The sequence below is a fragment of the Typha latifolia genome, chromosome 8, assembly GCF_019914945.1.
Source record: "Typha latifolia isolate L0001 chromosome 8, TyphaL0001v2, whole genome shotgun sequence".
Taxonomy (NCBI): Eukaryota; Viridiplantae; Streptophyta; class Magnoliopsida; order Poales; family Typhaceae; genus Typha; species Typha latifolia.
Window position 1 is genome coordinate 1,920,766 of NC_133093.1, and position 227,268 is coordinate 2,148,033.

Below are 227,268 nucleotides of genomic sequence, written 5' to 3' on the forward strand. Positions count from 1 at the left end.
CACAGTGTAAGGTATTATTCTACACACCCTAGTGTGTGGTTATAACCCCAGTACCTACACAGTGTCGTATAATGTGGGGAAGTTTTGAAAATATTATTTCCCGATGGCTCAATGGTATTTTCATTATTTGGTTTAAAACATCACTAATTTCCAATACTTTCATATTAACTTTATGTCACATCAAATATAATTATTACTCGTTATACTAGTATTAAACTAAACATTACAATATCTTATACTAGTATTAGCTCTCTTATTCTAATATTAAAAATTAGAAATGCCTACTTTACCCTTGTTCCACAAGTGAACACAACCTAATTAGTACATTTCACTGTACATTTATCCTGACATGACCAAATTGTTTGCTGAAATAGTTTCACTATTGAGAAAGACAATTTTTCGAGAAGAAAGTAGAGGAGCTTAAGATTGTCTCCAACTAGATGTTTTCCTCAGCCATACATGAAAAATAGGTGGGGATCTTCCCCACTGATCTAAGAAGAGAAAATAAGAAGAACAGACATACACAAAAACAAAAGACCTCACTCTACATATGAGGTTTGTTATGTACAATTCTTTTCTATGCATATTGGGCTAGTTGACTAGACTTTGTGAACCTAAAGTTACGTCCCATGAGGAAGATAAATGAGGCTGCTAGAAAAGGTCTAGTCCAGCCTAACTAGGTTAGCCATTACATACAACCAAACTGATAGATGTGCTATTCATGGTAAAAGGAGAATCAAAGTTACTCCTAAAGTAGGGGAGAAAATTATGGTGTGGTGGTACATGGATCTTAGGGTTTAGGTAGGGTAACCTAGTTGTTTGAGATACCACAAGGCCCCTTCTGCAGCATGCTCTTGTGCAGCTCTCTTTTGCACCTTAGGTTCACTGTAGCACTCCAAACAAGTTGATGTAACTCCTTTGATGTGCACAATAACCTTGTAAGTGAACCTGCATATACAAAAGAGAAACAGCAATATATCAGATGGATGAAAAATAAATTTCGCTGAGGTGAATAGTGAATTTGGTGAAGAAACCCCTAGATCTACATAGGACATCAGACATTGCAAATGTTCTAACAGAACCTAATTGGTACAGATAGTATGCAATTTAACTAGGATATGCTTACTTACAATCTATTTGTGCCAATGGCATGATAACTTATCATGGATTGTTAGCATTTATCAGGGTTATTACCACTACCATCACTCTAATATCAAGGCATAGCAGACAGACAGAGGATTGTTTATCATAGTTTCTATTCAGCATTGATACTGACAACATTTATATTATTAAATAGCGTCCAGCATTAATTTCTTTCAATATACTAGCTCCTTACTGACTGGAGTTGTAACTCAAACTACAATAATCCGAGTCTTGAGAATTAGCTTTTTATGGAACATCAGCAAGTATAGAGCTCACATTCTTAGGTGGCTTGGTCCTTCATCTTTACAGCATTCAAAAAAAGGAGGACTCCAATAATTGGCAGCACAGAATTCAAATAGGCGTGACCTTGCCATTTTGTGATCCACAGAACCTATTCAGTAAAAGTAACATTATCAACTGCTATGTTTATGAATTGCCATTCTTTTCAACATAAACTCTCACTATTTTATTCATAAGATCATCAGGACTAAGAATTAACATACTAGTGATCCCATTTAGTTTGCTATCCGTTGCCACCCCATTAGAAAGATCGTATTGCTGTATGACTAGTTCATGTTGGTCGTTGCTTCCGATGCTGATCTTGCTGTTGTCAACCTTACAACTCCCACCTGTTCTTGAAGAAACAGAGGCTTTACAGTTGGAAGACAAACAAGCTGCATTGGTCCATTGGAGAGAGAAGTTATTCTCTTCTTTTTCCTGGATCTGTAGCTTCTCAATATGAATGGAGTTATCATTCTGTATTACAATGGGATCTTCATCAAAGCCTATTAGCTCTGCATTCTTCTTCCTAGTTGAATGCACAATATCCTCCAACGACTTGTTTTTATGCTTGTAACCATGAGCCTGCATAACATCAGCTATGTTAGGGTATTTAAACAGAGTCATGTAAATCAAATATATCAAAGATCTGCTATTTGTCTAAAAAAGTGAGTTTAATTTCAGGGATATTGCACAAAAGCATATAATGATGCCTCAAATTAGGTATTACCATTTCTCAAGTGCTAATATTATAGTCTTATTATTAGTTTTCCAATAGTACCAGTCCATACACAATACAATTGGTTAGGGATCTCACGGAGTTATGAGACATTCTCAGTCTTAATTTCCCTTATGTGCATGAAACAATATTTTTAGTAATAGACCATGTGGCCCGTGTATGAGACAGACAAGTGCCCTAGTAGTTTGTGGTTGGATGGACCAGATGTCCCCAGTACTAAGGAGAGGGCTAGCCCCTTGTCTATACCCCTTACCTGTGGTATACTCAGATTAGAAAGAGAACACACTAGATATTATTAGTTGAACTAAAGGAAGGAAATCTATGTTACATAAAATTGTACCTATAAGCCTATAACATCAAAAGTAATCTTTTAGATGGTGTTCTTTTCCTTTTTCTAGAGTTAAATTCAGTTGGTAACTTGGTATAACTTTGGGCATTATTCAGTCTATTATCTATTTATCTTTGATTCAAACAGTCGTAACTAGATTCACAACAAAGTCAGTTAATTAGTCAATCTATTAGTAGTTGCCAACATTTTCCAAGACTTAAACTTAGATATGGAAAAATTAAGGAGTTGGTTCAGAGTCAGATTTGATTGCCTTATCTTGCTCCTTTCTCTTCTTCTATCTCTCTTTCCATCACAAACTTTGATATATTTCTCTAATTTTTCTTTCTTGTCAGAAATTTATCTTTCTCTGCTCTAATACTTCTTAGAGTTATTAGATTTATATTTTATTTATTTATCTTATTTCATGGTGACTTTGTATAAAGTAAACCTATTATCGTTTCATGGTATCAGAGTTTTCCAATCTCGAGGGACATTTTAAGTTGGATCTCTCATTCTTCAATAGTCTCTCTCTCCGTCTCCCTCTTTAATCTTTTTTTCCACCATCGTCAAGCTCGAGAGCTGCCCCCTCACTCCTCGAGCTTGCTGCCACTACAGCAGCCACTGCTGCAGCAGCCGCAGCCTCCACCTCCACCTCCGCTGCAGATGCAGCAGTTGCAACAGCTGTGTGCGTTTCGGGCCTTTCGGCCCCCTTGAGCTTGGTCATCCTGTCGTCTTCTTCTTCCTCGGCGCTAGTTCCTTACAAGTGCAGCAGCAACTGCCACAACAAAACCGCAGCCTCTGCAGCAGCAGCAACAATGGCAGCCGCAGCTGCCACTGTTTTCAGCAGCAGCACAGCCACCGGTCTCCACCCTCTTTTTGTTCAGCAGCAGCAGCGCAGCAGTCCTTTGCAGGCTGTTGTTCTTGATCATGCCACCACGGTCTCATCTCTTCAATTCTGACAGCAGCAGCACTGTGCCCACCAGCAACTACCCACCATATGTTTGACGAAATTTCACTGTATTCACAACTCTCTTTTTCTGCTGCACTGTTCAAAAGTTCCCTCATCAGCTGTTCGACGAAAGGCTTGAGTGGACTAAAGTGAGAAAATCTTGAATTGCTCTCAAGGTGTTTGATAGATTGCCGTCCCTTCTAATGGCATCTTTTGTTCCATTCGGTTGTGAGAGCGTATCATTAGTCGAGTTTCTACTTGTCATTGAGCGGGATTGGATCACATGGGCCTCTTCCATTGAGATAGTCATCCATGGCAACGTCTTCTATAGCATATCAATGGCATCTTTGCGGGGTATGCTCCCTGTCAGAACAAGAAAAAAAAAAATTTGGGGGTTGAGAGAGGAGGGTGCACGTGCTCTGCACATGCAGCCCTTCCCCTCTTCCTCTTCGGCACGCGACGAGGCGCAGAAAAGAGGGGATTTCATCTAATCCGAATGGGATTAGATTTGATCCTCTTCTAATCTATAAATTTAACCATAATCCTCTCTCTCTCCTCAACCCCCTCTCCCAACCTTCTTCTCCTCCATCGTTTTCTTTCTTTTCTCACCATCGGAGTCGTCGTTGTGGGATCAGATCGCCGGAGCATCGTCGGAGGAAATTGGGACCACCACACTCCTCCCCGTGGTGATTTTTAGTATGTGAGCTAGAGATTTGAGATTTTTGTTGTCTTACCTAAACTCAGGTGAGTAGTTTCACTCATATATTTATTATATTTCATACATTTGTCAGACCATGTAAATTTTCTGTGTGCAAATAATTTATTTCACTCTTACGTGCAAAAAATTAATTGTTACAATTCCTGTGCAAATCTATTTATTTTATCCGTACGTGCAAAAATTTAATTGTTATATTTTCTGTGTGCATTTAATCATTATACTCAGTGCATCACCATACTTCGTGCAAATATTAAAATTTGTGAAAAGAAAAAAAATGAGACTAGTATTGGTACGACTTAGAGAACAGTCCCAGTATAAATCGTTTGCGATTTTTCGTGGTGACTGAAGTCTATCTGGAAGTTCAGGGGAAAGTCCTAAATTAGATCACTGCGGTGACTTTCTTAGGTGACTCCGGCGGAGTTAGGAAACAGTCCTAGGATGAATGAGAAAATTTTCTAAATGACTAACTTCTCTCAATGGTTAGAGGAAAAGGCAGAGTGTGTTGATCACAGGGTGATACCCTCTGATGACCCTAACCGGATCAGCTATGAAGAAAAGTCCAGAGTGTCATCTCGAGGTGACTTCTAGTTGATGTGGATCCACATGGTTTAGACCCATTGAGACATATAACAGTATAAATATTGAAAAGATATTAATATGTTGGAACCATGAAAGGTTACAAGTTGTGACTCTCTCTCTATTGTTATCATTGTTATTATTTAAAGAGCATGCTTATTGCAATTATTATGGATATTGTTGTTGTTAGTTTAATTTTTTTCAGCATTAATATAATGTAGAATTTTATTTGGTTTTCAAGTGGATTCGACTCACTGAGCTATAGTTGTTGGCTCATGGATTCTATTTTTTGTATTTATTTATCTATCTTAGGTAATGGTCAGCGGGGCGACTGAGCGAGATGTACCCAGACTCCACCTCCACTTAGGATTCACCTATTTACTCTTCCGCTCTTTAGATTTTATGTTTTAGATTAGAAGTTTTATTTATTTAGTTTAGAGACTCAAAACATTAACATTGTTTTATGTTATTGCAATTAGCTTTAAAATTTAATAAAGCAGATTTTTATTTTATTTATTTATTTTGCCATCGTACACATAGAAAGTATTGATAAGGCTTCGTGTATCTCAAGTATATTGAGATGCATGGCCGGTCATGATTCCTATTATGGGTCATGACACTCCCCCTCGCACTATCATCCAAACCACCACTATGGCCTCTATTGAGTCTGATACACTCAAGGTTGTTCAGTCGGAGGTTCCGTCCCCATATATGATGAGCAGGTCCCTGTGTAACATGGAGATTTGCACCAACATCATCTTGTAGGTTGATCAATCGTTTCGACCTTAACTCTAGACCTTGACTTCTTCTTAAGTCATCTGGGCCCATCTCAGTCGTTGATTCGTTCAATCAAATCTGATGCGTCGCTTTCAGCTCCGTCGCGATACTCAAGAGGTCAGACGCATGACTGACATATAGTGTGAGCTTACGTCAATGGAGCCTAGTCTCTGCTCCTCTGACTCGATGTCTGCTCAGCGCCACTATGATGAAGATCATCTGATGGATTTCCTAAATGCCTTTCGTTTGTAATTTAGGGATCTAACTCGTCATCTATTGCATCGCTCTACTCTCTCGAGCCTGGACAATACCATAGTCAAGTTTTAGGTTGAGGAGCTTAGGCAGCGTCTCTTGCCCCCTCAACAAATCACCACTATATCGCTTTCTCTTGCCATGGAGAGTGCTTGGTGTTGCTCTTGCTTCTATACTAGTCACACCTAATATTGACTGCTGCTTGTGTCACTCATGTGCCTGGACGAGATCATCACTTATCGCGTTCTATGTGCACTCATTGTGATCATCCTGGTCATTTTATTGCTTGCTACTATTAGCTTCATCCTAAGCTTGTTCCCTATTTTGGCAAAGGAGGATCAAGCAAGGACAAGAGTTGCCACTTGGCTTTGTCAACCGCTGCACCAAGCACCACTCTAATATATTTATATAATTCTTTTACAGAACTTTCTATGATCAACTACCAATTGAAATATAGAAGAACTGTAAGGTACATTTCATAGTAGTTCATACATTATTCCATTGTAAAATAATAGACCAACAAATTTTATTGAAACACTTACATCTAGATATCATAAATTAGGTTTTCTTTTTGTTACACATACCAAGGATGGTCATGTCAGTGTAGTATCAATATGTGGCACAAGGGTGCTGCATGACACCCCTCCTATCACTTCTTAGCATCAAGCAAAGCAGACGAAGGAAGTGAGTAATGACGGACAACATTGCTGTGAAGCTGTCGCCGTCCTCTCTCCTCCTTGCCTCATCTCTCTCTCTCTCTCTCTCTCTCTCTCTCTCTCTCTCTCTCTTCTTCTTTCTCCTGCCCTAACGGAGGTTGAAAGCGAGCTTTTCAAAGCTCTTAATGGGCCAAGATAAAAGTATCTATATTGTGGATCTTTTGTCAACCCGTTGCCATTTCCATTGTCTTCTCTGGTCTATACCCCAACCTAGCACACCAATGAGGAGAGAAAGGAGAGTGATGACGACTGTAGGCAAAGGTAGCATGGTAATAGCTCTCTCCCTTTCTCCTTCCCTTTTCCTCTCTCTCTTGCACGGGGCCGAAGTTAGAACCTCTACTCTTGCGGCATGGATGACAACTGCTGCGGCACATGTTGTGCCACAAGCACGACCATTCTTGTGCATAACAAATGAAACATGTCCTCTATCTTGCTCTCTTTCTTCCCTAATTATAAGCTGAACATTAACATTGACAAACTCTATTTTGCCTGACCATAAAGTTCAACAATGGATAATACACACCCCCTGCATAATTCCCTGGTGTTTTAATCAATAATCTTAGGATAGGATTTGGATATTGAGGTAGTACATGGAGAAGAAACTTAAAGAGGATAAAGCTTTTAAACAAGTGCAGCTAAGAAAATACGTGGAAAGTATACTGCAGTAAATTAAGACATCAAGATGGTGAAAAAATAAACCATGATGGTAAAGTACCTTAGAGGAAATTTTTGCAATATCGTGGATCGATAGTTTAACGGAATGAATACAATGGAGAAATGTCCATTAGACAATAGCAAGACCAACCATGCTTTATGAAATCAAATGTGGGGCAACAAGGAAGCAACATATGATTATGTTTGTTATAGTCAAGGTGAGGATGTTAAGGTGAGTGTGTAGGATTTAGAGACAAAATAGCAAATGAGTATATCCAATAAAGTGGAAATAGCAGTTATTACAATAACGATTTTTTTTAAGGTTACATTCGTTGCACGTAAACCTCCTTTCTCTTCTCCTCGCCCATTACGCAACAAAGGAAGCGGGTGCGATTTTCTCGGTGAGTCATTGGATTTTCGAATCAAATTCAAACCCTAGAAATTTCCTCTATAAAAGCCCTAACCCTATTCCTATCCTCCCCATGTCATCATCTCTCTCTCTCTCTCTCTCTCTCTCTTTCCTTTTCTTGACCTTGTTGGAGCATCCATTGTGGGATCAAATCACCAGACACCGCTGAAACAATCGAAATGCACCCCTCAACTCACCGATGGGTCCCTTCTCCCATGCCATGTATTTCATTTGAATTTAATAGAGTAAATAGTGTATACCTTTGTTTTTGGCATTTGTGGCTTCGTCAGTGAAATTCGCCAATTGACCGCTTTGGGTCGCCACCGCTCTAGTGTGAGAAGCTTCCCGTTGTCACCCTTGTGTTGTGGATACTTTCAAATGGTTCCTATAAGTGATCGAGGGAGGCTACGCCATCCAACTTCCGTTAGCTTTTTGGCTTGCATCTTGCCACTGCCTTTATCGCCTGTTGCATGCGACCTCCTAGACGAACTCCTCTTCTCATGAGAGTCCTTTGCCATCCTTTGTGGTTGACTGGTTGCCCTTGTAGTCTTGTTAGTTAGATAGCTAACCACCATGGCCAACGGCCATGGATAGCTCTTCTCATCATCGATCAACCCAGCCGACCTCCTTCTACCTCAAGCAAGTAGCGATTGGTACAGTCGATGTGGACTGTTGATAGTTTTCCCTCCCTTCATAGTGATCCCTTAAGGAAGATGAGTCGGGCTCAACCTGAGTAGATTTTCATTTAGAGTTTTGTATGGTTTGGATTGGCTGAGCAACCCAACCCACTTTGAAATATTGGGTTTGGGCCTCGGCCCAGCCCATGCTAATTAATCAAATGGGTTGCGGGAGCTGCAACCCAGCTCACCCAAATTACTGCAATTGGTGGGCCACAATCTACAGCCAAACCCAACTATTCAGTCTTGATCGGGACTAATTTATAATTAAATTAGTTTTAATTTTAGAAATATTTATGGTTAAATCAAAATATACTATTTGTTTATTATTAAAGGTGGCAATTTTTCTTTGCATCTGGATGGAGATTTCAATTATTCCACTTAGACTCAAGTAAGTGAACTCACTCACATTTTATTTCGTGAGTATTCTATACTTTTACACTGCCATGTTATCTTCGTACGTTTGTGCAAATATTTATGATGCTATTCTTCATGCAAATAGTAATTATTATGATCATGAAAAGCTAGTGAAAAACTTAAGTTGTGACTTGTATGACTTAGAACAGTCTCGGTATCAATCGCACCACAACTTTCTGAAGTGACTCAAGTTTACCTAGAAGTCCAGAGACCCGCCTGCTTTAGATCACTGTGATTACTTTCTTGGGTGATTTTAGCGGGATTAGGAAACATTCTCAGATTAGATAGAAAGACTTTTTACGACGACTTTAATTTCTTTCAATGGTTAATGAAAGAGATAGGGGATGCATTTATTATATAGTGACATCTTCTAGTGACCCTAACTGGAGCGTTATCTTAAGGTAACTCTAGTTGATAAAGATCCATGGGGCACATACCCAAATGAGACTTATGACATTTATTTTACATTGAGAAGTTCCGCATGTTTAAATACATGTTATTTATCATTTTATTATTCACATTACTATTACTTGTGCCTTATCATTCTAGTTATGAGCATGCTTAGTTCATCTATTTAGCAGTTTTGTTAATAAAACAAAAAACCTTCTCCATTTGATCTCTAGAACGAGAAATCCTTAATCTCTCTCAATCCCTCATCTCTCGAGCTCTCTCCTCTCTCAAAGGTGGACGACAAGCGATGCACAACAGTGAGCGGTGCATGACGATTCGCCCCACTAAGCGAAAAGACGCTATTAGGGCAAAGCCAAAGAGGGTCAAGAGGAGGCTACGACAAGGAAAAGCATGGCAATGATGACGGTTTGGGGTGTGGTGGGGCCCTTGTGAGGATCATGGATTTGATGTCTTCAGTCATTAGATGCTGCTACTAGCATTGTTTGCTTTCCCGATTGCCTGTTACTCTATTTGGTATCATTTGAGAAGAGAATTGGAAAAGAACGTGAGGGAAGAGGGGAAAGATTTGATAGTCATTGGGCGACACGTGGTGGGTGGGAGTGAGTTGTTATCCTTTTTTCTTATTTAGATGTTTCCAACTTGACCAAGTCCAAGAAGCATCACGCTAGGCCTAAAGCCATAGTAGCCTTTAGCCTTCGATAAGCCCAATTCTACCTTTAGTAATTGTAGTAGATATATAAAGATTTGTTATTATGGTTGGGAATTGTTATTTTTTGGGAATTATGATCATGAGTATTTTGGTGTATTGCACTATTGAAATTTTTACATATGTAATATTAGTATATATCATCTATCATATATCATATATAATTATTTTTGATTTTTTATGTTTTAAAAATGCTAGATCGCCTTAGTGTCCACCTTGCGCCCACTTACTGCCTAGACACTATGCGATGGAGTAACCGTCTACCACCTGTGATCGTCTTTCAACATATTGGATTCTATTTATTGAGCTATAATTGTTGGCTGATAATATTTTTTCTTTAACATTTTAGATGCTGGTCAGCGTAATGACTAAAGCGTAGTGCATTGGGACTCTACCTACACTTAGAATTTAGTCCTTTACTTTCAATTGTATCAGTCATTTTTGTTTCCATTTAAACACTATTTGTTGACTTAATTTACTTGAGAAGTCATTAGTTATTAAATTGATTTCCAATATTATCCTTTTGGTATTTATTATTGACTTGGAGTTGGTAGTTCATATTGAATTCTTGTATATCATAGATTTTGAAAGTTTATTTATTAAGGCTTCATATATCTCAAGAAACGATTGCTGTGCTAGTGGCACGACCCTATGTGCTAGTGGCATGTATTTATAATATTTTTAATAAATTTTTTTAAATATTTAGAAATATTTTTTGGTTTTCGGCATGCCAATCTTTGAATTTTGATTTAGATATATGTATTAAAACCGAGGTTTGAAAAATCAAGATCAGCCTGATACATATCAGTCGTATCGGTCAGATTGGCCGTATTGGCCGCTTGGATCTGATTGGCTAATTTTAATTACATAAAATTCTAAATATTATTTTCAAAATGCAAAAAATTTCCAATTTTTTTAAAAAAATGAGAAAATAATAAAATAATAATTACTCACATATGAAGCCTAAAAACTAAAAAAGGTACTAACTTACTTAAAACTACTACAAGGAGAGTGGTAGAAATGAAAAGAAAAAAAAACTATGCCATAGTGAAGGAGAGAGGAAAAAAACTATAGTGAAGTAAAGAGAGAAGAGAGAAGAGAGAAAGAAATAAAATAAAAAAATCACATAGTCGAGGTCGTCAGAGTTGGATATGCGTCGGTGGAGTTTGCTCGAGTTGGATTTCTACTTCGGAGAAGTAATAGCTATGGTAGGAAGAGAAAGAGAGATAGTGAAAGAGAGAGGAGAAATAGTGAAAAAGAGAAAGAGGATCGATCGATCCCACCCAATCCCTATAGCCGATCCTTCGAACCATGATTAGAACCTATATTATAGTGTTTTATCTTTAGATTATTTTTATAAATGACTAATTTTATTAAAGATAAAATAATAGTTAAATATAAATATTATTTAACACATAATATGATTAAAGACATTCACTAAAACTAATATTCAATTAAACACTTCATAATATGATTAAATACTCCATAATATAATTGAACACTTAATAACATTCAACGCATAATATTAATTGATAATAGTTTAATAATTAAAACTAATATCTAGTTGAACGTAACATGATGAGAAGGATCAAATATTTCATTTGCCAGCACAAAAATAACATGATCATTGTGAGAACCGAAAAAAAAATTGAGAGAAGAGGGTGCACGTGCGCTGCACGTGCAACCCCCTCCCCTCTCCCTCTCCCTCTCCAGCATGCGACGAGGCACAACAGAGATCTCACTAAATCCGAATCAAATTAGATTTGAATTTTTAATCTATAAATTAAACCCTAATTCTCTCTCTCTCTCTCTCTCTCTCTCTCCTTAACCCCCCTGCCTCCTTTCCCTCTTCTTCTTCTCCTTTGTTTTCTTCTTCCTTACCGTCGGATTCACGACGTGGGTTCAGCCCGTCGGAGCATCGCCGGAGTAAATAGGGACCATCACGCTCCTTGGTAGGCCCTCTCTCATCCCTCTAGTTTAATTTCAATTTAATGGAGTAAATTAGAAGTACCTAATTTCAGTGTTGCAGCCTCATCAGCCGGTGGCTTTGGGTCGCTACTGCTCCGTCACCGGAAGCTTCGCGCTTTAAGCTTGGTGTCGATGATACCTTCCAGGAGGCCCTCGTGGCTCGGGTTGTGGTCGGCCATGGGTGGAAGTCTTCCACTGTTGGTCACCATGATCGACCTTCCCTCCTCTAGTACAGGTTGTTGAGGTTGCTAGGAAGGCTTCGACGAGGTCGGTAGGCCGCCGACGACAATAGTCGCCGACAATGTTCTCTCTCTCTCTCCCTTCCCTTTCCTCTCTTCTTTCTCCCTCACCGATCTCTTTGGGGAAGAAAAAGGTGGTGGGTTGCGGGCCAGCTACAGCCAGTCTAATCCAATAGGTTTTGTTCAGCCCATTATAGTCATTTATTAGTTTTAAAAATTCAGAAACTTAATTAGGGATAAAAATTAAATTATGGTTATTTTTGTATTGTTTAAAGGTGGTGATTTTTCAGCACGTGGACTAGAGACTAGAGATTTCAATTATCTAACCTAGACTTAAGTGAGTGGGTTCCCTCACATATTTATTTTATTATACTTTGTACCTTTGTCAGACCATGTAATTTACTGTGTGCAAATTTATTTATTTCATTCTTATGTGCAAATTTAATTGTTACATTTTCTGTGTGCATTTAATCATCACACTCAGTGCATTGGCATATCTTGTGCAAATATTAAATTTTAGTAAAAAGAAAAAAAATAAAACTAATATTGGTATGACTTAGAGAACATTCCCGGTATAGATCGCTTGCGATTGGTGACTCAAGTCTATTTAAAAGTCTAGGGGAAAGTCCTAAATCATATTACTACGGTGACTTTCTTAGGTGACTCTGGTGGAGTTAGAGAACAGTCTTAGAATGAATGAGAATTTTCCTAGGTGGCTCTAACCTCTCTCAATGGTTAGTGAAAAAGACAGGGTGTGTTGATCACATAGTGATACAATTTAATGACCCTAACTGAATCGGCTATGAGGAAAAGTTCCGAGCGTCATCTCGAGGTGACTTCTAGTTGATGTGGATCCAAGATAAATGAAATTGTAAACATTGAAAAGATGTTAATATGCTGAAACTGAGCAAGACTGCAAGTTATAACTCTATTGTTATCATTGTTATTATTTAAGAGCATGCATGTTGGAATTTGTTATTTATATTGTTGAACTTGGGTTTTATTAACACTATAAAATGTTTAAAATTTATTTGGTTTTTGAGTGGATTCCACTCACTGAGCTATAGTTGTTGGCTCATGAATTTCTTTCTTTTCATTATTTATTTATTTATTTATCTTAGGTAATAGTCAACGTCACGACTGAGTGAGATGCACTAGGACCCTACCTCTACTTAGGACCCACATATTTACCTTTCTGCTCTTTTGGATTTATGTTTTAGATTAATTGTTAATTGTTAATTTTATTTCGTTTAGAGACGAACAATGACATTCTTTTATGTTCATTGCAATTAGTTTAAATTTAATATAGCAGATCTTCTTCGTTTATTTATCCTTGCCAGTATTAGTAAGGCTTTGTGTATCTCAGGCGTATTAAGGTGCATGGCCGGTCATAATTTTGATTTCGGGTCGTGACAATAATGTTACACCAAATACTGTCGATAATCTTCATTGCTCGTCCACTAATAGTATTGCTTATTGTAACGTCTCATATAGTCTTCATACAAATAGAAATTTTATAGTTTTCTTATGATATGATATAAATATTAGATATGCATGAAAACTCAAGTTGATTTTATGATGATTGATGAAACTAGGAAACTTTTTTTAAAAAAAAAAGGGCTCCACATGTTGTGCCGGACGGCAAGAACGACACGGCTCGGCACAGAGTGTGCCACTAGCACACCTCGTGCCAAGTGTTGTGTCACTGCTAGCACAGCCATCCTTGATCTCAAGTCTACTGAGGTACATGATCAATCATGATTTCAAATCTAGGTCGTGACAGTTATAGAGGATAACATATGTAAGAATTAACCATACACATCAATGTTTGTACATGTTACACATATATGTTGGAATATAAATGCACATACATTATTTCATATTGTTACATGTGTGGTGAAATGCATGTTCTTCATAAACTCATGGATGCTCCAAGTTAATTAGTTGCTTTTCTTAGGACTTAAGAACTTTTTACAAGTTGCCAAAGACAAAGGTAGGAAAGTGTATTAAAGAGATTGACAAGAAAAGCAAATGACCAGCAATTTTTACCAAGTTCATCACCCTTGAAACTATACTGACAGTTTCACAATGCATAAGCCTGAAAATAAACTTCAATGAATCTAGCAAATGATTTTATATATATTCATAATGAAAACTACAGTAAATCTCGAATTTCCGTACCTTCAATTTCAAAAGTGCTTCTTGTGCAGCCATTTTTCTAGCAGCTTTTGTGTTTTTGTTGGTAGCAGTACAAGTCAAAATGCTACCTTTTATATCAACTTCGACTCTGACAAAGTAACCCTCTTTATCTTTTATTGGAACTGGAAGGCACAGTTTCAAATCATAAGACTGACAAAGTTCTCGGAGTTCTCTAACAGGGTTAACCTGGAAACTGGAAAAGTTCAAGGCTGGTCCTAGAAGCAACAGCATTAAGCTCCAAACACGATTTAAATCAAATCCCGTATCTAGAAGTACAGCACCAAAACAAGATTCAACAATGTCACCAAGTACCTGTACAAGGACAGCAAAGAAGACTTCAGCACCCAAAATGGTAGATACAGCATGTACAACAAACAGAAGATAGGTAAATACCCATAAGCACGTTCACAGATAAACAATTTAAGCTATGGATACATGATAGAAAATCTGTTTAGTAAATTAATCTAGTCATTAACTGATATTCATTCATTCTAATCAAAATAGATTTCAGAACACAGTAATCTCCGACCAAGTTAAGCAGAAACCATGGGAAAAGGAAAAGAAAAGCTAAATCTGTTTTCGCGATAGTATCAATATCTCCATATATGAAATATATGTGATGCATGAAAAAGAATATGAAAATCCAAAGAGGTGCAACACTTTCACATAAAAGATCAAACATGTGAGAGAATACATTTGACAACCTGAAGCCCACTTACACTAACATGCAAATGGAGTTGGGTTCCATATATTATAGGTTTCCTAGTTTCGTATGAAGCTTTTCAGATATTCACTACACACTTGTTTTCTTCTACAGCAGTTGGGTTCATGCTCAACTTTGCAATCCTATTTGATACTAATCAAAGAATCAGATAGCACTGACAATTCAATAAGGATAAAAGGACGCAAAGACAAAAGATATTCTGTATTTCTGTAAGAGACTGGACTGCTACACAAATGCAACAAGACCAGCATACTTCAAAAAATGGAATTACCTTGGGACATGCTGGTTCCTCAACCAAGTCCTTTTCTGCTTCAAAAAGCTGAACAAAATTCTTGAACTTGTTTACTGCCTCAGTGAGACTATTTGAATCCTTTATGAGATACTTGTGGAGGGATCGCGACACTGCTATATGTGCAAAGGAATTGTTATTGACAGTTATTGATCTTAGATCAGTTATTTGACCAGGCTTCAAGTCTGGATAAGCTGAGAAGAGATATGATGTTATCAAATATTCCAAGACAGCATCACCAAGAAACTCCAGCTTCTGGTAAGAGGGTAAAGGTACATAAATTACAACAGTGAAGAATTACCTTATAATCTGCAAGCTCGCAATAGCAATTAAACAAACAAATAAACCTCCTCTTGGAAATGAGATCCAATATTTGGTGATACCGACCTGGTAACATCCTCCCGCATGCTTATTATAGGAAGGATGTATAAGTGCCTGCAGAATGAGACCTTTATGATTAAATCTATAACCAATCAACTCTTCCAGCTCGGAAACATCAACAACATTGATAAGTGACAAGTTATTGTTGCTTGATTCACAAACTCTATAAACTTCTGCAGCTTCAAAATCAACTTGTATTCCAATCCATCGGAGAAATGCAAATGCAGCTTTAAATCCACTCTCAACAAGAAATGCTCCAATAAGGGCTTCCACAACATCTGCAATGGTTTTCCTATGCAGCCAATGATGGGATTTGGTGCATTTCTTATTACCAGATTCTTGTCCATCTGCCATGGAATCAGTTTTCCTTTGATGTATACTTGACTCTCTATCAACATCACAAACAATTTTACAAGGACGCCCTAGTGCAAAAAACTGAGTTGGTTCAAAGACCTGATCACGTATGTACACCTGAATTTGAAGAAAGAAATGTAAATAGAAAAAATCTGATGTTTTAATTAGTAAATGATTTTGACATGGAAAATCTTAAGAATACAATATCATATATGTACAAGCTAGAACACACCAGTACACAAAAGCAAAGCAAATTGATGTCAAAAGCAATAACAAATGTAATTATCATTCAAGCCTCTACCCAGAACAAAATGGGGTCAGTTATAGCACAATTAAAAGATGAGAGGACACCAAAAGAATTGACAAAAATTTATAATTACATCAACCCCCTTAACCTTGGTGCCTAAGTCCTGGCAAATGCAAAATAAAGGGACTTACAATTACCATAAAGGCTATGGCCATTTCAACAGGATAGAGCAGTGAGTAGAATTGTTTACCTTCTTGGTTGCAGCTTAACTTCATGCCAAAAATTTATTTGAAATATATCCCAAACATTTATCACATGAATTTGTTCGCTAGACAAATAAAAGCAACTTGTTCAAGACATGGAAAAGGTAGGCTTTCAGGAATCTTTGGGCAAAGATCTAGTGAGAAATTTCACATAGTTAACAGTAGAATATCTAGATTTTCTTGATGTATTGAAATACATTACCACCTTAAACCATTTTTTCAAAATTTTAAATGATAATCAACTTCCACATAATTAACAATATGACTACTAGATAATTGTACCTACTTAGGTTAGAGTGCTCAAAAGGTCTATCTCTATATCACCATGCATGTGTGTTTGTGTGTGTGCGTGTGTGTGTGTATGGGTGCATGTCTGTGTGGGTGTGTGTACAGCTGTGTGTGTGCGCGAGCCTATCTGCGTGGGCGTGGGTGTGTGCACACGCGCGCATGAGCATGCACGTGAGCAAGTGCTCGCATGAGTGTTTTGCATACACCATCTAGGTTCTTTATTTAACAAATCTTCATCTTCACACTCTAGTCATTTGCTTCACTCAACGCTCTTTAGCTAGGGAAATCAAAGCCAACCTCATGCTATCTCCGTATGGGTTGTTGATGTACATATTGTCAAAACCAAAATAAAAAAAAATAAAAAATAAAAAATAAAAAATAAAAAAAATTAGGGGTTGAGAGAGGAGGGTGCACGTGCCCTGCGCGTGCAGCCCCTCCCCTCTCCCTCTCCAGCACGCGTCGAGGCTGATAAGGGGGGATTTCATCTAATCCGAATCAGATTAGATTTAATCCTCTTCTAATCTATAAATTAGCCCTAATCCTCTCTCTCTTCAACCCCCCGCCCTCTTCTCTCTCTCCTTCCTCCCTTCTTTCGCTTCTTCCTCACCGTCGGAGTCGTCGCCGTGGAATCGGCCAGCCGGAGCGTCGCCGGAGGAAATTGGAACCACCACACTCCTCCCCGGTGAGCCCTCTCTCATCCCTCTAGTTTAATTTAAAATTAAATAGGTAAATCCGAAATACCTAATTTGCGGAATTCGGCCTCGTCGGCAAATCTGGCCGGCCGGCGGCTTCGAGTCGCAACCGCATCGTCACCGGAGGCTCCGTGCTCCGAGCCTGGTGTCGGAGATGTCTTCTACGGGGCCCTTGTGGCTCTGATCGGCGTTGGATTCCGCGTCGGCCGTCGGTGATGAGTCCTTCACCTCGTGAGGACGACAGAGGAAGGGTGAGAGGGAGAGGAGAGGTTAAAGGTGGTCGTGAAGGGGTCGCCGACGAGAGGTCGCCGGCGGTCACCTTCTCCCTCAGTCATCTTCTCGCGTCGGTCGCGAGGGGGGAAGAAAAGGGTTGGCTGGGCTCGGGTGAAACCCGAGCCAACCACCTTTTCCTTTTAAGTCGGGTTCGGTTCAGGTTTGGATTTCGGATCCACAAATCCGAACCGAACCACTTAAGTTGGTGGGCTGCGGGTTAGCCCGAGCCCACCAATTAATCTACCGGGCCTCGACCCAATCCGATTTAGTTGATGTCTTTTGGATTGGGCTGGGCCAGCAGCCCAGCCCAATCCAATGGGTAATTTTTAAACCCATTTTAGTTATTTTTGGTTTTTTTAAATTTTAAAAATATTGTTATTATTCAAATTAAAAATTTGAATATTATTTATTATTTAAGGTGGTGAATTCTAGTACGTGAGCTAGAGATTTGAGGTTTCGGTTGTCTTGCCTAGACTCAGGTGAGTGGGTTCACTCACATATTTATTTTATTGTATTTCGTATTTTTGTCAGACCATGTAAATTTTCTGTGTGCAAATTATTTATTTCACCCTTATATGTAAAAATTAAATTGTTGTAACTTCTGTGTGCAAATCTATTTATTTCATCCGTACGTGCGAAAATTTAATTGTTTTATTTTCTTGTGTGCATTTAATTATTATATTCAGTGCATCACCATACTTCGTGCAAATATTGAAATTTGTAAAAAGAAAAATGAGACTAGTATTGATACGACTTAGAGAACAGTCCTGGTATAAATCGTTTACGATTTTCCATGGTGACTCAAGTCTATCTGGAAGTCCAGGGGAAAGTCCTAAATTAGATCACTGCGATGACTTTCTTAGGTGACTCTAACTTCTCTCAACGGTTAGAGAAAAAAACAGAGTGTGTTGATCACAGGGTGATACCCTCTGATGACCCTAATCGGATCAGCTATGAAGAAAAGTCCCGAGTGTCATCTCGAGGTGACTTCTAGTTGATGTGGATCCACAAGGTTTAGACCCATTGAGACATATGACAGTATAAATATTAAAAGATGTTAATATGTTGAAAACGTGTAAGGTTACAAGTAGTAATATCTCTCTCTATTGTTATCATTGTTATTATTCAGAGAGCATGCCTATTACATATTGTGATGGATATTGTTGCTTTTAGTTTAATTTATTCAGCATTAATATGAATTAAAATTTATTAGGTAAGTGAGTGGATTCCACTCACTGAGCTATAGTTGTTGGCTCACGGGTTCTTTTATTATTTTTATATTTGTTTATTTGTTTCAGGTAATAGTCAGCGGGGCGACTGAGCGAGATGTACTCGGACTCCACCTCCACTTAGGATTCACCTATTTACCTTTCCGCTCTTTTGATTTTATGTTTTAGATTAGACATTTTATTTATTTAGTTTAGAGACCCAAAAACATTAACATTGATTTATATTTTTATTGCAATTAGTTATAAAATTTAATATAGCACATTCTTATTTATTTATTTATTTTGTCATCGTACACGTAGAGAGTATTAATAAGGCTTCGTGCATCTCAAGCATATTGAGATGCATGGCCGGTCATGATTCCTATTTTGGGTCGTGACACATATGGTCATATGTTATACCTCACGGTGATTTATATGAAACTGTATATATGCAACCTCTGCCTAGTCTGTCTATTACTTTTTCTCATTTCTGTCACCTCTGTTATGCTATTTATGGATTCAAGTAGGAACCTCATGCTTGGTTAGAGCGACTATATCGTGCATTTACTGAGGCTAGTTATGTTGAGAGTGCTCATGACCACTCTTTATTTATGTGGTCTTCACCATAAAAGCGAGTCATTATCTTACTCTATATAAATCACATGATTATTATAAGTGATGATTTGTCTTCCATTATGTCTCTACAGACGCACTTATCTCAACATTTTTAGACGTAGGATTAGAGATTGTTACATTATTTTTTGGGTATTGAGATTGCTCGGGCAACAGAGGCATACTTGTATTACAGAAAAGTATGTCTCTAATTTGATTAGTCAGATTGTAGTATTTAATGATATAACAGCTGAAACCAACGATTGCCATGTCGTTGGCAAGTGTTGTGCCAGCCACCTGTTGGCACACCGTGTGTCGATGATGGCCCAGCCAACATGGCTAAGAAGAAAGAGAAGAAAAGGAAAGGAGAAGAAAGAGAAAGAAGAGAGGAGAAGAGAGACATACCCTGCCATAATTGCCCTACTCTCGCTCTGCCATTGTCGTTGCCCTGCCTCATCTTGCCTTCGCTTTAGCTATAGGAGGAAGAGGTGCTGAAGTAGAAGATGATCCAAATGGATCGAAATAACAAAAAGATCCGCAGCAAGGGCAAAGATGAGATGACAGCAAGGCAAAGGGTATGTGCGAGGGACTATTACTCTCTATCTTTTGATATATGTGCATTCTTCTCTTATTCTTCATGCCCATTATGATGCTGATTAGACTGAAGATCCTATTACTCATTGTTCCAACACTGGGTTCCGCTTGTTTCTTGGTGGCTCTTATCTCCTAGCGAAGCAAAAGGCAGGACGTCGTCTCTCTTTCTAGTACTGAAGCAGAGTAGAGAACATTATACACTACTGCTAAGGAGATCATTCATTTTTGTCGTCTATTGGGTGATATGGGTGTTTAATGCCTACTGCTCTTTTTTTGTGATATTAAGACTGTTATACAGATTGCATGTAATACTATAATTCATGAGCAGACCAAGCATATCGAAGTGGATGCCTATTTTCTTCGATATAAATTTCCTGCTAGCATTATCAGTCCTCTTAATATATCTTCTACTGAGCAAATAGCTGATCTTTCATATCCTACTCCTCATCTTAAGTATCTTGTTGGTAAACTCTGCGTGTTTGATTCACCTTAAGTTTGAGGGAGGTGTTGATGTACATATGGTCTTATGTTATACCTCAGGGATAACTTTTAACATGTTTGATGAATATACATTGCATGGTTCGCTGTATCGACCGATCCCGATACGAATCAGCCGATCTGGATCGGGATTGGCCGAACTTGATTCCGATCCAGGCCTGATCTGAACTCTTTCTCTCTTTCACTCTTTCTTTTCACTTTCTCTCTTACTTTTTTTTTCTTTCTTTTACTCTTTATTTCTTTTTTTCTCTCCTTATATATAATTATTATTTCCCTTATGGAGAAAATCTAGCTCTGGTGAACTCCAACGAACTCTAGCAAACTCTGGCGAACTTCGATAAATTCCGGTATATAATTTTTTAATTAATTATTTTATTTCTCTCAGTTTTCTCATTTCTTCCACTCTCTCCCTTTTCTTCTTCTTTTTTTTTCTTCACTGCATCATGCTTTTTTATTATTTTCTTCCACTCACGCTCTTTCTAATCTCTTCTTTTCAATTTTTATTGCACCTTAGTTTTTCTTTTTTCCTTTTCTTATTTTTGGTAAACTTTTTTCTAAATTTTTTAGAAGTTTTCTTGCATTTTTAAAATTTTATGTAATTAAAAAGTCTGATCTGATCCAGGCGACCGATCCTGCCGATACGACCGATCCAGCCAATACATATCATTTTTTCGGAAGGCCAATCCCGATCCCAATCCCAATTTTTCGAACCTTGATATATTGTCTTCATAATGAGAAAAAGATAGAAAATAGATTTAATATCCGGAAAAAAAAATTGGGTGCACCCGATAGGCACATGGTCTATAGTGCTTCTTCTTCCTCTCTAGGAGATGAGGTTTGAACACGATTAGTCGTACTCATCTTACTACTCTTCTATAAAACCCTAGGCTTGCTCCTCTTCTACGGGAGGCGGTCATCATCTTCTCCCTCCTCATCTTCGTATTCTTTTTCCTCCTGCCATACCTCGTCGAGGTCATCATCTTGGATCCATCCATTAGAGCACACAAAGACAACCCTACAACTCCTTGGTGAGTACTCTTCCACCTCCAATTAATTCCAGTTTAATTGAATATCTGGGATTAATATTGATACTATGAGGTAACATCATTTTAAGGATCCACAAGAGGGTTGGAAAATCAAAGTAATTGCATATAAGCTGTGATAATCAATAAATAGACCCATAGAATGATAGACAAAGTCCTGAGTAGAGATCTTAAACAGAAAATGCTCCACGCTGATAGGACCCAATAGTACGGGAAAAGGTTCCGATGCTCTAGATTCTTATTTTAACCAGTGCCTCTTTGAATAATTTGGAGATGTGCCTTTGTATGTGATGTCACATATTTCTATAAAAGAAGTTTTTCACTTGCATAACTGTATGCATAGGCACACATTATTTGTGTACAAGCATATAATATATGGGCATCCTAAGCATATTGTATCACTGTTTCTTTTTTTCAGTATTTGACGTATAGGTATATCCATATTTTGCAAGTTGTGTCGCATACATGTCCTGTCCATGCCTCATATGCTCAAACTAATCTAGAAATAATACCCTAAATGTTACTCCTGCCTTTGTAATGGTTTTAACTTGTAAGAGAAGTAAGAAAAATAAACTCTTGTCTAAGGAAAGAACTAGACATATTTTCAACATCTAAATTGATCAATTGTACATGATTAATTTTCAGAAGTCATATCAGATTCTCAATATCCAGTAAAAAGGTGTCGATTTTGCAAAAGATAATTACCAGGTTTCATATGATAAGCCAACAGAGAAAGTACCAGCCTTATGGGCAAAATATGTTTTGCCAATTAAAGTATTACGATCTTCTATCATGCTGACAATACAGGAATTGTAACAAAACACTAAATTCTAATAAAGTACTTATAAAGGAAAACCATTCAAAAATAAGCCAGCAAGAACTTACACACCAGGTAAAGAGAAAATTTAGATTGTTAACCAGAAAGTTATTCTATAAGACATGAATGGCATTATTCAGTTTAACTTTACCTGTAAATTTTTTCCAACAGCTAGTTCATAAAGATTGGAATTATTTACTATCATTGAACGCCTGTTGGTCAGTTGCCCCTCGTCCAGGCCTTCATATGATATAAAACTATGCCGGCCAACTGCATACTTTAAGAAGGCATCTCCAAGGACTTCAAACCTCTCCAAAGAAAGCCGCTCCAAGCATTTCTCTGTAGTGAGTGCTTGTAGGATCTGATATTTACTTCACTTGCTTAGAGTATGAGGTTTCAATAAGCATGACTAATATTTTTTGTTCTCACATGAACTTTTAACATAACTTTATATGGATTGACAGATTAGATGGAAAAGGCCTTACACAATCAGCTCTAATTTCAGAAGCTTCAGGAAAAGATGATACCAACACATCCTTCAACTCGATGGCCACAAGTAAATTCTCCAGCCGATGCATTAGAGAAGGCAACAAAGACAAAGAACTGCCAATATCTTTTGAGAACCCAACAATTTTCAAAGAACACAATTCGGGAGGTAGCTCTACAAAGTGCTCCACCAACTCACGAGCTTCTGATTTTGCAGATGCGCAGTCAATGTGGCGATTAAGAAGAACCAACCATAAAAAAAGGAAGCATTATTCAAGCACAATAAGGAATAGACAGGACCATACTAGGATTGACAAGAGTAGCAACAGTACAAAAACTAACACTCTAACCTTAAAAATGACCATATTTTGTGAGTTTCAAAATTAAACATCAAGTTCGCCAACTTAGCATAGAAGGCTTTGCAAATACATCGAACTAAGGCAGACCAATTAATGCAGTGAAACACAGATACTTGTTCATGATCAGAACAAATTATATATATATATAATATCAATAATGCTAGGTCCAAATCAAATCAAAGCATTTCCTTATACTGAAATATTTGTTTATTTATTTGTTCTAAAACATATTAAACTTGCATTATGAGATAAGTGAAAATTGGTAAATTCAGCCCTTACCAATCAGTCAATTATGCGGTCTCCTCTACATATACTCAAAATTCTTTTGTACTTTAGTCACATATCAACCTTAAATGATGATAACCCTAAGTTTCCATGAATGAGGATGAATCCCTTACAAAGCAAAGGAATGTTAGCAAAAATGATATCCCCACTAATATTTCTAAAAAGGACAGTTATAAAATGGAACGAAAAAATGCAGTAGCAAGAGGATAATTTGCATTATAGGCTGATGCTGGATAAATGAAGATATATGCAACTTGAAGAACAATAATAAATCTAGAGTTCAACTAAAATGAAGCATCAAATAGTCACGTGCTCAAATATTTTCCGAAAGTGCAGATATTAGAGAATGCAAAATTAGATGTATTTTCGTAATAGGCTAATAGCAAGTATCTAGAAAAAAATAGGAACTTGTAAAAGTCAAGAAATCCTTTCACTAGCAATGATATAAGAAATCTGACAACAATAATAGTAACATAGTGAAGGATGATAACAAAAGATGGTTAGAGTAACTGATTTGCATGAAGAACATAAATCAACATAGCAGACAAATGTGAACTATGACAGTACATCTAGTTCCCACAATCTAAGATCATCTTTATTGACATATAATTACAAATACCTTTTGATGTTCCCATATACTTCTGGAACTGACCTCTCACTGGTTATAGTACGTTAGGGCAACAGACAATACCTCCTACTTTTTTAATAGATATTAACAAGGATGGTCATGTCGTCGGCACGGCAGGCCATGCCCCAGCTGTGCCGCAAGCATCAATCCGCCTCTGCCTCTCCTCATTGTTGTAACCTCTATCGTCTCCGCCTTCATTTCTCGTGTCAAACTGCAAAAGGCTGGCCTCCACCTCCGCGGGACCCATCTCCCTTTGAAACCTTAAAATGGAGAAGAGGAGGGATCTCACGGGGTGGAGGAAGAAGATGACTCTTGCAAATTGGGTTTATCTCCTAATCTGCTTGGAAGATAAACTAAGATCTATTTTCTTAGCATCTCTTAACTTATTTCTCAGATCCTCTTTGAGAAGTAAGTCAAGATCCGCTAAGAAAGTGGATCTTAACTTAAGCGGATCGGGAGATAAATCCGATCTGCTAAGAGTTATCTTCTTCCTCCACCCCATGAGATCCCTTCTCTTCTCCATTTTAGGGTTTTAAGGGAGATGGTCTTGGCGCCAGCAGAGGTGGCGGCGAAGGCCAGCTTCTCATCTTCTTCCTCCGCCTAGCATTGCAATGTTCGCCTATCACCCTAAAATATTGATTTCGGAGGTTGCCGTTGGCAACGTGCCGGCTCCCTGTAGCATGGGCCATGTCGTTCGGCACAGCAATCCTTACTAAAACGTTTAATAACTGAAAATGTCAAGCATGCAGTGGTTAGATAAATCAGCAGCTTAATAGGATCCTTTTTAGATAAATCTTCTATAGGGTTGCAGGGAATATCTTTTTAAAAAGAAGATAGATACCATCTCCTTTTTTGGATCCAGAAAGCAAAGAGTGTTGTACTCTGATAGTTTGATTTTCCTTATATTACTTATCATTTCCTAAGAACAAAATAAAAGAAACTAGTAACTTCAGCGGAACATAAAAGCTAGAGAGGTTAGGAAGATGATAGCATTGGTATCTCTAGATTGACTAAGATTTTGCAAAATTTAGCAGAACTAGTTATTATACGTTAAACTTCTGTTACTGTTATTGTCGATACATGACTTGCTATCTCCTGAAAAATATAGGAGAAAAACCAATTTACTAGTCGTGTGAGAACTGAAAAAAAAAATTGAGAGAGAAGAGGGTGCACGTGCGCTGCACATGCAACCACCTCCCCTCTCCCTCTCCGACACATGACGAGGCAGCCGCAGAGATTTTGCCGAATCCAAATCTAATTTAGATTTGGATTTTTACTCTATAAATTAAATCCTAATTCTCTCTCTCTCCTTAATCCCCAGCCTCCTCTCCCTTTTCTTCTTCTTCTTCTCCTCCGTTTTCTTCTTTCTCACCGTCGGAGTTACGCCATGGAATCAGCTTGCCGGAGTGTTGCCGGAGCCATTGGAGACTACCACATGACTCCTTGGTAAGCCCTCTCCTACCCCTCAAGTTTAATTTCAATTTAATAGATTAAAATAGAAATACCTAATTTCGGTGTTGTGGCCTCATCGGTGAACCCTGTCAGTCGGCGGCTTCGGGTTGCTACCGCTCCATCATAGAAAGCTTCGTGCTTTAAACCTTGTGTCGATGATACCTTCCAGGGAGGCCCTCGTGGCTCAAGTCATGGTCGGCTATGAGTGGTAAGTCTTCCACTGCTGGTCACCATGATCGATCTTCCCTTCTCTAGTACAAGTCGTTGAGGTCGCTAGGAAGGCTTCGGCGAGGTCGGCAAGCCGCCGGCGACGTTGGCCGCCGTCGATGCTCTCTTGCCCTTCCCTTTCCTCTTTCTCTCTTCTTTCTCCCTCACCGTTCTCATTGGGGAAGAAAAAAGTTAGGCTCGGGTTCTCAGGTTCGGGTCTGCAACCCAGACCCGACCCTCTAACATTAACTCATGGGCTGCAGACCGACCTGCAGCCCTGTTCCTTATAGGTTTTGGGTTGGGCCCTGGCACAGCCCAATTAACATGAAGTGGAAGGGTGGGTTGTGGGCCAGCTGCCAGCCAGGTCAATCTAATGGGTTTTATTCAACCCATTGTAGCCATTTATTTGGTTTTCAAAATTCAGAAACTTTAATAGGGATAAAATTAAAATTATTTTTATTTTTGTATTATTTAAAGGTGGTGATTTTCAGTACGTGAACTAGAGACTAAAGATTTCAATAATCTTACCTAGACTCAGGTGAGTGGGTTTACTCACATATTTAATTATATTATACTTCGTACCTTTGTCAAACCGTATAATTTGCTGTGTACAAATTTGTTTATTTTATTCTTGTGTGCAAATTTATTTATTATATTTTCTGTGTATATTTAATCATTATACTCAGTGCATCGTCATACCTTATGCAAATTACAAATTTTAGTGAAAAGAAAAAATAAAACTAGTATTGGTATGACTTAAAGAACAGACCTAGTATAGGTAGCTTGTGGCTTTCCGTGGTGACTTAAGTCTATCAAGAAGTCCAAGGGAAAGTCCTATATTAGAATACTACAGTGATTTTTTTAGGTGACTCTGGCGGGATTACAGAACAGTCCCAGGATGAATCAGAAATTTCTTGAAGTGACTCTAATCTCTCTCAACAGTTAGTGAAAAAAACAATGCCCGTTGATCACATAGTGATACCTTTTGATGACCCTAACCAAATCAGCTATAAGGAAAAGTCCCGAGTGTCATCTCGAGGTGACTTCAAAGTAGATGTGAATCCACATAGTATAGACCCACTGAGACAAATGATATTATAAACATTGGAAAGATGTTAATATGTTGAAACTGAGCAAGACTACAAGTTATAACTCTCTATTGTTATCATTGGCATTATTTTAAGTGCAGGCCTATTGGAAAATTATTATTTATATTGTTGAACTTGGGTTTTATTTAACACTATAAAAATTTTAGAATTTATTTGGTTTTCGAGTGAATTCTACTCACTGAGCTATAGTTGGTAGCCCATAGATTTTTTTTCTATTTTATTATCTCAGGTAATGATCAGTGTGGTTACTGAGCGAGATGCACCGGGACCCTACCTCCACTTACGACCTACCTATTTATCTTTCTGCTCTTTTGTCTTATGTTTTAAATTAATTGTTAATTTTATTTTGTCTAGAGACAGTAAAAATGACATTGTTTTATTTAATTGCAATTAGTTTAAATTTAATAAAGCAAATCCTCTTTGTTTATTTATTCTTGCCATTGTACACTTAAGAAGTATTAGTAAGGCTTTATGTATCTCAGGCGTATTGAAGTGCATAGCCGGTCATGATTCCGATTTCGGGTTGTGACAGGTCGCTTTGCAATGCAAATCTGCATACATGTAACCCAAGTTCAGATAACATACTTCAATTTATGGCAGTTATTTGTTCACCTGCTTCAAGGCAGATCTAGACAGCAAACAACAGATTCACAAATCAATGAAGAACTTAGTTTGGTATCATGAAACTAAGATATTCTTGAGGATTATATTCATTTATCCCCTATATAGGGAATCACAATAGCAGTATTAGCAATTGTTTGGTTTGGTGGAGGATATATTCATCAATTGGAGAACCTCTGAACCCTAAACCCCTGACTTGATTGTTTGAACTTAGAACGTGGAAAAAATGGAAATTCGTTATGTGAATAGCAATCAAATTAACTGTAATTGCTTCTTCCTGATGCTGGCCTATCAATCAGGATTTTTTGGATCCTGGCATATCTGTATGCTTTCAATAGATACTGATTTATAAGCAAAACATGGAAGACGTCAAATATTATCTAGGTTTTCCCCAACAAAAAAATTCTTTCTGATGCATATAGAGTTTAAGAAGATAAGCTTTACCTACTAAACAAAGTTATAGGAATTCCAGTAAAATGACATCAGCTAAAAAACAAAAAAAAAATATTGATAATGAGAAAAGCAGCAAGGAAGTCACCTGTACTCTCTTGCAAACGATTATGGAGCAAATTACGCAAAAAGAAAAGCTGCTTAGCCTTTAGAAGAGGTTGTTCTGGATGGGATAGCTGAATTCCGAACCTGATTTTGCAGTGATAATTTTAAACATAAAACAGCCATGTAGAAATTTCAGTGGAACAACAATGTACCATCTTCCATCTCATTTTCATTGGTTTGAGAAATGCAAAGATTAAAAAGGTAAAAAAGTGTAAAAGATAAAAGCAATTCATAGCCTAATTATTATAGGATTTAGTCATAAATAATTTAAATTACCTATATGTTGACAGTATTCAAAGACAAGATAGCAACTATAGGATCAGTTAACTCGTCCAATTGGGAAAAGGTAAATTTGTCCTGAATAACCTCAATTAGTTTGTAAGAAATACTGTCTTGCAAGTTAAATCTTAAGGATCTCTTGGGGAGAAAATGCATAATAGTGAGAGTCTTGAAGCTTACATTATATTTCAAGTTTTCAACAATGTCTTCTTAATCTCTTCATAGTTTCCTCTTAAGTGCATCTTCTAAACATGGACAATTATGGGATAAGAAAACTGATTGCAGATATTGATCTCTTAAGAGAAGTACCTTTCCAGTCATGTTCTATGAGACAACCCAAAATTTATAGAAAAAATAATAATAAATAAATAAATAGGAAACTATAGATAATCATATAGATAATAATATATTTAATTTTATCTACCTTATTAAGACTTCTTTTTTTTATCTATAAGAAAGAGAGGAAAGGTTAGAGTAAAATAAGCCCTAGAGGGAGAGATTGCCGTACCTGAGAGAAAGAAAAAAAAAAAGAGAAAAAGTAACAGTAGACCAGATCTGGTTTGGAGAGAGAAAGGAAGGAAAAGAAATTAGATTTCCTTAAGATTTGAAAACCAGATTATTTGGAATTCAAGTGATCAAGGCAAGTTTCTACTTATATTTCCTTAAAATCTTTATTATTCAGAATAATATAGAATAGAATTGAGCAAAAATATTTTATTGAAGAAAATTCTATTAGATCTATTTTAAAATGAATAATCTATTGATATGAGAAATTTAATTCAGATGATGTTAATGAACCTATGTGCATAGGAAAGTAAGAAATTCATTATTAAGAATTTTTACAATAAATTAGAGATATCAAGGTTAGATCGATTATGTAGAAAACCGTTGTTTATTATATTTAAAAAAAAGGAGATTATGATTTCTTTATATTTCTAACATATTAGAAATATTACACTTAAATAGAATATCAATTTTTTTTATTTATTTCCAGAATACAAGAAATAAGAGGAAATATTTATTCATAATATTTAATTTATAGAACATATAATATAAGAGATCTCTCTCTATCATATTTCCATAATAGGTTAAGTTGAAAATATTTATGGGATCCAATCTTTGATTATTGTTTATTCATGTTCTATATACATGACTTATAAAGAGGATTTGAGATGTATGTCTTAGAAAATGTTAGCATCTTAATGACATTTAATTATAGATAATTCTTGCATGAATTATATTGAGGACAAATAAGTCTAAATCAATCTACAGATAATTATGGTAAGTTTCACTTAGTTTTGCTCTGCATCGTATTTTACAACTTACGTGTAATTGTGTATGCTACTTGTCATAAATTGCCATATTCTCTGTCAATGGTATTTATCATGCTATATTATTTTCTTTGTGCATCTAATGAAATCTAAATTATGAGTACGAATAACTGAACAATTTCAAGCTAGATCGAAAATCTCTCTATGGTAACTCAAGTTGACTTTGAAGTCTAGAGAATAGACATATTCCTGATAATATGGTTACCAATTTAGGTGACTATGGTAAAATTTGGGAATAATCCCAAGCTAAACCAAAAATGTTCTTAAAGTAGCCTTAGTCTCTCTCGACAGTTGAAGGAAAAGATAGTGTGTTTATTACTCAATTATACCTCCTGATGACCTTAATCGGGTCAGCTATAAGAAAAATACCAGAGCGCCATCTACAAGATTGTCTTCTAGTTGATATAGATCTACGGCCACAGACCTAAGAGAGATAAATATAACACTTAGTAGAGATTGAGAGGTTCTGCAATCTATATAATGATATTTAAGTATTTTATTAGTTTCTTACTCGTACTGTTATTACTCGTGCTTTATTATTCATGTCATAAGCAAGCTTAGTTTCATATTAGATATTATTAGTATATTACCAATGATTGAAATTTGGGTTTTAAGATCATGCTTTACATATTATAATTTTCACATGCTATTACATCTATATAGAATGGTCCACCATTGACGCAATATGAGATATTATAAATAATTTATAATTCAATTTAGCATGTATTGGATTTTGAAATGAAGAGATAAATATTTTCTAAGACAGCTTCTGTATGTCATTATGATTCATGTTATGCTATTATATGTATCACATATTGATTTTTGCCATTTGACATATTCATGGTAAAATGGATTTACTTGCTGAGCATCTAACATGCTGGTTAGAGATGACTCTCATGACTAAGTACATTTTCGTTGTGTCAATGTTTATTTAGGATTTGATTATGGGAAGTTTATCCTAGTGATTCGCATGCTCGCAGCCATTATGCTCCCAAATCGAGGCATGAATCGCATGACATTCTATTCATTATAATCTGAATATTTTGGTCATTGCATAAAAAATTTGTCAATATCACAAAAACTACTGTTCTCTAAGCCCTTGTTTGCTTTGAGTTCAAGGGAGATCCCTAAATTTGGTCAGGGACACGTAGCCAAGTTCAATAACCAAGTTCACTCCCTAATAAATAAAACAAAATTTTCAATAGAAATTCAAATTGATTCTAATTTTACACTTGACATAACTTAAATCTATCAATTTCATATCTTGTCAATATTATCTCTTTTGTCTCTCTCCCCTCTCTCCTCTCTCTTCTAAAAAATACATATTTATTTATTATAAAAGAGCTCCTCTTTCACCATGTCTCACAAAAATAAAATTAACCATGGAAAAAAAATTCGTAAACACTTGTGAAAAAATTAAAACTTTATTAGTTAACATAATTTACTAATAGGTTTAATATGGGTTTAAAATGATTTACCTGCATTTATATTTTATAACTTTAATAATAATATTTTGGTACTATTTGCATGGCAAGTACTCAATTTTTCCTAAAAAAATAAATAATATTTTTACTTTTTCATGTCACCTCAAAGTAATAATTACATCTCTATTTCAAATCTTCTCTCATCTATCTCTAATTTCCCACCAAAATAAATATATTTCTCTCCAAAAAAATTTTAAAACTTACTACGTCCACAATAAATTTTATAGGGTGATTGTAGGCTTGTAAACCTTTAAGCCCGCAGCAACTCACTTTCTTTTTTTAATAAAGTTTTCAATACGAACTTCTAAAAGATATTAGAAAAATAATATAGACTCGCATGTGGGCTTATAACCAAAAACAAAAGAATAATAAAAAATAGTAACCTTATACTATTATTTATAAATATTAATCTTACGATATTTTAGAATAAAATAAAAAATAAAAAAATAATAATAATATGTAAGCCCGGTTGTGGGCTTACATGCATACTAAGCCCGTTTGCTCACATGTAAGCCTACAAATGGGCTTACATGCTTGTAAGCCTGCAAATTGGTAATTCAAATCTTTTTATTAATAAAAAAATAATGTTTTTAAACTTTACATTCAAAGTCAAAGAGCATTTTGGTTCATTACTTTTGTATATATTTCCCTTCAAAACCAACACATTTTTTACTTTTTCACATCACATCAAAAGTAATAATTATACTTTAGCCTAGTTAACAACCAAACACTATATTTTCTTAGTCTAATTCAAGGCAAAAGAACCTGTGTCACAGGCACGACATGGCATGGCACTTGCCGACCGTGCCACAAGGGAAGGAGAGAAAAGGATGAAAAAGACTACTCATCTTCACCTTTCCTCGCTCACCATCGAGTGCGAGCGATGCCTCTCGCTCAGAGGGGCAACGAGGACAATGGCGAGGTTGCCGGTGAGAGGCAATAGTGAGGTGACAGCGAGCGACGTAGTTGCTAGAAGGGGTGTCGTGTGGCACCCTCCTCGGGCCACATGTCAGTACACTGTCGACACGCCCTGTCCCAGTTGGCACTGCCACCATTGGTTTAAGGTACCTAAATCATGACTAAGAAATAGAGCCAACAAGCCACGTTCAAGATTTAAACTCAAACTAAGCATATACTAACCAAGGTTCCAAAAATCGATATCGAGATCGAGATCGGCCGTCCGAAAAAATGATACGTATCTGCCGTATCGGCCATATCGGTCGTCTATATTAGATCGAACTATTTTAATTTAATAAATTCTAAATATTATTTAAAAAATGAGAAATTTCTAAAAAATTTTAAAAAATAATAATTACTCATATAAAGCCTAAAATATAATAATTATCTGTCGTCTCTCTTTCTCTCTCTCTCTCTCCAGTAGGCCTGCTACAGTGCCAAAACCAGCCAACCAACTAGTTTCAGCCTAGATCGGGATCAGCTCTGATCCCAATCCATTTCGGTCAATCCCACTCGGGATCACTGAAACTGGAATCTATGATACTAACAGTTTAAGTTTTTAGAGCAGTTGGTAAGTTAACATAATATTAGAGCGAAGTCCCTAAGTTTGAATATTGTCAGTTCCATCTATCATTTACAATATAACACTTTCACCCATTTAAATCAAGTCCATTTTTTTGGACCCATCAAAATGCCAGCCTCGACGTGAGGAGTGTTAAATATAAAATATAAAAATCACTATTCTCTTACAACTTAAACTTTTAGAATAGGATGAGTTAACAATGAAGAATTTCATCAATAAAGAAAAAAAAACACATTATATCAAAAAGTACTTACCTGTCATAGTAGTATTCCGCATAGCTCATACTCTTATACTGCCTACTGGCATTTGTTTCGTGAAGAATGTCATCAATAAAGAAAAACAGATTATTGTGTGGAGTAAAAACTAAGCTGTTTAGGACATCATGTTTCTTAGCTGTTCCATTGAGAAGTTTTAACGAGTCATGTGATGGATAGGGATCTTCCCCGTACAAATTTGTGTCATGCCGAAAAACTGGTGATGATAAACAGCGCCTCACAGTTGACCAGTCAATAATCATAATTTCCCCATAATTTTGCTGCTTGACAGGAAGCAATAGATAAAAAGTTGACGAGCAATATTGAGATCCAACAAGTTGACCCAAGGGAACATAATCTGAAGAAAATTCTGATCTGTCAAGTATAATTTTCAGAAACATTTCCTGGAAATTTTGTGCAAGCATCATCTGTATGGACAAATAACTTCAGATTAGATTTCATTAGGTGACAAACATACCGTAGTATATGCATCTACTGATAGGGAAAGAAGTCTTACCTCCTCTTTGTCAAATGTTGACATCCCTAAAGCTTCAATTCCTGCTTTCACTATTCTACCATGAGCAAGATGTAAATCAACCTCTAAATTTTCAGCCTCTTCTGGAAGGGGAGTCATGACAAAAAGACCAAACATTCTGTAGTCTCTGTCCAACGGTACAGGAACAAATCTAATATAGTAGGAATACATATTTATCTGGCTATTAAGATTGGACCATGATTCTTTGAGGACAGCAGGTACTAGCATCTCATGAAGTTCTTCTCTTAGACTATCATCTATAGAAAAATATATATAAATCTATCATATAATGACAACTAATTAAGCACAAATGTTTGAATATTGAATAGAAACTAGCAAACCTTCATTGGTGACATGTCCGACAGAGTGAGTCGCTGATCCTTCATTTTTTCCAGGACCTATACCAGGCAAAAGAAAATCTGTTAAAGCACCTCTTTCATGAAGATCCTCACATGCTTTTAGGCAAGCATTTCTCTTGGCTACATCTTTTGATAAACATGGTAGACTGTCAACTTCACGAAAAGGAGCATTTGGCGGAAGAATTATTCTGCAGATAATCCCATTGATGTCATCGATGTAGAAGAATTTTGGTGCAGGAGTGAAATATCTGCAGTGAAGGAAAGGTTATGTTTGTCAATTCAAAAGTACAAGATTGTACAGGTTTTGCCGAGGAAATATGATGCCAAAAGTTGAAAGAATGTTAGTCACTACGTACATATCTCGAGGAAGTTTTGCACAGTAACAATGAAGGAGTGACACGCTGCAGCCAGTACTAATGGAAGCACCAGTGCTACCAACTCTATAAATAGTCTCCTCCAAATTATGGAATGTGTCATTTGATGCCCTGCAAATTATCTCCTTATTCATGATAAGTTCACCAGCTATGAAATCATTCAGTAGTTTCTCATCCTGCTGATTCCCACTGAGATATTGAGAAGAAGACAGACATTCTAGGTTAATTACTAGATAAACAATATTAAAGTGGAATGCTTAAGCATGCAAAGGAGTGAAAGAACATTTACAGAATGAAAATACCTCTCCAATAAAAATACGATTTTAGATTTTCTCATCCGAGCACGGCCTCTAGACTGTATAAAACTAGCAACAGTTTCAGGCAGATCAAACCGCACAACAAGGCAGCAAGTTTGAATATCAAGCCCTTCTTCAGCAACATTTGTAGCAACCAGAAGATTCACCTGTGAGTTGAATGAAATCAAGCATAAATGACAAGCTAATCAGAGAGAATGTAGAACATATACTCTACTTTTGTAATCCCCTTTAACACGTCACAACATACTTTCCTACTTGTATGTCATTGCTTGTCATTAACTTGCTCATGGAAACAATAAATGCCTTATCCAATGCTAAATTGTTAACAAATATTAAATCAATTTTTTAGGACATGTATTCTCCACTTTAAAGGAAAAATATATAGATTACGAGTATATTGTCAACTATCAGTAATCAAATCAAGAATTTCTGGTCTCATTTATCCATATATACATGGAAAGCTAGTGTAAGAATTTTAACAGAAACAAAATAATACCATAAATTCAAACTGATCTTTTTCAAATTTCATCTTGTACACCACCAACAGAAGACGAGCCTCTAGCTCAAACTGTTTCCAGTCAGCTAATCTTTTTTATCTATTAATGTCTGGCTGCCTGTTTTACAGTAAAATGTCAAATGTCTTCCAATTTAATATCAAGTTGAACCTGCTTGATCTAGACTGGAAACCTTAAAACTACAGAAGAAAAATGTGTCGCAGAAGAAACAAAGAAGGTTTCTTCAGTCAAACTTTACATATCTACTCCAACTTATATAGTAAGAAATGAAGTAGTCTAAAGGATAAGAAGTACATCAGAAGAAGATACATACTAAAAATAATATAAGAAAATAGGGAAGGGATGTCCAATAGTACCTCTCCGGAAGAAAATTTTTCAACAATGGCATTCATATTTTTTCGTGACATATTCCTTAATCCAGAATGACATCCTACAAGGAACTCGCATTTCCAAAAGTCAAGGAACTTTAAGTTTCCAAGAATGTATGCTAAAGATCTTGCAACAATGATTCTCTTCACAAAAATAATACATTTCATGTTTTCTTGTAGCCTGTCAAGAAAATAAAGCCATGACATTAAGTTAATACGTACCAAAAAGTGCACATTATAGAATGAAAACAAAATCAATAGGAACTCGTAAAAGATAATTTGACTCTTGCAGATTAGGTATCTAGTTCACTATTCTAGTGTCTAGATTCTAGACACCTTGGACAAGACAAAGTAGAATAGTGAAACCATTCTGCTGCAGCAGAACTACTTAGCTCTCAACTTCCATACAAATAGATGATTAATGAATTATTTTCTAACAGGATATATCACATGATTGCTATAAACCTATCAAGACAGATCTACTTGTTATCAGTCACCTTTGATGTATATATTACTTATCGCCTTCTCCTGATTGTCGATTTATTTCTGATTTTACTCATTTTGATGAGACAAATGCTACACTGCATATCAGAGACTACTTGATTTATTTTCTTTTTCTAATTAGGCTTTTGATTCGATCCTTGTGCTACTGTTTCAAATCAGCAACTCAATCACAACAACCAAAGGACTACCCTAACTCAGCCTTTCTATGTCAATGTTGTAGTTCAAATTTTGATAAGAGAATGTGATGGTACAATTATATACTGATGTCTCATTGGATGTAAGTCACATTGACATAGGGAAAGATAAGGAGGTACATGGATCGACGGCCAAGCAGAGAAGAGATAGGAAATCAATGGATCTCTTGTTCGGCCAACAAGTGCCTTTTCTACACTAGCATAACTAGATAGATCAAAATGGGGTAGATAACAAACTTGTACATAATTCCCATGTGTGTGTCCTAATCTAACATGCATGCATGAGCACATGTGTGCGGAGAGGCCACTAAAATTTTCCATGGAAGTAACTTTATATGTGCGTGATACAACTAGGGCTAGGCCAAGTTGTATCGAAAGGAATAAATTTTGTTTGAAGAATAAAACTTACTATCGGGGTGTGTTCAAATGCGAGAGTCTACACGCGTTCACACATACAGAGAATAGGTTTTGCGCGTTCGAACGGCCCTATGGTTATTCAAACGTCTGCCCACAAGGATATACAGAGAACGCGCCGCGACGAGGATGGATTATTTTTAATTATTTTGGTCAATTGGGTAACATCTAAGTATTGTGGATTGCATCCAAGTTGGATTAGCTTTAAATGAATCTTCTTTTTTCAATCTCTCTTCTCTCTTCCTCCTTGTGCCCTAACCTTTCCGTTGACCCCTAGCCGACGCTGGCTAGATCCTTCTCTCCTTTTGTCGCCACCCTACTTCTTCTAGGAGTAACTCCTCCCTCCTCGTCCTATCTTTTCACCAAATTTCATTCATCTCCATCTCCACGTCACCCCACCTTCACTTCTTTCCACCACCATTAACAAACTACCTACCTTCAATCCAAACACACAACCTAATCCCCTCTTAATCCAAGAATGTAACAGTGCGTGAATATTCATTTGCTGCTTTTGATAAGGAAAAATTGAATTTGTTGGCACAATTTTATCTAGATGATTTTTCACTGCATAATTGATGGTACTTGACAATCAACTTAAAACATTCAAATTCGGTATGCAATCTGTTTTTCAATTTTGATATGCAATCTGATATTCAATTTTCGGATTTGAATGGTATAGGACAACTTGCTGAAAGAATGGTCAATTACCAATATTAAATATTAAATATCATTTCGTCTATTTATTGGTGAACTCGGTGCTTCTATTACCAATGGCAACAACTATAGTTGAAAGGATATTCTTTGTCACGAAAGTGATAAAAGCTCGGTTGCGCAATCAAACAGGAGATCAGTGGATGAATAATAAATTAGTTACATATTTAATAGAAATATTTGCAAGATAATGCAGCGGTTTTATAAAATGAAATCTCGTCAAGGGCAACTGGCATTTTTAGTACAATTCAATTTAGAGAAATGAATATTATTCCATTATTTTTTATCATCTGTAGACGTAAAACTTTGTTTGATACTTACAAAATTTCATAGTTTGCATTTTGTATAATTAAATATAATTTACTATGAAACATAAATAGATCAAAGTAATGTTGAACCACAAAATGTTTCATAGAAACTAGCATTAATATGTGGCTTGCTCCACTATGTTTTCATTTTGACATGTATAGATGGAATAAGATGTATTGTTATTCGATAAGAGGATTTTTGTTAAAATTTTCCATTTTAGGTCCACTTTTAGATACACTTAAAAGAATGCATTCTAGAAACTCAAGCCTGTAGACTCAAAACATAGAATTTGTTATTCATTTCTTTGTTTGACAAAACATAGAGGAAGAAATGATGAATGAAGTAGAGATGTTAGACAAAAACAACTTACAATTTTAGACATCTAAATTCCAAAAGCACCTGATAGTAGCATTAGTACAGACCTGTATCTTGAAAGAACTTTGATTAGAACTGACAACTTCTTTGAGAAGAAAGGCTCTTCCAAAATCTCTAGATTAATTGAATCAGCAGCAGTTGTACCTATTAAACCAGTAAATAAAACCTCTTGTCAGGTGTGATAGAATCACGGGGGAACCTGATCATCTACGTGTTATTACAATACAGATTAAACTCAAGATAAATCTATTGACATCCTATTCAATACTTCAATTTACGAAGGCAGTTAAACAAACAATTAATTAAATAAGTCCTTCCAGCATTTATTTGTCAATCTCCGTATACATGAGCAGTAACATGGAGAAGAGACAGAAACTATCCCATCTTTATCTCCTTGTGGGATGGTAAGAAATAATAGTATTTCAATATCAGGAATGACAAACTTGTAGAATTGATGCACAGCATGATAAACCATTCAACTGGAAATAACATTATCAAGTTATGATGAATAATCGGACAACTTTTACAAAGTTCATATACTGGAAATAGAAGCTTCTGGATCTTATTTACACATAAGTCTGGAGGGAAGAAAAGTTACCCTGATGAAAAAGGTAGTATCATATGGTACAAAAAATATACAAACATGAAATATAATGTTCCATTCCTGATTTAAGATGAATGTCATGATCCATGTATGAATCCTCAATCAGCTTACCTAAAATGCAAATTTACACTAACATGAATCATAATGTATTATAAATTTGTCTCCTGCTTATCCAGTCATAATGAGGTGCACAATTTCAATCATATATGGCACTATTTGGTTCAACTCCATTGGTGAGAATCTTAATGTTTCTTAACAAGGCTTGATACCAAGGTAAAAATTTTGTCCGAAAATTATGTAAATAAAGTTTTACAGAAATAATGTCTTTGTGGTTGCTGCCACAATAAGTGCATTTCTATTAACAGAATGTAGTAATGAGAAAAGGGTATCATGTTGGGCAATGAATGTGAAGGTGCACAATAAAAACTTGTCCCATGTGGGCAAGCATGACCGTGGAAACTAGCTCCACAGAGAAAATTTAAGTAGTGACTTAGAATATATGAACGTACATATAAAAGTGTAAAACCATGAAGTTGGTAGGGCGAACAATGAATGGGAAGAAGTTAATATAATTTGTGTACTGGAGTTGCCTAGGTAGGAGGACAATTTACAAAAGAAAATACTAAATAAAAACTTTGGTAAACTGGAGGGTCCAGAACCTAAAACAGAACGCATTAAAGATAAAAGGTTACATACAAAAAATAAACTTGTATTAAGGAATCAGTCTTAAATACCTCAATCGGATTATTCAACCACATCAAAAGATATTATGGAAAGGTGAATAACTTGAAGATGAAACTGACAAAAAAAAAAGGATAACATTGACAGGTGTGTATAAGATTGTGGAAGCATAGTTGATAGCAACGATAGCTATGCTGACCAGCATGGGGCGTGTAGGTTGGCATGTGGCACAAGGGGTGCTGCACAACACCCCTCCAAGCAGCGCTTCACTCTTCGTCATCATCGTCGCTGCTCGCCAGATCGGCAACTTAATTTTTTATTAGAAATTGACCTGACCCGATCCACTTGAGTCATCTTCCTCCTTGAGCCAGGGACTAGGGCATCCACCTTGGAGCGATCGGCGCCTTCATCAGTGACCTCAAGCTCGCTCGCGATGGGCAACGACGATGATGAAGAGTGAAGCATTGCTGGTCTTCCTCCTCTCTTTTTCTCCCTCTCTTGCGACACCGCCGGCAAGTGCCATACCGTGCCGGCTGGTGGTCAGCATGAGCTGTGCCATGGCACAGCCATCCTACTCAATAGTTCATATAGAAAAGAAAGTGGGGATATTTGAGAGTCATGGAGGTTGTCAATATGAACAAAAGAATGAAATAGGAAATATGAAATTAAATTTTACAGTATTTTACCACCTTTTAGTGACAAAGACTTGATTAGATTAAACTATAGTCAAACATATTTTTACTAATAGAGCACTAGATAAACTAACACAAGATTTGTGAAGTTACACAAGCAGTTAGCTTAATTACATTGCTTTATGACGTGATGTAAGAAAACCTAGGGATTGGACCTATATGTATACAACTCTAAGATAAATTAAATGATGCAACAACAAAGTTCATGTGAATGATCAAGTCCCTAAACTAGATATCATCAAAGGTAACGCAAAGCTACAAGTAGAGAGACAAAATTTGGCTATTCGGTGATGAGTCTTAAACAACATTCAACCTGGAATAACTGAAAAACATCAAGTATCAAGAAAGTGACGTAGATCAACTTAATACATTTCTTTAATTTATCTTCAACTCTTATCCAAGTTTTCATCTTTTGATGCCAAAATCCACCAAAAAAACCGAAATCGTTTAGATCCACAACTTATTAGGCATCATCTTCAATGTTGATCAATAGAACTAGATAAAAGGCAGTGGCAGTTTCAGATTTCAAAACAAACAGGGCCAATTTAATAGGATTTTGTGCAGGTTTCGAGCTTCATGTTAGTTCTTTTTCACAATGAGATTGAACATGGAGGAGGGCTTGGCAGGGCTATTCCGAAGTTCTGCAGAGAACTTTGAAAGAACAGGAAAAGATGGTCTCAGGTAGGCTTTATCTGGAAATATGACTGACGAAATATTAAGATGTGAAAAGAGAAATTATTGATTTAGAAAAATCTTGTGCTGAGACAGGAATTAATAGGTACCTTTGATGACGAAAACCTATGTAGTGAATACGATTGTATGATCAATGGATTTAGCTCAATTTCACTAGATTTATCATTTGCTTAAAAACTAAATTGGGGTGTATAAGTGCTGGATTTAGCTTAATTTTACTAGATCTATCATTTGTAAGGATCATTCTACACAGATCTAACATTTTGGTGTTAGATCTATGAAAATACTCTTTAAAGTATAGGAATCAAAGGAAAATTTAGATTTCCCGCAAACTATTTCTCAAATTTTAAAAATCCAAAATTAATATGTCAAATTCATTGAAATTGGGTCAAAATGAGTACAGGATATGTTAGATTAACTCTATATGAATTGATTTGAACCCATATTTATAATTTACAGATAGATTTTCAACATAATAAGGTTTCACCCAAATTTCAAAAAATCCAAAATTAATATGTCAAATTCATTAAAATTTGGACAAAATCAGGATAGGAAATTATTAGATTAACACCATATGAGTTGATTTAAACCTAAACTTTATTGTTAGCTAAAATTGCAGCATACTCAAAAATTATTGTTTTTTCCCCAAAATTATCGAAAATGTTTGGCATAACATCCTCATATTATTCTTATGCCGGCAAATAAAGTCTTTGATCCTCTCTATCGCTCTATATGTTCAACTAGGTTTTGGTTTTAATTATTGAACTATTATCAATTAATAAATGTATTCAATTATATTATGTATTGAATAATATTTCTAATTTGATTGTTGCTTTATCTTAAATAAAATAGATTATTTACAAAAATAGTCTAAGGATAAAATATTTTAATGTAAGTTTTAATACATATATTCAACTCAAAAATATCTCTAAATACTCTAAAAAAGTATATTAGAAGTGTGTCAAAGGAGTGTCAATGCATGTTAGTGGCATACAGAGGCATGATAGGTGCATGCCAACCGAGAATTAGCATGGCACATGCCTTCAACATTGCAATCCTTGTAGATGAGTATAGTTACATATAAAATTGGATTCTTAATAGCAACAATGGTCATGCTAGTGGCACATTTCGTGCCACCTTCGGCATGTAAATCTTAAGTTTTTTATTTAAATATATATATTAAAACCTACAATGTAGTGTTTTACCTTTAAATTATTTTTATAAATGACATATCTTATTAAAGAAAAAAATAACAGTTAAATATAAATATTATTCAACACATAATATGATTGAATATATTTATTAAAACTAATATTAATGATCGAACATTCCATAATATGATTGAATACTTTATAATATAATTAAACACATAATATTAATTGATAATAGTTCAATAATTAAAACTAATATCTAGTTGAACGTAAAATGACGAAAATGATCAAATAGTCCTTTGTCGGTACAAAAATAACACAAGAATATTGCATTACATACTATCGATAATCTTTTAAAACTCATCCACTGATAGTATTGTTCATTATAATATCTCACATAATCTTCATAAAAATAGAAATTTTGTAATTCTTCTATAATATGATATAGATAGTGAATATGTATGAAAACGACTAGCACCGACACCAGCACAGACACACCATAAGCATATGCAGATTGTGGATATAAAATATAATAAGGGTGAACTAGCTCTAGTAAGTGTGATTAATATGATGGTAATGATAATAAACACATATCATTTTATGGACGAACTCATATCATCTTGTGGGCGCACCTTTCTTGATGTTCAACTACCTATAGACTCAAATCATTCCCTCATCTGGTTATAATTATGTTGAGCTTAAGATAGTCCTTTCCTTTATATTAGCTCTAATAAATTCTATCTTTTTGGTTGTCTAGGTTTGACCTCGTGGTCTTGATCTTGGATGGCATGTGTAAAGTTTTCCTCCTCTATAAAAATAATACATATCTGAGAATATTGTGTAGTAAAGACGCATCTTAACTCCACCATCACCATCACCGCTAACATTATCTCTAGTCTCATCATCATCAATTTTATCTAAGCCTTCTAAAGGATCAATTGATTGTGAAGATGATCTAACTCGACTAGTAACCGATCGTGAAGATCCAGCTTGACTAGTAGTTAATTGATGATGATTGATGGAAATAAATAAAAGTTTAAAAAAATGGGCTTCATGTGTCATATCATGTTTGTTAAAAAAATGACAAATTGATTTGCTGATGATTGATGAATATAAAAAAATATTAGAAAAAAGGGCTTTACATTAGCACAATGATCGGCACGGCTTAAATGGGCATGTGCCACTAGCACACCCCATGCCAAATGTCATGCCATTACCGGCGTGTTGATCGGCACGGTCATCCTTGTTTAATAGCGATATACCTCTAATTTAATAATCATCATATACCATTCAATCTTGAAGGAGATTTTTTATGGTACTTATAAGCAAGGATGGCCATGCCATAGGCACAAATTGTGTTGACCACTAGCCGACGCGACACGTGTTACAGCACTTGTTCGCTGTGTCGTAAGAGGAGAGAAAAAGATAAAGGAGAATGAGCTCGCTACTGACGACGCCCTTGTGCTCGCCGTTCTCGCCGCTCCGAATCCTCAACTTAAGTTTTTATTCAATCCGACCTGACCCGTCTCACCCTTTCTTCCTCCTAAGGCTAGGGCACCTAACGCGGGCGAGATAGGCGAAGCGGCAAGGAGGGGTGCCGTGCGGCACCCCTCGTGAGACATGCCGGTATGCCGTCAACACGGTAAGTTACCATGCCGACAACACTTTCCCGTTTCGGTCGGCACGACCATCATTGCTTACAAAACCAATCAAACATTATAAATGAGAATGCTTGGCAACTAGAACATATTAAGAAGTTAAGCCTAGTGAAATAAAGATATTGAAGCGGATAAATGGAATTAATTTTAGGGATACTTACACTAAGAACTCCTAACCTATTGTTTATTTTCACATACACCAATTTTCTTTCTTTTGGTGTGCATTAATTGCCTAAACTATAGAAACTTCTCACCTCTTTGACGGTGCTGACTAAAAACATCAATAATTATTTTACTCTCAATATTTCTCTTTTTTTTTATCTAAAATAAGGACAAAATGGTTCCTAAAGGGCCTAACATTGATCACGTGAGACATTTTTAACCAAAAAAATCTAATGGAAGGGGCCCTTCAGAGATTTCCCATAGTTAAGACTACGGGATCAATTTATCACGAAAAAAAAGAGGGCATCTATATGGAAATGGACAACAGTTCAGAGGGTTAAGATATGATTATCCATTAATTTTATTAATAAAAGGATTAGAACTGATAGAGAATATTGATTAAGATAAATAATTTGTGAGAAAAAAGATTTGGGATGTTATTGACTATGCTTGGATGCTATGCTACTTTTTTATCTATGACTTGCATATGCTTATGTCCCGCTCATATCCTCACTTCTTCTACAATTCACCCCAAATTCAACTACCGCTCTGCCTTCCAAAATTCCTCCCTCTCTCCCTCTTTCCCTCATTATACCTCTCTTCTCCACCTTCTTCTGCCTCTCTTTATCACATCCTCCATCATTGTTGCTACAAAGGCTGTGTCGAGCAAGAACAGGTTGATTGAGGCTCCACCAGCACATCCCTAAATCATCTAATTCAAGTAGACAGTGAGAGGAAAGAAAAGAGCACAATGCACATGAAAAGATCTACTAAGAGAAGAAATAACAGCATTTGGTTTGATAGAGAAATTTGCTCCCAAATGGAGCTGATTAAATATGGACTCTTCAAATAACTGGACTAAAAATTCTGATGCTATTTTTTGTCTTAATCAGTAATACGGTCTCAGTTTAGGATTAGGAGCATCAAATTCCTATGTGTTTATGTGCATACAATACAATGAATATGCACTTGTGGAATGGATGCATGGATGAAAAAGTAGCTGACAGGCGAATTCTACTTGACATACATATATACTCGGTACTTCACAAGATCTGACATTCAGAGCAGGGTATGGTCACTAGCAATCCATTGACTTAATAACTACAACCAGAAAAGAACAAGAAGACATTCAACTCGATGAAGGATTAACTTGTTTATGTCTGGAAAATAAGATTATGTGTTTACTATAGATTTAATGTTGCTTAAATTAGAGGAGGAAAGTCATTAACAATGAAGACATCGTCAATATTTTAGTCTATAAAATAATGTTGGAGATACTCGATGAGTCACCTTGAATAAGAAGATGAGGCTACAAACAGAGAAATGTAATCAATTTTCTTCATCTATGTTAAAAACAATGACATGTGTAAGACATACCATCCGAAAAATTAGAAGTTAGAATTGAGATTGCCTTATTTAGATATTGATATCTGTGACAGTTTTCACTGTTATTGGTGTCTGCCTCCATTTTTGTCAGGTTTGTTCCATCAGAAGCTAAAAGTATCCTTGCAGCCTTTAAGACCAGAGAGAAAAAGGAAATCCATGATCTTAAATAATTGGTGAATACCAAATAAAACATATCTAAGATACAACAATTTATGTAGCATCTCCTGACATATAAATTGAGAGAGAGCAAATGGTATCAACATCATACATATTGCACGCGTATATGCCCAAAAAAAAGAAGAGGAAATACATTACATATCAACATACACATACAAAAGCAGAGAACAATTAATAGAATTACCTCTTATATGCTAACAAGTAACACAAAAGGCTAATGAACAACAGCCATTAATGTAAAATATTCTTACATTACAACTCTGACCATGTAAATAATTGTCATACTTCCAAATAATACAGATCTACAAATTGGATTATAGATATTGACATACAAAAACATTGAAAAGGGAGGAAAAAACATACTTCAGTGTCATAGAGGCTTACGTGAAAGTAAAAAATAATAGTAAAAAAATATCAGTATGATGGTAAAGTATGACTCCGATTATATAAATGCGTATCATATTGACACCAATAAGAGATGTATTGAGTAGTGACTGAATTTCCCATAAAGGCTTCCCAGTTTTCCCCTTACACTATAGAACTACTTGCTTTTTGATAAATGTATTCTATTAGGAAGTAACTCTTTAGTCTTCTTATCATAGAAGAGTGCCAATTCACATAATGTTAGAATAGGGCATGCTTGTTTTAACTTTTAACTACCTCCTGCAAACAGAAAATTAAGAGATAAACAATATCAATCATTGAATTTTTCATCAATTAATATAAACATATTCATCGGAGGATACAATGTGACTAATGGTTAATTCATCTGTATTTTTCCATTTAGTCAGAAGACAAACTAATGGTTCATGTAGGATGTATTTACTAGGAATTTCGTAAGGTTTGAATCGCTCTAAATTTATTATTATAATATTATAATAATAATTACTTCTTAAAAGAAATTGAAACTATGTGCCAGATAGTTCCAGTTATCTTAATCTAAGGCCTTGTTTACATTAAGAATAAGGTCAATTCTAGAATAAATATTCTTTTTTGTTATTCCCAAAATGAGATTAATATTTCAGGCCAGTGGCACACCCTGGTGCCGAGCCGTGCCGAGCTATGTCAGTCCGGCACAGCCGCATGCCGATCATCGTGCCATGTGGAACCCTTTTTTTAATTTTTTCTATTTTTATCAATCACTATTAAATCAACTAATCAATCGATCATTTAGAAGGTTTAGATAAAATTAATGATGATGAGACTAGAAATGATAATGATGATAATGGTGATGGTGATAATGGAGATAAAACATATGACCCTGTTACACAACCTTCTCAAAGAGATTATTTTTACAGAGGACTTGAGTTTGTAGGTAATATGATATCAGGAAAGGTGTACCCACAGGATTATATGAGTTTATCATTATTACCATCATATCAATCACATCCACTAGAGCTACAATAACCTTATTATACTCTATATCTACAATTTGCATATACTTATGGTGTGCCCGTGCTGGTCATTTTCGTGCATGTTTAATATTCATATCATATTATAAAAAAATTATAAAATTCTTATTTGTATAAAGACTATATGAGAAATTACAATGAGAAATACTATTAATAGATGAGTTTTGAAGAATATTGATAATATTTAATGCAACATTCTTGTGATATTCTTGTGTCGGCAAATGAAGTATTTGATTCTCTTCATTATTCTACATTCAACTAGATATTAGTTTTAATTATTGAACTATTATTAATTAATATTATGTGTTCAATTTTATTATGGAGTATCCAATTATATAAATAAGTGTCCAATCATTAATATTAGTTTTAATAAATATATTTAATCATATTATGTGTTGAATAATATTTATATTTAGCTGTTGCTTTATCTTTAATAAAATAGGTCATTTACAAAAATAATTTAAATATAAAGCACTATAATATATGATTTAATACATATATTTAAACCAAAAACTAAAGATTAACAAACGAAGACCTAAATATCTTAAAAGTTTATTAAAAATATTATAAATGTGTTCTCGCGGGATGTAGAGGCATGCCACTAGCATGCAGAGGTGTGCCACTAGCACACCCCATGCCGACCGACACGACACGGCACGTGCCACTAACATGACTGTAAGAACCAGAAAAAAAAGGGTTGAGAGAGGAAGGTGCACATGCAACCCCCTCCCCTCTCCCTCTCCAGCACGCGACGAGGCGCAGCGGAGATCTCGTCAAATCCGAATCAAATTAGATTTGGATTTTTTTTTAATCTGTAAATTAAACCCTAATTCTCTCTCTCTCCTCAACCCCTCCCAGCCTCCTTTTCCCTTTTCTTCTTCTTCTCCTCCTTCGTTTTTTTCTTACTCACCATCGGAGTCACGCCGTGGAATCGGCCTGCCGGAGTGCCACCGGAGCCATCGGAGATGGCCACGTAACTCCTTAGTAAGCCCTCTCACACCCTCAATTTAACTAAAGTTTAATAAGGTAAAATAAAAATACCTAAATTGGGTTTTGCGGCTTCATCGACAAATCAGGCTGACCGGCGACTTTAGGCTGCTACTGCTCGTGCTCAAGAGCTCCAAGTTGTTGGCTTTGCACCATGGTCGCCTTCTAGGAAAGCCCTCATGGCTCCAGTCGTCTGTGGTGGGTTCTCCTCCACCTCGTGAGGACGACGAAGAAGAGAGAGAGAGAGAGAGAGTCGAGGGGCTTGAGGGTGGTCGTGAACCGCCGCCGGCGGGGTCGCCGGCGGTCACCCTCTCCCCCGATTCTTCTCTTCCTCGCGTCGGTCGCGAGAAGGAAAAGGATTTGGTTGGGCTCGGGTTTAACCCGAGCCAACCCCTTTTTCTTACGAGTTCGGGTTTGGGTTCGGGTTTGGATTTCGGATCCAAAGACCCAACTTGAACCAATTATATTGGATGGGCCGCAGTTAGCCCGTAGCCCAATCCATTATTTTTGCTGGGCCTTGGCCCAGCTCGATTAGTTCTATTTTTTGGAATGGGCCGGGCCAGCAGTAGCCCAGCCCAATCCAATGGGTAATTTAATCTATTTTAGTTTTTTTTAATTTTTTTTTAATTTTAGAAATATTAATATTATTCAAATCGAAAATTTTATTATTATTTATTATTAAAGATGGTGATTTTTAGTACGTGAGCTAGAGATTTGAGATTTCGGTTATCTTGCCTAGACTCAGGTGAGTGGGTTCACTCACATATTTATTTTTATTATATTTCGTACCTTTGTCAGACCATGTAATTTTCTATATGTAAAAATTATTTATTTCATCCTTACGTGCAAATTTAATTGTTACATTTTCTATGTGCATTTAATCATTATACTCAGTGCATCGTCATACCTTATGCAAATATTAAATTTTAGTGAAAGAAAAATAAGACTAATATTGGTACGACTTAGATAACAGTCTCGGTATAAATCGCTTACAGTTTTTCGTGGTGATTCAAGTCTATCTAGAAGTCCAGGAGAAAATCCTAAATCAGATCACTGCGGTGACTTTCTTAGGTAACTCTGGCGGGGTTAGAGAATAGTCCTAGGATGAATGACAAATTTTCTAAGTGACTCTAACTTCTCTCAACGGTTAGAGGAAAAGACAGAGTGTGTTGATCACATGATGATACCATCTGATGACCCTAATCGAATTAGCTATAAAGAAAAGTCCTAAGCATTATCACGAGGTGACTTCTAGTTGATGTGGATCCACAGGGTTTAAACCCATTGAAACATATGACAGTATAAATATTGGAAAGATGTTAACATGTTAAAACTGTGCAAGGTTACAAGTTATGACTCTATTATTATCATTGTCATTATTTAAAGAGCATGCCTATTGTAAATTGTTATGGATATTGTTGATTTTTAGTTCTAAATTTTAATTTTATTCAACATTAATATAATTTAGAATTTATTTGGTTTTCGAGTAGATTCCACTCACTGAGCTATAGTTGTTAGCTCATAGATTTGTTTTTTATATTTATTTATCTATCTCAGGTAATAGTCAGCGTGACGACTGAGCGAGACGTGCCCGGACTCCACCTTCACTTAGGATCCACCTATTTACTTTTCCGCTCTTTTGGATTTTTATGTTTTAGATTATAAGTTAAATTTATTTCATTTAGAGACTCATTTTAATGACATTGTTTTATAATAATTGCAATTAGTTTTAAATTTAATAAAGCAGATCTTCTTCGTTTATTTATTTTTGCCATCGTACACTTAGAAAGTATTAATAAGGCTTCGTATATCTCAAGCATATTGAGATCCATGGCTAGTCATGATTTCTATCTCGGATCGTGACAACGACCATTGTTGATTTAATATGCAATTAAATATCTTTTTTTGTCTATCCCTTGTTTCTATGTCAGAAAGACCTTTAAGTCCACCCATCCGTTTCCAGAAAGTCAAAAATCAATTTCAACAATGCATCTTTACCTATCTTATCATCATATAACGATTGCTTTTGACTGTAGATTTCCATAACAACACCTCCAATCCCAACATCCTTCCCTCACTCCGAGAAAAGAAAAGAAAATCTGAAACCCCTACAATGCTAGACCTTTGGAATGAAGCATCAACTATATGAATGGCATTCCCAATCATAACTTAATATGCATTCATATTGGGGTGTATATGGCAAAAGTAATGTAGTGATTTCATTTGAAAAGTGCATCTTTACCGATATCCATCGATGACCGAATAATTCTAAATAATTGCCACATGTATATGGCACCTTCAAGGGATATATCACCAGCTGTAATAAGGGATAACTGGTTGGTAGGACTGCAGCAGGCGATTTGTGGCATTCTTCATTCTAAAACTAAAGTAGCCTATAAAAAGAAGAGCCACGAACAATAGAATAGCATAATGAAAATTGAATAACTAGCCACAAGGATGCTTGGTTCAACATAAGTCAATGCTATATTAGTGATCAAGGATAAAATTCAATGTCAAATTAGTTCCAGCAAATACCTAACATACTTATATGAATAAACATACACACAGGTGACAGAGCAAAGAATGGTATATTGTTTTCTTATTCTGTTTCCTTTTCCTTTCCTCTTTTTTTTTTTTTTTGAGCAAATTTGAATTAATAGCAGTCAAAAGCACATGATGAAGAAATATAGGAAGACTACATTTGCGAAGGCCTCAAATCTTCCAAGAGAAAAATGAGTAGTAGCACTATATTATGTCAAAGTGAACAGCAATAATTAAATGAGAATTTTAATATGGCAAAAATGTTGTACTAGTGACTCACTTGTACAGCTCCACAAAGACCAAGATTTTGCAAACAGAACGTCAAATTGTCATGCAACCTCCATAGGATCTTTATTTTCTTTTGATGATCCTTGAAATCACATAAATTTTCTCTTACAATGGGCATACACTGTAGACATCAGGAAAAAATGAAGTAAGCCAGACCTGGTTGTACAGAAAAAGAAAGGTTATCCTCAGACAATATAGAAAAGAAGAGGGACCTGGAGTTTCAGCTCCTCAAGCTTTTTACTGTAGATCACTGTAAAACTAGAAGCAGTATGAATGACAGGACCGTATGGGTAGACCTCAACATCCGGAGAAGCAACTACACTCTCGAGGTCTAAATAATCATCAACAGAACATACCTATGTAATTATGAGAGAGTCATCAGATAATTTTGCATGAAAAAGAAGGCCAGTTAATAATCTTTCACCAGTTGCTATCTCTTATTCGTGTTGATATAATATATGGACCTTGGCATCAAGTAAATTCTCAAGAGTGTTGATGCATTTGGTGTACATTAGTTGGTTGGACCCACCTGGAAAGGATAAAGAGAAAAAAAATGATAAGAGTAATTATAGAAGTTCAATCATTCAGTGAAACTAAATTTCATCTTGCCATAAATGCAGATAAAGTATTTATTTATGGTTTTCAAAAAAATGCAATAACTGTTAGCATTGAGTTCATCACTTCATCCTAAGGTATGAGAAGGATATACCAAACTCAAATTTTAAAATAAGATTATATAAATCATAAGAGACTATTTTGCTCAATAGTCAAGCCTTTTCAAGGATAACAACACTTTAGCAGGTACACGCAAGCAATAGACTAGTATTATCTATTATGTTTCCCTACTGTAATTGAAGAGAAACTGAATATGAAGAGTTCATGAACAAATTCTACATGGCTGATAGTAACCCTGACATGGCCGATACCCCTTATTGGAGGTATGTTTACCTTGGCTTAGCAGCTTCCAGAGCAACCTAAGGAATTAATGAGAGCATAACTTAGTCATAAAACACATGAAACATGATTGATAAATACTTCGTAAATAAACCTGTTCCGGTAAACGAAGTCTACGACTGGAAACATAAGATTACTGCCAAGACCATATGAAAGCAAAACTTAACTAGGCTCATCATTTGTTATGAACTGAAGCTGAAGGGTACATTTCGAAAGAAACAAGATAAGTTCAGATTGATTTGAAACTTGAAAGCATACAAAGTTTGAGAAGATTATACATCCACCATGATAAAATATATCTCTTAACAACACTGTAAAGTAACAACCCAATAGCACCAAACTTAGAATCCCAAATCAGGACGACAGGCCCTAAGATTAAACTAGAAAGCACATCTCATAGCTAAACCCAGAAATCAAAGAAAAAATTACACTGAACCAAATGCAAGCTTTCAAAAGGATTTGGTCATTTGACCACAACCTTTTTATGATTAGAACTTGTTAGAAATGTAGGAGAATTCAGTTTACTTCAAACAATTAGAATACATTATCTATGAGAAGAATTATATCATCTACAGTACTAGAATATCATTATTGGCTTAATCCCATGAATGTCATCAATTTCCTCTCTTGAGAAGAACTTATCTTCAAATTAAAAATATAAGAAAGTTTATTTGTAGTCTAGACTCTAGAATCAGTGGAATGAAACGGTAGAGCACAAAGTAAGGTCCACCACTAGTGCACCATCGTATTCAAGATGGAGAGATGGAACACATTCCATGATGGATGAATGACCATGAGCGCTTCCTGATAAAAGCTTAGGATTTAAAAATCATCCTCCTTAGGATAAGCAAAGCTCTAAACTACATGCATCACACTGAGAAATGGCAAAGTACCTAGAGAAGACCTCTCTCCTTTTACCTTCTTGTAAAGAGCTAAAAAGAACAAAACTTCATGCCCCAGCCTGAATTCTCCAAGTACAGATGTGACATATATATCTAAACTAGGGGCCAATATTTGTGCGTCGATGCATCCAAATTCGACCTCGTTCCGTAGATGGATGATGATGACTAGTACTTGCTACAATCTTAGAAATTCAAAACAATCTGCCATGCTGGAATGCTCAATTAAGTACTAATATTATACCTATGCATATAACTAATGGAAAGTATGAACAAAAATCAAGTTTAGCTATCTAATATATATGCTTTAAGGCCTAAATAGTTGAGATTCACAGCTTGTAATTATTGTTATTATGGTATGTGTTAGGAGCATGAATTACTTGCGGTCTTGTTCAGTAATATGTTATACATAGAAGAAATATTTGACCAATTAGTTGATCAAGCAAATGCAAGAAATAATTAAACACAATGAGCTAATAGTTCTAGTGTGTGAAAATTGGAAACGGCGGCCACCATGGAGGGGCGGTGCACCAGCCACCCCGCCATTCTGCCTGGCGCTCGTGGAAGGTGGCCTACGGCGCCGTCTTGTAACATTCAAAAAAAAAAACTCTTAGAGCGCACATGCATTGCCCGTGGGGGCACCCTTCACCCTCTCCTTCACCATCACGCGACGAGGCAATCGCGAGTTTTTTGGCCAAATCCAAATCGAAATCAAAATTTGAATTCTTCCTATAAATAAAAACCCTAAATCCCTTCTCTCTCTTTCCTATAAATAAAAACCCTAGCCCCCTTCGTCCCTCTTATTCTTCTTCTTTTCTTTCCTATTAGAACCACGTCGTCGGACCCGACCGCCAAAGCACCGCCGGAGCGATCGGAGACCACCACGCGATTCATTGGTGGTGATTTTTCTTAGCACGTGGAGTAGAGATCGTAGTCATTTGAATTAGACTCAGATGAGTGGGTTCACTCACATTTTTATCTATTGTGTATTTCATACTTTTTACATAATCATATATTTTTCTGTGCAAATTAAATGTCATATTTCTGTGAGCAAATTAATTATTGTATTATTGTGCAAAATATATGACTCAATGCATTGTTATACTTCGTGCAAATAGCAATTTTAATGATTACGAATATTTGGAAAAATATAACTTATATTTGATATGACTTTGAGAACAGGCTTATACTATATATTCTTCGTACATCTCCCAGTGGTAACTCATGTCTACCTTGAAATCTACTAAACAAACCTTCTTGATCAGCATATGATATGTTTAGGTGACTTTGGCATGGTTAGAAAAAAATCCAAACAACAGACCTATACCTGATTAGCACATGATCCGTTTAGGTAACTCTGACGTGGTTAGACATCAATCCTACGCTAGACCTAATGTACTTAGCTCATTGAGTTTATAAGTGTGGCATTCCCCTTAATGTTCTTACTGATGCCTGATAAATCATTTCATATATTGATAAAAGCAGTTTGTCAGTATGGTCCAGGGTTTAAGTCGGCATTTATGCATGAGTTACGTGAACACTTTTGAAGAAGCAAATGGCTAAAACAAATGATAATTTGGAGAACCATAGAGCTGCATAGAAGAAAAATGGCTGCTCCATTTTGACTGAGACTTGGACGAATTAAAAAGAAAGAAGCATTATGAATTTGTATCAATTATGATCTAGGAATTAGTTTTCTACATTTCATTGATTGTTCTAAAGATTGACATACAGGTGAATACATACATAATATTGTTGTTGGAGATATCAAGGAAGTGGGAAAGGAAAATATGCTTTAAGTTGTGACTGATAATGTTGCTGCTAATTTAGGTTAAACATCAAAAACCTACAAGAATGGTACAGCCTTTGCCGTTGTCAAAATAAAAGTGGAAAGATGTGCCTATGGACTTTATCTCAGGACTTCCCCACACTAGATCAAATCATGATGCTATTGATTAAGTCTACTCACTTTTTGGCCATTCGCATGACTTACTTTTTAGATCATTTTTCACAACTTCATATTAAAGAGATTGTCCGACTCCATTAAGCACCTTTGTCAATCGTGTCTGATAGAGATCCTCATTTTGTTTCTAAATAATGACGAAGTCTTCATTCAGCTATTGGGACACGATAGAAATTCAGCTCACTTATCACTAGCCAGACCGATAGATAATCTGAGAGGACTATCCAAACCCTTAAGGATATGTTGCAAGCTTGTTCCTTGGAGTAGAAAGAAAATTGGGATGATCATCCTTCACTCATGGAGTTCTCTTACAATAATAGCTACCATTCAAGTATGAGACTAGCACCTTATGAGGCGTTGTATGGCTAAAAATGCATATCTCCACTTTATTGGTACAAGGTTAGTGGGAGACAGTTATTGGGGCTAAATATGGTTTAAGATGCCATTCAAAAAATTGTCAAAATCAAGGAAAGTTTCTGACAGCTCAGAGCTGTCAAAAGAGTTATGCTGATAATTGGAAAAAAAACTGGAGTTTCAAGTGGGTGACATGGTTTTTTCAAAAGTGTCACCTTGGAAAGGATCGATCAGATTTGGTAAGAAAGTCAAATTGAGTCCTCGCTTTATTGGACTTTTTGAGGTGTTAGAACACATTGGAGAGGTGGCATACCAAATAGCATTGCCACCAAGGTTAGCTAAAGTACATAATGTCTTCCATGTGTCTTCCATGTGTCTATGTTAAGTATGTACCTAGTGTTGATCATATGATCGATTTCGAACCTTTGGAGATCTGAAAAAATCTATCTTATGAGGAACAACCTGTAGAAATCATAGAAACTCAGCAAAGAACTCTTCACAACAAGGTAATCACATTAGTTAAGATTTTATGGCAAAATCACAAGCCGGAAGAAGCAACCTGGGATCGTGAAGATGAAATGCAAGAGAAGCATCTAGAGCTATTTCCTCAGTCTACGTAGCGACTATTACGGTATCAATTCTTTTATTACATTAATTTTAATCTCGAGGCAAAATTTCTTTTTATTGGGAATAGTTGTAAGAACTAAAAAAAAAAAAGTTGAGAGAGAAGAGGGCGCATGAGCACTGCACGTGCAATCTCCCTCCTCTCTTCTTCTCAGTCACGTAGCAAGAATGGCTGCGGGATTTTCGGCCACTCCGAATCAAATTTAGATTAACGATTAGGATTAAAACCTAATACTATCTTACTCACCCACCCTAGCCCCTTTCTTTCCTATCTTCTTACTTTTATACTGTCAAAGTCACGACGTGGGAACAAACCACCGAAGCAATTGTGAAGTTGCGGCTTCATCGGCGAATCACGTCGGCCAGCTGCTTCGGGTCGCTACCCCTCCATCACTGGAAGCTTCACGTCGTGTGCCACGTGCCACAAATGTTCTCCTTTGAAGCTCTCATGGCTCCAGTCGCCGTCAGCCATGGATGGAAGACCTCCCATGTAACACCCCAATTTAAATAAATAAAAAATCATCTCTGATTGATGCATGCCTCGAGCACGTGCGTCGACCCCCACCCACCCACCCCCCGCGTCCTCTCTTCTCCTTCTTCTTCCTTTTCCCTTGCCGTGCACGCCACCCTCCCCACCTCCATTATCTCCTCCTTCCCCTCACCGCAACCATCCCAACCATTATCTTCTCCCCCACCTCACTACCTCTTTCCCTCTTCTCTCTCTCGGGTTGCCAACGTCGGAGCTGACGAAGCCCCGGACCGAGATCCGTCGAGCCTGCTGATCAACCCCTTTTCGAATTGACACCGCGTGAGGAGGATTTTGGGATTCCGAAAGAGCCGGCTAGCTGAGGAGATTTAGTGTACTGTTGGAGATCCCCAAGCGAGTAGAGTTTATACAAGTCTAGAATAATATAGTTACAGTCATTATACCTGTCATGACACTATAGGAAATGTCGGTATTAATACGTGCATTTAGTGTACCATGATATATCTTTACTTATGCAATTATTGATAATTTGCTCATCATGATATTATGAGAATGTTAATGTAGCATAAGCATTAGTGTGATGATGCTCTACATGTATCATGTATGATATACCCTTGAATATATATCTGTTGTGAATATAAAATGTAACGATCATGATAACTATGACATGCTTTATACACTCATAGGCACTGCACCACTTCCACCTATCATTAGTAGTCGGGTTCTGGCTAGGCAGTGCCCTTACTCACTCAGCCCAGGGTTAAGGGTAGAGTGTATTTTATATGACTATACTATTAGCGGCCTACACCTGAGGTCGAGAGCCTGTGTGGCATTTAGGTACTTATACTGCATAGTCAGGACTAGATTATGATGATAAAAGAACATAATTGTGAGGCGGGGATATATCTATAGTGGTACCCGACGACGTAGGGTTAAGGCCGTCGTTGATGAGCCGAAGGCTCCCGATTCTCCTGCTGAGGGCGATAATGATTTAGAGAGAGTGAGATATGGGCTTACGATCAGGGTCCTTAGTCTAATGGCCACAGATAACCGATCACATGTAGTGTCGCCATACACGTGTATGTGGCATTACCATTAGATGTGTATATATCCCCCCTCGATGTATGAGATGATGGATGATTGTTTCTTGAGAGTATTTACCCTGTGTGGTGAATAGCTCGGTGAGCTATGATAAGTATGATTAATGCCTTGGTAGGCATGAGATGACTAAACTACTCTTTTATTGCTATGCATAAATGTAAACACTATGATTGAGATTCGATGTATGAGATGATGGATGATTGTTTCTTGAGAGTATTTACCTTATGTGGTGAATAGCTCGGTGAGCTATGATAAGTATGATTAATGCCTTGGTAAGCATAAGATGACTAAACTACTCTTTTACTGCTATGCATAACATGTAAACACTATGATTGAGATTTATATGAATAAGAGATTGTATCAAGCTTTATATCTGTGTGGACTTATCTTGATACGTTTAGAAACTAGCATGTTCCAGGATAGTGACCGGTAATCTTTATCGATTGCATTGATTTAGTAACTCATGGTAAGTCATTTCAACAAGCATATTGTTATTGCTAGCAATTATAGGCATAAATTGGATATACACATGTGATTTCATTATTTTAGATTGTATGAATCCTACTCGCTGGGATGTAAGCTCACCACCTCTTGGTGGCATTATTTCAGAGCTACGAGACGCAGGTGCGGGTAGCGTGGAGTAGCTGCCTTTCTATTCAGTATGTATATTAGTTGTATTAAGCCCCTGCGAGGGCGTTATGATTGACGATGTATTTTGGACTTTAGCATTGTATTTTGGATGTGTATTTAGAAGGCTTGTTGTGGCCTATAGAACTTGTATCCGGATTCTTATGGTTGAGTTTATTTATGGTGAATTTGTGCTGCTATGTGCCTTGTGAAATCCTTTTACTGACAGGTCATGTGATGCACCGCGTGGGGGGATTTACCCACGCGGTTTACACATGTATTTGGAGGTTTGGGTGTTTCATCCCACCACCGGTTGCCATAGCCGATCTTCCCTCTCCTCTTTAAGTCATCAAGGCCGGGAGGAAGATGCTGGCATGGCCGGCGGACTGCTTCGAGATAAAGAAGCAGACTCGCGCAACCCAAGTCTCGCCTTCATCCCTTAAGTTAATGGATTCAGGTTGGATTTGGATTTCGAATCCAAGAGACCCAACGTGACTTAATTATGGGTGATTGTGTAGGCTGCGGGCCAACTGTAGCCCAACCCAACCAAGTGGGCTTGATTAGTTGATTTGGCCCAATTGAGTAATATATTTAGTTTTAAATTTTTGAAATCTTGATATTATTTCATTTAAAATTTTATTGTTATTTATTATTAAAGGCGGTGATTTTTAGCATGTGGACTAGATATAAGAGATTTCAATTGTTTTATCTAAGACTCAGGTGAGTTGATTTACTCACATATTTATTCATATTATTTGTCGTACCTTTTATCGGACCATGTACTTCTATGTGTGCAATTTAATTATTATAATTCTATGTGTAAAAATATATTATTCAGTGTATAACTATACTTTGTGCAAATTGTAAATTTTAGTGGAAAAAATTATAACTAGTATTTGGTATACTTAGATAACAGTCCCGATATAGATCGATTGTGAATGGTGACTCAAGTCTAACTGAAAATCCAGGGGAAAGTCCTATTTCAGATTACTACGGTGAGTTTCTTAGGTAACTCTGGCGAGGTTAGGAAATAGTTCCAAAATAGATTGAAAAACTTTCTGAGTGACTCTAATCTCTCTCAACGGTTATTGAAAGAGACAAAGTGCATTTATCACATAATGACACCTCCTGATGATCCCAACCGAATCAGTTATGAGAAAAATATTCAAGCATCATCTCGAGGTGACTTCTTGTTAATGTGGATCCACAGAACATAGGCCCAATTGAGACAAATAATATTATTATTATTGAGAAAAATTTCGGTATGTTAAAATTGAGCATGTTATGAAATGTGACTTTTTTTTATTATTATTATCGTTATTATTGTTACTTTCTATACATGCTTAGTAAAATTATCGTTTTATATCACTGAATTTGGATTTTTATTTAATGTTATAAATTTTAGATTTATTTGGCCTTCGAGTAGATTCCACTCATTGAGCGATAGTTGTTGGCTCATAAATTTTCCTCTTCTAATATTTTAAGTAATGATCAGCGTGACAACTAAGCGAGATGCACCAAGACTTTACCTCCACTTAAGACCTACCCATTTACCTTTCCGTTCTTTTAGTCTTTATGTTTTAGACTATTCGTTAATTCAATTTGTTTAGAGACACATTAGTGATGACATTAGTTATTTTCATTTCAATTAGGTTAAATATAAATCAAATTTTTTTCTTTTATTAATTTTTGTAATGGTGTGCTTAAAAAGTTTTAGTAAGGCTTCGTGTATCTCATGCGCATTGAGGTACACGGTTGGTCATGATTCCGATTTCGAATCATGACATTATATATGTTCTTTTTTATATTAAAAATGCTAAGCCACATTGTCACCCGCATTGTCGCCCACCTTACACCTAGGCACTAGGCGGTCGGGTGATCGCCCCCAATCGCAGCCACCTTTCAAAACATGTTAATACAATTAAAACAAAAACAAGAACATATTGGAAACTGGATATTTAGACACAGTAACATGCCAAAAGTGATAGAATCACAAATTAAAAGAAAAGAAAACAGTATTACCTTTCCCAATGATAGGTGATGCAGTCATACCAAATATGCGAGGACATTTCATTCCATTAGTTTTATAGAAGCCCTGAAAACTCTCAACTAAAATTATGAAACTAAAATATATTGGAGCATGATCCAATTATTATTTATCAAACATATGTTTAAATAGACAAAAATGTACAGCTATATTTTGTACCATCTATTATAATTGTTGTTCTTCAATTTTATCTTTTTAATACGTACCTTCATAATTTGTGCATAAGGATGCCTCTTTTGTGCTTGTGCATGATGACATTCATCAAAAATCAGAATTTCAATTTGGTCCATCTTGATTAAACAATGCTGCAAGTTATGTAGCAATATTTGCGGAGTCATCACAAGCACCTGTAGTTGTATAGGAGGTACCACATATCACCTACCATATTTTATGCATAACAACAGAGAACGCAATGACAACACAGATGCAGGATAAGAGGTATTTGATTGCAACATATATATATTTGAGATTATTAATTATGAAACATAACTAACTCACTAAATTTTCCTACATTCCTAGAAAGAGATATCTCTTTGTCAGGCTCCATAAACCAAGATTAAATGCTAATTCTGTTCCTGTTAACATAGCATTAAATCAGGAAAAGAATGTAGATAATTGGCTCTGCCACGTATTTTACAGGATCTAGTACCACAAATTTATTAGCAGCAATGAGGTAATGCATTGGCTTAAAGATGGAATGAGACACCATTCACCTACAATTTAAAGGCATGTTAGTTTGATTGATCTCGAACCTCCCAACCTGAGTTACACAAAATTGTAGCACTTCTAGTTGTTTCGTTAGGACACATCAGGGCCAAAGGTTGGAAACACAACCCCCAAATTTGTATGGATAAAGGGGTGTTTTTGGGACAGATTCCCCTTTATTACAAAAAAAAAACAGATGTCATCAAATAGGCATTAACTAGCTGAGATAAAAAAAATGTGAAAAACACTGTTTTCTTTTGAAAAACACTGTTTTCTTTTTCTTGATCTCAGTTTTTAGGTGGGGTAAGAAAATTGGTATAACCAAGTGAGTTATAAATTGAAATTACAAATATCTATTTATATTAAACTAAGGAAAAGGCAATAAGGTCAATTTAATCATTTTCATCTCTTATCCCAACTATTAGAACCATCTTATCCCTTATTTTTATCTGATAGATCATTACGTTTATTCTTTTTTTCCAACCAAACACCCAAAAGAAAATTTGGATAGCATCATCCCTTATCGCGTGATAAGTGCATGTTTTATCTCTATCCTAATTTTTCCTTATCCTGCAACCAAACAAGCTTCTAAGGTATTAATCCCCACTTCTATTCCTAGGCCTCATTAGGTTGTTGGGATAAAGTCGTGAGATACAAATAAACCCCTCTTTATCCCAAAAAAATTCAACCAAAAAGTTTATAAGGAATTAGGAGAAAAATTGCAATAAGTGACAATTATCACATTTTCTTTATAGTTCTAAGGTGGAATAAGAAACTGTGACAAAGGGAGTTTATCCCTATTTTTGATAAATTACCTATGAGCCCTTGGACCTACCCAACAACTCTCAAACCTTTCATTATTTGAAGTTTCAACAGTTGTTGAATATTGTAATGCCGTAAGATTACAATATGATAAACCAAGATGGTGGGCACATTGCATGACTGTCTTGCTAATATCTTATGATATTTATGTGGTGAAATGATTTTAATATAGGCTCTCCATCTAATTATTTATATTTCTGATAGTGTTTGTGACAATATGCAAATAGGATGTATTCAGTCAAATCACTTTTTCAACATGAATCCCAAAACTAACCATGAGTAGATAGTAAATAGTATATAGTACATTATTTTTCCATATGAAAATGAAATTACAAACATCTACTATAAATCGAACCAAGGAAAGCATAATAAGGTCAGCTTGTGTAACAACCCAAACAAAAAAAAAAAAAAAAAATTTATGGGCACGACGCGACCGGCCACACTGTGGCCAGCCTCGTGCCCATGCAAGCTACGCATGCAGCTTGCGTGGTGGGGGCACCATGTGTCCGCTGCCGCTGCCGCAGCCAACGGGCTGCGGCCAGCTGGCCACGGTGGGCCCCGGCATTGCCGCAACCCCCTCCACCGCCTCCTCTCTCTCTCTCTCTCTCTCTCTCTCTCTCTAAATCTCTCTCTCTATCTATTTATCTCTCTCAGTCTCTCTCTCACTCCACTATCTTTCGCACTCCTCGTCGTCGACGTCAGCCCGCCGCCACCTTCCCGAAGCCGCCGCCACCAGTGAGAAGCTCTCTCTCTCTCTCTCTCTCTCTCTCTTGCCAAAGCTCGTCGGAGCCGAGCCACCGGCGAGAGGCCGGCCGCTGGCTGGCCAGCAGCGGCCGGTGCCCTCCCCATCGGCCCGAGTCCGCAAGCTCCTCCCTCACCTTCTCGCTTTCTTCTCTTCCTCTTCTCTTCTTCTTCTTCTTCTTCTTCTTCTTCTTCTTCTTCCTCTTTATTCTTCTTATTTCTTATTTCTATCTCTTCTTCGTTTCTTTTCCCTCAGTTCCCCTCCCCCTCTTCTTCTTCTCCTTCTCCTCCCTTCTTCTTCTTCTTCTTTTTCTTCTTCTCCTCCTCCTCCTCCTTCCGCTTTCTTTCTTTTTCTTCTTCCTCCTCGGCTTCTACTTTTTTTCTTTTTCTTCTTCCTCCTCGGCTTCTAACTTTTTATACTCTCATATAAAAGGAAACAGGCCTCTTCTCCTTATGTTATAACTAACATTTTATAATAATACTAGAATTATAATATTTGAATCGTATCTATATTATAGACCTAGTTATGTAATCAAAAATAAAGAAAAGTGATTCTAAACCTAATAAACATTTATATTTTAACTGAATTAATTCTAATTAGATAAACGACTAACATCATACTACTTAAATATTTCAGATCCTGAACCCACTTATTTGAGACCCCGTGAACCTCGCTAGCGATGAGTTTCACTCGGTTACCTGACGGACATGAGAGATGCGTAGTTTGTGTCTTCTGATCAGACAGTGAGTAGTCTTATCCCCTAGACGTCTTTCTCAAATTAGGTTATATTATATATTATGTACATGCATGGTTTGGCCTCCAGCATGATTATATGACTTTACCTATTGATGATTACAGTCGAGCATATTTTATCATGCATTTAATTATGCTGATCTGTAATATGAGTACATTGGTGATATATATAGAGATAATTAGGAATGATTCTACTATTATAATTGTATACCGAGTTGGTCTGTAGCATGAGTATGCATGTAATATATTAGCATAAGTATGCATGTGTTGACGATACAGTTGGAGACTACATTGCATCATTTTTCTTGATTCCTATTCCACCTAAATTCCTATTATGCATTAACTTGTTATCGTACTGGATATATGCATTTGATCTGTCATTTAGAAGGAAAACATGAAATGTGATTGATAGGATAGTTGATAGAAAGCGTGAAGATACCCGAGGGGCGCGAGAGTTAGGACGCGCTTGGTGGATGATTGATCACTCGACATAGTCGCGATCCTGTTGGCCTTACGTCCGAGGTCGTTAGTCTGTGTGCGCAGCAAACATTCGGACACATGTCGTTCGCCAGGACATATGTGGCGAGTTATCCTCACGAGGTTTCTATCAACTATGTGGGTGCCCGATCTGGATGGATATTGATACCCTAGCAGGTGGCGGGGTATGATTATATTTGAGATACTCTTGCGGGTGGCGGAGTATGCTCTGAGCTTTCGGACATAATGTTGAGACCGGGTACCGAGTGGTAACGTTCACAAGTGGTCTAGTATGATGATATTATACCGAGATGTCGGTGATGATTTATGATTGTGATGTTGAGAAATACATATGATTTCATTATTATTTGGTTACCTGATTATCGAGTGATCAATATACATTATATATGGTTGCATTTGATATCATAGCATGGTCATGGTCGGCATGCATCATGTGTCATATTTGAGAAAGAGTTATGATAATGGTATGAAATAGAGATTTATTTATACATTATCGAGGATTATATATTCTATCAGTTATGACATGACATATTATCTATTTTTTATTTATGTATTATTGAGGAACATTCATATATTCATTCATGACATGATGCTCTTTCTGACTCATATTATCTAGTACATGATTTACTCTCTGTTTGACATCACTGATTCGGGATAAGGTCTATTCACTGAGCCTTTTGCTCATGACTCTCTTTATTTTTTTTTTAACCCCCTTAGATACGTGGTATGTGATAGCGACTTGAGATATCTTGAGAAGATATTTTAGAGCGATGATGAGGTGAGCTATAGATGCGATGCAATATAGATGATAGTTTATATAAGAATTGAGTTGTACCAGTATTTGATATTTGTACTCTATTGTATTAGACGATGAATTGTATAATACAGATCGAATCATAGTGTACTCTTATATTAGTCGTTTTAGTTGTATCTTGATAGTTTGTTGTGGCTTGCGTGGGTCCTGCCAAATTATGTAGTGGTTTAATGAATATTATTGTGGACTGGGATATTCATATGTTAACAGGTTTATTTGGTTAATAATATGATTTAATTGGTGATGGGTTATGTGATCATGGATATGTTAGCAGGTAGTATTTGATGATGTCATGATTATATGTATATAGGAGAGTATCTATGTGTGACGGGCCCCGCCCGACCTGTCGCGTGTGCCATGCGCGCCGTGTGGGCACGTGGGCGTGCACGTGCCCGTACCGGGCGGGGGCGTTACAGCTTGATCCTTCTTATCTATTATCCTAACAAATGATGGCCGTGCCAATGGCACGTGTCGTGTCATGCCACCATCGGCATAGGGCGTGCATTTATAATATTTTTAATAAAAATTTTAGGATATTATAGATATTTTTAGGTCTTCGGCATGTCAATCCTTAATTTAGGTTTAAACATATGTATTAAAATCTATATTATAATGTTTTATCTTTAGATTATTTTTATAGATGACATATTTTATTAAAGATAAAACAACAGCTAAATATAAATATTATTCAACACATAATATAATTAAATATATTCATTAAAACTAATATTAATGATTGAATACTCTATAATATAATTGAATACTCCATAATAAAATTGAATACATAATATTAATTGATAATAATTCAATAATTAAAACTAACATCTAGTTAAACATTAAATAATGAGAAAAATCAAAGGCTTCATTTGCTAGCACAAGAATAACATTAGAATGTTGCATATCGATATTCTTCAAAACTCATCCATTGATAGTATTATTTATTATAACGTCTCACATAGTCTTCATAAAAATAAAAATTTTACAATTCTCCTATGATATGATATGAACATGCGCAGAAACTAAAATTAATTTAATAATAATTGATGAAATAGAAGAAAAAAAATTAAAAAAATGGCTCCACATGGTACCAGCACGGGGGTGTGCCACTAGCACACCCTATGCCAAGTGTCATGCCATTACTAGCACCACCACCCTTGATCCTAAGTTCCTAACTATCACAACCAAACACCTTATTCTTATCCTACATAATAATTACATCATATCCTCCTACATAATAATTACATCATATCCTTATTTTGCCAACCAAAAATAAAATAAGAATAGCAATATAGCATCATCTTATATCCTGTGATAAGTCCCTACCTTTATCCCTATCCTTGTTTTACCTCTTCTCACAACCAAACGGGGCCTAATGAATGGATGTGGGAGTTCCATGTTGTCAGCGCTCACCTAAGGCAAACCACACCATCTAGAGTTTCGTGTCATGTACATTCAATATAATCAAAAACTATAGTAGAATATTCATAATGGGCACCGCAAAAGATCGAGCTTTGGGGAGGGCAATAAGTAAGCAAACTCACCTCTAATACTACAATACTTTATTTACGATTCAAAATCATAGGCTCTGACAATGCAACGTCTAGGTAGGCAAGAGATAAGCATTATTATCTTCATTATCAAAGAAATTGTTTCCATGAAGTGAAAAAGCATGACACTTAGGTCTATCAATAGTACAATAATTTCTCCAAAGATCCATTTCCTAGTTTTCTAACAAAAGTTGTCAGGATACCAAACACCAGCATCCTCCAGCATCCAAGCTTGGGCAATGTTGTTAAAGGGTACAAAATTCAACACATAGTAGAGAAGTTAAATGTAAGACAAATAAATTAGAAACATTAATTCGGATCCAATTGTAGATTTATATTACTTATGGTAGCATCTTAAATTAAGATAAGATTTAAAAATAGGAAAATTTGTAAAGACGCATTGTTTTATAATATAATTGTAGTTTACACCTTACATTTTCACTATTTGTAAATCGAGCCTTCTAACTTAGCGAATACGTGCAGAAATCAGTCTGGATTAGATTTGAACTAACACCATCAGAATATTCCGTTAAGTAAAGATATTTTATTTTTAAAATAACTAAAATGCCTTTAGTATGACTTAGTTGAGGGTATTTTTGTAATTTTTTTAGTTGAGTTAACTTCAGAAATTTGATTAAGATTAACTAATTAATCTAACGGTACAGTGTTTTTTGTATATATTCACTAAATCATAGGCTTCGATTTGCAAATAGTAAAAATATAGGATGTAAACTATAATTTTATTAAAAGATAAGGTGTTATATGCAAATTTCCATTAAAAATAAGATAGAAATATAAAGAAGAAACTTTAAGCATAGAGAAAATAACTAGGTCTTGATTGGTGATGTTCACAATAAATTTAAGTATTTTCCACAAAATGAATAAGGAATTAGTCTTGATTGGAAAGAGGTACTTAGAGGGGAGTATTTTCTTTACCTTGGTTCTCCAATTCAAAAGCAAAGCAGGGTAATCAGCATGGTTCAAGGTTTCTGTTTTAGTTTCGGTCCTAGGAAAAAAATATTGAAACATTTCTATTGGTTTCGATGTTTCTTTTTCTTTTTTTGTCGATCATTATCTAAAAATAAAATTTCAAATAAACATAAGCAAAATTATAAAAAATAGCACAAAATTTGAATAGGATCATGCAAATGGCATATTTAAATAAGTTTGCTGCCATTGATCAGTAATTCAAAGAAAGTAATGTTGGTGTTACCAAATGTATTGTTGTTAATTAGAGTAACTACTATTGTTACTATACTTTTATATAAATTAAGGTCATGTTGCTCATGTTAGGAACATGGATGGCCCTGCCGGCGGTGTACCGACACGTGGCACGAGGGGGTGCCGTGCAGCACCCCTCCTAATAGCTTCGCCATCGACCTCATCGTCGAGCTCACTGTCGTCGCTGGCCTTCGCCGACGCCGCTCGCCCGAGCTCGCATACAAGAAGGGAACAAAAAATAGAACGGTGGATGCACTATCGCGCCAACCCGATACCACCAAGCTTGCAACCTATTCTTCTCCTACCTTTCCCTTCCTTGACGAGCTAAGGTATGCATGTACATCTAACCCAGATATTTTGAGATTGTTGCAAGAGGTGTTGGATGATCCGGAGCGCCGTTCAGAGTTGGAGAATCGAGGCGGTTTGCTGCTGGATCGCGGATGCATTCGAGTGCCCGCAAATGATAGATTGCGGCAGAAATTATTGGAGCACTTCCACCAAACTCCAGAGGCTGGTCATGAGGGTGTCTTGAGGACGTATAGGAGGATATCTCAGAGTTGCACGTGGCCAGAATTGAGGCGGGATGTGAGGAGTTTTGTCCGTGTTTGCGAAGTCTGTCAAAGGGCTAAAGCAACCACATTGAAACCGGCCGGATTACTTCAGCCTTTACCTATACCGGACCGTATTTGGGAAGACAGTTCTATGGATTTCATAGAGGATCTACCGCTGGTATGTGGTTATTCCATTATTTTTGTGGTGGTTGATAAATTGAGCAAATATGCGCACTTTTCAGCATTGTCATATCCATTTTCAATCAAGTCAGTGGCTAAAATTTTTGTAAGAAATATTGCTCGGTTACATGGCATGTCACGCACGATTGTTTCGGATCGTGATCATTTATTTATGAGCGACTTTTGGACGGAATTTTTCAGATTGCAAGGGACTCGATTAAACTTTAGTTCAACCTACCATCCACAAACGGACGGCCAAACCGAGGTGGTCAATCGAGGCATTGAACAGTATTTGAGGTGCTTTGTTGGAGAGATGCCGAAACGATGGTTGGAGTTCTTACCGTGAGCAGAATGGTCTTACAACACCGCCTACCATAGCAACATTGGCATGACTCCATTTGAGGTGGTGTATGGATGCACGGCCTCGACATTACACGCTTATGAACTAATGGCATCTACAGATCAGACAGAGGTGGACTTAGCTTTGATGGATAGAAACGCCATATTGAGAAGGTTGCGTGCCCATCTTAAACTTACTCAAAACCGCATGAAGCAAGTTTATGATCGTAGCCATCGGGAGCAGGAGTTCGACATCAACAGTTGGATGTTTGTGAGGGTACAGTCGTATCGACAGGTGACCTTATGTCCGATGCGTAACCAAAAGTTAGCACATCGCTACTTTGGTCCATTTCGGGTGTTAGAACGTATTGGTCCGGTTGCATATCGTTTGGAACTGCCGGAGGGGTCGAGAGTGCATCCTGTCTTCTATGTTTCATTGCTGAGGGAGTGGATTGGTGATCATGAGGTCGTTGGATCAGTTCTACCGGAGCCATTAGAGGAGATAGAGATCGTAGAGCCAGTTCGTGTACTTTTTAGGCGACGACGACGACATGGTACTAGATTAGAGATGGAGATTCTAATCGAATGGCTTGGCAAGCCATCCGATAAGGCGACATGGAAGTTAGAGACTGATATCTTGGAGCGTTTCCCCGACTTTATACCTTGAGGGCAAGATGGGGAAAGCGTGGTGGACTAATACACTTTGTTAGAATCTTTTATTATTACATTAGTTGTTTATTTTCATTAAAATAAAATTCCTGTAGGTCACGTTCGAACACAGGAGGGGTCGCGTTCGAACGCCCTTGCGAACGCCTGCATCAGATTCGCAAATACAGATAACGCATAATGTGTGTTCGAATGCGATCGGGTGAGTTCGCAAGCCGCATTCGAACGCCTGCATCGCGTTTGCACATACAGAGAACGCCTTTTATGTGTTCGAACGCGATCGGGTGCGTTCGAACGCGATCGGCAAGAATCCTCTAGAATTATGGTTACTTATTGTTATTAGGACTTGTTAGCTAGCATCTATAAATATGTGGATGGCAGCCAAATTCATTATCCTATTGGAATATTGATTTCTTGCCTCTTTATCATTTTTCTACCCTAATCTCCCTCCTTCCTCTTCACCAACCTACCACCTCTACCGTTGGCAAGGTTTCTCCTAACTTCTAATCTCCCTCGACTGTCGATTTCTCCCTCTTCTTTGGGATCTCGACCAATTCTTCCCCTTCGTCTATATTCGTTAACCACATCCACCATCCACCTTCATCTCCATAATCTTCCATAATCCTAACATCCACTCCACCCGTCACCACCACCATCACCCACGTTATTTCGTGTTTTCGTCCCAACTGTAGTTCGAATCTGCGAAGGGCGTAAATACGAAAATTGTAGGTCAGGGAGTTACGGATCTAATCCAGTTGGTTTCGTAATTTTCTGACTACAAGAGAATATATGACGAATATTTTCCCACGGTTGCACGGACTGATTCCTATAATAAATCTAGATCTTAAAGAAATCGTTCCGTAGCCTATCTTTTGGTACAAGAACCCATCAAGAAAAGGAGAAGATCAAACTTATATTGAGCAGACATAGTAAGAAAGCATATGAGGAGATGAAAACACTTAACTTTGGCAGAGTACCTTGCACTAAATAGAGATGAATAGAGAAAAACAACTCATATAGCGAACCCAAATAGTTGAGACTAAGAATCAGAATTTTATTCTAAGAATGTATTGAAAATCAGAAAAGGCGGCCGCCATGGCAGCTGGCCCACCAATCCGCCTAGCACTCGTGCAAGGCGGTTTGCAGCCTTGGCTGGTGGTTCGACCTATCAACCCGTCTTATCAGTTGAATGACAGAAACGGGTCAGATTATCTACTTAAAACAACTAACCCATTATATATAAAAACTCTCATCTCTTTTTTGCTGCTCGCTCCCCTCTCTCTCTCTCGCTGCTCTCCTCTTTTGCTAACAGTAAAACTCTAAATCCCTAACCCCTTTTCGATTGTCCTCTCCGGCTCTCCCTTCCACGGCTAGCAGCAACAAGCGACGAGACAGCTAAGGCGGCGGCTTGCTGCAACAACAACGAAGCGGACAATGATCAGTGGCAGAGGTATGGTGTCCAATTTCCACTATCCTCTTTCCCTCTCTCTCTCTCTCACGATCTCACTCTCTTTCACTCTCTCTCCCTCTCTCTCTCACTCGTCTCTCTCTCACAGTCTCTCTCCCTCACTCTCTCAATCTCTCACATAGTTTGAAGGGTTTTTTATTTTCAAATTTCAATTCTGTCTTAATCAGCTAATCTATTAGTTCTTAATTGAAGTAAATCAATTATCTGCTAATCTGTTGAATTACTCTAATCTATTAATCACTTAGTCTATTAATTTGTTAATCAACAATCAATTAATTTGTCAAATGTTGATTGCTAATCTATTATTCTTCCGATTGTTAATTATTTTACTTAATTTTCTCTATTTTTGTTGAATGTTTTTTTAAGAAAAATGTGGTATTGTTAAATGTTAATCACTTAATTTGTTTATTAATAATGATATAACTTTTAGTGTTAATTTTTTGTTGAATTAGCTTAAAAGTGAGTTGATTAACTAGAGGAAGTAATCAGTATATAATGTATATTATGTATTATATAAGTTTATTGTTTTATTTTTTATTCTTTATTTTTTATATTAAAAATACTGGACCGCCTTGTCACCCGCCTTCCACCTAGGCACTAGGCGGTGGGGTGACTGCTCGCCACCCCCCAACCACCTTTCAAAACATTGTTACTTATTGATTCTGCTCTATTTGAGTAGTTTCTATTCAACTACCTTAATCAAAAATTTATTTCAAAGTTTTTCTCTTTAGCACCATGCATAAACATCCTTAAATTACAACTCACTAAACTATTGTGCAGTACTTGCACATTGTTTTTTGTGAATTAGTACATAATTTCAGTTGTTTGAATATATCTTGGTATCTTGCCTTCACTTGTATCCTCAATAATAACTTAAGAGCCCTTCTTTCAAGACTCAATCGTAATTAAAACCATCATAAGACTTGTCCTCATGATTGGAATATTAGGAGCCAGATTTGGTCACCATGTAACTATATAAGACCTAAGCAATGATAATACCAAGGTACTCAAGATCATAGGTCTATAGAGAAAACTAGCTAAACATGAGTGCGTGCGGACTATGAATAAATGCAGTAAAAAAAAAAAACTTTTTGTATCAAACATCTGCTAATTGCCTAATCAAATTGAAAAGAAACTAGTAATGGACACTGAAAAATGTAACAGTACCTCAGATTGTTCAATTTCCTTCTTCCATTTGTAATGATCATTCAAATTCTTCCTTGCCCCATAGTAACACCGAACTTTGAGATCAGTGGAGTTCTCAATTACCATGGCTTGCTACAAAAATATAGAAGGTTATTTTTCTACTAAAATCTAAAAAACTTTACTAAAGCTCCATTGAGTTGAATGATATCTCATTTTTCCTATAACTAAACTATAACAGTTTCATATGTGGAAACTTTAAGGATATAAAACCTACAAGTTGATCATTTAGTTGTGCTAGATACAGGAGACAAAAGAAAAAGAAAAAAAAGGACGAAGTAAACTAACTTATTGAACAAGTAGAATTAACTTGATGTCAGAGCAGAGATTCTTAGTTCGAATCCTGCCAAGCTTATCCGTCGTTTAAAATATAAAACTTCTACTTATTTAAATTAACTCTACTTGAGCTAATTAAAATTTCTCAGGAGTGTTAGAATATGAAATATAAAATCGCTGTCATCTAACAGCTTAAGTTTTTAGAGTAGCTGTGAGTTATCTGAAGATAGGTTTCTATTTTCTAAAATTAGCATATTCATAAGTCCATGTGAGAAAAAAAAATGACAACATGAGCATTGTCATCAACATTGTGGAGGGATAGGTACTTCACAATTGATAATAATTAAACAAATTGCCTATGCAAAAGTCATAGATGACAGAAGGTGAGCAGAAAAAAGGCATCATAAAACAATATCAACTAGGCAAGTGTTTATGTCAATAAAACGATTACGAGTTGTCCCGGAAAAAAAATGTACAATTAGATTATAGACGCAGGTATGGTGGACTATAAAAATCTACATCATCCGATATAGATAAGTATATAATTTCAAGTTCTTCTAATGGACACAATTTTACTCCATCTTTCAAGTTCTTCTAAGGACCAAAACTAACGACAGTCCAAAAAACGAAGGATTCAAAAATGGGCTTTCCTGCATCTATTAGAAGAAAATATTTCAAGAAATCGAATGATTCAAAATTGGGCTTTTCTGCTTATATCAGAAGAAAATATTTCAAGAACTCGAAAATTTGGCTTCAAACAACAAAAGTGATACCCACATCACCACAACCATAAAAAGCTGCAAGCATCCAACTAAGGATGTGTGAAAGCGCATACCTGCCGAACGAGGGGAATGGTCGGAGCAAGAAAGACGCAAACTTTCTCACTCGGCTTCCTTATGAGATGGCCGAGCTCGTACATGAGCAGCACCGCTATATGCGTCTTTCCACACCCGGTTCCCAGATAAACGATTATGTTCCCCTCCACCGCCTTCTTGCACAGCTCCAATTGATACCTGAAACCCCACCGATTTCAAGAAGATTCCAGGGGGGAAAAGAAATTTTAAAAAAAAAACCCAACAAAAATTCGACATAAACTCCCATAAAAAGAGAGCAGAGGAGGTGACCAGAGTGGAAACCATTACTTTCTCGCGATCGTTCTCGGATCTTTCGATTGGATTGGAGATTTCGTGCTCTCCGCCATGGTGGCGAGAGAGGAGGTGATCAGACTACTCAGGACTGACGACTGAGGTCAGGCGCTGCGAACTTGTTGAACAAAGGTATTTTATTAATATTACAAGGGCCAAATTTAGAATAGTAAAATTATAAGGTGTAAACCAAAAAAACACACTTAAGTACTTCGAATTACGTAGGGTGTGAAATAAAAAAAAATCCTCAAATGATAAATTATTGAATCAAAGTTTCAAATTCGAATTCGAGCTTCATTTTTAATCTTTTCTAACTATTTCTATAAAGTTAAAATTAATTAATTAATTTCCCGTTGAAGTTTAATAGGATTCTAGTACAATTCCTGGACTTTTGAGGGTTTATGTAGAAAAATTAACAAACCAGTACATAAAGTGTGCGTGTGCAAAAAAGAACATGCCTTCATGCTTAAGTAAGCATATTCTTCTCCCAAGATTTATGATATTTTAAATTCGATCCCTGTACTTTTTGCATTTCCAAAATAATCCCTCATTTTAAATTATTTAATAAGAATTATATTTGCACGAAAAACACTTCATTTTTGCAAGTCGAGCTTGTTTAGCAAGTGTTATCTTTTTCTTTTCGTTCTAATTTGTCATTAATGCATGCTACTTTCAGTGTATTATTAAATATCAATTAAATATTATTAGAATAGTAAAAAATATTATTATACTATCTTCCTCTTATTCTACCTTTCAAAAACTTTTCTTTAGTTAAAGATATTTTTATACTTTTTATATTAAATTATCATTGGTACGTATACAATAATATGTGCTTTAAGGAATATACACATAAATATCAACTTTAGATAGGCATACATATAAATAAGCAATTTTCAAAGGGTATACATGCAAAAAAAGCCCCTCTAAAATTGGAAAAGATTTTCTTTCTTAAATATAGAGTTGAAGTCTAAGTTTTCCCAACTAATATAAATCCCTTCAGGTGACTATGAAATTAATTTAACATATCAATTCTATTCGAATAATATATTTGTCGATATCATTAACGATAGTGATCATAATATATAATCTCTCACTATTATTATATAGAGCTAAATAATTATTTGGGCAAAAAGGACAGAAAGATAATTATGATAAATTATCAATTGAAAATATAGACATTAGTTAAATCACAACACATTATGTAAATTATGTGCACTCTCAAATAATATCATTTAGAATATCTTCGCTCCGAAAAGCAATAATCGACCCACATTTTTTGGTCATTTTGCTATTTATTAACAGCACGAAACATTGCTAATTTTGAATGAAAAATCTAACCGTTGCAATTTGGTTTGAACCGAGGAGATAAATGAGTTTTAATGTACAAGATGATAAACTAAAATCAAATAAAACAACAAGAGATTAAATTATAATTTGTTCCCAAAAACATAGGCTTTCTTTCCCATGGGCCTCCATCCCATAGGGTCAGGTGCTGAGCCAAGCCCATAACTCTCTTTCTCTCATTTGATACAATATTGCAATAAAGAGTAGCATTATGAGAGTAAGAGAAATCCAAGAGTAGATATAAAATATTTTCCTTTTTCCACTGACTGAATATTGAAGGAATGGCCTTCTTTACTTTTGAAATGAAATATCACATTGTTATTTCTTTTCAAAAAAAAAATGAATGAAAAAGAAAAAAGAAAAAACACATTGTTTATCTATCATAGCTAGGTTTTTTTTGTTAGCCTGTTTTCCATCCATATTTTTGAATATTTATTTGGGTACGCTACATATTTTATTATCTATCATATAATCTAAACTTGTATTCGAAGATACAAATTAGGACAAATACAAGAGTGTCAATTTTTTAATTCATCTAATGCCATTTCCCTTGGAAATGACAAAATTTATAATATTTGGAGCATCAACATATTGGGATTCTTGATCGTGATACAAATTGGACATGACCAACTCGTATGGAACTGAATTATTTTTTATTTTTATTTTAGATAAAAGTAAGAAAACTTTTGGTTGGTGCGTTCGAACACCTGCACAGCACATACAAAGCACTGTTTTTTGTCGTTCGAATGCGGTTGAAGAGCATTCGAACGCCTGTCAGTTAAGTTGTTTTGTATTAAAGTTTGTTTATAGTTTTTGACAATTGGCTACCCTCCAAAGATATATAATAGCAACCACTTTAGGATTATTTATTATTGGAGCTGTTGTTTTGCATCTAGGTTTGAGCCAACCTTCTTCTAGACATGATCAAATGGCCCAGCCCGCCCATGCCCGGCCCGACCCGGCCCGGACCCGGTTTAGGCCCGGCCCGGCCCGAGCCCGAACTACCTATGGGCGGCACGGGCCAACCCTTTGCCCGCCCGACCCGGCCCGAAAGCCCGCCCGTTTAGCCCGCAACTAAGCCCGCCCGTGCGCTTCTGACGTGCTTTGCCCGTTTGCTACGGTAATTTACCATTGCTACAAGAAAAAAATTTTAGTATTATACCATTTTGCATTATTTTAAGCAGACTTTTTAAAAATTTTAATTTTTTTATTTTTTTTTTAGAGGAATATAAATATTTTTAAAAAAAACTAATAGTTAAAAAAATTCTAAAAATAGCTGAAATATGGGTTGGGCCGAGTGATTGGTGGGTTGGGGCGGCCCGCCCGATCTCTCACGGGCCACGGGCGTAACGGGCTAGACTATTCTAGCCCGGCCCGGCCCGAGTGATTAATGGGTTGGGCCGTGAACAAAGACTTAAGCCCGCTTGGCCCGAAAAGCCCGGCCCGAACCCGGCCCGGCCCGCCCGGTTATCATGTCTACCTTCTCCTTCCTCCTTTCTCCTTTCTCCCCATCGGTATTCACCCCGAGCTTACTTCTACAATCAAGATTAATCCTTTGTCATTTTTCCCTCATCACTCCAACAACCAGCCATACTTGGAAGCTCCCTTCTCCTCCCTCATCTTGTTCAAGATACTTTTTCACCCACCACAACCATCATCCTTTTCCATAACTCTAACCCTAACCGCATCACCAACTTTCATCATCCATGTCCATCCTATTATTCCTTGAACTTTGGTCATTATTTTTTTTATATCTTTTAATCTACCTACCCAATTGATAAGATTTTTAGTTTCATTGAATTTCTAACTTCTAGAAGAACAACATAATTGAATCCCAAATTATTCAACTATTCCATCAATCCCTATTGTTTTTGAAAGTTTCATGTTTAATTGTGTCCAAAATAGCAACTAGAATCAACAATTATCTTCTAGGAGTGCAATTGCAAAACAGTACATTATTTTGTAATCATTTCACTGGCATAAAAACTATAAAAACACCCACATTAATTGCAGCAAAGAGCTTACTCATATGAGATTGAGCACAAAAAAAAAAAGAGCACAGTGGGAGCTGGTCCCCCCTTCAGATAGCATTTCTTGTCCTCTACCACAACAAAAGGGCAAAGCTAAAGTTCATTAATATGCCAACACATTTTGCCCCCCACTTCTGCTGCTGTGTACTTGGACACAACTAAATGTTTTGAACTACTAGCTGAGGAAAAGGAACTCAAAATGCACATGCTCACATGAATATAGTTCACTAACCTAATAATAAATGATTGTACTATATGGTTATATGTCTATTAAGAGGGTCAAATGAGTCTTTCTATTATGTTTTGAGCTCTGTGTTAACTACTATTACAAGTTGACATCTCACCAACCTGGTATCTTTTCTAAGGCAAAAAGTAATATTGCTTAGATTATATTATAATTTACTAAACTTAAGCACTTAATTCTCCTGATCTAGTTATCTAGACTATGTTGCAATCATTACTCAACAGTTAATGGGAGTGTGAAAAAGACTAAATTATCTCCCCAAAAATATAATATGATTTAATGATAGCAGAGATAGTTTGACCATTTGAAGTATATGAATGTACTTAAAATTTGAAGTATATGAATGTAAGTTGATATTGGACCAAATAATAGGGGTGTAAAACACAATTTACCTGATTGTTAGCCATATGTTGTTCTATAAGAAGGAAAGTTATTAGGTCATTTAAGCTAACTGCATTAAAGTTATATGGTTGAGATTAATAACAAGTTGAAATTTAGACTATCAAGTAAGTCCCAACAAGCCCTATATACTGTTGCTATAGTTCTCACCAAACTAGATCAGACTTTATGACAATTTGAAGAATTCAACTTCTTTTCACAGTCTAATAGGCTTCACATGTTATTGCCTATCAACATCTTTATTTCCATTTCTTGCTCCATTTTTAAGAAGAATAGTCATCAAATAAATTTACCAATGCTTGCTTATCTGAATGTCTAAGATACTTATGCTGACAGTCATATCTGTTCTGCAATTGTTAGTACTTCAGTTTATTAATCTACACAAAAACTAGAATGGTGACATCTATACATCACAACAAGCTCTCAATTGCAAGTCTCATGAGTCATGACTGATTAGTCTGTATAAAACTATCTGCAGCTGAACATGTCACAACATATCTGCTTCAGCTGTTAATGCATTTTATGCGACGGCTTAACAGAAGTCAGCCATTGCATAAATTAGCAAAAAGACCTATCTCAATTGTAAAAGCTTGTGCATCTGTCATCCAATGATTCAATGCTAGATCTAATCAATCTTAGTCTTGCTGACAGTTTCTGTCAAAACCACCAAAGTTGACCTTCAGACTGATCTTAGAGCATGCATGCATTTTTCATGCTCAATGGTTTTTTGAAGTTTTACTATTGCCAATTGGTGTCACCAGAAATATTGAGACTATGTCAGCAAGATCCAATGAAAAAAGAAACTCACAGTTCAGTGCATATCCAACAAGTACCTATCTAATGAAATAAGAATTCATCCATACATAACCTACAGAATCATTTATCACTTTATACGACGAACGAGCATACTTAAAACTTAGAAGAACTAGAGAAATTCTAGATATGAAGTGACAAAAGAAGGAAAATTGCATATGATGATTGTCTTCAGCATCAATAAACCTTCAAAATTGCATTAGTCATATGCATTGGAGACCAAACATGTAAAGGCACACCAAAACTAGAATTTAAGAGAATCCACTCATCCAATCTTACTTCTTGGAACCTATATAAGTATTCTGAAATTAAGAGATAAAAGTAAAGCATACAATTCCCTTGTCTCTTTTGGATCACCCATCTACTCAAGTACAAACATATTCCAGAAGAAGAACAGTACAATGATAGGACTCAGCACCATGCTATACCATGTGGCTTAGGAAAGTAAGACCTTTGTGACCCTTGCAGTTGGTGGTGGTCATTAACATAAAGCATGCTCAGAACCTGGACCAAATGACTGATTCTTTCTTATTTGTCGCATTAGTATTTGTAAAACTTCTAGTTTAAAACTATCATACTAAATTTTCTAGATGAGTGAAGTGACCAGGCTTTCAGACTAGGTCAATGATAGAACAAGAGATTAACTATATATCACAGGTATGCCAACAGCTATGCCTCTATGATGCTTGACAACCTAAAGGCATAGAAATTGAGCAATGAATTAATCCAAAGATGGGTTAGAATATGGCCAATTCACATCTTTATCTTCTAATCCTACAAAAATATACACAGTGAATATTCCAGATATTGGACAAGTTGCCAATCAAAAGATCCCAAAATAGAAATGCAGTGTTACTGAGATTGAAGCAAAAGTACAAAACTTAATAAACACAGAAAGACAAAAATTCTTAATATGTTTGAAATAGTATGTTTTATATGGATAAGAAAAAAAAAAAGCTTCTAAAATATATGAACTTTGTTTAGAAGTTCTATGCAACATCTGAAAGGAACAGACCCACATGATTTAGCTAATCACAAATTGGGTCTTATGAAAGACAATTTTACCAATTTCACATCCCATCACCATATTGAAAACTTCTATTTGTTTAAACTGGAAAATCTTCTCGTTAAATGGGTTCCAGGAACCATGATGTTCTCAAAATTAACAAGCTCAGGAACTACATGATTTCTTCAAAGTAATATGGCAAAGGGCATGACATTTCTTGAAGTGGAAAACAAGTTGGTGATGCCTTAAGGTACAAATAGTTTCTAATTCTAATGAAAGGATTTAAACAAAACAAATATATGATGAATCAAAGAAGTTCAAACTCATCTGGCCCAGACTAAAATGCTCAGTGTATCACTATAACTTCATTAATATACATTCAGATGCTGCAAGGTGGGACTTATTTTCCTTCCTCTGTATCACCAAGAATAATAACCAGAAGTCTAGTTTCTACAATATTATCAAGTCAAAATGTTCAAGAAGACCAAACTATACAACAAATTTCTCGACAAGGGAACATAAAAAATAACACTGAATTTATAACACCAAGTGGGGTGGGGGTGGTTGGGGAGGCTTTTCCTCTGAAGTAGACCAACATTTGAGCTTCTCCAGTTTGATCATTGAAAAATTATGCACAAGCAAATGGGGCAGATACATCATATGGCAAATCAAACCAGGTGGTTAACAATGAAGACCAGAATATCACTTGTAAGCATTCATCAACTCATGATCAACTGACTTGTTTGTTCATTGAGCAGAAAGTTTTTGATGTGCCCGAGGTGATGAATCTACAACTCTAAGTGTTCCTCCAAGCTCCACGGGCACCAGAGGAACAAGAGAGTGAAGGACATCAGTTATCAATGGTCTATAACTCGGTTCTGGCTGGATACATAGCACGGCTACCGCTGCAACCTGGACAAATTTACATATCGATCTGGTTAGCAAGGAAAAAGTTGATGTTCAAGTCAAGAAAGAAGATTAGATCCAGGGGAGTACTTGATATAAGTGTTTGAGATCCATCTTATCTCTTATTACGGGGTCAACTATGTTTGGGACCTTTGATCTGTCAGTCAGCTGAGGCATGGCCTGCATACAATAATCATTTTCTTGGATATATCAAAACATCTTATTGAAGAGGATCTAATAGATTCCGTGATCCAATTTATACTTTTGCAGACAGTATAGGTCAAAGAATTGCATACCCATGTCACGATAGATTGGCATTGAGATGGTGTCATCTTTTCAACTGGCTTCCTTCCCATTAGAAGCTCAAGAAGAACTACTCCAAAAGCATAAACATCACTCTTCTCGGTCAATTTACCTGAAAATTCAGTCGTCATCATCTATTTTAACTAATATGTGTCACCTTCAAATTAACAGACAGAATTCCTTTAAGGATGATTTAAACATAAAGGAATAGATGGGAAAAAGACAGAAGAGAGAGGAATACCGTCTAACAGGTACTCCGGAGCTACATAACCCAGCGTGCCCGAAAGTTTTATACTTCCTTTATTTAAATTACCACCAGTTACAGCAATACCGAAATCTGAAATCTGTACCCGAAAACAAAATAATACAATAAGGGTACATCTAATCATTTTCTTTCTGAAAATAAGAGTGCAAACATATAGACTCAATTATGAGAAGTTAAATTTACCTTGGCATTAAACTCTGAGTCTAGAAGTATATTGGATGACTTTATATCTCTATGAATCACAGGTGGGTTGCAGTGTTCGTGAAGATATTCTAGTCCTCTGTTCGGCATTAAATTAAGAACTTGTTACTAAAAAATAAGCAATCATGGTAACTATTCAGAACTGACACAATACGGGAAGGGGGGAAAGCAATATCTAGATGTGGACCTTGCAATATCAAGTGCAATTTTCATGCGGATGTGCCAACTCAAAGCTGTCCCATGGGATGGCCCTACAAAATAATTAAAAAGAGAAAAAGAAATCAAGTCCAAGCTTCTCCTGTCTCCAAACCAATATAGACAATCCAAAAGCGATAATTTTAGAAGGATGAGAAGAATGATACCATGCAATTGTGTTTCCAGGGATCCATTCTGCATTAGCTCATAGACAAGCAGCCTTTTCTCTTCATGAACACAATAACCCAAAAGTGGAACTATATTTGGATGCCGAATTCTTCCAAGCAAATCCAGCTCATTCTGCTCACAGAGAAATCAAAATTAGAAGGCTGCGACCAAAATGAACAAGTTGAGCAAACAAGATCCCCATCCATATGTTTTACCTCAAACTTTCTTTCACAGCCCAGGACACCTCCATTCAATTTCTTTATAGCTACAAGCACTCCCCCCTCGAGCGACGCTTTATATACACAACTAAATCCTCCTTCACCCAAGATATTACTGTCACTAAATTTGGTCGTCGCGGTATCCAACAGTGAATAATCAATCATCTCCAGGAATCCTTTCTTCCCCATCTTTAATGAATTGAATTTTTTCAATATTGGAGTTAATGTAAGACCTTTAGCAGCATCTACAGCATACAGTCAAAGCAATAAACAAGATGCCCTATAGCAAGCACAATTGCAAAACAATAAATGTAATTGTGAGACACAAGTAGCAAACCTGAGCTTTGGATGTCCTCAGATTTGCAAGTTTGACGAGATTTTCGCCAAATGATCCAGGCGAACAGTGTCGATAAAATGATCGTAACGACAGCAGCGGAAGCCAAGACGATTGCGACAGTCAATTCTTTGTGGAAATGACGATGTCTTTCCACTATGATCTGCATCACTGCATTCAGAACAACACATTACAGATGTGGATCCAGTCATACACACTGCTCCAAGGATAAAGGGCATCAAACACTAAATAAGTTGCCTCTCCTGTATACGTTTGCATTATTTAACTTCTTAAAAATTAAATCTTTGACCAAGAAATAAGCAACTGTAAAGATCCAAAGCAGAAATTTTCTTCTGGGTGGCACAATAAACCAACAATCATTGAATACTAACACTGCAAATAAGCAGATTAAAAAAAGAAGAAACTTTTTCCGTCTAATCTTGAAGATAAACTTAAAGTCAAACACGAGGCGAGAAACAAAGAGATTTGACAATGTGGTGGCGTAGAAACTAAAACCCAGAAAGCAAACGAAGTAAAAGATCACAAAAACCACTGATCTCTTAATTGCAACTTCTCACTTCCTAGTTCCTACCTACAGGGGGTGACGCCACGGATGGAGAAGATAAAGAAACGTTCTTGGCCTGAGGAGAGGAGAGCGGGGCATGGATGGGAGCGAGTTCTCTGGCATTGGTGGGAACTGGGAAGAGGAAGGAGCACAAGACCCAAAGAGTGAGAGGAGCAAGAAGTGGGAGGGAGGGAGATGGGCTCATGGCCTCCTCCATTAAAAGGACGAACAGCAACAGCAACAGCAACAAGTTTATCGAAATCTAGAGATGGAACTATGGAACAGAAGACCAAAGTGGGCAGAGGGGATCCAAATGATACCATGGAAATAGAAAGAGAAAAGGAAAAGAAAAGAAAAAAAGACAGTTTTGAATGTGCTTTTTTTTTTGTGGTGATTTTTTATTTGAGCCCCTTGTCTGTCCTGGGATTTGGTGATATAATATTTTTGGGGGTGTTTTTCGTAAAAACAATAAAGGGAAAATGGGGTAGATAATGACAGATGCACGGAAAACAGGAGAGCACTTTCCATCACTGTGAAGAGGATAATGACAAGTATGCGGGCAGTTACCAAAAAGATGAGACACGGAGGCAGGTGGATATTGACTAAAACACCCTTTCTTTTATTTTCTAACAGTTATAAAGAGATTTTTATAAGTTACACCCTATATTTTAAATATTTTGTGATTCATGCTTATTTTCTTTTATAATTCTTATTTAACACGTTTACGTTATTTTGACTAACTAACGTCAACCAAATTACTAAAATACTCTCATAATTCTCTTTCGTTTTCTATATCTCTCCGCCATCTTTTCAAACTACTCCTCTACCGTCGCCCATCGCTGCCACCACCTATCTCCTCCCCTCCCTTTTCTTTTATTTTTTAAGAAGAGAAAAAGAGGATGAAGAAGATAAGAATAATTTAGATATTTATAAATTATTTTATATATTATAATAAAATATTTATTTTTTAATACTGCCTAAGTTAACCTATAGTGTTAAATAAGAATTATATAGAAAAATACACGATTCGCAAAAGCAGAGTGTGAATCACAAAATAGGTAAACTATAAACTAAATTAGAAAAAGAAATATTTTGGATTGAATATAGATGGAAATATATTTTGGAGATTTATTTTGTGGAGATTGAAATTTATTAAAAAAAAATGTCCTATATTTTCTATTTATATTCATTAGCACCTTATCTATAGGTATTTATTATCTGATTCCGCTTTATACTTTTAATGCTTTAAAAATATCTCGCTGCTAGAGTAAATTATTGTCAATTACTACTTACTATAATGATAAATTTAAATCATGGAATAATTCTTTTAATTTAGAAAAGAAATAACTACTATATACAGTTTTTATGATTGGTTAAATGAGGTCATGTTTGGTTCATGCATAAATTTTATTAAGAATAATTTTATACACATAATTTAGATGTAAAATAGATATATTATAGTAAAATAAAAAAACTATTTTAAATAAATTTATTTAAGAATTTATGTTCTGTTATTTAACCGTGAATAAGTATATTAACTGTAATAAAAATCTTCTCTAAAAAAATATGCATAATTTTATCGCACCTCTTTAAAAAAGATCTAATTTAGAAATAAAAATCTCTTATGCACGAAACAAACATAGTTACTGTGGGTATTAATTGTGTAACAAGATATCTCTATTATGATTTATTATTTATGAGTTATGAGACATTTGATTCTAGAAAGGGACTCCTTAATTAGATGTCTATATGTGTCGTGCTTTTATTGTGGCTTGGATTCTTAATTATACCATTCAAACTCTTACTCACCACATTTAATTACATATTGTACTCATGAAAATAAAAGCTTATAATATCCACTCTAGTAAAAGAGTGCTCAGTGTTACACTTTCGAAATTAAAAGGTATATTTAATGTTTTTATTATCCAGAGGTTTCATATGATATCAGGTCATATTACAGAGGGTGAAAATATAATTAAACCAAGTTAATATTTAAATAATGTTACTATATAAGTAGTATTCAACACTATATATATATATATATATATATATGATATAGTGTTACTAAAACACAAAGCCTAACAATTCCTGTACTTGGTTAGCTGACTAAGCTGTTCTAATAACCCTAAACCACTCTATAGAGATCATCTCAATGAGTAATGTTCATATTATTTAGAGATTATTATTAACACTTGGTTGGTAGCAAGTCAAAAGCATTGTTGTTTCAGTGTTACTATCAAGCAGTAAATTGTACTCCCTTTGCTGTGTTAAAAGTAGGTTGATCACGTTCCTAAATAGTGAAGAGTATTTTTACTAAATTAGACCCATTTAATTTATTTTTTATCGATATAAATTGCCACTTAAATTTTTTATCCCATGGAAGGTCTAATTTACTGTAGCCCTAACACTGATTAATTCGGTATTTTTGTTAGTCTAACTATAATACAATACTTTTTTAGTATTAACATAGCATATGAACTGCTTATATTTTCCTGACAAATTGATCAAATAGAACAAAATCTTTAAGAGGTTCAGACATTTTTCCCATAGCCATTATTCCAAAACCAATTTCTATTAATTTTTTCTATGTTCACTGCCCAGTTGGCAACTATATTCCATTTTCTATATGCATGTATGATTCTAAACCTTTACAAAAAGATTGTAGTATTGTATGACAGTCTTGAACAACTGATCTAACTAGGGTGTGACACTCTAAATCCACCATTGAGGATACCCACAAGCTCTTTAGCATCCAGCTCCAGAATTAGTTGCTCCACACCAGCTCTAGCTGCAGCCTTCAAGGCATCTCAAAGGAGCCATCGGCATTAGTCTTAGATCCAGCCGAGATGGGGGAATGATGCAAAGCATGACGAAGAGAAAGAGATGGAAAAGAAAAGAAAGGGAAAAAATAAATAGAGTTTCACACTTCCACTCTTGAAATGGTTTCACACTCATTTTTATTAACCTGAAATAATACAACAGGTCTATATATAGACTTATAATGACAATAAACAAAAAAAATACTATAAACAGGAAATAAGCAAAATACATCCTAAATAAATAAAAATTGAAAATCGATCGTAATCAAATCTCTGTAGGGGAGATCATCACCTGTCGATGCCTTTTATATACACATCATCGTGACCTATCAGTAATGTCCACAAGGGAATCCAAGATACCAACTTCCCAATAATCAACATCACAACATTCCTTAGACGGGCAATGGCATGAAGCAATGATAGCTATAAATTTTATCATATGAGCCCCATTACCCGAACTATCAATATCAATATCTAGCCAATTCCAGAATATTGTATCATTGATAAGAAACCCAGTGGCCTCCTGAACGTGATGCCAAACCTCAAAAGCATAATAGCACCCCAAAATAAATAGTTGCTCGTTGCTTCTGCAAGGCCAAAGAGTGGGCAGATGGGATCAAAATTGATTTAAAGAGATAGTAAATGGACTTTAGTTGGAAGCTTACCATGCATCAAATTCCAAAAAATAAAAGTTCTTACTTAGGAGGAAGGAACACCTTCCATAGCTTGGCTCACCCAGCAAGACTGCTACCTGGCCTCCATAGGAAGGAGTAGAATGCGAAGTACGACACTACAAAATATTGTTATGTCTCACCACTAAATTATAATTAATTTATGAAGTAACGAGTCACGAGAAAATATCCTTGATTGGAGTCTCTCTTCCAGAATATAAAAGCTTATACCATCTATTTTGCTATTGAGGTACTATCTTTGTAGTAGATGTAGATGGACTTAATAATTAATGAATGTACACAATATCCCTTATATTCTCACAATTTGCTCACATTTAAAGCTCCAAAATTTTATCGAAAAGCTAACAAAGGTACTTATCAACTCGCTAACTTGGATAGAAATACAAAATATGAATATACTTGAAAATAGCTTATAAGTTTTCTAAAAAAAAACTCTTTTGACACAGACCTTAATGGATTCTTTTCGAACCGTGGCTGTTAATCAATTATATATTTTTTTTTCTTGTAAAAAAGAATATGAATAAAGATAAGCTTTATTTATGGGTTTCAAACTTCAATCAAATCACAAATGACTTACTCACTCTAAGAATTCTTTTTCCCAATAGAATATTATTCTTTGAATTGAACCAATGTAACATCAACCATGAAACTAAAATGTAGAACTTCTCTGAGCTTTTTCTAACACAAATGTATTAGCAAAGTAGATGAACATGAAGTGTTTAGCAATGAATAACATATGTTTATGTGATTGATGTATGAGTGTACTTGTGTGTTTGTGTTGTGTGTGTGTGGCCATGTTTGAGACCACTTGCATGGGGGTACATGTGCATGTGCATGTCTGTGTGTGCACGTGGGTATTCATGTGGATGAGGAGTTATGTGTTCCTATATCCATGTATATGTACATGCATGTCAACATCCCAATACACACATCAATTATTTATTTTTGTTTTAGAGAAGTGCCCTAAGCCTAGCTTTTATTGCAATAACTTGAATTACATAAAAAGTAAAGAGGAAAGCTCCTTAAAGAAGAATTACTTCCTCATTAATTTGTATCACACCTTATCTTTCTTTTATCTTTCCCTTTGGGCTTTCCCCTCACCAAAAAGAAAAACACAAAAAGAAAAAAAAAGAAAGAAACTTTTAGTTTGTTCACTTGTAGAATAAGACTAATTTTAGTATAGCTATTCTAATATTCTATATTAGCATAAGAAAACTCATATCGGTATAAGCAATTTTAGTATTTAGTTATATACTAGTATAGTGTATAATATTATGTTGAAATAATGGTTGCGCAATTGACTAAAATATTCTTTATAATGAATGGATGAGAAGAAGAGAGAAGAAGAAAGAAGAAAGAGAGAGATATATTAATTGAAGTGATGTCTTTTCAAGAGTAGAATAGTAATTGATAAATATAAAAATATTAAATAAAAGATGTGGAAAGAGTAGGCAACTATACTAGTATATGCCTAATTAGTAGTTTATTTGTTAAGTTAGTATAAGGAGTTTTATACTAGAATAAACATATTTTTATTTCTGAATGAGGGCCAATATGTGCCCATAAGATCTGAATGCAACTACTCATTATTCAGGGATCACAACTTACAAAAGTTAGGGTTGTGAGTGTGTCATGGAAATTAATTTTGGCAACATATTTAGGAAGACAAATTTACTCTTAATCATGTTTCATATGAGATGTTGGTTGTATCCCAGACAAAAAATACTATCTCCATAATATTGTCCTCATGGGTAGTACTGAGAATTTCAGAGCACTCGATTTCCAGAATAAATAAAAGAGACAGATCTAAACGACCAAATAATCAAAGGTCAACATTCTTTAGTTGGGACAACAATGTTAGTACTCAAACCTCTTTCCTTTTTATTAAAGAAAACTGCATAAAGTACATCCAACTTTTTTTTATTGTTTGTTAAAATGTGAGAGTGTTTCTTCAGAACTTTTATCTGTGACAATTAAGCTACTTTTGTGATAATGATTTATATCCAATAATAAAAAATGGCATTTTACTGCACAAGGCTCCCATAACTGATGAATGGAAAGTTGTCGACAATTTTATCCTTATTTTTTAGGAGAATGTTTCTAAACAACCATATATTCTTTAGATGCAAGGGAAGTCTTACTATCATACCAAATGACTTCTACCCAAAGATACTGATAAAGACATTATCTCATCAAAACAATCAAACTTTTAGCAATTTTATCATTATTTAGCCTTACTTTGAATTTCTGCAATCCTTAAATTCTAGAAATGGGAGATATTTAGGCTGAAAGAAGCCAAAGGCTTGTCGATTCTCACAAAAAGCTACCTCAATAACTGATTATAATTAATTAGAAGGTGTATTTTTCATCTTCTGCACTAGAATAACTTCCATCTGCCAATTACAAATAGATTTATAAATTGTCACCCAAAGGATTTAAGTGCCGCAAAATGAAAGTTTAGAAAAGCATTCTAAATTTAGGCCTAACCATATGGAGGCAAAGATTACAAAGTTATCTTAGGTGGTGATAAAAAATGCCTAAATTGCTCAACTGCAAGGTTATATAAATTTAAGGATAATCACATACATACTGCAAAAATATATTATATATAGTTATACATTAATTTGCTGATCAATTAGCCTCTTGGTAATATTTCAATGAGATTAGGCAGCGGTTACAGTCGTTAATTAAAAATTTTTTAAGTTACCACAGTGCAAGTGCATTAGTATTTAGGAGCCTGATTAGAGGTCAAATCAATGTAGGCCTGCAGAATGGAGGTTACCTGGAAGGAATTTTCTGATGCAGCAGTATGAACATGCCAACTCTTAGATTCTTAGGTCCCAGCCTAAATTTACTCCAGAATGAGTACATGAAAAATGCCGATCACCTCAAAAGCTTTAACTATTAGAGATCAATGAACCATCCTTTTCTATTCATAGCTGGCTTTCATTATCTCCAACCTGAGTTAATAAAACAATAATTACTGTGAAAGCTGAATAATTAGAGTAAAGAACTTTAAAAGTTTGTACTCCAACATGGTTTAAACTTATTCTATTAGAACTTAGAAGACGAACAATTACTAGAGGAGATTATCTCTGTATACATTGTAACAATAATAAGAGAGCTCCATGTAATAATGTAGACGTATATGGAATGGATCTATAGAGTGTAGATAACAAACCAGTTATACAGATGTAAACATAAACTACATGTGATCATTAATGCTCTTGTATCAAGGTTTTATGAGATGTGCATAAGGTACCTACAGATCATGACCTGTCTGGGGTTCCAACTAAAACCAGAGACTAATAAATGGTCCTGCAACTATTTGCTCAACTGGGACCCAGAACTGAACAACCATCAGGTGTCAATTAACAATTCGCCATCTCAGTCTAAGATGCTACAACATCCTAAATTAAGCCATTTAGAAACATTGCATAAACAGCAGGATTTCTATGGTTCAGTACATATTCCATACCTTAAAAAACACATTTGTCTAAAGACATCGAGATAATCCATTTTCCTTGTGAGAATAGACAACAAAACAAAGATAAAATATGAAAACAAATATCAACTTAGACATCAACTCCAAGAAAGAATGAGGATTGATGAGCACACTTGGGCCTTCTGACTAATATTTGGGTTTACTCTGGGCCATTTGGAGGAACTCGCCCCATATTGAGCAACCAATATTAGCTAATGACCTGATAGTGTCGAGAAAGAAAAAAAATGGAACAAAATTTAAAGAATAAAACACTCAATACCATGATACACTTCGATGGTTTGATTGTAACTGTAGTGCAGAGTTCTATATGAATAATCATAGCATTGACTGTATAAGCCACAGAACATTTTTTATATACGAGAACACAATAAATCTCAACTATTTGATTGCAGATAGATGATAGGACATAATCCTTGAATACCAAGCAAGACATTTCCTCATGGAACATTCTTCCTTGTTTCATTGGATAGTTTAGTATGATAAATGACAGATAAATACACCAAGATATCCTATCAAGAACAGCCAATTGTAATAACTACGAAAATTTTCAATTTTCCTTCAAGAATAGTGATAAACTGTGATGAGGCATTATTAAGCTACCATGCAGAAAATAGTATTCAGTTTCAACATGGCCATAATTTTTAAGGGACAACTATGAAATTTCCGAACTTCCTTGAAAGATCCTTAACATGCTTGCAATAGGATTCAGTTCAGAATTGCACAAAATAACTGAGCGAACTATCACTTACATATAATATGGGAGAATTCCATATTGTTGTAAATTTTTCCTTTTGATAACAATTCAACATTCTACAATCTGTATCTTCAAGCATTTGTTTGACTTCTATTGAAAATGTCCAAAATGATGTCTTACCCTTCTCAGAGAGCAAAATAGAAATGTGTACCTGAAAGATTACTGTCTGTGGGGTTCTGCATGCTTTTCCACAGTTCCATCCTTCAAAACACTGATGCAGAAATCTCCTCGATGTGGAGAAGAACCTAGCATGGTTGCTCATTTATAGAATAAGCATATGAAGCAATGATTCTAACATTCCTCTCATGATGATGATACCTATTTCGCACCTTATGACGTTTAATAAGCTCAGTTGACATCAATAAAACACCTAAATCCTTAGCGCTTCTTTACACTTTTCAGCCACGCAAATCAAAAGCTATTTACGTAACTGCATTTGGAGAAGCAGCACACCATATGAAATTCTAGGAAATATCAAGGCAAAACCAACGCCTTCTCCCGAGACTACTCTGGAAAGTGAAAAGAGTATTTAAATTGTTCCTTCATACCAGTTTTAAGTCGGTAGTGGAAGTCAATATCACTACCACATCCTTTGTAAGATATATACCATGTTGCTTTCTATTTAGAGGATTTCACATAATTCCTACAATGTGATTGGTCATAGATATTGGAGGACAGTTGTTGATCACATTTTATAATATGGTAGACCAAAGTATAAATTAATAATTGATTGTGTACACGACCTTTATTGCTCTTCATGACAAATCATATTGCAGTTATTCTCAGAATAAATTAACCGAGTCTTATGTGCTTATACAGCAGAAAATAATGTCACAGCACCAACACAGATGAGTAACTATAACATAATTTGGTAGCGAAAAAACTTAAACCATTGATTTATCTCATGGTAAAGAATAATCACACAAATTTTACAGAAAGAAATGATTACATTTGAGAAACTAGTCTCACCATAAGTCAGGAGAAATGTATGCCGGCCTGGTTAAACATTGAGAGCAAATACAAGAAGTCAACTTGTGTTAGCTTTGAAGCTCTTTTCTTCTCAAAATCCCCCTGCATCAACACCCCCAGCGCCTTTTCCTTGAAATCAGATTGCTCACTTTGTTCTACCATATCCACATCCTCTACCTCCATCTCTTCAGCGTCCTTTCCATCATCTGACTCCATGCTTAGATCCCCGATCATATCCGCGAGAACTGATACATCATCTGAAGTAATACTGTCCTCCTCCATTTCTCCTATTTGGGACAGTTTTAAAGCTTGCAGTGTTTTAAAGTTCTTTTCAAGCAGAGAAAGGACAGTCTTTTGTCTAAAGATTGATCCCAAGGTCTTGTTTTTCCGGTTAAAACAAAGACGCACTAGTCCATCCCATTCCTTGAAGCTAACAGGTGGAAGTGATTTCCTTGGCTCAACTCGTATGACAGAAGAATCTACCTTAGGTGGTGGCTTGAAATTGTTGCGGCCCACTTTAAGGACATGGGAGACATGAGCAAGGAGTTGAGTGTTCACTGACAGCCGGCAGTAGAGATTGTCACCGGGGTTTGCAACCAGTCTCATTGCAAACTCACGCTGAAACATTATAATAGCACATCTGAAGGCTGGACGATGGGACAAGAGCTTAAATGTAAGGGGGGAGGATATCTGGTAGGGAATGTTTGCAACACAAACATCAAAATAGGGAAGTTCACACTTGAGGACATCTCCTTGAATGACCTGAAAGATTTAGATTTCAAGAAACAAAAAATATCAAAATTAAATCAGTGTCAACCGGCAAGAATTGAAGATAAAATGTTGAAGAAATAACGTGAACTCTTTCAAATGACAAGCAAAACGGTCTTATTGCATCAAAATTTGGCATAGCCTTACTGCGCTCCCTAAGTTTTGTTCTAGACCAAGAATTGTATTCTTCACGATCGTCATACTATTACAATTACTAGGATTGTATTCTAATACTATAATCTAACAAACAAACATCTAAATTTACAAATATGAGCAGTAAATCTTTAGTTTTGAACAAAAATGAAACAATTCTAAAATACAATCAAACTATGCAAGTAGTATTGAGAAAATCTGCCTCCTTGTAACCGAATTCGAATAACACAAAACCACCACAAACCATCAGATCAAAATCGAAACATCGAACCAACAGAAGAAAAACAAACCTTGAGACGGCCGGAAATATCAAGGCACTGGAACCGTCGGTCGATCTCAAGCACCATGCGAGGATCGATCTCGATAGCGACAACAGATTTGGCGACCTCGAGGAGCTTCTTGGTGAGGTTTCCGGTGCCGGGTCCGATCTCGAGGACGACATCGGTGGGCTTAATGCCGGATTTCTCGACGATGGTCTCGACCATGGTGGGGTTCTTCAAGATGTGCTGCCCTTTGGATTTATCGAAGGGGACTCCTTGACAGTGTTGGTGCTTCTGGTGGTAGTAACGCTTCTTATGGATCTTTCCTCCCGCCATGACCGGAGCTCTGCTCTTCTGCTCCTCCTCCTCCTCCGTGGGGTAGGGTTTAAGGTTAGGGTTTTATAAATCATATTAAGGGTTTAAACTGTATCCAAATTATTTGATACCGAGTCTGCTCCGAACTCACTCAGATATTATTTTTTTAATATATATATATATATATATATATATATATATATATATATACATACATATAATAAATAGGTTGAATTCTATATTTTCATATAACAACTGCTTTTTAATAAAATTGTGGTTAACTTTATACATTTTTTATTATTTACAAATGAGTCCTATAATTTAACAAATATATATATATATAATATATTAGTTTGAATTTGAATAATACTGTGAGAATATTCTAAGTAGAGATATTTTATTTCTAAAATAACTAAAATACCTTTAGTATGACTTAGTTGATGTATTTTTATAATTTTCTTAGTCTAATTAATTTAATTCAAAATTTTAGTTTAAGTTAAACTAACAAAATTAACAGTAAGATGTTTTAGTACACATATTCGTCAAATTATAGAACTCGACTTGTAAATAGTAAAATTGCAGAATATAAATTATAATTTTATTAAAAGTTATATGCAATTTTTTTTTAAAAAAAGAAGAGAGAGGAAAGAGGAAAGAAGGATGAGAAAAGAAGTAGCCGTCCCCTAGGCTAAGAAAGGGGAGGGAAGGAAGACAACAATGGCGAGAAGAGCCCTTCAAAAGAGCGAAGAAAGATGCAACTGAAACCCTAGCAAAACTGAGGCGTTTGTTAGAACAATTTGGTGGCAATTAGATTGAAACAAATCTAAGTTTAAGTAAACAAGAAAATGTATGCCCTATGCAATCCATTTAATAAATAAGTGATATTAAGGCCATGTTTTCATGTCAAATAAACCTTAATAAAGAGAAAGATATATTAGTATACTAAGTAAACAATAGTTTATCTTAATACTATTTTACTAATATTTACTTCTCTCACCTCTCTTCTTTTATCTAATATTTTATGTTTTACTAATTACTAATTTCTCCTTAAAAAAACATCACTTGAATCAACTACGGTTACGATCTCTCTCTCTCTACTCTCTCTTCTATCTAATCTCTTCGATTTCCTCATCCATCCATTCTAAATTATATTTTAGTCATTTTTTAAAACATCTCTATTTTTTATGCCACAACAAGTATAATAATAATTATACTACTATACCAATCATAAGTATAGCAGTATAAGCAGTGTTATGCATGTTTAAGAAGTAAACATACCTAAATTAGCTTAAAAGTTATTCCGCAACCAAACGCCACCTAAGGCTTAGTACTAAACATTTTAAATAAATTATGAGTTAAATAAGTTAGATATGTTAAGTGAGGTCAGGTTTTCTATTTAAAAAGAAAGAAATTTGCATATAACACTCTGTTTCATAATGTAATTATGGCTTACACTCTATATTTTTCACTATTTACAAATCGAGCCATATAATTTAGCAAATATATACAAAAAAACATCATAGTTTAGATTTGAACTACTATTATGAGAATATTTCCTTAAATAAAAAAAATTATTTTTAAAATAATTACAATGCCCTTAATTTTAAAATGACTTAAATGCCCTTAGTATGACTTGGTTAAGAATATTTTCAAAATTTTTTTGTTAACTTAATTATTTGATTAAGTTACTAACTGATCTAACAGCAAGTTATTTTCTACATATATTCACTAAATTATAGAGCTCGATTTATAAATAATAAAATATAAGGTGTAAACCATAATTTCATTAAAAGAAATAGAAATTAGGAGTTAATAGTAGTTAAAAAAAATAATTTTAATATTTTTAATATAATATAATTTTAATATTTTTAATTAAAAAATAATTTAAAATAATTTCTAAAACTATTGAATATTAGTCTTATTATAAAGATATCTATAAGAAATTTCTAACCATATATTTTTTATTAAAAAATAATAATATTAAAAAGACTTATTAAGTGATTTAAAAAATATATATATATATATATATTATATTAATTGAATAATAAATATAGAGCCCGAGTGCACCGGGCTCTTGGCTCTATATTTTAAGCTTTTGGGCTCTAGAGCCCTCCCTTGGAGATGCTCTAAAACTTAAAATAAGAGAAGTGATCTTAGGATTTACACTCTGTTTGGACGAAGAGAGAAAAGTATGAGGAGAAAAGAAGAGAATTTCTTTATACTATTTTGTTTATAGGGTGTTTAGTTGCTAAAAAGAGGAAAAAAATATTCACTTTTAAAAACTTTTATATGATATTTAGTTGTAAAACATAAATTAAAAAATAACTTCCTTTGCTATCAAGAAAAAAGAATAGTTTTTCATTTTATTTTTTGACTTCTTTTCTTAAAAGAGATGAGGCGCTTTATTAAAATAAAGCATTTTATTTTTTAGCAATTAAATACATTTTTAAGGAGAGAAAAGAACATACATATTTATTAAAATAAACTAATATAAGCTATAAGATCCACAAAATTATTCTTTAAGATAAATAAGTTTTAATAAAGAAATTAAAAAGTAACATATACAAATTATAAATCCGGTATAAACTATAAATTCTATTATTTAAGACTTATTTTTTTTAATTTTATTTAATAAATTTTAAAATAAGGACATACTTAAAATATTAAATTATAAAAAGAGTGCGTTGCTTTTATAATATATATTACTTTCTCTTCTCGTGCGTCCATTACATTAGTGTTTTGATAACCCACTAAATTTAAAAAATTTAAAAAACTTAAAAGGCCTTATTTGCTTTGAGTTTAAAAATCTCATGAACTAATTTAGTAACTAAATAATTTTTATTTTTTTATATCTAATTAAATTTACTCTTAAAAAAAATCACGACTAAAAAATAAGACTAATCAAATAAAGCCAAAAAAAAAATTTCTACCTTAACTTAGCGGAAAATAAAGCTCTGCTATAATATACTGAGTATCCATAGAGCGACTCCATTAGACGCACACAGCGTGGCACGATGGATCGAAACTCTTCAACGGTCGTCGGCGACACGATCCGTCGTGCCGCGCAGTGTCCGTCCAACACCATTCACTCTCTCTCTCTCTCTCTCCAAACACGATAGTGAGAGTAGAATAGTAGTAGAAATGGGCTCGATCATGAGAAGATGTCCTTAAAAGGCTTAATATTCACACAAGAAGAAGCTGAGGCTGAGGCTGAGGCTGAGGTTATAACTTATAAGGCTTCAGGGCGATAGGATTACGATCTCGTCTAGAGGCGGTGCACCTCCCAGAAGAACATACTGCGAGTTCCACAGTCGTGCACGTGGCGCAATCTCGGCCCTCTGTTGGCCATCACGTGGTAAATCATAGGGCGCCCCTGTCCCAGCGATGCATGGGAAGGGTGACGTGGTGGAATCGGCGCCGTATGTGCAAACACCTGCCCTTTCGCACTGGCCAAGGGGCCGAGGGGCCCGGCGTGGGACGTGTGGGATGTGGACGGCTTGAATCTCGTCACGTAGGCAGCGAGTTAGGGCTTGAGAGTTGGCTACTAATTATTTGTTAAAGTTTTTAAACCAACAGTGGTGTAAAATCTGATTACGGTATAAAAAAGTAAGATTAATGCATGCAAGAAACGATTGGAACTATATGGATAGATAGATATACTTGCGTACGATTAGAGCATTAATTAATCATCGCGGAAGGGAGACGAGGGAGGAGAAAGTACAAGTGGAGTGTTGAAAGCAAACGAAGGTGGCAATGGAAACTCCGGCTGAGTTGTCTCGACGGGAGGCGGCGGATCGACTGGCACCGGCGTAAAGATGAGTGGGGGACTGCTATCTAAAGGCGACGGGGGAACAAATGGTAATAATGGTGGCGGAAGCGTGAAAGGTGGGAAGAAGGGAATTATCGGCGTCGGCGGCGGCGTAGTGTCGACGTCCGGCACGAGCGGTGGAGGGAAGAAGTCGGGTAGAGGTGGTGGCGGCGAGAATGTAGGAAGGAAGGGTGGTAGTGAAATTATAGTTGGTGGCGGCGGCGAGAATGTAGGAAGGATGGGTGGTAGTGGAATTATTATAGTTGGTGGTGGCGAAGGTGGCGGCGAGAATATAGGAAGGAATGGTGGTAGTGGAATTATAGTTGGTGGTGGTGGCGACGAGAAGGTAGGAAGGAAGGGTGGTAGCGGAATTACAGTTGGTGGCGGTGGTGAAGGTGGCGGCGATGGTACGAGAGGTGGTGGCGGAGGATATATTGGTAGAGGTGGTGGTGGACAAGGAGGAGGTGGCGATGGTGGAGGAGGAGGAGGCGGCGGCGGTGGTGGTGGAGGAGGAGGAGGTGGTGGTGGTGATGGTGGTGTTTGAGGTGAAAGAAAAGGTGGCGGTGGTGGTGGTGGACAAGGAGGTGGTGGAGGTGAAAGAAAAGGTGGTGGTGGACAAGGAGGCGGCGGAGCTGAAGGACAAGGTGGTGGTGGAGGTGATGGGGGACGAGGAGGAGGAGGAGGAGGAGGAGGAGGAGGAGGAGGAGGAGGAGGAGGAGGAGGCGGTGGTGATGGTGATGGTAGTGGCGGCGGTGGTGGTGGACAAGGAGGTGGTGGAGGTGAAGGACAAGGTGGTGGTGGAGGTGATGCGACAAAAGGCGGCGGAATAAAAGGTGGATAAGATGGGTATAATGATGGTGGAGGAATAGGTAAGTATGGAGGACAAGGACAAGGCGACGGTATGAAAGGGTTTTCAGGGAAAGGCCACTGTCCGCATATTCCAAAGAGATACTCGAACAATGGATCGCAGGGACGCCTTGCTCTTCTACTCGTTCTATTCCTTCTTCTTCTTAGCTCATCTTCTACTACTCTTTCTTGTGAATTATTGTGGTCAAGATTAGAATGTCTTATTGCTCGGACTTGTATTGTTGTAAAGATTGTAAAGAAAAGAGTGAGGAGGAGGACTATCAGAAGTTTGGAGACCTGTCTGCTTGCCATCGCTACTCTTTGCAATGTAGGAGTAGCAGCAGTACAGGAATTTAGATGTTTCTTATAAGAGAGAGAGAGAGAGAGAGAGACTATGCTTTGTTGGTGCTTGTGCCTTCTTCTTAGATCTGCTGCTCATCGTAAGTGTCATAAATTTCGAAGTGATGAGTGATAAAAGCTTTGCCAATAAGTGGTCCATATATGCCCAAAGATTTCTACGATATTGATGGTGGTGGTGGTGGGTGAGAGTTGGGGGCCGGAGAGATCATTGTAAGGTGTGCCAACTGCAAAAGAATGGAATGCGGTCTCAAAATTATACTAACTCGCGTTTTGCGGCTACTGCAGGGTTTTATCCACTTTTAAGAAACACTAATTACAACCCGTCCATGGCATGGCATGGCACGACTCCTGAGGATGCCAACGGAGGAGTTTTATGTGTTCAGCTGCTTTAGAGGGATATCTTAGATCATTCTCTATATGATTTTCTTCCCATAACTGGTGGAAGCTTGAAGCTCTCGTTCCGATGGCCGCTAAGGTTAGTAAGCCTTAGGATGGATGAAACAAACATGGACGAAATCAGGTTTATATAGAGATTGACCTCTCTATTTGTGTATGAATTATGAAAGCATCTCAATCCTCTACTATAGGACACTTGCCCTTTTGATCCTTTTGGGGAAGAGTGAGGCAAGTGATGGTTAGGAAACTAATCCACAACCATAGCCAAGCTCAGAAGACTTGGAAGAACTCCTCCTGCGAAGACAGATCTAGAGTGAGCATTCTACGAATGCTAGCTCTATTCCAGGAGAGATGTCTAACAAGTATACATCTTTTAGTTTCATGAGCATACATTTATACTACGTAGCCTTATCGAGCTAAGCTATGTTCGAACGATCATTCAAATCAAGTTGATCACAGCTTATTCTAGCTACGTTCGAGCAGCTCGATTATTTTGACAAACCTAGCTCATACATGGTGAGCATCTAGTAGCAGATTCACAAGACTATTTGGTCGATGAAATACCCTGTACTAATATAGTTCATCACAAACTCTATAGAATCCGATGGTCAAACAATGACGCAGATAGGTTGCTCAAGTTCTCAGTCCCGGCTTCCCCAGTTCAAATCACTGACAAATAATTCAATAAACACTATAAATTTCTCTCTCCTAATCCAACGGTTCAAATTAAATAATAGTAAGTAAAATTTACTAAAATTAATCGGAGGTATTGGTCATATTAACCATAAGTACCTGTCATTCTTTTAATTTGTAGGAGTATATTAGTTGGCACTCCTTTGGCCAGTCAGAAAATAAAAAAATTCATTAACACCCTCACTTTTTTTTTCATGTTTTCTAGTTTACGTCCTAAATTTTTACTATTTACAATTTGGTCCCTACCTTTTTAGGAACAAAAGAGGTCCTACTGTCAGATTTGTTTGGTACAACGTAAACTTATTCTGATTTACACCCCCTATTTTCAAGTCATATATGTAAATTAACTTATATACCCTTTAATTTATCAATGAATGAATTTTCTTTAATAAATAATTGGTTTGTATCGAATCATTCCTCCCCTATTAATACATGAAAGCACGACATGGGAACCAATCAAAGCTTGGTCAACAAACACAAGTTTTAAGATTTTTCACATGCAAATGCTTAAAACTAGCAATTTTCAATTCTCATAGTACTAGAGTTTTATATACTTAAACTTAGATCCAGAAGTTGACCAAAGAGAGATCTTTAAGGCATCATTGTTCACTGAATGAAAGAGGTTCCTTTCAAATTTCAGAGTGCATTATGTATAATAGATTTGCTCAAGAATAAATTGCAGCAAAGTAAAAGATAGAAAGAGAATCCCAAATTTTCATTGTAATAAGTAATAACCGAGACGAATTCGAGAAAATGAACTTCTACGGGGGAAAAATATTGCTTCTGAAAAAGTTTTGACGTAAACATACATAGCTAACTACCCTTGAATCATAACAACTCAAAGGAGAAATTATTTTGTAGCAAGTATCATATGGCAAAAGTGAACTAAGAATTAATAAAACAAGTTATACTCACTAGTATCTTCCAACATTGTTTCCGGTTCAGAAATGCTCCTTGTTGCAGTGGTACCTCAATCAAGCTTCACTGAGGAGAAGAGGTAGTGAACGAAGCAGAAGGAAGAAATGAATCCAACAGTGCCAGTCGCAAGCATAATGGCCAGAGCCATGAAGAGTGAGTAGCCAAGATAGAGAATAGCTGACACTGGTCCACTCAAACTCTTGAGATCAAACACAAGATAGTTGATAGAGTACAAGAAGATGTATATGGCCACAGACCCAGATGAGAAGAAGGCTTTCCACCACCACCTCCAATCCTCAACACAGAGGTGCATGTAAGTGAGAACCAGCGAAACCTCAGCGCAGACAACAACGAGAAGGATCAACACGATAAAGAGGAAGCCGAAGACATAGTAGACGCGGCCCATCCACAAGCTAGACATGATAAAGAAGAGCTCAATGAAGAGAGTTCCGAATGGTAGAGTGCCGGCACTGAGAACCAGCAACCAAGATGGGTATTTCTGCACCGGGATTTCGCGGGGAATTTGGTTTGTTCTAACAGGGTACTCAATGTGAGGTGCCTTAGCACCAAGTAATCCGCCCACAAGTGTAAGGGGCACAGAGATGCAGAACCAAAGCAGAAGCAGCACAATGAACAGAGTAAAGGGAATGGCCCCTGTGCTCTGGCTATGCCAGAGAAGGAAATTTAGAGTAGTCAAGATCAGAAAGGCTATACCGGGGAAGAAGCACGCGACACGCCAAGCAACCGTCTTCCAACCGGAAGAATCCCCACACCTCAAAGTCTTCCAAATCCTCACCGCGGCATAACCGGCCACGCTACCGAGAAGCATATAGAAGAACAGCATCCCAGTAACAAGGGTCCCCCTTGACGCTGGCGACATGAAGCCAAGCGCGGCAAATAAGATGGTCACAATTGCCATGCAAAGAATCTGCACCCCGTCCCCGATCAAAACGCAAAGCAGCACTGGATTGGCCGGTATGCGGAAGACATCTCCGACGACAAGCTTCCATCCTGAGAGCTCCTCATTCATCTGAGCCTGCGCCTCCTTATCAAACTCCTCATACCGCGTCAAATCCCGCCGCACCGTCCTCAGCAATATCACGAGCACAATGCCGGCAAGAAAAGCTATGACCATAAGCGAATTGAGTATAGAGAACCAGTGAACCTTCGCCCCCTCCATCTTCAAATACACGTCCCACCGCGACGGCCACTTGATGTCGCTCTCAACAAACTCCACGTCGTACGTGAAGACAACGGGCTGGTTCTCCTTCAGCGCCATCGAAACGATGGTAGGATCACATTCGATTCTTTTAGGCATTTCATCAAACATCCTGAGGCCCTTCGCCGCCGCCACATCGTGCCGCACACTACACGGCACGACCTCGAACCCGACCACCATGTACCCCTTCTGTGCCGCCTTCCCCGGAGGGATCGTCTCGGAGTCTCCGAACGCCATCACAGCGACCATGTTGGTCTCTTCATACTCGTGAACTAAAACACGAAACTTGAGGTGGTTAAAGATGTAGTACTCATCCCCGAGGTGAGCCCCAAGTGGGTATCCGGTCGATTTGAGCCCAGAGGCATTGCCTTTATTCGAATATCGAATCGCCGGGAGGTTCTCGAGGAGGAGATTGACCTGGTACTCCTCGTCAATGCGCTTCTTGAAGAGATCCAAATCCTGGGCGGTGAACGGATTGGAACGGCAAAGGAAGAGGGAGGAGTCGTTGGAGAGCATGTGGAACTGGTACGGGGAGTTCTCGATGCGGTCACCCATGAGGAGCTCCCCGAGGTTCTCGGCGCTCTGCGTGATGCCATCGGGAGGGAGGCAGAAGGGGAGGGTGTAGTAGTTGAAAGGGATCTCGGTTTCGACGGAGGTGAGGGAGTTGACTTTGGCGAAGAAGGGGTCGTTAGGGAGGTGCTTGTGGGGGTAGCTTCCGGGGAGGTAGAAGGAATGGGTGGGCAAAGGGAGGAGGAGTTGGAGAACGAGGAAGGAGAGGAAGACCAAGATGGGTTTTTGATGTAAGGAAGACATGGATGGGGTTTTGGAGGGACAGACCAAGACGAGGAAATGGTGAGATCTTTCGGTGGTTGTTTGGTTGGATTTAGAAGGGTTTGAGACTGTTCATGGTGGGGAATTGGAGAGGTGGAGAGGTGGAGAGGAGAGGAGTTGAGGAGAGGAAGAAGGTGAGAAGCCAACGAAGGAGAGGAGGGATTTTATAATATTAAATCTCTCTCTCTCTCTCTCTCTCTCTCTCTCTCTCTCTCTCTCTCTCTCTCTCTCTCTCATCTCTATGTAATGTAGTTGACTCGTTGTTAGATTCTTGAGAAACTTGAGAATTGAGATTGATGTGAGGGAATGAGTTGGGCCAAAGAGAAACACCACTAGGAGAGTAAGGTCTGCTTGAGTGCACCCCACGTTTAATAATTGAATTGAATATAAAATTGAAAGTAATTTATTTTTGGGTAAATTACAAATTGCCTCCTGTAGATATACTAAAAATTAAAAGAAATTTATTTGTATCACTTTGTCCGTATTATTTTACTAAAGTAAAACCGTTAATTTTTTTGTCAATCCAAACTAACCTAGAATGTATAGATTGCCGTACTTGTATTTATAATATGATTGAAAGAAAAAGAAAGTGATATTAGTAATCTCATTGTTTGATTAAATATGAATTTTTTACTCATATTTATAATATGATTGAAATTTTTTGTTTTGGGAGGTACATTTTGTTAGTTAGATATTAACTAAGATTGGTGCTTATAATCTTAGATTGAAGAAGATAAAAGATGTTAAAAATGCAAAGAAGGGTAATTCTGACATTTTATGATGAGAAAGTTCCCTCTAATACTTTTAAAAAATTTCTTTTGTACTTTTCTCTCTTATTTTGGATGAAAATGTTAGTGATTTTATATTAGTTTAAAGGCAAAATAATATCAAATAAAAATAGTATTTTACAAATCACATGTTACCTATTTTATAATTCACACTCTGTCTTTCACCATTTTGTAATCCGACCCCTCATCTTTCTCTATAATTCTCGTTTAACACCTCGACGTTAATTTGCCTAATCGATATCGTCCAAATTAGAAGAAGCATGTGTAGTTTAGGTATTTAAAAATTATTTCATATATTATAACAAAATATTCTTTTACTGATACTATTTAAATTAACGAAAAGTGTTAAACAAAATAAAGATCAGGTTACAAAAATCTCAAAGACGAAATATAATTACAAAATAGATAAAATATAAAGTATGATTTATAAAATTTCCAAATAAAAATTCAAAGAAAGAGTTTAATTTTAGACATATAGGCACTCTTTGTAATTTCAATCACATGAGTTTTCGAAATTGGCAACTTTGAAAACAGTTTTGTTTAATGGAGATTGCTAAGCTTTCAAATAACAACCACCAGCTAAAAGATCCTCACCATGAAGTAACAAATTTATTATTTTCTCATGACAATGAGTCTAACTAGAAGTAGCTATAAAGATCGAGAAAAATATTAACAAACTATCATAAATCATTACTTTATAATACATTCGACCGATACCTTGTCCAATCTTTTCCAAACCCAGGATAAATCCCATTTTGACGGTCATCCTGGATCCAAACCACTTTGTTGTCTATCAAAACCTTCTAAACTTGCCTCCACTTGTTTAGTGTGGCTTTTATTACCAGCAAGTTGAACACCCAATCCTAGTGACCTGGGACGTATAAGAGCTTTTATGGGATGAACTATTCCTCGGCCATCTTTTCCTAGGCCACCACCTTCAACAAAACCCATCTTAGCCATCACTCTTGAACCAAGTTCTCTAGTATGCATCTCAAAAGCACCAAGCTTTGAAGAGTTCTTCTCATCAACTTTCTCGGATGCGATCGTTCCAGTTGAATCTGCAGCCTGTGTGCCGGTTGCAAAATCAAGTTTCATGGTGCCACAGGAGATGAAAGAGACTGGACGTTTAGCATATGACACATAGTTGTTCTGGTTTCGCTCGTCGCTCTTCTTACCACTTGCTTCACAGTTCTTCATTAACTTCTCTGGAGCACATACACATCTTGCTTGACTGCAAAGTTTTCCCTGGTGAGCAAGATCGACCACAAGGTGAGCATTTGTGATATTTGATGCCAAGAGCTGAAATTCCTAAGAAACTTTGTATATCAGCAAAAAAAGAGAAAATGTTTGTTGACACTTTACATAAAGTAGATTAAAACTTCTTAATTATAATCTGATTGAATCTATCTGCCAGTATATTACACCAATTGGGATCAGTCAAACAAAACAAGGAGCAGAGTAAGCAACTATAGGTGCTTCGAGGTAACTTCACAAGGTGTTCTACCTTACAAAAAAGATGGAACTCAAATAATAGTGTGTATTTCTAGAAATCGGCGAAATGTTGTCTGAAGAAACCAAAACTCACACTTTACCAAGAACACCAGTCTAAAGGGAAAAAATAACTGAAAATTGACAGTCTCAAGTAGTTAACCGGCTGTATGAAGACTCCATTGATGCAATTCTCATATCCAAAAAAGAACAGTATAAGCTACATTAAAAATCTAATAATCTGCCACAATTAATCAACCATTTAGTATTATGACGAAGCCTAGTCAAAAATCAATGAGTGTGATAGACTAACTCATAAGATCTGACATCAACTTATGATTTGTTCAGCTACCACATTACTGAGAAACATTACACCTTTCAACGAACAGGCCACATACAACTGGAGTATTTTTGTAACGAAACTGACTATTTGGGCTTCTGTCCGAAAAAAAAAGAAAGAAAAAAGCCAAAGCTCCTTCAGGACTCAAATGTCATGACACTCTCTGTGCATGGTAGGGAAAAGAAAGATAAAGAAGCAAGAAAGTGGCAGATTTGAGGACATAAAATTCAGTATATAGTTCATCGGGAAAAACAAATGAAGATAAAGGAAGACCAATGTAGTATAAGTAGGAGATCATTACCACTTCAAATCGCATTCTTGCAAGTGAAGATGGTAAGTGTGTTTCTCAGTTCTTGCTGCAGTTACAAATCTGAAAGAAGTATCTATTATTCTAGAACTCATTATTCTGGCCAATTCAAGTTGTCCAGAAAAAGCATATGCACAAACAAATAGCCCTCATTCTTTCTGATGGCCAAAATATGGCAAGTTTCAAAAGCATTAAAGAAGTGTATTCCTTCTTCAAAGTTTGATCCGACGCCTCCAAGCTCTTTCAAGTATAAGGCGGAAAGCAGAACAGAGATCCATAGAGCAGTCCAATATTAAAGATTCAAATTAAAAAGAATGACTTGTTAGTACAAAGTTTCCAATATATAGGGAAATGCTGAACAGTACTGAACTTCAATATAATTCAACCTCGACAAGCATTAACCCTTCCTTTTTTTTGTTTCCCTCCCCCCTCTAGAGCTTCATACATATACAAAATCATCTTCTTACCATCCATTATGTTGTTTCAGGCACTATATATCATAAAAGCCATGTATTCCTCCAATACTCATTAATCACTATGTTTCGACTTTCAACTATACTTCTTATTTACAAACTTAGCCATAGCAGTTCATGATACACATAGATCAACCAGATTTACCTGATACTGATGTAAAGTGTCCCCACAACCTACTTCAACGTAAGTTTGGATTCATTTTCTGGGTCATTGACTTATTTCTACTATTTAAAAAAGTTTTTGACCCGAGATAAGAGAAAGTAGAAACAAAAAGAAGAATAAATAGAAGATTCAGTGAGCAATTTATGCTGACAAATGAAATAGAGAAAAACCAGAAATTTGATATATCAAATAAGATTTAGCTAGATTAATCTGTAACAACGTATAATAATCAGAAAAGGCCCTCAATAAACTTTGAAATTTAATATATATTTCTGTTATTTTCAATCTTCTGTTGATCATAAATGTTTTAAAGAAAGAAAGAAATTGTTTTAAACCACAAAGAGTATTTTAAGCTGCTAATTGACAAGTATATTCTAAAACATCCTCATGCATTCCAAATCAGTTAATTAATTGATAAACAACTATGACATACACATCTAGATCTAACCTGTATATAAAAATAAAGTAAATAAGTGGTTCTACTAGTGACTCATGACTTATTTTATTGATGAAACTTATAGTATCATGGTACTTGAGCTAAGCTGCCCAAATACATTTTTAGAACTCATTTGGCATTGTTACCTTTTCCTGCATGAACCTTGGCAGCGACTTCGTAGATTATAAACTGATTTTATTCGTGGCACCTAGAGAAGCAAAAGAAATGATGATAAGACAACTTGATCGAATAGACATGCAGCCACAATACAAATAACTCTTCACTAAAAAAAGTCCACATTTGTGAAATTTGTAAACTGAGATGACGATCTTAAGAATCTGACAATATTCCACATTTATTGAGTTAATTAATTAGTACATCAATTACTATTTTAATATGTAGAGAAAGGCACCCCAACAACTACTAAACAATAATGACTGAAGTCCTGAAAGCAACTTGAAACAAGCATGACAAAGAATTTTTGCCTTACTTTATATTTTGAAGCCATAGAAATTTAGTTTTGTGTGCTCACATAGAATTGCCAAGTTATCCACCACCTAAATTACATCTCCAGGTTTTTGTGGGGCCATGAAAAATTGTATGGTCAGTCAAATGGTGCCAAAAACAATGAGGGCAATTACAATTGGAGGTCCATGGAAATTAGATGCTACAGTTCAATATTCCAAAAGGTGGTCCTATAAGCCACTATACAGCCCATATAATAGTAATTGAGTGCATAAGAAGCCACACAGGAAATCTCTTTGGGCTTTCCTAAGAATATTATCCCGGTGATGAATCTTAAGTGTAATATGCTTCCAAAACCTATATTACATATTATTAATTGCTTATAATTTTAGTATCAATAAGACAAACAATAGACTATATTATGGTTGGGATGAAGGGATCAACCAATCAACAGCAAAATGTTGCTTAAATCAGGACATAAAAATTACATTTTCAAATAATCCGCCATGAGTATGGCTCTGCTGAAAGAATATGGAACACCATTTTAATCATAGTAAGAGTTCAAAATAGAGTATAGCCACTGTAAAAGAATATGTAAGCCAAAGAACCAACACGGGAACAACCATACGAAAACATTGAATGAAAATTGGACAACATAACAACCTTATTCATCAACATCTACCTCAACTTCTACAAATAAAGACCAAGTTTTCTAAATTCTAAAATAAAAATTAAATTGCTTGGGCAACTGCACTAATTCAACGCTCCACAAACTGCAATGCATTCAACTAAGCATGTAATGTTAATAATACAGAATATTTTGTCAAAGCATTTTGTCCAGGTAAACATGTTCCAAATATTAAAAGACCGGAAAAGAAAAACAAAATCTAGACTCATTTTTCTTCGTTTTAATTGTAGCAATTTAACCCAAAGCAAAATCTGAACCCAAACGTAATATATTTCAGCATATAAAATAACTGAAGTAGCCCAAAACAACTGCCCAAAGTAAAGCTGACAATGTAGGTTGTTATACGGAGCAGTAAATAATGGACCAGCTTATAAAGGCAACGGAAAGAGCAAGTCAAACTAGCACAAGGGAAGAGAAAGGTTTTGAAACTGGAAATATCACACTTCAAACTTTATTATAATTTAAATAAATCAAATCTGGTCTCTCACAGGTATCAGGTGATGAAATTAGAAATAACAGTTGTTTCTTCCGACACGTTACGTCCATATAATTCAGGATAAACGACAAAAGTATAGAAAGATAGTCCTACAATGACCGAGTAAGAAAGACCTTCTTTAAGCCAATTAAAATAGAATATAGAACTTGGAACACGCATAACTAACAGCTTGAGAACTAGACATTTACATCAAATCTTACGTAGTTTCTCTAGTGCTGCCGACAATTTACTGTGCTTAGATACTTTTCGTGTTTCTTCTTTTCACCTAAAGCAAATTGGAACATTACACAAGTCAAATGAAAGGCCAGCACGTGATGAAATTCAGTGATACAGTTTGTCATAATATACATTAAGGCTAACCTTTGATTAAATTACATATCATTCACTACTATCAAAGAGAATAATCCTGTCTATCCCAGCTGAAATTGAGTCAATCACTTGAACTGGATAATACTCTATGCTTCACATATGTCAGCAAATCAAATAGAATTCTGATAGGATCTGTCCAAAACAGTAAATAAAAAAGCCGATGCGCTCCAGTTTCACCACATTATTTGGTAGACGTCTCTTAATTTTAAAGAAAGTAATCAATTCTCTGGATACAGAGCAATTAGTTAGCTACAGCTCTCTTATTTGTTATTGCCCCTTTCTGACAAAAAAACAGTTCAATTGCTGAACATGGGCAATGAGCTTAAGCCATTTACCATCACCTGCTCCACTACAGAAGTAAGATCTAGCAATTCAGCAATTATCATCAAGGTAACTATCAAGAAAGATGTGGAAGTCTTGAATGTCAATAACAAATATAAAAAAAATGTGACATCTTGGTATAATATGTGAAAGTCAGAGAGAACAAGACAGCGTGGCACACTGGCACAAATCAAGCTCATGACTTGGACTTCACAAATCAAGGACTAGACCTATTGGATCTTTGCATTGTAAAAATATTTTATAATAATTCTAATCGTCAAAGTATTCTAGGTCAAAAGATGACCAGTTCAAAAGTTGTACAGACAATTATTCGTCATTTTAAGTATATATCAGGATTGCAATCTAAATCTGAAGATCTACTACTGATAAATTGCCAACCCATAGCAGTGTCCTTTATGCACTTATAAAAGAAAAGAGAGATACTTGGAAGTTGCTAATACCACGAACATTACCATGCCTACGCCTCTTTCTTCTCCAAGCTTTTCGACGATCCGAGATCAGCAACACACCATCCGATGGCAAGTTACCAGCATCTTCTAAGCTATCCGTTACTTTCCCCACCTCATTCTTCTCCAATTCATCCTTCTCCGAAGAATTTATACTTGCAATCTCTTCCAACTTCTTACCCGATTCATCCAAATTCTCACTCGCCAGCCGCTCGGCGCTCATCAGCTCAACTCTACCACCAACTCCTTCCATGTAATCCTCCGCCACCACGTCGTCGATGTCAGTATTGGAACGGCTCCTCTTCCTCTTCGTACTCTTCGTTTTCTTCGTTATCTTCGTCGACAAAAAATTCCTCAGCTTCCACTAATCAATTTGCAAAGATAAGTCTTCGATCTCGTCCTCTTCCACCTTCCTCTCGCGGTACGAAACCCAAACCCCACAACTCCGAGCAAATTTGGAGACCTAATCACCGGTTCTAAGCGTAGGCGGTGGCGGTGGCGGTGGCGGTGGCGGGAGAGGAGGACGTTATCTTATGACACCTCTTTTATTTTAATAATTTTATATAACTGGCACGGATTTTTTTCTTTATAATTCCCAATTGCGATAAAAAAAAGCAACGAGATTATGTTCTTAATTTGAATGATTACCCGATTTAATTAGACATTAAAAATAGATTAGTGCCTGATGCGGGAAAAGATGGGTTCTCTGTTGAGTGGAACATTAATTTTATTTAATTAATCCTAATTATTCTACCCTCACTAATTTAACACACACTTTTTAAATTTTTTTTATTATTTACGTATGCTCTCTAAACTAAGAAAAATATTTATAAATACCCCTTTAAATTAAAAAAAAAGTTACTATACGAAATTCTAAATTAAAATATTTTTTTTTTTGGATCAGGAGGTGTATATGGTTAAGAAAAATTGAGTGTATGCAGAAAATGGTAATAGTTTAAAATGTCTAATAAAATTATTTCATCACTAATAATAGTAATTTATTAATCTTTAGAGATTATAACAAAATAGCTTGATGATACATAGACAAAATTTCCGCATAAGCTTTTAACACTTAACCTATTTTATATAGCACTATAAATAAAAAAAATATAATATTAAGAAAATTTATAGGAAAGCTTCACAAGAACAAGGAGCCACAAACTCGTTAGGCTAAATGATCGAAAATTACTAACTAATATAGAAAAGAAAACAAACACGTAAATATGCAACAGGAATTAAACAAAAAGAATAAAAAATAAAACGTCCACAAAAGAGACGAAGCTAAATATAATCAACAACATGGTGGTCGGGAGGTGAAAGCAATAGGCAGCAACGAGAAAAAAGCCGACGGATTTATACGCTGGCAAGCTACAAAGCAATGAGCAGGAGAACTTAAAATATCATAATTATTATTAATGTCAAATTATATTTGAACCTCTATAATTTATTTGATTTTTGTTTAACTATATGCTTCAAACTTAAGCGTTTAATCATTAGTATCTTACAATCCTTATAATTTATAATTATATTTAGCTCTTATTATGGTTAATACTCTATTAAATAGGTATTTAATATTTATACTTTCACCCTATATTTTACTTTTATTATTTTAAAATATTCTGAGTTATTTAAGTAGCTAATGACAAAATAGAGAATATTCAATCTCTTTCAAAAAAGATAAAAAAATATAAATAAAGCGTTACCATATATCCATTTTTTGATATTAAGATTAATTCGCTTTTATAATTTTACCCTTCTATTCACTCTCTTGACTTGGAGGAGTATTATGGTCATTATATATATATATATAGTAGAGTTATTTTATCTATATGATAACTCTAGGTTATCTAGATTAATGATGTATTGCTTTATAAACAATAAAAGAAAAATGTACACATAAAGCCCCCGCCCGGCATGTGCATGCCCACGTGCCCACACGGCACGCGCGGTGGACGCGACAGGACGAGTGGGACCCGTCACGCATAGATACTCCTGTGCACATAAAATCATGACATCATCAAATAAAACCTACTAATCTATTCATGATTATATAATCCATCACGAAATAAATCATACTAATAACCAAATAAACCTGTTAACATAAAAATATCCAAGTCCACAATAATATACACTAGACTACTACATAATCTGGCAGGATCCACACAGGCCACAACAAACTATCAAGATACAATTAAAACAACTAATACAAGAGTACACTATGATTCGACCTGTATTATACAAATCATCGTCTAATACAAATGAGTACAAATATCAAATACTAGTACAACTCAATTTCTATATAAACTATCATCTATACCATCTCACATTTATAGCTCACCTCATCATTGCTCTAAAATATCTTCTCAAGATATCTCAAGTCGCTATCACGTACCACATATCTTAGGGGTTAGAAAAGAAATAAGAGAGTCATGAGCAAAAGACTCAGTGAATAGACCTTACTCCGAATCAGTGATGCCAAATAGAGAATAAATCTTGTACTGAATCATATGAATCAGAAAGAACATCATGTCATGAATGAGTATATGAATGTTCCTCAATAATACATAAATGAAAAATAGATAACATATCATGACTGATAAATTGTATAATCCTCGACAATGAATAAACAAATCTCTATGTTATACTATCATCATAACTCTCTCTCAAATATGACATATAATGCATGCCAATCATGACGATATTATGATATCAAATGCAACCATATATGATGTATATTGACTACTCGATAATTAGGTAATCAAATGATAATGAAATCATATGCATTTTTTAACATCTTAGTCATCAATATCAGCTCTATATGTCATCATCACACTAGACCACTGTGCACAGTCCACACCCGGTACCCGGTCTTAACATCATGTCTGAAGGCTCAGAGCATACTCCGCCACCCGCAAGAGTATGTCAAATATAACCATACCCCGCCACCCGCTAGGGTATCAACATCCATCCAGACCGGGTACCCACATAGTTGATAGAAACCTCGTGAGGATAACTCGCCACATATGCCCTAGCGAGCGGCATGTGTCCGAATGTTTGCTGCGCACACAAATAAACGATCTCAGACGTAAGGCCAACAAAATCGCGACTATGTCGAGCGATCAATCATCTCCAGGCATGCCCTAACCCTCGCGCCCACTCGGGTATCTTCACGCTTTCTATCAACTATCTTATCAATCACATTTCATATTTTCCTTCTAAATGACAAATCATATGCATATATCTAGTACGATAATAAGTCAATGTATAACAGGAATTTAGGTGGAATATGAATCAAGAGAAAATGATGCAATGTAGTCTCCAACTGTATCGTCAACACATGCATACTCATGCTAATCTATTACATGCATACTCATGCTACAGATCAACTCGGTATACAATCATAACAGTAGAATCATCTCTAATCATATATATATATATCACCAATGTACTCATATTTCAGATCAGCATAATCAAATGCATGATAAAATATACTCGACTGTAATCATGTTTAGATAAAATCATATAATCATGCTGGAGGCCAAAATATGCATGTACATAATATATAATATAACATATGAGAAAGACGTCTAGGGGATAAAACTACTCATAGTCTGATTAGAAGACCCAATATATGTATCCCTCACGTCCATCGATCAATCATCACAAATCACTAGCAAGGTCTACGGGGTCTCAAATAAGGGGGTTGGGATCTGAAAATGTTTAAGTAATATAAAGTTAGTTATTTATCCAATTACGATCCGTTTGTGTAACATATAATGATTTATTAGGTTTAGAATTTCTTCTTTTATTTTTATTAAATAATTTGATTTACATCATATGTTCAATTATAATAATATTAATATGTTATTATTCTAATTGTAGATTTATTTATAAAATTATAGTTTGCTAATTATATATTAAGTATATAATAGTAAATCTCTTTTGATTAAAAAAATAGTAAAAGAGCTACATGTACAATGATATAATTTAAGATACATGTACACATATTATATATTATACTTTAATTATTTTGTCACAACTATTCTTACTAAACAAATTCATTCTTTTATATCTCTGAATACTTCTGGACATATACTAAGCCTTATAATCACAGCCATAGCACAACAGAAAGAAGTGACGATGAATTTGAATTATCTTACTCGATTCTTTGTCCAAATCCACTTCAGTTCAATCAACCAACTTTATTTTCATTTAGAAATGATGAGAGATATCCAACAATAGAATCAGCAGACATCCAAAGGACATCAAACGAGCAAAATTGATCCTATATCTTACAGTGTGATATGATAAAAAGAAGTCTCTATACAATTAATCAACCACTATCTATAATTAGAACCTTAGATTTAAAAAAAGACTATTTAGTTTACATAAATTATTAAAAATGATTTAAAGACTATCTAATATTATAGTACAATGAAATATTTTATTTTATGTGAGATAAAAAATTATTGATATTATTTTAGCCTCACTTAAAAAATGGGCTACTTTTATCATTTAAATATGCTGATTAACTTTAATAACAATTTATTAGAAATATTTGTTAAAAATTAACCATAATGAAAATTCTGAAAGAGTAAAAAAATTGGTAACAATTCTAATATTTAAAAAAAATATAGTGGTAATTATGATATTTTGAAAAAATTTACTGGAAATTACATAATAAAAGTCTCTTTTGTTTTGTTAGCCGAAGGCACCTCTGATTAGTTTTCCTAAGAAATATATTTACCAAATAGTGAATCAAATAATGCATCATATTTTTTTATTTTAGCAATAGTATTTTTAGATTTACTCATATTTATAATAACAGTAATAATTAATTCTATTTGATATGATATAAAGTAAAAATAAAGGAAAAAATTATTTTAATAGTTTCTGATTTGACTTACATAGATTGATGATAGAGATAATAAATGAATTAAAATAAGAGTTATTTATGCAAAACTAGACTAGGTTATAATAATATGTTTAAAAGAGATATAAGATGAGTGATAAATTATAATAAAATATTTAAGAGAAAATTAGTAATTAGGTTAGTATTATGGTATAAGATATAATTCTGATAAATAATATATATATATATATATTAGAATATTGTTATTTTGTTATTTAGCTATTATTCTAAAATAAAATATTATAGTCTAAAATAAAGAATTGTGATAATAATAGTTTTTATTTGTTATATTTTAGAATAAAGCATTTTTCAATCGGGTGGAGCCAAATTTAAGCTTTCGCTCATATCATATCTTTGCTAGTAACTATTTTGGCCAGTTCATTTTAGTGCTCATAGCTAAAGCGATTGCTCTACCGGAACTGCTGATCGCACTCGCAATCATAGTTTTCCCACCCTATCATTTTCTCTAATTCGCTGCTGATGATCAACTCTATTAAATGGGTTCATAAACTATCCCGGTTTATTATTGCCTCCTCGGTGGAGAATTGCCAACTCATGATTGACTTGTAAATACTGTTTAAATTATGGGTTCAAATGTAAATGGGACAGGGCCACGGTGGTTAAGTAATTTAATCTATTTTTTTAAAACAAAATGCCCACGTAATATACTTATAAACACCAAAATCCTACGTCATGTCCCCTTCTTTGTCTTTGCCACGTCATCAAAGAGAGTGACATGCTATCTGGGAGGGAGCACTTAACTTGCTGACGTGGCTGGCTTGGAAAAACATATTTATTTAGTTGGAAATTAATGGAGTGTTTGATAGAATTAAAACTACAGAGTAATTAAATTCTCTTATTTAATTTTATTTTTAAGTAAGTATTTAATTCATTTCAAGGACTCCTTTAAGATTCTTCCGGCCCACTACTTTAAAAGACCAAATTACCCTTCCGAATTCTTTTCTCTAGATATTTTTTTTTCGGTTGAGAAAATAACCCTGTAACTGTATGTATACATACAACCTCTATAAATTTAGAATTTATTACTTATTACTCTGAAGTTAGATACATATATAAAAAACCATTTTAAAATTAGAAAATTTAATTATTTACAAAACTCTATATCTTGCTCTCTAATTAATAACCCATCTATTTATCCCACAACAGAGTATGCAAAAATTTCTTCCATAAAAAAAAAGGGTAGATTGGGTATGTGTAGTGAAGATGACTCGATATAGAATTAGTCTTTTTTATCTTAGCTTATAAATTAGCCTTAGAGCTCATAATCTCGAACTAATGTGATTTTTAACTTGTAAATATCACCAAGTAATCAAGGGGGGGAATGCATGTATGTATGTATGTATGTATGTATGTATGTATGTATGTATGTATGTATGTACATATAGGAGGATCAATCACGGGCATCTTCTCCCTGACAAGATCACAACGATAGAGTTTCTGCCACGTGGACAGTTCAGTTATACCGGCTCGGTTAAAAAGCATCGACTTCAGGCCAACGCCGCAAGCTTGGACGCTGAGGGTCATGGTCCTTAACCTCATACAATGGGGGGCATGGTCATTAACCTCATACCTTGATGTATGTCCTTACCAACGGACCTTGGATGCTGGGGGCATGGTCCTTAACCTCATACAATGGCGAGACGACTTCAGGCCAATGCCGCAAGCTTTCACCATTGCCCTGGTATGGATTCAGCTGCACAATCTACCCTAGGAGTATTGAGAGCTAGAATCACTTATCCCGGTTGCCGCATATTTTGGCAAGCCATTAAGAGTCGATGAAACGACACTCGATCACTCCCGAAGCAGATTCGTGAGAGTCTGTGTGGAGGTGGATCTGGGTCAACCATTAAAACAAGTAGTATGGCTGGGTCCGAAAGAGAATAATCTAGAACAAAGGGTAATTTATGAAGGAGTTCCAGTGATCTGCTTCAGCTATGGCCGCATAGGACATGTGTGCGATGAATGTCCAATCACCAGCCAGGCAGGAGGACCGGAGAAGGTGATGGACGACAAGATGATAAAGGTGGCAATGCTGGAAGAGAATCAAAGGTGAGAGACGAGTCCACAGAGGGGAAGGAATACTCCACCTATGGCCCCTGGATGAAAGTGACGAAGAAAGCTAAAGGCATTAGTAGCCATCGGTGAGCGAAGGGACCAAGAGCTCCGGCGAGGGACACACCGCGGGCGACAAGGGCATACAAAGATCAGGCCAATCAGGAGAGGTGGCGTAATGGGGGTAGTAGGTAGGGGCAAAGAAGGTCATGTCAGATCGAGCTATGCTAGGAGGAACTTGGGACACTCAACCTAGGCAAGTGTCAGGAAGCCAAGGAACGATAGGTACCTCGGGTGGTATGCAATAGAACAAAGCTGAGAAAGGGAAACAAGTGCTACATAGGGAGCTACGCACCAAAGGAACCTAGGAGCGAGGCGAACCTTTGACACGGCAGGAGGATACCTAGGGGAAGGAAAAGACTAGGTTACACCGGAAAGGCAACCATATCAACGGGAAAAGGGATGCAGATAAAAATGTATCGCATAATGAAATAATATTAAATGCTGCTGAGGACATGGGGTCACAAAATGACGAAAGTGGGAAGTGGGGTGAGCCCGAGGCCAGATAAGACTTTGATACGACCTCAGTTGGGTTGGAGGATAACATGGCCACCCATTAGCCACGACTTGCATCAATAGATGGGATCACAATTCACTACGGGGATAGACGTAGTCGAAGGGAACGCTTGGCCTACGTAAAAAGTACTAAGAACCCCAATATGAAAATATTCGCCCCATTAGAAGTTTACCCTAAAAGGGTGGTATCGAACGGAGTGACGTCCATAGGGATCAAACCTCCATCCAAGATGCAACAGCTGCTGCCAGAAGAGCACGCCAAGGCGGTGGTGCTGCTCCAGGAGGAAGTGGTTGGCATAGGATCAGAGCGAGAGGAGCAGATGGTTAACAAGGAATGAGCTCTGACGCTGGTGACCTCAACGCCATCAGTAGTGTAGGACAAAATGGAGGTGGATGCTACTATGGAGAAGGACTCGCCGGCCCTAAAGAGGGGGAGGAAAGCCTGAGGTGCTCTCCTCATCGATTAAATTCCGTAGTCATTGATAATGGTTAAGAGCATTATTTGGAACCGTAGAGGAGTCTTGAAGAAGGAGGTGTTGGACAGATGTAGAGACCTGAATCGGGAGCATAATTTAGACATCCTTTGTCAGGTGGAAACTCATGTGGATTGGAACAAGGGTAACATAGTAGCAAAGGCTATGGGATGGCAGTGGTCTCACTTTGCTATCCCGGCGGTGGGTGCTTCTGAGGGGCATCTTGATCCTTTGGAAGTCGAAGATGGGATGGGTGGATGTGGTAGCAGCCTCTAGATATGCTGCCCACATGGTCATCTCTCCAATCAACGGTGGGACTTGGGGGATGACGGTTGTGTACGCTAGCAACAACTTCCCCGAGCAACTTGATTTGTGGAGGGAGCTGACTGCCACTGACATACCAGAAGTACCATGGGTAATGGCGGGAGATTTTAACGCCATCCTTAATACTCAAGAAAGAGGTGTGTTGGCCCAGTTATACTAGGGCCAAAGACTAAAGCCTTTCGCGACTTCGTTCGTCAGGCGGGCCTGTGCGACCTTGGGTTTGAAGGAGTTCCCTTTACCTAGTGTAACAACAGACCAGGGCAGGATCGTATTTGGGTTAGGTTGGATCGGGTCTTATCAAATACCAAACGGTTAGCTACCTTTCCTCACGGCAAGGTAGTACATCTTGACCGATCTGGCTCAGACCATGCACCACTTCTATTACTTGGTGCAAGTGAACACAAGAAGGGTGGGAGACCTTTCCGGTTTGAAGGACTGTGGATGGAGTATGAAGGCTGCAAATGGGTGCTTGATCAGGTTTGGAGCGGGAGTTGTAGAGTAAACCCATCGCATGCATTCACGCACAAGGTTAAGAGCATGCAGAAGGCTCGAAAAGCGTGGAGCAAAGAGGTAGTGAGTTCGGTGGAGATGAGACTGAAGGTGACGCAGCGAACTATTGAAGCCCTATAAGCAAAGGATGCTAGTGCGGGGCTCAATGATGAGGAGTAGGGTATGCTACGAGCCAACTACAACAAAAAGTGTGCACTGAGTCGACAGATCAATTTGAAGTGGCTTCAAAGATCGCGGGTTCAATGGGTGAAGGATGGAGATCGGAATACTAAGTTCTACCACCTTACCGCAACCATCCACTGACAACGAAACTAAGTGGCTGAAATCCAAAAAGATGATGGGCAATGGGTGACTGATCACGAGGGGATTAAAGAATGCTTCCAGCGATACTACCTAGCATTATGGGGTCCGAACGAGTAGGTCGAAGAGGAGGAGGTGGACTGGAACACTATCCCAACCTTGCCGGCCTTGACGGATAGGGAGGCTAATAACTTAGTCACTCCGTTCTCCACGGAGGAGATTTAAGTGGCAGTCTGGAGCCTGCCTCACATAAAGGCTCCGGGCCCGAATGGCCTTCAGGCTGAAGTATTCACAAAATATTGGGAGACCATGGGCTTCCCACGCAATGGGGAGATACGTTCATCACCCTCATTCCAAAGAAGGAAAAACCGGTTGAGATTAAGGACTTCCGACCGATTTCCTTATGTAATACAGCTTACAAGGTGATTGCGAAGCTTCTGGTGGGACGAATGAAACTGCTGTTGTGCAAGCTAATTGGTCCGGAACAGTCGGCCTTCGTGAGCGGCAGGTCAATCCATGATAATATCATTGCGGCACAAGAAATGGCGCATTCGCTGATGCATGATCGAACCTCTGTACCACTGTTGATGGCTAAAATGGATATGGAGAAGGCGTACGATCGGCTATCTTGGCAGGCTATCCTTAAAACCCTCACAGCTATGCATTTCTCGGTGAAATGGATCAAATGGGTGGAGGCGTAAATCACATCGCCAAGATACAGGATCATAGTCAATGGAACTACATCGAAGTGGATAACGCCGCAGAGGGGACTTCGGCAAGGTGACCCTCTGTCGCCTTACCTCTTCATAATCTGCTCCCAAGTCCTAACCTCCTTGCTTAATGCGTGACTTAGTGATGGGCTTCTGGAAGGGTTCAGCTGGAGGACAAGGACCATAGTGCACCTCCTATATGCTGATGATCTCTTGCTGGTGGCCAAAGCCAACAAGGAGAATGTGGAGGAGATGAGGAAAACGTTGGAGCATTACTCGAAGCTAATTAACCAAAAGGTAAACAATGATAAGTCAGAGGTATTCCTACCACCCTAGATGCCTGAGATGGAAAAAATGAGATACTTCGCCTCTTGGACCTCAAGACAGAAAGGATGTCGTTCACATACCTAGGGGTAAAGATCTCGGGGACCCGTATCCCGGTCCGTGGACATCAAGAGCTACTGGAGAGGGTGCGACAGCGCTTGGCTGGCTGGAAACGGAACACACTTTCTCTGGCAGGGAGGATCACGTTGGTGCAATCAACCCTTCTAACCTTACCTTACTATTGGTTGGGGGCAACGTGGATTCCTGACTCCGTCTTGGAGACTATTATAAAGATAGCAAGAGCCTTCATTTGGGAAAAGGGAGAGGGACACGCGGGCTCCATCTTCTCAGCTGGGAGACAATGACCAAGGCAAAGCAGGAGGGAGGAATTGGTCTCCGCTGCTTGTGAATAGTGAAAGTGGCCCTTATGGGCAAGCACGTACTAAGTGTGTTGAGAGACCGCAGAATGCCTTGGGTGAGCATGGTTAGGGCAAAATATGGACCGCTTAATCCATGGGATGGAAAATCGAAGGCAAAGTGCTCCTAGATATGGCGGGCTCTCTGCCAGACGGCGACGAAACTCCATGAAGGGTTTCATAAGAGTATTGGCAACAGACAGAATACTAGCGTCATGGACAAGGCTTGGGTGTCGGGAGTACCTTTCAGTCGGTTGCCACTTGTAATGGACACCGATAGTCTCCGACGATGCCCCTTGGTGGCAGATCTTTTTGTGAACGGTGGGTGGAACGTGCATTAGAGGCTTCCTATGGAAGCTCTTCTGGAACAGAGTGCCGACTCAGGAATATCTTTACAGGCTAAGATGTGGCCCAAGGATGAATTGTGAGATGTGTGGCATATTCCTAGAGACAGGAACCCACCTATTTTATGCGTGCCGCTTCGCGTTAGAGGTGTGGGTCAGTCTGGCGAGAGAGCTTGAGGAGGGGCAGTGGCAGGACTTTAGGGTGGGACCGGAGTGGCTTACTCAAACGTGGAGTATGGACCGGACAAGGGATACAAGGATAAAGACGACGATTACGGCTACAATCTAAGAGATCTGGAAGGCGAGGAACACGATGGTATTCCAAGACAAGCGTTCAGGAGCTTACGCGGTTGCTCACAAGGCTGCGGCTTTAGCACAAGAATACATGCAGGTGGCGGAGGCTGTGAGAAGATCAGTGAACCTCTAGCTACGTGTGCGGTGGGAACGACCTTCGAGGGGCTGGGTCAAGGTAAATATAGACGGATCATTCAAGGTAGGTGAAGGCCAGGGGGGTGCTGGAGTCATCGTCAGAGATTGCGAGGGCAGACTCCTCCATGCAGTAGTAGACCCGACAAAGGGGGACTCTTTGAGCTACTGTGAGATGTGGGCTTTGTTGCTGGGGTTGGAAGTAACCCATGGAAGATGGGAACAGGTGATAGTGGAATCAGATGCTCTAAACCTAATCAAAGTTATCGAAGGGGAGGGCTGCTGTCCTTGGAGGCTGAGAGGGATATCCCAAAGGTGTGTGTCAATGTTGTCTGGTTTTCGTAAGGTTTTGTTTAGGCATACTTACCGGGAGGGTAACAGAGCAGCTGATTGGCTAGCTATGTAGGTAGGAAGTCAACTGTGGGGAACCAGTGGGTTGGGTCAAATAGCCCACCCTCTGAATTAGCAAAAATTCTAGAGTTGGATAGGCTTGGGTGTAGCACCCAAACCCTAAACACGTGTATGGCACGAGCCTACATAGCACGTGCATGGCACCTGACCATTTGGTTAGTTACTGACAATTAAATAAATCTATATCAACATCATAATTTTATCTACAACATCTAAATAAAGAATAACTCAAGTCTAACAGTCAACAGCATATAGATAACCCTACTTGGGCCCCATATAGGCAACAACACATTATCAAGAGCTTTTCACGACTACATATACACAACAATGGTACATACATAATTATACAAGTACAAAATCACCTGCTAAAATATAAGACAAGCATACATACACACTTTGGAGAGTGTCCACTAATACATCAGATAAGATAACTTATCTAGCATCTAACACTAACCACACTCTACTCCTCACTCACCGGCAAGGTCTCTAAGAGAGTATCCTGCTCCACTCGTTCACTTGGGTTGTTGAAAAGGAGAAAACAAAGAGAGTCATGAGCTAAAGGCTTAGTGAATAGACTTTACCATGTATCAGTGAAGTCAAACCGAGAGTAAATCATGTACTGGATAATATGAATCAGAAAGAGCATCATGTCATGAATGAGTATATGAATGTTTCATCAATAATATATAAATAAAAAAATAGATAATATGTCATGACTGATAAATTGTATAATCCTCGACAATGAATAAACAAATCTCTATGTTATACTATCATCATAACTCTCTCTCAAATATGACACGTGATGTATGCCGACCATGACGATGCTATGATATCAAATGCAACCATATATGATGTATATTGACCACTCGATAATTAGGTAATCAAATAATAATGAAATCATATGCATTTCTCAATATCTCAGTCATCAATGTCAGCTCTATACGTCATCATCATACTAGACCACTGTGCACAGTCAACACTCGGTACCTGATCTCAATATCATGTCTAAAGGCTCAGAGCATACTCTGCCACCCGCAAAAGTTGATAAAAACCTCGTGAGGATAACTCGCCACATATGCCGTGGCGAACGACATGTGTCCGAATGTCTGCTGCGCACATAGACTAACGACCTCAGACGTAAGGCCAACAGGATCGCGACTATGTCGAGCGATCAATCATCTCTAGGCACACCCTAACCCTCGCGCCCACTCGGGTATCCTCACGCTTTCTATCAACTATCCTATTAATCACATTTCATGCTTTTCTTCTAAATGACAGATCATATGCATATATCCAGTACGATAACAAGTCAATGCATAACAAAAATTTAGGTGGAACAGGAATCAAGAGAAAAATAATGCAATATAGTCTCCGATCATGTAGTCAATACGTGCATACTCATGCTAATCTATTACATGCATACTCATGCTACAGATCAACTGGACATAACATTATAATAGTATAATCGTCTCTCATCATCTTTATATATCACCAATGTGCTCATATCCCAAATCAACCTAATCAGATGCATGATAAAATATGCTCGACTATAATCATCTCTGGATAAAGTCATATAATCATGCTGGAGGCTAAAACATGCATGTACATAAAATATAATATAACATAATTTGAGAAAGGCGTCTAAGGGATAAGACTACTCACCACCATTGCAATTACTAAACAACCACTCGTTCACGTTGCTACGATAATGATCAAGCCTCGATAGCTAAGTCCACGGGGTCTTGAATAGGGGGTCGGGATCTGAAATTATTTATAATAAATAATGTCAGTCTTTCTATTAATTAAAACTATCCCAGCAAAAGGTAGTTTTTTATTGTAATTATGTACTCTTCATTTCTATATTTGTTTTATTATTTATTAGCCCTAATTATATTATTTAATAGTGTATTTAAAATATAATTATTTACCTATTATTCTCTTTAATAATTAAGAAAATAAGAATTAAGTTACTGCAAATAATTACGCAAGAATATGTGTACATAACCCTAATAATTACTATTACCTACCTAGGATTAAAATAATATTTTATATTGCAGGTATTTTGCTAAACATGATATAATTAGATTTATTTGCTAACTAGAATATAATTATATTTAATTCATATAAATTAAATACATTAATTAACTAAACTACTTGAATAATTAATAACCTAAACAAATATAATTGGTAATTAATAATATGCATATATGTACACACATGTGTGTGTGTATATATATATATATATATATATATATATATATATGTATAAATATATATATATATATGTATAAATATATATATATATATATATATAAATATACACAGCACCTATGCGCAGCAGAGTGCTGGGCCGAGAGGAAGCTGACAGTGGCATTCTGCGGCCGGCCTCTCGCCGACGGCTCAATTCTCCGGCGGTCCCGAGAGGAAGTCGACAAAGAGAGAAAGAGAGATAGAGAGAGAGAGAGAGAAGAAGGGAGGCTCACCGGCGTTAGTGGGTCGACGGAATGACGACGGTAGTGGGTAGAGAGAGAGAAAGAGTGTTTGAGAGAGAGAGAAAGAGAGAAAGGTGAGAAAGAGTTCGAAAGAGAAAGAGAGAGAAAGAGGAATAAAAGGGAGAGAGGCGGTGGGGAGGGAGGCTGCGGCGACGACGGTGGAGGCCCACCGCGCCAGCTGGCCCGGCCAGATTGGCCATGCCAGCGCTTGGGGCGCGTGGCGCCCTTTCCAAGCTGCCACTGCATAGCATGAGGCTGTCGTGCCACGCAGTGAAGATTTATTTTTTATTTTTTTTATTTTTGGTTACACGGGGAATGTTTGGCCTCATGATGTAACCGTTAGCCGAGTTTTTCAGCTCCTTTAATCGAAAAAAAAAAAGCATCGATTGGATCATTTATTATCGCTAACGATCGGGTCCCAATCCCAGTCGGAGTTGGTCAGTTTCCGCCTCCTTCCTTCCCCAATTCCTTTTTCTTGTTTATTTTATTCCCTCGGCTTTATAAACCCCCGACGCCGCGCCCAGTTCTCTCTATTTCCCTATCTCTCTATCTCTCTCTCTCTCTCTCCCTCTCTCTTAGGGTTTCTCCGATCTCCATCGCTCGCTCGCTTCCTTTGTTAGGGTTCGATGGTTTCGTACTATGAATACCTCTCGACGGAGGGAGAGAAGGACGAGGAGCTTTTGGCTGGGGTGAATAACCTTGTTCGCCTGAAGAAAGGTATACGCGAGGGGATGCCGGAACCGGGTCTCGTTCCCGATCTCGATCCTCCTCGCCAAACGGCGGAGTCGGTTCAGGCGGCGGTGGTGGTGGAGATTCGGGAGAGGTATCTGACGTGGCCGACGCGGAGGAGGAGGTCGCGGATGATGACGATAGATGGGATCCGGGAGCCGCGGAGCAGGGATTCGGCCGCGGCGGCGGCGGCGGTGGTGGAAGTGGATGCTACGATTGCTGTGCCGATGGATACGTCCCCGCCGCTAGACCCGGTGGCAGCGGGGGAGGGGAAGACGACGGAGTGTGAGAAGCGGAAGCGGAAGAGTCCCTCGACGCCGCTCCAATTCAACGGCGGCGACGGCGCGTCGACGAGCGGCGGGAGCGGCGCATCGACGAGCGGCGCGAGCGGCGTCGAGGAGGTGCCCAGCTGTCCGGCGAAGAGGCCGCGGCCGGCCGCAACCGGGACCAAGGTATGTGGTTCTTGTCCACATCCGTTATACTATTTGACCACATTACCCCGATCAAGTAGTGGAAATTACTTTTTTCGGACTGCAGTTGCCTCAATTCTACCCCCGCTGTGCGTTATCTCGTTTTTGGATTCATTAATTTTTCCATACTACTTTTCCAAACAAGATAAATTTTTTTTTTCCGCTTTACTTAGTGTTTATCTTGTTGATCGAATCTTTTTTTATTTTGAAAAAAATCCTCTTTCATCACGCTTCCAGAAGTAGGAATTCTTTACTGTCATGAGTTGGCAATTTCCCCAAGGGCATTATGGTCAGTTAGGTATAGAAGTGGGTACTCTCCCGTCTTCTCCCTCTGTCACCATGTTCCTCCTCTGACTATGAACTTCCCAAAATGACCCTGAGAAATAAGCCCCGATATTTTCCGCCCCGAATATTTTCTACGTCGGTCGTCAGGTGGGTTCTCCATCCGCGTCCGACGGTCAAAACTGGCGTGGAAATAACCAACGCTTCGGTCGGTACTATACGCATTAGTGATTAGGCCCATGTTTCCTTCGTGCGATCGGATTAATATTCCGATACGTACGCGTCGCATTGTCCTATTGGCCACTGTAGAAACCACGTGGCACGTCCTGGGCGCCCTAGTCCGGCGGACAGCTGTGAGGACGCCGACGTGGCATGCCCAGCGTCCGGCGGCTTGAGTCCAGTATCTTTTAACCACGTGGCGGTCACTGACGCAGTTTTTCTAATTCTTATTATTTTTTAAAATTTCCAGGTGGTGGTTATGGTGCCGCTGGTTTCCCAAACCCAGGGTCTCCGACCGAAGAGCCCACGGCCAAAGAAGAAGATGGTACGTTTCGTTCACGGCTATAGCCGGAGGGTATTTTGGTCATTTTCGGTCTATTTTTCGAATCGGTTCTTTTTCTATTATTATTAACCGTGGGTGAGGGTTTTTGCGGTGATCCAGAGGCCCCTCGAGCTGCAGGAGACGGTGAGATCACTGGAGGAGGAAAGAGAGGCGCTTCGCAAGGTGAATTAATTGCTTCTCATTCTAACATTTTACCCCCTAAATTTACGTCATAATTGTTACCGGTCCGCAATAACTTCGAACGGAACAGGAATTGGAAAGGTGGCGAAAGATTCGCGAGGCGCTGGCGTCGGAGAACGGGGAACTCAAGGTGACCACACCGCCTCTCTCTCTCTCTCCCTAAAACCGCATGCTTTTTTTTTTTGTGCTCATTTTACTAATTGACTCCTCTTTTTTAGGTATATATGTAGATAACCATTTAGGACTAGCTATTTTTATTCTTGACAAAGAAAAAAAAATCTTTCTGCAAATATACCTGAAAATAAATAGTTTTGTACACAGTGGGTTTTCTCCTTTTAGGTCAAAATGTAGCTACGATTGTGACATGTAAAGAAACCTAATTCCGGGTGAGGACTGCTTAGTAACTTAGATCGGAAGATATGTGGATTGCATGCGTTGGGGTTTGGTAAGCGCTTCGTATCATCTGTCAATTACTTTTGTCCTGGGAAGGAAGTGGTGGCATTGTTAGGCTTTATTATTAGCTAGGTTAGACGTCCATCTCTTATCTTTACCTGCAATGTGATATATAATTCGTAGGTATAATTTACTAGCCGGAAATATCAAATGAACATTTAACTATAAATTTTACTCTCTTTTTGTGCTAAAATAAAAGTAAGATGGTTCTTAGAAGATCTAAAATTACACTCATGACACTCATGGGTAACTAATAGAATGAGTATTTCATATGTTTCTTATAATTAAGAGAGTCAATATGTTACGAAAAATAAATTAGATGATCTATATGGAAATGGGCAACAGTTTTAGAGGCTTAGATCTAAGTATCCCCAATTAGTATCAGAATAAGTCCGTTACTTGACTTCAAAAAAAGAATAAGTCCATTACTGGTCCTATGCTCTAGCTAGGTATTCTTTTCAAAATTTTCAGACTTCATGGGGTAGCTAAGTAATTACAGTGGATATGAAAGCAAATGAAATAAAAGAGCAAGAAGAGGAAGGGAAAGTTGAAGACTTGATATGTACGTCCCAACTGCTGACCCACCTAAACCTTGTTTGGTAGGTGTACGGTTGCAACTAACCTGTGACCACAAATTGAGGTTGTTGACTTGATATTTTCGTATTATTATATAGTTTCCTATTCATCCTTCCAAAGTGAGGTTGTTGGCTTCAGAGTTATATGAGCTAACGCATAGAGAAAGATTTAGATCTCAACTCTGCACTCGAATCCTTTTTTAGTCAGCTTTCCCCCTCTTCAGTGTTCTATAATGTGCAATAACGTGAGGAGCTAGAAGAGTTGTAAGGTCCTGTTTTCAATCTAATTACCTGCACCACTTAAATGCGCAGCTGCAAGATTTGATGTGTAGATTTGCATATTTGTCAGAGGATCTTTTAGAGTCCTTGTGATGTGTACCTAAAACCTTAAAACAAACTGATTGCTAGACAGCAATAACAACAAAAACTATCTTCTCTTGATCTTATGTATGCATAGATATGATAGATATTACTCCCACTCTTATTAATTAGTACAGAAACTATTCTCACATAGCAATTTCATGCATTTTTATTTTACAGCAATTCCATTTCTGATTTGACAATTAATCATGTCTCATATCTTGTGCAGTCAAAGCTACAACAGCATGCTGCACCAGTAGTAACTTCTTCAACGGCACCTGAAGCAAACCAGCAACAGCCTCAAGTAGCATCTCTCCAGGTTGCCTCATCTTCTCCCGCACACCTTCATAGAGGCGGCTTCGAGTTTGATCTGAATCTTACACCCGACGAATTCGGGCTGATACTCTGAGCCCACATCGGCGATAACTGCAATTGTATATATAAAAGAAGGCCGATTCCAGTGGACATCACTAGTGAAGGCGTGTGATAGGGTGATTAATTTTTTAGGCTTTGATAAGACGGCTGCTGAAGAGGGTGGCATAACTTACATTTTGATTATAGATTTATACTACTCGTTATTTAGGGCTCCTAGACCTTACTTTCTTATTCTCATTTACCCTGATCACCAAATTTCAATTGTAATTATTTTTGGTAGTCACACGTTGCTCTGGGATGGATGAACTATTGACAATTGTTATCGTTATTATTTGTTGCATATTATATATAAATCTCTTGATTCAATTATCCATCAGTTGTTCTTCTGTTTCTCTTTACTTTATTGCGATTAGTTTCCATTCTTTGCTTTGTTCTTTTGATGACGGTAGCGTGTGATACATGCGTTAATCTGCTTTCCTGATTTCTCCAAGCAACCTACGTAGTTTACTTGCGGGTAAAGATTAACTATTATACCAAAACCAAAACCTCTACTAATAATATTTTTGTACTTCTAGTACCCCTCTCTCTCTCTCAATAGTTCGTCCCCTTCTCATGAAAGAAAAATTAAAGACAACTAAAAGAACAAAAAAAGAAAAGAAAAGGAGATTAGTTTGTTGTCTCTTGGGCAACTCCCAAATTTCTTAGACGTAATTGCTATAACATTCTTGTGCGGACGCTACCAAGCAAGTAACTTATATATATATATATATATATATATATATATATATATATATATTTACACACTTAAAACAAAACCGTGCACAAAAACAAAAAGGTTCACGAAGGATCGATCAAACTTGTATAGCTGAAGAGCTCCGAAAAGCTCATCGATGGCCACCGGAGCAGACGCGCTGCTCCGGTGCGTCGTCTTCGAGGGCTGCATCACGGCGCCGGATTCCGAGATCGACCGCAAACCGTACCATCGCAACTGCAGGTGTGCCTTGCATGACCCCAAGGCGTGTTCCAAGGCTTCTCCATGCAGGAGGATCTCGTATCCCCTCCGTCGTTCTTGGAGTACGAGTTGCTTGATCTCAGGGTCAGATGAGTCCTTACACCCTCCTCCCTTGAATTCTTCTTCTGCTAGCTCCTCTAACGGTGATCAAGATTAACGCATGATAGAACTGCATGGGTGCATGATGTCTTTCTCCAATAAGAATGATTGAGTCTTTACTTTATCAGAGATCTTGCAGTTGATTTGGTTTATCTAATGCAATGTTTAAGAACTTTAGTCAGTTTTCATCTATTATGAGCTTTTCAGATGAAAGAGTGATGATTTCAATTGTGAGATATATGAAAGGCAATCATATAATAAAGCCCTTTTATTTATAGCATTGAACATGGGATATTGGACAGGGTAAGCCAATATTGCTATATTCCACCAATTAATACATTAATATGGATTTCTGAAAAAAAATTATTGCCATTAGAAACATCTCAAAGGCAGGGCAATGCAGTGAGATCAGACACCTGAAAATTTTCAGATGTAATCAGAAAAGTTAATTCCTAAAGAACCTAGAGCAAAATAATATACAGCACAATTCTTTTTTATTTCAATCAGCAAAAATAAAATGCGACAGAAATTCGCAACTTTAGTTACTTCTAAAATCTCTGCACTATCAATGAGGAAAAGACTTCAAAAGACATCAAAATTGCTAGATATGTCTTCAAACAGAGGCAAGATACAGGTCTAGGCTTTTCCATTCCTTTCCAGATGATCTAATATACATATCAATAGCCTATACTAGTTCGTGAACGAACATTAGCCTCACAATTAACTTATAGTTTCTAGTTTAACATTTTCACGCTTGCTGCTCAATATAAAGACGGGTGTGGTCACCAGTCTTCAAGTGGGGGGAGGTGAAGTTTCTCCAACTCGGGGTGGATATCAATTTCAAACTATCTCCTACTGTTAGCAGTTTTGGTCTTGCTGAGGCTTGCAAGCTCTTCAATCAGTTTTCTCTCTTCGCTGCTTAATCTCTTCGGAATCTCTACCTGAACACGCACCAATTGATCTCCCCTAGTGTTTGGCTTCCCAAGGAATGGAACCCCCTTCTTGGCCATCACCAACGTTGTTCCTGGCTGCGTTCCAGCTGGGATCTTTAAATCTACCATTCCATCTACTGTTGGGACCTTCACCGTGGTTCCGAGAATTGCATCAATGTAAGATACCTTGCATGTGTAAAGAATGTTGGTTTGATCCCGCTTGAGGACAGAATCAGAAAGAACTTCAATGAAGACATAAAGGTCTCCCGGAGGGCCGCCTCTCCTTCCAGCATTCCCCTCTGATCGGACCCTCAGCCGGCTGCCAGAATCCACTCCTGCCGGAACTTTGAGACTAATTCTTTTGTTCCTCCTCACACGCCCATCACCTCCACATGTACCGCATGGGATAGATAATTCCCCAGTTCCACTGCAAGTAGAGCAAGCCGTGACCTGCTGGAATATACCAAGTGGAGTTCTCGTGGAAGAGATAACCTGACCTTGACCTCCACAAGTGTTACACTTGCTCGGCTTTGTGCCAGGTTTGGCACCAGACCCATCGCAGGTCCCACAAGTCTCAAGCCGAGTTATCTCAATCTCCTTCTCCACCCCAAACACTGCATCTTTAAAATTCAGGACAAGATTATAGCTCTCATCATCACCTTGCATAGGTCGATTACGAGCAGCTCTGCTTCCCCCCATTCCGCCCATTCCACCCATTCCACCCATCCCTTCAAACAATGACTCAAAGATATCAAAAGGATTACTGAAATCCTGCAACAACAGATTGCACATTAGAGAAAATAACAAACTATACCGAGAATTGTGTCTAATAAAAAGAAACTAAATAGCTAATTGATTATTGAGACTAACCCCCATGCCCATTCCTGCACCTTTGAGGCCAGCTTCTCCATACCTATCATATATAGATCGCTTATCATCATCAGATAATACCTGCAACACAATGTCCATTAGGGACATCAGAGGAAATCAATGGTTCTTTTGCAGCTGCAATAGATAATGGGGGCTAACCTCATAAGCATTGCTTATCTCCTTAAACTTCTGTTCTGCACCAGGTTCCCTAAAACAGATATAAAGAAAGTTAGGGCATCCAAGTTATAAGAATGCTAAGAGAACAAATCACCAAAATTGGTCAAGAAACATATGCAGTGTAGGATTACAGTATACAGTTTTCCCTCAACAAGCCATACCTGTTCATGACTTTCTCACCAGAAAAAAGGAAAAAGAACAAAAAAAGAACACCCATTTATCAGGATGATAGGCACTATGATAGGCTCTGATACCACTGATAGGCTCTGATACCAATTGATAGGCTCTGATACCAGATGATACGGCTCTGATACCAATTTGTTAAGCTCTGATACTAATGATAAGCTCTGATACCAAATTGTTAAAATCCGGAACTAAAGATAGGCTACGCAACTATTCCTTCTAAATCTAGATGTATTACAAGAATCAGTCCGCACAATCGTAGAAAAATATTCGTCAAATATTCTCCGGTAGTCAGAAAATTACGAAACCAAGTGGATTAGATCCGTAACTTTTTGATCTACGACTTTTGTATTTATGTCCTTCGCAGATTCGAACTACAACTGGGACAAAAACACGGAATAACGTGGGTGATGATGGTGGTGACGGGTGGAGTGAATGTTAAGGTTATGGATGGATATGGAGATGAAGGTGGATTGTGGAAGTAATTTAGGGATATAGACGAAGGGAACGAAGTGGTCGAGATCCTAAAAAAGAGGGGGGCTCGACAGTCGAGGAAAATTAGAAGTTAGGAGAATCCTTGCCAACGGTAGAGATGGAAGGATGATGAAGAGGGAGGAGGGAGATTATGGTAGATAGATGATGGAGAGACAAGAATTCAATAATCAAATAGCATTATAAAGTTGGCTGCCATCCACATATATATAGAGATTAGCCAACAAGTCCTAAAACAATATGAAACCCTAATTCTAGAATTTTTCCATCGATCGCGTTCGAACGCACAATATGCGTTCTCTGTATTTGCGAACCTGATGCAGGCATTCACAAGGGCGTTCGAAAGATCCTAACTAAGTGTATCATAGTAGTGACTGCTACTAAAGTGTCATTGCATTGCTGCAGAACATATCCGCACAAGTGTTCTGCCATACTTTTTCAAGATTTAGATGTATCAATGATAGAAACTATTCTTTTAGATATATATCAATGACATATATTATTTACCCCGCATCCTAAGCCTGTCGTGTCCTACTTTTTTCAAGATTTTCCATATTAGTATTGTCCTTGAATATACATCTGACTAACCTGGTTGAGTTACATCATTAAGACATCAAACTATAGATAATTTAAGCATACAATTTGCTACAAATTATAATAACTCCATAGAAATTGTTGCAAATTCTTAGCATAGATAAACTCAAACGACACAGGATAGTGTTGCTAAATTCACTAGGCAATTATTGGGTAGCATGACTTGCATTGATGGTTGTAGTCTAGACTCTATGACCAATTATCATTTCTCTAAAGTTCCTCTTCACATGGAGAGAATATACAGAGAAAGATGGTAAGTTTACGCGCAGGAAATAATTTTCAATGCAAAAGACATAAGGAAGCCCAAATTAAATAAGCCACTACTACATGACTTCAACTCTCCATGCAACAAATAGAAACCTCTATATTTTGTCCAGAGTAGTATCTTATAATGAGACGACTTGTAATCAGGAGAAAAGGATGATGTTTGCTTATAATATGATGTTAAAGAAGATAAAGGATCATATAATAACAATCATTTGATCTATCAAAGGAATGATCAAATGATTGACTGAATAAAAATGGCTGTTGCAGCAATTTGTGATAGTTAATAACAGTCCTACAAAGTTTAAAACTTGGTGTGGCTTGACTTAAACATTCCTATACTAACTAACTCATTGCATCAAGTTCACTGAAGGTTTTCAAACTTTGTATACATTAGGGTTGCCAAATTTTACCAGATCTAGATATGCTTGACTTAAGATTATGCAGAAAATAATCTGAGGTAAATTTGATTGACAAATAAATATTCATATTATATCTTCACATATATACCCAACGCATGCACATATATACCCAATCTAACCCTCCAAGACATGCACATATAGTTTATTAATTATCTAAGGATCATAACATATGACATCCAATAGTTTTTATGCTAATGAGTTGTAAAATTCTAATACATTATAAGTTTAACCTTACTTCTAAACAAAATTTCAATTTGCATAGGAAATGAACTAACTTGGAAAAGGTTCATACTAATAATTATATTAGTTTTGGTGAGTCCCTATCCTGAGACTGATTAGCATTAGGGTATAGTTGGGATCTCTGAAAAGAAAGGTTGAATGGTTTAGTCAACCCAAGCCCATAGAGAAGGGAACGGAGGGGTTGATAACTTTTTATAACAACCAATGCAGCAGGCTTTTCTTAAACTCAAGTGGCCTATGAACTTTAGGGGCAAGGGATTCTCCACAAACAGCTTTCTGTATTAACTGATACAAGGTTTTTCTTTTGAGCCCTGAGTGGCATGACCTTAGTAGTCAATTTTACCTCGCCACACACTTTAAAGAGTGTGATGAGGAGTTGAAGGCCAGGAAACTTTAGGTAAAATTAGAAAAAGATGCATAATTTCTCTAATTTCTACCACAAACTGAAAATTCAAAAATTAGGCTAAATAAGTGAAACTATTGATTATTGGATGACACATCTTGCAGTTTTGACCTTTTAATAAGACATCTCATAAAAGTTGCCGTAAATTTAGGGTGAAATTAGGTCAAATTAGAAAAAAATTAAAGAAATGAATTTAGTCTCACCAAGTCACCCTAAGAGTTCTGATGAGGCATCTCGTGCATAATCCTAAATTAGGCTTGAAATTTCGGGTCAAAAAATTTCTGAATGTTTGAAGGTTCAAAAGAACAAAAACACCATGTATAGAAATATCAATAACCATTTCCACCACATATATTATTCTTAGAGTAAAAGCTGAATGATTGTTAGGCAAGTGTATTTCATGAAAGGAAGATAAATATATCCTTAGAAAATTAACTTGTATCAACTTACTTGTTCACATCCGGATGATAACTCCTAGCAAGTTTCCGATAAGCTGGGTAACAAAAAAAGAAAGTAACAATATTAGATACCTAAAAATTACCATGTGATCATGATAACCATATTCAGAAAATTAAAAGAATTAAAAAGACAAATGCACAGACAGATATACCACATTGTTGAGATGTGAACATGTGCATACGGGCAAGTGGTATATGTATGCATGTGCCTTCATCAAAAAAAATATGTATGCATGTGCATAAAAATATTCAGACACTTTCAAACATTAAAAAATTGGTTTAATGAGTGTGAGTGATTACAACATTCATAAATAAAAAGTAAGTACAATAAGGTACCATATAGGAAGTGATGACAAATAAAGGCCATAGTTTGCAGGGAGATGGAATAAGCAAAGGAGATAGGAGACACAGAACCTGTCTGTTGTAGAGTGAGAAAGGTGGAAGATATAGACAATGCCACAAACACGGCTCGTGCCAACACACAACACAGTCAGCATGGCTAAGAAGAAAGAGGATAAGAAAAGGAAGAAGAGAGAAGGAGAAGATAGAGAAAGAAGAGAGGAATATATTGGAAGCCCTCACTGGCCATTCTCCATCTTAGTTGCTCTCATCATGGTCGCCATCGCAGGGTTGCAGCTAGGGTTTCACAGCAGCAAGGGATATCGCAAAGAAGATGATGGGTTAACTTAAAGGATCGTGAAATATATTTTTGATGGATTGTACCTAAGTGATAATAGATCTGACTTATATTAAGTTATAAAAAGATCTCAGAGTAATAACGGATTGTGCCCACTGTCCTTTATACTTCCCCATCTTCTTCTCTACACAATTTTGAAGAAAAAAAACCCTAACAATGGCTACCATGAAGGTTGAGGGCTTTCCTTCTCCACACAGCACGAACTCCTCCGGCTCCTCTAAGAGATCGTGAAAAGCTTCATTTCTCGCCCATAAGAAGATTACTTTTTAGCCCTTTAGGGGATGTTGTCGGCACACCTTGTGCCATGTGTTGGCCGGCATGATCTGTGCAAGTTGGCACGGCAATCCTTGGATACAACTATACAAGTAAGGCCATTAGATTCTCGGTCTTGCTTTAAGCCAGCCAACTCATGATTTCTAGCTTTCTGTGAACCATATCCATATCGCCTTAGCTCTAGCAGGCTCCTGCCCAGGTAGCCTATTAAGGCAACTAAAATCCTAATCTCAAAACTTGACTTGGTTTAACTTATCAGTACCTATTAGAAGAAGTTAGTGAGCAAAACCTAATTCACTTTTCTCTGAGAAAGAAAAGACTGACAGCTTCTGTGGTGGAACCTGATGAAGGCAACGAGTGTCAGAAGGCAGGGAGCAATGAGCATTATGCATAGGTAAAGGGCTCTTACAATGTCATGGCATAGCACACATATTTCTAGCTATTGCATATTGCCAAAATGGCATTGCTGTGGCAAGCATATCCTAAGTCCAAAGGGCAAGAGTACATTGAAATTATTCAATTGAATCAGCATTGATACAAGCAGATTTAGTGCAACAAGTTCTAGAATCAAGAGATGACAAATGTCGCCTCAGCCTCAATGTCAAACCATGCGACACTCTTGATCTACATAAAATATATGAAGTGGCAAGTGATTTTGCAGATGCCAAATTTGCAGTTCAAAAGCATAATTTGAAACAAATGAATGAATCAAAAGGCCAAGACCAAAAGGAGAAGTAACAACTCCACATGGACAAAATCAACCAAGCATGCAAGTAAATCTACTAAATGACACTTACCACTCTTTATTTCAGATTTACTAGCATTTTTTGAGACACCAAGCACAGAATAGTAATCCTGTAAAAAAGATTGCACCCAAATGATAATGTGTAAATTTGCATCGTCAACGGTCAAACGTATTTAGTTGTTAATTTTTATGAGAATGTACAATTATACTTACACTATCAGCTCTAACAACAAGCCTAGAGCCCCTGCGATGCCAAATAGTTTGAGGTCTATAGTTAAAAAGAACAGAGGAGGATAACTCAGCAAAGAAACTTGCACGAGATGCGGCCAAATATTTCTCCTTGCTTCTATTGCTGCAAAATATATATAGCAATTACTGCAACGAACTCAATATAGAAAACAAGGAAAAGATGAATAAATTCAAATATTAATCAGTAATATAATGCATAAACTAATCTCCTTCTCAAGTCAGTCATTAACAGTGTTTTGAAAAGTGGCTAAGGCTGCCATCTTGGTAGGAGAACCACCATAGTATTCACTTTCCTTTCTTTCTCTCTCTCTCTCTCACATTGGGAACCACCACTTCCATTATTTTATTTGGGAATCATCATTTCCTTTATTCTTTTTTTTCTCTCTCTAACATTGGAAACCACCAGGTCCACCACTCCCTTTTCTTTTCTCCCTTCGTTTTCTCTCTCCCTCTCACTAGCTATCATGCACTCACTATTTCTAATTTATTTTAGATGCATTAATAAAATACATATATATATATATATATATACATATTTGTGAATTGTGATATTTTGTTGTTATGATTGTAAATTGCACTATTGAAATTTTCTACATAATTTTTCTAACATATTGTATTAGTATATATTGTATATCACATATAATTATTTTTTAATTATAGAAAGCCTTGGCGCCCGCCTTCCATCTTAGTGCCATGCAATAGAGTGATCACCTGCAACTCGTGGCCGTCTTTCAAAACATTGGTCAATAATAAATTTTTAAGACCCTTTTCTCCATCTAACCTAATTAAAGCCAAAAAAATTTAAAACCTAGATAATAAGTAATTTCCTGATACCAACTCCAATTCCATGGTTGTAGGAAATTGGGCAGATAAAAGCATAAGAAAGGGAGGAATCAACCAGATTAGTATTGTTAGAGTTGTCCTATGCAAGCTTTGGAAATACTAAATTGGCACTAGAAATGACCAAAAGAAAAAGAAATACTGTGATAAAATCAGCTTATTAAGCAAAATTAGTAATATATATATCAACACTGAGAATTATATTAAACTATATATTTCATATACTCTACATCTCTAGAGGGATGTCATTATGTTACAGTCTGTTGCGAAAAATTGTCTAACTTTCTGTATATCATTTTCAATATCAAAATTTCTGTAGCTAATGCCATAGCTACTTAGAAATTTATAGAAGAGATTTACATATGTACACAGAAACCCATCTGTCAAGATAGTTACTAACAAAATTATACAAATATAGGAAACGAGGTTCCATAATTGTAGCCGTAGGATTTGAAATGCGCATCTATCTTCCTACTGAGATGGTTAGCAGTGAACAGGGGGACAGTCACATGTATTTGTAAAAGGAATCTCTAAAACTTTGAGTTTTTCAGAATCTAAAGGGAACCTAAAACCTTATCCATTAAAAAAGAGAGGAAAAGTACAAAATTTTCATCATAACTTAAGAAAGAAGTAAAGAAGATATTAGCTGCCCAGATAAAAAAAACATAAGACAATCATAAAACAGTAAGCAGAAAGAAGTACATATCAAAAATTCAAAAGTATTGACTTACCAATTTTGCAGCATCAGCAACTTGTTAGTAAAACAGCATGCCCTTGTTCCTGGAGGAGTATGTCTAAATACCAATCCAGGTTGTGCTCCTAGCTGAGGTACTGAAGTACCTCCACACGGTATGATTGACATCAGACAGATTTCGGCGAAAAGGATAGATTATATATTCAACTGCGTCACTGCAAGAACAAAGAAAAGTCATTATATCACACTTGAAACAAAATAAGAGTGGACCACATAGAGCACATTGCAGCAATATATGGAGGACAAAAACATGTATGCATATGTATGATTATATAGTCAACTGCATCACTGCAAGCACAAAGAAGTCATTCTATCACACTTGAAACAAAATAAGAGTTGACCACATAGAGCACATTGCAGCAATATATGGAGGGCAAAAACATGTATGTATATGTATGTCTCTATTTGTGTCTAATTGTCTATAGTTTAAAGACATAAGTTTGGGTGTCTGTTTGTGTAACCTTCAGTAAAATCAGTATGATATCATATTTTTCACTTTCCCTACAGAGCTTATAAATCTTTGATATAGCTCCATAAAGAAAAAAACAACAAGCATTCCACTAAAGATCATCTACACTATGATAAGCATGAAGCATCATGACACAGATATAAGCTTTATGTAAGGCAGTTGAATGGGAACATCTCCAAGTGTCACTATAATGTAGTAACAACTAGGTTGGCCTTGGGCTTTGCAGTCAAACGTTGTTGGGAAGGAAGTTGGACTCTACGTAGCTTGGATGCTTAAAAAACCTCATAATGCAGCAACCACATAGATAGAAGAAACCAAGAACTGAAGTGATGACTAGCACCAACAAGAAATAACTCAGATCTTAGTTGAAGGCAGCTTGGCAGGGATCAATAAATTCCTTTTCCCCCAAAATCTTCAAGAAAATCTACGAATTAAAATGCTGTTGTTTCACAGGATAGGGGGAAGGAGCAATAAATGGGAGGATGCATTTAAGAACTTATATACTTATCTACAAAATACATAATGACATATTATTAATTAGCATTATGTAGCACCTAAAGGAGAGCTAGTAAGTTCAAGAATATGAACTTGAAAATGAGAACAAATAATTTGACTTAAAAAGCAAGGGCAGTTCATATGTTTTCTCAATACAGGGTGGAAAACTGAAAGAAAAAAAAAATGAAACAGAAATGGTATTCTCTTACAAATAAAGTAGACTTCAAAATTGATCCCTTCTTGTGCCCAACGTATAATAATCAGACAAAAGGATTGCATGACCTTATTTCATTGGCTATGGAGATCATCATTCTTCAAATAACAAGAATTCAAGGGAATCTTTACTGAGCTTAATAACTAACTCCACTCGCCTATACTCACCTATCTTCCAATCCAACTACGTTAGAGGATTAGCTAGTACTGTGGAATGAACAACAAAACAGCAAGTCAACAAACAGTGAAGAAAGCTTCAAATCCCTCTAGGTTCTCATTGAAGGTGTAATAAACCATCGTACTAGTTCCACTGGCCAATTTTCTGAATATTGGACTAGACGAAAGAGGAAATTAGTCATTTCAGTCAAGGCTTCGGCTTCAGTTCAATTCAAGCAAAAAATAATAAAGTTTCAGACCATTTCGATCATTCTTCGTTTGGTTTCAAAAGTTTTGATTTATGTATTAACTAAAATTATCCTAGAAATTTTAAATGTAAAACGGAAAAAAGAAGAAGGGAAAGTAGTATATCACTATTTCTCCCTTAAAACTGATAACATAAATGAAAAATCAAAAGCCAAAAACACTATTAGGGAAAGAGGGAAGTGTACTCAGTACAGGCAAACTCCATCTAAGCCGTCCATCCAAGTAACCTTCAGATGCGCACCAACTCATTAATTGTGCACACCAGGATCACAACTGCTCTAATTTACTGGGTCTCTTGTATCCTATTTCGGGCACAATTGTGGTTATCGAATGTACACAATCGATGCACTAGCGCATATCTGATGGTGCGCCTGGATGGACCTAGATCAGTTAGCTGCATTGAAGCCTCTCTCTAAAAAGACAGGCTCATACTATCTAAGTCAAGAGAGGATAAAAATGCCTAATGCCCAAAGGGTTGTAGTGTAGGAATCCCTCAAATCTCTTCCAAGAGTCAGGTAGTTTTCCGGCACAGCTATGTAGTCCCTCTGCTCCTATTACCCTGTTCCTCCTATCACTATTGGAACCCTCGCCAACTACTATCAATAAACACTCTCTTTTCCTTACTAGTCCTAACTCTCAACTGCCATTGACCATCGTCAGAAGACATATAGCGAGAGAACTGATACTTGACTTCTCCCTCACTCCATGGTCATAAAAAAACATCAAATTACAAAAGTTTCTTTCCTATAAACTAATAGGAAACATCTAATAAAGTTCACTTATTTACCACATGTTTTCCACAAAGTAAAATCTTGGCGCGCCCCAAACGAATCCCTCGACAAATTCCCCAACTTAGCCCGCACCCCCTAAAGCAAATCCCACCATTAACCGCCCCCCAAAAAACCATTAGCAACAAGCATACAAATCAAGAAACAGAAGTAATATAACCTATTCGGATTAATTTGAGAATCTAATCGTAGAGAGAGCGATTGAGAAGCAGTCGAAGAAGACGGACCTCAACCCTAGAGAGATAAAGAAGAGAGAGAAAGCGGTAAACAACGGCAGAGACGACGGCTGGGATCCTCCCGTGAGAGGGGAGGGGCGACGGAAGTCTCCAGACGCTTCTAAGCCGTTGGCTTGACGTTCTCTTCTCTGTTCTCTTCTCTGCTATCTATCTATCTATCTACTTTCCACCAACAATGGAGATGACGAGTGGATGTGAGCCGTCGGATTGGATGTATGATGTTGTGAATGTGCTGGGCTTATATTGGATTTCTTTATATTGGATGTATGATGTATGATGTTTGGTTGCTACTTCCTTAAAAAAAAGTGAGAAAAATATTCACTTTCAAGAACTTCTCTAAGTCTAATATTTAATTATAAATATTAAATTAAAAAATTTATTTTTTTTAACTTAACAAAAAATAGTTTTATTTTTTCTTTTTGATTTCTTTATTTTTATAAAAAAAAAAGAGTAATTTTACTGTGAAATGAGACACTTTCTAACAACCAAACACACTTTGAAAATAAATTTTTATATTTTGTATTTATTATCACCTATATAGTTACACTATGAATTTTGGATTATTTTTTGATAGTTTGTGAGCTCTAGACTAATTAAGCAGACAATTGGATTAATACATTTTTATATATAGGTTGGACAATTGAATTACACATTATTACAAAATAGGCTGTAATGGGATCGAAACGATATATACATAGAACTCTAGTAAAATAATCTACTATAATAACCATAATGTTCATAACGCAATTTAAACCTTTGAACCATGACATCTATCATGAGCTAGTGGAACTCGACAACTGAATTATAACGGCAACTTAAATTTTGAAATTCACTGCCATAATTTTTATTTTGTTATAACATATGTTAACTTAATCAAATATTTTTGACTAGTTTACTTTCATTGTCAAAGAGTATTATCGCTTTACAATAAACTTTAATTTAGTAGACTTCACCTTGATTAAAATATGAAGAACTTGCACTTTTGTATTTCAAGTTCCTCTCTTAATCTTCATCAAACTACACTTTCCTTTATATATCTCTCAAGAGGAAAATAAATGAATCTAAGAATACATTATCTCGGACTTAAATTTCAGCTTTGATTCATCGATTCAAAATATATAGATCATATTAGAATGTTTATTCTTTTCGTGCAAAATGAACTAAATTTGCCGCATACTAATGAAAGTCATTTAAAGTATGTTCGAAACGCACGTCAAATGTTAAAAGTTTGTTCAAATGTCTGTAGGACATTATGTTATAGCTCATATAGTAAACTAGTAAAATTATATCATGACTCACTTTGTTTAGACAGAAATTTATTAATTACAAAAATTAATAAAATTTCTCTGGCAATTTTGTGGTAGAATAAAAATTTTCTAAATATGCAATTTCTTGCAATACATCACCTAATAGAACTAAGCACATAGCTTTCTTTAAAAATCTATCAAATCTAAATGATAATATTTTGTGTTAAATACATTTTATCCCTATACTTATGCTAAAAATCAATTTATCTCTTGTTACATTTGTACTTCAAAAAAATCTCAAACAAGTCCTTATACTTATGACTAAATTGAGACCCTTAGTTTTTCTATTCAAATTAATAGAGCACGCTCAAAATATTTCAAAATTAAATGGCGAGCTAAATTCCCTCCATTTTTACTAAATCCCTCCATTTCAAAAATATTTCTCTCTTATATAACCATTTTTTTTTCTTCAAAAAATATCCACATATTTTATTCTCTTTCTTTCTAGATTGTGTCAACTATATGAAGTTTAGTAGTTATATCACAATTAAGAACAAGACAAATATGGGTTAACAAAAATTAGATCAGAATCCATTTATTTTGTTGCCTAATAAACATGAGGGGGCCATTTTGATTATTTGAATGCATTCCATTAACTTTAACTATTACATAGTAATATAGCTTAAAAAGGCCATCACTTTTGAAGAAATTATTTTATATTTCATTCTCCTAAAAAATAAATTGTGAAATGAATAGAAGCCACTAATAGAGAGCAAGTTTGTAAACCATTAATCACATAGCAACATATTTAGAAAAACTAAGTGACTGCATACTTAGTAGAACCATAATACTTTAATAAATGATTTAAAAACTATTCTTAAATAGTAATAAGTTTTGCTAAGTATATCAAATTTGTCAAAAACTCACATTATTTGTCTAAAAAGATTATTTCTTTTATTTGACAAGTGCAATATTTTTAATCTTTAGCTGTATTAACTGCGTAATAGAAAAATTAATAGTAGGTGATTTTGTGTAATATCATTCCCTATATTTATATCCTTCTTTAGAAAATACTTCTCTTTTTTTAACTACTTTTTTTGCTAGTCCATAACAAGATTCTCTTTTCTATCTATTTATTTTCTAAGAGAATTGTTCTTCACCTATCATTCTACCTTTATAGAAATAAATATATATATATATATATATAGTGCATAATGTCGGAATATTCATCTATGATTAATATGGAATGTTTGCATAAAAAAACCATAAAATTTTGGTAATAACAAGAATAATTTATTGCGAATATTCTTTATATAAATCGTGTGCTCTTCATTATAAAGAAAATGTGCAAATGTAGTAGAAGAGCTCAATCTTCTTGTTCTTTTGTTGAAATTTTAAGCCAAAACTAAGATACAATTTGAGATCAGTCCAAGCCAAGTCTATGAAAGCATCCCACCAAAGCCTAACAATAGAGTAGATCTAGCCAAACTATTAACAATATAGTTTAAAGATCTATCAATAAAAGAAAAATGTAAACTTAGTAGACTCCCACCAAATCTCTTTTATAAGCTACTCCATGTAAGAAGGAAAAAAAAAGAAATCACATTCTCATTAAGAATAATCACCACATCCTTGGCATTAGTTTTAATATTAATATCAAGTAAAATAGACTTTGAGTTTACCTTTAAAAACTAAGTCTACTAAATCTTGCCACAGCACTGAACTCTTTTTGCAATGCTCGCTAAGGCTGAAGCAATATTTCTATCCAAATCCTAAAATATCTTGTTATTACTAAAATTTAAAGGTTTTTTTTTTGGGTAAAAGTATCCCTATTATTATTAGAGGGTTCTTATTTGCAAATTCTATTATCTAGAAAAGGACTTCATTTGCAAATGTCTAAACATCAGCAAGAGGTTTTAACTTTTAATTAGCAAAGCAAACAATGGAAGCCCAAAATAGCAATAAAAGGCCATTGCAGGCCTAGCCCAGTTCTTGCTTTTATAATAGACCTACCCATATTACCTTATGATGAAGGGAAATTTATAAACAGCATCCTATATTTTGGATTTATTATCTTGTCCTTTATATTCATGTCCAACTTTTAATCTTAAAAGTATGATATAAACCTATAAAAGCAACTTTCTCCCACCAAACTTCTTTCCCTTTTTTTTCCCTTCCTTTCTTTCCAAAACCTTCTATTAAGTAATGAATCAATAATATATATATATATATATAATTCATTAAGATATATTATCTAGATTAACACAAAGCATAAGGAACCTATCATGTCTTTGTGTAGTCTCTCAATCTCCTAAGTCAAGAGAGAGTGAGAGAGGTTTCATATTTTAACAAGTATAGAAGAAGACATGCTAATGGATAAGATCAGGATAGATGGATGGATAAGATGAAGACTATCTTCTTTTTCCAGGAAAAGAGAAGCAATGAAGCATACTAAATGGTTTGCTGTTTTCTTTTTCATTTCAAGTTTGTAGATTATTAATACAATACTTATAATTAAATAAATAAACAAACACAATGGAAAGAAGAAATAATGTATCTTATCATTAAGACATAATTGTCTGTGTCTGAGACTTAGGTGCAAAGTTAGAAGAATGACCAGTAATTAGAGGTGGACATGTTTGTCATCTAATGAGATGACCTGGTTAGGCTAACCTAAGAAAGGTTTTTTTTTCATTTATCTTTTAAAAGCACAAAGGCTTAATATATACTAGACAAAAAAATCAACCCTACTTAGATATAAAATCAACCCTACTAAATGTTATCGAGATATTGTTTCAAGTCATCGTGTTGCCGTGCTGATCCTTCAAGCCATTGTATCACTGAATCATCAATTGAGCCGAGTCGTTAGGCCAAGAGATTAAATCACTAAAAAAATATTTCAAGAATAATTGTTTGGGGTTAGAATCGATCCTAGAACCTCCTTGGTCGAAGGAGGTTAATTACCTATCAACTTTGCTAAAGTTAGTTAGTAATTATTGAGAAATATTAAATTACATTTGTGTTGTGTCAAAAGACTTCTAGGTACGATGTAAGGATATAAATACATGAGATCAATCATTTCTATAATTATTTGCCTTGGATTTGTATGAAGAACCACTAAACTAGGCAAATATTAATTAAAAATACACCCAGATAGAAGAAATACTAATTGCTGGAATTTAAATGACAAAATCTCTATCTATTTAAATTAAGTCTATTTTAGGCTTGTTAAAAATAAAAAGAGTGTTAATATATGTATATATAAGATAACAATTATTGTTTTTTATCCGTTTAATTTCTTAGAGTAGTTGATGAGTTAACACCAACAAATAAAATACAAATAATACGGAAACAAAAAAGATTTATAAAATTTAGTTCTAAAATGAAACAATCTCAATCCTCTAATTTATTTATTTCCTAAGTAACAAGCTCATAGGATAGAAGAAAAAAAACGATAGCCATCGCGTCTCTAAATACGCTTGATTGGATAGTTGAACTAACACTTCAACGAGACACGATTAACCCAAATCATTCATATATATAATGTTCTATTAGAATTTTTTTTATATCAAATATCAATCTCAATGTCTATATAATCTCTATCATAGAGTGATAGGATCGAGACTACATTGGCTCAATCTTCCAATTTCTTCCCTTCTTGGTGTGGGGACTTCAATCCCTGGGTTCTCTGAAAGTGCCCTAATAAGAAGAGCTGTCACTTGGGGAAAAGAAGCACAACTACTTTTCACCAGAGACAGACAATTTATGGGATGAGCATCAGATGCTCAGCTTCAATTATTACCATCAAACCCAACTCACACAGCCCTTTCCTGATTCACTTCTACCACAGCAGCAGCAGCAGCAGCAGCAGCAGTAGTGGCATCCTTCCTATCTTTATTGCATGCCATGCAAAGCCTCAGGCAAAAACAAGGCAAAGATGGTGTACATAAATGTGCTCATTATTATGACAATTCTATATTGCAGTATCTTTTGACTCTTAGCCAAAAGCCAATGAGGACAGTGAGAAATTGGAATTCCTGTATGCTTTTTCTACTGTACTTAGAGAAGAGGACAAGGAGCTGATCCTGTGGCAAAAGAGAAAAAGGATGCAGCATTGAGTGCACAGTGATGAGTGACTCAATAAATTCTTTTGCATCAAACTCCCCACCATTTGGTACAAACATCACCATGCCAAGACAATGTGTACTTAAATGTAGAAAAGGGAGAGGGGGGGGGGGGATAAAACAAGGGAAATTTATTATGGAACACACCCTCTTTTATTGTTCTTCTTCTTCTCATTATTATTATCATTAAATATGCTAGATTAAATTTATATTTTAGTTACATTTTTGTCCCCTTGATGCAGCATTGTTTTTGAATCAAACTCTGATTTCTTTTTAAGTTCTACTTGAATTTTGTTTTAAAATAGAGAGCCTTTAAATATATAGTAATTTTTTTAATATATGATCCCCTTCTCCTCCTGTATGATAATTTTTTATTAAAGAAAAGCATTGGAGATTGTAATATTTAACCTAACATTTGCTAATATAATAGAGCATACTCTTTCACTTTTTATAAAATAAAAAAAAAAATCTAAATGCCCAATCATAAGTACCCATATTGCATAGTGTTAATGACAATAAGAGTAAAATTAAGATTAAAAACATTAGAGATGATGGAAGCAACATGTAAGCAGAGAACAACTACCATTAATTATGTATTTTAATGACTCTTTTCTTGAGCCCAATAAGAAGGATGGACCATATAATGTCCCACAAAAAGGCCTAAAACCCCTCTTAATTAGCAATATCAGGATACTTGATGCTTATATTTATTCTTAAGAATATTCATCTTGAAGAAGTGCATTAACTTCCAGTACAAGAAGAGAAAGATCATGCCAAGTTGTCCACTAAAATAAAGAAATTTTGGCATTTCTTAGCTAATGGCATCTCTAAGCAACTTGCAATTGGAACATTGTGAACAATTTCCATCTTCTCAACAGGAGGTAATGCATCATTAATTAAGCTTAATTCTCCACATATTCTTCTTTAAAACTGAATGAGATATTTACTATATATATATATATATATAAATAATTAAACAAAGCTTTATTTAAACACATATTTATGTTACCAAATTTGCAAGCAAACGTGGCGTGCACCTATTGGGCCTCAACAGCCACGTCAGTGGATGGTGGATTCCTCACGGAAAACCCAACTACCTACTAATAATTATATTATTAATTAAGCCTTAATGATGGGGGCGCGAGAACCTTCTCAAAGCCGCAACGTGGCGTCGTCGGCGTCCACTCGCGGGGGGGGGGGGGGCGGGGGTATTTTGGGAACGCGTGGGAAAGAGGGCGATTGGAGCGCCGGCGAGGGTGGCCGATGGCATCGGGAATTAATCGCCGCGCACGGGAAGAGAGAAAGCGATTGACGCGCAACGTCTAGCTCCCCTCGCCGGGCCCCACCCTCTGCGGCTTTCCGACGACACTTAATTACGAAAGTACCCCCTGAGGCCATTGTTTTAAAAATATTCCTCGTGTTCAACGTGTGTGATGACCCATGGAAATCTTGGTCGAAGTCCAAATGCTAACAGTGCCCAAATGCAAAGCTAGACTAGAGGGACACAGATAATTAATTAGGTAAGACTTAAGCTTATCCACAACTAGATTGATAAGAATAAGAGATAACATCTCTTGATATTATCTTTAACCTCTTAAATATCTACAAAAAATATTTATGAATCTTAGTAGCTAAGATAAGATTACGAACACTCTACTCGTAAATGCTAAAGTTAAGTGAATAAAATAATTGAGAACTTCAAAGAAAGCTTGATAAGTCTTTTTGCGACGGATAAAATTATTTTTTTCTTTCCTGTAAAATTTTATTTATTAAGTGTCAAAAGTGGCATATGCAATAAAAAAAACTTCTAAGGTTTTAAAACTAGTAAAAATGGTTCCGTATGCATATCTCTTATATAAAAATGAATATAATAAGCTTCAAGAGCCTAATCTTAGTATTAAGTAAAACCTAAAGTCTTATTTACTTTAGGAATAAGGTCAATTCTAGAATAGATACTTCTTTGTTATCCCAAAATAAAGTTTTATTCTAAAAATTACTATTATTTTCATCTTATATCAATAAAGTAAAAGAAAAAAAATAGGAAAAAATTATTTTATTTTTTTATAAAATTACTATATAGATATATGTTAACGTCTCTATTTAACAACTATTTAACAATCTATATAAAATAGAATAAGGATATTATTATTATTATAAAAAGATCAAATTAAATAAGAGCTATTGAATTAGTAGTTTTAGGTATAATGGAGACATTCCCAAACTATAATAGTAATTAAATAGTCCTAGGTGTTGCAATGTTAAGTCTTATGTTAGCCACTATGCACTATTTTATACAATGATACTATGAAAGAGAAAGACTAGACAAATGATATTCTTATCTATTAGGATACATTAGAGTATATTCCATCAAGAAGCATTAGGATCATAATAATTAATTGAGTCTTATCATTTGGTATCATATTTGGTGGGCACTCTAAATTAGTCCCACCTAATTAAAAATGTAGGATTTCTTCTTTATTTTGGGTGTATATATACCTCTTAAAAATCCTCCTCTATTTGTTGTAAGGATACCATTTATTATCATTTTTTATAACTATATATTAAAATAAATTTTCAGCTCTGAATTACATCGTCATCGTCAGTTTAACTACGATATCATTAAATTCTTATTTTTCTCATAAACAAAATAAAATATGAATTAAAATAAATTTTCAGCTCTGAATTACATCGTCATCGTCAGTTTAACTACGATATCATTAAATTCTTATTTTTCTCATAAACAAAATAAAATATGAATTAAAATCGTCACTCATTTTACAATTATAAGATTAAAAAAATGGCTTTGCGTGTGTGAATAAAATGCAGCTGTTTGTTATTTAAGAGCCCATAGGTTATAAGCTCGATACTAGGGTCAATCGCCCCCGATAATTTAGCTAGATGATTATGAAAAATATCAGAATGTTAGAAAAGCTTTTAGAGTAATTAGTGAGTTATCGTGGTATCAAAATAGAGTTTCTAAATTTGAATCATGCGATACTCATCCGTAATTTAAATTATAAAATCTTTAATTATCTAAAATAAGATTATTTCTTACACTCATTGAGTAATCTTACCTATCTTCTGCTAATGGTTGGCCCTTGCTATTCATAAAATATCAAATTGATAGGGGTGTAAATACAAATAAGAAATTTTAAAATATAGAAATGAAACGCTAACATTTAAATCTTGATTTTATTTTATTTTTAATAAATTATGAGTTAGTAGACTTTCTCAATATATAATTTGATAACCAAGTCAATTTTCTTAGAAAATAAATTAATATAAAACAAACTTAAAATAATATATCGAGAGATAAAATTAATTAAACGTCAATCTCAACGTCCCCACGGAGCGAATCGAATCCTATCAATTATTTAAGTCCTATTAGATTCGGCTCCTAACCTTTTATCACATCCTCCGATGCGCAGCGCGGAGTACATTAATACCCCTCCAAGTACCAGCAGTGTTACGAGCAGCAGGGGGGTATTTTCGTCATTTCATTCGTCGGCGAGGGTATAATCTTCTCTCCCGACACCGCATAATTAATTACCGCAGGCGTCCAAAAGGTCCGGGGACCGCTCTATCCTCACCGCCGCGGGCACCACGACGTCACGCCACGTGGCCAAGTTCTGTAGAGCACGAGGATGGGGACCACCTCGGGACCGGAGCCCCGGAGCCAGTGGAGTAAGTGGGTGCAAAGGTGGGGGACCACTCCACTTCCGGATGACGCATTTAAAAGCTAATCAAGTGGTCCGTCCGTCAACCCGTTTGGTTTCACGGCTCTAGTAAACGACGGAGGTAATCTTTCATTTCACACCCTTTTAGTTGTGTTTATTTCTTCCGAAATTGAATCAAAATAAACCTATAATATAGGGTGTAAAATGAAAATATCTTTTTCTTTGATAAATATTCCAATCCTTTGATAAAAATATCTCAAATTTGAGATGATGATTTCTTCTTCTTTTTTTGTGAAATATTTTATAGTTTGAAAATAGGATGTGAAATAGACCTTTTCCCCCCAAAGAAAATGACAAATTTTGCTTTGCCTATTTCTTTACTATGATGGAAAGATACTCCTTGTGGTCCCAAATTTTATTAGAATTATTAATTAGGACCACAAACCAACTGACCTTGGCTTCTCAAGTACAAGCACATACATATCAACTATTGCCTATTTCTTACGTAGACTTCGTCGTCTATTTTTCCTTACATATTAATCCTCTTAATTATGTAAAATTTTCTAATACCCCCTTCCGTTAGTTATCCGTTAGAATTTTTTTAACTTAAAGATATGATTAATTAAAGAGAGAAAACTAAAACTTACTGGTAAAATAATTTACGTGACGATATATTATAGTTCTGAGGTTTATATATATATATATATATATATACTCTAATAATTGTTGTTATTTTGATTATATGTTAGGTTGGACGAAGAGTGTTACCTAACTTAATTAAAGTTAATATTGATGACTTGATTCATATTAATTATGCTAGACATATGAGTTGAAAGATTCTCTGTTTGAATCATAATGACACTGGTTTAGTTGAGACACTATTAAATTCTCACCTTTTTAAATAAAAAATTAATCTAAACATATGCACTATTGTGAGTGCCTAGAAAAATCCAAACATCTTAAAACAAGTGTCCAATTTAGGGGTTTTTTTAATGGGAAAATAGTTTTTCTTTAATGAAGGGTACCTAACACTAATATCCACCAATTTTTTTTTTATAGATATATTTTTATCTCAATCACATAAGATATCCTATATATATACATGCATGAGAACCGTCAAGTAAAAACTCGATAATTTGAAATGCTTTTATCTTCCATTTCGGTCGTGATATTGATCATAATACTCGATGTATGTATGTATTCTTGTTCTTTGTACTTTTTAGTCGAGATGATTTGGTGATAGAAAAGAAAGAAAAAAGTTAGAGAAACTAAAGTGATTTCTATTCAAACAAATAATATTTCTAGGATATAAAGAACACCTTAACCTAAATTTTGCAATCTAATCAAAAGTTTATAGAGTTTTAACAATAATAATAATAATAATAATTCAAAATGATTAGTGGTTGATGCTTAACCATGGCTTTTTCTGATCACAAGATATTTCTTCACAAATTATCAGGATTAGTCAAATGATGAGACAGATGTTCTCTTCTCATTAATCCCATGAACAACAACAATAAATAAATAAAAAATAAATAATATTGTTAGTCATCAATCTTAGATATCACCAAGACTATAATTTGGCACCATATCCTAATAATTTGTAGCTTTATTGAGTTGTTTATCATATAATATGCATTAAGCTAACACTTGTTAAAAATAAACAACAATAGAAATTCCAACTATCATATTCATTAATAAATATTTGGCATCACATTTCCTTGAGACAACTAAATTATCTATTTTTGAATTGTTTTAATAAAACCTTATTCTTTTGATAAATTTGTATATTAAAATTTTTTCAGTATATTTGTCAAAAATCACTTTAAAATTGTATATCTTTTTATTTTATTTTAATAATCTCCTTATTTTTTTCTTATATCGGTTAAGTTATTACATTAAAGATACTTTTAGTCAAATAGCATTGTATGAAAATATTAAACAAATAAATAGCTTAGGCTAAATTATATGGAAAATTGTAATTTACCCAAAATTTGTTTTAAATTATAAAATTAGCTTAATTACCCCTGTTAAAATATAGTCTGATTTAAAAATGAAAGGAAAAATTTAGTTAATTTGACGATTTATTTTATTTAGGGAGGAAAATATTGAGCTAATAGAACACCTGAGTATTTGGATGAAAATTTTAATTGTTACAATTTGTCTACCGTTTTATTCTCCAGGGTTTCATATCATATTGGATCACAACGCAGGGCTTAAAATGCAATTTAGCCACAGAAAAAATCTAGGAAAAAACTTGACGGTCGCCGTTAAGGACAAGCCTAACGGTTTTGGCAGAGTGGAGAGAGGGGGGTGGGTGGGGACCACGCGGCAGCAACCGTACAAGTAAATATGGGGGCGTGTCTCAGCCTCAGCCGCCGGCGCCACCCTTTTGTCTCTTTCCCATCGCCTAAGGTCAAGCCCACCCCCCCCCCCTGGGGTCCCACCACCCGCCGCCACGCGTTGCGTCCTCATTAGCCGCGCCCCATAGCGTGCTCCTTATCTGGGCCCCGCCTAAGTGGTCCTCGGCGCCTAGTTCCTCCACGTGGCCTCGGAGAGGTCTCCTTCTCCTCCTCCTCCTTCTCGTCCTCCCTCCCCCGCGCTGTTTTAATCATGGAACAAAAATATCGTGGACGTGGTGGTGGTGGTGAGATGGAGTGGGGTTTGGGAACGAGGGGGTGAGTTTATCACCGAACCGCCACCTGCCCAACTAACGCAGCGCGATGGGTGGTTTAATAATCGCTTGTTGGGGTTCCTAACCATTATGAATAATAGATTGCGATTGTGATTCCCTTTAATTAATCATTTGGAAAATTGGGGTTCTTTTTCTTTTTGATGCAGATTACCCCCTAGATTTGAGTCTTATTAAAAGAGGAGAGTAAAATGGAGGGGGGTAATTGTAATTAGGTTAAACTGTAGGCGTTGATATGCAAAAAAAAGTCAATGAACAAGGCCTAGATAAAAACAATAACAACCAACACAACTACTAGTCTTCTCTCTCTTTCTCTCTCTCTCTCTCTCTCTCTGTGATCGTGGAGCTAGGCGTCTCCGAGTGGGGGATAGAGAAGAGAGGAATCGGGTCACCGCAGCGTGACCTTATGGCGTTCCACGGCCACCTCTCGCACGACATGGGAATCCCTCCCCAGTACGCGGAGCAACACCTTGGCGACAACCATGCGGTGCTGAGACCCACCTTGGACCAGCTTGACGGGAAGCCTCACCTCGGCGCCGGTCCGGCGTGGCTTCTACGGCAGCAGGGCGGCTACTCCGACGGTAGCTTCCTCCACCTCCAGACCACGTCCGACTCCTCTGCCTCGCCATCGTCCGCCGCCGGATGGATGCCGCGCCCGGCGATCTTGCAGAGGAACGGCAGCGGCGGCGGAGGAGGGGGCGGGGAGTCGATGATCGCGTCGGCGGCGGCGATCTCCGCGGATCCCGATGAGGGACACGTGGCTACGGGGGAGGCGGCCGCGCAGGAGAAGGCGAGGTACAAAGCGGAGATCTTGGCGCATCCGCTGTACGAGCAGCTACTGTCGGCGCACGTGGCGTGCCTCCGGATAGCCACGCCCGTGGACCAGCTCCCGAGGATCGACGCGCAGCTCGCGCAATCCCAAAACATCGTCGCCAAGTACTCCGTCCTCAACGGCGGCGGCCAGATGATCCCAGACGAGAAGGAGCTCGACCAATTCATGGTGAATTTCCCCCCCTCCTCTCTCTTTCTCGTATGCAAAATTTTTCATGTCTTTGGTTCTTGAATTCCTTATACCTTGTTAGCTCTCAACTAATCCAGATTTTTTTTAAAAGATGCTTTGCATGCAATTTTATAGCTAAAATGGATATCATACAGATGCTTTAATAATCTAATTGGAGGAGTTGTTTAAAGAATTCAATGGTTGCCGAGATATTAAATGTTTTTGGATGGGATTTTTAGAAGTTATGTGCTTCACCATCTTCTTCTTTTCTTTCCTATAGGTTTAAGTTATTCCCTAATCTTTTTCTCTGATCTAATTCTTTCTTGAGACGACTATGTCGGCAAATCCCTGGTTGTGCGCTTGGACCTTTGCCAGAGAAGAATGATGTCTAATATCTCAGCATTAAATGCGGGATTTTAACTTATCTTGTCATTAAGCAATTTATTATATTGAAGGATTTGTACCCACTTTGCTCTCTGGGCTCTGATCAATGCAAGATTGTGGAATGACAATTTGGAAGTTCATTAATTTCATCTCATCCGATTCAAATGTATGGAGCAACCTTAAATCCTTCAAATACTTTTTGTTGTTGTTGTGTTTTCCGATGACTAAAGTTGTTCTCCTTTCTTTGTTAGGAAGTACATATTTTACAGTGAAGAAGTGAATGGAGACCACATGGTGAAAGAGAAATTGGAGTTTAACAGATTGCAAGTTGCTAACCAAAGATCATTTCCTTTCTTCCTCGAACTTGGAGATTTTCTTTTTGAAATTTGATCACCAAGAGAGCACATTTATTCAATTAGGCAAAAAATTCTTTCTCCTTAAGTATATCAGGTGGATATTCCTCATTATTGAGGCGGACCCCACCCAACACCAGTTGCTATTCTTTTTGTTCAAGCATCAAGGAGAGACAGATAGCTAAATAAGTTACAGAACTGACATGCTACTTCAGGTAGATCCGATTGATCTAGAAGTTTGGTAATTAGTACTAGATGGAACAAAGTCATAAACAATTAAATGTGAAAGGTGGGTATGAACAGAGGGATTTGACTCGGTGGATTTGCATTCATCAGTTTATCTGTCATGTGGAATTGGAGCTGATTAAAGTTCAAAATCCCAGTTTCTATTGAAATTTAAACACTCACTATCGAGGGATAGGGTTCAGATTGGTGTGCGCCTTTCTTGCTTCAAAAGTGTGATATAATTTTGATGCAGTTTCTTTCTTGATCAAATTATGCTGTTTTAAGGTGAAGTAACTCCACAGTCCATGCTGATGTTCAGATTTCTTTGTTCATTGAAAAGAGTTCTTGATTAAACTTGCAATTTTGTTGGGTCACTTGATAGTTGATACAATGGTCATGCTAATTGCTGCAGGTTTTCTCTCATTGTTCACTGATAAATTTCTTGATTCTGAATTTCAGGATCAAAATAATGTCTGTTTCTTTGGACATTAATTGTTCTATCTTACTCTTATTTTTTTACTCTGGCTGTTTTGAAAAAGATATAGGGCTTGTAGCCTTTTGTGAAGCTCATTTGTTTGTTTAATTTAGTACAAGAAAGCAAAGTTATAACATCTTCCTCTTTTTCTCAGACACACTACGTCTTGCTCCTATGTTCATTTAAAGAACAACTACAGCAACATGTACGGGTTCATGCAATGGAAGCAGTGATGGCATGCTGGGAGCTTGAACAATCTCTACAAAGCCTGACAGGTGAATTTCAACTGCTGCTACCTTTTTCGTGGGCTTAGATCAATGAAAAAAATAATTTGTAAACCTAGCACACCCATCATATTGGACCTCAGTCATACTTCACTTCTGACCATGATGTGGCTATATAGCCTATATTTTTGTGGAGTTATTTGAAATTGAGCTTCGAAGGATTGATAATCTACGTATACCAAGTAGTTTGACCCTGTACATATTGATCTTACTATATCAATGGTACTGGAGTCCTTATCTTGTCATTAGGATAATAAATCAATTTTAGTGCATTCACATGAACATGTCTAGCTACGGGTATGCATATCAATTTGACAGTCCAGATTTAGCATTAGCACTTTCTGTAGAAAGCAAGTTCAGATAAATAAACAAACCAACTATTCTTTTCTTAGTATGGCATAATAGCAATTAGCAAGGATTCTAATTGTTGTCATAATTTATAAAGACTATTATAAGTAAAAGGTGTAAAATGTAGTCACTGTGAAAGAATTCAGTATTCAAACAGAATCTTGTTATCCTTAACCTGGTATTAAAGATTACTTTTTCACTCGTACTTATGTTGTTTCTTGTCCATCCTTTTACATATTTTAAGGTAAATTTATTCTTACTATGTGCTTTTGACATGTGTATAATATAAAACCTGTCAGAGGAATATTGACCAATGACAGAGAAACTTAGCAGTAAAACTACACAAGCAACGTGCTTATTGGATAAATTTCCATACGGAAACCTCCTGATAATTTAGTGACAAGCATACACACATTTATAAACATGTATAGACAAACAACATACATATGTAGCTCCCCTTTCAGTTTGATACATGAGCAGGAAATTTCATTTTTATGCATATATAATCTATCACTATCAAGTATCAAGTTAACTGAGACACCAAAGCTTTGTGTTTACTTGTCGCAACTAAATGTTGCATCAATTTTTCAATTTCTTCGGTTTCCAACTCCATCACCATAGTTTGTCTTTCATTTAGTTTCATAATTATAGAAGTTCAACACTTTTGAAAGCATATTCTGGCGTGTGGTAGGTTAAAAACATATAAGAGGAGCTTTCTACATGTCCTTGGGGTCTCTGTACTGGTCGTATCCTTTTCCCTTTGACACCCTAGGATTTGGCAACTTAGAAGAACCGTGAAAGCTAAATTTGGCAGCTATAATTTCAGGGATAGATGGTCTGATTAACATTGAAAGATACCAATATGCAACCATTTCATAGAGAAAATACATGATGTTCCTCAGAAAGTACCAGAGAATGCTACTGATTCCTATTTTTTCCAACACGGCAGGTTAAAATTGTTAATACAGCTTGATTAGTACTCAGAATATTATTTCCTAGCCAACCTGTAAAATAATAGTGCTAGACAAATTTTTGATATTGCTCGTGCTTTTTGACAAATGGACAAAACAATTATCAGGCTTAGTAGTTCTCTTATTCAAGGTGATTTATGATGTATTACTTATGCAGTTTGGCTTTCTATGTACTTTTGGTTACCACTGCTGAACCTGATTGTAATGTGTGAATGCTGCAGGAGTATCTCCTGGCGAAGGCACTGGAGCAACTATGTCAGATGATGATGATGAACAAGCAGATAGTGAGACAAACTTGTTCGATGGAAGCCTAGATGGACCAGACAGCATGGGGTTTGGTCCCCTTATTCCGACTGAGAGTGAACGATCCTTAATGGAACGCGTCCGGCAAGAGCTGAAACATGAGCTTAAACAGGTAGGCAGCAAACATTTTGCTGCAGCTGTCTTGATTAATAGTTTATTAACTAAATCTCTTCAATTTTCAGGGTTATAAAGAGAAGATTGTGGACATTCGCGAAGAGATTCTCCGCAAGAGAAGAGCTGGAAAACTTCCAGGAGATACAACTTCGACTTTAAAAGCTTGGTGGCAATCCCACTCTAAGTGGCCCTACCCAACGGTAAGTGAGGATATCATCATTAAGCAAGCACCAATTCATTTCTATTGGATTGCTGATATTTAACAAGCTTAGAAGTACTTAAGCTACATTGGCGGCTTCAACCAGAATTATGTGATTATAGCATGTAGAACCTACTTGAACTAGGACTATTTTTGAACTCATGCAGGAAGACGACAAGGCAAGACTGGTGCAAGAAACAGGGTTGCAACTAAAGCAAATTAATAATTGGTTTATCAATCAAAGAAAAAGGAACTGGCACAGCAATCCATCCTCATCATCTGCACTAAAAAGCAAACGAAAAAGGTATCACATGGCAACCTTCTCTGTCTGTTTCCAAATTTTTTCTTCTTCTCAACACTTTCTGCCTATTGAAGTAATGCAGGTGACAGAGATGCCTAACACTTGGGGTAGATGATCGCTGGAATGAAATCATAGAAAGTGTGAAACGTTTACAGTGTGCAGAACAATTAAACTCAAACCGAAAGTGCACAACAATCTCCAGAACCACCAGGCAATCACCCCAATGTTTTTCAAAAGGAAAACACTTAATCATCGCATGAAGGCAAAGGCAAATAGTACTGCAAGTAATTGATTATGAATCATTGTAGCAGCTCTTTTACAGGTCTGTAGAGCAGTGGCAGTAGTAGTGGACATTGATAGATGAGGTAGTATAGTAGTAGTGTTCTCTTTCCCCTCATCGCTGGTTGGTGGGATTTAGTTTATTTTGACCCTATACATGTACTTTGTTTAGATATATACAAGTGTGGATGTATATAGCAATAAATTGTCATGACAACTTGCTAAAATTACTACCAATTGATATTAGTGAGTATAAATTGTGGGGATTAGGATAGCCAAATTGTGCAAGGTGTACCTATATATATATATGTATATATTTGTAATAGTCATACTTTTATTGAAGTCCTTCATCATGGTGTGCTTCGAATCACTCTTATAGTCTTTATCTGTTACAAGTGGGTAACAATTCTGGTCCTAAGGTTTTTTTGCAGCTAGGTAGTCATTTTATTGAAATCTCCAGGTTAGCCATCTATGGGAGCATTTGTTGAGAAAAGCTTTTTTATTTTCAAAATAGAAAACATAGACTCTTGGGCGTATCTTTTATATAAATTATGTATATTTTTATTATAAAAGTACGCGTATCTAATATAAAAATTAAATACTTCAGTTTTAAGAGTTCAATCTTATTATTACTAAAACTTAAAAAGTGCCATCTCACATAACATATCAAAGGAAAAGAGGAGAGGCCTATTGCAAAAATCCGGAAGAAGAATTGATATGGATGCAATAGAATTTAGTGCGTGTTGGTTAAAGTTGCACTTTCCATGAACTTGAAAGAGATTGCCATGAGATTAGTATGAGTTGGACGCATGGGTTGCTGGAAATTGAGCATATCTCAACAAACTTAATTTATGGCATCTTTTGTCCCTTTTTAATATCTCTTTGTGTTTTAGTACTTGATCTATATAAATTATGTCTTAAAATTTAAAAAATTGAGGAAAAGTTTGAGTTATTTTTAGATATATTTGTCTCTAAGTTAGAAGACCCAAGAAAAATAGGGAGAAATCAAGAGAGTAGGATAGTGTTTTAGGACTTTTATTTTAGCCCTAAAAATCTATAGTTGGGTTTTTAACATAATTGCCACCGAAATCTTTTTAAAACTTATTATTCTTGAGAAATTATATAATATGATTAGTTTCAAACAATCGATTAAAAATTGATACTTAAAGAGGGGGAAATAGGACCACAACAATGGGTAAAGTATTAAATGCAAACACTCAGGAAGACTACCAAGATACGGAGTCTTAAAAGCAACAAGCCATTAGACCGGCTAATTGTGCCAGAACAACAAATTAAAACAGCAAGAGTCTTGGAAGGCAAAGTTATACAACGGAGCTAGCACATCAGGAAAGACTCACAAGTAATGGAGTATCTCTAGACCACTAAAATACCCATCAAACATAGACCTGCGAACAAGTTATAGAATCAAAAAATAAGAAACAAAATCTAGCTCATGCGTGTACGTCCACGCAATGCACATAGAAGCATAATCTAGCCCATGCATGTACATGCGCACACCAAGATGCAAACCAAATGGAGGTAAATAGGCATGGTCGGCGGTGGCTAGGTGCGGACGGAGACGGAGACGGAGACGACAGTGAAAGTTTCGACGGGTGGGGAGAGGGGAAGAGCCACCCCCTGGGCAAGGAAGAAACCTCTTCGACGAGGGAGGAAAAGTTTGAACCCTAGCTGATGCCAGTTTTAATAATTAATTAGTTACATATTTAACCGGTGAAATGATATTTTTGAAAGAGCTTAATGAATTTTGAAGAATATAGTGGGTTACTGGCTATTATGTTATTTTAACAACTTTCTGTGGTAATTATCCCATTATTTTCCGACATACCAATTCTCCGAGTCTCACCGTCGTGAAGCTACTAGGAGAGGTGCCGTCAACACAGCCATCAATGTTTATAAATTAGCAAGGGAAAATTTGTGAACTCCAGAAGGTTTCCTAGCTCTTAAGCGTTGATACATCCTCTAAAAGGGATTTTTGTCACCGAGTAGGCTTTCTGGGTGCTTAAGGACCAGAAAGCGTGCCAGTTCACATAGAACATAATTTTTCTTGAGAAACTTCAAATTCAGAATATTGACTTCTGCAAACAGAATAGAATCATCAATCTGATTGCAATATGGGCTTAGCCTTTCAATGCACTCTGATGATAATTATCATAAGAAATTGGATTCCTGTCACTGTAGACACATGAATAAATTATAATTATTCTGGACAACTTGACACTGATATCAAACAAAATTGGACATTTCTTGTTTATTAAATGGACATACTTGACCAGTTTAAATGAAAGAATTGAGGAAGAAAGTCCTTCACAACACTTTGGAGACAAGGGTAGCAACTGCGGTCACAAACTATGAAACAATTGACAATAGTATTAACAAATGCTATGGACACAACCCTCTACAGTGTTTTCCTAAAGGCTGCACATAATACCTTCCAAAGGCTAATAAGCTGCACACAAAATGACAAGCAGGTAAAATCCCCAGAGTATCAGAGTGATATACAAAATTGTGTCTGACTGAGTCTGACTTCTGGATGCGTCTTGGTTTTAGGCTTGTCCTTTTTGTGGAGAAGCTGCCATAGAACGCAATCTGCTAGCAATCACTGTAAAGCTTGGCCTATCTGATGGTTCAGTAGACCAGCATTGCTCCATCAATGATCTCCATTCTGGGTCACAAGACTCCGGCACTTGAGGACGCAATGTGTTACTCACAATACCACCTGTCAAAAATGCAAATATCAAGTATATGCATCTAATGTTTGTCTACAAAGATGAGAAAATTCTGTTCCATCAATAATGTGCCGAACACCAAGACAAATAGCAGTTTCATCCCTAATGAAGGATTAGTTTTCTATTTAGAGCTTAATTCGATCAGCCAATGGGGATTCTTCAACTTATGCTTAGTCAAATTATTAATTGCTGCAATAATTCCTCCCAGAGAATCAGAATCCTCTAGGAGTCAGGATAATAGATTAAGTTATCATAGTAACATATAAGTTTATATAACAGCTCAGTTCTACAAGATATTACCTATAATGACTCCATAGTGTAAGTCTGCATATGGCTCATCTCCAGTAAGCAGTTCCCACATCACAATTCCAAACGAGAAAACATCAACCTGAGAATAGGTTGCAATCAGACAAATGGTCATACAGGATAAAATCCTAAGGAGCTGACATAACGGCAATCTAGAAGTACCGTGCTGATCTAAGAACATAATGCAGAGAGAAAGCAACAGATATGGGGGAAAAAAGAATATTAGTAGACCTTCTCTGATACCAAACTACTGCCACCATTTAGAAGCTCAGGAGCCATCCAAGGAAGTGTTCCTCGTACACCACCAGAGATTAAGGTCTGGCATTTCACTTTTGAAAGACCAAGATCACCAACCTGCAAGATGCATAAACCAACCACAGAGACAAATAAGAAATTTTCATTACCTAAGTGAGTTTCCACATACTCCATGTTTGCCCGTCGAGTCATATAATTCCAAGATAAATCATGCACGTATATGCTTGTGACAGTTACATATGCAAAAAAAATAAAAAAAAAGAACTATCCTTCACATTGAAACAAAGCATCACTATCATAACCTGAGTCCCTAGTCCTGATAAGACGTAATTGTGAGTCAGCATGTTGACATGGAATACGTAGCTCCAAAAAAACTAGTAATATAACAAACTATTCTCCCAGAAAAGTTGTTATTCATATCATAGAAGAGAATTCTGATTATGTTACTCCCAATAACCATGAAAGCCAATACTATGCAAACAAAGAATTCACCTAAGTGTTGGAACCGATTTCAGACTTCATAACATACTAAAATGATAGATCAACATCCCATTACAATGCAATGAGGGACTCAAGTTCACAAGTTAGCCCTCATGAATCATTCTCATGGCAATGCGACAAAATAGCAGAATAGAGTGTGCCACAATAATATTCCTCTAAGGAAAACTCCTTTAACGGATTCATTTTGTCATCCTCTTTGTACACATCTAGCCATGAAATAGATGATAACAAACTGGCACCAAACTTGAGAAGTGGAATCAACTTGATTAGGATGACAGTTCTTAAAATTCAAACCATCCAGACACATTGTGGTACGTAGCAAGCAAATTCCGCTTATCACCATTCAAACCACTTGGGCACATTGTCTAAATAGTAGATACTATTAACCATTAGCCAATTACAAGGTAACATCAAACATTCAATTGATATTCAACAAATGTTCCATACAAACATGCATGAGAGAGAGAGAGAGAGAGAGAGAGGGAGAGGGAGGGAGAGAGGGAGAGGGAGGGAGAGAGAGAGAGAGAGAGAGAGAGAGAGAGAGAGAGAGAGAGAGAGAGAGAGAGAGAGAGAGAGAGAGAGAGAGAGATGATAGTTTCAAGTTGAAGATTTGTCAAGGAGCCATGCCAAACAAGGACTTGCCGTGTCAATGATGAATCAGCACCCGAAACCCACTAACCCATTAAAGGTAGTCAAAACCTCAAAGGCCTTTGGCGGCAGCTACTTCTTTACTAGAAAAAGGTTGAAGTGAAAGAACGATAAAGAGAAAGAGAGGAGATTAAGGAGAAATTCAAGATTTCTTGGTCAAATCCCATCAAAACGTAAATTATTCTTTTATTCGCTTAAGTATTTTCTTTGTTTTACACTTTAAAATAGGTCAAAATTGATATGTGAACATGTTATATATTGATTATTGCTATAACTTCAATAAAGTAAGGCATTTACAATATTATGTAAGGATAGAAGACTACTTTAGGCTTTAAAGCATATATTCAAACAAAAAACATATTTTAAAATACTTTTTTTAGGGATAAAAGACATTAGAAAAAAATTATGGGTGTATCAAAGTCGTGTCAGTACGTGCCACTAGCACACAAGGGCGTGCCAAAGCCGAGTTGGCACACTTTATATTGACTGGGTATTAGCATGACACGCTCTTCAACACAACAATCCTTAAAGATCATTTACAACATTTAAAGACTTAGAAACCATAATTCATAAATCAAGTCTCTCTTAATCAAATAGAGCACAAAATAATGTTTTAAAGCTCCAAATGAAATAAAATTTGTTTAAAAACAAAGAAAAATTTCAAAGCATGTAGATCAAGATCATTGGATTTGATCCATCATCAAATAACCTGACAATGAGTTGTCCTATGTACCCTTTATCACCACTATCCAATTTGTGAATTCTTGATGGAAAAGTAACATTTGCAGCATATAATTGAATACTAGGTAGTTGGGATATTCCAAATCCTCTTATATATATATATATATATATATATATATATATATATATATATATATATATAATCAAACGATATTGAGGACTTCTTCCTATCGGAAGCTCTCTCAATATATTTATCTTCTCTTCCAATTTCATTATCTAGAAAGATAACTATATATACATATCTTGTTGACATTTTTGGACAAGTCTAGAGTACACCACTTTAATTGATTTCCTCTCACAGTGAACTCAATTGTTGTAGCTTCAATTTGCCAAAGATGCAAGTGTTTCTTCTTATCCTTTATAGAAAAAAGACGCATGCATTTAGGCTTGTTGCTTTCTTATCCCACAATAATAAACAAGATGTTTTGGATATAGATGCTTATTTAGATCACATAAATATGAATTATGCAGAATTAAATATACACTAATAATAAGACTACACACACCAAGTTTCTTAGTTTCAGCCGATCCCGATTCAGATTGACTGAAACGGATTAGGATCGGCCATAACTGATCTGAATCCCACCACAAAACTAGTCTATTGATTGATTTCAGTGAGGTATCGACCAAATAACTAGTCTATTGATTGATTTCAGTGAGGTATCGACCAAATCAACCGATACTTGATCCAGATTGGGTAAGTTTCGGCTGAAACGAACCAAAATCAGGAGAAAGAAAGGGAGAAAAAGAGGAGAGAGGGAGAGAAAGAGAGGATAGAGAGCTCATCAGAGAGAGAATAAAGTAAAAATGACATATCTGAGGTTGCTGAAGGTTGACGCAGCCTGATCGTCATTGGAAGAGTTTGTCAAACATTGACGGAGGCCAAAACTATGTCAAAGAAGCATCAACTTTGGGGAGGAAGTGGGAGAGGAAGAGTGAGAGTGCTAGAGGGAGAGAGAGGGATAGAGAGGGAGAGAGAGGAAGAGTGAGAGGGAGAGATTTTTGAGGGAGTATCGGTTTGGTTTTCTTGAAGCAGGTGAGATTAGAGATAAAGAGATTTTTCTAAAACTTTTAGAATTTTTCATGTCTTAAAAATTATTCTAAAATACAAGCTGATATGAATAGCCAATACTATCGATACAACTGATATATATCGTTTTTTCGGACTGCCAAACCATATCCCGATACTTGGAATCTTGGTACATACAAGGTCCTAATTACTATAGAAATATATGTCCAAAGTGCTTGGCTTTTAAGAGTTCAATGTAGACAAAACTAGTCACATGTCAAACATCATATGGTCCTCGACTCCTTGGTAATTTGATAGCAACATGTATACATTCAAAAGTATATCTTTTTGGGCTTTTTACATAATTGCCATTGAAAACTTTCAAAATATCATAATTGCCATTACATTCTTTAAAATATCAAATTGCCACTAAAATCTTTTGACTTTTTCAAAATTGCTATTATGATTAATTCTAAACAGAATGTTCCTATCATATAATTATTAAAGCTAATAGACACCTAAATTGCTAAAATACCCAACTTTTTTTAAGTTTAGAGTGTAAAATATTTATCAACAATTTTTGTCACATAAAAATAAGATATATTTCGTTGTACTATAGTAATGAGTATAATGTTGGGTAGCTTTTAAACTATTTTTAATAATTTATACAATAGCAAAATATTCTTTTTTAGATCTAAGTTGTATTATAATCATGATTTGTTAGATTTAACTAATGGATTGCATTTTTGAAAGAGCACAATGATTTTAGTGGTAATTATGATATTTTGAAGAATGCATTTTAAAAGTTTCATGACAACTATGTAAAAATCCAGTCTTTCTTTTAACATATTTGTATGGCTAATGTCAACTATAATATTGCTGAAAAAAACATGTTTCTGATAACTACGTATGCAAATCTAATGATGGATTGAATGGCAATATGATGTACTCAAAAGAGATTCCATCATTTTGGCATTGCAACACAATCAAAGATGCTTACCTTGCATATTGGACGCTGAGGATCCCTTAAATTCACAAGCAAATTGTCGCTTTTCAAGTCAAAGTGTACAATATTCTTGCTGTGCAAGTATTCCATTCCAAAGGCAGCATCCATTGCAATAATTAAACGTTTACGGCGATCAAGTGTCCTGTTGGGGAACAACGAAGAGTCAAAACACTCTTTTCTATGAAATTATAATCTTTCCTTACACTTATAGAAGGACCAAAGTAGCCTAATACTGTAAGGATATAAACATATCAGATAAAAAAGTCTTGTAATTTGAGGAAATACTTGTCATTCTTCTGTAAAGCATGTCGAAGAGATCCATTAACCATGTATTCTGTCACTGTAGCAATGGATCCTCCAGGTCCATCCAGCACAACACCGTAAAATGCCACAACATTTGGGTGGTGTAAATCAGCAAGCTTGGATGCTTCATTCCAGAAGTCAGACCTCTGAGGATATCCATGAATACTGATAAAAGTAAGACTCAAAACAATAATACATCGCAATAAGTTTAACAAATCTGTGCATACCGTGCGTTCCTGCTCTGATGGTTTCCCAGCGAAGCACCTCTCATTAATTCTCTTTATTGCAACATCAGAACCTCTCCATTTTCCATGATACACAGTTCCAAATGTTCCTGAACCTAGCTCTTGCAACTCTTCAAGGTCACTGTTCTTTATGATCTGGAATGAAATAGAGAAAAGGCAAATCAACAAAAATAAATAAACGTATTAGGCTTATTCATAAAATTCTTAAAGATGAAAAATTAAAAGAATTCAAAATCGAACTTGCAGGCGTGAGCCAATGTCATCTGCAATTGGAAAACCAAGACTAGTCCTCTCCGGCAATTTGCTTTCTAGGACCTGAATTATGTTCAGTTCAGCACCAAGAGAAATCAAGAGCATAAGATTGTATAGAAGATAATTTGCTCACCTCAGTGATGTGATCTTCCGTGACTATATTACTATTGATAGTGCCACTTTCTTCATCAAATAAAGGAACAAATTCTTTTGTTTCACGAGAAAAAGAAGTTTCAGATGATTGGAGAACAGATGCTACCATGCCCTCTTCCATAGCTTTCAAATCTAGCTCAAAATGTTCTCCTGAACATGAGCCAAGAAAAATAGAGTATAAGAAAGTATTTATCTTTCCAAATCCTAAACTCAAGTTGAACTCTTACACATGTCACAAGATAAACTAAGTTAGCAATCCAACCTTTGACGCCTTGAACAAGTTCCTGATGTGGTTCCTTGTTTAGTATGTTTGGTGTCTGGTGAAAAGCACTTTCATCTGAAGGTACAGTTACATCTGATAATTTGCTATTTGACAAAGAGTTGTCAGAGCAAAGATCCTTTGGACTGATCGACTCTTTAGAAGCTACCTTCTTAGGTCTTGGTGGCAGTACATTTGTGTTTCCTAATACTTTCCAGGGGTCCTCGTTGCTCAAAACTGAATATGATGAAACAGGTTCTTGCAGCTGTTCCATGCTCCCACTGTGAGTAGTAGCAGTTCCTGAAGATAACTGAACATTGCCACTTAGCGGGATGGTTATATCATTAGGATGGGTTTGTGGAACCGCTTCTTTCCAGTCCATAATAGGGTTCTTCATGATAGTAGTACTACTGTAGGCAAGGTCAGTACCATAAGATGATGTGGGTACCCCAGCAACACCAAGTCCTGTTTCAGGATGATAAGGATAAGGTCTATTCATACTCATCATGCTTGGCATGTGACTTACATAGGAAGGTTGAAGATTCTGCAATTGTGTCACGATTGAAGAGGTATATGTCGATGGCTCAATTAGAGTATCTGATTTCTCCTCTGGAACAACACTGAAAAAGGTGTTAGTATGATGCACCTCGTTCTGTCCTTCTGGTCTCACCACAAAATTACTCTCTGCAGCATTCTCAGTTTTAAAATCCTGGGGAGTGGCAACATCAGGTGATACAATGGGTTTCCACTGTTCATTAGGACCAGAAGTGTCAGCTGAACTCACTCGTAGCGCTTCCATCATCCTATCCACAGGCTTAACATAGTTAACTGAGAATGCTGGTACGTTATCGTGAAACATCTGCCCATCTCCATGAAAGTTTGGATTTACAGTTGAATTAGCATCAAGAAGAAATGGATTATTGGCAGTGTCCTGCTCAACTGGATATCTACGTGGCCCAAAATTTGGTGGCAGTTGCTGTGAAAAGTCCTCATGCCGAGGGCGTGTAGGGTCAATAAACATTGCATATGAACTTTGTGCATTTGTTGGCAAAACCATCGAACTTGGTGGAGGATGGTCTGCATAAGAAAGAATTACTTTCTCCTTGTCATGCGGCATCTCAGGGGTGATCTGACTAAATCTATAATCCCCTAATGGCTGCGCAGCAGCTACCATCTTCTCCCCACGAGATTCCATCCCACGATCTACTACGCCTCCAGAGATCACTCTTTGTGGAGCGATCATCCTCGCGACATCCTCAGGGCGGAGGCTGTGGAACATTGGACTCATCAAAGGAACAACATTTGCATGGCCATCAGCATAATCATTTAGCAATGTATCAGAATGAGCATGTGGTAAGCCTTTATGGCACATATTACAATCCTCCAATCTCAGGTTCTGACCTTGCGTCAAAGGCATTACTGGATACATCCCGAACTGCTCCCCACCCTGGGTATTGAAGAAGGAAGGTGGCAAAGGCGGGAGCTGGGACAAAGGCTGTTTATATTTCACCTCACCAGGAGGGTGAGATGTCCTTTGCTCGCTTGGGTTATCTTCAGAATAAGGATTTACCCTAGTTTCAATGGGTATAGTACCACTACTAATTTGGGAAATTGGAGGTTTTGTAGAGTTTGGTGTCAAACCTGCAGATTGGAAAGTCGCAAATAGGGCATTGGGCGGCTCTACATAAGGCTGCGGCACATACGGTGCGACAGCGGGCCGTTCAGAGTTCATGGAATTCAAGATCTGCACATACCCACCGGACCCGGAGGCATCCACAAGAGGCGGAGGTGCTCCAAAAACCGATCTTGATGCATCATTTGAAGCCATCGAAGTGGGAGAAAGAAGACCGGGCGACATACCTCCTTCCTGCGCGCCGCCACCAGCCGCCATCGCATCTGAGTTCTGCGTCGACGACATGCTCACTGCGCTGTCCCTCCTCCGGATGCCATTGACCGCCTCGAGATACTGAGCTCCAGTATCTTGGAGATCTGCGTCCGGATCGTCGTTACCCCCGGCGAGGTCGGCGACGGGAAAGAGGAAGACCCGGAGTTTCGGCGAGGGGCCGCCTCGATGGGTCTCCTTCGCGAGCTTGTCGTACTCCTCCATCATATTCTCGAGGTCCTCGGGGGTGGACACGGAGATGAGGGCGTCGAGGTCCTCATCGGGGAGCTGGTACTTGATCGCGATCGGGACGGCGGCACCGCCAGAGAAGTAAGCGTCTGAGATCTTGGCAACGATGTCGGCGAGAGCGGAGGAGCGGACGACAGAGACGATCCGGGTGTCGCCACCGGCGTATCGGAGCGCCCCGTCGCTGGGTCGGCGGAGGATGCGGCCGCCGAGGCTGCAGAGGAGCTTGACCCTCTCGCCGCCGTCGCCGGATGGGGCGCCGGCGGCGCCAGCCGCCATGGAGGAGATCGGCTCTAGGGTTAGGGTTTTTACGGGCGGGGGGAAGAGGAGACGGAGATGGGAAGCAAACCGTAGAGACGAAGAGGAATAGCGGATCAGGGGATGGACCGATGGAGGAATAAAGGAAAAATATAGGGGTGGAATAGAAAAAGTAGTAGTGATGGAGGTGAAGTAATGTTCAGTGAGACTGGAAGAGTTCAAAGTGGAATTAGGAATTATAACCTCTCTCTCTCTCTCTCTCTCTCTCTCTCTCTCTCTCTCTCTCTCTCTCTCTCTCTCTCTCTCTCTCTCTCTCTCTTTTTCTTTTCCTTCTTACCTTTGTGTTTGAAGGGTATAAAAAAATATGATAAAAATATAGAAAATAATAATGAGGAGGTTTTGATCGAAAATATTACAACTAAAAAGTAAGAGTTAGAAAAAATATAAGATTTTCAACGATAATTAATATTTTTATTTTTATTTTTATTTTTTCGAGTTAAAAAGACTTATGTTGTACTTCTAATCCGAATCCTAGTAGTATTGGTATATTTTTCTATTAAGTAGACTACATAGTTTCTTAACCTAGTTTTTAAACATTATGGTATTATTAGGTAGAAATATCACAGTTGGGAAGGTTAGGTAAACCTAATAGTCTTATTAGTCTCTTACCAAATAACCTTGTGAGAGATAATGACACAATACCAAGAGGGTAACTTTTTGTTTTAATAAGTTCCTTAAAGAGACAAGACACAATCTCATTTGGATTTATCTTCAAAGCCATGATGGAAGATTCCCAAGTGAAAATTAAAATTGTTAGTTGTACAATTGTGATGCTAAATTACTGGATCTTTGTCCCAAAACCTAGAGAGTTATGAGAGGTTTTTTAGGTCTTCTGCTTTGAAAAATATTTGATGCAATTTATTAACACTTCCCAATTCATTTTAGCTACAATCAAATAGTATTTAGAAATTAACTATTATGATCTTTCTTTAGTAATTTATTCACAAAATCATGATACTTTTTTAAAAAAAAAAAAGATTAATTAGTAAACTTTTGGCCGCGAATATTTATAATCAAGTGATCAAGAATTAACATACTTCTTAATCTTTTTTAGAAAAAGGGTTAATTACCATCTAAGAAGAAAAGTAATTAGATGGAGTGCCTTGGGATTTCATACTCACATGATATTCTATTAATCTAAAGTGCCTTGGGATTTATCCCAATGTGAGCATTGGGGGAGAAAGCCTAGATTAAAGTTTAGATCTAATAAAAAATCTAATTAAATGAGTTTAATATACAATGCCGACATGAATCAACAACACACATTGCCATCCTCAATTACTAGGAATATTACCCACTGTATCCAGATTGGACTACTACTCCCTTTTTACTCTCTTGCTACTAAAAATAATAAATATTCCCCAACTTAGTGGCACAGTTATTAAAGCATTATAGCTTGTTACATAAAAAAGCAATCTCATTGGTACTTGGCTAATATTACAACATTAGGATAAATTAATTCTTTATCCCTTGATTTATGAAGCCCTTTTGGTTTAACCTAGGTGATGAGAAGGGTTGGATGGGCAATTGAATAGACTGATAAGGTGTTGGAAAATTATAGTTATCAACCTAACTTTTATTTTTTTTTTGAAGCCTAATAGACTTTGTATAAGAAAATAATTGGAGTTACAATTCTAACAATTTTAGATACACTCCTTGCATTTTATTTAAAACACAACGAAGGTTTTTATATATATTTTTGATAGTTCAGACAGTCATTGTGTACGAAAAAAAATAGTTCATCTGATGTCATTACGAAAAAAAATAATTGCCACAGTGAAGCTTTACGAAATAATCTATCCTTTGATTTTTTGTTTAATAATAAGAAAATTAGCAGAGAAAAAGGAAAACAATACATTTTTGAGTATATTTCCATCTGAAGGTCTCTTTATCTCTTAGTTGCATTATCTTAACAGCTCATGGCTGTCATAATACAATCATATTGGTAGCAAAGCCATGAAGGGTGGCGTTGAGTTGGTGGAGAGACCAACGCAAGGAAGTACCTACACCAAGGACCAGTTAATTGGATGGCAGCCAGCTTCACTACCAAGCTAAAGGGTTCATCATATTTGAGGCTGGGTTGGTGGTGAAATCTTTTGGCTACAAGTGGAGCTTTTTATGGCGTTCAATGCTGCATTCTTGAGGAGAGCATTGAACTCGTCAACCATAGTTGTGTGTCATTGCGAAAGGTTGGAGGCTTGGGTGTAATAGGATGGTTCAATGGTAGGAGACTGGAGTGACAATAACAAATGCACTGAGGTAAGGAATATCTATTATAAATCAGATCTGAATCGATCTGAATGTAAAAAAATTATAAAAATTTATGTAATTATAGCCTCGGAAATTAGGATTCTAATAGTTTTGGTTTTGCATAAATCGAAGGTCCGAATGAAAAGTTAAAATTAAAAATAGTGGAGGAAGATCGAAATGGGACAAATTTATAATTATCCGACGTTGCGGCGATCGTCGAATGGTGGCAGACGACCAAAGATGGTGGTGGACCACTGTATATTAGGGTGGCTCGTGGTGGATGATAATGGCTAGGGTTTGGAGGTAGATTCAGAATTCTAAGTTAGATCTACTCCTAAGAAAATAAACGGCTATGATTAATTTACTTTTACTCCTAGGTTATCTTACTCTTACTCCTAAAGATAGTCTAAGGCTAAATTAATTTCTTAATGCTTAGATATTTGGATGATTAAATAAAGAAGTTTAGCTCTTTATATATATAAGTCAAGTAAAATGAGTCTTATTCAGATCAGGCCTAAAGGCTTATACGACTCGAACTAAGACTTGCCTTAGTAACTTATATGACTTAATTAGACTTGCATTAATGGCTTACATGACTTAATTAGACTTACTTTAAAGGCTTACATAACTTAATTAAACTTGTCTTAAGAATTTACATGACATAACTAGATTTGTCTTAAGAGCTTACGTAATAGATAAATATGAATCAATTAAAAAATAAATAGACTTAATCTATCAAGCTCAATATTCTCATGATGTAATCCGATATGACTCGGTTAGCATCATTACTGAATGGAGCCATCTGAGGATGGTGAGTGTTGCCTTTAGACCGCATGGTCATGGGGTTGATGAGATAATAGGGATGAGGTTGCAGAGGAATGGCCAATAACTAAATAGGAGCTCTAAGTTGTATGCATGAAAAAAAATTTTAGACTCATCAAAGTGAACATCCATGATATGTATATTTTGTTGATGGAGATGTCTAGACATTGATAACCCTTGTGATTGGAGCTCTAACCTAGGAACACACATTTAACGATATGACATAAGAATTGCAAGGTATGAATAGGAGGCACAACCAAATGTATATAGGAAGTCATATGATGGAGAGAAACTAAACATGCACTCAAATTATGAGATCCACTAAAGCCACAGCGTGGGTAGATAATTGATGAGGAGGACAACTTTGGAGACAGCCTCGACCCAAATATTTGGAGGAACTTAAGAGGTGATAAGTAGAGTCCGAACCATGTTGGCTATGTGACAATGTTTGTGTTCCATAATGCCATTTTGTTGGGTGTGTGAAGGAAAGAAATCTAATGGTGAATGCCCAAGGATGCAAAATGTTGAGACATGTGGATTTTTGATAGAATTGTTTGAATATGAGCAAAGGCTATAGTCTTGCAATGCATGGGATAAATCCAAAAGAGTGAAGAAAACATAATATTTGAATTATGAGAAAGAAACCATATAGGACATCCATACACCTGAATGAACAAGGTGAAAGGGAACCTATGCATTTAACTTATTTGAAAGGAATGGGAGATATTTAGATTTACCCAAAGAACATCATTTATTAAAAATGAAACGAAATTTTTTCGAACATGAATCTAAACCATTATTAGTCCTTAAGAAAGAAAGAACTTTGGATGATGAATGGCCAAGATGGTTGTGTCATTGCATGGGAGAATGGTGAGAAGCATCGAGGGCTTGAGGGATATGTCGGACTGATATTAGATAGATCATTTGTATAGAATAGCTAGAAGGATCAAAAGAAGATCGAACTAAATTATTCGTCCTAAGGTTTCTTGGGTTGTGTCGAGCCTAGAGGTGATCATCGGGCGGGGTGGGCCGAGTTCGAGCTGACTGGGCTTAAATATTTGTTCATAGATTGACCCACCAATCACTCAAGTCGGGCTAAAATACTTTAGTCTGTTACCACCTACTAGCCTATTAGATATTGGACTTGGGTTGGGCATAATGGGTTAAAAATTAAAAATATTATATCTCATTGGACCAAGTTTAGTGGGCCTATGTGATGACATTTTAATTATCTTTCATGCGGATATACTTATTTATTGATATACAGTTTACTAAATATCCGATGTAGAACTAAAAAAACTATGGAAATAAGTATGCATTTTAGTTGTCATAGATGAAAGTAGTGGGTCGAGCTTTTGAGCCAAGTCGGGCAGGCAAAGGTTCAACCCATGCCACCCACTACCATCTCGAGCTCAGGCTCGAGCTTAGCCCAATTAAAACCCGACAGGTTGGGGCTGAGTTTGGGTGGGTCGAGCCTAATGATCTTTTCTAGTTGAGCCGAACCATTATAGCAAGGATTAGCTCAGACAGGATGGCAATGATAAGACTGGCCAAGGTCTGTTCGGTATAGAACCAAGCCAAGTAATGAGGATTAGGTCGGGTGATGGTGAGGTCATTGCCAGAGGGAAGGAATCATGCAGTGCCAGAAGTTCCAGCTTAGGAGAAAAGGTTGCATCTATTTTTGCCAAAGGAGGTAGTTCGAGTCTGGAAGTTTGGCGGTCATTAGATTAGTGATGTTTGGGACACAAAAGTTTGGGTTAAGATTGTTAGAGAGCGAAGAGTGGGTGGAGGATGTCATTAAAAGAATAGGATAGATCCATGAAAAGGAAAATAATATCTTTTTATATATATTCCCATATGAATGATTACACTCTAATGTATAGAAATTACATAACAATGATATAAATGTATTAAGAGCTCTTATCTCTTAAGGTAAATGAACTTATTTCTTAGTTATATTATTCTAACAACATAACTACCAAAAGCCACAACAACCTGGACGTAGATGTGCATGGGGTCTTGGTAGACGTGGAGAGCTTGCGTTACATCGCGGGTTAGTCTGGATTAACAAGTAGCCATCCTGATCTTTGCTTTGAGTTTAGGGACCTCTCTAAACTGGTTTAGAAACTCTTAAACTGGTTCCGTAACCAAATTTTTTTTTTTATCTTTTTCATATCTAATCAAATTTTTAAGACTAACTAATCGAGTTCGACACTTAATTTCAAACCAAACAAGGCAGAAAATAACTTGCCGCTTAGGATGATCTTGCAAATATTTTTGCAAATATTTGTCCAAACTGAACTGGAGTTACTTTAGCACCTAAAGATGTTAGAAAAATAGTGAAATGAAAGATTTGCAGTATTTTATGCAAAAATAAAATCATCTGAATTAATCACTTAATGTCGCATTATTTTAAATATAAAAACATTAAGATTTAGTTTAATTACGTGATACTTGTATCTTTGCATAACTGGCCGCCATATCCCTATCTCAAGTTTTCTAGGTTAAACGCAAAAGATTATGCCCTATGTGAAAATTTTACCATAAATCACCTCCTCTGCTCAATGTATGAATTGATACTGTGGCTCTTTGTTAGGGTTGTCAAAATAATAGAGTCTGCTCGAGTTGAGCTTGATCCACCTCGGCTCATTATTTAAATGAGTCAACCTTGACTAATAAGTTTGATCACAAGACAGCTCGATTGATAAATCTCAATTTGATAAAGCTCAATTAATATTTAATATTATATAATGTATGATACTTATAAAAATATGAATTCTATAATATAGTAGTTAATATTATGTAATTATATATTAGTTTAGGTTTATATAATCTCCAAATTTTGTACTTCAAGTTTTCACATACAACATATTCAGTCAAGCCTAATTCAAGTCTGATTCAAATTCGATCCAGACTTAATTTAGGCCTGAATTGAAATAGGCTTGAATCTATTATTGAGAGGCTCGTTTAGGCACAAAGATCGGCTCGAGCTTGAAATAGGTTTGAATTGGAAGACTCGTTTATGACAAAATATCATAAATAATCATCTCTTATTAAGTAATAGGATTTTTTTTCGTGTGTGCCCTTCTAAAAATATCTTATATATATATATATATATATATATATATATATACACCTCTCCAAAATATTTGAGTTTTGCATATGGATACCCCCTCAAAATGAATTAACGGTTAAGATCTCATCAAATAAGCTATAAAAATATAGTAATATTCTTATTTTCATTCACATACATTTATTTCAGGTAAGTGTATAAAATATGACTCGGTCTATATTAGCTAGACTGGTCGTTCGAACATAGGGACTGCGTTCGAATGGGTATGCGAATGCCTACACATGTTCGCAAAAATAGACGCAAATTGTGAGTTCGAATGAAATCGGGGCCGTTCAAACGCAGTCATTCGAATGCCTGGATATATTTGCATTGACAGAAAACTGAACTTTCGCATTCAAACACAATCGGGCGCATTCAAACGCACCATGGCAAAAGTTATTAGTTTGTTAGGGTTTTCTTAATTTAGTTGATGGGTCTCTAGAGTGAGCCTCTATAAATATGTGGAGAAAATCCTAATTGGAGTTTATCTTTAATAATTGAAATTAGCTTTGGCTTTTATCTCCTTCTCGACTGTCTCAAGCCATTGGCACCCTCTTCCACCTCCCTTTTTTCACCGTCCAAGTCTTTGGTCGGTCTTTTCTAACTCCTAATCCCCTATTCTACAAAATATAACATCGATCTAGCCATTGAAAGGCTATCAAACTAGGGTTTAATTGACATTCAATCACTGTTCGGTCGATATCTCATGATCTAACCGTTCAAATCCTATGATCTTTGATTCATTAGAAAGCTCTTTCCAAGAATGACAATATATTCAAAATTCAAGATTGTCCATTGGTTAGATTGTTCGCAGATCTCCTTGAAAGTTACGAGTCTAATCGAGTCTAAAACTATTTCGGATCGAATCAGGTCGGTTCGTAATAGTATATTTGTGTTTTTGTCTGCCGAAAAATCTTACATAATATGTAACTTACGGTCACGTGATACTAAAAAAGTGTAAAAGATTTTAAGATAAAAAGGTCAATAACATAGTTAACTTTGGACATAAGCTTTTAGAATTACAATTTAATTAAAAATAAGAAAAGAATATTGATACAAAAGAAAGATTCTAAAATTAGTTTTAAGAAAATATTGATACTTTTAAATGTGTAATAATTTAATTACACTTCGTTTCCACAGACTTCAACTCATTGTCACTTTCCCACTCCATCATCGTGAAAATGGATCGGATACAGATCAGATAGTACTTAACCCATATCCGTATTCATATTTTTAGTACGGATTCGGATACGGATATTGGACGGACAGCAAAATTGAAACCATATCCTAATACACATAATATTCGGATAGATGATCGAATCTTAAATAGATATTGACTGAATTTAGAAGAATTATAATATTTTATTTAGATATAACTAACACAAAAATATTATGAGTTTTATAACAAATAAAATTTTTGTATGTCAAATATGTAAAATTAGAGGAATTAATCTCAATAAATAATATATAACATATTATTAGTAATAATATTAATATTTACTATTTAAATAAACAAACTAAAAACTGTAAATCATTCAAAAAATTATGCGGGTAAACGGATATCCAATATCCGTATCCGAATCCGAAAAATATATCTAACCCCTATCCGATTTTTTTTTTCAAAAACTCTATTCATATCCAAATCTGTATTCAATTCGGGTCGAATAGCGGGTCGAATCATAGTGAATAGGATCAACCAGTTTTCACCCCTAACTCCATCCCTTATACAAAGGTACATATTATAGCATTTTAAATAATTCAGGGGGCAAAATAATATTGAGTCAAAGTTCAAGGGAGTAAATTGTAATTAAACATGTATATTTTATCGTGAGAGATATCATGGTCATAAAACGTTTTTGGGTTGAAACAAACTTAAATTCCTCGTAAACCACGTAACTTGTAGATCACATTGTCCCTCTTGATGTCGGCAACGAGTTTGTGCAAACTCGACGAATCTTCCATAACATTTCTGCATAACACCCTATATTTTCACTATATTATAAAGAAAATTTTCTCTTTTCATTATTTATAAATTAAGCTACCACTTTACTAAAAAAAATGCCAAGGCACACATGGGAAAACGAATAAAATATTCTTTTTTTTTCAAATGAAATTTTGAATTAAATAATAATAATTTTGGATTTGTTAATTGAGATTTTGGAGACTAGATTTGGAGTAAAGCTATGTCTAAATGAAACACATATTTACAAATGAGTGCTTGCAAATGTTAATTAACAACAAAACCTCTAGTTTTGAACTAAGGAGAGTAACAGAGATGCAAATTATTCGAATGGTTCGCGAATGATTAGGGTTTGGTTAGGCATGACCGCATTTTAATTCAAACTTTCAGCTCAAATATTTTTACTAATCGATCTCAAATATAGTAAATTTTGTGTCTAATTTGTCGAAGATTAATTAATTAGGGACCCCGAGCACACTTAACTTCTATGTCTTTGATCTCTACTCAAGTTTTTTTTGTTTATAGGGAAATTTATATATAACATCTTATTTTATAACATAATTATAATTTACACCCTACATTTTTATTCTTTGCAAATCGAAACCTCTGATTTAGCGAATATGTGCAGAAATTGCCGTAGGTTAGGTTTGAACTAACACAGTCAAATATTCCATCAAATGGAGATATTTTATTTTTAAAATAACTAAAATGCCCTTATTTTTAAAATAACTAATATGCTCTTAGTATAACTTGGTTGAAGGTATTTTCATAATTTTTTTAGTTTAGTTAACTTAACTCAGAGATTTGATTAAATTTAACTACCTAATCTAACAACAAGGTGTTTTTTTTTTGTACATATTCGCTAAATCATAGGACTCGATTTATAAATAGTGAAAATGTAGAGTGTAAATCACAATTTCATTAAAAGACAGGGTGTTATATGCAAATTTCCCTTATTTATATATTAAATATAAAACATATGAAATATTTTATTTTATATATAAGAACTGTTTTTATTGAAGTTAATTTAAACAATTTTATCACCATTAGGTATATATATATGAATGTCTAGAATGGTAGAAACTTTTATTTACAAGTTATTCCTTTATTCCTAGCTAGATTGGTAGAGGGGATAAAGTATCCTTTATTCATAGATTTATTCTAGATTTATATATTCTGATAGGAATAGGATATGGAAAAACTTGGTATTTTAGAAAGGAAAAAGAGATGCTTTTATCATATTATTAACAAATAATTATACCAAAAATGTAGAAATAATTTTCATCTCCCTTTTATATTACCAACAAATAATTAGTAAGAACAAGACTACAAGAGTATAGTATAGTCTATGAAGACACGTACTTAGGAAAACTTAATTTTTAAGATTATAAAATTATTTTCACCAAATATAGCTCTTTTTTTTTAATATATTACTCCGCTGTATCAAAAAGTGATTCAATGGATCACCCTTTGGCATGAATAGCATTAGGGTTAAAAACTTGCATAATATATGACAAATATTAGTATTTTTTTTTTATAAGAGCATTGGTGTTAGTTAAAGCACTTAATAAAAGGGCTCAAATAATTTGGGCAAATTACAATTTTTACTTTAGTGATTCCAATGATTTGGTTCGGTTTCAATTTATACCTTTTAGTTTTTAGTTGGTGATATCTCTATCGGCAGCTTAAGTCAGCTTAGGTCAAATAGAGCTCGACTTGTTTATAAAATACGAGCCAAAAGTGAGGTTTTTTTTATAATTAAAATAAATTATCTCTTAAACTTATTATTAAATGCTAAACTAATCAGCATTTATTGTTAGGTAAATTTTTTCCTTTAACTCCTAAAAGATTAAATTAAAAAAAAATTATATATAAAACGCTAAACTGATTATCATTTTAAGACAAGATAAAAATGCTAAACTAATTAATATTTTTACTTAGAGATAAAACACTAATTAATACAGTAATTTTATTAGGGTTATAATAAATTAGATATTATTTATTAATAAGTTTGATGACTAATCTATTGGAACAAGACTAGTTTGGAAAAAAAACTCGCCAAAATTTGGGCCCAAATGATTCAATCCAATTATTGAAGTAACCGAATTCAAACTGAGTTTGATAACGAGTCAAAAGCTCCAGAAGACGCCGGTATACGATGTCTAAATCGCCAGCTGGCGTCCGCCGGATATACCCAAAAGCCAGCGACCCCCCCGAGCCTGAGGTACGATTCCCCTCCGATATTTATTTTATTCCTCCCCCTTTGACCGTTATAGCCTCGTCACTAGTATTAATGATAACCAAATCAATCATAACGCCCGAAGGCGCACGTTAGCGCCGATCACGCCTGCCCAAAAAATTTGATTGGAAAATAATTTTTTGTAAATAAAAACATCAATCCACGCTCGGCAATCGAGGAACGATTCCTTCGCCAAATCAAAACCTCCAATTCTTACATATAGACATAGAAATAACAAGACACGGATCAGAGGGAGAGGGGGAGAGAGAGAGAGAGAGAGAGAGTGAGAGAGTATCAGGCGATCGCTACTGCGGCGGTTGGAGGCCGAGGTGGCGAGGCGGGGAGCCGGGCGGAGAAGTTCCGGTAGCGGAACCCCTCGGCGGGGCCGGCGGCGGCGTCGTCGTCCTCGATCCCCTCGTCGAAGTTGAGCGCGTAGCTAAGCGGATCGTACCCGAAGTCGCCGGAGAGCCGGCGATGGCGGCCGATCCGCGAGACGAGGCCGCGGCACCTATCCCCGATCTCCGGCAGCTCCTGCGCCCGCGCGCGAATCCAGGTAGAAGACGATCGGATCAGAGAGATCGGACGCTCCTCCTCCTCGCCGGAGGTGGCGGCGGCGCCGCCGCCGTTGAAGCAGCAGGAGAAGCAGATCGAGTTGCGGAGCTTCTGCTTCAGAGACGAAGGCGACGAAGGCGACGAAGGTGAGGTAACCCCATATCGCTTCTCGAAATCCATGGCTAAGGTGAGGGTTTAGGGATTGATTGGGAACTAGGGTTAGGGTTTCGGAAGGAAGAAGAGGAGGGAGAAGAGAGATGGATCTGGACATGGGAGTCGGAAGAGAGCGGAATTTATATTTATCTCTGGTGGGCAAAAAGACGGATAAGGACAAGGAAAGTGGTGGGAAATCGATGGGCGGTAAGGCCGCGTACAGTAGTGAGCTGTAAGGGGTATTTTGGGAAAAGATGAGGTTTCTTGGAGGGGCCCGTGAGCGTAGGATTGGGTACACAAAAGGTTAATGATCTATTGACTATTATTGTATTCTATCCTACCTAATTTGATTATTAATTGGTGATTAGATAGGTAATTAATTTTGGTTTTAAGGAAAGAATTACATGATTAAAGCTCAATTTTGGATTTTGGAAGGGTTTAGAGGACGCCACGTGTCTTGTTAGGTTTATGAGTAGAGATTAAGTTATTGATTATTTAATAATAGTTATTTAAGTTTATGCTTAATGGGAGTGAGCTGCTACTTAAAAAAACATTATAATTTTTAGATTTTAGGGTTTAGGCGAGTTTTTTTTCTCTTTTCACTTTTGAAGTTTCACCATTTTCCATAATAATTCCCTGAATTTTTTTTGCATATAATAACCTTCTTACTTACTGAGGGGGTCAGGTGAGTTATTTTTAATAGTTCAGAAGTTATTATGTACTAAAAAATAAATATTGAGACGGTCGGATAAAAAGTGATAATTCAATTCGTGAAAAAAGTTTTATTTATTTTCTTAAATGCAGTGAGAATTTTATGACCTCATAGTTTCACTTTAATTATTCATTTAATAAGAGCCCAATTATAACTTAATTTTTTTTTACTTCAAACTTAAACACTTTTAACTTCTTTTACATTAATTGGGATATAATAAACAAATTAAGTTATCTCCACAAAACTATAGTCTCATTTAAAGATAGTAGAGTAGTTAACTAGCTTCAATAAATACAAGAGAAACAAAAGCAATAGTTTTCATAGACATAAACTATTAATTTACTCTCATTTTTTTTTCTTATTTGATATCTATCATTATTATATACCCTACATGCTTAAAATTTTAAATTCAATTTGAATTTTCAATTCTATTGTGTGCATGAAAGTTTGGTTGTGTCCTTGTGAACCCAACCACTCATTTGACAACTAACTCAAGAGTTAATTTGATTGGTAAATCTAAGTGGAAGAGAGCTGACCCATTTGTACCATTCACCACCACTTAATGTATATATGTTTATTATTTTCTTTTAAAAAAAATATTCCTTAACAATGGGAAAAGGCCCTTTTCAAGCCATTTTAACTTAGATAATTATTAGATAATTTATTAGTTTCTCAATAGATATATTTAGATTTAATACAATCATAATAGAAGCTTAAAAATTATAATTCTAGAGAGCTGGGTAGATGCCATTAAGAATGGTAATAAGATTTCAGAGCAAATGAGAGATGTCCTTTTTACTGATATATTACATACAGAGGAGATGGTTGGGTTGAAATATAAAGATGGAGAGTTAGAGGAGATGATTGATTGGGTTCAAATAGAAATAAGATAGTGATCAGCTTAGATGTGCCAAAAAGGCTTTGGAACTTAGTAGCAACTTGCAATTAAAACTAGGGTAGGATAGAGAGAGAGAGAACCTTTTACAAGGGGATGTATAATTTGGATGTCTACTTTGAATAAATAATAAGAATAAAGAGAGGATGTAATTGTAAAAGGTTCACGTCAAAAGTCCTATGCATGATATGAGATCATGAAGCAATACAAAAGTATATCACTGTCTACATATATATCATATATATATATATATAGAGAGAGAGAGAGAGAGAGAGAGAGAGAGAGAGAGAGAGAGAGAGAGGATGTGGCATATTGTTAGTTAGAAAAATTTATCAAATATAGGGTATATTTTGTAGTTCTTTATCATTTATATCTTACTGAATGGTTCCCCTCCCAACAGTTCTGGGGCCATTTTGGCATCAGGCAAGGGGATCTTATTTCGCCTTATTTATTTATTTTGATTACTCAGTTGCTTTCGAGTCTCATAAATTAGGCTATTAATGATGATAAGATTAATCCTTTTTTTACTAGTAAATTTAAACTTAGCCATTTATTATACGGTGATGATATGCTTGTGACCATCCAAGCGGATGTTATTCTTGTACTGAGCTTATCACTGTGTTAAAGCATAACTAACTTATCGTTGATATCTTACTGTATGGTTATTTATTTGACTCATATTTTATTCTTTATTGTCTTATAAATACATCTTGAGGTTATTTATAATCTAACGCTAGCTAATAGATTCTTACTTTTAAAAATTAAAATTTTAAAAAATTACTGGAGGATATTAAATCTATAGTTTAATTTAGGATTAAATATATTTTACCTCCCTGCATTTATATCTAAAATTACTTTACTTTCATATACTTATGACTAAAGTGAAATGATTAGTTTTTCTGTTAAACTTAGCTAAATAATATCAAAATGACTAAAATGCTACTATCGTATTTATTAGAGAAGACGTACATATTTTAATATAATACAGTAAAATTATAAAAATAGTCACGATACTTAGTTAAATTTAATAGAAAAATTAAAATCTCAATTTAGTTATAAGTATATAAACTGATTTAAGATTTTTTAAAGTACATGAGCTAAAGTAATTTTAAGCATAAGTACAAAAGTATAAAATATATTTAACTGTAATAACTGCCCGTTCAAAAGAAATATTCCTTTGAGATATTATAAACAAAATAAAGAGGTCAAACTATAAATATCATGATAAAGAGAAACATTAGCGTGTCCTTGATAAAATTTTCTATTATTTGATTTAGTATCTAGATTCAAGAAACGTCATGGCCCTGATTCAGAGGTATTTCCTGAATCAGTTCTTATCTGTGAATATTAATTAATGATGTGGCATTTCTTGTCTTCTTGAGGGGGAGTTCATGGGTTTTAATATATTATAAATAATAGATAGTTCTGGATCATTGCTACCAACCTTATTTTTATAATGTATATATATATATATATATATATATATATAGAGAGAGAGAGAGAGAGAGAGAGAGAGAGAGAGAGAGAGAGATGAGGATTGGCATGACTTAGATGTTTCCTTGAGTTAAAAAGTGGCAATGAAATAATTGGTCTTAAAATAGTGAGAAGGGGAACTAAGAATTAGCCTTTCAAATATCTCTTATTTATTTGTATTGCCAATTATTTTTCAAGCTAAATCTTAATAATTCAAAAAGAAATATATATAAAAATACCTTTAACTAGAGTAATGATAGTTTCTCTTTATTTATGTCTAAAGTGTTTAAATTTTAATTATTACTTAACTTCAAAAGGTGTATCCATACAAAAAAAAACATAAAGATTTTAAAGAGTATATATATGTAAATATCAATTTTTTTGAAGGGTATTTATGCACAAAAAAAAAACCTTTTATCTATAGATGAATTTATATTTTGCATCCTCTTCTTTTATTTTATTTTTTGATAACAGAATAGCATAGTATCATAATATCATGGTTACTTGTGATTAAGTTGAAGTAGTACTAGAGTTAGAATTAGTCCTAATTATATCAGGATATTTTTGGGGCCAATAAAAAGAAAATGACACCTCCTAAATTATTGTCAATTTTTACATAGTCCAATTTTGGTGACACTTTGACTCTCTCATCTATCTAATATCTAATATATCTCAGTCTTTATATGATGTTAATGAAAACATCAAGTGTCCATCTAACCATTAAATTTTATCTATTTTCTTCTTTAAAATAAAATAAAATAGTACCTTGATGGCGTGGAATTTTTCTCTGTTTTCTTCCCACAAATGATTAATAAAAAGAGTATTTGTAACGTTTTATACAATTAAGACATTCAAAAAGAAAATATAGTATTAAAAACTATATATATATATATAGATGTCAGCAAAAATTAAATGTGAAAGTCTATGTGAAAATAGGTAACAGTTTACTTATCTAAAATATAATTATTATCCCTTTCAGTAACAGGGTGCAAACTATGCAGTAATTGGTTTTGGTGTATATTTTGAGGTAGAGAAGTTAATTTTTCCAAGCTTACTGAATTAGGCTATGGAGATTAGGTCAACTTCACCTTAATTATTTCCACTAGGGTGTTTAAATCTCAAAGATAAAAGTACCAAAGGCATCTACCTTACCCACTTCTTTAAAACACTCAATTATTTCATTTAATATCTTATGGATTCTTATAGGACTACAAAGGTCTTGTTCATCAATTCCAACCTAATGCTAGTTTTCTTGTAGGACTCTAATCTTGTTCATCACATCTGCTTACCTCATGAGCTCAATGTGAGGGTATAGTAATCTTTGTTGCTCTTGCCAACTATGATGAGTTCTTTTTGACAAGTATGATGATCAAACCATTATATTCTTTGCCATCTCTATCAAGGTGATACATTTTTATTTTATTTTTCCACAGTCTCTATCAATCTAGACTTTGTGGGTACTCTTTTATGTCCCACATTAGACCCACTGAGATGGTACATGTTGATGTAGACAAAAATAGCTTTTATAAAAAAGATATATTCTCATTTGTTCACAAGTGTTCTTATCCCTATTGTCTCTAAACTATCTTATCTGTTCATTGATAACTTAAACCAAACCCAAAAGATAACAAGCAAGAGAGCATCAAACAGAGGTGGTGTTGATATTATATCAGAAAAGGAAGAGTTGGTTTAGTAATAACTGGCAGAAAGTGGTGTATTATGATAGTTTTATTAGACTGATAACTATCTAATTTTTTTTTCATCAGAGTTGATATTTTAAAAATGATACATGTTTGTTTAGGCATCCAATAATTCACCATTTGTAAGAGGATTAAGCTTAATTTACCTTTCTACTCTTAAAAGTTCCACTCTTTCAAAATACAAAGAAAAGAAAGAGGTTTTTTTTATTTTTTATTTTTTTATTTTTTTTACTTTTCGACAATTCTAAGTTGAAATTTGAACCATTTAATAGGAAAAAAAAGAAAGATCAAAAGTACTTGTGGCTAAAATAAAAGTATATATGAAGAAGAATAGGGGTACCATTCATCTCTCTACTATTAAATTGGTGCAATTTGAACCTTTGACTTAGCTTTAACAAATAGTGGACGGAGGATATACATGCAAAAAAGTTTTGTTCTTTCCACGCCACTAAAGATGGGATTTGATGGAAAGACACTAAGTTTTGTTCTTTCCACGTTCACGTTCACTCTGCATTTGAAGAAACCAAACACTTTTAAGGCATCATCATTATCATCATTATTATTCCTTTCCTTTCACTTGCTATCTATCTTTTGGTAGTCAACTATGCATGGACTAGAAGAGATAAGGTTTGACGTGCCGTCGACCACCTACGTTATTGACGCGCATAAATTCATTCATATATATGCTGACAAGTTGTCGACTGGGATTGATGATAAGCAGCAATACACGCACTTGTGGATCCCCAACTGAGTGGAAGGTGCAAAAACTATGCACCATTAGTTAGTAAACCTAAAGCGATTTCTAATAAGGAGATTTTTATTCTCTCCTGAGTCCTGATGCCCACGTCAAACCTCTCCCCCTGATTGAAATCTTTTAAGTTGGCAACGGAAAGAAGATAAAAGAACCAATCAACTCTAGTAGAGTTGGGTAAATACTTTCCCCATTAACTCTAATAGAGTTGTTAGTTATTTTCCCCATGACCAAAGAGTTGGTTTGACTCCAACGTCAAATAATATTGGCTCACCGGCTTAACTCGATTGATGGTTCGACGGTGCAATGACTTGGAACAGATCTTAACAATATTTGATTTAGAGTAATTATTCGACGACGCGGCTAAAAACTTGGTGAAACCTAAGTACCTCTGTATATAGAGAGGGTTAGCCCTTTGTCTAACCCATATCTAACTTTCGGACTCATAAATGATTAAAAAAAAATTAAAAGAAGAGAAAAGATAGTGCATACATTTTTGACATAATCACACTACATTGAGATTTGAAGATCCAAAAAACTTTTAAGGATTTTTTAGGGCATCTAAAGTGAACAATATATTTTCACAAGATAATGAAAGAGCTGTTCTGATTCACAAGCATAGTAAAACCTTCCCCATGTCATATTGCATATACTGGGTAGAAAGAAGTAGAAAACTATTTATTCACAAAATGTGTATCAGTCAGAGCTGAGAGACAAATTGTTTTTACATTTACAAAATATATGAAAAATGCTAATGGGCCTTCTTTTCTTTCCCTCAAAATTTAGCAAATCATCAGACTGATAAAAACTAATCAATTTTCATATACTTGAACTTTAATAGGAAAAGGGCAAAACTCACTGCTTGAATATGCAGCTTTCAAAACGTTCTACTTCAGCAGTTCCACAATAGTAACATAATGCTCAGTTCTTTTTCCGGTTCCTGGTAGCACGCTTAACGCCATTATTACTTGAAGAGGATGTAGAAGGTAAGGGTAGAACTGAGCCACCTTTTGTGTCACTTGAAACTGAACCAGGAGGTTCATCCTCTGTCTCCTGTCCTTCAATGTGAACTAACAAAACTCTTAGCTGGACAAAAGAATCATGAATCAGTTATGATATAAAGCAAAAGTTGCAGATGTAGAACACAATGTACCATAATACATCTCCCAATGAGTAAGATAAGTGAATGGAACATTTAGAGACGATCAATTGGCCCAACCCACCAAGGTCCGATCCGAACCCGATTTTAACAGCGCTAAGCCTAGCACAGATCCGGTTTGGGCCCGTCCCAAGCTGGGCCGGGCCCAAACTGGTAATGGGCGGAACGAGCTAGGCCTTTGTCTGCCCAGCCTGAAAGCCCTTTCAGCATCTCGCACCTACTCCTGCCCTCAAATTCTACGCAGCTCCGCTCTCATCTTCCTCCCCAAAAGTCAAAACCTATCCGGTTTATCACTCTAGCTTAAATGCTTATGGTTGCTCTCTGCTTCCGCTCAAAACTCACATCAAGGGTCCTGCTCTAGCCTCAGATCCTGGTCTCCATCTTGTATCTCTTTATGCTGTTTTGTTTGCTTATACACAATATCCTTTATTTTCTGATTGTCGTTTGCATACTTCAGAAATTATCTGAAGCAAATAAGGGAGGAGACAGAGCAGAAGATTGCTCAGCTGTGCTTACAGATCTAATGGCACCCCAAACAAATGGTGGCTGGCTTTTGCAAAGAGGAATTTCATGAATATTGTTGTGCAGCTGTAATGGTCAATTAACAAGAGATGATGGATGATACTTTTGAAAGTAGCCTCTCGTGTATTTGATTTAGATGGTTTTAGTTATTTCTTTGATTTGTTCTGCTGATAAAGTAGTAATCATCGAGGCCAAGCAAGCCGAGGCGGAGGAGTGCGAGCATGGCAGCAGACCCAATCCTCGCCGTAGGTGAGCCGCCGAAGAACTTAGCCTCACGGCTAACCCCATCCTCTCGGCGACCGGAGGAGCGCGGATGTGGAGGCTCTGCTACCCCAGCAAGCAAGCCGAGGTGGAGGAGCATAGATGCGTAGGGCCACCTAGCCTGCCTGTTAAGTCTGGCCTATCCTGGCTCGCTCCACCGATCCCACTCTCTCACGAGTTGATGGGCGGTAATAGACTAGACTATTTTAACCTAGTTCGTCCTGACCCTCACGCAGGCGGGCTAGCAAACTAGAAACAGTACAACATGTAAATAACTTCACATTTCAATAAGGATAAAGCACAAAAAAAAAATCGTGGGGTGACATCATGCACAATAAACAGAGTATTAAATGGCACGAGGTCAATCATTTCCTAGAGCAATATTGTGCTCAACACTAACTCTGCTAAACCAAGAGATTCTTTATCATCACTGTCTGCCTAGGCAGAGGATTTTTCTTGTACGTTCTTTATAAGGGACCTTTCAACAGTCAGATAAACAAATGTACAAACATTAACTAAGGGTGAAAATCTACATCTTCAAATGAGCAATAGATTAGGTTATCTTCACCATCCACCAATGCTAGGGAGGAAATGAGAAAGGAAAAAAGTTCAGCTGGAATATTCTCTATATCTGTAATACCACAAATGCACAAGAAAAGAATAAAGGGCTTGTACAGCTTGGATTTATATTTCCAGTCTTGGGTTATGGAGATAGGATAGAATACAAAGTTAAAGATTGGAAAGAAATTTATGATATAAAGGTTTTGAGGATATAATACAAAGTTAAATATTGGATAGAAACTTATAATACAAAGGTTTTGAAATAAGTAACTCTAAAAGTGATAAAATGATAAGAGATCCATAATTTGGAGGGTATTTTGTAATGAAAATAAGATTCGAGGTAGTAAGTTAAACTGCCTTATAATTCAAGATGTGTTAGTATAATTATCCCTTTAATGATTTTTCGTGTTCGAGGTGAACGGTCATTCAGGAAGGAAAACTACTTTAGGTGGCAGAGCAGAAGAAGCAAAACCTCCCAGGGCAGTTCTCCTATACATAAAAAAGTTCTTTTTGTGGGGTGTGGAATAATAGGTCTTGAGAAGGAGAAAACTGAGTGACACCTGAAAAGAACATGTTTGGGGCTGTTGTTCTTGAAACGAGTTGAAACCCATTGTTCAACCTCGATTCCAGCTCAACTAGTGGATTTGGACCACCGCCGAGGTGGAATCAGCTCGATTTCAATTGAAACCTTAAATCCTGTTTTCCTGGGGATGTTAGAAATTAGTTTTTCTCTACCTATTGAATTGGTCAATATATACTGATGGTGCAAAGTTTAAATGCCGCTATCATATACTTCAAGTTTTTCTCCAACAATGGCAGTCGTTCATAGCATAATTAAGAAGCTTCATAAAGAATAGAGAAGTTGTTACGATCAGATTGCATCCTTAATCAACCCTTCAAAAAAAATAATACCCAAATTCGTAGAAGTGAAAAAGAAAGATATTTGGTGCTAAATTGCTTATTGTCAGGTACAAGTGTACAGTTAGATCTAATGCAGCAAAATAGTCATCCTTCAAAGTTCTCAGGTCAATGAGAAGTCTCAAGGGAAGAAAGGTAAGTTATTTGATGAACAGAATAAAATTGCCCTCATTTTCTGTGGCATTTATATGCCAAGATTCTAATTGATATAGTTGTTGAATTGAGCACAAAATTATAGAACATCCAGACTCTAGAAGACAATATATAAGAAGATAAAAGACACATTTATGTTAAATGTTCAAAGAGTACTAACCTGTTCCTCCAGATTTTGTATTTTCCCCTCCTTCAATCTAACTGCAGCTTGCTCCCTGAAAAGACAATTAGTGCGGTGAATTGTATAAATTAGAATAATAATGAAGGTAGTTTAGGCTTTTAGCATCTCCACTAGTGATTAAGTTAATAATAAAAACAAGCATTTGAAGAATCAACTTGCATTAGCTTAAGATAAAAAATATTCCACAAAAGTAATTGAATCGATAAAATCAGATTTTATGAAAACAAGTATTTGAAGAATCAACTACTTGCATTAGCTTGAGGTAGTAAAATATTCCATAGAAGTCAATATGGAAACTATATGAAAGTTTATTGCTGTTGAGTTCATATATGAGAGTCTGTGACATACTATAAAAGCTTCAGATTGGAACATGGTTAACCATTTCAAGATTGAGGACTTTGCCCTACCTGGTACTATTAAATATTAACTATTGAATGAATATGTTCCAAAATGATGTTCTCTAAAAGTCAGTAAGCATTTTCAATGCAAGAAGTGCTACAGAAGACAAACAACATATTTAAAATACCCTCCGACAAAATCAATGTGTTACAACTTGCATGAACAAATGGGACCTATACCTATAAACACAAGTTTAGACTAAAATCATTTTAATGTATCTTCTATTTTCTTAGATTACTACTCTAATTAAGCATGGTGGACAGTTACCCATATGCCCCTCAAGAAAAAAACAAAAACAATGGACAAGTTGCTTCAATCAGAACCCTTTTACATGGCTCAAGGAGAGAACCAAAATACATTTCTAAAAGATCATTGAGACACTTCAATCAGAACCCTTTGAATCTGCTTGTCCTCGGCTTTCTATTATATATGAGTGATCCCAAAAATGAAATAGCATGATGAATTGTGGAGTGGTTTTTTTTTTTTTCCTTCTCTCTATTCTTACAGCTACAAGGTAGCAACCATCCGTTCAGCCAAGTCCCCTAGGATACTAACAGAAATATATTTTAGTGGACTAAAATGGAAAAAATACATCAATTTTTGCGCTCACTTGATGCTGATTAGATAAGCAAACTATAAATGTAAAGAGGCACTATATTAAGAGCCTCTGTAGACTGATGGTTAACAGAATGGTTATTCAACTGCAAATTGAACCATCATAGGCATTTAGCAGATCAGCAAGGACATAAAACTTCCAGAGGAAGAAAGAGAGACGTTTTTAAGTGAAGAAATCCCAAATTGCCAAAGCAACTACTCGCCAACTTATAGAAAAACTGAATTGCAATTATTCTCTCATGGTTGGTTGAAAATCATGGCAACCAAGTAATCCCTTACTCCTTTCTCTAGATGATATGACTGATGGACACTAGCACCTTCAAGGGTGTGTCATCTAGAGTGAAATTTCAAAGCTATTATCTCAACAAATTTCAATCTGATATAAAAGAAAACTGCGGCTATTGCGAACGGAAATTCATTTTGCAATCTATGTCCTCATTTTTCAGCTTCATTCCTAGTCTCGGTTAAATACTTCTCTGAGATAACAATATCAATGCTGAATCGTATATCTAAATTGTATTCATGGGAAGTGAGGGCTCAACTATGCTTGGACATTAATACAAAATATAAACAACAGGAATGAAATTCCAAAAGAAGTATCCAAAGTTCCAAACCTAATAATATGAAGTGGTTTTAATAGGTTCACTACATTAAATATAAAATCTTTGTTTTTTTTTACCTTAGTAGATTTGTTTTTGGCAAGGAAATATTTTCTATCTCTGGTTATATATCCCTTGGATATAAAGTTTGAACACATTTCATATTATATTCTATAGCATGTTGGAAGAAAGTAACCATCTAAGTATCTAACATCTTTCTTGTCATTCCTTTAACAAGTGATCACAATCATATGCTTGCAGCTTCATATGTCTAAGCATGTGGAACAAATGTAGAATATCTCTGCACATAGACATACAAGAAATCACATGTATCTCACTCAACTTCTCACATAGCAAAGAGCATACCTTTCTTCGATTTGCAGAACCTTTTGTTTCCACATCTCTTGATTCTTCATAAGATTTTCGTTAATCTAGAAGAAGAAAAAAATAGAAGTATCAAGTTAAACGAGAATACATCTCTCAATAATACAGAAGATATGACACACCAGTAAAATTAGTAACTGTCTCTTATGAAATAGTTTCTTTGCTTTCAGATTCTACAGCTAACGGGTGCTTACATCATCAAGAAACTTCTTCTCTTCCATACACTTGGTGAGCTTCATTTGTAACTTCTGCAGCTTTAGACCCACAGCCTTCTCAACAGCCTCAGAAATTTCTCTCTCATTTTCTTCCTTGACTTCTAGCAGAAGTGATTCATAATACTAGTTCCAACAGAATAAACAAAATCCAACAATTGGTTAGGCCCAAAGTGAATATTATCATACATAAGCTCAAATAATTACAAAAATGACAATTTACAAGGATATTGGAAGAATACACAAAAACTATGCTGAATGTTTCAAGATGAATTCTAAATAAAAGTTGCAGTATCAAATAAACCAAACAGTAAAAGCACATACTTTTCTTTGGTTTTCGAGTTCAGATGTGAGGAGGTCATTGTACTCTTGAACAATCTGAAGGGAAGAAAAGGAAAGAAGTGCAAAACAAGTTCTAGAGGTTAGAGGTTAACTAGTAAGGAAATGAAGAAAAGATTCAAGAAAACATGGTAAAATAATGTATTACAGCATCAACTTTACTGTTGAAGAGAGCCTCGCTAATTCCAGAATCTCCGCTACACTCACAAGTTCCACACATATCATCTGTGTGAGAACAAGGGAGATTTAACTCAACCGGTTTCCCATCAGTTTTTGATTGAATTAGTCGATGGACATAGTTGTCACCAACATAATCCCAAACTCTTTGCGTCTCTAATTCAAGTGAATAACAGTGTTGTGTTTCTTTCCAATGTCTGATAGCATGTCCTTCCTTGTACCTGTGGGGAATTTTATCCAAATAAAGACTATTACAAACTACATTTGATAACATTCTCCTACTACAACAGAACAAAGCAGAAGAACACCTTCCGCAACCAACAAAGCCACAGATAAGACATATCCATAGGTTCTCTGAAGTACCACAAACAGAACATGTTGATTTTTCAGGTTGTTGCTGGCAATATCTGCAAACCTGGAGTTAATATTCCAAACAACACAAAAAAATGAGGAAACTCACATAGGACGTCTATGAATAATCAGATTCATGACATAGTTAAAAGACTACCAGAGAAAAAGATAGACAAATGAAAGGTGGACCAAAGGTATTGCTTCAAAACTAGCTTTTATTTTCATAACATATATTTTGAAATAAAGTATCACTCCAAAAACAAAAAAAGAACGCTGGTTGAATTACAAGCATTCTGCTATATAATAAGCAACACAGGACATAAAATAAGAAAAATGACACTAAACCCTCTGAAATTAATTTTGAGCATGAAAATTGTTTAGGCTCATAGAATAAAACATGTCAACTGTGATGAATATAGAGATACAAGCCAGGGCCTTCATGTTTCTGTGCAAGGATACGACAGAAGCATCACTATTTAACATATCAATATATTCCAAAAGGTGAATCAGTGAGCTACATGCAAGTAAATGGTCTGTGCATTTGGTTTGGTAAAGTTTTGAGATCACGAAAAGTATGGATTCAAGTATTGGTCAATCCCGATAAATATTGCCAATATGGATCGGCCAATATGACCAATTTAGTCAATCCCTGATCTGAATCGTCCGAAATGGAACAACCAATATGGCAGATACATATTATTATTTCAAGCACCTAATCCCAATCCCGAAACCGATACGTAGAACCTTGAAAAAAACCACAAGATATACAAAAGGAGGAGAAAATTTGGGGACTAAGGAGTAGGAACCCTAGTGAGAGTAAGAACCTAGGCGAGTGATGACAAATGTGTGGGTGAAAAGCCATAATCATATAAAGAAATTAAGATGGCCACAAAAATATAACCAAGAAGTATGGAGCTTAAGAAACACAGCCACAAATATATAACCAAAAACCTGACACTTAGCATTAGAGAAGAGCATAAGGATAGTCCATTCTTTTGGTAAGGCTCTAGAATGTATAGCTATCAAATACCCTGCTTATTTTCTTCCTTTCTCCTGTAAAAGAATTTCTTCATCTAGCCCTCAGTTACCCACTTCAACATCCAAGCATCATTTCATAGGTAGTGCACCTAGCTAGTGAAAATGCATGGCACTTCAAGAATTGTCAAATATAAATATGCTACTGTTAGGAAGTCATCAGCTTGATCATATGCTATTTATAGTGTACCCAATCTCTTTTCTGTTCCCATTTTCCTTTTTTATTCAAATAAAACAGCAGTGAATGCTTAACTACTTAAGCATAAAGAAAAATTAACGCACTGATCATTTACAGTAGGAATAAAGACAAAGTACTTATTGCTTACAGGACATGAAGAATCTGTCCATTTTGATATACATGAACAATGGAAAGAATGATTGCAAATCGTTGTCAGAATGCCGCTAGTATCTTGGTCCAGCCTTTCTGGAAATAAAGAACTCATTTATACTTTTATTGTCAACAGAAAAAGGAGGGAGTTCAAGTAAATACAAAATATTCATATAAAAAAATTAAAAGAAATAAAAGAAGAAAATCAAAAAGGTAACATGGAACAGAAAAACAACAGACAGAATAACCATAAATTCTTTTTCTTATTGTGGTAGCTATTACGGCGTGGTGGAAATGAACAAAAAGCGAGATGAACATTGAAAATCAATTGAGTTATCCTATCCAATCCCCTTATTATTGATAGATTCCCTCTTCTATCCATTCAATCTTTTCCGATCTATCAAAAGAGATCAGGCCATAAATCAATTAATTTTAAAGGTTCATCTAAGCAAGTGAAACAGCTAGAAGCGGTTGCTTCGCCACAACATGTGTGTGTGTATATATATGCCATTGAACATGATCTATGATAATTGAAGACTGAAGTTACCAGAAATGGATAGTCATGATAATATGTCATCAACTTCCATGTTCAAGTGCGCCAACACAACTAATGCCAGAGAGCTATTCTGCTAGAACATAGGTTGGGCCAGCCGCATGTGACCACCTTGGTGTGCCCATATGCACATCACCTATGTAGCCAAACTTTTTAAGGGGGCTGTTGGGTGAGGCGGGTCGGGCAGGCGACAATGCAATCGGGTTGGATGAGAAAGTTAGCTTCTTTTTTTTCAAAAAAAAAGATCTTCCTACCCTAAATAATAATCAATCACAATCCCATTTCCTCTTTGAGTTGTCCGTACATTGCTTTTGCAGGTAAAAGAGTGATTGAACAACAAGGTTTAAAAAAATTGTAGACAGCAGATGGCTAGACAAGGAATCATGTGGTGCATAGGCGCTAGGCGGGCGATCAGAATTCAAAATGGTTAAAATATAAATAAATAGTAGTTCAAGTAAAAGTTAATATTAATACATACAATCTAATCGATATACTAGTGCATTCTTCTTAAAAACTGTAGTAAGCTATTAGAATCCACTAGTTCATCAACATGTACAATAATTTTAAATATCAAAGTCAATCTATGCAGTAAAATATGATTTGATATGCTAAGGCGGTCACATAGATAGAACCTAAATAGAGTCTACTTATATTCTATCTAAGGCAAAAGCCTAGGCGTTTAGGCGGAAGTTAACAAACAATGAATAAGACTCGAAAAGATTGGTTGATTATCCAAAACTGCATTAGTTAGATATTCACATCCGACTCTTGTTGTCTTGACTTCTTAATACTATGTGTGATAAAACGAATATCACTGTTAAATATATAACATATTCCGCCTGCAACGGTCCAACAAGCGGCACATGGCGGCAGTGGAAACCAGCAATCAGCTTTCAACGACAAGTACTCTCTCTCTCCCTCTCCCTCCCCCTCCCCCTCCCATCTACCTATTAATTAAGAATCTAAATCTGATTTTTTTCACCAAGAAACATTACTAATTTGGAAGCTTCTAAGCAATAAGCAAAGTGAACACCCCAAGCTAACCATCAAATTTTATTAATTTTAGAGATCTTATTTAACAAGAGTTTGAGACCTTCAAAAGGTGTTAAGTTTGATTCTAGACACATAGATGTTGTACATAATGTTAACAGTGTTGACATTGATCTTAATTCCCCATCATTGATCCTCACGCTTTCACATTATGGAAAGAAAGGCTCAATACTTCCAAGTATCCTAGCACAACTTCTTCTCTTTGTATATAATGTGATTATGACAAGTATGTCAAATGTGATTAGGAAGATGGACTTTGCCTCTTTCGAATAGGATTAGATTTCTTTAACCAAGAAAAAAAAATGAATTAGATTCCAAAGCGTTTATTCTCTGTTTCAAGTTCCAACAAATATTTTATTTTGCATATGAGGTTGACCCCAACTCTAAAATCATTCTAGGTGGCACAATATGAGTCCTGAAATCATATTACAATCTGTAATATCTTTCCTTGCCATGTTGGTACTTATTATTAGAAGTTCTAGCAGAGTGAATAAAGTATAGTAAAAAGCTTTTTTCTGTGGTATTCAGTAGTTACCAATATAGGTCACTCACCCTCATTGTTATTATCTTCCCTGCTGTTCTCCTTTTTTTTTTTGTAATTCAAGAGAGGCAATTTTTTTTTCTTAATCTTATAGCATTCTGAATCTGCCGGTCTGTTATCTTCCCTACTATTCTCCTTTCTTTGTTTTTGTAATTCAAAAGTAAAGCAAACTTTGTATATCTCTTAATCCGTTAGCATACTGAATCTGATGGCCTACTATCTTCCATTAATTCATAATTTCATACAATCTAATTTAACTCGATTTAGCTATCAACTGGATATAATTCAGATGTAAAGGTTATCCACAATATTCCTACAAGAATAGTTTACATCACAAGTTCTTAAGAAGAGCTTGTTTTTAGAATATCTTTAGTGAAGATAGATTAGACCTTGCTATCGATGATTAGATCATTTCCAATGTCACCATCTAAATGAGGCACTTACTAACATTTCTCTTCAGACTCAAACTGCCCAAATGAACAACCAGTTTGATAAAATAAAATATAAGGATACTTAGTTGGATGCACATTATAGCCTACATGCTACTAATGAACAGAAATAAAATGTGTTTTGGTCACAATTACTTATATAGAATCCTATTCTTGGACCAAAAGGGCCCCATGAGTTGCAATGAGAAACTTAATTTTCCAAGTTCTAATTATTAGAAGACCATCCACCACTAATCAAGAAAGCCTTCCTAATAAAACATTCTGAGATGAATCTAGCACATTATTTTCAAAAAAGAATCCAAAGTACAAAGACAAAGAAACCAACAAAAAACGAACCAGAAAGGACCCATCTTATTAAGGGAACTAGGTAAGTAAACTACAAATACAGAGAAATGAAGTGAATGAACTTACCAAGACATACTGGACAAGTAGGCTGTTCAGCTGAGCTCGTGAGCGAACACTGTGGATGTTCAACTGACCCAGTGTATTGCACATCTACAGTGTAACGAATATTACACACATCACCCTGTACCCCAGGTGAGTTCCCAATAAATACCAGTATACCACATCTAAGTGCCAATCTAATCATAGTCCTATGCAACAAGGTTATAAAATTGCAAACCTCCAATGAGGAGAACTGCTTCCCATTGAAATGCTTATAAAAGCTGTCGGTCGAACTTTGATCATCAAAACTTATAATAACACTATATTGATCCTCCACCCCATCATTCCTACACCAAGTTATACGATCTTTAAACTATAGATCCATAAAATAGAATCCAAAATTCAGAAGACAAAAGGTTTTTACCTCACAATTCGCATCTCGAGCATGTGTTGCAAAAAAGATCCGCAGAATTGGCAGAAATCTGCGTAGGTCATGTGGTTCGGCACTGATAGGACACAAACCAGAGGTTTCCTTCCTACCTGAAACACCCAATCTTTAGCTCGTATGAAACCCTAAAAGCCTCCATGATTTCAGTAGCTTCATAGAGATCGGGTCGAAGCGTTCATTACCGGGAGATTGGAGGGAGAGGAGGGGTCGAACGGATAGAGGTAGAGGATTCCTCGCGTCTCCTCGATTCTAGGGTTTCCGGAGGAGAAGGGGACGGCCTGCGTGGGGAGGGGAGAGGAAGAGTCGACGAGATCACCGGAACTGCGGGGAGGAGAAGAGCGTGATGACTCTTCTTCGGCAGCGGATGAGGCACCGGCGCCGGCGCCGGAGCTGGTGGACGTGGTGGCGGACATGGCGGGGTTGTGATGAGAGAGAGTTCAATCGCAATGGCTACGAATTAAGAAAAATATTAAGGGCTTTTCTGCAAAGAAAAAAGCTATCACTAAAATCTCCCTCCCTTCAAGATCGAAATCCAAAGTCTATCTACCGATGGTATCTTTCGAAATGAGAGAGATAATAATTTCTTACTTAACGTAGGACGAAGAAGACCTCTCTCTCAAATAAATAAGCCTAAAGTTTGGCTTCCTTCCTCGGTGATTGTTCTCTTCTAGCTGACATGAATATATAGAGATGCTGTGTTTTGTTTGGAAATCTCTACCCCTTTGTGGATTGGGTTAAGGTGAACACAGATTGATCCTTTGTGGATTGGTATGAGATTTGTAGTTAAACTACATAATAAAAACCCTCTATTTATGGGATCAGCCCTGCATCTTGGGCAGTGGACTCGATCACTGACGATATTGTAACACTAACTCATAATTTTTAGTATTGTAAAAAGTTAATCACGTTTTTCGTGAAGCTAATTATGTTATTGATTGGTTAGTTAATAGTGGTGGATCCGTAGGTTATGGTTGTAGTTGGGATGAGGTTATCTTCCGAGTTGCTCTCGCTTTTAGTTTCTTATTCTAAGGCTTAGATAAATATTATGTATACCCAGCTTAAATAAGACTCATTCGCAGGCCCTTGGCCATCCACATTTGCTCGACAATCATAACAACCCTCAAGGGAGGGTAGACTCTAACGGTAAAATTATCTATCCATAACCCGACGAATAGCATGAACGGTCGTCCATTTCTCTAGACTAATGACCAATCGTAAGCTCATCATCAGAATTAGTATTACACATCGATATGATCATCTGAGCCTGTGGCTCCATATTATTGCACCACTATGCAATAATCTCGTAAGCCATCACTCACGAAAGCCTTTACCCTACGTCATCGGGTAACGCTACCTTTACGTCATCCTCCTCTTACTCTCTAACTTAAACACCCTAAAAGGGGTTGACTTTCATCAATCGACAATAAATCGTCCATCGCTCGATGAAACAACTATCTGATTATAAATATCATTCGCCCCTATGGTTGGAGAGGTGTGGCGTAATATCGAGACGTAGAAATTATCCTATTTTAGGTTGTGCACATGTGCAAGTGGCATGGTAAGGTAAACTTGACTAGCATAACATAATAGTAAGCAATGATATCTAAGCATATGGATGAATTGCACATCATATTTAAATTAATAACAAATTATGCCAAGCAATACGTTAATCAAACATGTTTTGTTACAATGTATGGATTACCATGTCATTCACAATATTAAGTGATAATCTAAGAGTTATAAATCACTTGCCTAGATTCGCTAAAATTCCTAGTGATTAGTGGTCGGCTCCAGGGTGAGTATTGATCTCAGGGTGCTAAAGAGAAAAAAGAAAATTCGGTTGAATCTCTGCACAACTCAAGAATTAGTGAGGCAAAAACCCAAAAGGCTCGGCTTAAACCGGCCCAAGACGGAGCTTGTCAGGCTTCCTCTATATTCTTAGTATTATTATGTTAATTAAAATTATTATGTTATTTTGGGCTTCCTCTATATATAAGTCTTGTTTGGGCAGCTATCACCTTTATTAACGGTTTATATGGACTTATTCAACATGACATCTAAGTTATTTAACAGTTATCTACTCTCTAGGTTTACTTAACTAGTTTACTATTTCAGTAATCTGGGTTTGACTCCCAATTTTTCTAAACTCAACTAAAATACTATATTAAAGGTTAAAAATTAGAATAGATTAATCGGATTTTGAAGCTAATCACCACCATCTAAATAATTATTCGCTATTTTATCCGTTAAAAAATAACATGTGAGTCATATGATCAATTTTAGATAATAGCCGATCTTTATTTTAGAGACAAAAAAGTTAAATGATTATTTTAATGTTTTTCATAAATAAAGGTAAGCCTCCATCAACTCGTGGAATAGGAATAAACTTATTCTAGAATAAACCGTTTTATTCTAGTGTAATAACTAAATATCTTACTTTATTATAGTTTATATTAATTCAACATTCTCTTTCATCTTCTTCTATATAACTTTCTATAAACCATTTATTAATAATTTAAGATTACTATTTTACCCTTTGAGATGACAATATATAATTACCAGTCATATAAGTTGTTGCTAGTATCATATCAACTATAATTATTATTCCTTATGCAAGCATTGAACTAAACATTAAAATAATTTATACTAATATTAAATCTCTTCTTCTAGTATAAAAAAATTAAAATAATTTATGTCTATTCCACTATTATTCCACAGGTAAAGACAGCTTAAGAGATGATCGCTGTGTACATAATAAAAATTGGAAATAGGATTGTAACAAATTGCACGTTCCTATCTAGTCGATGTTCCAGAAACAAACTATCGGATCATCAAAAAACATTTGATTTCTTCTCTCAAAAAAAAGGGTACTTGATCTAGAAGTTAATAAAAGAACAAATCTGCAAGTTCCTGCAAACTAGCATAGTTTTAACAAAAGATCACTTGTTGCTAGTGGCTAAACTCCAAACCATTGATGTGGCTAAACTAAGACATGCAACAATGAATTATGACATACAGCAAGCCGATGGTTGCTAGTGGATGTTCAATTCATGAAAAGATCCATCTCAAAAATACAATGATTCAAATATGACAAGGATGCTTCTCATTTTGGAAGTGCAACAAGACTACATGATGAGAACTTAAAATGAGTCCCCCTATATGTAAACAAGATGGCATGGTAGAAACTGACATCGCTGCTCAAAGCAACATAAGTCTTTTCATAAACTGCAAAACTTTCTAACATTATACGCAAAACTCAAGCAGCAGTAAAGGCCTTCTTCCCCCCGCCGGTTGACCCAGCAGGAATAACTTTCAGCACATTGAAGCGAACAGTCTTTGACAATGGCCTGGACAAGAATATAAACATATGAACTAAACATCAGTTTCACTTTACTTTCAGGTAAAATTGCTAGCAATCCTCTTTAGTATTATAGACCATAATGATAACATCACTAACTAATGATCTTCAAGGTGGTGAAATAATTGTTACCTGCACTGACCAATGATGACATGGTCACCTTCCTTCACACGGAAGCAGGGGGATATGTGTGCTGGGATGTTTGAGTGCCTCTTCTCATACCTGAAGCAATAAAGTTAATCAAACTCCTGGAAGAAGCAATAAAAAGCACCAAGTATCACAATAAATTTGCTTGCCTTTGGTACTTCTTCACATAGTGAAGGTAGTTCCGACGTACAATGATTGTTCTGTTCATCTTGGCACTATGGCATGTGCCTGCTAGGATACGACCCCTAATTGAAACATTGCCGGTGAAGGGGCATTTTTTGTCAATGTAAGTTCCTGCAGATAATTTAACATATTTGAGTACAAGCATGAAGAATACAATTAAATATGTCTACTAACTAGATGGTTTAGTCATCAATGGAGAATGCTATGCGTTTACTAGGAAAAACTGATATTAATGTCCATCATACATAATTCACCTAATCAGATGGTTATAATAGTCAATGGAGGATACCAAACGCATTTCTAAGAAGGAGCTAGTTTTGGTAAGGTGAAAAAGAAGTCATATGAACATAGGGCTGTCAAGATAAATGAATGGCTCAAGCTTGGATTGACTAGAGTTAAGCTGAGCCTGAGCTCAAGTCAGCTTGCTCAGGCATGACTTGATACTATCTATCTCTCTCTCTCTCTCTCTCTCTCTCTCTCTCTCTCTACATATATATAAATATATATATATATATATATATATATTGTATAATTTATAATTCTTAGATCTTTGTTCTAATGGCTAATTATCTATTCTAGCATTTATCCCTACCCAAACACTAAATCCCTTTTAACTAAAATCCCACAGCCACCACTCATATCCCAAATGCCAAATCCTAAATCTCTCACAACACAACTACCCTAAATCCCAGCTTCCTCAGCAACATCCAAACCTTCTTCCCCCCTCCAATCCTTCTCCTGCCTTTGTTATCTCCTCCTTTGACAGCATGGCCTTTGGCGGTGGCAGTTCGGCCATCAGCTACCCCCTCGCACCCGTGCTAGCAAAGTCCATGAGCAACTAGAGTCATCTTTGGCAGTCATTGTTGGAGAGGAGAAAGCTTTCCTCTCCAAGGTCATGATGATATGGGTTTGATGAGCAGCAAGAAGAAAAGCCATTATTATCTTGGGCTTCAACTCATTCACTTGTTTGCTCTAAGAGTACACTCTGTTGGGATGCATACTTGCCATAATGCTTTGTTTGGAAGTTTCTCTCTTAGCAGGAAGAGGTACCACTGCTGCCCCCAACAAATGTAGTTTGCTTAAAATTCTAATTCCATATATTTTGTTCATTACTAGCATGCTTCTTTGAGCTGATACTAGATGTCTGTGAGGACTAAGAATGGCATGAGAGCAAAACATCTTCCACTCAACTCTGTTTGCCATCCCAAGTTCCACTGGTACGATGTCTATGATGACTCCTAAGCCTCCTCACCACCCACGCAGTCGCGCTGGTCATCTTGCTCCACCACGGCGTGGTGCAACTAGCATTCTCGTCAGCGCCCTTGCACCTAATACAAAGATTGGTTCTCCTACTCCCTCTTTGACCTAATGGCCTGAAAATTGGCTCGTTCATAGCTTGGCATCGGCTTGAGCTCGGCTGCAGCTCAAGCTCGAAGTAGAAGCCAGCTCGCTCAGGCTCGATTCATTTACAGTTTTACACCCCTATATAAAATGGTTTCTCTACAATTGTTATGTATTGTCTCTGTATGATAGATCTTCTAACATTGGAGGTATTCAGCCACAACAGCATAGTAAATGAAATACGAGAATTACAAAGTCATATATGCTGAATGAAAAAGGTTAAGCATACTGGTCAGACCCTAATCTTCTGCAAAGTCACCAATATTATAAACAAATATATCAGAATCGCACCTTCAATAGCCTCCCTTGGGGTCTTAAACCCAAGTCCAACACTCTTCCAAAACCGGTTTCCGCCCTTACCAGGCCTCTTCCCTTTTCCAGATTTCTTCGAGCTGCAAGATTTCCAATTGTATTACAAAATGCTCCGACTATTATCCTTTCCTTTTCATATAAGTAAAATGCCAGAAGAGGCCCAATAACTTACCATAGAAACACCTTCGGCTGCTTCAAAAAAGCCTTCTCAGTCTGTAACGGATTGTAAAGTAAAAAAGGTAATTAGGATTACACAGACTATGAATATTGAATTGTTAAATCAAAAGTAAACAGATGTGGATTCCCCATGAAATATATGGACGAAGAGAAAAATGGATAAATAATTGATAAATGGTCTAGTAGGTGGAGAAAATGATAAGGCAACAAAATCAACTGCGTAAATTTCTCAAACATGTTTCCTTCTTCCTTGTGGAGATGGACCACTAAATAGAACTTGGTGTGAAACAAATTTTGCCGCATGAGATTATGAGCATCTGAACTAGTAAATTGCTTCATAACAGAGGAACTAAAAGATCACCTATAAAAGTTTGACTTAGAAAATTTTGCTTGTTCTTATGAATACATCCCAATATCCACATCCAAAAGCTAATACCTTTGGAATCTACCAATTCTTAGAATTTAGATGTCGCCTTTTACACCAAGAATCTACAACTATTCCGATCGTTCAGATCCACAATAACAACTCTAATCCTTAACCACGTCACCTAAGATCACACTACCTCCCACTACAAGGATCCGAAGGACCAAAAATTAAATCTTTCATCATTCGAGTGAATAAAAGTTTCGACTAAAGAAGAGAAAAAAGGAAACAGGGGAAGGGTTGAGAGATCGAATGACAACGAAGGCAAAGTATCGGACCTGCTCCGCCATGATGGAATCGGATGACGATTTCGGAGGAGCAGAGAAGGCGGCGGCGAACGGCTAATAAGAGAATAGAGAAGAGAGAAGAGAGCTCAAGCGCGCGAAGGAAAACCCTAATAACACAGCCATAAGTTAAGCGATGGATCAAGGCCGTCCGTGGAATTAACTATGCGGTTCGGATTACTTGTGATTATTACTGAGGACATTTCTCATCTCGCACCCTATACTTTTATTATTTTAACTTTCAACCCCTGTATTTGTCCTTTGATTTAGTTTAAAAAAAAGACGATTTTATGTAATTTGATGACAATAAATAGTAGTGAGATTAAGAAGAGTGAAAAGAGAATATTATTAAATTACTACTACTCTTGAGAAAAATAAAATATCATGCTATTACTAAGTCCAAGAACAACATTATTTCGTAGAATTATTGTTTTTGTTACTTCTATTTTAATTTTATTTTCAGATCACACATCGAAATAAATATTTTTTTTTTGGGTGATATTAATGGCCACCTCATAGAGCTGACAGGAAAATGCTAAATTTATTAACATTTTACTTAAGATGTAAACAGTAAACTCATTAATACTATTATGAGATTATAACATAATAAACCTCTCTAGTTTATCCAAGTAACCTAATTGCAACTTGTGAAATTCTGGTTATTGTCGAATGAACTTAGGGATAACCTTAATCACCTCATAGTTAAATCAATTGCATGCATATCATATAATAAATATCTGATAGGTTAAATGTTCAATGAGTATGATGGAAAATTTATATATAACACTCTGCTTTTTAACGTAATTATAGTTTACACTTTACATTTTCATTATTTATAAATTAATCCACATAATTTAGTAAATATGTGCAGGAAACACTCTGAGTTAAATTTAAGCTAACACTGTAAATAAAAATATTTTATTTTTAAAATAACTAAATTATTCTTATTTTTAAAATAACTAAAATATCCTTAGTATAACTTGATTAAAGGTATTTTGATAATCTTTTGGTATAGTTAATTTCACTCAAAGGTTTAGTCAAATTTAACTAACTGATATAACGACATACTTTCTCCACATATTCATTAAATCATAGAGATAAAACTCAATTTACAAATAGTAAAAATATAGGATGTAAATCATAATTTTGTTAAAGACAGAGTGTTATATACAAATATTCCTATTATATAATATGTAGTAGAATTCAAGCAAATGATTCCGGCCAATTTAGTGCCAAATGATTTCAAGGAAAACTATACACTGGCATTACCAAATAGAGCATGGCAAACAGAAGTACAGTGAAGCTAATGCAAATTTAAACTTACTGGTAAACAATAACAGTTCATTGGGCTGTGATGATTATTTTGGCAAACAGACCCTGCTTGATAGTTGATACATGCACAAATGCTGCCAAGAATGTTAATTTCCTGTGTGTACAAAATGGTGGTGGGGGCCACCTATTGATTGAATGACAATAGAAAAGTTATAGAAGAGCACTCAAGATGCAAAGAATATAAACAAACTAATGGCTAGTACCCTCCCTCCAATTTTTCCCAGAGGTCTTTCTATCAGCAAATATTATCTTTCTATCGGAACTCCTGTATCATCACGAACATGGATGTCGTTCCAGCCTCCAGGGTAAGACAACCTGATCGCGATCTCACAATAGAATCATGAAGAAGAAGCTTGATGAACACCCTCCTCCAATGCTGAATGGAGTGCATACCCCCAAATTATTTCACTCTTTCTGCAAAAGTGAAAGAAAGTAATTGTAAAATGTACATATAACTAATATTGTTGTAGAGTAAGCAATTATTGTGAAACAGGTGAGGGGGTATGGAAGAACAGAGAGATAGTAGTGTCTAGTTTACCAAGTAAAACAAGCTTGATTACTAATGTGCAGTCTTACCAGAGAAATCCATGTCTATCGGGTGACAATCTTTACCAAAAATAACAAAAGAGATGATTCCATTGACGATGAAACTGTCCATATACTTGGATGGAGCATGGATGAATTAAGAGTTGACACAATGATGGTATTGAGGTGGGTGAATCAAATTGAATGACTTCTAAATGATTATTCTTTTTATTAACCAAGTACCTTGTGAATGATTGTAAACCAGACAGTCTGAACCTATGTCTAGTTATGTGCCAATGTGATATGATGAGCATGCTCCGACAAATATAATACTAACTTAAATAAAGGACCATGTTCTCTATGGCCTAGCTATTTGCGTGGACATCTATTTGGTGCCTTTAATTAAATAGTCTTTCCTTTTCTTAGCATCAGAACAATGTCTACCATATAACATCTTAATGGCAGAGGATTTACTGGAAGCATACCTTCGGTCGCTTAGGATTTGGACTCTCACATGAATCACGAGGATGTCGAGAACTACTTTGTTCATTCAAGCTCTCCCTAGGCTGCATAAATTCATCATTAAAATCATATACCATGAAAATGACTTATGATGTTCAATGGCTTTCTGACATTTGGTAGAATAAGATCATAAATAGACAATCAATCTTACCTGTCCATTTGAAGAACTATGATTATGTGCTGAGCCATCTGGTACTACTGCTGTTCCTTGAGATATGAATGGCATAAGTTGACGAACCATATTGGAAAAGAGCACACCCTCTTCAGTGACTCCTACCACCTCAGGCATTTCAGCATTTCTGCTTGTGCCTAACTGTTCTGCAGCAGAACCTGTAGCAGACTCCTGACGGTTGCCGCCAACAGGAACTTGCTCACCAGAAAACACTGTTCTAAGAAACTGATCAACTCTATTGAGCAACTGAGAAACAGGACTTTGGTTAATTTGCTGCCCAACATTTTGAGTATCGCTCCCTCTATTACTACTAGGTGGCTCCTGTTGACCTGTAACAAATCCCATGAACATACTTTTAGCATGCCCAATGACCATATTCAGGAGCAAACAAGAAGCATTTAACAGTATATAATCATATAACATAATGGTAGACCACTTCAATACATTGATTATGAATTGCTAGGTAGTATGTTCCAGTATGACTAGTTAATAACCATTTTATTCATGCAGTAGTAGCTTACCAGCACTTTAGCAATCTGGCAAGACAAAATCTTACCAAAGTTTGATGCGCTCTATGATGTGATTTTAGTCTATTGACATTTTCTTGAAAGATGACTACTGGTCTTAAAATAAGAAAAATCCATCAATAGAGGCTTTTCAAATATTTGGGTAGAACTCAATGATACAATGAGAAAGATATAGGCTATAATTGCTGATAACAATGTCATCACATGGCTGTAAGATCGCAGTATAAGATGGTTAGTCAGTAGACCTAATAATTTCTCAAATTTGACCCCTCAATAGATCAATTAATTCCAAAGACAGCATTCTGTATATCTATCATCTTGAGTAGTCTTTCTCCTTCCAAATAAGCTTCAGTTCTTCCTTACGTGTTTCATCAAAGTCTTGCAGAATGATCTGATACTTGATTTTCTCATTCTCAAGTGCAGAAATTTCTTTCTACTACTTGGCTGAATATGTTGCAGAGTAAATCATCTGTTTCCTGCATTTACTTTGGCGAGAAGTTTAAATTCGTATTAAGGTCGATGACGGGTCACATACTCGCATAATTGCTCAATCTTTACAAGAAATCTACTCAACTTTGAGTTCAGCTATAATAGAAGTAGACAAAAACAGGTTTGCAACTTTGCATAATGAACGACCACTAGAAGGGCTCCTGGAATAGTTTATCCAACAGATAATCTATTCTTCGAGCACTGAACTTCAGTCATCTTTACCTCTTGTAATCAGTTAATAGTCACTCTTCTCACAACCCTCTATAAATATTCTTGTGTATAATGTATTAAGATCAAAACCCCTAAAGAACACTTTGAGGATACCAAATAATATATTTCACTTTATAACGAAAACTTCCACTTTTCCTATGACCCAGAGGTTTTGTAAAACAAAACTTACACGCATGGATCTAGTCACATAACAAGGAGAGCCAGTATTATATAGAAGAACATACAAGGCACATGCTGTTGCACAACGTTATGTCAGCATAGTAACATGTTGACTAGCAGTCACATTGTGGCGACAATAAAAACATCACTTACAAATAAGAAAGCAAAAATTGCATTTAGCATGAATAGAATTCATAAGTCTTTAAGAAACTACTATCTTATGCATGGTCTTCGGCTCTTTGCAACATAATAAATATTAGGGAAGTTTTGAAAAAAAAACTTTTTATGGTTCAAAACCCTACCTCGTTCTTTTTTGAAAAAGCTCATGCCTCTTATAAAAATATATCCAACTAACACCTTATTGTTACCACCATAGCGCTTTAATGTTACCATCACAAAAAATAAGTAATCATACTTCTCAAATTATCTACTGAAAGAGCAGTTCGAATACCCATTGACATTGGAATAGTTTTAAATTAAAAACATAAAAATTAGAAAGTAAGAATTGGAACAAAATTATATGACTCTGGGAGTAAACCATTACATGTGAGCTCATTGTGGGCATTGATGAGAGTAACTTATACATTAAAAGTATCGCGTTGATTAACATTGACTATTTCTTTCTAGATTCTTATATGTTAAGGTGAGATGAATTAAATTAACCCAAGGTGTTAAAAGGTAGGGGATTTTTCTAGAAAAAGCGACAAGGTAGGGTTCAAAGTTTCAAACCAAAACAAACCCATAAGATAGGTTTTCTTTTTCCAATTCCCTGAAGATTATAATGTATTCAAAGTTTCTTGCTTTAGTGTACAATCACCTGAAAATATTGTCAATTTAATAGGACCAGGAGATCTAACCAAAGGAAATCCAAAACTGACCTTGGCCACCTGATTGAGTTGCTGAAAAGGATCTTGAAATTACAGGCGCAGAATTTGCAAGTAAAATGTTGCCATTTCTTGTAATACCTCCACTGCTAGTTTCTAAATTTTGTGTTTGCATTGCAGGTTGAATGACATTGGGGTTACTCTGAGAGGGTTCATTTGATGAATGAGAAACTCTATCACTAGTATTCCCAAGAATAACATGCTGAACTCTGCCAATCAGAGGGTGAATTACACCGACTGCACTACCAGCTGTACCTGATTGGGAAATGTTGACTCCAGCAGGTACAGCAACCACTGTTCTTACTGGTACTACCCTTACTGCAGAATCACCATTAAGAGAAAATGCTTGATAGCCAGCATGTATACCAGAAGAATTTCTCGAATCTACTTGCTCTTGTGACTGCTGTGCACCAGCCTGTTGCCTCGGATTAGCAGTGACAACAGGTATTGACTGTCCTACTAACAATAATGATTTTATTAAGAATCTGAGAGACATTGAAGAAAACATGCAAGAGTGGCAGTACCTGAACGCATATGTACATCAATATTTCTATTACGAAATATAGAAGCAAGTGATTCACCATGGAGACCACGACCAGGGTATCCAGCTCCCAAGTGCCCACCAATATTTGATGGATAAAAAGGAACAGGCTGCAGAGAAAATGGTAAGAAAATAGAAGAAAATAGTAACCAATTTCAATAAATTTGAACTTGTACAACCTGAACCATCAGAGGGGTTGGCCCAGATGCAGATATGAAAACAGCTGGCCCAGCCATGATCGTGGCTTCCATCTGGACAGGAAAAGCATCTTATAGGTTGCAAAACAGCATTGTAGGTTCTGAAAGAAGAGAAATGGTCATCCACGAAACTTACTGGTGCTTCACCCATGCGTGCCATCATTGTAGTGCGACCAAGCTCAAGTAACAAGGAACCCAACTCTTGTAACAATGTTCCCGATCTAAAGACTCTATTTTGAAGATTCATCCGCATCATTGAATCATTCACATTTACATGATCCTCCAGCTGCCTTGCAAGTTGCTGCATGATGGAACGAGATGTCATCAACTATCACAGAAATCGGTCACATTTAGAATATCTGAAAAACAAAGAAATATAGACGATGCCTGCCTAAATTTATTATAAATAATTGTTATCTCTATTTTGAATATAAATTGGATATTCAAATAAAATATTTGTGAACAACAGTTAATTATCATTGTCATGCAAGACATTTTCCCATTTCCCAACAATATAAGGTCCGCTAGTTACTATGAGTCTGACAGAGTTACATCAGTAGCTATCAACTTGATATCAGCCCTCCAGAAACTAAATACTCCAACAATAATGTAGGATGATACTATGATTTATCAGTGTTTTAAAGAGTCCAGTCCATATTGTGGTCCAAAGTACTACACTGGTGACTCAGTTGTAGAATTTTGTCATAAATATAAGATATTAAAATTAGTCATGTGTAGATAAATATGACAGTCATTCTTCAAAGAGAAGCATGCATGTAGAAGTTTGAATATTAACTGAACCAAAATATCAGCTATCATGTCTTTCATACTGAAATTTCTATGTCTGTAAAACTACAACCACATGAAGGGTGAAAATATTTAAAAACAAGATTTAGAAACTTGATATCAGATCAGCCACCGGAGAAAACGATACTTATCGACTGTATCAGCCACTAGTATCGGATTAGAATATTTTCAATTACGTAATTCTAAATATTGTTGAAAAATACAGGAAAGTTACGAACTTAAAAATTAAAATATATATAGTAAGTTGAATGTGAACAAACACAAAACAGAGTAGGTACATACAAATAACCATCCTTCTGCCTGTTCCATGAGAAGTTGTCTGGTGGAGAGAATAACATCTGCTAAAGATGCTGGATTACCACTATGTCTGAAAGCTGAGTGAAACTGGTACTCATGATTCCTCGCTTCATTAGAATGAATTCTAGAAGCTTCTACACCATCATTCGGCCCCCTTCCTGAAGGAAATGTACCTATCACACTTGACCCAGCCCTCCTGAATTCATCCCTCATAAAGTCCAAATACTGATGTATGGTGGTCAGAGAATCAGGAATGACCTGCAGAAAAGTAAAATCCAGTAAGCATATATCAATCATGTACAAGGCATTTGTGTTGACATAATGGTTGAACACTAAACTTTTATGATGGTTAGTAGGCTAGATAACAGCCTTAAAGAGAGGTATACATTTGGATGAGAGGCAATAACTTACAGTTGGTTGCTGAGACCCTAGAGGAGATTGAAATTGAAAAGGACCCTGTTGTGAGTCAAGCTCAACCCTCAAAGAAGCTGGATTTGGATGAGGCTGGCTAGAACCCGAGAGACCAGTATCACCAGAAGCATGTGCAACCTGCTAAGCAAATAATTGGAGGTTATATTGTTGGAAGTTTATAACTTGTGCTATATTAGATGACTTATCCATATAGTAGATCACCATTGGATCAGTCGCAGTGCTCTGGAATCCAGTATTTATACCAATAGAACTTAGGAGACCAGAAATAACCTGCTTAGAGAAATCAGTAGAGCATATGAGAGTACAAATTTGAATTTAACTAAGCACTGAAGTTCTATAATTCGATATCATTCTATGTTAACCTCTCACCCGATTGAGGTGTGAAGTATGATCGCCCCCTTGATCCCCTTGATCTATATTGACAGCCTCAAACACAATACTGTGAGTCAATGGATCACCATGAGGACCAGCATTACTTGAAGAAGTATTTGTGGCTGTGATACATAGGGGAGTGAGATAGCATGTGCAACTTCAAGGTGATCAAGTTAAGGAAAATTGACATCTCTAAAAGAAACTAATACAAGAAAATATAAAACCATGAGGTGCAGAGTAATATAGTGGCAAACTATTCAGTAAATGATACATAGTGCAGAGTAATATAGTGGGCAAATATAGTGGGCAACTGGGGACATCAAACTCCCCCGAGTTACCAAGTCTTAGTACACCATTCCTCGCAAGAAAAATGATTTATTTAAGAATCAAACACTTGCAAAATGTGGAAACCCTAGCATAAAGATCATCCCTTTCCCTAAGTTCGAGGGTAGCGAGCAGCTAATTCATGAACCCTAATCCATTATTGAGTTTCCGAACATTGGTCTAAACTATATTTGGCATAAAGAACATAATATAATCATAACTACATAGCAATAGTGCTCGATTATTTTTGGTTTAAAGTATTGTCGATCCCAACTAATCTTATCCCACACGCTTAGAAAAAAATTTCAAGAGCAAAATAACATTCTAGGGATATTCTTCTCATCTTATAGCTCCTTTTGGAAAGAGGCCTAAAGATATTTAGAAGGATTTTTAAATCCATCAGTGACATTAAAGATTATTTTATTACAGAGGATATTAATAATGAGAAGGGAGGGAATGGCCTTCCCTTGGAACATGGCCCTCCCTCCCTATCTCTGACTTGCATTGGAGGATCACCTTTTCAACACAATAATTTGGAATGGATTATCCTATTCCCTACAAATTTTCTTACAAAAATCAGCTCCTAATTCTTTTTTAATTTCTTTTTAATTTCCCATTCCATTATATACCACTTTTACACATTCTTTTGCTTCTCCATTCTTCTCTCACTTGTCCATCTATCCATCTTTTGAAATTTATTCCAATATAAAAAGGACCAATAACATTTACAACTTGTTGTAACCCAAACTAGAAAAGCCTATAATTATCAAACAGCATTTCAAGGAATTTGCTACTCGGTAAACCAGTTTACAAAAATTATGTTGTCGTAAGAAGGATCACATAATGCCGGAATTGGGAGTATATCTTCATACCATTCCTAGAAGATTGGAGCTTTATGTACTCTGTGAAGCTACTCGTGGAGGAAAAAGGAAAAGATGCATGGACATTTGGAGGTCAAATATATTTTTCCGGAGGTCAAATGTTCAAGCACATCTGCAAGCAGTTTTTCTATTGTTTATCTTTTATGTAAGGCAGCTTAGTATTCACTTAGGCCAATTATGGGATCCACAATAGAATACAGGAACAACTTCCTGAAAATGAACTGCTAAACTGCTAATATGACTGGACATATATATATATATATATATATATATATATATTCATAATGGTATAAACATGGCATAACCTGGTTCAGAAGATATAGCTTTCAGAAAATATGAAATCAAGTCTTCAGAATTTGGATTAACAAATAGAGCTATAAAATATCAAAATGGTAAAATCAAAGTTCTTCAACAGAACAGGTGGAGGAAAGAAAATACAAGGTATGTAAAAGAACAACAATTGATGAAAATATCCTTGTATATGACTGGTGTTGGTAGTTGAATTGATGTATGGATTTTGTTTGAATTGAATTTATGGTTAAAGGCTTAGAATTGTTATTTTTGTGTTGTATAAGTTTGAGTTGAAAAGATACTATTTGTTTGTATAATGGACCATTTATGTAGAGTAAATCATTAAATATTGATTTTTATATGGGTATATATTATTTGTGTCGTGTTATTGTGTTGTGCTAAATAGGTTAGCCTGTCGTGTTATTAGTATTGTATGAAACATGTTAATGTGTTATGTTAAATAGGTTATCTTGTCGTGTTAACACTACTCGTTTCTTAAATAGGTTACATGGGTTGTGTCGTGTTACCTGTTTAATCAAATGAGTTATGTTCGTGTCTACCAAATACAACTTGTTTAATAATCGGGTCGTGTTCTTGTCGAGATGAATCTGACCGGACTCGAACCCACTTAACACTACTCGATTGCCACCCCTGTGCAAAACACCAAAATTTCTCAAACTAAGTTTATCTATAGTACATTCCAATGATATCAAAGTGTGCAAGGGTATTCCAATAAACACCGAAGAGACGAGATTAGGGTTTTCCTTGTGCATATCTCCTTATTGACTCGATTAGCCTACTAGGGTTTTCAAAGGGGCGTTTGAATACACCAACCTTACTTCTATGATAATTTTCTTCTATGCTTTCCATTCTCTCATGTTGATACGATTGTATCTCGAGCTTCTCTTCCATGTGCTTGGCTTAGAGTAAAACTCATGTTGTATCCTTTTGTTGTTTCTTGGTTATCCTGTGGGCCTCACATAATCTCATGTTTGGTATGAAATTTATAGACGAGATCAAGAGTTTGGACCAAATATCATATCCCCCAAAAAGGGGATATAGCATCTCACGTTAGAGGATGAGATGGTATATCTCGAGTAGAGGGATAAGAGCTTTATTCCTATATTATCCTTATATAAGAAATAATAAATTTAGATATATAAATAACACCCTAACAATCTTAATTACTCAAATCTTATTTTTATAATTTTTATTATTTTTAGTATTTTATATTTTGTATTTATTTAAAGTATTACCATATTAGATAACTTTACATTTTTATTTTTTTTATTAAACATTTTTATATTAACTTATTCTATTATTTGTATTACTTTTAGTTTTAAATGATTAATTTTGATAATTAACATAATATAATTTAATGATATTTAATGATATAATTTAAGATTGAGATAATTAATAATAATTAAAAATAGTAAGGCATTACTAATTTTCTTTATTGAGGATAATAATATAATTTTGTTTAGTTATCCCATATATAGTATTGTATAAACCAAATAATAGATTAAAATTATAATATGGGATTAGTAATCTTAAGAGACATTATCTGATACGATTCAGACTTCACCGATGTCGTCTCAAGCATGGATTCACTTTAGGAGTGTCTTTGTTTCTTGTTTTAATGTTTAATTTTTAAGAAAATAAGTTTTCTGTAAGTCGTGTTCGAACGCGGGTGGAGTGAGTTCAAACGCGGTTGTGAATGCAGTTGTGAACTGGTTGTGAGAGTGTGCATTGTGCATTCAAACGCATCGTGAACGCCTGCATCGCATTCACAAATCTAGAGAAGGGAAACAGGCGCGTTCGAACGCCTGTATCGCGTTCGCAAATCCAGAGAAGAGCGAACTCGGTGCGTTCGAACGCGATCAGGCGCGTTCGAATGCGGTCGGCGAAATTGTATTGTTTAGGGTTAATTTTGAGTTGTTGGTTAGCCTCTAAAAGGATGTGGATGGCAACCATAGGTCATTATTGATTATTGAAGAATTGAGTTTTGCCTTGCCTCCTTCGTCTTCTTCGCTCTCGTTCTCTCGATCCCCGGCGACGCCGCTTCTAACCTCCCTCGACCGGCCAATCACCCTAGTCCCTTAGGGGTGGCCCTCTCCTCCCCCTTCTTTCAATCTATCCAACACTTGCCCTAACCCTTTCATCAACCATAACCCTTCCACCACCACTTTTCACCGATGCCACCCCATTAACACCGGTCCACCCCCAACCACCATCATCTAGGATCTCGTGCCTCCATCCACGGATCCTGATTAGACTCCCTGACATTCGTTCACTAATCGGACGATATCTCGAGATCCCTACACCTGATTGGCTTGAAACTAGATTCGTTGGAAAGATTTTTTCTGGAGCTACAACCTATCCAAATTTCACGTCGATCCGACGACGGCATCTTTCGGGATCTTATTTCAAAATTCCATGCTAGATCCAGTCCAGATCAGAGAATTTGAAGAGATCGAACCTTAGCCTAAGGAGAGATCGTATCAAGCTAGTATCAGAGCCACCGTTCCTCGGACAAGCGCTTCCTATGACGACCACCAGAGCCATGGCTGCACAGCGAGAAGATGAAGAAGAGATTCTCCCAATAGAGGAGGGGGAAACGGTTGTGGGGACTTCCACCCGCGGAACCACCCGAGCTAATCGGAATACGGAAGAACCTAGTGTTCAAGTCGTATTGGGGTCTCTATCCGAACAAATGGCCATCAACAACTAGATGATGATGGAGATGATGCGGGAATTACGGGCGACAAGGGAAGCCATGGCTAACGGGAATGCACTATCAACCCTATGACGCGAGTCCACACCCCTGAACCCACCGCCACCGGTTCAGCCTTTGCAACCACAAGAGCTGCTGCTGCCACCACTCAATGGGCAGAGGCAAGCAAGGATGGTTACACCAGGCCCAGTTGCAGGTAAACCCATCCGACGAGCGAACCACTATGGAGACCACCTTGGAGATCAAGATCCGTGGGCGGGTCAATATGATCCGGAACCACGGTGAGTTAATCAAAATTGAAGGAGGGATCATCAACACTTCATGGTGCATCCTCCTCTCGTTAGACAAGGACTTGGACATGATCTGGAACGAGACAACGACATCCGTGGACAAATCGTGCGTCTCGAATCCCCCAAGTTCAAGGGTGGTAATCCAATCAATTGGTTGTATAAGACGGAGCAATTCTTCGCATACCAAGGTACAGCGAAAGAATACAAGGTGACGCTTGCGAGCTTCCACCTTGAGGATGCGGCGCTTCATTGGTTTCGAGCAGTCAATGCCAATGAGGCTATCGATACTTGGGCTGAATTTTGTGCTGATATCACACGACAATTTGGAGCATCGGGGTATGAAGACTTTGATGCTCTCCTCTCAAAGACGGTGCAAAAGACGACGGTTGGGGCATACCAAGAAGAATTCGAGATGATAAGTAGCCGATGTCATCCACCATGGACGGATCATCAACTTCGCAGCAACCTTCATCTCCGGTTGCGGGGAGACATACAAGCCAATATGAAGGCTTTAAGGCCTAGAACTTTAAAGGAGGCCTTCGAAGATGCGGTGCTTATGGAAGACAAACACATGGCCATGAAGTTACACCTAAAACAGAGTTTGACGAGCCAAGGAAGCTGCAATCAAGCTCAACCAACCATAGCGGCAGGAAATATCACCGGAGTACCAAGAATTGCTGCTGCATTGGTACCTCCTCGAGCACCCTTGAAGCCATCTCAAGATGTGAAGTACGCACCTAGAGATCCGGGACGAGCACTCACACCTGCTCAAGTGGAGGAATGAAGAGCCAAAGGCCTATGCTTCCGTTGTGATGAGAAGTTTGTACTCGGGCATCGCTGCGCTAAACCGATGGGATCGGTGATGCTAATCGACGGATTGGAGAAGGCTGCAGATGAGTTTGCAGCCGAAAATGAAGGTGTGGCTAGACATCAAGAAGAGGAAGCTGAGGAGCAACCTGTAGAGGACATGATAGCCGAAATCTCCCTCCACGCCTATTCGGGGATAGCTGCGCCAAAGACCTTGCGGGTGAACGGTGTAGTCAAGAAAACCATAGTGAGAATCTTGATTGACACCGGGTCCACCCACAACTTCATTGATAAGAGGCTCCTTAGGAAGATTGGGCTTGAGTCGGAACCCACGGAAGGGTTCGACGTGACTATTGGAAATGACACCATATTGCGAGCGGATTTTATTTGTGGAGGTGTGGAATTGAAGGTGCAAGGCTAAACTTTCACATTGGACCTTTATCCGTTGGCCTTGCGAGGTGCCGACATTATTTTGGGGACTCAATGGCTTCGAAGCTTGGGGCCTGTGACATTTGATTTTACAAACCTCACATTGACATTTTGGTTCGTCACAGCTTCTCAATCATGTACAACAGAAACAATTCAAAAGCAGATCGTCCAGATTCTGAACCCGCAGCAACACAAGGATGTGCCGAGAGATGGGGATGTGTCGGCGCAAGCTAAGTTCATCTTCAATTTCCTCCAAAAGAAAAGTTTCCTCCTGCTATTGGACGACCTTTAGGGGTGACTTGATCTGCAGGATGTTGGAATCCCAATTCCGCTCGGGATGGTCGGCAGATGCAAGCGCAAGGTGGTGTTGACCACGCGATCAATAAATGTTTGTGGCAAGATGGAAGTGAGAAAGAAAATCAAAGTGAAGTGCCTGAACGATGATGACGCATGGCGCCTCTTCCTGGAGAAGGTTGGCGAGGAAACCATGAGCTCTCATTTTCTCCTACCACGCCTTGCGAAAGATGTTATCAAGGAGTTGGAGGGCTTGCCACTGGCTCTTATCACAACCGGTCAGGCCATGTACGACAAGAAGGATCCAAGAGAATGGGAGTATGCCATTCATCTACTTAAGAAGTCGTGACTCGATGAAGTCGAAGATCAAGAAGGGAGTACTTTTTATAGATTAAAGTTCAGTTATGATAGCTTGAATTCTAACACCTTGAGAGAGTGTTTCTTGTCTTGCTCCATGTGGCCCGAGGATTATCGGATGAGGAAGAATGACCTTGTTGAATATTGGTATATATATATATATATCCAGTCATATATATCTATATGAAATGGAGAGTGTATACATTGTTTTTTAAAGAAAGCAAACCTGGATGGCTAGGTGCACTGTCAAATCCTCGATAACCTGTTGAAGGCAATGATGAAGACTGATTTGGTTGTCTAGCGACAAGATGCAATGTGTGACCATCTTCCACATCTAAACAATTTGTATCAAGGAACACACTTTCAAGCTAGTTATAATTAGTTAACCATATTTATGAAGAAATAAGGCAAACATAGATCTAGTAGTAGAGAAAACTGCCTAAGGATAAAACTTGATTATTCACATGCTATTTAAAGAAAAAGAAATAGTAAAAGTGAGATAGTACAAGCAATGTATAAGTGGCAGGCCCTAGCTATTTACATGGTCAGAGATACTGTAGCCTTCCAGCATAAATGAAGCTTAGAATTCCTAAGCATGCTTTTGCAGCAAGAGTCACTAGTTATCCGTACGGTGGTAATACAAGACAAAACAAATCTACACTACCAAGTGTAGAAAAAAAGATGACATTTGGAATATAATGAGAAGATAAAGATTAAAGAGGTTTCATTTAGTGATTTAAAAGCAAAAGGAGAAATCACAATGTTAGAAAAGTTCACTCACTAAGCAAGTGCATGAGAAAGACTTCTCTAAATGCTACTTTTGTTGTCCAAAGCTGTACTCTGGGTACACATCATGGAGCCCAATATGTCCCTAAAAGTTAAAGGAAGATATATAGCTTCAAAAATTTATGTTTCTGTTACACAACAATATTGAAACAACTGAGGAGGGTTAGTTTGTATTGGATAGCCATCTAACAGGTCTAATTAGGTCCAAAGCACAAGAAGTACAGTTTAAATTAGGCATGAGCATAGAATGTTTCAGTGCATGAGGCACCCGTATGTGGGGTTTGGGAAGGAAAGATAAATGGATTCTCACCCTATTTCTAAGGAGGTTATTTCCAATACTTGACTCCCTAACCTCTTGAATATAAGGGGAAGCTTTACTGTCACATCAAATGGCATTCTCCACAGACCCCACACAGGCATGATCATTTTCCATGTACAGATAAATATTCATTAAAAAAAGTACAGATAGATAAATACATCTATGCTTACAGCTATGGTCTGCTAGTGAAACTTATGGTAAGATGCTTTAGAATATTAGAAGGAAAATGAAGGGTCCATGTTAGCAATAGCATGAAGACATTCTTGAATTCCATATTGAGTCAACATCTAGAGGGCCATTTTGGGGTTCGCATAATTTTCCCCTATATCTCAAAATTTTCGGATAACTTGATAAAAAGTGAGTTGCATCTAACATTATCACAGATGTACATAATTAAGGAACACAAGACAATCAATAATAAAGATATAAACATTCAATTCATGGTCTGTTGGTCACAAAATTTATTGCTGTAATATAACAAAACAGAGTAAGTCATTTACTAAAACTAAAGCTTCTGTACAGCTAAACTAGATCATTTTAATTTTATGAAAACTCAAAATTAATACATTGAAAGGAGCAATCGTTGTCTTTCATACTCGTATGAACCACAATAAAAAAGAAAGGTCACTACCTCTTAGATTAACATAATTCAGTCCTGAAAGAGGCAGTACATCTAATTAAGGTGAAACTATGACATTTCAAAAGAACTTGCATATTTGACAATAGAATAAGTATAAGATTAACATATAATCAACATTCTTAGTGATATGCTTTCAAGAAAAGAAACAGAAGTATCTAATCCATCGCAAAAGCATAAGTGATTATAAATGATACAAATATACATGAAGCATATTGTAACTTAACTTGATAAAAAAAATATAAGTATTGTAAACAACTAAACAAGTGCAAATGGATACGGTATGCAGAAAGTAGTTCATCATCTTTCAAAACCTTTCCACGAGAGATTAGGCGTTGTTGTTCTGATACTACCCCAGTGACACTAGCAATTTGTTCTTTCAGCAGTGGAACTGGAACCTGCAAGGATATCAAATGACAGAAAAGTGATATAGACATGATCTAACATAAAGAAGATAACAGGAACATGCCAAAACAACCTCAATCTGATAATCTGATAAGATATCAAATGACAAGGAACACATTCATGCCCTTGTGTGCTGACATAGCTGCATAGGTGCAAGATAATGCTATGCCTCACTTCATGCAACTGTACAAGCTCCATAAAAGGAAAAGGACAGTCTACTCACCAAATAGGCAGAGATATATTTTTAGACGCCCATACTAATAAGCAATGTAAGCATATCTTAAAAGATGTAAAATCCCAAAAAATGTCTTGCCAAGGAACAAGAGAACATAAATTTTGTACAAACTGTTTTAGAACGAAAAAAGGTACACGAAACTTCCACTCAATTATTCAAATGAAAAAAAAATTATTCGAAAATAAATGTTGGGCCTAAATGAAGTAATGTATCACAAATGGGAGGGAAAAATCTGTAGACGCACGATGAATGAGAATGATGTGTTTACAAGAGCATAATCCTCAAGCCATACTACCTAACCTCAAGACTCACCTGACTGTATATCACTACATTTAAAAGGCAGTATATGTAATAACCATCATCAATAGCAGCCGCCAAAATTATGCATATGTAGGCTTCATCTTTCGCTTGATTAATAGGTACAAAGAACATCTTTAATTCAATTCACGCATACTAATTTAATCTATTTTCCACCAATTTTCTGTTTTCCTGAGTCCTGAAAATAAGCTTAAGTGTTAAGTTTTATGCATCTTCATACTTGGGCTTACACCTCACCAATGTGCACAGCTAGAAATATATCTAAGTCTGAGCCAGTCCAATAGCTTCTTGGATTCCATAGTCCAAAGATTTCAGAAGAGAAAAAAAAATGTGAGGCACCTAGATGAGGCAGCAAACAGAATAAGCAAATTAATCCAAATGGAACATACATGTGACTTCGGCATTCCAAGGGATGAGAAAAACAAAAGAAAAAGTAGATTTTACTTACCACAACTTGCCGAATATTAGGTATCAATACCATTGCAGTACCAAGTACCAGGGGACAAATAATAAATGTTTAGCATATAGATTAGCACCTATCAAGCATGGACACGGATATGGTAGGGAGATGGGTTCGGATATGCCGATATGGTAAATGTTGAAAAATAAGGATATGATACACTTAAAATATATAGCTCATATTTGAATATATTTATGTTTACACATATATATTAGTGAACATGTGTACTTACATTTTCTTAATTGAGGAATTATATATTATTGTTACATGTGATAGTTTATATAAGGAAACTTCCAATTTATCCATAAAAAGAACTACCGTTCGTAATAAAGGTCTAGCATATTACGTAGTATATTGCTAACTAAGGTGTAAGATAAATAAGCGAACTCAATCTATAAATAAAAAGAATTGACTATTTTCCCGATAAAGATTGTCAAATTAACAAGCGAAATCAACCTTTTTACAAAGAGAAACCTTCTAGATCTAATAAGAAATGAAAGGTAATCATCTCCTTTGATTTGACTCGTATTGGCAGGAATCTTAAATGTATCTAAGTATTTGAGAACTATCCACAATATTAATTTTTATTTTCAAAAATCGGATACTCTAAGAAAGTATCCAACATAGATCTGGAAGTAATCGATGAGTATCGTATCCGATATGGATATGACAAGAGTTTGGAAATATCCGTGTTTCCTAGAATAGCACAAGATAAATAGGAACAACCCATTGGCGATGGAATCAAATCATTAATGCATGCAAGGGAAGTAAATAACAAGTTAAATAAGGTGTGCCAAGAAGGACGTGCTAAGACTACCTGAAAACTGAAACTGAAGGGAAATAAATTAATATGAGAGGCTCAACCAAATTATTATGATGTAAATAATCCAGACAAAATCAATGATTTAAATGCACTCTGATGACAAGAAGCAAAATCCCAACTGATGAAATATGATCAAAAGAAGTTAATCACTATATGAACTGAATAAATAATTAAACAAGCACGAAATACCTACACGCTTATTAACACGCAAAGTGTATGTCTGTGAATCCAGAGTTTTAATTTTTATCTCGATAGTAGTCTCGGGATCTTTAGCCACATCACCCTGTGAGGTACTCACTTCAGCAGCACCATTGCTCCCCATCTGCCTAAACTCAAAAGCACCTACATTATGTATAAAAATTTCATTTATTATTCAAAGATGGTCAAAGGCAATAATTTGATAAACTATTAAAATCAATAATATCAAACAATAGTCCAATATCTGCCCTATGGCCAATACTATATGGCAATACTGCTCAATTAACTTTACTTTTTTATCCACAGGAAGCTATCGACCGATTTCTTCAAATAGTCAAAACTTATATCATGTTCACATTGCACTGAACAGGACAACATTTCTTTAACCCTCAATTGGCCCCGCAGTTACTCGGAATTCCAATATTCCCCAACAACTCTAATCTCTAGCAGATTCTCGATGGCCTATCGAGTTGATCACAATTCAAAAACTCAACTTTATCTAAAGAAACACTGAGAAAAAGCAGTATTCACGAATAAATTTCAAATATTCTCCAACAATCATCAAACTTCTAATAGCTCACGGATTATCCACGGCCTATCGACTTGCCCACAGTTCAAAAAACTCAACTTTACCCAAGAAGAACACCGGAGAAAGCAACCCGTACAAAGAAAGACAAAATCTTTGAAGCACCCAGTTCCCAAAAGATCAAAAGAGGCGGCCAATGGGTTCAACTCCACTTGAAGAAGATGGATCCAATTTTGAGACCACGAAAATGAATCCAATCTGATGGAGATCTCTATGACTCTATTTCCTGGAACCGCGACAGCTCCGAGACGAACCTTCGCAGGGAGAACGAGAGAGAGAGAGAGAGAGAGAGAGAGAGAGAGAGAGAGAGAGAGAGAGAGAGAGAGACAGGGGAAAGAATTTAGGATATCGATTGCTCTTCTCCCTGTTATGTAAGTGGTATCTATTTTATATAATTAGTGGGAGGAGTAAATCTAATAATATATATATATGGAAAATTGGGGCCGCCGCTTACTTGGCCTTCAAATTTTCACTAAATAAATTTATGATTAATTCTTGTGCTAGATACATTCTACGCTCTCCGTATTTGGACCAAAATAACTTTACTTCCTAAACTTTATTTTATATCCCTTTACTTTTTTTGCATTTTTAACTAGTATTAATTGTTAAAATTTTGTATTCAAAGTTTATGATGCTAATGTCTTTGTAATATAAAAATCATTACTAGCCTGAAATTTTATTTTATATCGCTGAGCTACTGGTAATTTCTATTTTGCACTAATTATTAGTTTTTTTGGCTCGGGCTCAACTCGACTGAAGCTTCACTCAACTCAGCTCAAATATAATATTTATTAATATATATATATAACTATTAAATATTTGATTTAATGTTTGCTATTCTATTTAACCCTAAGGCTAAAAATATTCCCCTTTATAAACCCAACCATCTCTTTTTCCATAAATTAGGCTACAGTTGAACTGAGCCAAGCCTATAGCCCAAACTAGGTTCGAAATTAATTTTTAGGTGAGCTTGAGCTAGAGCTGGCTTACTTAAACTCGGCTCATTTATACTCCTACTTGAGCTCACTTTACGTTTTACTTGCATGTCCGACTTTTTCTATTTTTATTCCAACTTTACTTTTATTAAGCGGTGAAGAGAGAGAGAGATGTATAATATGCATTTAATATAGTCCGACTTTTTTAGTAAATTATATTATTATGTCACTTTTTGTTTTGGAAAGACGCCAATATTAATAAATATTTGCTCTCTCTCTCGTATATATTTATTGTAATATGTAAATGATTATGAATTAAAGTTTTGCGAACTAGTACGATGTTAGGCTTGCCTCATTTACACTCCTACTTGAGCTCACTTTACGTTTTACTTGCATGTCCAACTTTTTCTATTTTTCTTCCCGCTTTACTCGTATTAAGTGGTGAAGAGAGAGATGTATAATATGCATTTAATACAGTCGGACTATTTTAGTAAATTATATTATTTTGTCACTTTTTGTTTTGGGAAGACGCTAATATTAATAAATATTTGCTCTCTCATATATATTTATTGCCCAAACGACAAGAGCTTCTCGAAGCCTACATCACCCCTCCTAAGTTGCAAGACTTAGGCACCAACTCTACACTGGTTAGTTTCTGTAATCATTTTTGGTTGAATGCCATTTTGGGGTTTTAGGGTTTAAAGACAACTCAATGCATTTTGGGGTTTTAGGGTTTAAAGATGATTAAAATAATGAGAAGTTAATGTTTCATCTTCTGGAGTTAAATTTTAGTTTGTTAAAATTCTTATAGATTTGTTTGACTACAATGAGCTCAAGCATGGGATCATCAACTAGGCCCAATTGGAATGATATGGATTATATGTTCAATTGCCCTTGTGGCAGGGGAAATTGCAATGTAAGAACATCTATGACGCAAAAGAATAAAAATATAAAGTTCTATTGCTACCCGGGAAGAAAGGTATCATCAATTTGCAAAACCCTGCTTGTTACATTTCATTGATATAAATATGATAGAATAATAATGTCAATTTTACTTGAATTTGCAGGATGACAAGTGTGACTTTTTTGCATGGTGTGATGATATCAATTTTCTTCCCATAAATCTCAAATACCAACCGTACATAGTTGAACTTAAATTGGAGTTAAAGGAAAAGAAGATTGGAAAGATCTATAAGACTCTTAGGTTGGAAATTATTGTGATGTTATTTTTTGTATCACTCTATTTGAAGTGATTCAAAAATGATATATTTATAATATTTTAAAATTGTCTTAATATTTTATCATTTTGTTGTAGTTCAGTTGGAAACTTGTGAGTTATGTTATCTAAAGTTCAATTAAGAATTTATGGAATCAAACTTGCTATGTTGTTTGAAGTTCAACTGTATACTTCTAAAGTTCATTTTCACTAGAAAATGAGTCAGAGTGTGTCCCAAATATTGACAAAATTGATATGAGGACACTCAGACAAGAGGGAAGCCTTCAAAGGTTTTGAGTGACTATCTATCTGTTCAGAATAAGAAGCTTCTGTCTCTCTTTCACTTGAATCAGATGATTGTCCTGCAGAAAATTTTGAATCCTCAACTCTCTCAGGCAAGCTCATCATTACCTAGGAAAATATGCAAATGTGCCAACTCTTACATCACTAACAAGGTTTAAAACCAACTCTTACAATCATTCACAGGAAAAGATGCCCAAAATGTTAAGAAGTTTGATTCCATAAATTATCAACTCTAAACCATAATAGATGAGCATAATATCATCGAAACTTACATCCCAAACACCATAATAGCCTTGATTTACTCATCCCATACATGAGAACACATCTAAAATAGAATAACATACTTAAAACTTGAAAAATAATCTGATAGCACATCATAATTTAACACAAATTCATCATAACTATGAAGAATATCATAATACATCACATAGGTGATAATAGAAAATACATCACAATAGGTGATAATAAGAAATACATCACAGTAGGCCATAATAAAATTGACCAAAAATGGCTCTATAAGCGATATTAGATTCCAATGTACAAAAAATGGCTTTGTAGGCCATGACAAAATAGACAAAAAAAAAATGGCTCCATCAGAAGCATTCATGCTTGAAACCTGTAAATGATAACCATCAAAGCATCCATACTTGAAACCTACAAATGATAAAAACATATGCTATTAAGCAGGTTAGAGATTTCAATATATATATAAAATATAATATATGCTAAAATTACCTACTGTGTACTGCTTGCAAATTGGTGCATAGATCTAGTAATACATCTCTTCCATCCTCTCCCTCTATTACTTACGTCACCCCTCCCTCGACTTCTTCCTCTTACATTTGAAGTAGAAGGTGCTCCAACAGATGCACTCTCTCCTATTGGCTCCTTACAACTTCTTCTATTGTGCCCTTACCCTCCATATCGTCCACAAATTTTGGTGGGTCTCATTAGTTCATATGGCAATAACTCTTCATTCAGGCCCCTAATCCTCTTTTTTCTAGATCTCCCTCTAGGTCGATTTCTTTGTGGAGCAAAAACATCTAGACCAACTTCAAGGTCTTTCCATAACTTTTTATCTGGAAGTGGTGCTATACTTGCTGCATATATAGCTCGATACTTCTCAATAGTGAAGTAATCATCTATATAATCGGATACGTTTCGACGAATTGATAAAATAAAAGCTGCAGCGTGAACACAAGTGAATCCACATATTTGCCATCTTCCACATGAACAATAACGTGTATCCAACTAGGGGTGTAAACGAGCCGAGCCTGAGTGAATCGGCTGCTGCTCAGGCTCGGCTCGAAATTAATTTTGAGCTTCTTTATTGGGCTCAGGCTCGGCTCGCCTCAGCTTGAGCCGAGCCTGATCGAGCCCGAGTCTGAAACAAGCCTATTATCAAGCCTCACTTCGAGCCGAGCTGGCTCAAGCTAGACCGAGCCCAAGCTGAGCCACAACATATTTAAATTGAAAAAAAAAGCTGAAATTGAATTATAATAAAAGCCAACCAAATGAACTTAACTTAAATTATACAAAACCTTACTAAAGCCAACCAAATTATCATACCAATTGCAAAATATTAACATAGTACTATTCATCAAAATTTGGCTCAAAACAATCACACCAATTTCAAAAATTTTACTAGTAAATATAACAAAAGCCAACCAAATGAATTTAACTTAAATTATACAAAACTTTACTAAAGCCAACCAAATTATCACGCCAATTGCAAAATATTAACATATGGTAATTCATCAAATTTTGGCTCAAAACAAATCCAAATTTTGACATGACATCCAAATCATAAGTCTATCACTTGCTAAATATTACAATATAAAGTACTTAACTTATATCTTGCCAAATATTACAATAAAATCTGATAACATGCCAAATATTACAACTAAATTTATTTGGCACTCTCAGGTCTCAACACTAAAAATAAGCTTCATCCTATAACGGCAAAAAAAGAAGGAAATAAGTTAATTGCAGCTTAAACATCATTACAACTAGTATAAACAAACAATGATAGGAAAATTCAGAAAATTCAGTTGTTAATTGGAATGCCATGATCACTGAACATATAAAAAGAAAAGATCTTAGTTTAGCCTAATGATTGGCACATATACTTATAATCATTATTTATGCACAAAAAACTAAGAAATATGTATAACCTAAATGTTCAGTGATCATGGCATACCAATTAAGTCAAATAATACTTTTTAATATATCCTTGCCTCTTCTATCATCTATGCAAATGAAAATGCTATACAAATGGAAAAGACATACAATATATGATACCTAAAGATCAAACTACATTTGGAATCCTCACAAACACATTATCCATTGCCGACACCTAAAGAAAATAAGATTATAAAAAAGAAGTTAGCAATAGTTTATAAAAACATAAAATGAGAAAAATTTATTATGAGAAGTATAGTACACATACCCCTAGAGGAGCTGATTTGTTTTTTTGATGATTCTCTAATCCAATTTCTTCCACATATCAAAACCTCCACTGTCTCGAAAGACAAAGAGCTTCGAAAATTATTTAGAACTCTACCGCCGGCGCTAAAAGCTAATTCAGATGCAACAGTGGTAAATAGGAACCGAAATGATATCTCGAGCCATCTTGGAAAGAATAGGAAATTTCAACATGTTTAGTCTCCACCATTCTAGAGCATCAAACTTGTCAATCAAACTTATAGTCTGCTCCTCTAAGTATATTTCTAATTCAAATTTCAGAGGTTCAACTGCATTTGTTGATTTCAAAAAATTTGTAAACTCTGCTTGACCTTCTGATCCTTTAGCACCAATCAAGTCATCACTCTTATCAAGTTGAGATCTATCATTCATTCCATTATTTTCACCTGATGCATTCTCAAGTTCATATGATTCAAAAATAGTATACAACACTTTGTGGACCCTTTGCATGTTTATTTAAGCTTCTACAAAGCAATATATTTTTAGAAAACAAAAATTGTCACTGCCAATAACATATCACATTCTTCCCAATACTTATCAAATTTCTTTCTCATTTCTATACCCATATCCTTCAAAAAGTAGAATTCACTTTCACATCTTTTATTTAAAGCTTCTTTCACTTTTCATAAATCAATCAAAAATAGATTTGCAGTAGGATATGAACTTCCCGATATAATTTGAGTAACATCATAAAAGTTTTTTAAAAATTCACAGACTTTTGCAGCTTTAAACCAATCATCTTCTAAAGGTAGTCATTTGTAATTTGCATCTCTCGTTGCATATTGTTCAAAAACTTTTTGGTACACAAAAGCATGCTCTAATATAACATATGTAGAATTCCAACAAGTTGCAGCATCCAAAGCTAAACCCTTAGAAGTAGGAACAGAGAGTTGTCTTACAATTTCACCAAACTTATACATACGCGAATGACTCTTTTTTAAGTAACACTGCATCTGATATTTTCAATGACATCTTGAATGACATGGATCCCATCTTGAACAACTAGATTTAAAATGTGAGCACACATCTAACATGAAAAATAAGCCCCTTGAAGCACAATTTATCTCTAACTTGAAAGTTATTCATAATAGTCTTAGCAGCAACATCATTAGCGGAGGCATTGTCTAAGGTAATAGTTGATACTTTATCCTCTATTCCCTAAGCAATTAAACAATCAATAATAGCATCTGAAATAACAACTCCAGTGTGTAGAGGTTCCAATTGATAAAAGTTGATAATGCGTTTTTGTAAAGTCCAATCAGAATCAACAAAATGAGCAGTCAAAGACATATACCCAATATTTTGATTTGAGGTCCACAAATCTGAAGTCAAACTAATTCTATTAGTTCCTTTCAAAAGCAATTTCACTTCTTCTTTTGCAGATTCATATACTTTCATGAAATCACTTCTCATTGTGTTTCTAGAAATCCATTCATAATGTGGATTAAGAACCTTCAGAAGAATATTAAACCATGTATGCTCAACCATATTAAAAGGATACTCATGTACCATCATCATTTTTGCCATTATTTCTCTCACCACATTTTGGTTGTATCTTGATGAAATAGTTTTGAGATAATTTTCTTCTATAGTTAAAGTCCCGGTAACACTAGATGCAGAAGCAAAAGGAATTTTTTTTTGTCCTTTACCTACCAAACCAGTGCAAAATTTCACATGTCTTTTTATGTGTGAAGTTATGCCTTGCTTAGGAACATTAAATAATGACGGGCAATTATTACATCGATACTTTTCTACCTATTCTCCATTTTCTTTCACCTTAAACCGCTTGACATGCAACTATACATCAGAAGTTCTTCTTCTCCCTTTCTTTTGACTATTACTTTCTTCTTCCTTGTTAGTTTCATTATCCTCTTCACCAATATCAATTTCAATAGGTTCATTTTCACTAACAGCATCAGAAAGATTCTTAGTTACTGACTCTGACATCTATATAAAAAACAAAAAACAAAAACAGAAATACTACTTAAAATTTTATAATACTTAATTAGTAAAAACAAAAATAGATATGACAGATACAGTTAATCGCCAAGGGAAACAGCATATTAGATCATCTACAAGGACATACTCTTTGTCCAAAAGATGATATCAAAATATTAATATTTAATTAAATTTAGTTATACTAACTTTGTATCTACTTTATCATTCTCAAATATAAACATAAAATTATTGTTGGCTGAAACAAAAGTATTAAGTATTCGAACAAGTCTAGAACAAAAAATTCAGAGTTGCTTTCTATATTTTTTAGGAAAGTAAGCAATCTAACAAGTGACCCGTGATTTCTGGAAACCAAAATGCTAAACAATATAAACTATGCCAAACCAAGTGAACATAAGAAAGCAAAGTCAATAAACTTCTGCAATCTTATGAAAGAAGCCACAACAGGTTACCATAATTTATCAAGATAAAACCATTGAATTATGGTTTTTCAAAAGATGCATCTTTTTAGCTACTAAAACTGAAGGCATATGCTAATGAGCAGCAAAATATGAAGCTCCCATGTAATTTTTTATTATAACATATTTCTGCCCATTGAGCTCAAAATTAGATCTTCGATACTGTTATCAAATGTGATAACATTTTCTTTCTAAAGCTGTAGGGCATGGCACAACTGTATGAATAAATTAAACTACCATAGTATGAAGAAAATTTCATCATCGTAAATTGTCATCCTGAAGAGCAGAGAGATGGGACTTTGTCAAAGCCTATGATCATGCTAATTATTTCTCCTAGCATCATGCAGGACTAATGTAAAGAATCATCACAGCTAAAAATATATCTAGGATTCCATCCTTGATGACAAGATTGATTTCAACTATAAAGTTGGCTGAGATTGTGTAGCCTGAAAACCTATAAGGAGTTATGCTGATATTCTCAAAGAGCTACATAGTGATCATACAACAGCCAATTATATGCTATGGGTGTCGATTGGGAGATCACCATAGTTTGAGTCTTACTCCTTACTAGTAGCTACTATTAAATGGTCGATCTTTTGATCATCCTTCATCTCATAAATATCCTACTAACTCTGAATCCAATTTCAGATAAATTTGTGAGAATATATTTCTGCACTTAATGGCTCGTCATGGATGTTTCAATAATAGTGCAAGAACTAATATCAATTGTTAGCACATAGAAACTAACTTCATTCCAT

General features: G+C 36.2%; 13 protein-coding genes across 36 annotated transcripts; 2 read left to right on the forward strand and 11 right to left on the reverse strand.

Annotated features, from left to right (window-relative positions):
• Positions 1-395: 395 nt before the first annotated feature.
• Positions 396-72,535, reverse strand: LOC140793409 (endoribonuclease Dicer homolog 4-like). 6 transcript variants are annotated; one of them, XM_073144879.1, is made up of 26 exons: positions 72,421-72,533; positions 72,114-72,291; positions 70,967-71,077; positions 59,700-59,840; positions 59,469-59,541; positions 51,386-51,411; positions 50,902-50,966; positions 50,650-50,793; positions 50,430-50,558; positions 45,024-45,159; positions 38,053-38,149; positions 35,487-35,679; positions 34,601-34,761; positions 34,281-34,487; positions 33,907-34,172; positions 33,548-33,822; positions 33,031-33,458; positions 28,126-28,226; positions 22,926-23,131; positions 22,592-22,801; positions 15,558-16,022; positions 15,153-15,425; positions 14,140-14,469; positions 1,647-2,007; positions 1,420-1,534; positions 396-948 (listed from the first exon to the last, which is right to left on the reverse strand). In XM_073144879.1, the coding sequence occupies exons 5-26, from the start codon at positions 59,513-59,515 to the stop codon at positions 798-800; spliced, it is 4,386 nt and encodes a 1,461-aa protein (XP_073000980.1). In that variant the 5' UTR covers positions 59,516-59,541; positions 59,700-59,840; positions 70,967-71,077; positions 72,114-72,291; positions 72,421-72,533; the 3' UTR covers positions 396-797. The 6 variants fall into 6 exon arrangements, with proteins under 6 accessions (XP_073000980.1, XP_073000979.1, XP_073000978.1 ...); XM_073144878.1 differs by lacking the exon at positions 51,386-51,411 and having other exon boundaries at positions 70,967-71,073; positions 72,421-72,535; XM_073144877.1 differs by lacking the exon at positions 51,386-51,411 and having other exon boundaries at positions 22,926-23,128; positions 72,421-72,535.
• Positions 72,536-78,594: 6,059 nt separating this feature from the next.
• Positions 78,595-81,743, reverse strand: LOC140793234 (probable receptor-like protein kinase At1g80640). Its single transcript, XM_073144602.1, has 10 exons — positions 81,442-81,743; positions 80,853-81,020; positions 80,513-80,760; positions 80,297-80,429; positions 80,122-80,185; positions 79,917-80,013; positions 79,710-79,812; positions 79,462-79,580; positions 79,256-79,345; positions 78,595-79,171 (listed from the first exon to the last, which is right to left on the reverse strand). The coding sequence occupies exons 1-10, from the start codon at positions 81,629-81,631 to the stop codon at positions 79,007-79,009; spliced, it is 1,377 nt and encodes a 458-aa protein (XP_073000703.1). The 5' UTR covers positions 81,632-81,743; the 3' UTR covers positions 78,595-79,006.
• Positions 81,744-84,451: 2,708 nt separating this feature from the next.
• On the reverse strand, positions 84,452-91,742 carry LOC140794514 (ribosomal RNA small subunit methyltransferase-like). Of its 9 annotated transcripts, none has more exons than XR_012110141.1 (5): positions 91,365-91,741; positions 90,154-90,915; positions 87,708-87,885; positions 84,933-85,023; positions 84,452-84,820 (listed from the first exon to the last, which is right to left on the reverse strand). XR_012110141.1 is itself a non-coding variant. In XM_073146603.1 (3 exons), exons 1-2 carry the CDS (start codon positions 91,668-91,670, stop codon positions 90,160-90,162), a joined length of 1,062 nt encoding a protein of 353 aa, XP_073002704.1. In that variant the 5' UTR covers positions 91,671-91,741; the 3' UTR covers positions 84,452-87,885; positions 90,154-90,159. The 9 variants fall into 9 exon arrangements, 3 of the variants coding, with proteins under 3 accessions (XP_073002704.1, XP_073002707.1, XP_073002706.1); XR_012110139.1 differs by having other exon boundaries at positions 84,899-85,023; XR_012110140.1 differs by lacking the exon at positions 84,933-85,023.
• A 6,697-nt stretch (positions 91,743-98,439) lies between these two features.
• LOC140794503 (transmembrane 9 superfamily member 11-like) lies at positions 98,440-101,003 on the reverse strand. The gene has a single exon (XM_073146584.1). It carries the CDS (start codon positions 100,700-100,702, stop codon positions 98,723-98,725), a length of 1,980 nt encoding a protein of 659 aa, XP_073002685.1. The 5' UTR covers positions 100,703-101,003; the 3' UTR covers positions 98,440-98,722.
• Positions 101,004-102,088: 1,085 nt separating this feature from the next.
• Positions 102,089-108,076, reverse strand: LOC140793358 (uncharacterized). 4 transcript variants are annotated; one of them, XM_073144796.1, is made up of 4 exons: positions 107,528-108,060; positions 106,565-106,629; positions 104,862-104,923; positions 102,089-102,753 (listed from the first exon to the last, which is right to left on the reverse strand). In XM_073144796.1, exons 3-4 carry the CDS (start codon positions 104,871-104,873, stop codon positions 102,271-102,273), a joined length of 495 nt encoding a protein of 164 aa, XP_073000897.1. In that variant the 5' UTR covers positions 104,874-104,923; positions 106,565-106,629; positions 107,528-108,060; the 3' UTR covers positions 102,089-102,270. The 4 variants fall into 4 exon arrangements, with proteins under 4 accessions (XP_073000897.1, XP_073000895.1, XP_073000893.1 ...); XM_073144794.1 differs by lacking the exon at positions 106,565-106,629 and having other exon boundaries at positions 107,528-108,076; XM_073144792.1 differs by lacking the exon at positions 106,565-106,629 and having other exon boundaries at positions 102,089-102,807; positions 107,528-108,073.
• A 14,099-nt stretch (positions 108,077-122,175) lies between these two features.
• Positions 122,176-126,167, forward strand: LOC140793192 (uncharacterized). Its single transcript, XM_073144545.1, has 5 exons — positions 122,176-122,993; positions 123,763-123,837; positions 123,955-124,017; positions 124,106-124,165; positions 125,653-126,167. Exons 1-5 carry the CDS (start codon positions 122,439-122,441, stop codon positions 125,830-125,832), a joined length of 933 nt encoding a protein of 310 aa, XP_073000646.1. The 5' UTR covers positions 122,176-122,438; the 3' UTR covers positions 125,833-126,167.
• Positions 126,168-127,490: 1,323 nt separating this feature from the next.
• On the reverse strand, positions 127,491-138,312 carry LOC140793557 (chaperone protein dnaJ A7A, chloroplastic-like). The gene is made up of 8 exons (XM_073145083.1): positions 138,118-138,312; positions 135,480-135,657; positions 133,873-134,011; positions 133,712-133,769; positions 131,937-131,979; positions 128,871-128,919; positions 128,712-128,792; positions 127,491-128,612 (listed from the first exon to the last, which is right to left on the reverse strand). The coding sequence occupies exons 2-8, from the start codon at positions 135,608-135,610 to the stop codon at positions 127,755-127,757; spliced, it is 1,359 nt and encodes a 452-aa protein (XP_073001184.1). The 5' UTR covers positions 135,611-135,657; positions 138,118-138,312; the 3' UTR covers positions 127,491-127,754.
• An 11,623-nt stretch (positions 138,313-149,935) lies between these two features.
• On the forward strand, positions 149,936-155,376 carry LOC140793708 (homeobox protein knotted-1-like 13). Of its 2 annotated transcripts, none has more exons than XM_073145361.1 (6): positions 149,936-150,866; positions 152,458-152,578; positions 154,128-154,321; positions 154,392-154,523; positions 154,690-154,826; positions 154,906-155,376. In XM_073145361.1, exons 1-6 carry the CDS (start codon positions 150,273-150,275, stop codon positions 154,907-154,909), a joined length of 1,182 nt encoding a protein of 393 aa, XP_073001462.1. In that variant the 5' UTR covers positions 149,936-150,272; the 3' UTR covers positions 154,910-155,376. The 2 variants fall into 2 exon arrangements, with proteins under 2 accessions (XP_073001462.1, XP_073001461.1); XM_073145360.1 differs by having other exon boundaries at positions 149,939-150,866; positions 154,898-155,376.
• Positions 155,377-157,341: 1,965 nt separating this feature from the next.
• Positions 157,342-166,191, reverse strand: LOC140793486 (uncharacterized). 2 transcript variants are annotated; one of them, XM_073144982.1, is made up of 9 exons: positions 163,531-166,191; positions 163,249-163,418; positions 163,104-163,178; positions 162,846-162,998; positions 162,601-162,764; positions 162,310-162,457; positions 158,387-158,509; positions 158,150-158,237; positions 157,342-157,839 (listed from the first exon to the last, which is right to left on the reverse strand). In XM_073144982.1, the coding sequence occupies exons 1-9, from the start codon at positions 165,932-165,934 to the stop codon at positions 157,667-157,669; spliced, it is 3,498 nt and encodes a 1,165-aa protein (XP_073001083.1). In that variant the 5' UTR covers positions 165,935-166,191; the 3' UTR covers positions 157,342-157,666. The 2 variants fall into 2 exon arrangements, with proteins under 2 accessions (XP_073001083.1, XP_073001085.1); XM_073144984.1 differs by lacking the exon at positions 163,104-163,178.
• Positions 166,192-176,476: 10,285 nt separating this feature from the next.
• Positions 176,477-177,189, reverse strand: LOC140794409 (uncharacterized). The gene has a single exon (XM_073146424.1). The coding sequence runs from the start codon at positions 177,086-177,088 to the stop codon at positions 176,651-176,653; it is 438 nt and encodes a 145-aa protein (XP_073002525.1). The 5' UTR covers positions 177,089-177,189; the 3' UTR covers positions 176,477-176,650.
• Positions 177,190-183,249: 6,060 nt separating this feature from the next.
• On the reverse strand, positions 183,250-194,996 carry LOC140794233 (BRAP2 RING ZnF UBP domain-containing protein 2). 2 transcript variants are annotated; one of them, XM_073146164.1, is made up of 13 exons: positions 194,800-194,996; positions 194,394-194,661; positions 194,188-194,303; positions 194,002-194,110; positions 193,791-193,905; positions 190,785-190,882; positions 189,381-189,487; positions 189,044-189,293; positions 188,881-188,934; positions 188,539-188,682; positions 188,327-188,391; positions 186,327-186,381; positions 183,250-183,678 (listed from the first exon to the last, which is right to left on the reverse strand). In XM_073146164.1, the coding sequence occupies exons 2-13, from the start codon at positions 194,622-194,624 to the stop codon at positions 183,514-183,516; spliced, it is 1,509 nt and encodes a 502-aa protein (XP_073002265.1). In that variant the 5' UTR covers positions 194,625-194,661; positions 194,800-194,996; the 3' UTR covers positions 183,250-183,513. The 2 variants fall into 2 exon arrangements, with proteins under 2 accessions (XP_073002265.1, XP_073002266.1); XM_073146165.1 differs by having other exon boundaries at positions 194,394-194,692; positions 194,800-194,877.
• Positions 194,997-197,216: 2,220 nt separating this feature from the next.
• On the reverse strand, positions 197,217-200,623 carry LOC140793510 (small ribosomal subunit protein uS17). The gene is made up of 6 exons (XM_073145022.1): positions 200,492-200,623; positions 199,785-199,825; positions 199,592-199,692; positions 197,866-198,010; positions 197,702-197,791; positions 197,217-197,558 (listed from the first exon to the last, which is right to left on the reverse strand). Exons 1-6 carry the CDS (start codon positions 200,501-200,503, stop codon positions 197,468-197,470), a joined length of 480 nt encoding a protein of 159 aa, XP_073001123.1. The 5' UTR covers positions 200,504-200,623; the 3' UTR covers positions 197,217-197,467.
• Positions 200,624-201,795: 1,172 nt separating this feature from the next.
• Positions 201,796-219,517, reverse strand: LOC140793512 (ubiquitin-like domain-containing protein CIP73). 5 transcript variants are annotated; one of them, XM_073145025.1, is made up of 15 exons: positions 219,238-219,517; positions 218,568-218,716; positions 216,414-216,531; positions 214,618-214,725; positions 207,982-208,106; positions 207,814-207,882; positions 207,592-207,729; positions 207,166-207,438; positions 206,213-206,377; positions 206,059-206,130; positions 205,863-205,989; positions 205,333-205,797; positions 203,028-203,377; positions 202,840-202,920; positions 201,796-202,243 (listed from the first exon to the last, which is right to left on the reverse strand). In XM_073145025.1, the coding sequence occupies exons 2-15, from the start codon at positions 218,694-218,696 to the stop codon at positions 202,235-202,237; spliced, it is 2,229 nt and encodes a 742-aa protein (XP_073001126.1). In that variant the 5' UTR covers positions 218,697-218,716; positions 219,238-219,517; the 3' UTR covers positions 201,796-202,234. The 5 variants fall into 5 exon arrangements, with proteins under 5 accessions (XP_073001126.1, XP_073001125.1, XP_073001127.1 ...); XM_073145024.1 differs by having other exon boundaries at positions 219,206-219,341; XM_073145026.1 differs by having other exon boundaries at positions 205,333-205,794; positions 219,201-219,335.
• Between the last annotated feature and the right edge of the window lie 7,751 nt (positions 219,518-227,268).

Coding starts and splice junctions, on each gene's coding strand:
- LOC140793510 (XM_073145022.1), bottom strand. Junction 198,011..199,591: donor CCCAAGGGAGGCTATTGAAG/GTGCGATTCTGA, acceptor AATTATCTGCAG/GAACTTACATTGACAAAAAA. Junction 197,559..197,701: donor GTCATCATTGGTCAGTGCAG/GTAACAATTATT, acceptor ATTCTTGTCCAG/GCCATTGTCAAAGACTGTTC.
- LOC140793512 (XM_073145025.1), bottom strand. CDS start 218,696: ATGGGGAGCAATGGTGCTGCTGAAGTGAGTACCTCACAGGGTGATGTG. Junction 207,730..207,813: donor GCACTGCGACTGATCCAATG/GTGATCTACTAT, acceptor TTTGCTTAGCAG/GTTGCACATGCTTCTGGTGA. Junction 205,990..206,058: donor CAACCCCTCTGATGGTTCAG/GTTGTACAAGTT, acceptor TTTTCTCTGCAG/CCTGTTCCTTTTTATCCATC.
- LOC140793486 (XM_073144982.1), bottom strand. CDS start 165,934: ATGGCGGCTGGCGCCGCCGGCGCCCCATCCGGCGACGGCGGCGAGAGG. Junction 162,999..163,103: donor ACATTGGCTCACGCCTGCAA/GTTCGATTTTGA, acceptor ATTTCATTCCAG/ATCATAAAGAACAGTGACCT. Junction 158,238..158,386: donor GTAGTTTGGTATCAGAGAAG/GTCTACTAATAT, acceptor ACCTATTCTCAG/GTTGATGTTTTCTCGTTTGG.
- LOC140793708 (XM_073145360.1), top strand. CDS start 150,273: ATGGCGTTCCACGGCCACCTCTCGCACGACATGGGAATCCCTCCCCAG. Junction 152,579..154,127: donor ATCTCTACAAAGCCTGACAG/GTGAATTTCAAC, acceptor TGAATGCTGCAG/GAGTATCTCCTGGCGAAGGC. Junction 154,524..154,689: donor CTAAGTGGCCCTACCCAACG/GTAAGTGAGGAT, acceptor GAACTCATGCAG/GAAGACGACAAGGCAAGACT.
- LOC140794409 (XM_073146424.1), bottom strand. CDS start 177,088: ATGGATTTCGAGAAGCGATATGGGGTTACCTCACCTTCGTCGCCTTCG.
- LOC140793557 (XM_073145083.1), bottom strand. CDS start 135,610: ATGTCAATCATACCGTGTGGAGGTACTTCAGTACCTCAGCTAGGAGCA. Junction 131,980..133,711: donor TAAATCTGAAATAAAGAGTG/GTAAGTGTCATT, acceptor TTTGTTACCCAG/CTTATCGGAAACTTGCTAGG. Junction 128,613..128,711: donor GTGCAGGAATGGGCATGGGG/GTTAGTCTCAAT, acceptor CTGTTGTTGCAG/GATTTCAGTAATCCTTTTGA.
- LOC140793192 (XM_073144545.1), top strand. CDS start 122,439: ATGGTTTCGTACTATGAATACCTCTCGACGGAGGGAGAGAAGGACGAG. Junction 122,994..123,762: donor CGGCCGCAACCGGGACCAAG/GTATGTGGTTCT, acceptor TAAAATTTCCAG/GTGGTGGTTATGGTGCCGCT. Junction 124,166..125,652: donor CGGAGAACGGGGAACTCAAG/GTGACCACACCG, acceptor TATCTTGTGCAG/TCAAAGCTACAACAGCATGC.
- LOC140793409 (XM_073144876.1), bottom strand. CDS start 72,479: ATGGCGGAGAGCACGAAATCTCCAATCCAATCGAAAGATCCGAGAACG. Junction 50,794..50,901: donor AGAATTTACTTGATGCCAAG/GTCCATATATTA, acceptor ATAATTACATAG/GTATGTTCTGTTGATGATTA. Junction 50,559..50,649: donor TTGAGGAGCTGAAACTCCAG/GTCCCTCTTCTT, acceptor TGATGTCTACAG/TGTATGCCCATTGTAAGAGA.
- LOC140794514 (XM_073146603.1), bottom strand. CDS start 91,670: ATGGCGGGAGGAAAGATCCATAAGAAGCGTTACTACCACCAGAAGCAC. Junction 90,916..91,364: donor ATATTTCCGGCCGTCTCAAG/GTTTGTTTTTCT, acceptor TAAATCTTTCAG/GTCATTCAAGGAGATGTCCT.
- LOC140794233 (XM_073146164.1), bottom strand. CDS start 194,624: ATGTCCGCCACCACGTCCACCAGCTCCGGCGCCGGCGCCGGTGCCTCA. Junction 194,111..194,187: donor CTCGAGATGCGAATTGTGAG/GTAAAAACCTTT, acceptor AACTTGGTGTAG/GAATGATGGGGTGGAGGATC. Junction 189,488..190,784: donor GGACAGATTCTTCATGTCCT/GTAAGCAATAAG, acceptor TATTAACTCCAG/GTTTGCAGATATTGCCAGCA.
- LOC140793234 (XM_073144602.1), bottom strand. CDS start 81,631: ATGGAGGAGGCCATGAGCCCATCTCCCTCCCTCCCACTTCTTGCTCCT. Junction 81,021..81,441: donor CGTGGCGTCACCCCCTGTAG/GTAGGAACTAGG, acceptor TTCTGAATGCAG/TGATGCAGATCATAGTGGAA. Junction 79,346..79,461: donor GCCAATCTATCGTGACATGG/GTATGCAATTCT, acceptor TATTGTATGCAG/GCCATGCCTCAGCTGACTGA.
- LOC140794503 (XM_073146584.1), bottom strand. CDS start 100,702: ATGTCTTCCTTACATCAAAAACCCATCTTGGTCTTCCTCTCCTTCCTC.